Raw genomic sequence first — 288358 nt, 5'->3', positions numbered from 1 at the left:
ACACCCAAGGGATTTCAAGTACTAAGAGAGACAGGAAAGAATATTACACCTGACAATAATTAAGCACCATAATCATAATTCACATGAATTGAGTGAAAATAAAATGGATAGTAATATTCTTAGAGAGTGGACAAAAGAGAAGGCTATCAAGAAAAATTTTTAGAGAAAATGTCATTAGATCTATACAAGAGCTTTTATGACTCTTAGCTCATATTTCTATACATATACTTGTAGCTGGAGCTGATAAATTCTAAAGAATGCATCCACAAACTGCTAGCCAGGAACATAAATTTATTAATTTATATCCAAGAAGCGAAGTATATCACAGTCATCTATCAGTGTAGAAATGATATATCAGATATCCAGGAAGAATATAGGCAGGCCAGATCTCAGTCTTCGCTCCCTGATGTACCAAAAACACAAACTCTCTCATTTTGTTCTATATCCCCCAAACTGTAAGATGTGTAAAGGCCAAATTTAACATGGATAGAACAAATAGTACCACATGGGGAAGGCTATTTATAGTGCACTGTTTTCTTAATAATTTGCACTGTATGAAAATATCTTGTCGGTATCAAATATCTTGTCAGTATTCTGTAGCTACATGATGTCACATCATATTTTCCTGTTTGACATCCCAGTCAAACACTGCACAAGGAAGAAAAGTTTCCTGCTCAAAGTAGTCAAAAATCATAATTTTATAATCTGTAAACTCTCTGTAGACTCTTTAGAAAGCATTTCATGGTACTCTAATACTTTCAAGACCATTAGCATATTTCATCCCAAAATAAAACCTTGATATAATCTAGTGTTATGATGGAACTCCAACCATATGCATCTTTATAAATCAGATGCAGAAATTTATTTTATCCTAAATACTTAATTTATTCCTGGATCATACTCAGAAGGCAAAAGATTATAATACCTTGACAGAAATGTAAAAAAGGTCAACAGTTTCTGCCTGTTTCTTTTCTAACTGAGTTAGTGCTTAGGTTGGCCAAGAACTGCAGCTCCTGGATCATAATGAAATTGCTTAGGAAACTCTGCAGTCCAGTGGTCAACTAGAACTGGTCTTTGGTTCAATTCATTCATGCATTTCTTCAGAAAGAAAATTATTTATACCAGTTATGTGCATCCTTCCATCCAAGGACAACATGTGGACCCAGCCCCTTTGTGATGCACACATGTGAGGATGACTTTATGAGCATCCTCATCTTATACATGAGAAAACTGGCACGGATTTTGTCGGACTTATGTGATCCACCTCTCCTCTCCCAGCGGTTTTGTGCTACCTTATTACTTCACATCTCTTCTAGCTAGGACATGTCTTCAACAGGGGCAAATTTAATGACAATAAGAATGCATTAAAGTCTAGATTAAATTCTATGCATTATGCAGTGTTACTCCAGGTTTTTTTTTATTCCAGTGTATTTTGATATGTACTTCATGCATTGATGTTTCTAGCTTTCAGAGTACCATGTATAGCATAATAATTGATGACATATAGTATAACCCTGGGGTGGAGAGTAACCGGTCATCCACCTGCAAGTGAACAAGTGCATTGCTAACACTTTGGAAGTTTGCCAGTTATACTCAACAATTAAAAGAGCAGAGCATAGAAACTGAAAAACGTATTGTGTGAAAACCATGGATCCTTTAAAATACATTGCGAGTACTTATGGTATAACACCATTTTATGGTGTAGAAATGTTGGTATGCATAGAATAATTTCATAAGCAAGGAACGTTGACTCTCTGTAGGTTCCTAAGCAGAGTTTTATCAATCTCTTTCAAGTTTGGGGCATTTTGGCTCACTTCTAAATATTATTAAATTTGAATCTTATTTGAAATAACTTACTGATTCAAACATTACTTATGAAACTTTAAAAATTGCTATATAGTTACAGTTTTGAACCTTTAATCTTTTACTGAGTCACATTCTTCCTTTTTGTAATACTCAGAGAGCTTCTGATTAAGTTTTTGAGCCACACTGAAGTTCATTCTAACATGACAACCTTTCAATTACTGTCTTTTAAATTAACTTCTGTCTCCTCTTACCCTTAGCTTCCCTAGAAATATTTCATTGTATGCTTATTAGGTGAATTCCAACATGTGAACTTTATTATCATGCTCTAGACTATTTTTTAAAAGTCCCTCAAATATTGGGGTACCTATATCAAGCACAGTATTGCAGATATACTTCTCATTAACCAAGAGAACCCTGCAAAGAACAAGAGACCGCTGTGTACAAAGAGGCAATAATAGATTACAGGGAGAAAAAAACACAAGATAAACAGATATTGATTTATTCCAGCATGTGACAGTTACAATGCATGATCAATACGTGGTAAATAGATACATGTTGATGGATAGATGGATTAAGGCAGCGGTCCCCAACCTTTTTGGCACCAGGGACCTGTTTCGTGGAAGACAGTTTTTTCACAGACGGGGGTGGGGGGTGGGGGGGTGGTTCAGGCAGTAATGCAAGCGATGGGAAGTGATGGCAAGCAATGGGGAGCGGCAGATGAAGCTTCGCTTGCTCACCAGTCGCTCACCTCCTGCTGTGCGGCCCATTTCCTAACAGGCCACAGACTGGTACCGGTCCGCAGCCAGGGGATTGGGGACCCCTGGATTAAGGGATATCTTGGTCACTGTTTCTTAAGGCAATTAAAAATTAGTTCCAGAAATTTTCAATTACAAAAGTTTTCATGTTTTGGTTTGGGCAGGAAAATTAAGGCCTCAGAGACCATATTCATTGTATAACCTTAGTCAAATCACTTAATCAGAGTTTGATGGTTACGAAATAAGAGTTATAGTAGATAGACGCTAACCAACTTGATGGCTTATAATGAAAGTATTAATTCAATTTACCCAATATAGTGCTGATACAAATATTCTCACTACTAAAATTCTTGGCTGAGATTATAATAAGGCATTTTGGAAATGCTAAAAGCTTAAAAGTGACAACTTTAGTATTATCACATCGTTTTCAAAATTTTCTAACCTATAGGTCTGGGAGAATCTTAATCATTGATCTCTGCATAGACAGGAAAATCAAATGTGAATAAACATTTAAAAATATGATGACCTTTATAGTATGAAAGAACCGACTGTATGGTGATTTTGAGCAGCTTTAGGAATTTAAATTATTTGGGACTTAGGTAATTCATTGAAAGTCTCATAAATAGAGTGATATGGCAATGGCAAAAGATTATAATAAACTTCATATAGTATTTCTTTATGAAAAGAGAGAAGTGATTCCTTTGGGATATGCCAGGGATTTAGTTGATTCACTAATTCCTTAGAGCAATAGGTGGCTGACATATCTATTTACTGGCTTGTGATGTAATGAAGTGTTTGACAGAGGTAAGTTAGTTTAACAAGCTGACCTGCTTACATAGCATCTGTAAATATTGCATGAGTCATAGCATTAATTGGGTCATTTGATTGCACAGGCCGAAATGAAGGGCTTCTAGCAGTTTTGTACCTTTTATAGCATTTGTCAGTTTTACCCTACTTAATGAATGGTCACTGGCTTGAAATATCTTCTGAGCTTATTTTGATTTTACTTCCTAGGCATAATTCTAGGTTCCTGTGCACAATACAAGATATTTGCTAACCAGTGATGAAACTGGTACCTACATTAATCACTAAGGTCTAATGTTCTGTAGTTCTGATGAAATGAAAGAAAATAGTTTCCAGAGGTTTCTGTTAAAAATATTACTCTTTAAGTAATTTGGAATATAGATAGCAAAGGAAATGATTTCCTCAGGATTTTGTTATATGAAAAAATAAATTAAAGCTTTTTACTTCATATATAACCTGATTTTATGCAATTCATAGCAGAGAGTAATTCAGGTTTATAAAGAAACTTGTAGAAAGGATGTTATAAAAGCTGTCACTGAATTTTGAATAAAATCCACATTTTAAGCTTTGAATGTGTGATGCAAAACAAATAAATATGCTATTAGTTTACTGTATCTCAGTGAAATAGATTTCAAAATTAGTGGTGGAAAAATCTGTATTTTTAATTATGTATTTCTCTGTGTATAGACTACTGTTTTGTAAAATTAGTGTCATGTCTTCCTTTATAATAGCAAAAACAAACAATAGTTTGCCTGAAGTTCATTAGCATAGACTATAATCCCTACAATTAGATAAATTTGTTTCTTTACTTAGAAAGGTATATTTTCAGGATACAAACAAGGCATAGAGAACATTTTTTGCCCCCATTTTCAAAATGGATCTTGAAACCACTTCTGAGGCAGCTCAGATGTCTAAATGCTCTCTGGAAAACATTAAAATGCCATCTCAGTCCTTGTTTAGACATTATTGATTTTATATTACAAGTAGATGGAAGGTCCACTTGGGGAATACTGCTGTATAATTGCTGCAATGACCTAGCCATCTAATACTACCCAGAGCAAAAGCCATTTGATCAAAATCAATGTAAAATATACATTTATCCTCCTGAGACATCCAGGGTATAGAGGAGAGGAGGGCGGGGACGCCAAGTATGAAGAGCAATATTTAATAATGTGACATCAGAAGTAAAAACAATTACATCTTTACTAACTCTAAAATGCAAATGACTCTACATGACTGTGAATTCTGGAGTCATATGGTTTATTGACAATAAAATAGACAAATCAATACCTTCTGCAAAAAGAGTGTTTTGAAAGAATAAATCTTGTATTAGTAGCAGGAATGTAGCTTTACAAAGCTGCTCAAATGCCATACCTCTTGCTTGTTTAAGCACATGGTCTATAAAACATATTCTGGGCAGGGCTTACATTTTCACCTTTTCTTACATCTTCCCAAGCTCTTACTTGGACAGCCTATATAGTCAACATGTCATATCCACTTGAAAATTCTTCTCGACCTCAGGAATATTGGTCAGATTTGTAGGATTCAAGTTCTGCTCTATCTAGTCTCACTTCTCATCTGACCCCAGGAGTAGGAGAGTGTGGCTGGACATTGTTGATGGGCATCCTTTACTGAGAGAGATGGATTTACCATGAACAAATGAAGTTTAAACTTCATACTCTCCTGGGAAGGATACTTTGCGTGGCCCTGGAAAGGACCCTTAGTGATGTGTACATGTATTCAAATATGTTTGTAAAATGGTAAGATATTTATAATTTTCTACAATTGCTTTTCTAACCTAAATGATGCAGGTACTGTTATATTCATTATTTTATTTTTTTGAAAGAGGAGTCTAAAACCGTATTAGCCTGTGACCCCACAAATCCAGGGTCTGCCCGAGCTATTGACAAGACCCATAAAATTATCCAAGTTGAGTGTGTGAGTGTGGGAGTGCCTGATACCTGATCGTAATGCCAATAATGTGTCCTTGGTTAATATGTCCTATCATTCAAGGTGTTGATATTCTGTCAGCCCTGAGTGACCAAGTGCCAACTGAAAAGGATCAGCCATGTATGAAAAGAATATTTCAGTGTTACATCTTTTAGCAAGAGCATAACATATATTTTTAACTCACTGTAGTAGAATTTTATTTTAATAACTTCCTTTACGCTCGAAAAAATGACATCATTATTTCTCGCAATCATAGCTTCCACTCCACTGTTTCTCACACCCACCCATAAACACAATGATATCAAAACTTTCCCAGTTGATCGTTATCTATGAGAGATAAATTCTAAACAGAATCATCTGTAGTGCATGCTCTGGTATCCCAAGAATGTATACAAGGTGAGAACTGATCTGCAGTATGTAAGTCAATTCAAAAAATCAGAAATGTCTTATCTGAGTTAAAAGCAGGAAAACACCTTCTTCAGACCCTTTGAGGCATCAAAGCTGCTCACATTCAGCTACACCACTCTGCTTTCTACCTGTGCACACCACATCTTTCTATCTAAAGCATATATAGCCATAGCCTATACTCACATCAACTGATCTTACATCTGTAGATTGAGAACCTATGGATTCATTCATTCCTGAATTCATTCATTTAAGAAATATTTATTGAGTACATTTCTGGGCCTGGCATTCTTCTAGAGATGGAGCAAGACAAATGCAAGTGCCACTTTTAAAGAACTTAAAATCTGGCAGAACTCTGGTGCCACGATAGTCCCTACCATGTCATCTGAGAAGATCTGTCCTAAAGAAGCAAGGGTTGTAAATCATCTACCTTGGAAAGGCACCAGGACTTTCTGCCTGGCGAGTTCAAAGATCCCCAAGGCTCATCATCTAAGGAAAGGCATTTGGGGATGGAGGATGAGAAGGTATCTTTCATGTCAGAGTATTACTACAGGGAACGTTCTCAACACACAGACCACTCATGCATTTCTAGTGTAGCTTCCTTGCTTACTTACTTGCTAAGTAACCAAAAGAAACCCCACCCTATTATATCCCATATACATGCTTTTACGGTATATTGAATCTTCAAAGTCTCTTAGTATGATAGAGAGATAGATAAGCTTGAATAATTAAGTTTGTGTGGGTGTGCCTTTGTCTCTGTGTATGTATGTCTATTCTATCTTCTTTTGTGACTGTCTGCTGGTGGTGAAACAACATTGCCCAGCAGTGTTCTTAGAGAAAGAACCCTGGACTTGAATTCAGGTTATACTAGAGGTCATATTTATAAACTGTGTGATCCTAGCATATTACATAAGCTTTATAAACCTCAAGTTTTCATTCCTAACATAGAGTTAATACAGCCTGTTTGATCAAGATTAGATGAGTCTTTTATTTTTCCATTTATGTTTTAAATATGCTCCATATGATACCACCTTGCCTCATTTAAATCTGAACATTCACTGAGATCAGGGATTATGCTTTTCAAATCATCGTTTTTCTTTCCTAAATACTAGTCATGATAACATTTATTTAGTGTTTACTCTATGGTAGGCACTCTATTAACCACTTTACATACTTCACTCATTTAATTTTTGTAATATTCCTAGCCACTTGTTAAGATTTCAGGTTCTGCAGAGACTGCTTGACTTTAAAATTTAGCTCTTCCACTCACAAGCTATAATGGAAAAACCACTTAGCCTCTCTGAATCTCAGTTTTCAAATCTACTCATAGGTAGTTATGAGACTTAGATGAATTAATAAAAGTAAAGTACATAAATATTGCCTGGAGTATAGTAAGTTATTAAATATACGATGGCTTTGTTTTCAAATATACCCATTTTTACCATTATCACCTCTAACTTGAACAGGTAGATTTATTACTGTTCATTTTTTGCTCTTTTGTGGAGTTTGGTTTTTTTGTTCAGTAAATATTCATAAGGAACAAACCTTAGCCTCACCTAGATAAGCCCAGCCCAGCATATGGACTCTCTCCTTTCCTACCCATTTTCTCTATAGAAAGACTGTATTGCCCCATACCATGTGTGTTTTTCCACGCACACGGCCTTGTCCATGTGATGTTCTTTGGCTGATGGAATATAGTATGAAATGATCTGGTGTGAGTTGCAAGCCTCCACCTTAAGTAAAATCACTTGTTTCTATTACCTCTCTGGGAGATTCCTGTCTCCACCATTTCTCCATGGGGAAATACATGCCCCCTGTACCTGATGGCCCTACACACAGGCCTCAAGGATGTGAGGTAGAGTAGGTATGAACTTAATATGTAGGAAGAAGCAGAGCCACTGGAGCTGTCCAGCCAACACACAGATCTGTTAGTGAGTAATCAATGCATACTGTTTGCCACTGAGATTGCATGTGTGCCTTATAATGTGGTAGAGACTGGCCAGTGTACATCTTCCCCCCATCAGACTCTTCTGTGTATTATTCAAAGTAGTTTTTAAAAAACATACATCTAATACTGTCATTTCCCCTGCTTAGCACCTTTCAAAGGCGCCATCACAATTAGACTAAAATCAAGTTCCTGGTCATAGCTTACGAGGATTTTAACTGCCTCTCAGATATCATATTATATTTTTCTGTATATAGATCATCTGGGCCTTTTTCCTTTTCCTAGAACATGCCAAGCACTTTTCCTTCTTAGGCCCTTCTCAAATGTTATTGTGTCTTCCTGAACGGATATTCCACCCTTTTCTTTCCATGCCCCTCACCCTTCACGTCTTAACTTAAAAGTCATCTTCTCAGAAACGTCCGTTCTGACACCTTATCTAAATAGGATCTCTCTGTCAGTCTCTGTTTTATCTCTTACTATCATTTTATATAATTTTAATTATCTATTTATTTAATTGTTTTTTATCTGTCTATTCTACTACAATCTAAACCCTGTGAGGTCAACACATGAGTTTTACTTATTTACTATTGATTATCTAGAACCTAGCACGATGCCAAAAGCTTAAAAGTATCACAAATTCTATTGGATAAGTTGGTTTTGTTAAGGAAGTTGAGGTAGATAATGAAATAAATTCCACAGTATTATACAACTGATAACCAAGTGCAGAACTAAGACTCCTATTCAAGTGTATCTGTTGTTTGTAAAGCTCCAGATATTTGGGAGAAATCAACAAACATACATATTTTATCTGTAATACATGTAGCCTTCACTTATTCAGTTTTGGTAATTCATACCAAATGTTGAGGAACCAGTCATTGAATTATCCCATAGTAAATGGTTAATTAATTAAGTAGTGCATGATTTTAAGAGTTGCATTTATACTACTTGGAATAGTAGGTTTCAGTTAGCCTCAAGTACTTTAGAAATACTTATTACTAAAAATTCACAACCTAAATATATAGTATTATTTATTTATTTAAACAGATACTTTCAAGGTCCTCTACTATACAACTTGATCTACTTTAGTAGACATCTCTGAAAAATATTTAATAGTATCTAAATTTCAATTCTTTAAGACAATTTCATATTTCATGTTTTATACAAATTTCATATTTTATATTAATTGTTATCACATCCCTGTATCAGTTATAATAGGCTAGATTGTTCTGTATTAAGCAACAACCTAAAATATTAAAGGACTACAACAACAAATACTTATTTCCAGCCACATGTCTGTCATTGGTTGGCTTAGGCTCTGTTCCACATCATCTTTACTGCAGGACTTAGATTAAATGAATAGCCTCTTTCTGGAACTTTATTGGTTGTCATTGCAGAGGATATCTAAAATGTGATGAAATATGAGCTGACTTTTAAATCTTCTGCTCAAGATACATGTCACTTCCATTCTTATTTCAGTGGACGAAGAAAGTCATTTTGTGAAGTCTGAAGTCATTGGGACAAATACAAATAATTTTCCCTGAGGAAGTGGCACTGACATTAGACAATAATACATTTATGATATATTTGACAACTCATTTCCCTGGCATGATTACTATGTAATTGTTAGTTTTGTTTTACTTTAGCTTTCTGAGAATAGCAGTTTGGTTTTCTCTTCTTGGAATGTCCATTACCCCTCTTTCTAAGATAATTCTGAAATCTCAACTGACCGTATAATATGATGACTTATATATATATAAGTATATATATAATATATACTTATATACTTACATAATATATACTTATATATAATATATATATAATATATCTCTTACACCCACTGCTACTGTCTGACCGTTTTCCCCCAAATTCATTTGTTGAAATTCTAATGCCCAATGTGATGGTGTTAGGAAGTGGGACGTAAGTGATTAGGTCAAGAGTGTAAGCTCTCATGAATGGATCAGTGCACTTATAAAACCTGCTGTAGAGAGATCCCTTGCCCCTTCCACCATGTGAGGCTACAGCTAGAAGTCTGCAAAACCAGAAGAGGGTCCTCATCAGATCATGCTCGTACCCTAATCTTGGATTTCCAGCATCAAGAACTGTGAAAAATTTTGGTTGTTTATAAGCCACCTATTCTGTGGTATATTGTTATAGCAGCCTGAACATACTGTGACATCCACCATTCCCAAATCTGAGTCTTTGGAACTGATATAATAAAAAGTAAACAATAGTATTTCGTTGCTAGAACCTTAGCTTTAGTAATACAGAAAATGACCTGTAGGCACTATTATTTTATACTGATTTTTACCTGACCATTTGGACATTAGAAGCCACCTAGGAAGAAAGGTGATGATGCTAATTCTATCAAGAGTCATATGGTGATTAAGGTTAGTGTTGCATGCATATTTCCCCGAATAACATTATCGTTAAAAATTACGAATAATGATACATGATAATACTGCAGGTAAAGGTTTCTGGTTAGACTTAGTATAAAATTTGAAGATGTAGGTTTCATAAATAATGACGTAGATGAGGGGCCATGAATTCATTCATCTACAGTGGTGACATTAATATGGATTGAAATAACCCTTCAAAGAACAATATTAAGTTCAGGAAATTTCCCCCAAAGTTTCCAAGGTGTAGAGCCAGAAAACTTCCCTTCTTTCCTTCTAGGTTCTTTGGCTGGTCTAATAGTTAAATTGACAGAAGACAGATTAACAGGAGAAAAACAAATTGTGTATGAGACTCCCTGGCAGTCAGGATACTGAAGCTTATATACAATTCTGAGCTAAGAAGGGGGTAGGCGTATGGGGCTTCAAATACGGCAGAAGACAATTCACAGGAAGGTGAGAAAAGCAAATGTTTGGTAGACAAATGTTTGCCATGCCATGCAGATAAGTCTTTCTGATATAAAAAGTATCTCTGGTAATAGCTCTGAATAAATAGATATCCTTTGAATAAGTAGAATGTAGTGAACTCTCAATAAGTAAATATCTTCTGAATTAGCAGAAAGCAGTGAGACAACTCCTTAGACCCAATACATGGTGCTTAATCCTCTTGTAATTCCTTTTTTCTAACAGCCTTACCTCTGTCCATCAAAGTAGGGCTTCCTGGTACAGACTCCCTATCTAAATCCTTTTAAGCAGTTAAGTGTGAGGTAAAAAGGTCTTCTTGGTTCTGCTGGGCCCCAGTTGTCTTCAATCTTGAAATAATCCATATGCCAAAGTGGCACATTCTGGTGCGGTGTATTCTTCTCCCCCTATGAAGTTTCCAAGGTTATCAAGATGTGGACATAGAGAATTCTGAAGATAGAAATTTCGTAGTCTAGGAAAAAATATATAGATACTAGGACTGAATGACATAAGAGAACAGTGACTAGGAAAATAGAATCTAAATTAGATCATTGATCAACCAGTTAGCCCAAACCTGGTACTGACCAGCTAGTCCAAGTCTTGTGTCATACATAAAAGAAATTCACATATCCGTGCCTAAATATGGTATTTATCTTCCTGGAAAGCTTAGGAAAGGTAACCATGGCACACTGCCTAAGCAGATCAGTCAAATTATTTTATCAGTGGAATAACAGATACACTGACTAGTTTGCTATAATGTCCAGATTATACATTTCTTTATTCTATATGATACAGCTTCTGAATCTTCCAGTTGTCCGCTTCTCTTAGGCGGTTTATCATGCGTTAGAATTTGTCAGCTCAATCAGACATAGACTTTTCTTGTCAGGAACATGATTGTCATGTGAAAATGTGTGGCTCAGAACCCCCTGTGGGGAAAAATCACTGCTACACCAGGGTGCTGAATACTAACCTTATTAGATTTGTTTAGGGTAGTGAGAGCTGAAAACAGATAATAGTCGTCATGGATTCTGATTTAGCTGGGAAGAAGTTCCGTCAAGGCTTCTGTTTAGGGAGAACTGAGGAAGTTGTATTCGGCATCAGAACATCCTCTGAATAAGTAGAATGTACTGAGATTCAGTACACCTTAGACTCAGTTTACGGTGCTTAATTCTTTTTTCAACAGCCTTACCTCTGTGCATCGGAAGTAGGGCTATCTCTTACTTTCTTCCTCTCCTCAGTTTCTTCCATCAGAAGAGAGAGGTACTTACTCCTCAATATTCACTTACTACTAAGACTTAAGAAGATTAAAGGAGTCATTGGTTCAAATGACTGACTTTGGAAGTGAGATGTACTAGTATTAGGAAATTTAAGTGTATATAATGTATAATTATATACATACATCCATGGGGTGTGTGTGTGTGAGAATGTACATGTGGGTCTAGGTTTGGTTAATTACTTAAAAAAATAATTTATTTAATCGAAGCAGGCATTCCATATAATAACATAGTTAATTTGATTCTCATTTCTTTTTCCATTGAAATATAATTACAGTATATTGTTGTGAAAATTCCTAATTTAGATCTGCAAATCAGAGAAGAAACTGTAGCTGGAGTCTCTTAATTACCAGTTCTATTCAGTTGACCTGTATGATAAGCTGTCAACCTCTGGATCAAAACTCCATCTATTTAAATGGTCTAGGCATTGAAGTAAATAATGTTAAAATAATTTTTTATTAGCTTTCATGAACTATATGTGCTAGATTATAGTACTGTCAAAATATTTACTGTTCCTTCTTTCTTGGCCCTCCCTATGGGAGAATTATATTTACTATCTCATGGATATCAGGCATAGACACCTTATTATCTTTGGGCATGAATGTGTGGACAAGTGTCATGTAGAAATTCAAGGCAGAAATTTTAGGAGTCATTGCATGATACCACCATCTCCCTTTTCCCTCAGTTATGGGCCTAGCAATATTCCAGATAAGGGCTGCTCTATCAGCCTAGTTCTGGAGTAAAGTGGATATTGAACAGAAACTTAGCAGAGGTAAACATCTATTATTGTATAAGCCATCAAGATTTGGGGCTTAATGTTTTTTCCACCATAGCATAACTTAGCCTAAGATTTATAGAGAAATGTTTCTCAAAATAATATAATACAAAGATGTAATCCAGTTGTTTCTGTTATACAAGCACAAAGGTGTGAGGGATACAGCAAATACAAAAATCTTGTGTTACTTCTAATGTCATGTAGTGTAGTGACACAACTTACTGTTATACATAAAATTAATGACTAGTGTTTAGAGATTTGGCTCTTTCATACAGTGCTATGGGAGTATAAATTGGTACAATATTTCTAAAGGGTAATTTTCAATATATGTTAAAAATATTAAAATACAATCTGACACAGTAATCCTGCTTCAGAAAAAAATGCAAAATATAAGCAGAGGAATAGTCACTTTTAATAAGAATAAAACATTTTGAAACAATCTAATATTCAAAAGTAGAAGATTGGTAAAATCATCACCTGTAAACTGAAATATTATGCAGCCATTAAAATAATATTATGGAGGAATATTTAATGACATAAATGTTTTTGATAAAGAGCAAAAGCAAAACAGAACTGTAAATAATGCATGACCTCAGTTATTTTAAATGATAATAAACATGTACACAGAAACTGGAAAGAAATGAATCAACATCTTGACATGCAATTTTAATTCCATTTTCACTGGTTTTGAAGTCGAGCTAGTGGTGTTAAATCAAGGAATTCCAAATCTTTAGACTGAATGCAAGTCTCTTAACTATATCACTACTATCTCTTTTTCAAACTATTGTAGAGATAGAGAATTTGTGGTAATTAAATATTATTTAGTCATTAATTCCAGCTGGGACTGCTGATAATTATGCTGCAATATGATTTCCTCTAAGATATCTCACAGGCCATTGATAAACAGCTGAGAAGAAAAAAATCAGGGGATTATGGCAAAGTGGTTTGCTATTAAATTAATTGAATAAAAATAATTAGATTATGTATGATCTTCAACAGCTACTAGAGTTTAAACTTTAATTAAATTGTCATAGTCCTCATTCAAAAATGAATGTTTGAGCATAAACTATTTTTAAACAACAAGAATAGCAGAATACTAATCAGGGCAGCCTATACCACCAACCTTAAGTTGAAAGCTCTATCAGACTGATTACCAACCAATTTTCCACACATTAAAATCACTGGAAAAAACGTTGAGCTCTAGTAATCATTTGCAAGCTTTTCAAATATTATTACTTGATAGGAAGTCAATTAGCATTGACTAAGAAAACTCATTCTTAAACAATTAGCCGGGTTGTGTGCATTAAAGAAAACCTAGGCTTTTAATTTTGCCTGGAAGCTTTTAGAGCCAGAATTCCCCAGCTAAGTCAAAAATGATATTTTATCAACTATTTCTGTATCTACCATGAAAGACATTTTAAACATATGATATGATTTTTTATGCCCAGCTCATTCTATTAGTGTTCTAAAGTAAACATAAGTAAACGATTAAAATATTGTATATGAAATAGGATATATATAATATTTACATAAATATATGCATGCACACATGTATTCATGTGTACATATATACATACAGATAGATACACATATATACATATCATCTGGGATATCTTCCAGGCAGCTATTTGAAGGCTCTAGGATAGACTGTTAAAGCTTTCTCTGAGGAAAAGACAAGCAGTTATTTTCCTTTTGATTTTCTAGTTCTAACCTGCACAAAGATGGTAAAAATAGGAAACTGACTCATTTAGACACATAGATTGCAGTGAGAACTAAAAGTGAGAACTTGAGTTTTCTGACTTTAACATTTTTAATACAGTATCTGAATTATCCTCAGAGAAAGTTCTTTTTTTTAACCTTTTCAAGAAATGCTTGATGAAATGATTCTCAAGATGTACATTATATTTTTTGAAAAAATAATTTTGAGTTACTTTTAATTTAAACCAAAGACTTTCTCTAGCTCTCTATGGTAGATTTGAATCATTTGCCTTTTATATCAATATTTTAGTTATAGATTTTTATCACTTTGATCTTTTATCAATGATTTATCCATTTCAGGAATATTTAACTTTATTTTAAAGTGAAGTCAAACAAAATTAAGAAACTACATTTCTATTTTTTAAATGCCACTTTATGCTATGTATGTTATATGCACTATTTGATTTCTTTATCTCAAAAATAATATGAGAAAGTTATTTCTTTTTAAAAGTGGATAACTACAGTTTGGAAGGGCTCAGTACTTTATTTAAGGTCACACATAAGTAAATGCTGGAACGGGGCATATATCTGAAAGCCCTGCTCATTACACTATCCATAAAAGACATGAGGATGTCCTAGGCCTAACATAGGGTGGGGCGGAGAATGGGGGGAATAGATTGGAAATCTCTCGTTTAATTAGTTCCCCACAGGCAGTTCCTCTACCTCAAGATAAATCCACTGGATTGACCCTTACCACACTCCTTGATCCTAAACTTAATGTAGAAAGGTTGGCAGTCCTGTGTTTACAATTAACTTATCACGTAATTTAGGATACCTGGCAGCAAAGTTAATGCCACTGGTTAAATAAAACTAACCCTGAAGGCAACTTATATTAATATTTAAAATAATACTGTCAAATAAAATGACATTTTTAAGCACAATAACAAAAAATGTCAGATAGTGTGTTATTTTGTGCAGCACGAGAGGAAATAAAGCTTTTACTGGTAATTATTAAGGTGTTACTGAGTATTCAGGGAATGATATTGTTAAGCTAATACATAATATCATGTTACTCTTAGGTAAATATAAATCACACCCATAAGCAGTTTTATTCATTTATTTAGTAAGTTTTTATTAACCAGTTGCTTTGTGTCAGGCAATGAGTGAGGGACTAGAAATACAAAGTTTCCTATGATATGGCATCTAATCTTGAGGAACTCATGGAAGGAAAAAGATGCATGTCATCACATCCCTGTGATTTAATATGATACATGCTCTAAAAGTACTGGAGTCAGAGTCTTATGGTATTTGAGAAAAGAAATAGACTAAATAAACTTGAATAGACATTTCTCCAAAGAAAATATACAAATAGTCAAAAGGTATATGAAAAGATGCTCAACCTCGCTATTCATCAGGGAAATGCAAATCAAAACCACAATAATATATTACCTCACCTCTGTTAGAATGGCTATTAAAAAAAACAGATAACAAGTGTTGGTGAAGACATGGAGAAATTGGAACACATATACACAATTTGTGGGAATATAAAATGGAAAACAGCATAGAGGTTCCTCAAAAAATTAAAAATAGAACTACCATATGACCCAGAAATACCACTTCTGGGTGTATCCAAAATAAGAGAAATCAGGATCTTGAAGAGATGTTTGCATTTCGGTGTTCATTGCAGCAGTGTTCACAATAGCCAAGATATGAAAATAATCTAAATGTCTATTGATAGATGAATGGATAAAGAGAATGTGGTATATACATACAATGGAATATTACTCAGCTTTAAAAAAGAAGAGAATTCTGTCATTTGTAACAACATGGATGAACCTGGAGGACATTATGCTAAGCAAAATAAGCCAGGCACAGAAGCACAAATACTGCATGATTCCACTTACATGAGGTATTTACAATAGTCAAACTCATAGAAGCAGAGAATAGAATGGTGGTTTCCAGGTGCTGGGGAGAGGAGGAAATGGGGAGTTGCTATTCAGTGCCTATAGTTTTCTTCATGATTTCCTTTCTTTGGTTTGATGAGCTTCTTGCATCTGTAGGTTTCCATCCATTCTGGAAAAAAATGGTCATTATTTCTTTAATTTTTTGCACTGTCTCCTCATTTTGGGAATTGGCCACTTACTGTTATTCCACACACCACTGATGCTCTTTGCATTTTTTTCTAAAAAGTTCTCTTTCTCTCTGTATCATTTTGGGTAGTGTTTATCACTATGTATTCAGAATCGCTACTAACCTTTTATTCTGTGATGTCTAATCTCTCAACTTTATACAGTATATTTTCATGACACATTGTAGTTTTAAATTATAGAAATTAGATTTGGACTTTTTAAGCTATCTTCTATGTTTTTATATGTTCAAAATATACTCTAACTTCTTAAAAACAAAGAACAGTTATCAAACTGTTGTATAGTGTCTCTGTCCACAAATTCTATCATCTGTTTCATTTCATGGTTAGTTTCAACTGATTGTTGTTTCTCCTCATTATAGAATTATGAAGTTTTCTAGTCTGACTGATGGAAATTGGTAATATTCCAGATACTGTGAGCTCCAGATACTGTTTTCTCCAATTTTTTCACGAAGTTCTTTTCTCTGACCTCTAATATTTTCTTCAAATCCATGCACTGAACAGTATTCAACTGAATACTTGAAATGGACTCTATGAAGATCTCTGGATTTTTCTCTTTGCACACTTCTTTCTTCTCTGTAAGTCTATCCTGCAACATATTTGAAAAGAAAATGCAGAACAAAAGACAATTCAAAATGCATAGAAATGTGAGAGATCCATGGAGAACTGTATCCCAACAAATCTATCCACTTTTTACTATCTGGTCACCATCCTGGGCCAGGCCACAATTATTTTTCTCTTGGACCTTCCTAACAGCATCGTAAATTATCTCTACATCCATCTTTCCCATTCAGTCCTTTTTATATACGGAAACTACCACCAACTTTTTAAAACATGGCTTTATATATATTTTTATAAACTTTTGGTGGGCTTCAACTGTATATAAAATAAAATCAGTCACCCTACTATATCATAGAAGGCCCCTATATGAGCTGACACTATACACTTCCCAAATCTACTTTGTCTCTTGCTTCTTACTTTCCAGTTGCAATGCCTTTATAAAGACTTTTGAATATTCCAAGTTTTCTGCCACATTAGGACCTTCTTATGTGCTATTTTATATGCTTACAATGCTCTTTCCCCAACATGGCTGGGTTCTTCACATAATTTTGATCTCTAGTTACTAATATTTTCCCCTTTAAACTATTCTAGTTATTAACAATCTCCTTTAAAAAAAGAGCCAACTGCAACTACTATTGCTATAGTAGACACCACCCCTTTATTCTCTATTTTTAGTATCTGTTTCCCTGACTGCATTGAATGATTGATTTAGATTTTTGCCTACCTCCATTTATAATCTATAAGCATGTACGAAGGACTCATGTCTGTATTGTTCAGAACTTATCACAGGGTACACAAAACAATGCTATTTAATATTTCTTACATACATTGATAATTATTTGATTCCTAGTTAAGTCATGGTGTGATTATTCATGTATGGGATTATTTTTCATAGTTCCCAGTAGTGTGTAATTGAATTATATGGGCTATAGTTTATTCATCTTCACAGTCTCTGTGAATCTGCCTGACTTAAAGTGTTGTGTTCAATCATAACTTTGAATGTGATGTAACAGATATAGTCATTTACTCTCTTCTAGACCCTACAGCTACAGCGCTGAATAAAATAGGACATGTTCCTGCTTTCTTCATTTTACTACTTAGTGGAAAGAAAGAAACTCTAAACTAACAAATATTTGATATTTAGGCTGATGATAAATATAATCTATTTTTAAAAGTTGGACTTGGTAAGAAGACAGTAAATGACAACGGGGGTGAAGGTGACTAGTATTTGATTGAGAGTGGTCAGGAAAAGCTTCTTGGTTAAATAACATTAAGCAAAGTCATGAAGGATTGTGTATGTGTGTACTGGGGGTATGGTTTACAGGGTGGCAACTGGTCACGAACCATGCCTTTATCTACAGCAGGGTTTGGTAAATTTTTCAATACTAAGCCAGATAGTAAATATTTTAGGCTTAGTGGGCCATATATTCTGCCACAGCCACTCAACTCTGCCACTGTAGTGCAAAACTAGCCATAGATAATACATAAGGAAATGAGTGTAGCTGTGTTCCACAAACCTTATTCACAAAATCAGGCAGTGGGCTGACTTTGGCCTATGGTCTATTATTTGCTGACACCTGATTTATTTAAGGAATGTTCCAGTAAAAGGGACCAGCAAATGCAAGGATCTTGAAAAAGTAGCATTCTTTTTTTTTTTTTAACCATATGATATCACTTATATGTGGAATCCAAAATATTACACAAATGAACTTATTTATGAAACAGAAACAGATTCACGGACACAGAAAACAAACTTATGGTTACCAAAGGGAAAAGGGGGTGGGGGGAGGGATAAATTAGGAGTTTGGGATTAGCAGATACAAACTTTTGTTTATATATATATATATATATATATATATATAGACATATTTGAAAAACAGCAAGAAGGGATCCAGTGTTCTGGAATGGAATGAGAACGAATAGACAAGTTCAGAAATACAGCGAGCACCAAACTCTGTAGTTTCATATGGAGGTGGGAATTATTGGAGTGTTTTGAGCAGAGGAGTGATATAATCCAATTTATGTTTTTAAAAGGTCACCTTGGCTACTGGTTTCAAAATTGATAGGTGTGGGTTGAAGAACACAGGTGAAAGCAAACTACCGCAATGTTCATGTGAAATTATGGTTGCTTGCATTAGAGTGGCGATGTTGGAAATAGTCATGAGTTGTCACATTCTATACATATTTCAGAGACCAAGCCACAAAGATTTTCCTATTGCCTGAATATGGTAGATATGAAACAGTAGAGTCATGGGTGACTCCTTGTATAATGTTCTAAGTACCAAAGACTTTTCAGTAGTGCTGTACTTATGCTGGCGTTAGCAGGGGTAGCATTACTCGGGGTAAGGACTTTGTAGAAAGAAATATCTTGTGTTGATATCTAAAAGATTCATACTTTTATGCCAGTTGGAGAAACAGAGAGAAATATCCCACTCAATGTGGAAAAATATCAAAATCTGTAATGCAGAGACCTGAAACTGTAGGAAATGTTTGAGGAAATCAAATTTCATTGTAGGGTATATATAGACAAAGATGATGATTTATTTTTATTTTATTTTTATATTTAAAAATGAAGGAAAGCAAAAGCTTGCAGTTAGGTTAGTAAAGTGGAAAATTCATTCCCTTATGAACCAGACTGGAAAAGTAAAAATGGGAATAGGGGATATTCAAGTGAAAGGTGAGAAATACTTGCTCTTTCTGATGCACACTTGCTTAGAAGTTCACTAGAGTAAGGCAAGTAACTCATAAAAAATATTTCTATTTTCTCCTCAGAATATTTAAACATATGGCAAGCAATATGCTTCCTTTCTCAAGGAGTAACCAGGAGTTAGAAATGAGTCTTGAATGTAGATTTAAAGTCAGTCTTCGAGACTAAAACAGCCCAACTAGTTATTTAATTGTGCCAGATAATCTTCATGAAAGTCATTTCTATAGGTGCATGAATTCTTTACTTGATTTCCACAGCCCTTTTGGAGCATCTCAGTTTCAACTGAGTTTAACTAGTGAATATCTTTGACTAATTGAATAATTTTTTCTGAAGTCTTCAACTGTATGTGACTTACCAAGAATTAAGGAGACTGGTATGAAATTTTTTCATTTTTTTGTTTTTTAATTTATTTTATTGAAGTGTAGTTGATTTATAATGTTGTGTTAGTTTCAGGTGTACAGCAAAGTGATTCAGTTACACATACATATATATTTATTTTTTCAGATTCTTTTCCATTATAGGTTATTACAAAATACTGAGCATAGATCCCTGTGCTACACAGTAGGTCCTTGTTGGTTATCTTTTGTGTATGTAGTAATGTGTATATGTCAATCCCCAAATCCTAATTTATCCCTCTCTGCCCCCTTTCTCCTTTGGTAACCGTAAGTTTGTTTTCTATGTCAGTCCACTTCTGATTTGTATATAAGTTCATTTGTATCATTTTTTTTTTTTTTTAGATTCCATATATAAGTGATATCATATGATTTGTCTTTCTCTGTCTGGCTTACTTTACTTAGTGTGATTATCTCTAGGTCCTATCCATATTGCTGCAAATGGCATTATTTCATTCTTTCATATGGCTGAGTAATATTCCATTGTATATATATATACCACATCTTTATCCATTCATCTGTCAATGTACATTAGGTACAATGTCTTGGCCATTGTCAGTAGTGATGCTACAAACACTGGGGTGCGTCTGCCTTTCCAAATTATAGTTTTCTTCAGATATATGCCCAGGAGTGCTTTTTTTTAAATCATGGACCTTTGATATTTTTTCTTTTTATGTTTTCTCTGGATATATGCCCAGGAGTGGGATTGCAGGATCATATGGTAGCACTATTTTTACTTATTTAAGGAACCTCCATACTGTTCTCCATAGTGGCTGTACCAATTTATATTCTCACCAACAGTGGATGAAGGTTCCTTCTTCTCCACACCCTCTCCAGCATTTTTAAAATTTTATTAACTTTTCATTTTGGAATTATTATAGATTAACAGGAAGTTGCAAAAATAGTAAAGAAATTCTGTGTACACTTTACACAGTTTCCCCAAATGTTAACATTTTGAGTAACTGTAGTATACAGTATCAAAACAAGAAAACTGACATTGGTACTACATGAATATTTCAATGTCATTTTATCACAGGTGTTGATTAGTGTAAGCAATCAATATACAAAACTATTCAATCACCACAAAGATATTCCTTGTGCTGCCCTTTATAGTAACACTCAACCCCCTACTTCCTTAGCATCCCTGACCCCTGGCAACAAACAAACAACAAACAATTTGTTCTCCATCTTTCTAATTTTGTCGTTTTGAGAATGTTTATATAAATGCAATCATTTAGTATATGACTTTTGAGATCACTGCATATATCAATAGTTAGTTCCTTTTACTGCATAATATTCCATGGTATGGATGTACAGCAGTTTATTTAACCATTAACATATTATAGAATGTTTTAGTTGTTTCCAGATTTTGGTTATTACAAATAAAGCTGCTGTGAACATTTGTATCCAACATTTATTATTTGTAGACTTTTTGATGATGGCCATTCTGAACGATGTGGGGTGATAACTCGTTGTAGTTTTGATTTGCATTTCTCTTATAATTAGCAATGCTGAACACCTTTTCATGTGCCTTTCGCCCATCTGTATGTCTTCTTTGGAAAATTGTCTATTTTGATATTCTGTCCATTTAAAAAATTTTTTTTGATATTGAGTTGTATGAGCTCCTTGTATATTTTGGATATTAATCGCTTGTCAGTTGCAACATTTGAAAATATTTTTCCCATTCTGTAGGTTGTCTTTTCATTTTGTTTTTGGTTTGCTTTGCTGTGCAAAAGCTTTGAAGTTTAATTAGGTCCCATTTGTTTATTTTTGTTTTTATTTACTCTAGGAGAGGGATCCTAAAAGGTATTGCTGCGATTTATGTCAGAGTGTACTGCCTATGCTTTCATCTAGGAGTTTTTTGGTATCCAGTCTTACGTTTAGGTCATTAATCCATTTTGAGTTTATTTTTGTGTATAGTGTTAGAGAATGTTCTAATTTCATTATTTTACATGTACCTGTCCAGTTTTCCCAGCACCACTTATTGAAGAGACTGTCTTTTCTCCATTGTATATTGCCTCCTTTGTCATAGATTAATTGACCATAGGTGTGTGGGTTTATTACTGGGCTTACTATCCTGTTCCATTGATCTGTATTTCTGTTTTTGTGCCAGTACCATACAGTTTTGATTACTGTAGCTTTGTAGCATAGTCTAAAGTCAGTCATAATTTCTACAGCTCTGTTTTTATTTCTCAAGATTGCTCTTTGGCTATTCAGAGTCTTTTGTGTTTCTATACAGATTTAAACTTCTTTTTTCTAGTTAAAAATACCATCGGTAATTTGACAGGGATTGCACTGAATCTGTAGATTGCTTTGGATAGTATAGTCATTTTGACAAGATGGATTCTTCCATTTCAAGAACATGGTATATCTTTCCATCTGTTTGCATCATCTTCAGTTTCTCTCATCAGCATCCTATAGTTTTCAGAGTACAGGTCTTTTGCCTACTTAGGTAGGTTTATACCTAGGTATTTTATTCTTTTTGATGTGATGGTAAATGGGATTGTTTCCTTAATTTCTCTCTTTCTGATCTTTCATTGTTAGTGTATAGGAATAGAAGAGATTTCTGTGTATTAATTTTGTATCCTCTGACTTTACCAAATTCATTCATGAGCTCTAGTAGTTTTCTGGTAGCATCTTTAGGATTTCTATGTATAGTATCATGTCATCTGCAAACAATGACAGTTTTACTTCTTGTTTTCCAATTGGGATTCCTTTTGTTTATTTTTCTTTGACTGCTGTGGCTAGGACTTCCAAAACTATGTTGAATAAAAGTGGTGAGAGTGGGCATTCTTGTCTTGTTCCTGATCTTAGAGGAAATGCTTACAGCTTTTCACCATTGAGTATGATGCTAGATGTGGGTTTGTCATATATAGCCTTTATTATGTTGAGGTATATTCCCTCTATGTTCACTTTCTAGAGGGTTGTTTTTTTAATATAATAAATAGATGTTGAATTTTGTTGAAATCTTTTTCTGAGTCTGTTAAGATGATCATGTGGCGTTTCTCCTTCAGTTTGTTATTATAGTGTATCACATCAATTGATTTGTGGATATTGAAAAATACTTGCATTCCTTGGATAAATCCCACTTGATCATGGTATATGATCCTTTTAATGTATTCTTGCATTTGGTTTTGTTGAGGGTTTTTGCCTCTATGTTCATCAGTGATATTGGCCTGTAATTTTCTTTTTTTGTGGTATCTTTGTCTGGGTATGGTATCAGGGTAATGGTGACCTCATAGAATGAGTTCACAAGTGTTCCTTCCTCTGCACTTTTTTAGAAGTGTTTCAGAAGGATGGGTGTTAACTCTTCGCTAAATGTTTGGTAGAATTCGCCTGTGAAGCTGTCTGGTCCTGGACTCTTGTTTGTTGGGAGTTTTTAAATCACAGATTCAATTTAAGCATTTGTAATTGGTCCAGTCATATTTTCTTTCTCTTCCTGGTTCATTCTTGGGCGAGTGTACCTTTCTAAGAATTTGTCCGTTTCTTCTAGGTTGTCCATTTTGTTGGCATATGGCTGCTTGCAGTAGTCTCTCATGATCATTTATATTTTGGTGGTGTCCATTGTAACTTCTCCTTTTTCATTTCTAATTTTATTCATTTGGGTCCTCTCCCTTTTTTTCTTGATGAGTCTGGATAAAGGTTTATCAATTTTGTTGATCATTTCAAAGAACCAGCTTTTAGTTTCATTGATCTTTTCTACTGTTTTCTTAGTCTCTATTTTATTTATTTCTGCTCTGATATTTTTGATTTCTTTCTTACTACTAACTTTGGGTTTTGTTTGTTCTTTCTCTAGTTGCTTAAGGTATAAGGTTAGTTTATTTGACATTTTTCTTGTTTCATGAGGTAAGCTTGTATCGCTTACCTCTTACAAGTTTAAGCTTGTAAACATCCCTCTTAGAACTGCTTGTGCCACATCCCATATGGTCTAGATCATTGCATTTTTGTTTTCATTTGTCTCTAGATATTTTTTGATTTCCCTTTGATTTCGTCAGTGATCCATTGGTTGTTTAGTAGCATATTGTTTAGCCTCCACATGTTTTTGGTTTTTGAAGTTTTTCTCTTGTAGTTGATTTCTAATCTCATAGCATTGTGGTTGGAAAAGATGCTTGATATGATTTCAATTTCCTTAAATTCACTGAGGCTTGCTTTCTGGCCCAGCATGTGATCTATCCTGGAGAATGTTCATGTGCATTTGAAAAGAATGTGTATTCTGCTGTTATCAGATGGAATGCTCTATAAATATCAATTAAGTAAGCTCACCTGATCTTATGTGTCATTTAACGACTGTGTTTCCTTCTTGATTTTCTGTCTGGATGATCTGCCCATTGATTTAAGTGGGGTGTTAAAGTCCGCCACTACAATTGTGTTACTGTTGAGTTCTCCTTTTAGGTCTGTTAACATTTGCCTTATATATTGAGGTGCTCCTGTGTAGGGTGCATATATACTTACTACTGTTATATGTTCTTCTTGGATTGATCCCTTGATCATTATGTAGTGTCCTTCCTTGTCTCTTTTAACAGTTTTTATTTTAAAGTCTGTTTTGTCTGATATGAGTATTGCTACTCCAGCTTTCTTCTGATTTTCATTTGCATGGAATATCTTTTTCCATTCCCTCACTTTCAGTCTGTATGTGTCACTAGGTCTGAAGTGGGTCTCTTGTAGACAGCATATATATGGGTCTTGTTTTTGTATCCATTCAGCCAGTCTGTGTCTTTTGGTTGGAGCATTTAATCCATTTACATTAAAGGGAATTATTGGTATATATATATATGTTCCTATTGCCATTTTCTTAATTTTGGGGGGTTTGTTTTTGTAGGTCTTTTTTCTTCCCTTCCTCTTTTGTTCTCTTCTCTTGTGGTTTGATGACCATCTTTAGTGTTTGGGTTGCTTTTTCTTGTGTTTGGGTTTTAGGTTTGCTGTTCCTATGAGGTTTTGATTTAGCAGTCTATATATGTACAAGGTTGTTTTAAGTTGCTGATCTCTTTTCTGCCTAGAGAAGTTTTTTAGCATTTGTTGTAAAGCTGGTTTGGTGGTGCTAAATTCTCTTAGCTTTTGCTTGTCTGTAAAGCTTTTGATTTCTCCTTCGAATCTGAATGAGAGCCTTGCTGGGTAGAGTATTCTTGGTTGTAGGTTTTTCCCTTTCAGGACTTTAAATATATCGTGCCACTCCCTTCTGGCCTGAAGAGTTTCTGCTGAAAAAATTAGCTGATAACCTTATGGGGATTCCCTTGTATGTTATTTCTTGCTTTTCCCTTGCTGCTTTTAATATTTTTTCTTTGTCTTTAATTTTGTCAATTTGATTACTATGTGTCTTGGCATGTTCCTCCTTGGGTTTATCCTGCCTGGGACTCTCTGTGCTTCCTGGACTTGGGTGACTATTTCCTTTTCCATGTTAGGGAAGTTTCCAGCTGTTATCTCTTCAAATATTTTCTCAGGTCCTGTCTCTCTTTCTCCTTCTGGGACCCCTATAATGCGAATGTTGGTGTGTTTGACATTGCCCCAGAGGTCTCATATACCATCTTCATTTCTTTTCATTCTTTTTTCTTTATTCTGTTTCATGGCAGTGATTTCCACCATTCTGTCTTCCAGCTCACTTATCCGTTCTTCTGCCTCACTTTTTCTGCTATTGATTCCTTCTAGTGTATTTATTTCAAATACTGTTCATGTCTGTTTGTTCTTTAGTTCTTCTAGGCCTTTGTTAAACATTTCTTGTATTTTCTTGATCCATACCCCCATTTGTTTTCCTGAGTTCTTGGATCATCTTTACAATCATTACTCTGAACTCTTTCTCATGTAGATTGCCTATCTCCATGTCACTTAGTTTTTCTTCTGGGTTTTGTCTTGTTCCTTCATCTGGAACATATTCTTTTTGCTGTCTCATTTTCTCTAAATTTCCTTTTTTTTTTTTTTATGTATGTGGAAGGTTATGGTTCTCGACTTTGGAGAAGTGGCCTTTTGTAGAGATCTCCTCTGTGTCCCAGCAGAACAATCCCCTCTTATCACCTAAGGGTCAGGGACCAGCTGGTCCCGGGGTAGGTTCTGATCTGCATTTTTGGACTTGATTCCACAGGCTGCTGGAATGTAGTTGTCTTCCTTCTGGTGCCTGCCCACTGTGGGTGGAGCTGGGTCTTGGCCCTCTGGTGTGTGGGGCCATGTCATGGGGTATGTCTAAAGGTGGCTGTGGGCAGCCTGTCTGCTGATGTGTTGGGCTGTGTTCCCACCCTGTTGATGGTTTGAACTGAGGCGTCCCAGCACTGAATCCTATAGGCTCTTGTGTAGGGCCAAGCCTTGGTGCCAAAATGGCAGCCTCCAGGAGAGTTCATGCTGATAAATATTCCCTGGTGCCTCTGCCACCAGTGTTCTTGTCCCCACAGTGAGCCACAGCTGTCCCCTTGCCTCCTCAGGAGAGCCTCCTAGACTAGCAGGTTGGTCTGGCTCAGGCTCCAGTGAAGTCACTAATTTTTCTGTGGGTCCTGGTGTGCACAAGTTGTGTGCACCCTCCTAGAGTGGAGTCTCTGTTTCCCACAGTCCTGTGGAATTCCTGCAATCAAGCCTTCCTGGCCTTCAAAGCCAAATGCCCTGGGGGCTCATCCTCCTGATGCCAGACCCCCAGGCTGGGGAGCCTTACACGAGGCTCAGAACTCTGACTCCTGTGGGAGAACTTCTGCGATGTAATTGTTCCCCAGTTTGTGGGTCACCCACCCAGGGGGTATGGGATTTGATTATATCGCAAGTGCACCCCTCTTACCATCTCATTGGGTTTCTTCTTTATGTGTTTGGATGTGGAATCTCCTTTTTGGTGGGTTCTAGTCTTTTTTATCAATGGTTGTTCAGAGGTTAGTTGTGATTTAGTGTGCTAGTGAGAGGAGGTGAGCTCAAGGTTCTTCTACTCCCCCATCTTGTCCTCACTGGTATGAAGTTTTTATGAATAATGTAACCAGATCAACTCTTAGGTTTAAATTTAAAAATTAGGTTACATATTTTTTGCCTTTTCTAATGATAAATATGATTTATCCATTTATCCATCTATATCTTATATATCCCATTCAAAACTCAATTTTAGTATAATTAATAATATATGTAACATAGTATCTGTAATTGCACTTTGAAAACAATGTAATGTTATCTAAAGATAAAGATATAATAACCATAATTACAGTTATAAAAATGAGGATAATGATAAGGATAATGATAGCTGTATGATCATCATAATCATATTCCTTCATGAAGGCAGGTGGTGATCTTCACAGAGCAAATAATTTCCTAAGTAATTTCAATGTAAAATATGTCAACCAGATGTTTTTGAGTTCCAGATTTATTGATGTAAAGGGTATTTTTAATAATGTTGGGAAATAACATGTTTCTAATCAGTAATTTCTTTTGATTTGAATTACTTGTATAAATCATTTTCCTCTCTAATTGAATACATTTTATCTTCTTATATCAAGGTAATATAGCTGTTCTAATCTCTACTCCCAAAATATTTCAATAGTAACACTAAATAGCACATGATTTCTAATCTTCCTTTTGGCCTATAGTAGTGAATTTAGTATTCCTGAGCTTTGCTTGCTTTTCTCTAATCTCTTTTCTTGTTTCTTCTGTTGAAGAAATCATAAATTCTAACTAGACATGATACCAAATTATAACAATCATAATTGGAATAGGAAGAGTTGGAGAGCCTAAGTAGGATAATCCAGACATTTTCTGTAATCCCAGAGGGTGAGGCTCTGATAGTCACACAGTCTGTAAAAAACTCAGATCAGTCGGAGGCAATTAACTAGGTAGAACTACTAGTGAAATTTTAACATTGGTAAAATTAACATTCTCGTTTGTATTTTTTTAAGAGTGTAAAACTATATTGAACTTTTTGCTTTAGTGTGCTTTCCCAACATTCACTTAATGTATTTATAATTATCTACCGTTTAGCTTGTCTTGCAAAACTATATAATTTCAAAGGGGAAAACATTTTTGCCTGTAGTAGGCAGCCCTGAACATAAAACAGTATGCAGACTCATACAAACAACACCTAACCCTAGGAAAGCAATATTTTTGCAACATTTACTACTCTAAATAGAAAAAAAACGTTGTTGGTATTATATTTTTATTTTTATTTTTTTTAGAAATTCACGTTCTTTTTATTTATTTATTTATTTATTTATTTATTTTTTAAACATCTTTATTGAAATATAATTGCCTTACAATAGTGTGTTAGCTTCTGCTTTATAACAAAGTGAATCAGTTATACATATACAATATGTTCCCATTTCTCTTCCCTCTTGCATCTCCCTCCCTCCCACCCTCCCCATCCCACCCCTCTAGGTGGTCACAAAGCACCGAGCTGATCTCCCTGTGCTGTGTGGCTGCTTCCCACTAGTTATCTATTTTACATTTGGTAGTGTATATATGTCCATGACACTCTCTTACCCTGTCACATCTCACCCCACCCCCTCCCCATATCCTCAAGTCCATTCTCTAGTAGGTCTGTGTCTTTATTCCCGTCTTGCCACTAGGTTCTTCATGGCCTTTTTTTTTTTTTTTTTCCCTTAGATTCCGTATATATGTGTTAGCATACTGTATTTGTTTTTCTCTTTCTGACTTACTTCACTCTGTATGACAGACTCTAACTCCATCCACCTCATTACAAATACCTCCATTTCATTTCTTTTTATGGCTGAGTAATATTCCATTGTATATATGTGCCACATCTTCTTCATCCATTCATCTGTCGATGGACATTTAGGTTACTTCCATGTCCTGGCTATTGTAAATAGAGCTGCAATGAACATTTTGGTACATGACTCTTTTTGACCTATGGTTTTCTCAGGGTATATGCCCAGTAGTGGGATTGCTGGGTCATATGGTAGTTCTATTTGTAGTTTTTTAAGGAACCTCCATACTGTTCTCCATAGTGGCTGTATCAATTTACATTCCCACCAACAGTGCAAGAGTGTTCCCTTTCCTCCACACCCTCTCCAGCATTTATTGTTTCTAGATTTTTTGATGATGGCCATTCTGACCGGTGTGAGATGATATCTCATTGTAGTTTTGATTTGCATTTCTCTAATGATTAATGATGTTGAGCATTCTTTCATGTGTCTGTAGGCCATCTGTATATCTTCTTTGGAGAAATGTCTATTTAGATCTTCTGCCCATTTTTGGATTGGGTTGTTCGTTTTTTTGTCATTGAGCTGCATGAGCTGCTTGTAAATCTTGGAGATTAATCCTTTGTCAGTTGCTTCATTTGCAAATATTTTCTCCCATTCTGAGGGTTGTCTTTTGGTCTTGTTTATGGTTTCCTTTGCTGTGCAAAAGCTTTTCAGTTTCATTAGGTCCCATTTGTTTATTTGTGTTCTTATTTCCATTTCTCTGGGAGCTGGGTCAAAAAGAATCTTGCTGTGATGTATGTCATAGAGTGTTCTGCCTATGTTTTCCTCTAAGAGTTTGATAGTGTCTGCCCTTACACTTAGGTCTTTAATCCATTTTGAGTTTATTTTTGTGCATGGTGTCAGGGAGTGTTCTAATTTCATACTTTTACATGTTCCTGTCCAATTTTCCCAGCACCACTTATTGAAGAGGCTGTCTTTTCTCCACTGTATATGCTTGCCTCCTTTATCAAAGATAAGTTGACCATATGTGTGTGGGTTTATCTCTGCCCTTTCTATCCTGTTCCATTGATCTATATTTCTGTTTTTGTGCCAGTACCAAACTGTCTTGATTACTGAAGCTTTGTAATATAGTCTGAAGTCAGGGAGCCTGATTCCCCCAGCTCCATTTTTCGTTCTCAAGATGGCTTTGGCTATTCGGGGTCTTTTGTGTTTCCATACAAATTGTGAAATTTTTTGTTCTAGTTCTGTGAAAAATGCCAGTGGTAGTTTGATAGGGATTGCATTGAATCTGTAGATTGCTTTGGGAAGTAGAGTCATTTTCACAATGTTGTTTCTTCCAATCCAGAAACATGGTATATCTCTCCATCTATTTGTATCATCTTTAATTTCTTTCATCAGTGTCTTATAATTTTCTGCATACAGGTCTTTTGTCTCCTTAGGTAGGTTTATTCCTAGATATTTTATTCTTTTTGTTGCAATGGTAAATGGGAGTGTTTTCTTAATTTCACTTTCAGATTTTTCGTCATTAGTGTATAGAAATGCAAGAGATTTCTGTGCATTAATTTTGTATCCTGCTACTTTACCAAATTCATTGATTAGCTCTAGGAGTTTTCTGGTAGCATCTTTAGGATTCTCTATGTATAGTATCATGTCATCTGCAAATAGTGACAGCTTTACTTCTTCTTTTCCGATTTGTATTCCTTTTATTTCTTTGTCTTCTCTGATTGCTGTGGCTAGGACTTCCAGAATTATGTTGAATAATAGTGGTGAGAGTGGGCAACCTTGTCTTGTTCCTGATCTTAGTGGAAATGGTTTCAGTTTTTCACCATTGAGGACAATGTTGGCTGTGGGTTTGTCATATATGGCCTTTATTATGTTGAGGAAAGTTCCCTCTATGCCTACTTTCTGCAGGACTTTTATCATAAATGGGTGTTGAATTTTGTCGAAAGCTTTCTCTGCATCTATTGAGATGATCATATGGTTTTTCTCCTTCAATTTGTTAATATGGTGTATCACATTGATTGATTTGCGTATATTGAAGAATCCTTGCATTCCTGGAATAAACCCCACTTGATCATGGTGTATGATCTTTTTAATGTGCTGTTGGATTCTGTTTGCTAGTATTTTGTTGAGGATTTTTGCATCTATGTTCATCAGTGATATTGGCCTGTAGTTTTCTTTCTTTGTGACATCTTTGTCTGGTTTTGGTATCAGGGTGATGGTGGCCTCGTAGAATGAGTTTGGGAGTGTTCCTCCCTCTGCAATATTTTGGAAGAGTTTGAGAAGGATAGGTGTTAGCTCTTCTCTAGATGTTTGATAGAATTCGCCTGTGAAGCCATCTGGTCCTGGGCTTTTGTTTGTTGGAAGGTTTTTAATCACAGTTTCAATTTCAGTGCTTGTGATTGGTCTGTTCATATTTTCTATTTCTTCCTGGTTCAGTCTTGGCAGTTTGTGCATTTCTAAGAATCTGTCCATTTCTTCCAGGTTGTCCATTTTATTGGCATAGAGTTGCTTGTAGTAATCTCTCATGATCTTTTGTATTTCTGCAGTGTCAGTGGTTACTTCTCCTTTTTCATTTCTAATTCTATTGATCTGGGTCTTCTCCCTTTTTTTCTTGATGAGTCTGGCTAATGGTTTATCAATTTTGTTTATCTTTTCAAAGAACCAGCTTTTAGTTTCATTGATTTTTGCTATTGTTTCCTTCATTTCTTTTTCATTTATTTCTGACCTGATCTTTATAATTTCTTTCCTTCTGCTGGCTTTGGGGTTTTTTTGTTCTTCTTTCTCTAATTGCTTTAGGTGCAAGGTTAGGTTGTTTATTCGAGATGTTTCCTGTTTCTTGAGGTAGGCTTGTATTGCTATAAACTTCCCTCTTAGCACTGCTTTTGCTGCGTCCCATAGGTTTTGGGTCGTCGTGTCTCCGTTGTCATTTGTTTCTAGGTATTTTTTGATTTCCCCTTTGATTTCTTCAGTAATCACTTCGTTATTAAGTAATGTATTGTGTAGCCTCCATGTGTTTGTATTTTTTACAGATCTTTTCCTGTAATTGATATCTAGTCTCATAGCGTTGTGGTCGGAAAAGATACTTGATACGATTTCAATTTTCTTAAATTTACCAAGGCTTGATTTGTGACCCAAGATATGATCTATCCTGGAGAATGTTCCATGAGCACATGAGAAAAATGTGTATTCTGTTGTTTTTGGGTGGAATGTCCTATAAATATCAATTAAGTCCATCTTGTTTAATGTATCATTTAAAGCTTGTGTTTCCTTATTTATTTTCATTTTGGATGATCTGTCCATTGGTGAAAGTGGGGTGTTAAAGTCCCCTACTATGATTGTGTTGCTGTCAATTTCCCCTTTTATGGCTGTTAGTATTTGCCTTATGTATTGAGGTGCTCCTATGTTGGGTGCATAAATATTTACAATTGTTATACCTTCCTCTTGGATCGATCCCTTGATCATTATATAGTGTCCTTCTTTGTCTCTTGTAATAGTCTTTATTTTAAAGTCTATTTTGTCTGATATGAGAATTGCTACTCCAGCTTTCTTTAGATTTCCATTTGCATGGAATATCTTTTTCCATCCCCTCACTTTCAATCTGTATGTGTCTCTAGGTCTGAAGTGGGTCTCTTGTAGACAGCATATATATGGGTCTTGTTTTTGTATCCATTCAGCCAGCCTGTGTCTTTTGGTGGGAGCATTTAATCCATTTACATTCAAGGTAATTATCGATATGTATGTTCCTATTCCCATTTTCTTAAATGTATTGGGTTTGTTATTGTAGGTGTTTTCCTTCTCTTGTGTTTCTTGCCTAGAGAAGTTCCTTTAGCATTTGTTGTAAAGCTGGTTTGGTGGTGCTGAATTCTCTCAGCTTTTGCTTGTCTGTAAAGGTTTTAATTTCTCCATCGAACCTGAATGAGATCCTTGCTGGGTAGAGTAATCTTGGTTGTAGGTTTTTCTCCTTCATCACTTTAAGTATATCCTGCCACTCCCTTCTGGCTTGCAGAGTTTCTGCTGATAGATCAGATGTTAACTTTATGGGGATTCCCTTGTGTGTTGTTGTTTTTCCCTTGCTGCCTTTAATATGTTTTCCTTATATTTAATTTTTGACAGTTTGATTAATATGTGTCTTGGCGTGTTCCTCCTTGGGTTTATCCTGTATGGGACTCTCTGTGCTTCCAGGACTTGATTAACTATTTCCTTTCCCATATTAGGGAAGTTTTCAACTATAATCTCTTCAAAAATTTTCTCAGTCCCTTTCTTTTTCTCTTCTTCTTCTGGTACCCCTATAATTCGAATGTTGGAGCGTTTAATGTTGTCCCAGAGGTCCCTGAGACTGTCCTCAGTTCTTTTCATTCTTTTTTCTTTATCCTGCTCTGTAGTAGTTATTTCCACCATTTTATCTTCCAGGTCACTTATCCTTTCTTCTGCCTCAGTTATTCTACTATTGATCCCATCTAGAGTATTTTTAATTGCATTTATTGTGTTCTTCATCATTGCTTGGTTCCTCTTTAGTTCTTCTACATCCTTGTTAAATGTTTCTTGCATTTTGTCTATTCTATTTCCAAGATTTTGGATCATCCTTACTATCATTATTCTGAATTCTTTTTCAGGTAGACTACCTATTTCCTCTTCATTTGTTAAGTCCAGTGTGTTTTGAGCCTGCTCCTTCATCTGCTGTGTGTTTTTCTGTCGTCTCATTTTGCCTATCTTACTGTGTTTGGGGTCTCCTTTTCACAGGCTGCAGGTTCGTAGTTCCCGTTGTTTTTGGTATCTGTCCCCAGTGGCTAAGGTTGGTTCAGTGGGTTGTGTAGGCTTCCTGGTGGAGGGAATTAGTGCCTGAGTTCTGGTGGATGAGGCTAGATCTTGTCTTTCTGGTGGGCACGTCCACGTCTGGTGGTGTATTTTGGTGTGTCTGTGGCCTTATTATGATTTTAGGCAGCCTCTCTGCTAATGGATGGGGTTGTGTTCCTGTCTAGCTAGTTGTTTGGCATAGGGTGTCCAGCACTGTAGCTTGCTGGTCGTTGGGTGAAGCTGGGTCTTGATGTTGGATATGGAGATCTCTGGGAGATTTTTGCCGTTTGGTATTACGTGGAGCTGGGAGGTCTCTTGTGGACCAGTGTTCTGAAGTTGGCTCTCCCACCTCAGAGGCACGGCCCTGATGCCTGGCTGGAGCACCAAGAGCCTTTCGTCCAAATGGCTCAGAGTAAAAGGGAGAAAAAATAGAAAGAAAGAAAGAAAGAGTCTATAATATAGTGAAGTAAAATAAAGCTATTGTAAAGCAAAGCTATACAGACAAAATCTCACCCAGAAGCATATACATATACACTCACAAAAAAAAGGAAAAGGGGAAAAATTAATATCTCCTGCTCCCAAAGTCCACCTCCTGCATTTGGGATGATTCGTTGTCTATTCAGGTATTCAACAGATGCAGGCACATCAAGTTGTTTGTGGAGCTTTAATCCGCTGCTTCTGAGGCTGCTGGGAGAGATTTCCCCTTCTCTTCCCTGTTCGCACAGCTCCTGGGGTTCAGCTTTGGATTTGGACCCTCCTCTGCGTGTAGGTCGCCTGAGGGCGTCTGTTCCCCGCCCAGACAGGGCGGGGTTAAAGGAGCAGCTGCTTCGGGGGCTCTGGCTCACCCAGGCCGCGGGGAGGGAGGGGTACAGAGGAGGCGGGGCGAGCCTGCAGCGTCAGAGGCCGGCGTGACGTTGCACCAGCCTGAAGCGCGCAGTGCGTTCTCCCGGGGATGTTGTCCCTGGATCCCGGGATCCTGGCAGTGGCAGGCTGCACAGGCTACCGGGAGGGGCGGTGTGGAGAGTGACCTGTGCTCACACACAGGCTTTTTGGAGGCGGCAGCAGCAGCCCCAGCGTCTCACACCCGTCTCTGGGGTCCGCGCTGATCGCCGCGGCTCGCGCCCTTCTCTGGAGTTCGTTTAGGCGGCGCTCTGAATCCCCTCTCCTTGAGCGCAGCGAAACTAAGAGGCAAGAAAAAGTCTCTTGCCTCTTCGGCGGCTGCAGACCTTTTCCCGGTCTCCCTCCCGGCTAGCTGTGGTGCGCTAACCCCTTCAGGCTGTGTTCACGCTGCCAGCCCCAGTCCTCTCCCTGCGATCCGACTGAAGCCGAGCCTCAGCTCCCAGCCCCGCCCGCCCCGGCGGGGGAGCAGACAAGCCTCTCGGGCTGCTGAGTGCTACTTGGCGCGGAGCCTGTGTGCGGGAATCTCTCCGTTTTTTCCTCTGTGCCCCTGTTGCTGTGGGATCTGCGCTGATAGCTGCGGCTCGCGCCAGTCTCTGAAGTTCGTTTAGGCGGTGCTCTGAATCCCCTCTCCTTGCGCACCAGGAAACAAAGAGGGAAGAAAAAGTCTCTTGCCTCTTCGGCAGCTGCAGACTTTTTCCTCGGACTCCCTCCCATCTAGCTGTGGTGCGCTAACCCCTTCAGGCTGTGTTCACGCTGCCAGCCCCAGTCCTCTCCCTTCGATCCGACCGAAGCCGGAGCCTCAGCTCCCAGCCCCGCCCGCCCTGGCGGGGAAGCAGACAAGCCTGTCGGGCTGGTGAGTGCTGCTCGGCACCAAGCCTCTGTGCGGGAACCTCTCCGCTTTGCCCTCCGCACCCCTGTGGCTGCGCTCTCCTCCGTGGCTCCAAAGCTTCCCCCCTCCGCCACCCGCAGTCTCCGCCCGCGAAGGGGCTTCCTAGTGCGTGGAAACCTTTCCTCCTTCACAGCTCCCTCCCACTGGTGCAGGTGCCGTCCCTATTCTTTTGTCTCTGTTATTTCTTTTTTCTTTTGCTCTACCCAAGTACGGGGGGAGTTTCTTGCCTTTTTGGAGGTCGGACGTTTTCTGCCAGCGTTCAGTGGGTGTTCTGTAGGAGCAGTTCCACGTGTAGATGTATTTCTACTGTATCTGTGGGAAGGAAGGTGATCTCCGCGTCTTACTCTTCCGCCATCTTCTCCCTCCTCCTCTCTTTTATTTATTTATTTATTTATTTATGACTGTGTTGGATCTTCGTTTCTGTGCGAGGGCTTTCTCTAGTTGTGGCAAGTGGGGACCACTCTTCATCGCGGTGCGCGGGCCTCTCACCATCGTGGCCTCTCTTGTTGCGGAGCACAGGCTCCAGACGCGCAGGCTCAGCAATTGTGGCTCATGGGCCCAGTTGCTCCGTGGCATGTGGGATCTTCCCAGACCAGGGCTCGAACCCATGTGCCCTGCATTGGCAGGCAGATTCTCAACCACTGCGCCACCAGGGAAGCCCTGGTATTATATTTTTAACTGCAAAGTTTTTTTGAATTTTCATGAGAATTATTATCTCTTTGCACATTATTTTAAACTGTACTTGCATGTCTGTACTCTATCCCTACAGAATCCAATTTCTCAGACTTTTACACATTACAGTGTATGTATGTAAAAGTGAAAGATGGAACAATTTTGAACTATTAGGTTTTTAGAATGTGAAGTGTCAAGCTATATTATACATCATGTCAGTCAACTTTTTAATGTGAATTTCTCAACTGTATAGAAAATAAACATTTTCAAAGGTATTAGGAAAAAAGCAATGATTAGCTGCATGCTATATTACATGATTTAATACAGATACAAAGTGATTTATATAAAAAAATCAAAGGCATATTCAGGGGCCACCTTTTTCTTCCTACTGTAGGTAATATAAAACTAGAGGTAAGATATGACATGAAATTTGTTTCAGGCTTAAGACTTCGAATGGCAAAGTAGAGGTCTTAATTTTTATATATGTTGAAAATGAAAGTGCTGAGGCAACTTTTACTCCAAAAGTGCTCCCCTAATAAAAATTACAAGTTTCAATAAAATTTCTATGATGTCCTAGCTCATGTCAGTCTTCTGTAACTCTCGGGATTTAAATGGGTCAAGAAATTGAAAAGAATGACAACTTTGAAAATTACAATATTGTATTTAGTAATCAAACTATTTCTAGAAAACCTTCGGGGATTTGTGGTAAATATGTTTTTCAGATATGGTGTTTTTTTATTCTTGTAAGAACACTAAAATGAGATCTATTCTGTTAAATTTTTAAGTGTACAATTCAGTATCTTTAAACATAGGCAGTATGCTGTACAGCAAATCTGTAGAACTTATCTTTCATAACTGGAACTTTATACCTATTGGTCAATAACTTCCCATTTCCCCTTCCCCCAGCCCTTGCCAACCACCATTCTACTCTTTGATTTTATGAGTTTAATTATTTTAGATGTCTCATATAAGTGGAATCATGTAATATTTGTCCTTTTGTGACTGGCTTATTTTACTTAGCATAATGTCCTCTATGTTGTTGCAAATGACAGGATTTCCTTCTTTATCCATTCATCTGTTGATAGACATTTATGTTGCTTCCATGTCTTCAATTATAAATAATACTGCAGTGAACATGGGAATGCAGATATCTCATCAAGATCCTGATTTCAATTCTTCTGGATGTACCCAAAAGTGGAATTGCTGGATCATATGACAGTTCTATTTTTAATTATTTGAGGAACTTTCATATTATTTTCCATAGTGGCTGTACCATTTTACATTCTCACTAACAGTGTACACATGTTCTATTTCTCTACATCATCTCCAGCAACTGTTATCTTTTAACAGCCATCCCATCCTAACAGATGTGAGGTGATAGCTCATTGTGGTTTTGATTTGAAAAAAATCAAAATAGATTTTGAAAACTAAACTCAAAATAGATTGACTAAAAATACTGACCTGAAGTTGGAACTTAAAGAATAAAAGTTCTTTTCCTTCAATAGCTGTAAAAACTAATTCATTTTTTGCAGGAAAATTTAGAATTTCAAATTAGTACTGCACTGCAATATTTCCTTATTGGTTAAAATTAATAAATTTACTTTTGTATATATGAAGCAAAACTTTCCTTTTGCCTTCTATACCTTTAAAATGTACTGTTGTTTACATATATGATTTACACCCCTACAAGTCTTTTTCTAAAGTTTGTACAGTGATGGAACTTGCTTTAAAATTACCAGACTTTTGCTTTAGATATTCTTTGCTGTTGAAAAATTTGGTCACTTCTCTGAAATAAACTAGCTTTAAACAGTCTTGCACTCTTCAGAGATGTTTTACTTCCGAAAGAATATACCTATGGGAGAAATACAATCTATTCCCCATACAAATGATCAGTATGCTTCTCTTTCTTAATTACTAGTGGAATATCACATTTACTTTTACTGCATTTGCTATACACACATATATCAGTGACCAAGACAGCCTGCGCAAGTCGTCTATACGTTCTTTGGCCCCATTTAAAAAGATTCTTGATTACTGTATACACATATATTTTTAAAGTATTTTCTAAAAAATTTCTAAAATGAATTCCTTTGAAATAAAATTTTAATAAGATTATTAAGAAGGATAACTATTGAATGAAAATAACAGTATTTCAGATTTGCAGCTCATAGTAATACTATGCTCAGAAAATACTGATTGAGGTAGTTAAGAAAATAATATACAAATGTAATGGTTCAGCAAATCACTTCTTATAACACTTGACAGATAGATCATAAGGTCTACCTTTAGTTAGAAGGGGTGTCAAATGGTGGTTCTTGGAACAGTATTTCAATTTATACTGGAATTTTCATGTTTGGCATTAAATAAATCAATTATTCATGACATGTCATTCAGAGCATCTAATAAGTCAGAGGAGTTTTTAATACAAAAACTCAAGAATGAGAACAAGGCTTATGTAGCAAACTTTTTGAATGAGAATTTACACATGAAATAATACTTTTTAAGAATATTTTTGACTGTAAAATCATGATTTTTGATTGCTAGGCCCATTCAACTGATGCTGAGTTATAGAGAGTAACAGGGTATAAGATAAAAAATTAAAAGTACACTTATGACATGTTAATTAGTCATGTGATAAGAAGTAGGCCAGTGAGGTAAGAGAATAGAGCAGAATGTTCACACAAAATAGAGTAAAAGGTATCATACAAAATGAATGTGAAAACTCAGTTCATAATTTGGAACCTACATTAAATATTCATGGCTTAGATTCATTATTGTGTTTTTGGTGTGCTAGTAAATATTTTGATACAATTGAATCAATGACTTGTATTATGGTGTGGCTGTTGCTTCCCTCTGTTTTGTTTTGTCTTTAGAAATATATTGAACTACTTGAAAAAAACAGAAATTCATTTGACAGGCTTGCCAGCTGTTTTATGGGCACTGTGAGCAATTTTCTAATGTTCTGTACTTGGAAGAAAATCCTGCTGTATTAAATTTGCTTCAAACTGTATCATGTTTTTTAAAAAAAGTGGCTCCAAGTCATCAGATTGAATGTGAATTTGCTTTATACACAGCTTTGATTGGAGTATTTAAAATTTTAGTTAACAATGTAAACAGCAACATTCTCAGGCAGTAATTACTGTTTAAAAAATATTTTTATGGTTGCAAATGAATCTGAGGGGCATAACTACCCTGCATTAGTTTGTATGTAAAATGTATTAATATTTAGGTCCAAGGAAATGCATTTTGCCTTGTGTGTGTGACTGTGTATTCAATAAAAAATATTGAACAAATCTCTGTAACCATTAAGGATCGTATACATTAAACACTGACAATTTATTCCACATGATACTAAATTAGTCTACAATTAGCTATTATCCCATCTCCTATTTATGAAGGACTATTTTTCTTTATTTTTATTTTTGGTGCATTGGGTCTTTGTTGCTGTGTGTGGGCTTTCTCTAGTTGCGACGAGCAGGGGCTACTCTTCGTTGTGCTGCACGGGCTTCTCATTGCGGTGGCTTCTTGTTGCGGAGCACGGGCCCTAGGTGCGCAGCCTTCAGTAGTTGTGGCGCATGGGCTCAGTAGTTGTGACGCACGGGCTTAGCTGCTCCACGGCATGTGGGATCTTCCTGAACCAGGGATTGAACCCATGTCCCCTGCACTAGTGGGTGGATTCTTAGACACTGTGCCACCAGGGAAGTCCAAGGACTATTTTTCAAGGTAACCAAACACACTCTGTTTTCTTTCAAAAACAGTATAAGAACAGAATATACTGAAAATGTTTACTTCTGAGATCTAGTAAGGAAGATTTTCAAACAGTAATTAAATCTTTTACTAAATTTTTAGTATTCTTCTTAATAGAAAAAATAGGAGTTTTTTAAGAAATAGAAAATAGAGGAGTCAACAAAAGAAACAAGGGCATTCTAAAAATACTGCTGCAAAAATGTTGAGAATTAAACAATAAAATCACCTGCTCCAGTGCTACACAGTTCTCAAATGTGATTTTCCAATTCATTAGACTGTTTCTGATTTCAGGGACATCAAGCACTCTTCTTTAAATATGTTTCTCCACCAATGACCAGGTTGCAAAACATTCTCTGACATAAATTATAGCAATGTTTTCTTAGGTCAGTGTCCCAAGGCAGTGTCCTAAGCAAAAATAAACAAGTGGAAACTAATCAAACTTATCAGCTTTTGCACAGCAAAGGAAACCATCAACAAAACAAAAAGACAACCTACAGAATGGGAGAAAATATTTGCAAATGCTGCAACAGACAAGGGCTTAATTTCCAAAATATACAAATAGCTTATACAACTCAATAAGAAAAAAACAAACAACCCAATCAAAAAATGGGAAGATTGCCTAAATGGGCATTTCACCAAAGAAGACATACAGATGGCCAATAAGCAAATGAAAAGATGCTCAACATTGCTGATTATTAGACAAATGCAATTCAGAACTACAGTGAGGTATCACCTCTCACTGGTCAGAATGGCTATCATCAAAAAGTCTACAAATAATAAATTCTAGAGAGCGTGTGGAGAAAAGGGAACAATTATACACTGTTGGTGGAAAGTAAATTGGTGTAGCCTATGGAAACCAATATGGAGGTTCCTTGAAAAACTAAAAATAGGGTTACCATATGATCCAGCAATCCCACTCCTGGGTATATATCTGGAAAAAAATGAAAACTCGAATTCGAAAAGATACATCCACCGCCATGTTCACAGCACTTTTTACAATAGCCCAGACATGGAAACAACCCAAGTGCCCATCAACAGAGTTGGCTTAAGAAGATGTGGTATATATACATACACCTATATATGCACACATATACAATGGAATATTACTCAGCTAGAAAAAAGAATGAAATATTGCTATTTGCAGCAACATGGATGGACCTAGAGATTATTATACTTAGTGAAGTAAGTCAGACAGAGAAAAGCAAATACTATATGTTGTCTCTTATATGTGGAATCTAAAAGTAGTACAAATGAATCTATATACAAAAGATAAACAGACTCACAGACATAGAAAACAAACTTATGGTTACCAAAGGGGGAGGGGGAGGGAGGGATAAACTAGGAGTATGGGATTAACAGATACAAACTACATAAAATAGGTAAGCAATAAGGATTTACTGTATAGCACAGATACTTATATTCAATGTCTTGTAATAATCTATAATGGAATGTAATCTGAAAAAATATATAGCTGAATCACTTTGCTGTACAACTGAAACTAACACAATATTATAAATCAACTGTACTTCAATAAAAAAAATAAGCAGTATGATATTGTATACAGAATATTTTCACCCTGCTTTTTCACTTAATATTGTATGCATTTCTGTCCCTCAATATAAACTTTTCATAACATCTTCAAGGTCACATATTTCCTTTCATAAAGTTTCAAGATTCACTTAACCACTACACTGTATATAATACATTATACTTACATTGTCTCCATTTTCATGGTATTACACAATATTTGACTCAACATCCTTGTGCACAAATATCTGTCCACTTTATGTATTAGTGTGTTTGTTTTTGGAAAAAGAAGTACCCAATTGCTAAGTTGCTTTTAAACATTTTGGTTGAAGATACTCCATTAATTTTTCAATTATATAGCTAAACTCTTTGGGCACTTTTTGTAAGTGCCAGATATAGAGAAACAAATGAGATAATGACCATGCCTTCAAGTAGGATTTAGTCTAGTGGATGTATGGATAGAAAAGTTAATTGACCATGACCATAAAATATACCAGGGTGAAACATATGAAGTTGCTATTTTGTAAATTAAAAGCATTTGCATATTGGCAACTTCACATGGGTTAACATGGTGCTATGATCTGAATGTTTGTGTCCTGCCCAAATTCATATGTTGAAGTCATAATCTTCAAATATGATGCTATTAGGAGTGGGTCCTTTGGGAGGTGCTTAGGTCATGAGAGTGGAACCCCGTGAATGGGCCAGTATCCTTATAAAGGCACCACAGAGCTCCTTAACCCTTTCCACCATGTAAGGACACAGCAAGAAGCCAGCAGCCTGAAACCTGGAAGAGAGCCCTCCCCTGACCATGCCAGCACTCTGATCTTGGACTTCCAGTCTCCAGAACAGTGAGAAATAAGCTTTTGTTATTTATAATCTACCCAGACTGTGGTATTTTGTTACAGCAGCCCAAACGGATTAAGGCACATGTCATTATGATAATTGTTATGATGGAAAAGTAGGTGGGGTGCAATGAGAGCAAAAATGTATTGATTTCAGATTGGCAGAACAGGCTTCGCTTTCAGGAGTTGGTGGCACAAACTACTTAGGTTTTAGCAGATAATGGGGGAGGAAAGTGGGGAAGTGGAACGTCTGTAAAATAGCACAGGAAGTTATGCCATTTGGCATATCTCTACTTATCTTTCAAATTTTCAAGTCTGAATTGCTTATTCTACAATAGCAATAATTTGGCCTCATTCTTACAGTGACCAATTTCAATCCAAAGTAACATCTTAAACGGATTTAAAAAGCCTAAAACCAAATCTCTGTAAGACTTGCACTGTATCTTCAACTTCGTCTGTGTGACACAACATTGGAAAGGAAACCTACCAAGACTTTATTTGGAATTGGTAACATTAGTTAAAAAGGCTATGGTCTTCTGTTTGCAGTTTTTCTCTTGAAATACTATTTATCAAAGAACTTGTATTTAAACAGTTATATCCAGTGACTAATATCAATGGGCAAAGACACTCTGGCATGCATGATGCGTAGAAGATGTTTATTTATAGAATCCATCTTCTTGCCTTGTATATCTGCTTATTTTATGAGAATATAGTTCATTATCTCTTTAAGATGATAGCACATGCTCTTTATTTTTCCTTTTAGACATTGATGATTTTTTTACTATCCCCTAAACTTTTTATTGTACAACAAATCCAACACAGAGATGAGAATTAATAATAAAATATAGCAAAACTCTGTACAAAAGAGGAAATTTTGCAAGTACGCTAGTTTTATCAACAAATGACAAATTTTAAGTTTAGAAAGCAGCTTGTCAAAAAACAATAGAATAACAAATGCTAAATTAGCTCTTAATAGAAGTAAAAGTAAACCATAAACCACTGCCTCTCCTTGCAGTATAAAATCCTCTTTTAAACACAATATGATTAAACATAATAAAACAATATTCAAAATGGCATTGAAAGTACTAGTAATGTTTTTTCCCTACTTGGCAAACAGTGAATACTTTTTAGTATTTTTAATGTTTGGCTCATGGCAAGGTCAATTTCATCTTTTGGGGTAACAAAAAGAGTGAAATAAATAAGAACAAATAAATTTCACTATTTCAGTCTGTAGGGTTATATATATGTATATATTGACAAAGTTCACTAAAATATATTTGATTTTTATTTCTAGCTAAGCTTTCTTTTTATATACATATAAGAATTTTTAAATGTTTCTTATGATGACTTGATTTGAATTACATGCCACTTGGATTCTGTGTTGCTGTGTTGTTTTTTTTTTTAACCTGCTGTTTCTTTTCATTAATTTTAATTTTAATCTGATAACTTTATAGCTTTTCTCTTTGACTCCTTGATAGTGTTTATAAATTAAACTTTTGTATTATAGTTCAATTTGCCTTTCTTACATATTCGTGTTTTCAAGCAGTTGAAACAAGGTAAATGGGATGCTGTAGATTCTTTTACAAATTAGTACTTTTATTCTTAGTTTGACAGTATTGCAAATTAAAGAATAATGTATGAACTATGACTGAATGGAGATTATAGGTCTATATTTTCAAAGCATGCCATTATTTAATTTTATTTGCTATGTGATCTATCTCTCTGATTCACTTATCTTGTGTATTTCTTCTTTTGATCCTATGTTAATCAAATCTATTTTTTTTAATATTATGAGTTACTTTATATTTCTCTATGTTGTATAATCATTATTAGCAGAAGCAAATGCAGCTTTTTTATTAAGTAAAATCTCTATTTCAGAATATATTTGAAGAAACTGTAAGCATTTTTTGTCATATTATTTACTTGAAATTAAGTTTTGTTTCTCATCGAAATATATGCCTTTCTCTCTTATTGGCATTTACTAAACTTTTTGTACACTGTTGTCCCCATAAATCTAACACTCTTATTGTTTTATAGATCTTTCTTATACTGCTTTCACAAAACTATCAAATTAAAAGTGAATTATAACTCCTAATATGAATTTGTCCTTAAGAATAATGAACTCTAAAATAAGTAGCAATTTTTATGTTACTTAGAACTGTTTTCTCCCTGCTCTATCATTTCCAGGTACAAAATGTGTCTCATATTTTGTATTCATATTCCAGTTGGATTTGGTAAGGCTATGTGTGATCTCTTCAGGTTTCAGAATCTCATTTGAGAAGTAGACAAGGAAAAACAAAAGAAAACATAATGGAACGATCCTACATACAAGGAAATCTGTGATAAAGCACCATATATTCATAAAAATAATTGTATTCATTAGTTGTTCCATGTATAGAAGCATTATGCTTCTCAGTTTTTTATAGTTAGTACTTAGGGCAATGGGCCACCCAGAATGGTTGAACAGCAATAAATGGAAAGCAGCAATAAACTCAGAATTTTGCACTGTGGGATTGCCATGCCCAACGGACATTTCTGTCACTGGATGTAAGTTGAGTAAAAGTTGAAAAAGACATTTAAGCATTGTATCAAGGTTGGTAGTGGATCAGTGCCAAGGTTCAGACTGAGTGAAAGAGTCTAGCCTGGTGTCCTCCAATCATTGAAGTAAAGAAAAGAAAGAAGAAAAAATTTGAAAGGAGAGGGCAACTAGTAACTGAGTGCCTTTTTCAATTCTTACACCAATTCTTATTCATTCTGTAAGTTTATTTTGAAATCTAAGTTTTGAAATCTAAGTTATTTTTACTACTCTGGTAGAAACAAAGATTTGATTTTTTTTCCTTTTTTTTTTTTTTGTGGGGCATATGTTTGGCCATAATTTTTCTTTTTTAACGTCTTTATTGGAGTATAATTGCTTTACAATGTTGTGTTAGTTTCTGCTGGATAACGAAGTGTATCGGCTGTATGTATACGTATATCCTGATATCCCCTCCCTCTTGCATCTTCCTCCCACTCTCCCTATCCCACCCCTCTAGGTGGTCACAAAGCACGGAGCTGATCTCCCTGTGCTATGCAGCTGCTTCCCACTAGCTATCTATTTTACATTTGGTAGTGTGTATGTCTATGCCACTCTCACTTCATCCCAGCTTACCCTTCCCTCTCTCTGTGTCCTCAAGTCCATTCTCTACATCTGTATCTTTATACCTGCCCTGCCCCTAGGTTCTTCAGAATGATTTTTTTTTTTAGATTCCATGTATATGTGTTAGCATACGTTATTTCTTTTTCTTTTTCTAAGTTACTTCACTCTGTATGACAGACTCTAGGTCCATCCACCTCACTACAAATAACTCAATTTCATTTCTTTTTATGGCTGAGTGATATTCCATTGTATATATGTGCCACATCTTCTTTATCCATTCACCTGTCGATGGACACTTAGGTTGCTTCTATGTCCTGGCTATTGTAAATGGAGCTGCAATGAACATTGTGGTACATGACTCTTTTTGAATTATGGTCTTCTCAGGGTATATGCCCAGTAGTGGGATTGCTGGGTCGTATGGCAGTTCTATTTTTAGTTTTTTAAGGAACCTCCATATTGCTCTCCATAGTGGCTGTATCAGTTTACACTCCCGCCAACAGTGCAAGAGGGTTCCCTTTTCTCCACACCCTCTCAGGCATTTATTGTTTGTAGATTTTTTCATGATGGCCATTCTGACTGGTGTGAGATGATACCTCTCTGTAGTTTTGATTTGCAATTCTCTAATGATTAGTGATGTTGAGCATCCTTTCATGTGTTTCTTGGCAATCTGTATATCTTCTTTGGAGAAATGTCTATTTAGGTCTTCTGCCCATTTTGGGGTTGGGTTTGGTTTTTTGATATTGAGCTGCATGAGCTGCTTGTATATTTTGGAGATTAATCCTTTGTCAGTTGCCTCATTTGCAAATATTTTCTCCCATTCTGAGGGTTGTCTTTTTGTCTTGTTTATGGTTTCCTTTGCTATGCAAAAGCTTTTAAGTTTCATTAGGTCCCATTTGTTTATTTTTCTTTTTAATTCCATTTCTCTAGGAGGTGGGTCAAAAAGGATCTTGCTGTGATTTATGTCATTGAGTGTTCTGACTGCGTTTTCCTCTAAGAGTTTTACAGTGTCTTGCCTTACATTTAGGTCTTTAATCCATTTTGAGTTTATTTTTGTGTATGGTGTTAGGGAGTGTTCTAATTTCATTTTTTTTACATGTAGCTGTCCAGTTTTCCCAGCACCACTTATTGAAGAGGCTGTCTTTTCTCCATTGTATATTCTTGCCTCCTTCATCAAAAATAAGGTGACCATATGTGCATGGGTTTATCTCTGGGCTTTCTGTCCTGTTCCATTGATCTGTATTTCTGTTTTTGTGCCAGTACAAGACTGTCTTGATTACTGTAGTTTTGTAGTATAGTTTGAAGTCAGGGAGTCTGATTCCTCCACCTCTGTTTTTCTTCCTGAAGATTGCTTTGGCTATTCGGGGTCTTTTGTGTTTCCATACAAATTGTGAAATTGTTTTGTTCTGCTTCTGTGAAAAATTCCATTGGTAGTTTGATAGGGATTGCATTGAATCCATAGATTGCTTTGGGTAGTATAGTCATTTTCACAATGTTGATTCTTCCAATCCAAGAACATGGTATATATCTCCATCTGTTTGTATCATCTTTAATTTCTTTCATCAGGGTCTTATAGTTCTCTGCATACAGGTCAGTTGTCTCCTTAGGTAGATTTATTCCTAGGTATTTTATTCTTTTTATTGCAATGGTAAATGGCAGTGTTTCCTTAATTTCTCTTTCAGATTTCTCATCATTACTGTATAGGAATGCAAGAGACTTCTGTGCATTAATTTTGCATCCTGCTACTTTACCAAATTCATTGATTAGCTCTAGTAGTTTTCTGGTAGCTTCTTTAGGGTTCTCTATGTATAGTATCATGCCATCTGCAAACAGTGACAGCTTTACCTCTTTTCCGATTTGGATTTCTTTTATTTTTTTCTTCTCTGATTGTTGTGGCTAAAACTTCCAAAACTATGTTGAATAGTAGTGGTGAGAGTGGGCAACCTTGTCTTGTTCCTTATCTTAGTGGAAATGTTTTCAGTTTTTCACCATTGAGAACGATGCTGGCTGAGGGTTTGTCCTATATGGCGTTTATTATGTTGAGGTAAGTTCCCTCTATGCCTACTTTCTGGAGGGTTTTTATCATAAAGGGGTGTTGAATTTTGTCGAAAGCTTTCTCTGCATCTATTGAGATGATCATATGGTTTTTCTCCTTCAAATTGTTAATATGGTGTATCACGTTGATTGATTTGCATATATTGAAGAATCCTTGCATTCCTGGGATAAACCCCACTTGATCATGGTGTATGATCCATATAATGTGCTGTTGGCTTCTGTTTGCTAGTATTTTGTTGAGGATTTTTGATCTGTGTTCATCAATGATATTGGCCTGTAGTTCTCTTTGTGACATTTTTGTCTGGTTTTGTTTTCAGGGTGATGGTGGCGTTGTAGAATGAGTTTGGGAGTGTTCCTCCCTCTGCTATATTTTGGAAGAGTTTGAGAAGGATAGGTGTTAGCTCTTCTCTAAATGTTTGATAGAATTCACCTGTGAAGCCATCTGGTCCTGGGCTTTTGTTTGTTGGATGATTTTTAATCACAGTTTCAATTTCAGTCCTTGTGATTGGTCTGTTTATATTCTCTATTTCTTCCTGGTTCAGTCTCGGAAGGTTGTGCTTTTCTAAGAATTTGTCCATTTCTTCCAGGTTGTCCATTTTATTGGCATAGAGTTGCTTGTAGTAATCTCGCATGATCCTTTGCATTTCTGCAGTGTCAGTTGTTACTTCTCCTTTTTCATTTCTAATTTTATTGATTTGAGTCCTCTCCCTTTTTCTTGATGAGTCTGGCTAAAGGTTTATCAATTTTGTTTATCTTCTCAAAGAGCCAGCTTTTAGTTTTATTGATCTTTGCTATCATTTCCTTCACTTCTTTTTTCATTTATTTCTGATCTGATCTTTATGACTTCTTTCTATCTGCTAAGTTTGGGCTTTTTTTTCTTCTTTCTTTAATTGCTTTAGGTGTAAGGTTAGGTTGTTTATTTGAGGTGTTTCTTGTTTCTTGAGGTAGGATTGTTTTGCTATAAACTTCCCTCTTAGAACTGCTTTTGCTTCATCCCATAGGTTTTAGGTTGTTGTGTTTTCATTGTCATTTGTTTCTAGGTATTTTTTTATTTCCTCTGTGATCTCTTTGTTATTTAGTAGCGTATTGTTTAGCCTCCATGTGTTTGTATTTTTTACAGTTTTTTTCCCTGTAATTGATATCTAGTCTCATAGCATTGTGGTCGGAAAAGATACTTGATAGGATTTCAATTTTCTTAAATTTACCAAGGCTTGATTTGTGACCCAAGATATGATCTATCCTGGAGAATGTTCCATGAGCACTTGAGAAGAAAATGTATTCTGTTGTTTTTGGATGGAATGTCCTGTAAATATCAATTAAGTCCATCTTGTTTAATGTGGCATTTAAAGCTTGTGTTTCCTTATTTATTTTCATTTTGGATGATCTGTCCATTGGTGAAAGTGGGGTGTTAGAGTCCCCTATTATGATTGTGTTACTTTCGATTTCCCCTTTTATGGCTGTTAGCATTTGCCTTATGTATTGAGGTGCACCTATGTTCGGTGCCTAAACATTTACAATTGTTATATCATCTTGGTTTGATCCCTTGATCATTATGTAGCATCCTTGTACCTTGTAATAGTCTTACAGTCTATTTTATCTGATATGAAAATTGCTACTCCAGCTTTCTTTTGATTTCCATTTGCATGGAATATCTTTTTCCATCCCCTCACTTTGTCTGTATGTGTCCCTAGGTCTGAAGTGTGTCTCTTTTAGACAGCATATGTATGGGTCTTGTTTTTGTATCCATTCAGCCAGTCTGTGTCTTTTGGTTGGAGCATTTAATCCCTTTACATTTAAGGTAATAACCGATATATATATATATGTTCCTATTACCATTTTCTTAATTGTTTTATGTTTGTTATTGTAGGTCTTTTCCTTCTCTTGTGTTTGCTGCCTACAGAGGTTCCTTTAGCATTTGTTGTAAAGCTGGTTTGGTGGTGTTGATTTCTTTTAGCTTTTGCTTGTTTGTAAAGGTTTTAATTTCTCCGTTGAATCTGAATGAGATCCTTGCTGGGTAGAGTAATCTTGGTTGTAAGTTTTTCCCCTTTCATCACTTTAAATATGTCCTGCCACTCCCTTCTGGCTTGCAGATTTTCTGCTGTAAGATCAGCTGTTAACCTTATGGGGACTCCCTTGTATGTTATTTGTTGCTTTTCCCTTGCTGCTTTTAATAATTTTTCCTTGTATTTAATTTTTGATACTTTGATTAATATGTGTCTTGATGTGTTTCTCCTTTGATTTATCCTCTATGGGATTCTCTGAGCTTCCTAGACTTGATTGACTATTTCCTTTACCATATTAGGGAAACTTTCAACTATAATCTCTTCAAATATTTTCTCAGTCCCTTTCTTTTTCTCTTCTTCTTCTCAGACCCCTATAAATCGAATGTTGGTGCATTTAATGTTGTCCCAGAGGTCTCTGAGACTGTCCTCAAGTCTTTTCATTCTTTTTTCTTTATTCTGCTCTGCAGTAGTTATTTCCACTATTTTATCTTCCAGCTCACTTCTCCATTCTTTTGCCTCAGTTATTCTGCTATTGATTCTTCTAGAGAATTTTTAATTTCATTTATTGTGTTGTTCATCATTGTTTGTTTGCTCTTTAGTTCTTCTAAGTCTTTGTTAAACATTTCTTATATTTTCTCCATTCTATTTCCAAGATTTTGGATCATCTTTACTATCATTAATCTGAATTCTTTTTCAGGTAGACTGCCTATTTCCTCTTCATTTGTTTGGTCTGGTGGGTTTTAACCTTGCTCCTTCATATGCTGCATATTACTCTGTCTTCTCATTTTGTTTAACTTACTGTGTTTGGGGTCTCCTTTTCGCAGGCTGCATGTTCGTAGTTCTCGTTGTTTTTGGTGTCTGCCCCACATTGGTAAGGTTGGTTCAGTGGGTTTTGTCAGCTTCCTGGTGGAGGGGATTGGTGCCTGTGTTCTGGTGGATGAGGCTGGATCTTGTCTTTCTGGTGGGCAGGACCACGTCTGGTGGTGTGTTTTGGGGTGTCTGTGTACTTATGGTTTTAGGCAGCCTCTCTGCTAATGGGTGGGGTTGTATTCCTGTCTTGCTAGTTGTTTGGCATGGGGCATCCAGCACTGGAGCTTGCTGGTCATGAGTGGAGCTGGGTCTTAGCGTTGAGATGGAGATCTCTGGGACAGCTCTCGCTGATTGATATTACATTTGGCCAGGAGGTCTCTGGTGGTCCAATGTCCTGAACTCGGCTCTCCCACCTCAGAGGCTCAGGCCTTACACCTGGTTGGAGCACCAAGACCCTGTCAGCTCACAGCTCAGAAGAAAAGGGAGAAAGAAAGAAAAAAATAAAATAAAATATTTATTAAAATAAAAAACTATTAAAATTAAAATATTAAAAAAAAAGAGAGCAACCAAACCAATCAACAAATCCACCAATGATAAAAAACGCTAAAAACTATACTAAGATAAACTAACATAAAAATGAGAAACTACTCAGTGGCATACAGCAAACACCAGGTCTACAGTTGCTCCCAAAGTCCACTGCCTCAATTTTGGGATGATTCGTTGCCTGTTCAGGTATTCCACAGATGCAGGGTCCATCAAGTTGATTGTGGAGATTTAATCCGCCGCTGCTGAGGCTGCTGGGAGAGATTTCCTTTTCTCTTCTTTGTTCGCACAGCTCCTGGGGTTCAGCTTTGGATTTGGCCCCGCCTCTGCATGTAGGTCACCCTCTGGCGTCTTTTCTTCACCTAGATAGGAGGGGGTTAAAGGCACAGCTGATTAGGGGCTCTGGGTCACTCAGGCCAGTCGGGAGGGAGGGGTATGGAATGTGGGGTGAGCCTGCGGCGGCAGAGGGCAGCATGACGTTGCAATAGCCCGAGGCATGCTGTGTGTTCTCCTGGGGAAGTTGTCCCTGGATCACAGGAACCTGGCAGTGGCGGGCTGCACAGGCTCCTGGGAAGGGAGGTGTGGATAGTGACCTGTGCTTGCAGACAGGATTCTTGGTGGCTGCAGCAGCAGCATTAGTGTTTCATGCCCATCTCTGTTGTCTGTGCTGATAGCTGCAGCTTGTGCCTGTCTCTGAAGCTTGTTTAGGAGGTGCTCTGAATCCCCTCTCCTCATGCACCCCGAAACAATGGTCTCTTGACTCTTAGGCATTTCCAGACTTTTTCCTGGACTCCCTCCTGGCTAGCTGTGGCACACTATCCCCCTTCAGGCTCTGTTCACGCAGCCAACCCCAGTCCTCTCCCTGGGCTCTGACCTCCGAAGCCCAAGCCTCAGCTCCCAGCCCCCACCTGCCCTGGCAGGTGAGCAGACAAGCCTCTCAGGCTGGCGAGTGCTGGTTGGCACCGATCCTCTGTGCGGGAATCTCTCCACTTTGCCCTCTGCGCCCCTGTTGCTGTGCTCGTCCATGGCTCTGAAGTTTGCCCCCAGCCCACCCCCTGTCTCCACCAATGAAGGGGCTTCCTAGTGTGTGGAAACTTTTCCTGCTTCACAGCTCCCTCCCAGAGGTTCAGGTCCCATCTGTATTCTTTTGTCTCTGTTTTTTCTTTTTTCTTTTGCCCTACCCAGATATGTGGGGAGTTTCTTGCCTTTTGGGAAGTCTGAGGTCTTCTGCCAGTGTTCAGTAGGTGTTCTGTAGGAGTTGTTCCACATGTAGATGTATTTTTGATGTATTTGTGCAGAGGAAGGTCTTACTTCTCTGCCATCTTGAAGGTCCTCCCTCAGGACTTGATTTTCTTAAACATTAAGTCACATACAATTAGACAAGCTCTAATCCTCAGTTACTTGCCATTTTCAAACTGATTGTGACTTCTCTGACACATCCATTTTTACTGTAAAATTCAGGGAAATTCTTTTGTGTCTTTGATCTCATGTGGGACCATAGCTAAATAATTAAGAATGTTCGTTATTGGTGCCCTAAATACACAGTATACAATGGTATAGTGAGGCTGGAGTACTTGGGATACTTAAGTTTAAATCCTGATTCAGTTACTGAAAACCTTTAAGAAAATACTTTCAAGTCTTAGTGCTTAAGTCATGGATTTTAGAAACAGACTGCCTGGATTCATATCTTTAGCTGTGTACTCTTCAGGAAGGTACTCTTCTCCAGAGTGAAGATTGCTATCCTACCTACCACAGGTACCAGCCTAGAGATGGCTAGAGCTGAAGGAAGGGAGAAACTTACTCTTCAATTAACTTTATAGTTTTGATTATTGGTGCTGAGCTGGACTTAATAAATACTGAACATAGACTAGACTTTGTGACTTAGAGTTTTTTGTTTATCATTTTGTTTGCTTATTTGTTTTTATTTTCTTGGTTACTTAGCCTTTTATTATTTATTTATTTATTTTTATTTTTATTGAAGTATAGTTGATTTACAATGTTGTGTTCATTTCTGCTGTACAGCAAAGTGATTCAGTTATACATATATTTATATTCTTTTTTATATTCTCTTACGTTATGTGCTTATTTGTTCTTTAAAATAAAAGAGATCAGAAAAGTCTTAAGGACTGCTGTTATTATCATTGGAGGCAGAAGTAAAACTAGACAAATGAGTAGCTTCCAGGAACAGTGGAAGCAAAAATAAAATTGTTTTATGATTACTTACTTCCCTAAGTCCTGGTTGTTTATAATAACATATACCCAGATATTGCAAGGATATAGCCTCTATATTGGGAACTCCTCCAACCCACTGTCAACACTGCATTTTACTGAATGCAACTTAAGGAATACATATAAAGGGACTCTGTTTCCTTTCTAGAAGAATTCTTCCTGATATATTCCTATTTTACTTACTTCTGCCTAACCTATATCATGTTATGGTTGTCTTAAAATAGTCTCATGTATTTACTGGGTATTGTGGTCCTATACTAAAAAGAATAATAACAATTAACATTAAGTATAATAAGTAGGGTTAAAATACCTCAGGGATCTGTGTGAAGCATATCCTTAGTTTTCAGACTATTTGAAACAGTTCTCTGTGGTTCACCAGTTACAGTTTGTCTAGAGCAATTTACCACAGGAAGTTACAGTTCAATATTAGTTGTTGTGGTCCTCTACTTATTCCCTGTGTAGGGAAAGAACATATGGATAAAAAGAAACGCAGCATAGTTTTCACCTTCAATGAGTCTTAAACACTTTACATAAAAAGGACAATTGAAGGAGCTATACTAAATGTTTAATCAAAAGCAAACTGCAAAAAAAAAAAAAAAGCAAACTGCATTCCTTTTTTGCATCTGGTGATGAATTTACATGGCTACTTAAATATTATTATTTTCTGAAGAAATATTCCATTACAGGTAGCATAAATTATATCCATGGTGTTTTTTCTAGGAAACACAACATAATAAGAGATTATGTATCATTTTAAGTTAGGTATAAATACTGGTGACATTGTATGAAGTAACCTACCTACAACTTCAGGCAGAACACTTCACACATTGAATGTGCTAAGTAATGGTTCTCTCATCCTTCATAGTCTTACTTGCATTTCTGTGGAAGAGGCTGCTCTTTGAAACTTACATCATCTCCTAGTACATATCACTTGTCACCAGTATTTGAGAAATATTACTCAAACTATCAAGGCCATAGAGGTGAATGTCACACCTAGAATGAATTCTTCTCTCCATACAGATAATTCCCTTGTACTCAGGCCTTTTTAGAGTGTTTATTACAATTTCTGATTTATTTTAATTTTCCACAGAGGTCTCTATCAGCAAAGAATAGGATAACTGATATAGCTATGATTTTCAAGACATTGTGAGAATGTGGCCTAAAAAACCCAGGAAGACTGCCTAGTTATTAAGTATCTTCTTCAAGCTTCATCAATGCTCTTACTTTGATGCCCTCCCTAAGCCAAGGAAATTTAGGAAACTAAAATACCTGACAATAACATCTGTAAAAATTCCCTCTATATGACATGTTTGTTATATCATAAAATAGTGGCTTTTCATATTCCAAGTATGCATTTTTCTCATGTTTGCTTATTATTATTTATATTGGTACATTACTCTTCTGATAGCTTCTATTTGACATATACAGTTGTAAAAATAATTCAAAATATCATATGTTAAAATGAAAACTACGTGGCCATTTTAGGAGTTCTGCCTTTGCTACTTGAGGTGTGGTTCTCAGATCAGGAGCATCAGCATCTCCTGGGGAGCTTATGAGAAATGCAGAATCTCAGACTCACCTCAGACTTAGTGTATTAGAGTCTGCACGTGAACAAGATCCCTATTATATACACGCTGAAGTGTGAAAAACACTATTCTAAAATTGTAATAGAAATCTTACGAAAATTCAGTCATAGATTAAAGCAACACACATTTCTTTTTCTTCTATTATAATTTTTAAAAATTGTTTTCTTGAAGTAAAACATCATTATAATAGACTGTTGAGTAACAAAATCCTATAAACTGGTGATTAGGCTTATTCTGTCTAGTAATATGGAAAATAGCATGCAATGAGGATGGTTGGCTACAGGAGGGAATGGAAACAAAAAATACTAATGATTTATAACTGAATTTTTGAAACGTGAATACATTCAAATGTGTATGATTAATTTCTTGCTTTTTGAGAAGCACAGGCTGCCTTTTCATTTTGTTGATTTCTTCTTATGATGTGCAGAGCTTTTTAGTTTGATGTAGCCTTTGGAACATTGTCTTTAAAGTGCTGGAAGAATAAATGATGTAAGTACTGTACCTACATTTGAAGACTTCTGACTGAAGGCCCTTCCTTGAAAATGTTCTAGGTACCTATAATTTTGTATTCTTTCTTGCATAAACTACTCACATAACATATTGGTTATTATTTTTCTTTTCATTTTTTTAATGGAGTGAAAATTTAGACTCATGAACTTTATATATTTATGATCATTTTCTCTGGTTTTTAAATTTTTCTTGGTGTGATACATTTATTAACATTTTTTCATAACATGTCATTACTCTTTACAGTTATTTCATTCATTGTTGACATAAAGAACTGCTATTATTAAATCCATATTTCTTAATAACTTTTATTTAATAATTTTTTCATAAATAAGTACCACTACCATAAATTGGTTTGAGTACGAATAAAACTGACTCTTTGTACGCATACTCTTCAGTTTGTGGGTGTAGAGGAAATAACCTACAAGATATGAAGTTTATGTTTTCTCCCTATTTTCAATAGAGGAGTAAATTTGTGAGTTTTCTGAGTTGGTTAAGTGGAGGTTGGGAAACAGCTTCCTAATTTATTTTACATTTTCTGTTATTTTGGCTTCTTTGTTTGCTTGCTTCTTTGTGAGTTTATTTTTGCAGAATACAAAATATGGGGCATATTTTACCTTACATATACTTTCCCATTTTTTCCACTGACCCCACTGACAGATGGCTAAAGCTGCTCCATGTATCTCACAGATCATAACATGAGCTGTACCCCATACAACCAGAAGGAAAGCAGTATTATGAAATATTGAGTTGGCCAAAAAGTTCATTTGGGTTTTTCCATAACATCTTACAGGAAAACCTGAACGAACTTTTTGGCCGACCCAATACTTGGTTGACCTGAAATAAACTGTCTGCCTGTCACCAGGCTGTGACAACTACAGAGCAAAAAGGAGGCCATGCCAAACATGCAGTGAAGGCTCTGGTCACCACAACACCAACACATCCCTTATCAAGGGAACAGGGCCAGCACACTATGAGGAAAGACATGGCAAGCATCCATACCAAAAAAAACCCCCACACACCAAAAATACTGAACTCTCACAGTCTACAGAGGGTTGCTCCCACATGAAAACAGCCCTTCAAGACCACAGTAGATAACTGTTTATCCTAAATTCATAGAGTCAGGGAAATATAAGTAAAATAAGAAAGCAGAGAAACCACTCCCAATTAAAAGAATAAGAGAACTCCCCTGGAAGAACAAACAATGAAACAAACCTCTCTGGTCAGCTAGACCCTGAGTTCAAAAAGGAGGTAATAAAAATGCTGAAGGATTTGAGAAAGACTATTGATACAAATGCAGATCACTAACAAGGATCTAGAAACTATGAAGAGAAACCAATCAAAATTAGACAACTTAATTGCTGAGATGGAAACTGAGCTAAAGGCAATAAATAAATAGCAAACTAAATAATGCAGAAGAACAAATAATTTTTCCAGAAAATATAATAACAGAAATCACCCAATCAGAACAGCAGACAGAAAGACAAATGAAAGAAAAAAAGAAAGCAACATATGAGATCTACAGGATAATATAAAGTGTGACAATCTATGCACAGTAGGAATCCCAGGAGATGAAAGAGAAAAGGGGGATTGAAAATGTATTTGAATAAATTATGGCTGTAAAATCCCCAAACCTAAAAAAGGAAACAGATATCCAGCTACAGAAAGCACAGAGGGTCCCAAACAAGATGAACCCCACAAAAAAATCTACTCCAAGACATAATCAAAATGACAAAAGTTAAAAAGAGTATTCTAGGGCTTCCCTGGTGGCACAGTGGTTAAGAACCTGCCTGCCAATGCAGGGAATACGGGTTTGAGCCCTGGTCCAGGAAGATCCCACATGCTGCGGAGCAACTAAGCCCATGTACCACAACTACTGAAGCCTGCGCACATAGAGCCTGTGCTCCACAACAAGAGAAGCCACCACAATGAGAAGCCTGCACACTGCAACTAGAGAAAGCCCGCACACAGCAACAAAGACGCAATGCAACCAAAAATAAATAATAAATAAATAAATAAATATTTTAAAAAAGGATTCTAAAGGCAGCAGGAGAAAAGCAGAGTCAGTTACAAGGGAATCCTCATAAGGCTGTCACTGATAGGCTATCAGCTGCTTTCACTACAGAAACTTTGCAGGTCAGAAGGGAGTGATATCCAAAGTTCTGAAAGGGAAAAACTTGCACTCTTATCCAGTAAGATTATCATTTAGAGTAGAAGGAGAGAGAAAGATATTTCTCAGACAAGCACAAACTGAAAGAATACAGCAATACTAAACCTGTACTATAAGAAATATTGAAATGTCTTCTCTAAATAAAAGAGAAGCAAGAATCTATAGGAAAAGAAAAATCACAGTAGGAAAGGCAAATATATATATAAATTGATGATCACTTAAGCCAGTACAAAAACAAAAACAAAAGAAAAAAAATTCTGTGAAAGCAATTATAACTACAATGAACAACAAAAGATAAACATAAAGATGTAAAATAGGACATCAAAATCACGAAATGTGGGGGAGGGGAGTAAGAAAATGTAGATCTTTTAGAATGTGTTTGAGTTTACATGACTACCAGCCTAAAGCAAGTACACATAGTTTTGGGTTAAAATACTTGAAAACCAGATTAACCACAAATCAAAAACATACAGGGATTTCCCTGGTGGTGCAGTGGTTAAGAATCCACCTGCCAATGAAGGGGACACAGGTTCGAGCCCTGGTCCAGGAAGATCCCACATACTGCGGAGCTGCTAAGCCTGTGCACCACAACTACTAAACCTGTGCTCTAGAGCCCACGAGCCACAACTACTGAAGCCTGCGCGCCTAGAGCCCATGCTCCGCGATAAGAGAAGCCACCGCAATGAGAAGCCCGTGCACCGCAATGAAGAGTAGTCCCCGCGCGCCACAACTAGAGAAAGCCCATGCGCAGCAATGAAGACCCAAAGCAGCCAAAAATAAATATATAAATTTATTTTTTAAAAAAACCAAACATATAGATTTACCAAAAACAAAACCAAAGAAACTCAAGCATAATACAAAAGAAAACAATCAAACCAGAAAAGGAGAAACAAAAAGAAGAAATGAATTAAGAAGAAATACAAAACAAAACAACAACAACAAAAAAACCCCAAAAACAACAGCAACAAAAAATACAAAATCAACTGGAGAACAAGTTTTAAAATGGCAATAAATACATACTTTTCAATAATTACTTTAAATATTAATGTACAACAGATGAATGGATAAAGAAGATGTGGTACCTTCCACATATAATGGACTATTACTTAGCCATAAAAAGAAATGAAATTGCATCATCTGTAGAGATGTGGATGGACCTAGAATCTGTCATACAGGGTGAAGTAAGTCAGAAAGAAAAACAAATATTGTATATTAACACATATATATGGAATCTGGAAAAATCATACAGATGAACCTGTCTGCATGGCAGGAATAGGAAGGCAGATATAGAGAATGGACGTGTGGACACAGGGTGAAGGGGAGGATGGGATGAACTGGGAGATTAGATTTGACATAAATACACTACCATGTGTAAAATGGATAGCTAGTGGGAACCTGCTGTATAGCACATGGAGCTCAGCTTGGTGCTCTGTGATGGCCTCGTTGGGTGGGATGGTGGGGAGGCAGGTGCAAGAGGGAGGGGATGCAAAAACAGACATATAGATTAATGGAACAGAATAGCAAGGACAGAAATAAACCCACACTCCTATGGTCAATTAATCTTTGACAAAGGGTGCAAGAATACAGAATGGCACAAAGACAATCTCTTCAGCAAGAGGTGTTGGGAAAGCTGAACAGCCACATGTAAATCAATGAAGTTAGAACACTCCCTCACACCATACACAAAAATAAACTCAAAATGGGTTAAAGACTTAAATATAAAACATGGGGCCATAAAACTCCTAGTTCTAAGAGAACATAGGCAAAACATTCTCTGACATAAATCGTAGCAATATTTTCTTAGGTCAGTCTCCCAAGGCAAAAGAAATAAAAGCAAAAGTAAACAAAGGGACATAAACTTACAAGCTTTTGCACAGCAAAGGAAACCGTCAACAAATCAAAAAGACAACTTACAGAATGGGAGAAAATATTTGCAAATGATGGGACAGACAAGAGACTAATTTCTAAAATACACAAACAGCTCATACAACTCAATATCAAAAAGAAAAAAAAAAGCTAATCAGAAAATGGGCAGAAAACCTAAATAGACATTTCTCCAGAGAAGACATACAGATGGCCAACAGACACATGAAAACATGCTCAACATCACTAATTATTAGATAATGCAAATCAAAACTACAATGATGTACCACCTCACACTGGTCAGAATGGCCATCATTAAAAAGTCTCAGATAATAAATACTGGAGAGGGTGTGGTGAAAAGGGAACCCTCCTACACTGTTGGTGAGAATGTAAATTGGTTCTGCCATTATGGAAAACAGTATGGAGGTTCCTTAAAAAACTAAAAATAGAGCTACCATATAATCCTGCAATCCCACTCCTGGGCATATATCTGGAAAAGACAAAAATAGTAATTTGAAAAGATACATGCACCCCACTGTTCATAGCACTATTTTGCAATACTCAAGACATGGAAGCAACCTAAATGTCCACTGGTGAATGGCTAAAGAAGACATGGTATATATATTTAATATATATTAATACTACAGAGCCATAAAAAAAGAATGAAATAATGCCATTTGCAACAATATGGATGGACCTAGAGGTTATCATACTAAGGGATTTAAGTCAGACAGAGAAAGACAAATATGATGTCACTTACATGTGGACTCTAAAAAATAATACAAATTACTGTATTCACAAAGCAGAAAAAGACTCACAGACATAGAAAATAAATTTATGGTAACCAAAGGGTAAGGGGGAGGGAGGGATAAACTATATGGGATTAACAGATACACACTATCATATATAAAACAGATAAACAACAAGGTCCCACTGGATCACTTCTCTGAAACTAACACAGTATTGTAAATAAACTATACTTCAATTTTTTTTTTTATAAAAAAGAGATGCCTAAAGTTTCTTGTGCCCAGTTTTCCAGTTTTGTTTTGTTTTGTTTTTTAATCTGTGAATATTCTGCATGCTGTCCTTGAAAAGGAAGGTTTCAGTGATGTCTTATTTGGAAAGATTTGTGAAAAGGAAAAAAGCATATTGTCAGTCAACTTTCAGTTTTAAACAAATGTGAAAATGAAAATTCTTTGTGTATCATATTACTGAATATGACTCTAGTTGAAGCTATAAATGTAGTAGATGTCTACCAAGTTCAACCTAGCTATTTTAATTTACTAAAAATACTTGTTTAAAATTAAAAGTCCAGTATACACAAATGTTATTTACTTAGTCAAACTATGAGGTACATTTATACTCATTATAGAAAGCTTATAATTGAATTGTAGTTATGTATAAGAGTCTGTCTTTACTTGAAAGAATTTTTTGAACACTGGTCAGGGATTCAATCTCATTCATATTTGTACTACACCAGGTGTCTTAACTGCTTCTAGATATACAGAAGAGAAGCAATATTGTTTGAAAGAAAAAATTAATAATGAATTAATCTATTTTATTACTAAATCCTACTGGAACTCGGGCATATATTTGTGAGAAGTTTGCTCAGAAGTGTTGTTAAAGGAAATATAACAGAATAATGCCACTTTATACACAATGAGTAAAAGCCCATGTCCTTGACTTTATTTGCACAATGGTCTAAACAAATTAACTAGAAAAAAATTCTAGTGTGGACTATCATGAATTTGACTTCTTACTATTTACAGAAGAAGTTAGATAACCGGTTGAATGAAGTAAAAATCCTAGTTTAAAGAAGCACTGTGTCTCCAAACTCAAGTTGTATACATTAAATATTAAGAGATTTTTCCAAGTTAATCATACCTCAGTAAAGTGGTTTTAAAAAAAGAAATATCATGAATTTTTCTGAAATGGTTCAACTATTTGAAAAACTAGTTGAGTCATTTGCATATCACACAAACTATACATTCTATGTCATTATTAAAAAGGGCAATGTTGGAACAAATTTCCTGACTGTGTAATGGTGCTATAGCTGCAGAAAGCACAGTTATGCAAATGTCCAACAAAAAGTTTCTGAAGTAACTCTGAAGAAATGTTTATGAAAATTGGAATTATGTAAAGATTGCTTCTCTGGGGTTCTAACAGATGCAAAGCTTTATTAAGGCTACTGAAAATAGATAGATATCATAGATACAAAGAAAGAAGTATAACACATTGCTATTAATGAATACACAGTATTTTATGCTCCATGGCCACTATAAATACATGATCACGTATACAGTAACTCATATATCCATTCAAAACAAACATTATTGTATCATAATAGTCTTAAAAACATCTAAATCAAAAGATGAGTTGGGACTTATTGGCAGTCCAGTGGTTAAGACTTTGCCTTCCAATGCAGGGGGTGCAGGTTCAATCCCTGGTCAGGGAGCTAAGATCCCACATGCCTCCTGGCCAAAAAACCAAAATATAAACAGAAGCAATATTGTAACAAATTCAATAAACACTTTTAAAAAAATGGTCCACATCAAAAAAAAAAAATCTTTAAAAAAAAAAAAGATGAGTTGATGCTATGTTGTAGTTAATAATATGACTAGGGGAAGTATGCATTTCAAAAGATACATTGGTGGTGAAATGATTAAAGATATGGAATCTAGAACAAAAACTGTATACTTTAAAAGTATCCAGTTTTACATTTATTTCTTAGTTTTATTTGACAAGCTGTTTTAGATATTAATATAAGAAGTAAAATGATGAAGAACTAAATTATTTAATGAACATAATGTCTTTGAAATTTTCAGAGATTAAAACACTCTCTGAGGCTGCATAAAGTTTTGATGTTTAAAAAAAAAAATAGAAAAAGAAAAACAAAAAGCATTAATACTAACTTCTCCAACCAAAAAACTACTAGGAAAAAAAAGTAGAGTGTGACTTATTTGTGAGTTTCATAATTGCTCCATCTCATAATTGGTCTCAAAACTGTATATAAATTAATTCACTTTTTCTATATTAGATACATCATCTTAAGCCAAAACAAAACAAACAAAAAAAACGTGGCTTACAGAAGTGCATTATGGTCTTTTCAGTGTAATAAAGACACAGACGGAACAAGTTTTACAGTTATGATGGATAATTGAAATTTACTAAATATACTAAAATATGTTATAATGTTTAAGGTACTAAAAAGTTATTTAGAAATGTAGTTGTTCCCATTAATATATTGCAGTATATTTTAGTATTAATTTTCCAAGCATATATGAGTGTGTGTATATTTTGTCATTATATATTTAAATTCTCTTGTAGTAGTATATTGTAAACTGAAGTTTCCAAAATTAAATTTCTTAAATGACTTTGAGGTCTGCAATGTTAACAGAATACATTTTCTAATCACAATAAAATAAAATTAGAAAGCCATTAACAAAACTCTATCTTAAAAATCCTATTAGTCTAGAAATAAAATAGTGATTTAAAGAGGAATTTATAAGAAATCATAAGTAACAGTTAAGTCAATGCCTGTTAAATTTTGTGAAACATAAAGCAGAACTTAGAAGAAAGTTTATAGCTTTAAATTTTTTTAAATTAATTAATTAATTTATTTTTGGCTGCACTGGGTCTTTGTTGTTGCCCACGTGTGGGCTTTCTCTAGTTGCAGAGAGCGGGGGCTACTCTTCGTTGTGGTGCGCGGGCTTCTCATTGCGGTGGCTCCTCTTGTTGTGGAGCACTGGCTCTAGGTGCATGGGCTTCAGTAGTTGTGGCTCACGGGCTCTAGAGCACAGGCTCAGTAGTTGTGGCACGTGGGCTTAGTTGCTCCATGACATGTGGGAATCTTACCAGAGCAAGGCTTGAACCCGTGTCTCCTGCATTGGCAGGCTGATTCTTAACCACTGTGCCACCAAGGAAACCCTATAGCTTTAAATTTTATTTGAGCACAAAGTTTGGATTTATTTCAACACAAATGAACTAGTATTCAGTAGAATAATAGAGTCAGTTACAAAATATGAATAATTATGATATGATCAGTAATCAATAACAATAAAGAAAAAATGGAGGGGATTGGGACTTTGAAAAGATTAAGTTTGGCAACATTTTTTGTGAGTGATGAATACAGCATAGAGAATACAAAAGTGAACAAAAATACAGAATGAAAAGGGGTACATTGAAACCTTTTTGAAACATATATTCTAGAAAAATATAAAGCATCATAATTGATATGAGAAAATATAACTCGAAATCCATTCAGAAAACTTGAACACCTACAGTCAATCTTCGAGAAATGAGGCAAGAATATACAATGCAGAAAAGACAGTCTCTTTGGCAAGTGGTGCTGGGAAAGCTGGACAGGCACATATAAATCAGAACACTCCCGCACACTATATACACAAAAAATAAACTCAAAATGGCTTAAATACTTAAATATAAGATAGGACACCATAAAACTCCCAGAAGAGAACATAGGCAAAACATTCTCTGACATAAATCACAGTGATGTTTTCTTAGGTAAATCTCCCAAGGCAATAGAAATAAAAGCAAAAATAAACAAATGGGACCTAATCAAACTTATAAGGTTTTTCACAGCAAAGGAAACCATAAACAAAACAAAAAGAAAACCTACAGAATGGGAGAAAATATTTGCAAATGATGTGACCAGAAAGGAATCAATTTCCAAAATATATAAACAGTTTATGCAGCTCAATATCAAAGAAACAACCCAATTAAAAAATAGGCAGAAGACCTAAGTAGACATTTCTCCAAAGAAGGTGCACAGATAGCCAACAGGCACATGAAAATATGCTCAACATTGTTAATCATCAGAGAAATGCAAATCAAAACTACAATGAGGTATCACTTCACTCCAGTCAGAATGGCCATTATCAAAAAGTCCACAAACAATAAATGCTGGAGAGGATGTGGAGAAGTGGGAACCCTCCTACACTGTTGATGGGAATGTAAATTGGTACAACCACTATGGAAAACAGTATGGAGGTTCCTAAAAAACTAAAACTAGAGCTACCATATAATCCTGCAATCCCACTCCTGGGCATATATCTGGAAAAGATGAAGACAATAATTTGAAAAGATATGTGCACCCCAATGTCCATAGCAGCACTATTTACAATAGTCAAGACACGGAAGCAACCTAAATGTCCATCGACAAATGAATGGCGAAAGAAGATGTGGTATATATACATAATGGAATACTATTCAGCCATAAAAAAGAATGAAATAATGCCATTTGCAGCAACATGGATAGACCTAGAGGTTACCATACTAAGTCATGTTAGTCAGAGAAAGACAAATTACATATGATATCACTTATATGTGGAATCTAAAATATGATACAAATGAACTTATTTACAGAACAGAAACAGACTCACAAGCAGACTCTTACGGTTACCAAAGGGGAGGGGGGATAAATTTAGGAGTTTGGGATTACCAGCTACAAACTACTATATATAAAATAAATAAACAACAAGGTCCTAGTGTATAGCAAAGGGAACTATATTCAATATCTTGTAATAACCTATAATGGAAAAGAATCTGAAAAAGAAAAATATATATATATAAAACCGAATTACTTTTCTGTACAACAGAAACTAACAACATTGTAAATCAACTATACTTCAATTTAAAAACAAGAATGTCCATGAGGTGATCAAGCACCCTGCGACCCTCTCCTCCATCTTGCCTTTAAAAACCATCCCCTGAGAGCCATGGGGACTTTTTTGAGCAGTAGCCATCCACTCTCCTTGCTTGGCCTCACAATAAACACTGTACTTTCTTGCCTTCACCATAAAAAATATTTAATAAATAAAAGAAAAAGAAAACTTGATAATCTATTAGCTCAAAAAAAACTTAGATCTAGATGAATTTCAAGTAAATTTTGCCAAATTACCCAATTTTATGCACTTTTATATATAAAAATGAGAAACAGAAGAATGATTCCCAGTTTAATGATTAACAATATTTATTCCAAAATCTAATAAGAATAGTACAAAAAGGAAAAGTTACAGAGCTATTTCTCTCATAAAGATAGTTACAGATATCTTAAATAAAGCAGAAGGTACACTGCACCAAATGGGGAATTTAAGCAGACTTTCATCCCAAGAATAAAAGAATTGCTTAACTTCAAATAATCCATCAGTATAATTTACCATAACATATAAAAAATAAAAGAATATGAAGGATGAAATTAGCTCAATGAATAAAAATTAAGTTAAATGTTGAATGTTAAGTTAAATGTTTTTCATGATAAAAACCTCAAATTAATTACAATCTGTGAGCACTTTCATAACTTAATAGACTGTTCCTCTACAATGAAAACAAACCACAAGATCAAAATCATACTTAACTGAAATATACATTCTTTAAAATTGGAAATCAAGTTGTGTCACTGTTATAGGGACTATTTGAGAGTCTACACAAATGATAATTAGGAAAATAAGAAATTCAAATACTGCAAGAGAAGAGATAAATTGTCAATATTTACTATTAGTAGGTCATCTAATACTAAATATATCAGAATCAGTGCACAAACTTCTTGACTTGTCAAGAAATATCAATAGTTTGGTAGAAACAAAATTAGAGGAATAGACAACTTAAAAAATGAAGTAGTATACCCAATACCATGTACTGATGGGAACACAGGTGGATTAAACCCTCATATAATACTGATAAAGGTTTAAACTTGCCATCTGCCTGTCAAACAATCTATTTGTTCTCAGTGATGTTAAACATGTTTATACCCTCTGATTTAGCATTCCATCCCTCAGTATGTAACCCAGAATAATTCTTATGTTAAGGGGGATGAAGAGTGATGAAGTGTATAAGAGGATGGTAGTGGGAAGCTGAAAATCACCCATCTACCATGAGAAAGAGTAGATAGAATGTAGAAGGCATGTACTTAAGAAGTAGTTAGAGGAGAATAATTAAATATGCACACCAAAGCATGGAGCGATCCTAAAGCCAGTGTTGAGTGAATCAAATTTAGAAACCAAAGGTACTCTATACCTTGATAATAGTTAAATGGAAAACACAGAGATAAGCAGCATATATATGTTACAAATATATTTACTTTTTCAGGGACATATACCAAATCTATTCAAGTAAGCCCTTATGTAAAAGAGCATGGAAAGAAGTAAAAAGTAAATAAATAAATAAATAAATAAAACAGAAGCATAAAATAAAATAAGAGAACTAAACACAACAATTACAATGCTCTGTGTATTGAGGAATAGGAATAGCTCAAATCTCAGAACATGAGACTATAATATAAAATGATATTTAAAATCAAATAAAAATATTATGTCACTATATATTAACCCTGTGTTTGTCACCTAATTCTTACAACAATACTATAAGGTAATTGTTATACCTACTCTCACCAGGGTGTTTATAGACATCTATGATTGCCTAGCAAATGTAACCAAGATTTAACATGCTTAGAACTGGTATTTTATTTCAATAATGTACATACTGTAATGCAAATATACATAGAATTTTTGAGTTTTCTAATTTGCTTGACATAGCCCTAGTTTTTACATTTAGCTATTTATTATATGTTGTTGAATATGTGTGGACAATTTCACTTTTAAACCAGCTAGCTCTACCTATTTTTGTTTCCACCATAACATTTGATAAATAAAATTTTGTAGAAGAAAAGGAAATATCTTCTCTTCAGGGGTAAACATTTTCTCAATCATGTTATTTCAGAAGCATGTTAACGTATATGAAATATGGATACTTTGAGGCTGCAGGCTAGGAAGAACTAAACTAATGGCTCATGTGATTGGCACCATTAATAACTTCCACTCTGATTTTCATTCAGACTACCATGACACTACTTTGTACTGCATATTTTCCTTCCTTTACAGTGCCCTATACAGAAGAAATCAGTTGAGTTCAAAAGCCCAGTACTAATCAGAACAGTTTCCCTATAGCATTTGTTGGCTAGAAATTCAATATTACATTTTCAAATAGGGTTTCAAATCTCATGTGAAGAAGTCCAATAATAAATCTATTTCAAATTTTACAAACAGATAGATACATAGAGAGATGTGTAGAGGCTTTCAATATAAAGTAGATTTTTATAAAATAATCAAATATGTTAAGGAAGGTAAATGGTATATCTACTACCTGACATATCAAAGTGTATATTGATATAGCTGATTTTCATATACATACTTTGGGTAAATATACACAGAAAATTATATTATTTCTATTTTTATTTATTTTATTTATTTATGGCTGTGTTGGGTCTTCGTTTCTGTGCGCGGGCTTCCTCTAGTTGTGGCAAGCGGGGACCACTCTTCATCGCGGTGCGTGGGCCTCTCACTATCGCAGCCTCTCTTGTTGCGGAGCACAGGCTCCAGACGCACAGGCTCAGTAATTGTGGCTCACGGGCCTAGTTGCTCCGCGGCATGTGGGATCTTCCCAGACCAGGGCTCGAACCCGTGTCCCCTGCATTAGCAGGCAGATTCTCAACCACTGCGCCACCAGGGAAGCCCTATTATTTCTATTTTTAAAAACATATTTCAAGCAATGTCACATTACCTACTTCCAACAGACTGTAAACCTCAAGGCCAATATTTATAAAAATGTCTACATTAGTAGGTATAGTAATAAATGTATACCAATTCAATATACTAAATATATAATAAATATACTCATACATGTTTAAATGCATAAGTCTAAAAATACTTAAAATTTAAATGTAAACATGATATACATGCCTAAATTATTCATTCAGCAACACAAACAAAAAAGTTAAAGATACACAATTATGTTCTAAATATTTTGTTGGGTGGCCATTCATATAGATCACATTCTTTCCAATACAGTAAAAGAAGTATCATTAGATTTATAAATAGCCACAATTATTTTAAAAGGCACTTTTTAAAAATAAAATTTATGTACCTTCTTTCTTTATAAAACCACCCCATAGGGCTTCCCTGGTGGCGCAGTGGTTGAGAGTCTGCCTGCCAATGCGGGGGACACGGGTTCGAGCCCTGGTCTGGGAGGATCCCACATGCCGCGGAGCAGCTGGGCCCGTGAGCCACAACTGCTGAGCCTGCGTGTCTGGAGCCTGTGCTCCGCAACAAGAGAGGCCGCGATAGTGAGAGGCCCGCGCACCACGATGAGGAGTGGCCCCCACTTGCCGCGGCTGGAGAGAGCCCTCGTGCAGAAACGAAGACCCAACACAGCCATAAATAAATAAATTTAAAACAAACAAACAAACAAACAAAAAAACCACCCCATAAATTCACTTGCCAACTGCACTTTGCTTGCTACTTGACTAAAACATATTAATATGTAACTATTTTTTATTTAGTGCCTGCCTTTTTTTTAAAACCAAGACTACTTTTTTAGAGCTTTTAGTTTTAAAACCAAACTGAGAGAGAGGTAGAGATTTCCCATATAACCCCTGCCCCTACACGTGCATTGCCTTCCCATTATCAACATCCCCCCACGAAAGTGGTAACTTTAATGAACCTACATAGACCCAACATAATCACCCAAAATCCATAGTTTACATTAGGGTTCACTCTTGGTATTGACATTCTGTGGGTATGGACAAGTGTATAGTGTCATGTATCCATCATCATACAGAGTATTTCTCTGCCCCCAAAATCCTCTGTGCTCTACCTATTCATCCCCGCTCCCCAAGAGTCTGCCTTTTAAAACGTTTTTTTTCCCCCCAGAGCCCAGAATGTCCTAGTTATTAACAATATGACTATTATTTATTAGCTAATAATCTCTCTCAGGCAATATGCTCAGTGAATTACATGTAGTATCTCATTTTTTACTATATCTCTGTGAGGCTAATTACTATTATCATTATCATCCTTATCACTTAAATTTTTAAAATGAGGAAACCGAACCATATGAAGATTTTTTTTATAACATGCACAAAATCAAATAGCTTAAAAATGACTGAGGCAAGATGTGAATTAATTATCTCTACTCCAATATTAAGCTTTTAGCCACTATACCTACTTCTATGCCAAATCACACTAGAGACATTTATTTTGTCCAGGTAGTGGGGGACAACTCTGATGTCACAGTAGTTGTCAGAGCATTCAAAGTTAGAAGACACAGGGTATTTGATAATTAATAGCTTTTCACCTATCAGGAGCACCCTATCTTCATGAAAGCCTGTCATTTTAATTTTTCATAGAATATTTCTAACCCACTCTAGCTAACAATTCATATATTTGCCAAATACTGTGAGGTTATATTTAAGTAAAGTACCTTTCAGAACCTTTCTATCTAGTTGTTTTTCTAAATATGTTTTACTTGTTTAAAATATATTGAATTGACAGTGTTGGGAGAACAACCTACAGAATGAAGTTAATGGCCTTTCCATCCAGTTTTTTAAAAAATAGAAAATTCAATAAACATAATTTAGGCAGAAACACATCTCTTTTGCAAGCTATATTTCAAGTATTAATAAAATTCTCAATCAAACTTGATTTCATTTATCTTGTAGGTTGTGATCTAGTTTGTAGATTTAACATTGTTCAAGGAATAGATTAAACATTTCATTTCTTTTGTTATTGCCAAAAAAAAAGAAAATGAGAGGAAAATGCAAAGAAACACCAATGCTGTAACAATACAATTATAAAGAATTAACATGAAAACTAAACAAAGAAACACGACAATTGGGAAGGAGTTTCAATGAAGTCTTTGAGATATAAGTATGATGTAAAAGAGAATACCTTTAATGTGTTATTTTGCATATTATGAAATGGCTTATTAAAGATATTATGGAAATAACTTCCCTCAAATTACATAGAGATAGACTGGAAATATTTTTTATCAACCAAAAGGACACTTTTGAGAATGAAAAGGGGCACTATTAAGAATTACACTGGGGCAACTGGCATACCAGGGTAAACCAGAGCCTATGATCATCCTACTTAAAAAGATGCCTATCTCTGGAGTCTCTATGAAGTACACTACACCAGGGATCTTATATTTCTGTAAACTTTCTTTTATCATAATCCACGCATCGTAAGGATAAGCCCTTCAAGAATTCCCAACATGGTTCCAAAAATTTGACCGCAAGTTCTACATTGTAAATTACAGAGAAAAACAACTATTCCATGTTCATACAACATCCCACATGTTACTACAGGAGCAGAGGAGGACTATTTTACCACTTTGTTATACATGGCTATTGTTGGGATGACTAAGAGGAAGCTTATATGCATTTGCACTGAACTGTCACCTAAATAATATGCACTTGAAAGATTATTTATACAGGTAAAAAAAAAAATTCAATTCAGTAGTTTCAAGTCTCTATGATAAATTGCTAGCAAGGGGTCTAGAATTTCAGAGTTAAAAGGTGTCTTAGAGAAAGGCCAATACTCTTAATTTATAATTAAGCAAACTAAAGTATGAATCAGTTAAGTGATTCACCAAAATGAAACAAAAAATTGGTGAAGGAGCTCTCACAACTGTCACTAATCTTGACATGGGACATTCAGTGCTCTTTCCACTATAGAGGACTGCCCCCAATGATGTGTAGCTGCTGCAGAGTCTTAGTTTGGCTTCTGTCCTATTTCATCATAATGAAGTATTAAATACCCAAGGATATGAATATTCCACACTGTATAATTTTGGCAGTTCCCTCAGTGCTCCTCATTGCATATAAAGGGGCGTCTGCTTACTGCAACCCAAAATACAATTTCCTTCCATTTTTAAGATCCCTCTAAATAAAACGGTTCACTTTTAAAAGTTTCCAAGAGTCTGAACAATATTGGTCTACTTCTAGAATGAATAATTCCACAAAATCTAATGATGGAACACAGAGGATAACACGGCAGAATTAAAGGTTAAAGTTCAAATGCTGTAATTTCAAACTATTGATCAACGGTAATTTGGGGCACTTCTGGGTTACTTCTGGCATGTGGCAAACAAGCAAGTTAGGTTAAGTATGAATGATTAATATCAAAGTAACTCAATTTACTAAATTTTCATAGATTTACCTAGCCTATATTTTCTCCTTTATTCCCCCATGGTTGGTCTATACTTCTAATCTACCCATTTGTTTGTTTGGAAAATGATATTGCCTCTAACTAATTAGGACAGAACCAGAAGAAGCAGCTTTAATTAGGACAAAGTCAGAAAAAGAGAAATGTTTAAATGAACCACTGGCTAAAAAATTAGGTCAAAGTCCATCTTTCTAAAGGTATGGGTAGCCATCAAATAATTCTATCTCGCATTAATAAGACAGTATAGTAAAAACACTCTATATCTGTTCATCACTTCTCGGCTCTCAAAAACAAGTATGTTGTACTTTTACCTGCCACTTTGAAACATTCTAAGCTAAAGTTAGCAATGAATTAAAATATATTAATATTCTTCAATCCAAATGTCTTTAGTCTTTTGCATGAAAAGGGCTATATTTATACTATATATGTATTTATATAGTTGAATAAATTTTAAATGATTAATATTGGAAAGGCAATTTGGTGTATTTTAAAGATGATTTACTTACAGCTATAAAAATTTTCAGTTATATTGTTGTTGGATGTATTTTCCATGGTAGTTCAGCAGTGTTAGATATTGCATGTTTTATTTCCAACTACAGTGAAATAAAAAATGTTCAGTACTCAAACCCACATAGAACTTAAGGGAATACAAATCTGTGTTAACAAGTGAAAGCATTTATTTTGAAGTTGAAAATAAAAGCAGAAAGCCTTTTTATTTCACCTAACCTGGTGGAATGCCCTGTTTACTAAGTCCAAAGTAATTTAGGTTTAATGCAAGTATGAAGGAGTCACCGAGCTGCTGTTTTTATTTCAAATGCACAATGGAGGCCTCAGTGAAGATTTTACTCTTCCAATTCTTCCTGCATTTGCTCCCTTTCTTGTTGTTTTTACTTGGGGACATCCCTGCAGGAGAGTTATTGGCAAGAGTAGGGAAGGAGACATGCACTTCCCAAATGAACCCCACAGGAAATAAAGTCTTTGACCTTCAGAATATATTTTATGGTCACAAGCCCACGATACTTCAAGATATGTCTTTTTTGCACTTGATGGATTTCTAAATGTGTTGAAACAAAGCACGTGTAACAAGTAGTCAGACTTCACCAGGATTCTTCAGTTAATGAATCCTCTGAATGTTTAACCCCTTCTATTTTAAACAAAGAGAATAATCAGATAACTTGGTAAGAAATGTTTGCCTGTTTCATATATTGAATAGTTCTTACCAGTACTAATTTACAGTCTTCCTTTGTTTCCCTAACCTTTTAACTACAAATACATATATGCACTGATACATATGGACTCAACACTCACTCATACTCACGCATCATTTGATCCTCCCTAGGTTCCAGGAGCGGTAGAGTACAGATAAAGAAAAGTTTGGTTCACAGTAACTTTGACAATTCTATTTAAACCTCATCATCTCAGGTTCAGCTCAAAGAAAGAACATTTACAATGATGTATTCAAGGGGCTACCACATATATGTTGATTCTTTCTTCAGTATCTAACCAAATCAGTCCATTAGCATATATAGCACACATCCCACAACAACAAATAAGGTACTATATAGAATAAATTTCAATATTTATCTTCTGACAGATATCATATTTAAATCCATATCTTTATTTAAAAATGTTGCTTTCCTCTGATCTTCAAAATGATCAGTTAAGGAGCACAGGTGCAAGAGTCCAGTCATTTCATACTCGATCGGACAGGGACATATATTCTTTCTCCACAGTACCTCTCATCTACATGTCAAAGTTCCCAGGAAACTTACATCTATATTAAATAAATTTGGATAATTGCATCTTTATATTTAATTTTCAATGTGGACTATAACCTGAGAAAATAAAAATACATAATAAGGTGGCTTTAATTTTTATCACAAAATATTATGGCGAGAGAGAGAAGCAGACGGACCCAAAAAGGACTAATTAAAAAAAAAAAAAGTACTATTAGGTTTTTGGTAAATTGCTATTTATTGTGCAGCTCTCTAAGTATTTCAAAAAGGGAATGATTTAAATAAGAAAAGTCAAGAGTCTTCTATATTGCAGGTCATTTATGAATTTAGGTCTTAGAACAACAAAGACAGATGTTGTTTGTTTATTTTGAATAGCCAGTTATAAAAATCACTACAAAACCTTCAGGGTAATTGACAAGAAATATTCAAACCATTTGTATACCTATATCTGTCTAACTTATCTATTTTCATCTATCTATTTATCTAGAAAGAGAGAGAGATGGAGAGCGAGCAGCTGGAGAGACAGGTCTGTACTGTGATTCTCCTATAGGTACTTGATCCATTCTTCATACATCTTCTCTGTTTATCACAGAAACTTCAGTTGGGTATCCTTGAGTCTCTATTTTGGCATCTATTTTCATAAGGCGCAATGTCTGGTCATTTTAATTCTATTCCGAGCAAGGTAGATTCTGTATTTTTATTTTGTTGCATCCGTCTAAATCTTTCTGAGTTTTGTTCTGGCAAACAAGCAAATCAGCTTGATCCTGTCAAACCTTAGTTTCAGGTATCATTAGGCAGGATCCAGACTATTCCTCACTTAAGAGTTAGAGACGTCCTACTTCTAAAACATCTTTCTAGGGTTATAATAAAATACCCAGATGTTCAGTTAGGTATCTTCACTGTTCCCCATTAGCTGTTCTCTTCCTGGCCTCACAGCGTCTGTCTCAGTGCACGCACAGCTTAGTCTTCAGACAAAACCTCAAGGAGGACCCTGTGCAGAGCTCCAGATCTGCTTATCTGTGCAAAGTCTTTTTTTTTTTTAATTTATTTATTTTTGGCTGTGTTGGGTCTTCGTTTCTGTGCGAGGGCTTTCTCTAGTTGCGGCAAGTGGGGGCCACTCTTCATTGCAGTGCGCGGGCCTCTCACTATCGCGGCCTCTCTTGTTGCGGAGCACAGGCTCCAGACGCGCAGGCTCAGTAGTTGTGGCTCACGGGCCCAGTTGCTCCGCGGCATGTGGGATCTTCCCAGACCAGGGCTTGAACCCGTGTCCCCTGCATTAGCAGGCAGATTCCCAACCACTGCGCCACCAGGGATGCCCCTGTGCAAAGTCTTCATCACTGATTTCCTGTCCTACGAATTCCAGCTGATTCAGGAGCCCCAGCCTCCAACCCTCTCCATGTGTCTTCTAGTTAGGTCTCTGTTCTGTCTAAGCTCCTATTCTTTGTGTCACAGTTTGGGTAGTGACCCCACAGAAAGCAAATGTGGATGTGGAGGTCACCTCTTATGTTCCTTTTTCTCAAGCATCACAGCCCTGTGCTGTCCGATGCCTGATAAACAGGTGCTTCATGTGTGCTTACCGTCTCTGCTTCTTAGTGGTTCAAGGCAGAAGGATCCGTCTAATACCTGCTATGATGTCAAGGCTCCATCCGAAGTTCCTGTCTACTTTTCATGCCTCTGCTTTCTTTTATCCCCCTCAAATCTGCCTCTTTAGCAATAACTTGAAACATATGCATGCTTTCCTATTTTTGGTTAAAATTTGAGATTTTATCACCATGATTTCCCAGACTACTTGAAAAGTGTATTACTCCTGATTACTTTCAGTTCAGATAAAATTTTTAACATTTAACTTCTTTTTCCCTTCACCAATGGTTTTGTTTTAGAAACAAAATTGTTATTAACAATATAGTTCTGTGTTAGTGGAATTGCTTTCAGGGATTATTTTTAGCATTTGTATTGTCTCAAATTTTTTCTTAGTTTTATACCAATATCCAATATCATTCCTCAAACCATATTTTCTCATTGCTGAATTCTCTACCAAATGAGATGAAGGTATGGGAAAGCCGGGCCTTACACAGGCATTTCATAAATAATATCTGTTGCTACTGCTGTCATCATCATTGTCATCATCATTAAATGACACCACAGCAACATCAAAATTTCTCAAGCCGCAAACTGCTTTTGAATTCGTTTACCAATTACAGAGATGACAGATCCAACGACAGATCTCTTTTGGAATAAACTGAGTTCTCTCTCTCTCTCTCATGAAAAACATTTTGACAACTAGTTGACTGTACAAAAAATAATAGAGAAATAAACAAGTTCTATAGTATATTTTTAATAATGTGATTCTAAGTGCTAAAAATTTATGAGGTTATTTGATTTATGGACTACTTCAGAAATTTTAGGAAATATCTAATGTCAATACAAAGTCACTATCTAATTCAGTTGCAGATATAATTCACGGCATCTGTAAATCACTGTGATTAATTTAAAAAAAAAACCCACAGGACTTCTTTTCAAGAGAAATACTGCCTCAAATAGGCAATCATATATATTTACAGTGACTTTGACTATAACACCATGGACTTTGAACCTCAGGTATCATTAAGTGTTTTTCCTGACCCAATTCTATCAAAAAGTGTTGCAGTTATGAGTGTGGAAATGACTCAGAGCTGAATTTCAATCTGGTTTTATGTCAAATACCTCCTTTAATTAACGGGAACAATGAGGAGATTCAGGAATCCTAGAATTGGAATGTCATGACCTAACTTTCCCCAATATGCATTCCATGTATAAACTGGAGGAAAGAATAAGTGATATGTTTTGGATTTGTTTTCAGTGCTATGAGGAAAACTAAGACCAAGAAACGTATGTTGATAACCATCCGTCTTTTCATTGTTATTCTGTAAAGATTTTATTCTCTGTCAAAGATGATTTACTAAGCTCTCCTGACATATATGTAAACTTCCTGAGGATGCATTTGTACCTCTGATGACAAAACTGAACCCCTTATAAAAAATAAGTATGGAAAGTCCATCAAAAAAAAGGTTTGTAAGAAAATTGAAACTGTTTAGAAGTCCAAGTCAGTGCTTGAATATATGTGCAGATTTGTTATGAATGCATTTGCATTTTTAAGGGAGTTTAAATCAATTCCCTTTATATATACCTGTCATACTTTGGGTTTAAGGTTTCTAAAATATGGAGTGAGAAGTAGAGGCCGTGTAGCCCTTATAATACAGGTTGTGTTCCCATCTTAGTGATGATATAATGAATCATGTTCATAATAAATCATGATAATAGCTTTCTCTGATGGAATTCAGGTTCACACTTTCCTTTAGCATTTGATTCTATAATCAGGCTAAATCCATGTGCAGAGAAGCCACTTATGAGCCTGGGGTTGTAGTTCTTTGTACAACCTGACTATAGAACATAAGCAAATATGGACACTAAGGAAAAGTAGGGTTTTGAATGTGAAAAGTTATTCCCAAAGTTTTTCACTAATTAATTGCAAAACTAAAGTTTACATATACAATTCCCATGCCTCCATCTCCTCATATGTAAAACTAGAGAACTGACTGTGATTATCTAAAAATTTTCCTCCAGCTCAGAAATTCTAAAATTGTATTAAAAATTAATTATACAAAATTGAAATCCTTCTTACTGAGGCTTAAGTTTTTTCTAATAAGAGTTTTATTTCCTAGTTTATATATTACTAACAGAGATTTGAAATATCTTTTTCCAAAGGATCTTAAATATCATGACGAATGCTTGTCATTTTGGAATTTTTCAAATGCAACTGCCATATTTCAGCTATGTGCTATGTTACGTGTAAAAATCTCACCTAATGTATATATGATACGATTCCTTACGTATGGAAGAAGCACATACTTTACTTGCCCATGTGAAGGGAGTGGAAAAACTTGCTGACTATTAAAATTTAAGATATCATCTATTACCATGATAATATTGATATTAGCAGTAAAATTATATTACATTAGTTGAATAATAAAATTAGTTGGCTCTTGACTTTAGGAATTTTCTAACCTGAGACAAAATGAGGTTTTACACAAAATTTTCAAAAATTGTTGTCAAAGAGGACACACCCTGTCCAGGCATAAAATTTTAAATTATCAGTTATCATTTACTTATTTATTAATAAATGATCTTTACCTTAAACCATGATGGCGCAAATGGTTTATTCATTCCTACAAATCCTAAAAATCTAGACTTGCAAAAATATGTGAATAACAATAGATGTGCTGAGGAAGGGAAATACGGTAAGAAAGATAGAACACTAGGCTATAGGGTATTGATCATTCTTAGCAAATCCATTAACTTTCCTTTCTACTTTACCAGACAAATTAAAGGAATAAAAGGGATGGGTTGTCACACAAGAGCTTCTATAGAAGATGGAGAGTATCTTCTGTGTTGTGAGTGGCCGTAACTATGTGGTTCATTGTGGTTCTTGGGTAGCTAACCATAAAAGTTGCCCTATATGAGTCCACCTACTGAGAAAAGAAGAAAATAATACAAAAAAAAAGCAAAAACAAAACGCTCTTTGTTGTCTCTTTACTCTCCCAGAAGCAAACTGCCACATGTATTCACAGAACTATGCCTTCCCTGGGCATAAACCACACAGTAGATTCGACAGTAGACTAGACCACATTATGAGTTACACTGATTTGAATCCCACAATTTAATACTTTGAGAGAAAGTGCCTAACATCTAGAAGAAGTCTGAAGCAAGGAGACATATTTGGAGTCTCCAGGTAGACAGTGATTAAGAGAAAAACAAACTTTACTATCTCTGTTTTTCTTCTCTGAGAAGGGAAAAGCCCCCGAGGAGTACAATGGGAGTAATTCTGTCTGTGATAGTTTACAATCATCCAGAAGCCTAAGGTTTTACAATAAAAGATGATTCCCTCGTCTTCATTGATGAATGGCTATAATTTTCCATCGGACATCCTGAATCGGCTACCGTGCCAGACAGGGAAAAAAGCACTCTAACTCTGAACTGAAGGTATAATTCTAAACTGTAATGCTTTACTGTGCAAAAATAACACATTTTCTAGGAACCTTTGATATATAAGAGTTGTAGAGAAAAATAAAAGGGTAGGTATTTACATAGCACAGGCATATAGATAAATTTATATATTTCATTATAAATGACAAAATGATAATGAGCTAAGAAAATAAATATTCTGAAACACATGGTAAGACATTTAGTAAAAAATGAACTTCAAACAAAGCTATCATGTGAAACACAATCAGTCAAAGTGTCTTGAGTACCTAGTGTATTCTCAATCTTGGAAAAAAATCTGGTGGCAGGGGGCACTCACCCAAATACCCCTACACAGACAAAAATCTCACATTCTATTTTAAAGAATGTACAACATACAGTAGATAAACTGATAAATGCTTAAGTGTGAAACACTTATTTTACTATAAGATAAATGATATTTCATACCTGGCACTTAAAGATTGCCTTTTTGATTATTTTTGCCTCTTCTCTATGTCATGCTGCCCCTGGAAGTAGTTACTCCTCTCTACTTTAAGGTATCTCAAGTTCATTTATCCATTACCTTTCCTACTGAGGGGGTCAACCATTATATAGTATGAACATTAGAAACTGCATTGCATTTAAGAAACTTATATTATTTTTTTAAAAATTTGAAAGTTAGAAATTTGCTCTAATTACTGTAGTTATCTTGCAATTTGGATATTACTACTGCACTGTTGTGCATCAAAATTGGCAGCTACTGAACATTCATTGTAGTGTCAATTGCATATTCAATGAGCAAGAAGAAGCAACACTAACTCAATTTAAAAATACATATTTCCAAGACAGTGCTAATACTGGATAAATGATAACGAACTGAAACGAATACACAATAAAAATGCCTGAGATAGATTTCTGTGGATAAATTGCTTACTTACTAGTGCTGTTGTACAGAAGGTATCAAGGCTTTTATATCTCTGCCCAATGAAACCTTTCAAATTGGATTCCAATTAAAAAGTGATTTTTCCCCCAAAAGAATATTACTATGATAGTGGATAAAACACATGGCTCTCTAATAAAATACACAGACATTTAAGTCCATATAGACAGAGTTTATATGGGATACATAGAGTTTCAGCCAGTGGCAGCTCCTACATTTATATAGAGAAACAAGCTGGTCACAGATGACCAGGGATATTCATTGCAATCACAGAGGTCTCTGCTTAGTTAGTGTGCTTATGTGGAGAAGCAAAGATACCCTTTGATGTCCACTTACCACAGCACCACACAAAGAAAAACAATTCCTAAAGTAATTAATAAAGAAGCAATCAAAATTTTAAGGTTCTGGAGGAAGCAGCACTTCACAACGTAACAATAGTGTGTACCTGAATTCAACTTTGAACAAGTGCACTGAGAGAAATTAAGAATGTGAACTTTGATAAGGAGACATAAGAGTATAAAATCTTCCCTGGCGTTCCTCTGTTCACCTGTATTTATTGGCAAACAGAGAAACACCAATAAATATAGACAGAAATCATGTTAATCATTTTTAGTTCACATCTCCATTATTGTGTGAAGAAACCATATCTTGGCCTCGAGGGTTAAGTGATTTACTTCACCAATCATTAAGTAAGAGGAAATTAAGACTTTATAACAAAATCCCAAGTTTTAGTATTAAAAACAGATGCATGGATCTTTATACTTAAAGTAAATTTAAGGTAAATATAGTTTCCAATCAATAAAATTCATTTATTACCAGAAAAATATTTTTTCATAAAACTCTCACTTAAAAATATCTGGTCTAACAAGCAGCTGGAATGACCTAACCTGAGAAAACCATCTGTTTCATGCCGGTTCCTATCACAGGATGCATCCTGTGTGGAATATGAAACAGAAACAGCCAATTGTACAATGGCCCAGCTTAATCAAAAGGTCTTTATTTTGAAGACCTTTCACACCACAAGTCTATAACTGATGCTGTTTCACAACCGTGCTTTGAATTTGCTGTTCCTCCTCTTGGAATATTCTCTACTCTTGTCCATGTCTACAGTTCCATTCATCCTCAAAAATTCTCATTAAACCCTGATTCTTGTTTTTTTCTTGCAACTCTGCTCTCCCATTTACAGTTGGCTTGCACTTACACTGTATATTTCTGTTCTTTAAGAGTCCTATATATTACTTCAGATTTCAAGCATCAGTATATTTATATATTGAATGTGTAACATATGCTATGTATTACATTATGTTTGTATATTGTATGTTATGTATTGTATATAGTATATTACATATTTTAAATATAAAACATCACGAGCATATATTATATATATATTTAAATATCAATTTATAATATAATTTAATGCAAATCTAAACTAACCTGTCCCCCATATTTGAATGGTAGTTCTTTTCCTAATAGCAAGGTTACATCATTTTTGACTTTGCTTTTCCAGAACCAAATAAATGCTTGCTAAATCTACATCGATTAAATAGAACTCCACCCTAATATTTAGATAAAGTAATAAACAAACACTAAATGAACACCAGGCAGAAAGTAAACAACAGAAACAGAAAACCTCAAGGTGGAAAACAGTAAATTGAGTAAGTTTTTTCTTATTCAGATAAAAATCTGAGGCCAAAATAGAATTGGAAGTACTAAATGTAGAAAAAAAATGAATCCATCTGGTATCTTCTACATTAAAACTAGTCATCAATGCTGGTCAGTTATTTGTTGGGGACAAATTTAACATAAGAGCAGAAGCAACAACACGGAAACTGCCAAAATTACAATAATTATTCACTTACTCTGTATTGAAGCCCCTGAGAGCTTTGTGTTAAACCCAAACAATAAAATGATTCTTGATACCAAAATATGTGTTCAAAGCAAGAAGAAATTTTAAAGGCATCCTTCAGTAAAGAATGAAAAGTAAGGTCTATAGCTTTCAATGAGGGAAGGATAGATTCTTCTCTAAAGTACTGCTAAAATACCAGATACATCACATAGTAGGTTGTATAGAAATTATTGGAAGCTACTGAAAACCTCAGACTCACACCAATGAAGCTCTAGCACTAAAGCTCCTGGGACTGATAGATAATCAGGCACAACAAGCTATATGCTTGGAGAGGAAGAATATTTTTCTTTCCTCATTATACTAAAAATAACCTCAGGGAAGAATAGGGCCTCCTGAGACACAGAACAAGAACGTAAATAAGAATGCACCTTTCACAATCAAGTGGAAATATGCACCTAGAACTAGAGGATATTTTGATATTGTACTTTCTTCTGTTGCCTTGGATTTATATAGCTACTATTTGCAGTAAATTTTTACCAAATGAATAACTTTATTTTAATGGGGGAAACTATATTACTTCTTTCTAAAAATTTTTTTATTTTATTTATTTACTTTTGGCTGCGTTGGGTCTTTGTTGCTGCGCACGGGCTTTCTCTAGTTGTGGTGAGTGGGGGCTACTCTTCCTTGCGGTGCGCGGCCTTCTCATTGCAGTGGCTTGTCTTTGTTGCAGAGCACAGGCTCTAGGTGCATGGGCTTTAGTAGTTGTGGCACGTGGGCTTAGTAGTTGGGGCATGCAGGCTCTAGAGCACAGGCTCAGTAGTTGCAGGCAGGGGTTAGTTGCTCCGCGGCATGTGGGATCTTCCCGGACCAGGGCTTGAACCCATGACCCCTACACTGGCAGGCAGATTCTTAACCACTATGCCACCAGGGAAGCCCACTATATTACTTCTTAAAAGTGTAATACAATGCTTGGGGCTTAGTCTTTATAGCCAGCATACAGTAAAAATAAAATGTACCTGCAAAAGTTAAGTTACAAAGCATTATGTAAATTTAGAGAATTCAAAGCTGTTACTTCTAAACTATATGTGAAGACTGATGAGTGATGGGGGATTCTGGGAGGAATGCATAAACCTAACTTCTCCCTCTTCCCTTATTCTGCTGGAGGTAAAAATACTACAGTGAGCCATTGGTGGAAACTGAAGAAACCCATGATAGTGCTGCGATTGTGACTCTAGGTGATAAATGTTGGCATGGGGGACAATTGTGGATAAGGGGTAGACAGGCCAGGGGGAGGAACAAATCATTCTTAACAGGGATAAAAATTTAGAATGAAGCTAGGTAGGTATACCAATGATCCCACGATCAGGAGTAGGGTTTGGAAGAATTACTCAGATGATTTTCGTTAATGTCCATGAATCAGGCTGGCCTGCCACTGCTAAATTGTTCATGTGGTCCTATACAGTTTCTACCAATGCTGGCAGGATTGGATGTGACTGTAGTTTGTGCTGAGAAGTCTTCCTATCTTCTTTTTTCTGAATATAGACATGTCCCCTATAAACCTCAAACCAGAGGTCAGAGCTTCCTAAGCTGAATTCCTCAAGCTTAAGAGCAAAGACAGCTTATCCACTTTTACTGCTTACCAGCCCACAACTACCTATGAGATCTCAACAGACAGACCTGAGGATTGAGTGATTCCCTCACTGGATTTAAGTAGGCAAAAAAAAGGAACACAAGCCATTTATGAAGAGGGATCAAGAAACACAGGTTAGAGTGTGAGTATTGCTATGGTCAAGCAACACAGACTCTACAGCCTGATGTATATATAGGTTTAACTTTCTGCTTCACCATTTACTAACTTACGAGCTTTGGAAAATTACTTAATGTCTCAGTATCGCAGTGTTTTCATCTATAAAGTATGAATTGCTGTATCCAGCTGATAGAGCACTTTCTGAGAATTAAGTGAATTGATTTTTATATAAAGCCCTTAGAAAACTTTGTGCATACAAAGTATTATATATATTAGCTATTGTGATATCCCAGCAAGATACTTAAATTAGAGACAGTCTTGATTCATTCAGAGTTCTGAGAATGTCTCAGTGAGGCTACTGGAAAGTCTCCAAGCAAAGTTACCTAGTAAAGGGGTCTGTAATCCCTTAGGACTGGGTCAAGGTGAGAGTCACTCTAAGGCTGGCTCTCAGGAATGCCATTACCTGATGCTGACATTCCAAAAATGCCAGCCTTAGATTGACTGGACTGCAGGACCTCTGAATTTCAAATTCTGAGAAAAATGATCTAATTACTAGACTTGGATATGATGTACAACTGTAGAGCTGATATATATCCCTGGATCAGTCAGCTATGCCTGGGATAGAGCCCCTGGCAGAAGTAATGAGAAGATTATGCTGTGTTATCTACCATAGATATGATTGTCACACATCCATGCATAGCAGGTACTAAAGAAAAGAGAGAATCTCATTTCTTATTATTGCTGTTTACATTTTTTAGTGGGTCTTAGAGAAAAATAAGCTAACATAAAATAAAGAATTATTTCTAAATTCATCTTGGAGAAATGAGTTACTGAGGCTCTGTGCTCTTAGAAATGGATATTTTCAGGGAGAAGGGTAGAAGCAGAAGCATAATAAGCGGACAGAGCACTGATTGAGTTCATGGATAATATCTTGCAAATCTTCCCCAGTGATAAGTTGAACTCCATAAATTTCTTGAGAAATGTACGGAAGAAGCAAGCAGAAGCCAGGTCACAGTCTTGGTTGAAAATGGATCTCTAATTCCATAGCTGCTGTCCCCTATATCCTTCTCAAGGAGAATATCTGAGTCAGCCTTCCTCAGGTGCAGACACGAGAAGAAACATGACGGATTAACGGCTCATGTCATTTACTTTGTTTCCTTCTTTGTCCAGTGACCCAATGTCACTGTCATTGTTGCTGTTTTTTTTTTTTCTTTTAACCCAGCATTTTAAGGTTTTCCTTCTAGTTAAGGAACATGAATATGTTGAAAAGAATTAAGGTAGAGTAGATTTTAATTCCTCTACCTGGTTCAGAAGTCAAATGGTCAGTAGAAAACAGTTTCTAGCAAAACTAGGCAATGGATAAAGTTTGATTTTATTACACTTTTTAAAAACCTAAATCTTCCTTTCCTGTATCTCCTCTCTCACCTCCAGCGAGCCCATCAACTCATTTTATCCACAGTGAAAATTTTCCCTGTACTGTTCTCAGTGGTGATTACCTCAAAATTGCACAATTGTCACATCAAATGATCCAATTCCCTGAGGGTCCACGTTTCAGCTACCTGCCCCAGGAAATCATCACACGAACCATGCTGAGACCATGGCTGATACCACTGAATATTACAGTTTTGGTTTGTGAAAGCTATGGCAATGAACGTGTACGGAGTTAGTATTCTAACAAGTAAGTAGAGCATGATTATTATTAGAAAACAAAACAATTAGGGGAAAAAAAGGTGTGTAATATTTTATTTTTAAGAAAAGGGAAGGAAATCCCCAACTGCTCTACTAATATTTTGTGCCATTCCTGTATTGAACTTTCTGTTGTTGAGACTATGCTTCCATTTAATCCCCTTCAGTTTGTTTTTCAAATGTATTCTGTATATAATATATAGTTTTGGATACTTTCCCAATAGAAAGTGATTAAGTGTGATCACTTTCATATAACAAACTCTGGAATAAAGTGCTTCCTAAAACTTGGTTTTTGTTAATCATGTATTTTCCTTTAGTATCACATTTCAAGAGTTCTTAACATGGCTGAGAATATAGTGCCTATAAAATTTGGTGTCATTAACTGTACTTCAATTCTAATGTAATCTTTATTGCGAATTAATCGCACAGAAAGTGCATGTGTATGCAGGCACAGTCAAAGGATATTTATGAAATGAACACCTAGGTAACTGCAGTCATATCACTCTCACTGTCTCTAGAGTTCATCACCATTCTGACTTCTGTGAAGATCTTGGTCTTTTTTAAAGCTTTTCTAATTAATTGAAAAACAGTTTAGCTTTTGCTATTTTAAATTTTATATAAATAAATATCAGATCATGAAATTTTTGACTTGTTTTCTTTTTGACTTGTTTTTTGTTTAACATTGTGATATTTATCCAGTTTAATGTGTAATTACATTTAATTTTATTTGTGGATTAGTATCCTATTATAGCAATATACTACAATTTGTGTATCCACTTGCACTATTCTGGTGAACAACACCTCGAGGTCAACAGAAGGATGGAGGTTAGGATGTCAAGAAGTAGACAGTAGCTTGAGAAGCAGACAACAAACACTACTTCCATGGAACACTTGGCTGGGGGAGGTCACTGAAAAAACATGACCACTGGTTTGACCTGCAAGCCGGACCTGTAATCAGAGGCTCCTCACCACCTCTCCCATCCTTGGAATGTACATTCTGTCTACTGTTCCTGCAGTGGGAGCTGTTCCAAGGACACAGTCTTGAGAGATTAAGGTGTTGTTGAGACCATCTGGACTTAATACATGACTGATCCCAGTTAAGGCCTCTGTATAAACTTATAAGGTCCTGGCATGAGGATGCAGAAAACTAGTTGTCCTACAGACACGCAAGACAAGCTTCATAAGTAAGTTAAGTTCCCTCGCTTATTAAACCTGCCACCTACTAATCTAGAGTGGTCTGCCTCTTCCTTCAGTCTCTCCTTGCCCTCTGTGAGTCCAGAGGCCAGTTTTATTTTATTTCATTTTTTGTTTTGTTTTTGGTTTTTGGTTTTTTTGGCCTCATCACACAGCATGTGGGATATTAGTTCCCCGACGAGGGACTGTACCCATGCCCCCTGCAGTGGAAGTGCAGAGTCTTAACCACTGGACAGCTGGGGAAGTCCCCAGAGGCTGGTTTTAGAGTACTCCTGGGAAGCTCCCAGGTTGTGACCCAACACAGATGTCATTTGCTTTTCTTCAACATGCTAAGCAGTGACTCTGAAAAACATGGAAAAGGGAGTTGGATGGTATGCGTTAGTTGGCCCAAAGAATGGATTGATCTCTGTCTCTCTCTCCCTGGCTGCGTCTCTCTCTCTCCCCAAGCCCCCAGCTTTGACCACTGCTCAGTCCTAGCAAGTGCATCAAATGACCACTGTTGTGGATGTCAACACAAGGGATTGGAGTAGTCTTAGGATCAGTGTTTGGCAGTCCACAGCTCACTCAATGCCTTTTGACCCAGAGAGTAAAAGTTTAGTGTTAATCAGCAGGGTTATCGGCTGATTCACTTCATTATACAGCAGAAACTAACACAACGTTGTAAAGCAATTTTACTCCAATTAACAAAAATAAAAATAAAGTGGAAAAAAAAAATTAGCAGGGTTAGCTTATATGCCAATTGGAAGAGTCCCAGGCAGTTTGAGTGCAGCCAACATTTTATTGGTCTGTGTTGCATCAGCCATATTCTGATCAACTATACTGTGTATTATATAAATCCTTACCTAATTGTTATTACACAAGTCATTTAACTCTTCAACAATACATTCCAGAAACTTCTGGCACTTTCGATAACATATTCATTGCAATTATCTACAACTTTGAGGTAACCACTTTTAAAAGAAAAGAAGTGCTTTCCAGCAAATGGAAACTTCTGAGAGAAAAGACGATTGTAATCTCAGTGAACATATTTGCAGTCATATATTAAAATGTAAAATGAGGCATGCTTTATGAGCTTCTTTTGACACATAACAGATGATCAACACATTCAGCAGTCGATCATTGTGTTTATTCAGGTCCTGTGAGAGGCAGATACCGAGATGGGGTTAGAAATGCAGGAGGTTCACTGGGTGATATGTTAAGAATAAACTAGAGGAAGAACACTGGGGGAGCCTTCATACTATGATGCATATCTGAAAACAGTGTAAGACAGGATTGGGCAAGAGAGTCTCAGACTACTGGAGAGTTCTAAGAAAGTTTTGGCCAGATTAATGGGAGAGTTCCAGAGCCAAAGTGGACATTAGAGGAGTTCCATGCCCCACAGACAGGGGCTAGCATTGGTACCCTGCCATGCTCAGTCACTGGCTGACAGCAGCCTGGTGAAAGTGTGGTCCTTATGTGAACATTATGGTGGTTTCACAAGGATGGTAACAGGTCTGTCATCAGCTATGCTCCCTGCAGCCATTTCTCTTGATGGAGATTGAGCAGCACATTTCCACTGCTGCCACAGTCTACCACTCGTCCCACACAGATCCATTCCTCCCAGACAGTGATCATTAAGAACGTTGGTAAGTGTAGCCAGCACTCCTTTTGCCACTTGGTTCCTAAACCCATGGATTCTACTTCTTGAGATACAGCACACTATAGACACCCATGGTTTAATATGTATACTGAATTCTGAGGGCACCTCATCTTTCAGAATATTGCCTCCAAGTAGGTGCTTCACCTGTGTCTCCAGCTGGGTATTCTAGCACTCAGTTAGGGTGACAGCATCTAGATGGTGTGATACATAATACAAACAGTGCATCTTATAGTCATAGTCTATTCTCATATCTCTTTCTTTGTGTAGTGGGCCACTTGATTAGATGCTACGTTATGTGGGATTCTGTGCCTGAAAAAGCAGTTATTTAATTAGCCCCTCAGTAGAGATTCTGACTGAGGTTCTATGGGATGAAAAGGCAAACCCATACCCAGAAGAGGTATCTATCTCTCTGAGGACAAACTGATGGCCCTTCTGAAACAGGAGGGGTTGAATAGCCAACAAGTAACTGAGTCATCCTTAAGAAATAATGCTGTGTTAGGGGATCACCATTTGTCTCTATAGCTTGCAGGCTGAATATTCAGAGACATTAGCTATGTTCATCTCAGCAAATGAGAGTCGATGCTAGTGACCCCACACATACCCTCCATATCTGCCACTGTGGCCACTTTATTTGTGTGCCATTATACCTGATCTGAGATAGCCAATGAAGATAAGCTAATGTTAATTCTTTTTGGATATTGAGTATCTACTGTCTGATGGATGCATTCTGGGAGAGATTACCATGTAAATACAATGTCTTCATACTTCATGCCCATATGTCTGCTCACATTGCCTATACCTTAATTCCCTTATTTCTAAGCCTCCAGCCATTTTTCTTCCCAGCCTCCTGCCTTTAACCACTTTGCAGGAACCTGTACATATTGTTATCTTAGCCCATTTCTCTTTGCACACAAAATGGATTACCAGGTATACCACTTAGAGCTCTACCCACTAGGAAACTTCTCCATCTTAGCTATCTTTTAGAGCCACCCCGAATGTGACAGTAATGCAGCTGCCATCTATTTTGAAGTTGCTCAATGGAGAATGCTGCTATGCAGTGGCATCATTCTGGACTTGCTTGTCCTCCACCTCCCAGCACTGACACACCACAAACCAAGCACTTGTGATGTAGCTGGAGCTGGGAAGAAGTCAGGGATTGACACACACAGAACATAGCATCTTCTGCAATCAGTGAAGGAGTCATGGTGGTCACCAGAGTGAAATCATATAGATTTCATATAGACCAAGAGGGTAGACACAGAATGGGGTAGGGATGGGTTTTAGTTGAGGAATGAAAGAACAGTTTGTCTTATCTCAAATAATAATCCTACATTTCTTTTATGGTAAATTTATTATTCACCAATAGAAATTGTTTCTTTGAGCAAAGACAGTGTACCTCTGGGAATCTGTTAAATTACAAACATCACTAAAAGAAGAAATATCCCATTAGCAACTTCATATGAGATAGTTTAAGAAGTCATTTCCCAAAAGGATATGTCTGAGTATTAAAAGGGGCAGCCATGCATTTTGGGATAGGAATGAGAAAGAGACAAATTTATATATTCAACCTTCTTTAAATATTACAGTGTGATTTACCATCATCTGTAACAAAATAAAATAGATGTTCTTGGCATGGACTCTAAAATCTTTGCTAATTTAGGTTTTGCTTAGTCATGTATTCTTTTTGTAATCACTGTTTTCTATTTACATATCATTATTTAGCTATATCAAATTTTTTTGTTTCCATTGCCTCAACAAATCCCCTGTCAGTTAACTGAACTCTACTCATTATTTAAGATGTAACTGAGGGCTATTTCCATAAAGGCTTTCATGCCCACCTTTGCTCAACCTTTCCCTCAATCTTGATTAGATGATTTTCCTATAGGTTCTCATAATATGCTGTGCAAATTCTCTCCAAACACTTACTATGTTAATAAACAATGAGACCCAAGTATAATGCCAGCACATAATAGGTACTCAGTAAATGACCCCAGATCCAGGGGACCTCCCACAATGAACAGACCTCAAACAGCTCCACAACGAGAGTTCCTTGGACTGCAAAAGAGATATAAATTAAAAAATATTGCCTCCATCAGATATTTTGCTGAGAATCACCCTGGCGCATATATATATGTTTTGCATAGACCCTGTGCCCCATAGGAAAGTTATCTCTAGAGATCTCTTGGAAATTACTTTTATAAATCACCAAAGATCCAGAAATGATAACTAAGTGTGTTTGGGGAATTTGCAATAAGTACTAATACAAAAATAGAGTAAACTAAGTGGTGCACATCATTAAAAAATAAAATTCTTTCTTCTTCAAATTTTAAATCCTTTAACTGCATTTAAATATTTAAGGCTTAGACTCTTTGGAGGAAATGAAGGCTCCACTGATGTCTCCAAAGGGATGCATCTATCCAGCGCTCCTGAACTAATGTCAATATTTAAATGTTTTGAAAGTCATCTTTGAACAGCAGAAATTCTTCATCCTGAAATAGTTTGCCTTTGTTGCAGCCTAAGAAACTACAGATGTTTATTTCAGAATCTGCGTACTAAAAACCCTCTTCATTTCTAATGCAAGTTAACTTGCCACAAAGTCACTTATGTAAAGCTCAACTTCCATTTTCCACACCCTTTGCTCTTTTAATAATTGAGATAGTGACTATTTATTGAATGCCTTCTTTTTTTCTGGGGCTTTATATGAATTTTTTCTAATCCTCACCCCTAGTAAATATGCTATTTGTATCATACAGATGAGGGAACTGGTGGTAAGAGATGGTAACTGACTCACTCAAGGAGTAACTGCAAATATTTTCAGGTATATAGTTGCAGGAAGAAACTTTTCTAGAGAGTCCATTGTTTAAGACTACACTTAAAGAAAACTTTGAGTATTTGCAGGCACAAAGCTTAAAAACAACGTAAAAAGTGACCTAAAAATAAACACACACAATTCCAGTAGAAAAGAGTGTGGGACAAGAATGGCTGTGACATATAGCAAAGGATTGACAGAAAGCAGATAATAAAAGAAACTATCATAAAAGATACTATTCTCTTACTTACCCCAAGAGTTTTCTCAGTTTTCCCTGTGAGGAAAAACTGGAAATTTATCTGAAAATTTTACAATCATCAATTTTTCTCTATAGTGTATGCATTTGATTTCAGGAACATATGGAATTATTACTCTAAGTAATTTTTATCACTTCCAATCAATACATGTTTATATACACACACACATATATATATACACACACATATATATATGGGGTTTTGCACACATCATTAAAATACATTTACCCCCAATACACATGTAATGTATATATGTATAGTACATAAGTATTATTAGAGCCAAGACAATAAGGATGAAAAAAAAAAATGTCCAGGTGAATAGAGAGTATAAGATGTTTCTGTTCATTTAGATTTCTTTTGTTTGTTTATGTGTGTTTTAAATTATATAAATATTAGGCCACTAATTAATGAAGGTCAATAGGAAGAATCTAAATGTCAGAGAGGAAGGAAGGAGTAGAAGACAAGGATGAGAAAGAATGAGGCGAGGAGGACAGAGAGAAAAAGACTGATATTTAAGCAAGTTCACAGATTTTAAATTAAAGATGTAAAAATATTTTGGACCTATATGAATAAGTTATATTATGATAGAAACACTGTAATAATATCTGTATTCATTTATTGTTTCAGCTGAACCACATTGTTCAGAATAATGAAGACATGACTATACAAGGAAGATTATTTTAAAAGTTAATAATTAGTCTGAGTACTTATATATTTATGACGAACATATGAAAAATCAACTTTTTCAACCAACAATAACTTTCACAATTATCACTCCACATACAAGGTTTAAAATTGTAAATGGACTGCCCTGACCCCACAATATGCTGATGTATTATGTGTTACAGTAAGAAAACATAAAAATGATACCTAGGGAGCTAATACAGCCTTGCTAAGGCTACTAAACAGAATGCTTATCTTTCTTGGGGGAAGTATTTGAAATCTATAGGGAATAAAGAGGTTATCAAGTGACTATGCCAGCCCACAGACCAGAGAATGTCACAATCAATCAGAGGGGAAACCTCCTACATGAGCAACTCATGGTATCTTATGTTTCACTCACTCTCGGAACAACTTCTCTCCAGAAGGAAGAAGATCCAAACAGCAAAAGAACATGGCTGTGAGTTGACAGAGCAAAGTTCTTTTCAGAGTGCTCATTTTTCCCCAATATTACTTTTTATTTAGTAATTCAACAAATACGTGCTTATTTCTCTAGGTGTTTACCAAATTATGCTTTGAAATTTACCTGTCAATAGAAAGGCTAGGAAATTGTAATTGTCAATATAAGGCAGATGTTAGAAATATGTTGATTACTTCCAAGATCATATATAACTTCCATATTTGTAAGAAAGCAAGAAAAAATAGGAACTGAATTGTCTTTTCCATTCTGGGAGATACCCAGATCCTGGGCATTCTGATATCCTAATATACTGCAGCTTAACTAAAATTTTATTTGGTGTTTTATAAATATAAATAATTCTAGTTATTACACTTTGGAACACAGCCTGAAGGGTGTTTCTCAAAGTTAAATAGCCTCAGACTTCCCTGGTGGCACAGTGGTTAAGAATCTGCCTGCCAATGCAGGGGATATGGGTTCGATCCCTCATCTGGGAAGATCCCACATACCATGGAGCAGCTAAGCCCGTGCAGCACAACTACTGAGTCTGTGCTCTAGGGCCCGTGAGCCACAATTACTGAGCCCACATGCCACAACTACTGAAGCCCACGTGCCTAGACCCTGTGCTCTGCAACAAGAGAAGTCACTGCAATGAGAAGCCCGCACACGACAACAAAGAATAGCCTCCGCTCTCCGCAACTAGAGAAAGCCCCTGCACGGCAACGAAGACCCAATGCGACCAAAAATAAAATTAATTTAAAAAAAACTCTTATTAAAAAAAAAGTTAAATAGCCTCACACATGTAATAGTCCAGAAAATAAACAAAATACCAGCATATACAGAACGCACTACTGCTTTAGAATTGAGTTTTCTTGACATAAATATACATAGAAGAAGAGACTATATTTGCTTTGCATATAAAATGCTATTTTTTTAATCATGAAATACAAGTGTTACTTGTTTTAATAGAAATCTTTTATCATCTTTGCCTATTCACATCTTCATGTATGTCATGGGGATAAAGTTCAGACCACACAATTGTGTTACTCAAGTAAATGATCTTTCATGATACCCAAAGTGAATGACATATAATTATTATATTAGATATACTTATCCATTATATAATATTTAATTTTCTATAATCTTCATGTTAAACATAAAAGAGCTCATCTTTCTCTTTGACAAAAGAAAATAGAAATTATATAATTACCTTTCCCTGTTAACTGTAGCAAAGATGGAGTACGTCTGTCAAGGAACCTAGATCCTTTATCAGGTGTATGTGTCTGGGCGGAGGGAGTGAGGGGGGCTTGCAAGCAATGAAAAAGTTAACATAGGCTTCATGTGGATAGCCATGTAACAGTGCCTTCCTGAGAATGGAAGAAAAGGATGAATCAATAAAACCCAATGGGGTAAGTGTAGGTGTCACAATGCACAAAGGGAAAACATTACATAAACACACACGTTCGGAAAGCTTTATCACTTCTCTCTGGGTCCCTTTCAACACAATCTTTATTACTGACTGATGTCTTCCTGGATTTGTCAGTTCCCCATTCTTTCTGCTAGCTTCCCTAGCTCTACTGCGCCCGCCCTGACCACAAGGGGGAGATGTGTTTATGTGGCTACCTTCCCAACAGTGTCGCCCAGCTCTTCCTACAAAATTTGCTTCTTCACAGCAAGCTGTAATAACTGTGTTAATAATCAACTTTCTTCTTGAACTGCAGAAGACTGGCCTATACTTTGTTCCACAAAATATTAACCCTACCAAATATTCGGCCTCAACATTCCATTGTTTTTAAAAAACTTTCTTCATCTGGCTGCTGGGAGGCAGCTCTCTCTGATTCTCCCCAGTTTTCTTCCTAGGTTTGCTCCTCGCCAGTCCGTAAACCTAGGAGTGCCTCAGGATTCAGTCCTTGTGCTCCCCTTCTCTGTCCATATTCATTTCTGGAAGGACAGAGGGGAGGGAGAGCTCATCACCTAATGGCCTTAAGTACTGTGTATATATGCCAATGACACCAAAATTTATGTCTGTACCACAAGCTTCTCTCAAACCATCAGACTCATATCCATGACAACTTGACACCTCCACTTGGGTGCCTTACACACAATTTATACTTAATATGTTCTAAAATGAACTCTTTTTTTCTATCCCCCCAATCTTTCCTCTGTCCTTCTTCCTTATGGTAAATGACAAATGATCCTTCCCTTTGCTCAGGAGGAAACTTCTTGGAGCCATACTTCACATGCCTCTTTTTTCTGATATTCCAGAAAATCCATCAGAAATTCTTTTTAACTTCAAAGTATATGCTGGTTTAATATTTCCTACCATTAGTTTATTTTGCTACCATGGTCCAAGTCGTCGCTCTGTTTCAAATTATTATAACAAATATCTATTACAATCTTGCTCTAAAGAAAACTATTCAAGATTGTTTAATGCAGGTTTAAGTTACTTGACCACGAAACTACATGTCGTAACGTTTTGTGACATCTCAACTTTTGCTGGAAATAGAGTATGTTTTGGGAAACACCACTGTAAAAATGCTGATTTGTCAGAGTAAGCACAGCCCCTCTTTTCTCTTTCAAGTTTTCAGTGTAGCTCAGTTTTACTCTTATTGCCACCCTACACCCCTCCTGCCATATCTCAGCAGGTCACATATCAGATACAAGCTCGTTTGGACATACAAGATTAATGGGTACATATACGTATCAATCTGAAACCCAAGTACTTCTCTTGGTTAGTTCAACCATGAATGCTCATGATGATGCTTTTAATATGTCTGAGTTTGAGTATTTTTATATTTGGCTGATACGATTGCCATCGCCAGCCATCCTGATATCTAAATAATGCTTTAATTTGAATAATATTGAAAAGTCAAACAAACAAAAAACAGTGGAGATATATATATAGGTATAACTGATTCATTCTGCTGTACACCTGAAACTAACACAATATTTTAAATCAGCTATACTCCAATAAAACTTTAAAAAAAGAAAAGTCACATTTTATTTCCGCACAACAAAATTCAAATAGTGTAATGGCATTCCAAAAGAAGAAAAGGTAAATGAACTTCTTTTATTCTAAAGGAAGAAAACAGGAATGTACTTATGATCCTCAAAAAATTTTTCAAGCAGATGAAAGAAGAGGTTATATTCTACTCATTTTATGGTCTCTCACTGTCCATTGAAGCAACTGAGATTTTGACCACTTAGCTACATGTTTATCTCTCTAATCATACTATTCTTCACTGAAACACAATGATCATAACTTATTAGTGGTTGCAGCCCTATTGCATAGCCCAGTGCATAACAAAGTGTAGTCACTCAATGAAATGCTACTGAAGGAAACTCTCAGGTTTAAAATAATTCTGAGGTTCACACTTAAGAATTTACAAGGGAATGAAAATAGTGTAAAAGAGAAAACTTCCATAAATGTAACAAAAACCAAAACTCACCATCAATTTAAAGATACATTTTACCTATAAGGTTGATGAAAAATAAACTATTTCAATGTGTTTTAAATATTTCAGTATGTTTAAAATGTTACCATTCTTTAAAAATTACCACATAGTATTTAAGTGTGAACTATGTTATTGATGGATTTTTTTAAAAATAAATTACAAACACACTTATGAATCAGTCCATAACTTTAGGAGACTCGTTTAGAAAACAGATGTGATCGAAGAATCGAATCCTACAACACTGATTGGGAGAAACAGATCATAATTAAGAAGATAATCTCTAACAATTTCTTGACCAAGAATAAGAAAGTTTCTCTTATTTGTAAGAAGTCAGAATGACTATTTACAGGGCAAAAGAATATAGCCAAGAGGAGAGAAGATGGCGGAAGAGTATGACGCGGAGATCACCTTCCTTCCCACAGATACAGCAGAAATACATCTATACGTGGAACTGCTCCTACAGAACACCCACTGAACGCTGGCAGAAAACGTCCGACTTCCAAAAAGGCAAGAAACTCCCCCCGTACTTGGGTAGGGCAAAAGAAAAAAGAAATAACAGAGACAAAAGAATAGGGACGGCACCTGCACCAGTGGGAGGGAGCTGTGAAGGAGGAAAGGTTTCCACGCACTAGGAAGCCCCTTCGCGGACAGAGACTGCGGGTGGCAGAGGGGGGAAGCTTCGGAGCCACGGAGGAGAGCGCAGCCACAGGGGTGCGGAGGGCAAAGCGGAGAGGTTCCCGCACGGAGGAGCAGTGCCGACCAGCACTCACCAGCCCGAGAGGCTTGTCTGCTCCCCCGCCGGGGCGGGCGGGGCTGGGAGCTGAGGCTCGGCTTCGGTCGGATCGCAGGGAGAGGACTGGGGCTGGCGGCGTGAACACAGCCTGAAGGGGTTGGCGCACCACAGCTGGCTGGGAGGGAGACCGGGAAAAGGTCTGCAGCTGCCGAAGAGGCAAGAGACTTTTTCTTGCCTCTTTGTTTCACGGCGGGCAAGGAGAGGGGATTCAGAGCGCCGCCTAAACGAACTCCAGAGAAGGGCGCGAGCCGTGGCGATCAGCGCGGACCCCAGAGACGGGCATGAGACGCTGGGGCTGCTGCAGCCGCCACCAAAAATCCTGTGTGCGAGCACAGGTCACTCTCCACACCGCCCCTCCCGGTAGCCTGTGCAGCCCGCCACTGCCAGGGTCCCGGGATCTGGGGACAACATCCCCAGGAGAACGCACTGCGCGCCTCAGGCTGGTGCAACGTCATGCCGGCCTCGGCCGCCGCAGGCTCACCCCGCCTCCTCTGTACCCCTCCCTCCCCATGGCCTGGGTGAGCCAGAGCCCCCGAAGCAGCTGCTCCTTTAACCCCGTCCTGTCTGGGCGGGGAACAGACGCCCTCAGGTGACCTACACGCAGAGGCGGGTCCAAATCCAAAGCTGAACCCCAGGAGCTGTGTGAACAGGGAAGAGAAGGGGAAATCTCTCCCAGCAGCCTCAGAAGCAGCGGATTAAAACTCCACAAACAACTTGATGTGCCTGCATCTGTTGAATACCTGAATAGACAATGAATCATCCCAAATTCAGGAGGTGGACTTTGGGAGCAGGATATATTAATTTTTCCCCTTTTCCTTTTTTTTGTGAGTGTATATGTATATGCTTCTGGGTGAGATTTTGTCTGTATAGCTTTGCTTTACGATAGCTTTATTTTACTTCACTATATTATAGCCTCTTTCTTTCTTTCTATTTTTTCTCCCTTTTACTCTGAGCCGTGTGGACGAAAGGCTCTTGGTGCTCCAGCCAGGCATCAGGGCCGTGCCTCTGAGGTGGGAGAGCCAACTTCAGAACACTGGTCCACAAGAGACCTCCCAGCTCCATGTAATACCAAACGGCAAAAATCTCCCAGAGATCTCCATCTCAACATCAAGACCCAGCTTCACTCAACGACCAGCAAGCTACAGTGCTGGACACCCTATGCCAAACAACTAGCTAGACAGGAACACAACCCCATCCATTAGCAGAGAGGCTGCCTAAAATCATAATAAGGCCACAGACACCCCAAAATACACCACCAGACGTGGACGTGCCCACCAGAAAGACAAGATCCAGCCTCATCCACCAGAACTCAGGCACTAGTTCCCTCCACCAGGAAGCCTACACAACCCACTGAACCAACCTTAGCCACTGGGGACAGATACCAAAAACAACGGGAACTACGAACCTGCAGCCTGTGAAAAGGAGACCCCAAACACAGTAAGATAAGCAAAATGAGATGACAGAAAAACACACAGCAGATGAAGGAGCAGGGTCAAAACACACCGGACTTAACAAATGAAGAGGAAATAGGTAGTCTACCTGAAAAAGAATTCAGAATAATGATAGTAAGGATGATCCAAAATCTTGGAAATAGAATAGACAAAATGCAAGAAACATTTAACAAGGATGTAGAAGAACTAAAGAGGAACCAAGCAATGATGAAAAACACAATAAATGAAATTAAAAATACTCTAGATGGGATCAATAGTAGAATAACTGAGGCAGAAGAAAGGATAAGTGACCTGGAAGATAAAATGGTGGAAATAACTACTACAGAGCAGGATAAAGAAAAAAGAATGAAAAGAACTGAGGACAGTCTCAGGGACCTCTGGGACAACGTTAAACGCACCAACATTCGAATTATAGGGGTCCCCGAAGAAGAAGAGAAAAAGAAAGGGACTGAGAAAATATTTGAAGAGATTATAGTTGAAAACTTCCCTAATATGGGAAAGGAAATAGTTACTCAAGTCCTGGAAGCACAGAGAGTCCCATACAGGATAAACCCAAGGAGAAACACGCCAAGACACATATTAATCAAACTGTCAAAAATTAAATATAAGGAAAACATATTAAAGGCAGCAAGGGAAAAACAACAAATAACACACAAGGGAATCCCCATAAGGTTAACATCTGATCTATCAGCAGAAACTCTGCAAGCCAGAAGGGAGTGGCAGGATATACTTAAAGTGATGAAGGAGAAAAACCTACAACCAAGATTACTCTACCCAGCAAGGATCTCATTCAGATTCGATGGAGAAATTAAAACCTTTACAGACAAGCAAAAGCTGAGAGAGTTCAGCACCACCAAACCAGCTTTACAACAAATGCTAAAGGAACTTCTCTAGGCAAGAAACACAAGAGAAGGAAAACACCTACAATAACAAACCCAAAACATTTAAGAAAATGGGAATAGGAACATACATATCGATAATTACCTTGAATGTAAATGGATTAAATGCTCCCACCAAAAGAAACAGGCTGGCTGAATGGATACAAAAACAAGACCCATATATATGCTGTCTACAAGAGACCCACTTCAGACCTAGAGACACATACTGACTGAAAGTGAGGGGATGGAAAAAGATATTCCATGCAAATGGAAATCAAAAGAAAGCTGGAGTAGCAATTCTCATATCAGACAAAATAGACTTTAAAATAAAGACTATTACAAGAGACAAAGAAGGACACTATATAATGATCAAGGGATCGATCCAAGAGGAAGGTATAACAATTGTAAATATCTATGCACCCAACATAGGAGCACCTCAATACATAAGGCAAATACTAACAGCCATAAAAGGGGAAATCGACAGCAACACAATCATAGTAGGGGACTTTAACACCCCACTTTCACCAATGGACAGATCATCCAAAATGAAAATAAATAAGGAAACACAAGCTTTAAATGATACATTAAACAATATGGACTTAATTGATATTTATAGGACATTCCACCCAAAAACAACAGAATACACATTTTTCTCAAGTGCTCATGGAACATTCTCCAGGATAGATCATATCGTGGGTCACAAATCAAGCCTTGGTAAATTTAAGAAAATTGAAATCGTATCAAGTATCTTTTCCTACCACAACGCTATGAGACTAGATATCAATTACAGGAAAAGATCTGTAAAAAATACAAACACATGGAGGCTACACAATACATTACTTAATAACGAAGTGATTACTGAAGAAATCAAAGGGGAAATCAAAAAATACTTAGAAACAAATGACAATGGAGATACAACGACCCAAAACCTATGGGACGCAGCAAAAGCAGTGCTAAGAGGGAAGTTTATAGCAATACAAGCCTACCTCAAGAAACAGGAAACATCTCGAATAAACAACCTAACCTTGCACCTAAAGCAATTAGAGAAAGAAGAACAAAAAAACCCCAAAGCCAGCAGAAGGAAAGAAAATATAAAGATCAGGTCAGAAATAAATGAAAACGAAATGAAGGAAACAATAGCAAAAATCAATGAAACTAAAAGCTGGTTCTTTGAGAAGAAAAACAAAATTGATAAACCATTAGCCAGACTCATCAAGAGAAAAAGGGAGAAGACTCAGATCAATAGAATTAGAAATGAAAAAGTAGAAGTAACCACTGACACTGCAGAAATACAAAAGATCATGAGAGATTACTACAAGCAACTCTATGCCAATAAAATGGACAACCTGGAAGAAATGGACAGATTCTTAGAAATGCACAAACTGCCGCGACTGAACCAGGAAGAAATAGAAAATATGAACAGACCAATCACAAGCACTGAAATTGAAACTGTGATTAAAAACCTTCCAACAAACAAAAGCCCAGGACCAGATGGCTTCACAGGTGAATTCTATCAAACATCTAGAGAAGAGCTAACACCTATCCTTCTCAAACTCTTCCAAAATATTGCAGAGGGAGGAACACTCCCAAACTCATTCTACGAGGCCACCATCACCCTGATACCAAAACCAGACAAAGATGTCACAAAGAAAGAAAACTACAGGCCAATATCACTGATGAACATAGATGCAAAAATCCTCAACAAAATACTAGCAAACAGAATCCAACAGCACATTAAAAGGATCATACACCATGATCAAGTGGGGTTTATCCCAGGAATGCAAGGATTCTTCAATATACACAAATCAATCAATGTGATACACCATATTAACAAATTGAAGGAGAAAAACCATATGATCATCTCAATAGATGCAGAGAAAGCTTTCGACAAAATTCAACACCCATTTATGATAAAAGCCCTGCAGAAAGTAGGCATAGAGGGAACTTTCCTCAACATAATAAAGGCCATATATGACAAACCCACAGCCAACATTGTCCTCAATGGTGAAAAACTGAAACCATTTCCACTAAGATCAGGAACAAGACAAGGTTGCCCACTCTCACCACTATTATTCAACATAGTTCTGGAAGTCCTAGCCACAGCAATCAGAGAAGACAAAGAAATAAAAGGAATCCAAATCGGAAAAGAAGAAGTAAAGCTGTCACTATTTGCAGATGACATGATACTATACATAGAGAATCCTAAAGATGCTACCAGAAAACTCCTAGAGCTAATCAATGAATTTGGTAAAGTAGCAGGATACAAAATTAATGCACAGAGGGCTTCCCTGGTGGCGCAGTGTTTGAGAATCTGCCTGCTAATGCAGGGGACACGGGTTCGAGCCCTGGTCTGGGAAGATCCCACATGCCACGGAGCGGCTGGGCCCGTGAGCCACAGCTACTGAACCTGCGCGTCTGGAGCCTGCGCTCTGCAACAAGAGAGGCCGCGATAGTGAGAGGCCCGTGCACCGCGATGAAGAGTGGGCCCCACTTGCCGCAACTGGAGAAAGCCCTCGCACAGAAATGAAGACCCAACACAGCCAAGAATGAATAAAAAAAAAAAAAAAAAAAAAATTAATGCACAGAAATCTCTTGCATTTCTATACACTAATGATGAAAAATCTGAAAGTGAAATTAAGAAAACACTCCCATTTACCATTGCAACAAAAAGAATAAAATATCTAGGAATAAACCTACCTAAGGAGACAAAAGACCTGTATGCAGAAAATTATAAGACACTGATGAAAGAAATTAAAGATGATACAAATAGATGGAGAGATATACCATGTTCCTGGATTGGAAGAATCAACATTGTGAAAATGACTCTACTTCCCAAAGCAATCTACAGATTCAATGCAATCCCTATCAAACTACCACTGGCATTTTTCACAGAACTAGAACAAAAAATTTCACAATTTGTATGGAAACACAAAAGACCCCGAATAGCCAAAGCAATCTTGAGAACGAAAAATGGAGCTGGGGGAATCAGGCTCCCTGACTTCAGACTATATTACAAAGCTTCAGTAATCAAGACAGTTTGGTACTGGCACAAAAACAGAAATATAGATCAATGGAACAGGATAGAAAGGGCAGAGATAAACCCACACACATATGGTCAACTTATCTTTGATAAAGGAGGCAAGCATATACAGTGGAGAAAAGACAGCCTCTTCAATAAGTGGTGCTGGGAAAATTGGACAGGGACATGTAAAAGTATGAAATTAGAACACTCCCTGACACCATGCACAAAAATAAACTCAAAATGGATTAAAGACCTAAGTGTAAGGCCAGACACTATCAAACTCTTAGAGGAAAACATAGGCAGAACACTCTATGACATACATCACAGCAAGATTCTTTTTGACCCAGCTCCCAGAGAAATGGAAATAAGAACACAAATAAACAAATGGGACCTAATGAAACTGAAAAGCTTTTGCACAGCAAAGGAAACCATAAACAAGACCAAAAGACAACCCTCAGAATGGGAGAAAATATTTGCAAATGAAGCAACTGACAAAGGATTAATCTCCAAGATTTACAAGCAGCTCATGCAGCTCAATAACAAAAAAACGAACAACCCAATCCAAAAATGGGCAGAAGATCTAAATAGACATTTCTCCAAAGAAGATATACAGATGGCCTACAGACACATGAAAGAATGCTCAACATCATTAATCATTAGAGAAATGCAAATCAAAACTACAATGAGATATCATCTCACACAGGTCAGAATGGCCATCATCAAAAAATCTAGAAACAATAAGTGCTGGAGAGGGTGTGGAGAAAAGGGAACACTCTTGCACTGTTGGTGGGAATGTAAATTGATACAGCCACTATGGAGAACAGTATGGAGGTTCCTTAAAAAACTACAAATAGAACTACCATACGACCCAGCAATCCCACTACTGGGCATATACCCTGAGAAAACCATAGGTCAAAAAGAGTCATGTACCAAAATGTTCATTGCAGCTCTATTTACAATAGCCAGGACATGGAAGCAACCTAAATGTCCATCGACAGATGAATGGATAAAGAAGATGTGGCACATATATACAATGGAATATTACTCAGCCATAAAAAGAAATGAAATGGAGGTATTTGTAATGAGGTGGATGGAGTTAGAGTCTGTCATACAGAGTGAAGTAAGTCAGAAAGAGAAAAACAAATACAGTATGCTAACACATATATATGGAATCTAAGGGAAAAAAAAAAAAAAGGCCATGAAGAACCTAGTGGCAAGACGGGAATAAAGACACAGACCTACTAGAGAATGGACTTGAGGATATGGGGAGGGGGTGGGGTGAGATGTGACAGGGTGAGAGAGTGTCATGGACATATATACACTACCAAATGTAAAATAGATAACTAGTGGGAAGCAGCCACACAGCACAGGGAGATCAGCTCGGTGCTTTGTGACCACCTAGAGGGGTGGGATGGGGAGGGTGGGAGGGAGGGAGACGCAAGAGGGAAGAGAAATGGGAACATATTGTATATGTATAACTGATTCACTTTGTTATAAAGCAGAAGCTAACACACCATTGTAAGGCAATTATACTTCAATAAAGATGTTTAAAAAAAAAAAAGAAGTTTGCCAGTGTTTGGATACCTTTGAAAAAAGAAAAAATGGAAATAAAATTTTTATTAAGCAAAAAAAAAAGAATATAGCCAAGTAGATTTGACACTAGTGTGATATTTTCCTTCATGTGGTCTTTAAAATATAAATTACAGTGTGATTAAACTAAATGACTTTTTGAATTCCTTCCACTTTGTTGATTCCTAGATATGACAGTATTTCTCTTCTCTCACCACAACACTGGAAGGATATTGCCTTAGAGGTCTAGTCATTCATGGATATAATCCTGAGTCTGAGAGGTCAATGGTTCATAAAAGAGCTTCTATCTAGTCTGGCACAGTTCTGAATATTTGGCAGGATTTATTCAAAATAGGTCCAAGATGGGAATAGCAGAGGCATTGCTGGCAGAAACACATAAGAACATATAGGGATACTTTCCTTCTCTGTTCTTGGCTCTAGCTGGTGCTATTTAGCCATCATTTTATGAAAACATGAACACAGAACTCAGTCATGCCTCTTTAAATGGAGAAAAAAGCTAAGCTAAAAATAGGCCATCATTTCACTGAGCTTCAGTCATGCAGTCTTACCTGGTGTGCATTTGTTGCTGACTGGCAGACTCCCCCAAAAGTAGATGGTGAAGTTTTCCTGACTTATCCTTTCATGTACAGGTACTGCTCAGACTATGATGTTTTATTCAGTTCTAAGTGCTATGGACCAACATTTTTCCTTGTAGCAGCATAGTGAATTTCTATCAACTCTGGCAATGGAATGCTTTACCCATGTTTGTAAAGAGAAGGACAGTAAAATCTGTTTCCTTTTTAAAATTTAATATATATAATATTATTGAATTTGCTTCCTTATAAATAATCTAGTTCTGGTAAGACATCAAATAGAAAGGATTCTTTACAAAAACATCCCTTAGGACCTAGGTGCTCAATCAGCGTTATTCAATGATATCTAAATTTGATTTCATTGGGAAAATAATACAAAATTCTTGATAGATCTTTAAGAATATAACGATCATTTCTGTCACATAAACATGTCAAATAAATAATAATCTATCCTGCTTCTAGTAATTAACATACTTTTGGAATGAGTTTTGCTAGTCATATGAAATAAATTTAGCAGATTTACAAGCAATACTTCATATTGTTTTGTTTGTAATCTATTTCAGCTATATTTTTTATCAAGGGGAGCACAATAAATATAATTTTTAAAAATTTAAGTGATTATGTTGCAAATACAATGTTTTAAAATCTACCTTTCATTCCAAAATGTTCCCAAATGATTAACAACTTTTCTATTAATAGAGTGACAGATAAAATTTCAGTCTTACAATCTCCAATTCCATAATCCTACCATCTTGAAGTAACCAATAAGGAACACTTCATGTGTATCCTCTCAAACATTTCCCTTTGTTCAAATAAATATAGTACTTGAAAATACATTTTTACTTTCCTCTTTATAAAAACTGGTATCCACTAATTCCATGTAATTAAGAGAGGTTTAATTACATTCACATTCTAAAACTTGTTCCTCCCCAAGGTTGCCCCTATTTAATTTTATATCATTACAAAATATTTCAGACAAAAGAATGAATCCTGGATCATGAGGAACAAGTCTCTGCAACTTTCTGGATTCGGCCGTATTCCTAACAGAAGGTGTTGTAACAATTTATATTTCACATAAGTCAAATAATCTTTCTTTCACATTCTTGATAATGTGTGGAATTGTCAGGTTTTTTTTCAACTCTCCAGAGTGGGAAATACTATCTCATTGATATTTTAATTGGGTTTCCACTTTGGTGACTTGTCTAGTTATCATTTTGCCTGCTTGAAACCTCTACTTGAATGTCTAGCAGACATCTCAATATAAAATGCCCAAAACTGAGCTTCTGATATTTATCCCCCAAATTGCTCTTCCTGTGGGTTCTCCATTTCAGGTAGTGTCAACTTCATCTTTTCTTTCCTGTTTCCCATGGCCAAACTCATGGAATTATCCTTTACACCTTATGCACACTCCCTCAAATACTATCAATACTACTTAAAAAATATATATCCAGTATGTATTCAACCTCTTCTTACCTCCACCACTGCCACCACCTGATTCTGAGCCATCATTACTTCCGCCTGGAATGTGACAGATGCCCTTGAACTAGTCTCCTTCTTCAGTCCTTGCCCTTTATATTTTCAAAGGTGGAACAGTGTCATTCACTGTTAAAACCTCTTCCCATTCTAGTCTTAGTAAAAAGTGACTCTACCTTGGTCTATAAGCTCCTACAAGATCTGGTGTGATTTTAATTCTCTCACCTCATTTCCTAGTATTCCTCTCCCAATTTACCCAGACCTTCTGGCTTTGTGGAAGTTCCAGGGACACACCAGAGATTCTCCCACTTTAGGGCCTTCTCCCTGGTCTGCACAACACTCTCTTCTTGGAATGTTCTTTATTCAATTATCCACATAGTTTCTTTGTTCCTTTATTATTTTTTTTCTTTTCTTAAACATTACCTTCAAAGTAAGACCTTAACCTGTGCATTTTATTTAAAATTGCACAATACCCATTCCATATCTTCCTCTCCTGCTTTATTTTCTTCCACAGTACTTACCACCAGCTAGCATATTACATATTTTACTGACTAACAGAGTGACTGATTTATCTTTCATCCAACATTTACTCTTACATTACATTCCATCCAGGGTTCAATATTTTTCTTCTTAAAGTCAATCTTCAATTATTTATCACTTGGTGACAGCTTCATTTTTGTTCATCTAAATTTTTCAGCTCTCTCTTCTAATGATTATATGTTAATGGTTACCTTTCTTTTTTTCAGCAAGAATTTGGGTGGTATAGAACAAATCCCATATGAATGGGAAACAATGTGGTGTAGTTGAAAGAGCATAGGACTGGGAGTCAGATGACTTACATTTACTGTGGACTTCACTATTCAACAAATTAACTCTGGGATTATGGCCAATATTTTAATCTCTAGGCTGAATCCTAAAATGAGAGAATAAGAATAGATGATCTCTAAGGTCCCTTCCAGTGCTAAAACTTTACAATTTTAAACTGTGCCAATTAAGTAGAGTGATATCAGTTGAGCCTTGGGCCTGAGAGAAGGGCGAGTGGGTAAAGAATACAAAATTTAAAGAATTTTTTGCATACATATTTTTATTTCATTTAAGATTTTACTGCTAAGTTTAATGAATCTGTTTATCTATATTGTTTTCATTGGCTTTATTTTTTTTAAATCTTCTCTTTGTCTTTTACTTCCCTGAAGCTTCACTTCAAAAGCTTATGTACACTCCTTTTGATATATGCTACCCAGTGGTTCATTTGTTTCTTGAATCTAAGCATTCATGTCTTTCAAATATTCTTGGAATATTTCTGCTATCAACTGTGTAAATATTACTTCTATCTTTTCACTCTTTCTATAATACCTATTAGATACATGATAAAAATTCTATCTTCTATACTTGTGTTGTAAAATAAGTATGCAAAATTGTATTAAAATAAAGTGGCACAGCAAATGATAAGTATATGGTCTGTACATTTTCATAAATAAATACTCCTTCTCTAAATTGTAGGTCAATATAAAGAATATTACCAGTACAGTATACTAATACTCCTGCTATGCCCCTACTAGTCATAACCCCAATAAGATGACCAAAGAAGAGTTTCCCAAATGTATTAGTGTTCTCCAGAGAAACAGAACCATATATATATAGAGAGAGAGAGAGAAACTGACAGAGAAAGATTTACGGGAATTGGCAATTGGCTCATCATATAGAATAATGTTTAACCATATGTCTGGGCACTGTGGCCTAAGTTGGCACATAAAATCTACCACCTCATCAAGTAAATAGGTCCCATCTGTGAATGACTGGAGAGATTACTATTGAATACACTTATTGTCAAACTGTAGGGTCCTTCCTTATCAGGACATATCCTCTCATTTAGTGAAACACTTAATGGTCTGAGAACTGGCTCAGCTTTCTGGTCATGCATCCCTGATTTCTTTTGATTACATGAATTTTGCAATACCCTTGGCAGCTGCACATCTATCTTGCCTCTAGGAACACTCTGTATAATTAACCAATCCTATTGTTGTCTGCAGGTCACAAGTCCATGACTGCCCCTGTGATCATGCTGCCCATTACAATAATTGCACCCACCTTGATTCTGATGTTTAAGCAACACCACCACCTGGATGCTATAACTTTGAGATCGTACCACTGTAGTCAGGGATTCCATTAGAACAGCATCTCCTACTATTAACCCTGGCGTGCAGACTAGAGCCACTCAGCTTCTGAATTATGCTGGTACCACCTCACCAGATTATCCCTTACTGCTTTGGCAAACAGATTTTCTTTCAGAACTTTCTGCAGAAATTAGTTGGCTGGCTGATTTTCTGGCTTCTGTTTTACCACTCTACCTCTCAATTTTTCTCAATACTTAATATTGTATTTCTAGAAATAATTCATTTAGCATAGGGCATATGTTTTCCCAGTCTTCAAAAGAGATATCTTACTAGTATATTAGCATTTTCTCTTGGGATTCTTGCCAGCATCCCTGCCAAGGAATTCTAGATTGGCAGTTTTTTTTCTTTCACTATTTTAGTAATATCCTTCCACTGTCTTCTGGCTTTTCTCATTTCAGTTAGGTCAGCTATCAGTCTTACTTCTCCCCTATAAAGGTATCTTTTTTTTCATTTTCCTGGATATCTTTAATTTGTTTGTTTGTAATGTCGTTCAAATATTTTAATTGTTTTCTTCAGATATTTAATACTTTAAACTCTGTATTATATTATGGATAACATGTATACATTTTTCTTCCAAATCACTTATTTTCCCTTTATTTTGATTTTGGGAAGATTTATTTTTTATTCTTTAATATGTTTGTATTTTTTTGATAATGATTTTTGTTCTAAGTTTTAAAATTTTCTTCACGATTTTAACTACTTTAACATAGTTATTTCACAGATTCTGTTTATTAATCACATTACCTGAAGTTCTTGGAAACCTAACCTTGCTATTTTTAGTGTCTGATGACTCACTATATGTACAATATCTAAAATCTCAGTTTCTTCTTTACTAAGACTGTCACATCCCTTTGGACACCAGTTCTTTCTAAATTTCTTTGATTTTTACTTCACTCTTTGTTTTGATTCCCTGGGAACTTTATGTTATTGTTAACTAAATATATTTTGTTTTTAACTCAACTAAATATTTAAAAAATTAAGTTTTTATGCCTTATCCAAAATTTTGTCATGTTTTGACATGAAAGATTTTTGACATAAGATTTTTACTTTAGATAGTTTTATAATTTCTGAAAAGAGTTGTGAAAATTGTTTTTTCTTAACTTGTCAATAATTCTTGGTAGATTTCCATTTCAATACATGTAGTTCTATAAATTCTATTTGAAAATTATATTGTTTTTAAAAAACTTTAGTGCACTTTATTCCACTATATTCACCACTCATGCAGTCAAACTCAAATTACCAATATCAATAATGAGTGAAGTGATATCATTGCAGATTTGCAAATTCAATAGCTATTAAAAGGATAATAAGTGGATATTGAGGACAACTTCATTTGGCAACCTTGATGAGATCAATACCCCCAAAACAACAAACAACCAGTAGTCACTCAAAAAGAAGTAGATCATCTATTTAGCTTAGAATCTATCAAATAGTTTGTATTTTAAAAAAACCTTCCCTGGGCTTCCCTGGTGGTGCAGTGGTTGAGAATCTGCCTGCCAATGCAGGGGACACGGGTTCGAGCCCTGGTCTGGGAAGATCCCACATGCCGCAGAGCAACTAGGCCTGTGAGCCACAGCTACTGAGCCTGCGCGTCTGGAGCCTGTGCTCCGCAACAAGAGAGGCCGCGATAGTGAGAGGCCCACGCACTGCGATGAAGAGTGGCCCCCGCTCGCCACAACTAGAGAAAGCCCTCGCACAGAAACGAAGACCCAACACAGCCAAAAATAAATAAATTAATTAATTAATTTTTAAAAAAAAACCTTCCCACAGAGAAAATTCTAGGTACAGATGGTTTCTAAAACAATTTTCAAAAAAACTGAAGAAGAGAGAATAATTCTCAACTTATTCTACGAGGCCAACATTATCCTGATACCAAAACCAGACAAAGATGATACAAGAAAATATTTCTCTTGCATATAAAGGATAAATCCTAAGCAAAATTTTAGCAAATTGAACTCAACATTATATATAAAGGATACTATAACACGATCAAGTGGTTTATCCCAGAAATGCAGGTTTGATTTGATGTCCAAAAGTGAATCTATGTAATTTGATACATTAAAAAATTACAAGAGGAGAGCCATATGATTGAGTCAATTGACATAGAAAAAGCATGTAAAAAAAAATCCAACATCTGTTCCTGCTATTAAAAAACACAAAAACCCCTCTCTCAGCAAAGTTAGAATAGAGGGGGACTTCCTTAACCTGCTAAAGGGCTTCTGTGAAAAAACCTACAGTTAACATCATACTTAATGATGGAAACAATGAATGTGTTCCCCCTAACCAGAAAGAAGCCAAGAATGTCTGTTCTTACCACTTCCATTCAACATTGTACTGGCTGATCTTGTCAGTGCTACTAGATAAGAAAAATAATTTTAAAATATCCATTTTGTAAAGTAAGAAGCATACCTGTCTTTATTCACAAACAAAATTATCATTATATAGAAAATCTGTTGGAATCTATAAAAATGTTACTAGAATTAATAAATGAATTTGGCAAAGTTGTAAGAATTAACATATAAAACCAATTATATCTCTCTCTATTAGCAATGACCAAAATTCAGATTAAAGATAATTCCACTTACAAGAGTACCAAAAAATACAGGATATTTAGGACTCTATTTTGACAAAAGATATGAAAGACCTAAATGCTGAAAATTACAAAACATCACTGAAATAAATTAAAGAACACCTAAATAAATGGTGAGATATACGTGTTCATGGATTGGAGGATGCAGTAACTTTAACATTTAAATTCTCCTCAGATTGATCTATAGATTCAATGCAATTTTACTCCAATTATCAGCAGATATTTTGGTAGAAAATTTCAAACTGGTTCTAAAAGTAATATAGCAAAGCAAAGTACACATAGCTAAAACAACTCAGAAAATTAAAAACAAAGACAGAGAACCAGAATTGCCTGCCTTCGAGATTTGTTATAAAGCTACACTACACATAACAGCATGATGTTGGTAAATAAATAGACAAATGGAACAGAATCAGATTATACATATATGATCAATTGATTTTAAGCAAAAGTGAAAGGCAATTCAGTGGAGAAAGGAGAGTTTTTTAAAAAGTGTTGCTGAAGCAGTTGGTTTATGCAAAATTGTCCATGCAAGAAAAAAACCCACAACATTTGATTTATGCCTGGCACCATATTCAAAAAACAATTCAAAACGAATCTTACACCTAAATGGAAAACCTAAAATTATAAGAGAAAAATAAAAACATATGTCCTTATAAAACTTATATATATATGTAATCTTATACCTAAATGGAAAACCTAAAATTATAAGAGAAAAATAAAAACATATATCCTTATAAAACTATGAACATATATGAATGTTCAAAGTCAAAAACTGATCACAGCCCCATGTCTATCAATAAAAGAATGGAAAAATGAACTGTCATTAATAAAACGACAGTTTTAGTTGTAATAAACTAGTCAGTAATAAAAATAATGAACTATTGATACAAACTACAACATGGATCTATCTCAAGAAAATGATTGAAAGAAACAAGACAAATGAGTGCAAATTCTAAGATTCCATTTAAATAAACTTCTAGGAAATGTAAAATAATCTATAGTGACAGAAAGCAAATCAGAAGTTGCCTGGGGATGGGGGGGGTAAGATTCTAGTGAAGGAAAGAGAGAGGGATTTTGAAGGTTCATGAGGATATTTTGTGGTGATGGATATATTATCTTGATTGTGGTGATGTTTTCATGGATATGTACACCTGTTAATACTTAACAAATTTTATACTTTAATTATGTGGAATTTATGTAAATTATATGTTCATAAACTTTTTTTTTTTTTAAACTAAACACACGTTTACAGGCATTTTTTTTTTTTTTTTAATTTATGGCTGTGGTGGGTCTTCGTTTCTGTGCGAGGGCTTTCTCTAGTTGCAGCAAGTGGGGGCCACTCTTCATCGCGGTGCATGGGCCTCTCACTATCGCAGCCTCTCTTGTTGCGGAGCACAGGCTCCAGACACACAGGCTCAGTAGCTGTGGCTCACAGGCCTAGTTGCTCTGCGGCATGTGCGATCTTCCCAGACCAGGGCCTGAACCTGTGTCCCCTGCATTGGCAGACAGATTCTCAACCACTGTGCCACCAGGGAAGCCCCCATAAACTATTTTTAATAGATCTTTATTAGAGTATAATTGCTTCACAATACTGTGTTAGTTTCTGTTGTACACCAAAGTGAATCAGCCATATGCATACATATGTCCCTATATCTCCTCCCTCTTGAGCCTCCCTCCCATACTCCCTATCCCACCCTCCCTATCCCACCTCTCTAGGTCATCACGAAGCACTGAGCTGATCTCCCTGTGCTATGCTGGTGCTTCCCACTAGCTAACTATTTGACATTTGGTAGTGTATATATGTCTATGCTACTCTCACTTTGCCCCAGCTTCCCCCTCCCACCCCATGTCCTTAAGTCCATTCTCTATGTCCACATCTTTATTCCTGCCCTGCAACTACGTTCATCAGTACCCTTTTTTTTTTTTTTAGATTCCATATATATGTATTAGAATACGGTATTTGTTTTTTGTCTTTCCAACTTACTTCACTCTGTATGACAGACTCTAGGTCCATCCACCTCACTACAAATAACTCCATTTCGTTTCTTTTTATGGCTGAGTAATATTCTATTGTATATATGTGCCACATCTTTAACCATTCATCTGTCAATGGACATTTAGGTTGGATCCATATGCTGGCTACTGTAAATAATGCTGCAATGAACATTGTGGTACATGTCTCTTCTTGAATTATGGTTTTCTCAGGGTATATGCCCAGTAGTGGGATTGCTGGGTCATATGGTAATTCTATTTTTAGTTTTTTAAGGAACCTCCATACTGTTTTCCATAGTGGTTGTATCAATTTACATTCCCACCAACAGTGCAGGAGGGTTCCCTTTTCACCACACCCTTTCCAGCATTTATTGTTTCTAGATTTTTTGATAATAGCCATTCTGACTGATGTGAAGTGATACTTCATCATAGTTTTGATTTGCATTTCTCTAATAATTAGTGATATTGAGCATCTTTTCATGTGTCTCTTGGCCATCTGTATGTCTTCCTTGGTGAAATGTCTATTTAGGTCTTCCACCCATTTTTTAATTGGATTGTTTGTTTTTTTGATATTGAGCTCCATGAGCTGTTTGTGTATTTTGGAGATTAATCCTTTGTCTGTTGCTTCATTTGCAAATATTTTCTCCCATTCTGAGGGTTACCTTTGTCTTGTTTATGATTTCCTTTGCTGTGCAAAAGCTTTTAAGTTTAATTAAGTCCCATTTGTTTATTTGTTTTTATTTCCATTACTCTAGGAGGTGGATCAAAAAGGATCTTGCTGTGGTTTATGTCAAAGAGTGTTTTTCCTGTGTTTTCCTCTAAGAGTTTTAGAGTGTCTGGTCTTACATTTAGGTCTTTAATCCATTTGGAGTTTAGTTTTGTGTATGGTGTTAGGGAGTGTTCTAATTTCATTCTTTTACATGTAGCTGTCCAGTTTTCCCCAGCACCACTTATTGAAAAGGCTGTCTTTTCTCCATTGTATGTTCTTGCCTCCTTTGTTGTAAATTAGGTGACCATATGTGCATGGGTTTATCTCTGGGCTTTCTATCCTGTACCACTAATCTATATTTCTGTTTTTGTGCCAGTACCATACTGTCTTAATTAGTGTAGCTTTGTGGTATAGTTTGAAGTCGGGGAGCCTGATTCCTCCAACTCTGTTTTTCTTTCTCAAGATTGCCTTGGCTGCTCGGGGTCTTTTGTGTTTCCATACGAATTGTAAAATTTTTTGTTCTAATTCTGCGAAGAATGCCATTGTCAGTTTGATAGAGATTGCATGCAATCTGTAGATTGCTCTGGGTAGTATAGTCATTTTCACAATGTTTATTCTTCCAATCCAAGAACATGGTATATTTCTCCATCTTTTTATGCCATCTTTGATTTCTTTCATCAGTGTTTTATAGTTTTCTGAGTACAAGTCTTTTGCCTCCTTAGGCAGGTTTATTCCGAGGTACTTTATTCTTTTTGTTGTGATGGTAAATGGGATTGTTTCCTTAATTTCTCTTTCTGATTTATTAACAAATTAAGGAATAAAAACCGTATGATCATCTCAGTAGATGCAGAAAAAGCTTTTGACAAAATTCACCACCCATTTATGATAAAAACTCTCCAGAAAATGGGCATAGAGGGAACCTACCTCAACATAATAAAGGCCATATATGACAAATCCATAGCAAGCATCATACTCAATGATAAAAAAACTGAAAGCATTTCTACTAAGATCAGGAATAAGACAAGCATGTCCACTCTTGCCCTTATTATTCAACATAGTTTTGTAAGTCCTAGCCACAGCAATCAGAGAAGAAAAAGAAATAAAAGGAATACAAATTGGATAAGAAGTAAAACTGTCACTGTTTGCGGATGGCATGATACTATACATAGAAAATCCTAAAGATGCCACCATTCAACTAATCAATGAATTTGGTAAGGTTGCAGGATACGAAACTAATGCACAGAAATCTCTGGCATTCATAAACTGTTAAAACTGGAACAAATTTGATGTTTGGAGCTGAACAGCTTTTAAACTTTAGATTTTTGTATGTAAAGAAAGATAATAAAGTTATCATGACATATGTAAATGCTTGAGTATTGCTTACCAAATTGGATCCAATAAGGCAGATTCTGCTTTAACATTTAGCACTTTTAAATAGTTCATTTGTTAGAAAGAATGCAGATATCAGATATAGTTTTATATGCCCTAGATCATTCTAGTTAGAGTAGGTGGGGATGAATGAATGGATGGATGGACGGATAGACAGATAAATAAATTGATAGCTGAATGGAGGAATGGGGAAATACGTTATAGATAGCTACATAAATCAGTAAATGCACACTTTAGTCTAACCTTGAAGTTAATATAATCCAGGTAAACCAAATGCTTTTTCAAATTCCTTTGAAGAATCACCATATGGATGGATTCTTAAGCACAGAGGAGTCTCATTTGCAACTGATAACCCACAAGAGAAATGTGAGAAACTGTGATTAAGCTAACCATGTACAACACCGTCCTGTTTCTATCTATCTACACATTACCTTTCCTGCAAAAAAGAATTTTTTTAAATGATGCTATTACTTTAATAGCTTCCATTTGCATTTTGAATTTTCATTGTGCCAGTTATCCGATTCCACTTATATGGTGAAATTTGTGGGCCTCATGGCTATTTTAATGTGATGCCTTTTATAATGTAATTGAGAGAAGTCTCCAGTGAATAAAATAAATGGTTTCAGAGGGTTCTTAAGCCCTCAACAGACATCAGCTAAAATGTTAAGAGTGCCTCCAAATCCCACTGGTGCTATATTTTCTAACCATGAAAGAAATGTCATTATTGTAAATTCCCAGCTTTTGTCTGAAAATCTTGTACTAGATCCCTTGAGCACCAGTTCAGTTAATTAATTCAAACAATTTCCTCTCTAATCTCTAAAACATTTTCATATTTAAGACAATAAATGAGGTACTTAAGGGGCTCACTCATTGTTGGTCATTAATATGCCAGGGAATTAGAAAAATTACCCCTAGTCTTCAGTGACATGAATAATGTCTTTTTTTTTTGCCTTCCAATGGTTCTGACCCGGACAAGGTTAAAAGCACGGTTTCTCTGCAACTGAATTTTAAAAAATCCTATTTTCCACTTGCTTTGGTTTTAACACATATATCCAAATAGTCTTCCTTTCCTTTCAGCAATAAATCTGATATGTAGTTTAGTAGGTTATGCGAATTTAAAGATTAAATTAGTTAATAATAACTTTGAAATTAGTGATTAGTTTAGAAGAAGAATAATTGCATTTTCCTTGAACCAGTACGTAAGGTTAATGCAGCTGGGAATGCGATGGCTCCGGTAACTTTGACACTAATTGGTGATTGTGTTACATGTTAAGATAAGGAGTCAGTATGAATGAATTCTCATGAGGTTTGCAGGAAGACAAAGCTATTTGTTCACAAACCTACTTTTCTCCATTTGAACGATTGGTTTAATTTCATAAAAGGTTGGTATGTGACCTTCTGGATAAAATTCCATGCATTTCATGCCGCTGACTCTATCAAATGAAACAAAGCACAAAAACAACTTTTTCTGTGAAGCAAATTCAGCCATCTACTTATCGATATATGAGTCTAATTGTTCAATTTCTTAAATTGACTATCTCTAGGGGAACATGTGTGAGATGAAAAGAAAATCAGGCTTATAACTGTTCACGTTGCTTTGTGTTTATATAGCCCTTACCCCAAAAGTCTTCTAAATCATTTTATAACCATTATAAATTTAATCTTTTTAATGTAAACACACATATTATTATGAGTGTGATTTTGAAGTGTTGAAGAAGAATCTAGATATCTGGGGGAAGGGTAGCGTAATTATGCACAGCAAATTGTCCATCAGATAATTGGAGCAGAAAAAAGTCAATTCCCATAAATTCTAGTGCAGAATTATGGGCTCAGTCTTGCCTCTGACTACAAGTTGAAAACAGCAATGTTTCAGCTCTAAACAAAAGGTTCCCATTATATTTTGCTCATTTGTAATTTTTAAAGGCTTAGTTATTTCCACTAGTTACAATTCAGTGTTTTCCTTATCAAACTTAAAATTTGACATCGAAAATGCATCATTTATTCTTTATTTGAAACATCTACTCATCTACAGATTGCCTTATAACAATGAACATTTTCATAGTGAAAAGCATGTTTGGTTAAAACAGTGATGTAGGTAGATGTTACAAATACATTCTTTAATCTGCTGTTAATTATATAATTGGGCTGTTTTATTTAACAATATTACATTATAAGTCACAGTTTTCAAAAATTGTTTAAAGTATGTATATTTAACCTTGCTTATCTCACCATATATAATGTGTTTCTATAACTTTCAGGGCTTAGACAAATACGAGAATATTGTTCATATTTTCCATTTTCAAACAGGTTTTTACATTAAAAACATATTTTTTTTGAGATTTTTTTTCTTCTAGTCACTAAAAGTAAAGGTCAGTGCTAATATGGTTTTAACATAAAAACCTAGAGACTTATTTTCCCAGTACCTGAAATAGAGTATTTATAAATTAAAACATAAAAATAACACATCAATGGAAGTTATTTAAAGGAAATATTTGAATAACTTCTTAAAAATAAAGCATCTAATTATTTTCTGGTTAAACCCTTATCTAAATCCAGATATTTAAAAATAAATATTTTCCTAAATATCATTCAAATAGGTATAAGCCAAAATAATCCACATTTAGATGGATGAGCACTGAATTCACAGTGTCATGAAAGCTTAACATGTTTTGTGCTGATTGAAAGAAAACAGAACACATCTGAATGACAAGGTGCTTGTTTGTAGCTACGTTACCCAGTCTGAGCAACCAATAATTTTTCATCTTATTTCTGTTTCTTTCTCCTCAGTTCTCATGGACTTTTATTCTAAAAAATGACAATAAAAAAGGAAAATGGAATGTTCAAAGACACTAACAACTTTTAAATAATATAAGAAATAAATAATGTTAGTAAGAAAGAAATACAAATAGAAAAGATAAGTACATATTCAAGATGGCAATATTTTCTACAGGTTTTATTGATAGGGAAAATAATCAAAATATATTTGAACATATAATTCTTTAACAATAAATTAATTAGATGAGTACCTTAAATAAGCAATTTAAATATTTTAGTAATTCTGTAATTCTTATTACATTTAATTTCAAATTCTTAATGCTACTTATCTAAAATATATAGATGTATAAAAAACACAGATAATCTCACTACCACCTCTCCCACTACCCTAAATCACTACTTTTTTGGTGTCTTTAACAGTGGCATAATATAACAGAGTAGATAAAGTAAGTATAATTTATTCAGTAATTGCCCTGTTATTTCTTTTTTTTTTTTCATAGATTTTCAGGAGTTGAGTTGTTGGTTCAAAAAATAAGCTGGTTTCTAATGTTAACAGATCATGCCAGAATTATTTCCAATAAAATTGTAATAATTCACAGTATCCCCAGCAATATAATGAAACATTTCTTTTCCCCATTTTCCTGATTTCCTAACACTAGTAGATGGCACTGATCATCGTATTTTGTTTGTTTTTCTTTTGTTTTATCCTTTGAATATAGGAAAATAATCCTTTTTACCCACTGAGGTACCAGTTTTTAATTTATTGATCATTTGCATTTCTTCTTTTGTGACTAATCAAATTTTGTCCTTTCCTTTCCTTTTAGTAATATATATTACATTTCTAAGATTTATCATATTTTTTTCAGTATTCTCCAGAGAAATAGAGCCAATAGTGTATATATAAAGAGGGAGAGGTTTATTTTAAGGAATTGGCTCATGTGATTATGAGGGCAGGTAAGTCTGAAATTTGTAAGGCAGGTCTGCTGGCTGGAAATTGAGATAATGTTCAAATCTGCAGTGCTGTGTCTGAAATTCATAGGGCAACCAGCAGACTGGAAACTCAGGCAGGATTTCTATGTTATAGTCCTAAGGCATAATGCCTTCTCTGGGAAACCCCAGTTTTTGCTTTTAAGGGCTTTAACTGATTAGATGAGGCTCACCCACACTGTGGAGGGTAATATGCTTTACTTAAAGTAAATTGATTGTAAATGTTAATCTCCCCCACAAAACACATTCACAGTAATATCTAGAATAGTGTTTGACAAAACAACTGGGCAACATGGCCAAGCCAAGAATACACATAAAATAAACCACTGTGTTCGCAGTGTCTCTAATTCAATGCATTCTGACTGCTGTGTACAGTCAACTGGCTGAATCTTTCAACAGCTTATTCTTCATCAATTTTTGTGCATTTATGTTGTTTTTTGTTTTTTGCTATTGTGCATAGTGTTTCCATAGATATTCTTGTATGTGGGATCTTTAACAGGTATTTCAGTTTTTCTTGGCTAACTAATACACTTCTAAAATGAAGAATAGGGAGTTGGGGCTTGCCCTATATCCAACATGTCAAGACCTGTTATGAACCTATTTTAATTAAGACAGTATGAGAAGGCACAGGAATAGGTAAACTGAACCACAGAATGGAAATGAGAGCCCGTGCATGTCTGGTATTTTAATGACATGTCAGATAGGTTGGACAAGTAAGGACCTGTCAATAAATGGAAATGGAAAAAACTATTATTCATATGAAGAAAGATGAATTAAATTTCAACTTTCTATCTTAAGCAAAAATACACTAAAGAAAATTAAAAGATCAATTACAACTGGGAGGAGATTCTCATGATACAAAATTGAAAAACCATTATCAACATATACAAAAATACATTTTACAAATTAGTAAGAAGAGCACAAGCAACTCAAAAGTACCATGGGTATGGGACATGATTAAGCACTTTCCAAAGGAAAGACATAAAGCAATGCTAAACATCATTGTGATTCATAAAAAAATTAAATCAAAATCTCAAAATTGCTCAAAATACATTCTATAATCACAAAATACATTCTATAATCATTAAATTACTGATTTTTATAACATGGTATACCTTTAGCTCATCAATTTATAGAAACTCACTGTATATTAGGAATGCTGCTCTTTGCCAGTATATATGTTATAAATAATTTTCTAATGTATTATTTGTCCTTTTCCTTTTTATTGTTTCTTCTATTTATATTTTGGTGGCCAATATAATTGAGTTTTCATATTTAATGTAGCCAATATGTCTGTATTTTTCTCCATCTTCCAATTTTACACAAATAATATACTATTATTATTTAGAACAAAGAAAATTAACTCAAAACCACCATGAAAATATTTTATTAAATTATGAAATTTTGAAACTATATTTAATAAAATCTAGCAAAAATGTTCAGGACTACAACTCTCCCCAGTATTATTCAACCCTGACTTTATATTTCAGGTTAGTGAAGACATACATATGCAGAGGAGTAGATGAAACTAAGCTACCTTCTCAATGCATTTTTAGAAAACATCATTCGACAGATATTGTAACTACTATGTGTAAAGCACTATTTTAATTGTATCTGTGTTTTGTCATCTGGGCTTTATTGTTAAAAAATACTGTGACTCACTTTGATGGATCAGTTGGAAATTCCAAATGTACCCCAGCTATCAGCAAAACTTATTTTCTTTGAGATACAAAAAAAAATGTCCTCAAACTTTTATTGCAGCGATATTGAAAAATGCATTGCCCTCCATAGGCCTTCTGAAAATTCCCAAGAGGCATAGTTCTTATAATCATGTATCGTTCATAAATCCTGCTTCTGCTAAATGAGTTCAATTTAGCAATCATATGCCATTACATTTGGGCTGTTCTTGCTCTCCACCACGTTTGCCCAGCTATAAAACTTTGCCCTTTAATTTTTATGAACACACACACACAACAGTGTTTAAGTCAATTGTATACACAGGGTGCTGCAGTGAATGTTGGAAGACAAGGAAAGATGCAGAGTGTATATTATCTCAATTTAAAGTGCCATATTCTGATCATTACCTTCTATTTTCCAGCTCATTTCCTCTAATAGCCCAACTCAAACAATCCTCAAAATAAATGTGGACCTTCTTCAATCCTTAGATCCTTTCTGGTTTTCGCTGTCTATGATCTGCTCCATACACATACTTCCCTATTTACCCACCTTACATCACAAGGAAAATCATCATAGTCACCCCCTCACATAAAGCTCTCAAATCCTTTCTAGTTTCATAGTACTCACTGGCTTAAATCACAATCCTGGTTAAACCTAAAATGTATTTACACAGGTGAACATAAATGAGAAAAACACGTGAATTGCTTTCATCTTAAGTTCATGATCAAAAACCTCAAGCAAGCCCATAAAGGGCTGGCAATTAGACTACATTGAATTTAGGCATTCACATTTTCCACTTTCTTAGGTTAATTATTTCATAATTTATCCTCTTAAATCAAATGTCAGTACTTGTTTCCCATCATCACATCAAACTGATGACGTTGCTGCTCATTTCACTGAGAGAATCTCTCACCACACATCTATCTACTTTCAGTCCTTTTACTTTTTTTGAACTTTCCTTCTCATAGCTATGGCCAACCACTTTACCTATACATTTCCCACTTACTCAAATAGTTTGCTCCAGAAAACCTTCACTTCCTCCTGAATCATTAATATTTATGACTCTGCTGGATCATTCCCGTAAGCATATAAACACATTATTATTTTCCTACCTTAAAAATTTGCAAATCTTTCCAGTTATCACCAATATGGAGGAGCTAGAATTATGCTTAAGTTCTTACTGTTATTAATTATAAAACACAAATTCAGACAAAATAGAGCAACGAAACAGAATTGTGTGTACAGAAACAGATCCACATATTTATATATTATCACCTGATTTATGACTGCAATTCAATGCAGAAAGCTGATCTTTCCCCAAAATGGTGCTGGACAAATTGTATATTTACTACTCCTCACAACAAACAAAAACCAACGTGATCTGCCTCATAGATCAACTCTAAGAGGTAAGACAAAAAACCTTTAAATGAATATACATGAGAAAACCGTTATGTCTTTGATACAGACACAGATTTCTTAAAAGAGACATGAAAGTCAATAACAAAACAAATATGATAAATTAGCCTTCAATAAAATTAAGCTATCTGTTCATCAAAAATCACCATTAAGGAAGTTAAGATAAATGCAAACTACATGCTGGGAGAAGATATAAGCAGTACCTATATCTGAAAAAGATCTCATATCCAAAATATATTTAAAATTCTAATGAAATTATTTTTTCTATAAAAATACAGTCAACCCCATTAAATAGACAAAAGAATTGAAGTCAACTTGGCAAATATGAGTTTCAAAATGGCCAATAAACAAACAAAAACTGGTTCACATCATTATTCCTGTGAGAAATGCAGCCATCAAAATAGCTCAGTCTGAAAAGTCTGATATTACTAAGTGTTGATGAGGATATGGAACAGATGAAACACTCTTACATTGTTAGTAGGAGTATCAGTTGCTACAACCACTTTGGACAGCTGTTGGAAGTACCTTCTGAGAACTATTACAAATATTTTTCCAAAAATAGTGAGTAGTAATGTCCATAAATATATATGCATAAGAATGTTCATAGCAGTTTCACTAATAGTAATTTCAAATTGGAAACAAGCCAAATATCCATCAGCAGCACAATGGGTGAATAATTTGTGACAGAGTCATAAAACGGATGCTACACATTGTGACACTACACAATGAAAACAAGCCATTTTATAACGTGTGAATTTACAAAATATTCCATATACCTGTTATTAATTTTTATATACCTGTCTTTTGTTTCTGCACTTCAGATGATAGTCTCCTGTCACGTGTCTCAGGCTCAGCCTCATGCCTTCCTTCTTAAGGTGTTTTTTTGAACTCTGACTTCTTCCAAATCTAACATTTAGAGCAATTCAGCTCTCTCAATTCTCATACTCATATCCAGGACCACAGTTCCTTATCCAAATGCATGGAGATTCTCAAGAGAAAAAAAAAATACCTTTCTTGAATGATATCCACCTTCCCGAAAGAGCAGTTGCCTATCTGTTATGTAACCATGGGTTAATTCAGTTTCAAAATATACATAGATATATCCTCCCCTCCCTGCCATCTTTGCCATCTTCTAGGGTACGTGCATGTCTTCTCAAGAGGATTGATTCCTTCATTTTTATTCATGGAAACTTATGGAGAAAATCTCTGTAGGTTTTGTGATGGAAGGTATGATCAGGGTATCACTAAAGGTACATATTTGTTATATGGAATATATAAGAGAGGAAATATGCTGGAGTCAGAATATCAGTTAGGATACTAATTTATTTTTATAGGTTTGAGGTGTAGAATATCTAGAATATCCTACAAGTAACAGGAGCAGAAAGAAAAGAAATAATAAGTGCTACTTAGGGACAGGTGAATTCAAATGACTGGTTTTATAGAGGGACATTTTCCTCTATAGAAAGAAAGAATTTAAAAAGAGTCAAGATGGGAGCATCAGGAAAAAGATTAAATCACTCCTGTTATTTTGAGATCTTGCCTTCTCTAGAGATATACTTGAACTTTTTAACCTTTTAAGTCATAAGTTATAAAGATAGCATGTTAATGCCTGATGCCATATCAAAGACATCTTTTCAGGCATATCCCGAGTACATTTTCATAAAACCTCAATTTAGGTTCTGTCAGTTACATCTGATCCTGAGAGATTTCATCAGTCACATTGTGTTAAATCACATGACTGTACATGAAATGACTGATAGCATACAGATAGAACATATCCAAATATGTAAGTTTCATTAGGAAATTTTAAAATGACCCATGAGCATTTCACATAGGCCTCAAATACCAAGTATTTTAGCATGACTTTATTCCACATATAGGCTTTAACTCAGAGAGTTAAATAAACAAAACGTAGCACATTAAAGGTCAAATTAAAAAGGTGATTTTTTTCTCTCAAAAAAATGCAAGGCCTTATGGAATTTTCTTGGAACCAAAGCACCAAAGTAAAGAATATTCAACCTTTTAAATTATTTTAAAATAACATTTTATTTCAAATGATTATACATGTATCATCAAGTACAGAGTGTTCAGTTACCAAAATCTATTCAGAGGAGCCAAATTCAATGGCAGTGAAGGAGAAGTCATATTGAATGGGGCTTTGGTGAGAATATTCTTATGAAACTAATTCCTTTACATAAAATCCATGAAGACTGCATCTCTAATTCCTTAACTATCTTCTCAATCTCCTGTTTTAATTATCTTTTGAGATGTCACAGGATATATTACCTGCAATAAACATACTCAAACTTACTTAAGAAAAGGGAGACTTAGTTTACGAGTATCAAACCTGTTAAAATCACATTTAGATATGGCAGGAATTAGAAATCCGTACAATAAGAAGTCTCTCAGTCTCCTCTTTTTTGAGGCTGCTCCATCCTCTTTTCTGCAGACCACCCACCTTCTTCTACAAGGTACAAATCTCTGGTTTTTCATAAGTTTCTCTTATGCATTGTTTGGGATTGTCATGAGGTAGACTTTTATCTCAGAACTATATGATTTTATGAACGCAGTACTCATCAGAGTTTGACAGATTCAAGTTTTATCCTTAAATTCCATTTCCTAGGGAAAAAAAAATATCTAATTTACGTAACTTTGTTCAAAGGTACATAGAGCTCCAAAACAAAATTTCTAAGAAATAGTTAAGGTTGTACAAAATGATGGTCATTTTTAACACCCAGGACCCACATATGTTTGATCTTCTCAGAGCTGTGGAAAGTCTAATTTTGGCCTAATTCTTCTGCACCCATAATTTGTATCCACTTTATATATACATCAGCTTAATTTATTATAAACTTTTTTTGTAACTCTTTTCTTGAGTATTTGTTAGAATAGAATTGATTTTTAATTTGACGGTTTTTAATTTCTATCAACAAGTGTTGAGCATTCTTTTAATTAGCAAATTAATTACACACTGGACTTGTAACTATGGTTTACTATTTCCACTATCAGAGTTATACTTTGTCTAATAGCACCTCTCAAACATTCCTATGCACCTCTCAAACATTTATGCAAACATTAAACCATCCCTATGATTTAATGGGTTATCTTACTACAATACAGATTTCAAACTAATTTGTGTCTAAGATTTTCAGCCACTAATGTCGACAAAATCAGCTAGATAAAAAATAAACCAGAAATAAAATGTCATATGCTATATAAAATGTGAGTGGCCTATCAGTTCCCAGGTATTTGTAGTATTTGTGTTTTAAAATCTATCAATTAACCTTCCATTTATACTTAATTTCATCATTCATTTGACAATTAATTGCACACTAATATATGACCTTGCAGTACTATTGGTTGATTCTTCAAAAGTTTTATTCTTGTCTGGGACGGTATAATGAGTTGTGAATGATCCTATTAAAAGAGATTATGGAAGTATTATAATAAGATATCAGGCCCTGATGAGGAGTTATAAATAGCCAGACAGAGCAAATGAGAGATTTTATGATAGAAACCTCATTATTCAGATACCTACAAAAGAATCAATATCTGGATGTGTGATACACAGAAAGCGCTGATGAGAGAGCTAATAGCACTTTCCGTGTATGTTGAGCCCTTTTCCTTTAATTTTCCCTCTTCCCTTCACCTAACAATATAGGGATCAGAAACAGCAGCTTTTGAGTGATGAAAGGAAGAAATGAGAGGAAACCCTCTACACTCCCCCCTTCCTCAGTGACTAACAACACTGTCAAGTCAATTGGTCAAAGGAGAGACACATGGACGTGAATTATTTTAATTTAAATAATTATAGATTAAAATGCCTGCCTTTGATTCACCTCCTCTCTCTGCTCCATTTTTAATTTTTATTTTTGACTAATATAGTAATATCTCAGATGATGTTTGAATGTGTTATAAACTAAGCTTCCCCACTTCTTAAATGCAAGTAACTCCATGGAGAGTTTTACTTCTCTATGACCTACTTGCTTCAAGTAGCCCCTTGTACACTCTGATCATCTTTCAAAATTCTGATGTAGGAACTTTGGGCCCCTGAGTAAGAAAGAACCTTGACCTTAAGGAGACCAGTTCTGATGACCTGATCATAAATACAGGATGAGGATGGTCATTCCCAGAGTATAAAAAGAGGTCCCCAGTAAACTGGAAACACTCTTCAGGATTTCATCCTGGGCTGTACTTGATTCCTCAGATGTGATAAACTACGAACAATTACTGACACTTCATCTCTTTGCTCCTCTGTCACATCAGACCTTGGTATGTTGCCAGAGCAGCCAGTAATCACATCAGACCTTTTCTTTCAAGCTCTCCTTGACATTTATGATAATCAATAAGGGAAATCTTCCAGAAGGCATGCATACTTCTTGAATCATGGGGAAGAATCTGAATATAAAAATTAGACTTTAGCTTGAAACAAATAATTACAGAGATCATAAACCTATGATCAATATGCCATATCTAAGTTTGGTACACATTTTAAAAAAAATTTGGTAAACATTTTAAAACAGAACATTTTGTATAAAAAATCAGATTTGAAGACTATCATGAAACTGTCCTTTTAACAGGCCTACACTCCTACTTGTCAAGAATCAAAAGGGTTTAAGTGTGCCTGTACACTTTGTATGGGCATTTGCTCTCTTGTTTGTCAGAGTCCCTACACTGACATTATAATATTTTTAATAAAGTGATATACAGAAGTATTAGGGTTCTCCAGAGAAATGGAGCCAATTTATATGTGAAGGAATTTATTATAAAAAATTGGTTCATTTGATTGTGAAAGCTGAGAAATCCCCAAATCTGAAGTGGGCAAGCTGGAGACCCAGGACAGCCAGTCTGAAAGCTAGCAGGCTCAAAACAGGCTCAAAACTCATGAAGAGCCAACCTCAGCTTGAGTTCAAAGGCAGGAAAAGACCAATGTCCCACCTAAAGCAGTCAGGCAGGAAAAGTTCCCTCTTACTCGGCCTTTTTGTTCTATTCAAGTTTTCAACTGACTGGATGAGAGCCACTCGTAATAGGGAGGGCAATCTGCCTCAGTCTATTGATTCAAAAGTTAATCTCATCAAGAGATACCCTCACAGACACACCCAGAATAATGTTTGACCAAATATCTGGGTACCGTAAAATTAACCATCATAATAGGCCTAATCCAGAGGTGACAATTTCATAAGCCTTCAGAAATATGGCTGGTAATAAACTCATTCAAGTGTACGACAGTGACTCAGGCTAAGTCGCAATTCTTAAGGTGCTTACATTCAACTAGGGAACGATGCAGTAGATAGTAAGTATAACTAGCGGGTAAGTAGTAAACATTCTAAATCTATTTGGTTTTATTGTAGCCTTACATGCCACATCTCTGAAAAGTGTGGCAAGCCCACCTCACAGCTGCTATAGTGCTAGTCATCGTGCTGCAGCCTGGGGACTGCCGGATTGCGGGAAAGCCAGTCTTTGGCAACTCTGATGGGGATCTTGTAAATGTCACACTTGAGGGTTTCTGGACATAAAATAGTCATATCTGAGTCAGTACCTACCACCTATGTGGTCCCTTCCAGAACTTATGTCTGAGAGGATTTCCAAATCCTCCAATTAGAATATGGGCAGCAAGGACTCTGGTCAAAACTCAACCATCCACACACAGCAACAACACTCTTTCTGCTGAGATCCTCCAGGGAAAATGGGGAAAGAAAAGTAGACACAGCTCATTTTGTACCAAAAATATCACATCAGAATAAAGAATTTATATATCCAAACAAATGCATTCATCTAAGAAAATCCCTTAATATTGAGAAGGAGACTTTATGACAATATGAACTGTTACCTTGAACATAAGACTAGATGAAGCAAATTAAAATAATTTTCCTATAAACTTATCAAACCTAAAATTTTAATATGAAAATATAATGTTTCACAGAAACATTAGGTTATTTCTTTTTATTTTCAGAGTTTTCTGCAGTATATGTATGAAATGTAACAGAGTAGAAAACATTTAGTTTTAAGTATTTTATCGTCAAAATTATGTTTACGAATTGGAAAGAAATGAAAGAATAGAAATATATTAAATTATTTTAACTATTAAATTTCTTTTTGCCTATGAAAGATTAAGGAAATATTTGGTTTATTTCTGTCATTAGTATAACACTGAAAAATATGCCTAACATCCAGATTATATTGAATTATATTGAGAGATAATGGTATCAAAACCTGATATATATTTAAAGTATGACTGTTTAGTTTTTAACATTTGTCTTGGTTGTTCTGAATAAGTTTTTTAAAGCTCTGAGAGCCACTGCCCAAAGTGCTTGGTTTAATTAAAATCTACTTTGTTTTTTATTGCAGTTGTTTCTAATAAATTATATCTAACTTAAATATTCACCATAAGAAGATTTTATTTTGTTTGAGCCAAGCATCATAAATCATTTCTAACCAAAATGGCATTAGAAAAAATGATGAAAATAAGAAAGACAGTAATTTTACGTAAGTGTAAAGCATCAGTCATATGTAGAAACACTTACATTGTAATGTTCCAACTTGAATAAGACCTGAGATTCGGTGTTCCTCAAATTAATGAGTTTCATAGTAAGATGAAACTTCTGCATGTTTAAAGAATGATGTGTTCCAAATGTTTCTTATTGCACTTAAGTGGCTGTGTTGAAAACTATGACTGGAAAGAAATCAGATTCCTAGCTTCCTGATTTATCAGCCCAGGAGCACAGCTGTTGGCACTGGATATTCTTTTACCCCTCTGTTAACTAATGTCAGTCTGAGCATCATGGTAGAGACCTTAACATATATCTATATCCATTATTCTCTCCCGAGCACATGAGAAGATTATACTTGCTTGTTTTCATTTATGTAGGATCAAATAACTAGTTCTGGCCAATGAATTGCGTGTAAAAATAGTGTGTCCTTTGGTCAAAGTGTTTTATAGCTAAAACAAGAGCCTCCAGCAGCCACAGAGGGCACATATCTCAGATGTTACAGTTTCAAGATACAAAGCTTTCCTATCCTCTACACTGTGGAGTTATCTAGTCTATACTAATACAAGTGTGTTTGCATAAATTAGCACCATTAGCAGCAATAGAAATAACACCTCTCCAATTGATTATTAAAGATGATTTGATTCTATCTACTTTTTCCATGAAAATCCAAATATTCTATGTGGATATCTATTTATCTTTTGTTCTCTATTTTCCATTTTCTAAAACTAAATCCATAAAAATTACTAAGAGACAAGCCTCTTTATTCAATGTCATCATGAATTTATTTGTTGGCTTATTTGGAGTCTTCTGGGTTCGTTTGTTTTGTTTTGTGTTTGTTTTTATAGCATATGGGGAAGAAGGTTCATTGCTACTTTTTATTTCAAGAATTTTAGCTACATCTTAGGTTGCAAATATGCATTGTGTGCCAGAGCTATATCTTGTGAAATATTTTTTCAACGTTTAGCATTTTCAAAAAAGTCCCTGTGCCATATTGTGTTATATGAAGCTTCACCATGAACAGTATGACCATCTAGCACATCTCGATTCTGAATCGCATCTCTTTATAATATTAGCTACTGTTTGTTGAAAGTTTTCCTTTTTTTAGGGTTTTATTTCTTCCTGGACATGTACTTACAGATTCCCATCTTGTTCCTTTCTCTACATGCATCTGACTCTCCAAACTTAGCCACCTGTTTCTATTTATTTTATTTTTAACCTCTTTATTGGAGTATAATTGCTTTACAATGGTGTGTTAGTTTCTGCTTTATAACAAAGTGAATCAGCTATACATATACATATATCCCCATATCTCCTCCCTCTTGCGTCTCCCTCCCACCCTCCCTATCCCACCCCTCTAGGTGGTCCCAAAGCACCGAGCTGATCTCCCTGTGCTATGCGGCTGCTTCCCACTAGCTAGCTATTTTACATTTGGTAGTGTATATATGTCCATGCCACTCTCTCACTTTGTCCCAGCTTACCCTTACCCCTCCCCATGTCTTCAAGTCCATTCTCTATATCTGCGTCTTTATTCCTGTCCTGCCCCTAGGTTCTTCAGAACGATTTTGGTTTTTTTTTATTAGATTCCATATATATGTGTTAGCATACGGTATTTGTTTTTCTCTTTCTGACTTACTTCACTCTGTATGATAGTCTCTAGGTCCATCCACCTCACTACAAATAACTCAATTTCGTTTCTTTTTATGGCTGAGTAATATCCCATATATACCCTGAAAAAACCATAATTCAAAAAGAGTCATGTACCACAATGTTCACTGCAGCTCTATTTACAATAGCCAGGACATGGAAGCAACATAAGTGTCCATCGACAGATGAATGGATAAAGAAGATGTGGCACATATATATCCACCTGTTTCTGCATCTATTTTTTTTTTCTTCTAGAGCTTTAGGCTATTATCTAATGGTAATATATTTTTTAAGATAAATAATTATTGATATTATTAAAATAATGTTTCTTATTAGAGAATAAATTTTGCCATTATTATAATTTTTATAAGGAATTGTAGATAAACCAAAAGAGCAGCAAATCTACTTGTTAATCAATAAAGCAAAGCAAATTACTTTATCTGTTTCTGTGATCCATGTGTATTTTCAATAGCTGTTTCAGCTACATAAGAAAAAGTTTCCATTCCTTGTCTTCCAGGACTGTATGCTTACACAAGTTAAAAGTGACAACTGCTTGAAATATTTCTGATATCTAAGTAAACATAAAAGGAAGGACATTATGCATTCATAATGATTAAGTAAAACTTCCCTGATAACATTTATTTACATTTCTCCAGGGAGTCCTTAAATTTGATACTTCATCATAAAGCAAAGCAGTATATGTGTAAAGCAAGTTTTGTGTTTGAATCAAACAATATATTTTGAAAGCTGTGTTAAAGTTGTCTATAAAGCGATGTGGTTATACGGCATAGTTTCTCTCCTGAGAAAATGAACTAAAGTAGCAATAGAAGAGAGTAAGAGAGTAGATGGTAGTTAAGGGGTTCTTGTTGGAAACAAGAGAAATATAGGTTAAACTGAGTATCATATATCAAATTAAATTATTTCATTCCTCTCTCATATTTTACTTAAGTACTTTAACTCAGAATAACAGCGTCAGTTAAGAAAACTCATGAAAAATTGTCAAAATTTTATTAAGTAAAAATGAAGTTGTAGCTAAAATCATGCCTTGATCTGAATTTATGTTCTAGCTGAAAATGATCTAGTCATGCAGTGTCAAAGCACTGTAGTGCTTTAGGAGAAAACTAAGACATTATCCAGATAAACCCTGCACTGAAGCACTGAGGATACTGAGATTCAGAAAAGTAAAGTGAGCTACCCATGCCACACAACTACTGACTGACTTTTAGCCTTTTGAAAGTTTACTACTACTTTTGTTGTTTCTTTTTTTTTTTTTTCTGTTATGTATTAGTTATCCTCAGACTTTTTTTCTCTTGGTGCTATTATACTGTTGAGAAAATTGGTGTTTTATTTCTAAGACAATACATAACATTAGTGTATGCAATTCTAATGCAATTTTTAATACTATTATCTTTACAACTAGGAAAAGACCTAGTAGTTTTTTGGAATTTGTTTGTTTGCTTCCTACTAAGCACAGAAAAATTTTGACTCCTAGAAAATTGGTGCCTGGGCCCTGCAGCCAAAGAGCCTACTTATTATAGATTTCAGGAAAGCCTCTCTGCCCCAACGTTGCTTTTGCACTGCCTTTCTTGAAAACACACTCTGGAGGGAGTTGGGCAATGGAGTACATGGACATCTAGCCTTTCCTCTACATACTCAGGAAATGATTTTCCTAAAGCTTCTTCGATAGCCTACTTTACAGTGAAACTTGGATAGTCTGCATGAGCTGGGCAATAATTAAGAGCATTGTTTTCAATACTATTCCAAGTATTGTTCTGTATTTACCTATTTCATATTTTTTCACTTTGGGCTTCCCTATTTTACTCAAAATAGTTTGATAATCACTAACTTCAGGTGCTTCTTTGGTCTTTACATTATATGCAAGGTTTATGGAAAAACTGGTCACTTGACCAAAATCTTTGTGGTAACTAGAAATACAGTCAGCCCTCCATCTCTGTAGGTTTTACATTTGCAAATTCAATCAAATTTCGATCTGGGTTGGTTGAATCTGGGATGTGAAACCCAGGGACAGGGAAGGCTCGCTGTATTCAGTATACTGGGCCATTTTATTTAAGGGACTTGAGCATCCCTGGGTTTTGGTATCAGCGGAGGTCCTGGAACTCTAGGGGATACCAAACAATGACTGTTTTGTTGTTTTTTAATTGTTTGAGGACAAGAGAGTATGGGAAATATGGCGGGTGTTTTAAGGAGAATGTAAGTGATGTAATGTTTAGGGAGATTTTTAACTTACTGGGAATTACGTTCAGCAATCTGGCATTATAAGAGTTTGTCTGTTGGCCTGTTCCTTGTGATTTCATAAACACTATATAAGGCTTCTAGAAATTTCCAGTAGTCAGCATTAATTCCGAATCTCTACCACGAGTGCCACAAATGCAAATAAGATTTATGTTTTATTGAGAGCAGGATTAAAGGAATTTAATTGAGTCTATTATCCTGCAGATGTTAACAGCAGAGATGGTGAGAAGTGAAGATTGAAGAACAAAAGGAAAAAAGAGGAAAGGATACAGGGCTGGGTTTTAGGAAGCTGTAAATGAGGGGAACAGTATGAAAGCTGATAGCCTTATTGTATTTGTAACTCTGTGATGCCTGCCCATATCAAGTTTCTTCAGCTGGCATGATTACCCACTGAGAATAAAGAGGAAGTTAGGGTGTTACTAAGTTGTCTCTGACATGTTTATTTCCACTCAGTGATGTGTGGAGGTTGAATCAGCATGTACCTAGGATTATCATCGTCTTAAAATTGAATGGGAAAAGGAAAACATAAAATATATTAAATTAAAATATTATTTTGTAATAGATGTTGGGAGAAGGTTATGGCTGCACAAAACAGTATTCTGCCTGGGGAACTAAGTAAAACCTCATAAATAGTCACCCTGCAGTTCTTTCTGTCATTTATTGCCCACATCCAAGCAATCTCTAAGCCTGGATGATTCTCCTTTCTTATGTATTCATTCACATTGTCACTCACCTCCAAGTACAGCCCCAGTACTGCTGCCCTAATTCCCATTGCTGCTGTGCCTTATCTACTCTTGCCTTCAAATTTATCTCACTGTCTTTAATCTTCTCTTCAAACCACTGTCTGTATTGCCTCTAACATGCAATATTGCTCAGTAACATCCAAGAGAGGTTCTTCATCATGAAGATCAGTGATTCTCAAATGTTAGTTTCCATGAGATTCACTTAAGACTCATATTCTGGCTGAGACTAAAGATTCAAAACTATGTGTTGTATAAACAAAGTCACATTTAATTTTGATCTTTAAGGACAAATAGGTAAGAGTGAGGTAGAAAAAGCAGGAAAGAATATTCCTGATATAAAGCATATTCTTTGAAAGGAAAGAATTTTGTAAAAATTAGAATTTCAGTAGGCCTACAACAGATTTACTACCTCTAATCATAATCAGAAAATATCTAATAAAGCATGATGTACGTGTGTGTATACATATACATACATACACATATATATTTATAAAACAAGAAATTGAAAGAAATTAATTTAAATTCTTTAATTCATTCAAAAGACTATACCTGGAAACATCTTGCAACATGTCATATTCTTCAAAAGATTTATCATTATCTGAACTACATTTTACCTTATTTTAAATTGCTAACCTCAAAACAATATTAACTGCGACTTCCTCTTTGATGTGACTATCACCTGACTAGTTTTCTCTGTGTAAACAACTATAAAAGTGGGTCAGTTGTAAGTTATGAAATACTTGTTTTCAGATTTTGAACAAGAAGCAGCACAGGACGGTGATCCCTAATAAGAGGGAAACAAGTAAGGCAAGTGCTGGCAGTCCACCCTTCATGAGTGTATTTCTCCACATACTGTCAGCATAGATATTGACCTCTTTTGTCCTAACCCTTCTTTTCAAGTACATTTTATAACAAACAGCCGTGAGACAGTATCTCCTTTCTGGGCAAAGATCGGGCAGGTGTTCTTACAAACCTCATATAAAAGTTTGGGCTTTACTACATGCTCAGGATTCTTCAGCTGTAACACAAACTCACTGCACATGTAACATTCACCTCCACCTACCTCTGCATCACAACCATAAAACCTGGGGATAAGAGGAACTCACATGAACATAAAGTTCATTATACCTGCTCATACAATGAGTAATAATGTATTTTGTCTCTGACCTAGGAATCTAGTATCTTCCACTGGCAACCATGAAACTATGGCAGGTTAACTGATTAGCTTGCATGTAGGGTGAATCCCAGACTCATCAAAGTTTTTGACAGTATGTCAGACCGTTGCTCTGGCTCTCTGTCAAAGCCCTGTCCAGATTGTGGTAGAAGGAAGGCAAGTCCAGAGCATGATGGTTTTATCACGAGAGAAATATATTAGAGTTTGAGGCTACTGAATCAGCTGGGATTCGTGGAATAGAGTACTAGTGAGAGAGGGAAGATTCTTAAAAAAAGAATTCTAGAAATTCACAAATATTAAGCATAAAAATAAGCCAAGTCCATGTTCAGCTCCCAAAATTCATCCTTAACCTGTTGTCAATTTCCCTTCTATGGGCACAAATTTTATACTGCTTACATTTCCTAGGACAGGCACTTACAACTTTGTCCTCTTAAAGCTAATTAGATATTTCATTCATCTGTGGGGCTTTGCTCTAATATTAAAGTTTTGGTTATAGATATTAAGTATGATTGTATAATTTTAGACTTCAGTCGTTGGAATAGAGGGTATCTAAGGAACACTGGGATGTTTCTTGTATCCCATTCTACATAGAAAATTACTCAACTCATTCATCAAAGTAAATAAAGAATGAATATTACAGGGTAATGGGCAGCTTGAGATAAAAGGTAATTAAGAAGGCATCGACATTCAAATTAAATATGCAATATATAAAACCACAATAAATTATGATTTAATTAAAGTAAAGGATCAAGAATCAAGAGAAACCAGAGCATATACTAGGTTAGTGGATAAGGCACTTAAATAAATTTCTTTACACTCATGGTTTTGAAGAAAACCAACTGTAAGGTGAAAACAAATTTTGTATTGAATAAAAATGATTCTACTACCATGGAAAATGGTTCAGCACTATCTTTTAAAGTTGAAATAGCATATCCTGTGACGAGCAGTTCAACTCCTGGATAAACACACTATTAAAAAAATGTACATGTGAATAGGAGACGTGTATAAAAATGTTCTTAGAATCAGCAACAATTTTAAAAGTAAAAATATATAATTTTGTTCAGTTTAAATGATTCACACATCATCATGGACGAACACAAAATTGAACCCTAAATAAACAAACCACAGAGGAATACATAAGGAATGGCTTAATTCATACAACATATAAGCTGTGTAAAGTTTAGGGATACAAACAAATGAAATAATACCACAGGAAAATCAAGGGAATGATTACTATAAAATTAATAAAATATTTTTCTCCTGAGATTTGGGGATGGATGTGACTGGAAGAGAAAACATGGAAGACTTGAAAAGAACAGATAGTTTCTCTCATTTAAGCTGTGTTATCTGTTGAGTATATGTTGTTTTTTGTTTGGACATATTTTGATGGGCAGTAGAGTATGGTATTTGAAAGCATGATATCAGTTTTAAAGAAGTTTACGTTAAAATACAGGTTCTACTACATATTAGCTAACTACTCTCAACTAATTACCTAAAATCTTCCTGCCTCAGTTTTCTCACCTTCTGTCAGATGGGAATACTTCATAGACTTGCTGCGAAAATGAAATAATGATATATTACAGATATATTATCTATAATATATATAAAATATTATAGATAATGATATAGATATGATATAGATATATTATAGATAATGATATATTATAGATATGTTATAGATAATGATATATTATAGATATTATAGAAACATGGCACAAAGAAATAACTTTGATTGTAAACTGATACTATGGGTATTTCATTATTGTTAGAAACATATTGTCATAAAAATACATCATCGGGACTTCCCTGGTGGCGCAGCAGTTAAGAATCCGCCTGCCAATGCAGGGGACATGGGTTCCATCCCTGTTCCGGGAAGATCCCACATGCCGCAGAGCAACCAAGCCCATGTGCCACAACTACTGAGCCTGCGCTCTAGAGCCCGTGAGCCACAACTACTGAGCCCGCGTGCCACAACTACTGAAGCCCGCGCCTAGAGCCCACGCTCTACAACAAGAGAAGCCACCGCAATGAGAAGCCTGCGCACTGCATCGAAGAGTAGCACCCTCTCGCCACAACTAGAGAAAGCCTGCCTGCAGCAACAAAGACCCAACACAGCCAAAAATAAATAACTAGATAAATTTATAAAGAAAGAAAAAACAGGGCTTCCCTGGTGGCGCAGTGGTTGAGAATCTGCCTGCCAATGCAGGGGACACGGGTTCGAGTCCTGGTCTGGGAAGATCCCACATGCCACGGAGCAACTGGGCCCGTGAGCCACAATTACTGAGCCTGCGCATCTGGAGCCTGTGCTCCGCAACAAGAGAGGCCGCGATAATGAGAGACCCGCGCACCGCGATGAAGAGTGGCCCCCACTTGCCGCAACTAGAGAAAGCCCTCGCACAGAAACGAAGACCCAACACAGGCATAAATAAATAAATAAATAAATAAACCTAAAGTTTAAAAAAAAAAAAAGAAAAAGAAAAAAAAAATACATCATCATAGAAATTTGTCTCATAATAGTCTAACAGACACAATAATGACAATAACTATCAAAAATTTTGATGTATTAAAAGGTATTTCATAAATAAATAAGAATGGCAACCTCAAATTTTAATTTGAGATTAATTTTAAAAAAGAGTTAACTTATAAACATCTACTTGTTTAAAAAAATTAATTATTATGGGATCATTTTTGGAAGAGCCAGAAGAGTAGAGAATTTTATAACAAAGATTTGTATATCCACAATTTTAAGATATATGTTTAATAATTTATTTTAAATTGATAAATAAAATATAACTGATAAAGATGTGGCTGCTTTAATATTCATCCACTTACCCTATTCATTCTGAGAGGTAACCACTACCATTAATTTGGTGAATAGTCATCCAGTGTATATATAAAGCACAGTTATATGTAATATACATACATATACATGTAGAACATATATGTATATGTATATGTATCTATATGCATATATATGGATATACACCAATATATAACATGGTTCGGTGATATCTGATGAAGTATATAATTATATTACACTAAAAATATCTTCTACAACCTGTTTTTCATTTAATATTATTTTTGAAAATCTATTCTCAGAGGCCCTGAGAACAGATTTCAACACTATATAGTACACCATGCTTTGTTTAAAGAATCCCTACTGAAAGATATTTAGTAATTTTTCTAATTAAATTATCGTATACAATTTTTTTTAATGTTTCTATAATTTTTTCACAAAACCAAATAATGCTAAAATGGACATCATTAAACACATCTACTTGTAAACTTAGGTGAAGTTTTATGTAGAATAAAATTATTTTACCTCCCAAAAGAAAATTACTTTCCAGTAATAAACATGAGGGTTTTTTTTCCTTAAAAATTATAAATGATTCCATTTAGATAGCAAAGCTTTTATGTTAGCTCCAGTAGCATCTCCCTGAATGGAAATCACAAATAATCAGTAGATTTAGCAATTCTATTAAAGGATGAATGCTTTCTTCACTAAATTATGTCTTTCTACTAAAATATATTACTTTTCAGGTGGCATATTATTTTAAAAATGGTATTGCCTAAATAATTTACTTTTATTTCTATACAATTTATTTTTTACAATGGTAAAATAAAGTCCATTTTACTGATAAAAGAAAGGTAAAAACACAGAATTTTCTTTTCTACCACTGAAATTAAAGTTATTTGTAAAAAAAAAAAAAAAAAACCCAAAAAACAAAACATTGTGCATAGTTTTGTGAGAAACAAATCCTACTCTCGCCTCCCTCCAGTAAATATCTACAGCCCAAGGTGTGTCTGGTACTCTTAAAAAAAAAAAAAAAAAGAAAGACATGCATGAGGATTTGCTGCATGAATGCTGTCTTAACATATACATATAGTAGATTATGAAGAAAATAGGCTAATAAATACACATTCCATAAAGTACAGTTAAAATTCTAAGTAGTTTTTTTGGGGGGAGGGGAGGAGGAGGGATATCTCGCCATTTGAAATGGTACATTTTGGTCTTATTTTAGCCAAACCAGAGTTGGAACAAAACTCAAAGTAAAAATCTTAGATTTTGGAAACTGGCTAGGCATATGTAACTTTTCTTACCTACACTTTCTGAAGAATCAGAAGAATAGCATTTTTCATTTAAACATTTTTTTTTTCAATGATAAAATTAAATTAAGCTTCTGGACATGATGGAATAATTAGTACCAGATTTGTGCTCCAATCCTACCCTGCTAAAAAATGGATAAAGTAAATGAACAAGCTATGTATACATTGGTCAACAGGAGGCACAGGACTGTTATCCCTGAGAGAAGGGTTTCCCTTCTTTCAGAGAGAGAGAACTCAAGCTGAGTGTGGGGCTCTCACTGAACTGAGGAGAGAGATCAGCACTTGGGGAGGCTAAGGAAGTTGTAGGGCACTACAGAGGAGGAAGTCACATCAAGAAAGAACTCTGCACAGAGAACACCTTGAGTCTCTACGTGCTAAATTACTATGGGATGGTTGATACTCCACAAACTAGGCAAAGAGCAAGTAGTTATAAAAGAAACAATTTCTAAAGCTCATCAAGACCCAGGAGACATTTGAGTTCTGATCACTCAGAGCAGAGAGAATGCAAGGTTTGGTATAATATTCAAAAAATAATCAACATAATCTCTTATGTTAACAGAATAAAGGAGAAAAATCATCTGATTATATCAATAGATGCAGGACAAGTATCTCATCCAAAGTCAACACCCATTCATGAGAAATTTCTCAATCTGATGAAGAGCATCTACAAAAAACATACAGCTAAAATTATACTTAATGGTGAAAGATAAAATGTGTTTTCCTCTAAGATCAGAAACAAGATACTAATTCTGACCACTTCTAGCCAACACTGTGCTGGAATTCCTAAAAATGGCAATACAGAAATAAGATATATATGGTTATTTACATAGAATATCACAAGGAAACTCAAAGAGAGCTGCTAGAGCTAATGAATGGAGCTATAGGTCCACAAAACATCAACAAAAAATTTTACAAAAATACCAATTTCAATATCATCAAAATGTAAAAAAATATATTTAGGAACTCAGTTAATGGAATAATTGCAAGATATATACACTGAAAGTCATAAAATATTGCTGACAGAATAAAGAAGACCTAAATGTATTAAGAGCAATTCCACGTTTAAGAATTGAAAAATTCAATATTAAGATGTCAATACATTTACAGTATTATCCCTAAATTGCTCTATAAATTCAATGCAATCTCAATAAAAATCCTACCAGTTTTATTTTCTTGTAGAAATGAACAAGCTGATTCTAAAATTTATATGGAAACAAAGCACCTGGAATGGCTAAAATGATGTTAAAAAAAGGAACAATGTAGGAAAAGATTTGCCTGATTTCCAAACTTACTATAAAGGCAGTAATCAAGACAATGTATCACTGGCATAAATATATACATACAATTCAGTGAAACAGAATAGAGAGTTCAGAAATAGACCCATGTATGCTTAATTCCTTTTTTACAAACACATCAAGGTAATTCAGTGAGGGAAAAGAAGAGTCTTTTTATCAGATAGGCTGGAACAATTAGCTATCTGTAAGGAAAAATAAAAAGAATCTTCACTCTTGGGCCTTCCCTGGTGGCACAGTGGTTGAGAATCTGCCTGCCAATGCAGGGGACACAGGTTTGAGCCCTGGTCTGGGAAGATCCCACATGCCGTGGAGCAACTAGGCCCGTGAGCCACAACTACTGAGCCTGCGTGTCTGGAGCTTGTGCTCCGCAACAAGAGGCCGCGATAGTGAGAGGCCCGTGCACCACGATGAAGAGTGGCCCCCGCTTGCCGCAACTGGAGAAAGCCCTCGCACAGGAACTAAGACCCAACACAGCCATAAATAAATAAATAAATAAATAAATATTTAAAAAAAAAAAAAGAATCTTCACTCTTAACAAACACACAAAAAATCTTGAAATTGCTCATAGACCTACATATTAAATCTAGAAAATATATTGAAAAATAATATGGAAAAAATTTTCATGGCCTTAGATTTCTTAGACAAGATGAAAAGAAAGGCAAATTTCAGAAAGACAAAATTGATAAACTGAACTTAAATATTAAGTAACTCTGTTCTTCAAAGACACTTTTATAAAAATGAAAAGGCAGTCATCAGACTTAGATAAAATAGTATATCAAGGATATGAACCCTTTGTTCATATATGTATACAACTCAGTCTCAATTCAAAAACCCAAACACAAATGTGCAAAATGTTTGAAATAGTACTTCACAAAAGAAGACATACAACCAGCCAATAAGCAAATTAAGCTACGCTCAGTATAATTAGTCATTGGGAAAATGCAAATTGAAACTTGATACAATTGAAATGAGATACAAACCCACTGAAATGGCTAAATTTAAGTGATGGACAATAAAAAGTTTTGGCAAAGTTGTGGATGGATTAACTAAACCACCTTAGAAATTTTTGCTAGTGTTTTGTAAAAAAAAAAAAAAAAAAGTCAGTGTTCTGTAAAGTTAAATATACACTTACAGTATGATCCAGCAATACCACATCTTGGCATTTAGCCAAGAGAAATGAAATCATATGCTGACAGACACACTTCTATATGAATGTTCATGCAGCTTTATCTGTAATAGCTTCAAATTATTAGTCTGTATAACAACCTAAGCGCTCATGAATAGCTGACTGAATACACATATAATGATACCTACATGCAATAGAATACTATTAAAAAATAAAAGAAACAAACTGTTGATACATTTAATGGTCAGAATAAACCTGAAATTCTCAAACAAGCAAACTAACAAATAGTGACAGAAAACAGATTATTGTCTGAAGCTGTTTGACTACAAAAGGGCTTATGGTAGTTTCAGGGGTAATGAAAATATTTTATGACTTGATAAGAATGATGGCTACTTGGGAGTACACTTTTGTCAAAACAAATCAAACTTTATACTAAAAAATGCATTTTAAGTAAATTAAAACTCAAACAGTATAGGCTAAGATGGCAGAGTAGGAGGACACAGAGTTTGTGTCTTCCCACAACTAGGGCACCTACCAGATGCTGGTGGGGGACCTTGACACCTGAGGGGACAGGAGGAACCCCCGAGCAAACAGGTAGGACGTGGGGGGCAGTGAAGGGGGAGGAGAAGTGGAGGTCAGATGGGACTGGCGCCCTTGAGGGGTGGCTGGTGGAGGGGAGGGGTTCCCATACCCGGAGGGACCATTCGTTGGGGGTTCGGAGGATTGGGGGGGAAGTTGCCTGCTGTGTCCCTTGCCCACTTGGGCCCCAGGAAGCCTGCTGGGCTCCCAGGCCAGGTCCTCCACCCTCCAAGGACCCCTCCAGCCGCGTGGGTCCTAGGGGAGTGGGAGGGAGGGGGGGAAGAAGAGTACAGGTGAACGGGAAGCCTCCTGAGGTCCCAGGCATGATAATCAGCACTCCGAGGCTGGAGGCACTTCGGGGCCACTCCAGCCCTGCTGAGCCTAAGCCCCACCCCCTATCACCCCAGGGCCTTTTCTGGCTGTGTGAATTCTAAGCCTACACCCCACCCCTGCCTAAACCCAGCTGCTGCCTAAGCCCCGACCCTGCCTAAGTCCCGCCCCACACGGCCAAGGCATCTTCCAGCCTTTTTTTTTTTTTTTTTTGCTATTTTGGTTGTCTTTTACCATCTGGTTGTTGTTTCATTTAGATTTTATGTTTTCTAACATATCTGTTAGTTTTCTAATCTTATATTATTTTTTACTCTTCGTTATCGTTGTGTTTCTTTTGTTTGTTTTTTTTTGCCACCCCACACGACTTGCAGGATCTTGATTCACAGGTCAGGGATGGGGCCTGAGGGTCCTGTGGTGGGAGCACCGAGTCCAAACCACTAGACTAACAGAGAACCTCAGACCCCAGGGAATATTAATCAGAGTGAGGTCTCCCGGAGGTCCTCATCTCAGCACCAAGACCCAGCTCTACCCAACAGCCTACAAACTCCACTGCTGGATGCCTCAGGCCAAACAACAGTAAGACAGGAACACAGTCCCACGCATCAAAAACAAAGAAATGATGCAACAACAAAACATGTTACACATGTAGGAGCAAGGTAAAAACCTACAAGACCAAATAAATGAAGAAGAAACAGGCAACCTACCTGAAAGAGAATTCAGAGTAATGATAATAAAGATGATCCAAAATCACAGAAATAGAATTGTGGCATGGATCGAGAAAATACAAGAAATGTTTAAAAAAGACCTAGAAGAACTAAAGAACAAACAGAGATGAACACCACAATAACTGAAATGAAGAATACACTAGAAGGAATCAATAGCAGAATAACTGAGGCAGAAGAACAAATAAGTGAGGTGGAGGATAGAATGTTGGAAATAACTACCAAAGAGCAGAATAAAGGGAAAAAAAATGAAAAGAAATGAAGACAGTCACAGAGACCTCTGGGACAACACTAAAAGCACCAACATTCGAATTATAGGGGTCCCAGAAGAAGAAGAGAAAAAGAAAAGATCTTAGAAAATATTCAAAGAGACTATAGTCGAAAAATTCCCTAACATAGGAAAGGAAATAGCCACCCAAGTCCAGGAAGTGTAGCAAGTCTAATACAGGCTAAGGCTTAGGAGAAACAAACCAAGACATATATTAATCAAACTAATAAAAATTAAAGTCAAAGAAAAAATATTTAAAGCAGCAAGGGAAAAGCAAAAAATAATATACAAGGGAATCCCCATAAGATTACAAGCTGATTTATCAGCAGAAACTGCAGGCTAGAAGGGAGTGGAAGGATATATGTAAAGTGATGGAAGAGAAAAACCTACAACCAACATTACTCTACCCAACAAGGACCTTATTCAGATTCAACAGAGAAATCAAAAGCATTACAGAGAAGCAAAAGCTAAGAAAATTCAGCACCACCAAACCAGCTTTACAACAAATGCTAAAGGAACTCCTCTAGGTAGAAAACACAAGAGAAGAAAAAGACATACAAAAACAAACCTAAAATAATTAACAAAATGGTAATATGAACATACATATTGATAATTACCTTAAATGTAAATGGATTAAATGCCCCAACCAAAAGACAGAGAGTGGCTGAACGGATACAAAAACAAGTCCTGTATATATGCTGTCTACAAGAAACCCACTTCAGACCTTGGGACACATACGGACTAAAAGTGAGGGGAGGGAAAAAGATATTCCATGCAAATGGAAATCAAAAGAAAGCCAGAGTAGCAATACTCATGTCAGATAAAATAGACTTTAAAATAAAGACAGTTACAAGAGATAAAAAAGGACACTACATAATGATCAAGGGATCAATCCAAGAAGAAGATATAACGATTATAAATGTTTATGCACCCAACATAGGAGCACCTCAATACATAAGGCAAATGCTAACAACCATAAAAGGGGAAATCGACAGTAACACAATAATACTGGGGGACTTTAACACCCCACTTACACCAATGGACAGATCATCCAAACAGAAAATAAATAAGGAAACACAAAAACACAACACATTTTTAAATGACAAAATAGAACAGACAGATTTAATTGATATTTATAGGACATTCCACCCGAAAGCAGCAGAATACACTTTCTTCTCAAGTGCACATGGAACATTCTCCAGATTAGATCACATCTTGGGTCACAAATCAAGCCTTGGAAAATTTAAGAAAATTGAAATTGTATCAAGTATCTTTTCTGACCACAACACTATGAGATTACGAGTCAATTACAGGAAAAAAACTGTAAAAAACACAAATACATGGAGGCCAAATAGTGTGCTACTAAATAACCAAGAGATCATAGAAGAAATCAAAGAAGAAATAAAAAAATACATAGAAACAAATCACAACGAAAACATGATGACCCAAAACCTATCGGACACAGCAAAAGCAGTTCTAAGAGGGAAGTTTATAGCAATTCAATCTCACCTCAAGAAACAAGAAAAATCTGAAACAATCTAATCTTACACCTAAAGCAACTAGAGAAGGAAGAACAAAGAAAACCCAAAGTCAGTAGAAGGAAAGAAATCATAAAGATCAGAGCAGAAATCAATGAAATAGAAATGAAGAAAGCAACAGTAAATATCAATAAAACTAAAAGTTGGTTCTTTGAGAAGGTAAACAAAATTGATAAACCTTTAGCCAGACTCATCAAGAAAAAAAGGGAGAGGATGCAAATCAATAAAATTAGAAATGAAAAAGGAGAAATTACAACTGAAACTGCAGAAATACAAAGGATCATGAGAGATTACCACAAATAACTACATGCCAATAAAATGGACAACCTTGAAGAAATGGACACATTCTTGGAAAGGTACAATTTTCCAAGACTGAACCAGAAAGAATTAGAAAATATAACAGACCTATCACAAGTAATGAAATTGAAACTGCAATTAAAAATCTTCCAACAAACAGAAGTCCAGGACCAGATGGCTCCACAGGAGAATTCTATCAAACATTTAGGGAAGAGCTAAAACCTATCCTTCTCAAACTCTTCCAAAAATATAGCAGAGGGAGGAACACTTCCAAACTCATACTATGAGGCCACCATCACCCTGATACCAAAACCAGACAAAGATGTCACAAAGAAAGAAAACTACAGGCCAATATCATTGATGAACATAGATGCAAAAATCCTCAATAAAATACTAGCACACAGAATCCAACAACACATTAAAAGGATCGTACACCATGATCAAATGGGGTTTGTCCCAGGAATGCAAGGATTCTTCAATATATGCAAATCAATCAATGTGATACACCACTTTAACAAATTAAGGAGTAAAAACCATATGATCATCTCAATAGATGTAGAAAAAGCTTTTGACAAAATTCAACACCCATTTATGATAAAAACTATCCAGAAAATGAGCACAGAGGGAAGCTACCTCAACATAATAACAGCCATATATGACAAACCCACAGCAAATATCATTCTCAATGGTGAAAAACCAAAAGCATTTTCACTAAGATCAGAAACAAGACAAGGATGTCCACTCTCACCACTATTATTCAACATAGTTTTGGAAGTCCGAGCTATGGCAATCAGAAAAGAAAAAGAAATAAAAGGAAAAAAAATTGGAAAAGAAGTAAAACTGTCACTGTTTGCAGATGACATGATACTATACATAGAAAATCCTAAAGATGCCACCAGAAAACTACTACAGCTAATCAATGAATTTGGTAAAATAGCAGGATACAAAATTAATGCACAGAAACCTCTTCCATTCCTATAAACTAACAAAAGATTGGAAAGAGAAATTAAGGAAACAATCCCATTTACCACCACAGTAAAAAGAATAAAATAACTAGGAATAAAACTACCTAAGGAGGTGAAAGACCTGTACTGAGAAAACTATAAAACACTGATGAAAGAAATCAAAGATTACATAAAAAGATGGAGAAATATACCATGTTCTTAGATTAGAAGAATCAATATTGTGAAAATGACTATACTACCCAAAGCAATCTGCAGATTCCATGCAACCCCTTATCAAATTACCAATGGCATTCTTCACAAAATTAGAACAAAAAATTTTACAATTTATATGGAAACACAAAAGACCCCAAATAGCCAAAGGAGTCTTGAGAAAGAAAAACAGAGCTGGAGGAATCAGGCTCCGCAACTTCAAACCACACTACAAAGCTACAGTAATCAAGACAGTATTGTACTGGCACAAAAACAGAAATATAGATCAATGGTACAGGATAGAAGGCCCAGAGATAAACCCATGCACATACAGTCAACTAATTTAGGACAAAGGAGGCAAGAACATACAATGGAGAAAAGACAGCCTCTTCAATAAGTGGTGCTGGGAAAACTGGACAGCTACATGTAAAAGAATGAAATCAGAACACTCCCTAACACCATACACAAAACTAAACTCCAAATGGATTAAAGACCTAAATGTAAGACAGGACACTATAAAACTCTTAGAGGAAAACATAGGAAAAACACTCTTTGACATAAACCACAGCAAGATCTTTTTTGACTCATTTCCTAGAGTAATGAAAATAGAAACAAAAATAAACAAATGGGTTCTAATTAAACTTAAAAGCTTTTGCACAGCAAAGGAAACCATAAACAAGACGAAAAGACAGCCCTCAGAATGGGAGAAAATATTTGCAAAGGAAGCAACAGACAAAGGATTAATCTCCAAAATATACAAACAGCTCATGGAGCTCAATATCAAAAAAACAAACAACCCAATCCAAAAATGGGCAGAAGACCTAAATAGACATCTCTCCAAGGAGGACATACAGATATCTAAGGGTCACATGAAAGGATGCTCAATACCACTAATTATTAGAGAAATGCATATCAAAACTACAATGAGGTATCACCTCACACCAGTCAGAATGGCCATCATCAAAAAATCTACAAAGAATAAATACTGGAGAGGGTGTGGAGAAAAGGGAACCCTCTTGCACTGTTGGTGGGAATGCAAATTGATACAACCAGTGTGGAGAACAGTATGGAGGTTCCTTAAAAAACTAAAAATAGAACTACCGTATGACCCAGCAATCCCACTACTGGGAATACACCCTGTGAAAACCATAATTCAAAAGGACACATGCACCCCAATGTTCATTGCAGCACTATTTACAATAGCCAGGATGTGGAAACAACCTAAATGTCCAACAAGAGATGAATGGATAAAGAAGGTGTGGTACATATATACAATGGAATATTACTCAGCCATAAAAAGGAATGAAATTGGGTCATTTGTAGAGATGTGGATGGACATAGGGTCTGTCATACATAGTGAAGTAAGCCAGAAAGAGAAAAACAAATATTGTATATTAATGCATATATGTGGAATCTAGAAAAATGGTACAGGTGAACCTATTTGCAGGGCAGGAATAGAGACACAGATGTAGAGAATGGACATGTGGACACAGTGGGGGAAGGAGACGGTGGGATGAATTGAGAGATTAGGATTGACATATATACACTACTATGCGTAAAACAGATAGCTAGTGGGAACATGCTGTAAAGTACAGGAAGCTCAGCTCAGTGCTCTGTGATGACTTAGATGGGTGGGATGGAGGGTGGGGTGGGAGGGAGGTCCAAGACGGAGGGGATATATGTATACATATAGCTGACTCACTTCATTCTACAGCAGAAACTAACACAACACTGTAAAGCAATTATACTCCAATAACAAAAGTAAAAAAATAATAAATTATAACTTAAGTTTATTTAAAAAGTTTAAAAGAAATTCAACTCCCCTAGAAATTTTCAATTGCTGAACTTTTTAAACCATAATTTAATTCTCATGGAGTATACATTAAAACTGGAATGGGATAATGGTTTTCATAACAAACACTTATTACTGGATTTTAGCATAAATGGTACAAATGATATATAAGAAATCATAAACTTTACACACCTGCCAAAAGCAACTTATATTGAATTTGGTTACATAAGCTTTATTCATGATTTTGCCTCCTGTTTGTTTATAAGCTGTAGTTTGTTGTTTTTTTTTTTTAAGAATAAAAAGCCACAGAAAAATATTGAGTACTATAAATGTAAAGGAAAAAAAAAGTTCACCTACTGGTATAAGCATTAGTTTCCAGAAGAGTCACTGAGCACCGAGGTGGACAAAAAGAGGGTGACAGACTTGATCTAGTCTAGTCTCTACAAGGATTGTTACACCTTAGCAAATTATACAATAAGCCTGCTTATGTGGATGGGGGAAATGATATTTCAAAAAATAAACATAAATAACAAGCACTGGGGATAAAGATGTGAAATGAATTTTGTTTCCATTTAGTATAAATTATTATACAAAAATTAAATTATTAGCTATTTATGTGGATATATATTTTAAATATAAAATATTTTTATAAAGGAATCAAATGGCTGTTTCAAAGCCTCATTAACTAAATTTATTTTAATCTTTATCTGAAAACCAAAATTACATTTCAAAATCTAAGTCTGACTTGATGAAACTGTGGATTTGCATATACTTTGTTATTTAATGCCTCTTTTAGTTCATTACTGCATTTAAATTATGAGTGATGACATGGGCAACAAATAAAATTATAAAGAATCAGACCAAAATAATTATGAATAATGAATGGATATAGAATCCAAATAAATGTAGTTTTTTTTTAACCTTCAGTTTATTTTCCTTTTTTTTCACTAAACATGAGATAGCCAGTTTTCTATGATATTCTGAAACCAGCTTGCAGAGCAAATAGGGCACTGCAAAATGTGAAAACAGACACACACATTAGAATGGTAATTACAAGCTTGTTAAAACACAGTGCAATAAGGTTCCAATTTGGTCTACAGCTTTTGCTCTATAAAATGGCACTTAAACCATCTTAGAAGCATTGATTTACATGCTACTGTATTTAACATTATACCAATGAATTTTGAGAACAATAATATTTGAGTTAACCAAGCAAACTGCTCTGCCACAAAGTCCCCTAGGACTTTTCTTAAAATATAAAACATAATATCTATTGATCTATTTATCTACCCATGCTTTCTTTTGTTATTTAAATTTGGGAAGTACTATACAGCGGAACTGCCAGTGAATGTTTTCTAAAAATTTTATGATATGAAGAAGCACCATGAAACTAAGTGACCCATACCATCTTACTTTTGAAAGTCAAAATATTAGGTATTAGTATGAAATACTTAAGTAATAAAACAATTCAACCGTAGGTTTACATTGAAAAGGACTATAATCATGAACACTAGCTTTTTTTTCTTCTATTGACTTGCTATATGCCATATTTTAATCACATTATCCTGGAATCTATCATATTCTAGTTTTCAGAAAGAGTCATATTACAAAACTTAAAACATTAAACTATTTTATGGAAATCTATGTATTAAATAATTAGTTAAAATTAACATGTATATTAATAAAATATTTAATAAAATATATAAATGTTGGATGTTTTTCTCAATGTGGAATTGATATGCTGATGTGGAGAAATAAAAGAACACATGCATTTTAAACATTACAAAGAATATTCTAATGTAATAAGACCAACCAATTTGAAAAGTTCCTGAAGTGTATATATTCATATTATAATTTTAAATTTTCTAAGGCTATCGTAATAACCATCCTGGACAAAGTGTAGGTTTTACCAATAGAAACACACTAATAACAGTAAAAACACTGAGATTTTTTTTTTCCCCGTTGTATCTAATTCAATCCATTATTTGCAAAACAGCTTGACATTATTAACTTTAGTTCCCAGGGAATACTAATTTTTGTCTTTCCTTGTTACATAGGCTTACTTTTTGTATGGAATAATGTGAGGCTATAGGGTATTTTTAGGACCCAAGAGAACAACTATGTTGTTTTTCAGAATTTTATGAGTATTTACAAATATTATGTATTGTAGAGATCACATATTAATGCACAATTTGGTCTTTGCTACCCATGCACCTAAATTCTTATGTGATGTACATGCACTGATAGTGCCATTTTCAAAATTATTTCTACATCTCAGGGTCTACTGTTATTAGTCTACTAGAAGACTTCTAGTTTCTGGGAAGAAATTTGCAGCTGGAGAAAATAAATACGATGAAGAAATGAATCAAACACAGTCTAGTGTGATACAATTAAATTCTTTAGCACTTACATTTAACTGGACATTATTACTTTGGCACCGTGTAGGAAGGAAGCAAGAGCTTATCTCTGAGATTTAAACCCACTACCCATATTATCCCATTTTCTTTCATTTTTCTAACTCATAAGCTATGGTCTAAATGTTTGTGTCCCTCCAAAATTCATATGTTGAAATCCTAACCCCTAAAGGTGATGATATTAGTAGGTGGGGCCTTTGGGATGTGCGTAAATCATGAGGATGGAACCCTCATGAATGGGATTAGTGTCTATAAAAGAGCCTCCAGGGAGATCCTCTAGTCCCTCCCCTCCGTGAGGAACAGTGAGAAGATGCTGGTTATGAACCAGGAAGAGGGTCTTCAATAGAATGCAACCATGCTGGCTCAATGACTTTGGATTTCCCAGCTTCCAGAACTGTAAGAAAAAAATTTCTGTTGCTTATAAGTTACCCATATAAGTCTGTGGTATTTGTTGTAGGAACACAGACTGAGACATCATATTAAATACTAAACAGGTTTATGTTCTAGTTTCGACATTTAAAACATTGAATTGACTATACCTATCCCATTTGTACATTATATTTCACTTTAAGTTCTAAAAATTATTTGAAATCAGCAAAATAACAAAGAAAATAAAAAATATTAGAAAATATAATTTGCTAAGGAATTGAATTTTGAGTTTTAGTGATTATTAACAGATCCCTGAATTGACCACTCGGAAACAAAGTTAGATTGATTTTTAGGCTTCCTTTCATTACCTCAATGTAGTTGTATACTTTGGGCGTATTAATAGTGAAAATAGTTGTCAATGCTCAATATTTACTCAAAATCCTCTATAGAAGAAACAAAAAATCTTGACTCTACTGCTGGTGATTCTTAATTTGAAATGTGTGAATTTAGGAGGACTAATACAGTTGGATAATATAATGTCCTGATATATGTGTTATCTAAGGAATGGGTAATATATATTTTTAACAGCCTTACTGAGGTATAATTGATATACAAAAATCTACACATAATTAATTATACAATTTGATGAGTTTGGACCCATGCATACACCTGTGAAACCATCACTACAATCAAGGTAATAAACATATCTGTCACCACCAAAATTTTTTGTTGTTGTTATTTCTGTTTTTGTAGAAGAGCATTTAACATGAGACCTACCTTATTAAAAATTTTAAGTGCACCACAGCATTATTAATTACAGGCACTATGTTGTAAGAAGATCTCTAGAACTTATTCATGTTGTATAACTAAAATTTTATAACCATTGAACAATGACTCCATATTTCCCCCTTTCCTCAGCCTCTGGAAACCACCATTCTGCTCTCTGCTTGTATGAGATTGACTATTTTAGATTTCACATATAAGTGAGACTGGAGAATATGTATTATTAAAGAATGTATCATATACCATTAAGAATATTTCTCTCTAGAGTTAATCCAAAATAATAAAAAGAAGTGCACAATAAACCTACTGTTTGTATCACAAACAATTTCTATGAATTTTAATGTAAGTATTGAATGATAAAAGATTGTGTATGCTCACTATCTATGAAGTAGTCTCTCCAGGATAAAAGTATATGATGAATGAGATTGACATTGCTCTCCAGTCATGAATTATTTAATGGCATTAGACATATATAGTTAAATATCTAAATCCATGTGTGGCACATAGTTAAGACTTTATTTGTTGAATGTTTTAATGTGTCATTGCCAGAGTATATGATAGTATTGTGAGTTTTAAAACACTGACAACAGACAAAAGCTAACAATATAAGAAAGGTAAATATGATTATCTGGAATAACAGCAGTTCAGCAAGAAGCAACCGAGAAACAGTTCAAGACAACAGACATTTAGGGTCTTGGGTAGTCACAGCCCATGTGTTTGAAGGAAAGTATAGCGAGAAGGGACATGTACCAATATGAGATTCCTTAGGCACAGTTGTCAGAACATTGAGGCATTTGATGTGGATGATGTTCGTAAGTAAGATAGAATCTCTGTGTATCAAGAAGAGTTCTAAAGCTTTACATGCATAATACTATTCAATCTCATCAGCCTCTGAAGTGGGCACTTTCATTACCCCTATTGTACAGATTAGGTAATTAGGCTTGGATACATTCAGCAACTTATTCCAGTCATACAGCTAGAGGTGCACCTAGAATTTAAAAGCAGGCGATTTTAATCTAGAAATTAAAATCTTGACCATTTTGTAACTACCTCCTCATAAACGCAGGATTTTGGCACGCCAACTTTGGGAAACAATTTAGCCAGAAGAATTGGTCGAGACAAGGATGATGGGAGTTTTAGCCATAAGTTTTTAAAGCTGTCAAATGGCACTCAAATAGGAGCACAGACAGGCAGGAACAGTACAGTGATGGAGAATCTAGATACATTATCAGATAAGGAGTCTATTAGTTAAATAATACATCTTTCGGGAAATTTATTCATAGGCAAAATAACCCAGAAATTGAGATAGTTAGGTTCCTCAAATAAAAGCATTATTTGAAAACACCTGGATAAGATGAAAAATGCAGGGGCAGAAAATAAAAAGCAATTCCTGAAATGTGATGATTTTTAAAATTTCTTTATCACTTGGCAGTATTAAGCATTATGAGAAATTCTAAGAGCACTAAAACAATCTCTTCCTATAAGTAACCCATAAGCTAGCCTGGAAAAGACATGCATTAATCGTTAAAAAAAATTATATATTGGACAGAATTGATTTTAAGGTCAAGAACATGGCTCACCAAGCCTTTGAGAAGGTAAGATGTCAGCAAAACTTCTCTGAGAGCACCAGCTCATTTTCAGAACTTCCCCAATATTGCTCCTGTTCCCAGATGTCTATTTATTTTTTGCTTCCTGTGATCAGATCTATACCACAATGTGTTTTGGAGTACAGAAATGCTTGTATGTGTTTTAGTATTTCAAATTATAAGGACAGTAACTCTCATGTGATGTTGACACTAAACATTAAATTACTATTTAAATATCAATTGCCTAAGACATGACTGTCATGATGACAATGGGGAAAAAGTAACAAAACAATAACAATAACTATTTCATTATTAAGAACGACTGCAAGACATATGCCTACCTATAAAAGATAACGACACTTCTTTATTTGGGAAAAAAAAATGTTGTTTCTACTTTATCTATCTATTCCTTCATTCAAAAAAATACTATTGGGCATGTACTAAAGTGCAGGTAATTTGCTCAGGCTAAGGATAAAATTTTAAAAACTCATTCCCTACCTCCAACTTTGAAGAACTCAAATCTTAAAAAGCGACAGACATTTTAAAAAGCTAATAAAAGCAACACGATTTAAAAAAGTAAATCATGTATTTACTGTAGAACATAGAAGAAAGATTAAGAGTACTAGGGAATTCAGAGATGACTTAGCAGAAAAGGCAGCTACTGAGTTTCTTGATGAATTAATCAAAATTTTGCCACATAGTCAAGGATAGGATAATATTACAGGATATAAGATTTGTTAAGAACAAATGAGAAATCCTAGCATAATTATGAACTATAAGTTGTGTAGGACTCGAACTGTAAAATGTAAGAAGGGGAGTTATAGAAAGTGAATCAGACATGTAAACAGGGGCCAAGTGATACAGGGGTTTCTAAATAGCATGCTTGAGGAAATTCAACAGGAGTGTTAACTGAATACATTTCTGAAACTCCACTGGTGTATTTCCAGTGTAATGTGTTTTTCAGTGTAATTGGTTTTGTAAGAGGACTAAAGTTTCTCTTGTAAGAAATCAATGCGAAGGAAGAAAGAGGCATAAAAAATTTTATTTACTAAGAAAGACAGTTGCCAAACAAGAAGGATAATAATCAGTAGAACATGATGTCTATCTCTCACATAAAACTTTGAGAGTTTTTTGGAAACTCTAAGTATCCTGGACTCTAAAACACCTCTGAAACACTTTCCACTTGGTCTCTTTAGCTCCAGAAAGCAGTCTTTCCCTGAAAAAGCATTCCCTTCATTATAGAGGAAATTACCACTTCCCCTCCAGCCATCCCCCCATCGGGTTTTAGGCTGACTCCTGAATAAAAGCCTGTTTCATCACAGAACGGCCACCAAACAGAGGCAGCCCTATGTTGATGGCACCTGACGACAGAGCTTGTAGAGCGAGAAGGCATGCTTCTAAACAGTAAGATGTATGAATACCAGATTGTAGCTATTAAGCCCAACAGCCTACAACCTCAATGAGGTTTCTGAGAAGCTGAAGTATGAAGTAAAAAAGTAAAGTATTCATACTAAATGACATGATCTCTAGGATCTCTTGCAGGATACTGTTTGAAAAAGGAGACTGATTGCATTAATTTACTTGACCAAAAATAGTAATACTATTTAACGCTATAAAATCCTATTTTACATTATAAAAAAGGCAGTATTTTTAAGCAAATTAATTTTTGTAATTATCTGAATACATTTTTTAAGAAAACTACCAGCAAACTTTTACAACTAATTCTTTTCAATGAAACTTTTCCATATCTATAATTTAATCCAATGAACAAAAATCCTATTTTCATGTTTAATTATTCATGCATATGAATATGGAAAATACATTTTGATATTTTAATAATAAAATCAAATGTATGTCGTGTGCAAAGCAGATTGGGTTGAACCCTTTTATTACATCCAGATGTTTTGTTACCAACTTGGGGGTATTCCTTTTTGAAGTACAGAGTGATATAATTTTATAGTTAATTGTTGAACATTCCATTCAATCATAAAATAATAACTCAAGTCATCAACGAATATATTGTGATAATCTAAATTATGTTTTAACAGTCTCATTAATATAGTCTTAGATAACAAACATGATTGGGCCCTAGTAAGATATGAGATTTAATTGGCTCATTTCCATAACTGGAGTTATCCTATTTAACTTATTTTTCTCTTTTAAAAACATAATTGTTTCATTTTCACAGAATAAGCCTTTTGAATTAGATATGAGAAATAGAATTATGGTGAAACTTAAGCATTGGTCTCCATTTATTTCTGAGATTAAACCCAATGGATCCCCTCAATTTTAATTACAGATCCAAGCATGTAACACACAATTTGCCTGCGGCATTCCTAGACCATCAACTCTGTCTACCTTTGGGATTTTAGTATTTAAGGAAAAAAAAAAAAAAAGGTATTTCTCCTCACATGCCTCACATGTATATTAAATTAATAAAATCAGGTTATAGCTTTCTAAAAATGTGATATTTTGAATTTAATTTCTAAAATGCAATATTGGTTCTGCTAGCTCTGGTAATTTAAGGATTTATGAGCGTGTCTTTCTGATCGCTGGAGTTGAGACAAACTGCCTGGCCAGATGCAATGTCACTGGATATTTTAGTGATGTTCTCTGAAATGATATGTTGAGTAAATTCACCAAGAAGAGTAGTAAGGGATCCAGGAAATGGCTTACAGAGAGTGCTTCATCTATAAACATTCAAAGAGACCTGTAGGAGGTGACTAAAGATGTATGAGAAATCACATTAAAAAGTGTAACTCAGGAACCCCAGCAACAGATTTTGGCTAAGGAGTATGCGATGTACTATATACCAAAGTGGTAAGCTTGGGATCAAAAATCTTATGTGCCCTTCTTACTTTCTAAGTGAAGATATCACATGTTTTCTTAAATACTACCTTTGGGAACCAAGTGAAAATATTAGATTTCCCCTTCTTAACGCTATTCTAATATGCCTCACCACTTGAAGCAATAAATGCTTCAAAGCTCGACAAATAGTAATACTAATACAAGTAAATATTGAGTTCTTACTATGTTCCAGAAACAGCTTTAATCACTTTACTTATCAAATTTAATCTTAAAAAAATAAGCCTAAGTGATGGTTAATGGCTCACTTATGGAGACCCAGTCTTGACGAGACTAGGTCCTCCTAGTCAGAGTTTTCTCACTCCCTCTATGTCATTATATTCACAACACTTTGTTTTTATCACTGGTTTTATTTTCTTTACCCCTATAATTTAAGTATAGTGTGGGTAGGTGCAGTGTCTATTCCAATCATCATGTATTCCCAGCTCATAACACATTGCTATACTCACAACAGATATTTGAAAGTATTTATTGGGTGATGTAATAAAGGATGGTTTGAGTTAGCAGTCAGAAAATTAGTACACTCTTCTTCGAGAACTCCAAGTTAAAGAAAATAATTACATGGTATAAATGAATCCTGTGGTGACTTTAAAATGTGTGCAATTTGGATAATTTTAAAGAATGAACACAGGAAAATTATTGTAAAATGCCTCAATTTCAGTAAAATATCTGAACAATAAATATTCAGTGACTTTCTAATTGCCTTCTTTGGCCAGATGTTTGAAAAGAAATACATGGGTATATCCAAATGAATTGACACGCTGAACACTTCCTCCAGTAGACTTCCACAGGGATTATTTCTGCCTGCAAGTGAAACTAGTATGTCTTAAAAACCTAAAGCTAAAATGTTCTCTGATCCTGTCTCCAGTGGTGGCTTAGATCCCTGAAGTCTGTTATGCCAATCAACCTGTATGAACATGGGCGTCAGCTCTGGAGTGTGCCACACTGAATACTTTATCAGCTGACTGGGCTTTGTGGAAACCTTTATTATCTCTACCCTGTCCTGCTTCTCTTTCTGCTCTTCATCCTTGATCGGTTACATTCCCTGCAGCGGCAGGGGAACAAAGCACTTGCTTTAATGGGTTTTTTCCATCTCTGGTTTCCGTTTTCTGCTTTCATTATTTCCAGCCGTTTCCTAATATTTTTCCTGTGTGTATGAAGAGACCAAACCCTGAGAGGTACACGAAATAATTCAAGGGATATTCCTCTGAATTTAAAAAGCCAGATGTTCAAGAAAACCCTTCTACAGGGAAGTACGTTAAATAGTCTTTCATGTGTATAGGTTTATATTTATAGCCTTAAATAACAGTAAATGTAACTTGGCCCACTGCTCAACAAAGTAATTCTTCCACTATTATAGGAATATGCAAATTATAACTTCAACTTTATTATTATGTAATTGTCAGTATACACTGTATCATATATAATTTTTATAATATATTATAATCAATTTATTTCAGTTGTTTGAAGAGATACTATATACCTATTAATGGTGATCTGAAGAAATTAGCTCACGGGTAAGACCTATTGTGGGTAAAACAAAGTGAAATCAAAATTTTAAATTCCCCACATTTAACTGGGATATACTAACAAATTAAATTTTATTAAAAACAAATGATTTAATTTAAAGCCATGTTAACTTGTAGACAATAAGCTAACAACCCATTTCATGATTAAAACTCTACTTCTGAATAATTAAAAGGGATATTAAGTTTTTTTTATAATTACAGTTAATCAGATTATTTGTATTTCAAAAATGGTATGAAATTAATATCATTGTTTATGAGGTCCTGAGTTAATTTTTCTTTGTTTTTAAGAAGGTTTTCTCTCCCAATTTCCTAATGGACTGATGGATTTCTAAATGAGTCAGTCTCAGCACTTGATCTTTAGTAGTCCTACAATCATCAAAATGTTTGCACATATCACATACAATTTTGAAATATGTGTAATATTAATATGTGTAATATATTGTACATTTTATGTACTCACTATTGTAAGCAGTTCCCTCATGTTAACTTTTTTTGACTTCATAATAACCCTATATAGTATGCACAACCCTTATTACTATTTAATAGATGAGAAAAATGAGATACAGAGAGGTTACATAATTTGAGGTCACTCAACTAGTAAGAGCACAGTGAAGATTCAAATCAAGGATTGCAGTTCACAGCAAAGTGCACTTAATCAGTATTCTACAATACAGCTCTACATAAGTGACATGAATTAGACACATGAGAGTTTCTAAAGTGTATTTTGGTTGTCTCAAAATAGATTAAGCCTCAAGGGAGTCTTCTTTTTTAAATGTTTGCATTTTTTCACAAGCTAAACACTAATCCATAACAAATGTTTCTTTCAACTGAAAAACATTCATTTGTACACCTTTAAATAAAACTATTTCTAAACCTGTAGAAAATTGTGCAATACTTGTTTTTAGAGTCAATACATTGTTGCTTGTAGGAAATGCTTGTAGGAAATTGTTCAATTCTTGCCCTTAGAGTCAATATTTTTTCCTAAAATATAAACTAAAATGGAGTAAATATTAAAAATATTCTTCACAGTCTTAGGTAAAATCATTTCTTAATATTTGCCACACTGTACACTATCTGAATGATGACAAGTATATCAATAATAGGAGTAAGGATAAAAATAATTCTCAAATAGGGTTATATCGTTTCTGTTTTATACTGCTGAATAACATATCATCAAAAACTAGTGGCATTAAATAACAGAAATTCTTTATTTCCCAGGTGTTGGTGTGTTGACCAGGTTCATTTGGTGACTAATGGGGTGTCAGGATGGCCAAAAAGTTAAACTTGGCTTTACTCATAAGGTTGGCAGTTGGGAGATCAGCTGGGATCATTCATCAGTGGCCTTAGTACTCCTGCACAAGTGCCTTGGACTTCCTCACATCATAATGGTTTAGTTCCAAGAAGGAGTATTCCAAATATACAAACACCAACATGTGAGCTTTTATCCAGCCTTTGCATTCATCAAGCTTGCCCATGTTTCTTGGCCAACACTGGTTACATGGTCAAACCCAGAACAATGTGGGTGAAGACTACATGGACATAAATATAGGGGGTATGGTTCACTGAGTGCCATCAAATTAACAACTATCATTCAATAAAAAAATGTAATATAAGCCCCGTCTAATCTGCCACCCCTGCTTTAATCAATGACAAGTTCAACTGAAAATCTAGCCCCTACCATCTTTGTAGACTTAGAGCTAGCATTATACAGACAGCCTCAGCATGAGAATACTGTGGGGTATTATTTTTCTCATTGAATCCCCTGTACATTGTATTTTAGGGGTGAATATGGACTGTCCTAATTTCCCTTGGAATCTAACTAAATCTCCCATCCTTTGTTTGAAGTGACTAGGATTTTGCCATTACTCTTTCTTCTGACATTTTATTGGATTATCTTAAAATGTATTTCCTCTCTTGGATTCAAGCCTAATTCTGAAAACTAAGTCTACTTACCTAGCTGCTGACCTCTTAAGAAAAATATCACAAGTAAAGGATATCTCTTTAAGTAGAAAGCTAGCAAAAATTCATAAGTTATATCATAAGTTGATGTGCTTACCCAACTCTGGAGGATCTCATTGTCTAATGAGGGATCTGACTAGTCATCATAATCTTTTTAAACACATACTAATATTTATGTGTTTCCTAGATGCTATGCCTTGCCAAACCAGCTGCACTTTCAGTGTTCATCTAAGCACATCTTGGTAAATCTCCAGAAACCTACATTTCTCTGGTTATTTATTTAATTGCTGTACCACATCTCTTACCTATACCCCCTCCTTGCTTTGATCGGTTTTGACAAATTTATGCATTCATTTAAACATATTCCAAACAAGATTGAGGACATTCCCATAAACCAAAATTTCTTATATCCCTTACCAGTTAATATTCACCTATCACTTTCCCAAACAACCATCTAACTGATTTCTATCACTACAAACTAGATTCAGGGGTGTGCTGGTTTAAAACTGTTTAAAACTGTCTCAAAAAACAAAACCAAAAAGTAAACAACCAAAAAACCAAAAAAGAAAAATCAAACCCTATTTTCTAATGTTTGTCAATTTTGATAGTGTAAATACTCCTACTATGGCAGCATGGCTGATTTTAAACTATCAAGGTGACATCACTGAATGTAGATTTGGGAAGAAATATGAATTAGCACACTATTATACACTACTGTAGTATGTCCATCTTTCAAATTCAATGTAAATGAATAAGCTCAACATAGATAAGAATTGAATTTTAAGTGTTCATTATATATTACTTAATTGTAAATTTATATAATTTAATTTTTAATAGTTGCTGCTTTCAACTGGCTCCTGAAATCCTGAAAATTTTACAGAAGGTTACTGTGAGCTGATATTAGCCAGCTGTACACAACATTAACCAGATTTGCCTGTTCTGTGAAACAAATGCCATATAAATGGAACTCTTTTATATGTCCTCTTTTGTATCAGATTTCTTTTGCATAAATAATGTGTTTGAGATTCATGCATGTTATTGCATGCATCAGTAGCTTACTGTCTTTTATTGCTGAATGATATTCCATCATATGAATAGAAAAGTTTGTTTAACCATTTACCTCTTAAAGGACATTTGTATTGTTTCCAGGCTTGGCTCTTATTAATAAAGCTATGAACATTTGTGTAGACTTTTGTGTAACTTTATACTTTTATTTTTCTTGAGTAAATCCTAGCCATGGAATTGTTGGGTTACTGGACATTGAGCTTTATGAGACACTGCCAAAATATCTTCCAAGTAGTTCTACCATTTTACCTTCCCACCAGCAATGTATGGGTTTTTAAGTCAAATCATATTCTTGCCAACACTTGGTATTGCCAACCTTTGTATTCTATCCATTTTAGTGGGTAAGAAGTGGTATTTCATTGTGGTATTGATTGGATTTTTCTAATAAATAATTTCTTTGAATATCTTTCCATGTAGTCATTAGTCATTTTTATATTTTCTATAACAAAGTGACTTTTCAGTATCTTTTCCCCATTACATTTCTTTTGTCAGGTTTATGTGCTGTATTTTCCCCATTTTGCCAGCCAGTAATTGCTCAGTAATTCTATGGGACAAAGGAATGTCATGTGGTTGCTAGGACAGATAGAGAACAAATTAGACTCACTGCCCTCTGGAGGTTCTTTCAAAAACAAGATCTACACTCAATTATTTGAACTGAATTGGGAACTCACAGGCTTGCTAGCCAGACAGGAGCACACTTTAAAGATACTGTGGACCTGTCACCCTCTCTGACGTGGGCCCTGCTTGGAGGACCCTTTCAACTGTAAATAACATTTTCTTTCCATTGGCATCACCTGTGCTCTGGGACTGTACTTCTTGTGGGGAAGTCAGATCTTAACTTGCCTCCATCCAGAAAACACAATGACTTTCTTCTTAGGAGTAGTCGTAAGAGTTCTTCAACTGTTTAGGAAGACAATACCAGTAGATCATGTAGCGCTCAAACTACAGAAATCTCACCAAAATGAGGCTACACTTGGTTAATGAAGGGACCTTTCCAAAGGGAAAACTAAGATAACTAACTCGTTTATAACCACTCTGCAGGCAATTGTTCCTACTCCAATTAGAAAAGTCTCCAATTAGGAAAAGTGGTACAAAATTTGTTCCTAAAATGATCACATTGGACCTGAAAAGATTCAACTCACTGTCCAGTGTTGTTATAGATGATAGAATTGGCCTAGATTGCTTCCTTGCAGGCCAAGGCAGAGCTTTTGCAATCACTAATGTATCCTGCTATATCTTGGGCTTTAATGCATGGGCCACTGAAAAAGGTAATATAGAAAATTAAGGAGAACACCACTTGGAATTCTAAGGTAGACACTGATGACTTATGGAAATTGCTCTGCTGGTTGTGTCCTAGACTCTGTGTGTCCAGGATGAAGTCAATACTACATATTGGTCCCATCCTGCTGCTCTTAATCACCAGAAAATTCACCAGAAGCCAAGGTGCTATAGAAACAAGGGTGGATATAGTTGAGGAAAACAATTCTCCAAGGGTCTCTTGCACTTCTATATGTCTTGCAGGTAGAGGCATTGTCCCTTGTCCTAGGCTATCTTTACAGGGTTATCTGTATTGCAAACAGCCTTGGAAGATAGAAATAATACCTACTTATGAAGCAAAGATATGCATTTTTCCTATTCAGTATAATAAAAAAAATTCCTTCTGAACCAAAGTGCCCAACTTAATGCCGAGTTCCCTAACCTTAGGGATCCTCTCTTACAATGCATTGCATGTACAGTTGTCAACTGGCTCTCTTCATGTTGCTCTGTAGGAATTGGGGCTCAGGGAACCAATGCAAAAATGCTAATATTCTGGCTATTGTTCTTGTTGTGAGTAATAAACTGTCCTTCATCTCTGACCCATGAAACTGTGGCTGGTTAACTTGCGAGCTTGTAAGAACTGTAAAGTCTCAGACCTTTACAGTACCTGACAGTGTCTATGTCCAGTAAAATCCAGGTAAGAGAATGGTCATAGCTGTATTGGTTAAGACCAAATTCTGGAAACAAAATATCTATTAAAAGGAGAATAGGTTAAAAAAATTGTTGTAGTATTAATATATCTATACAATGTGTACTATAGAGCTATAACTACATGGCTAAAAAAATTAAAGAACCAATAAACCCAATAATATGGATGAATCCCAAATACAGTATGTTGTGTGACAGAAGTCAGACACAAAGGAGTACATACAATGTGATTCCATTTACATAGCATACAAGAATCTATCAATATCAATATCAAAACTGTGAAGGTCATCAGAAACAAGGAAAATCTGAGAAAATATCACAGCCAAAAGAGCCTAAGGAAACATGACAACTAAATGTAATATGACATACTAGATGGGATCCTGGAACAGATAAAGAACATTAGGTTAAAACTAAGGACATTTCAATAAACTATGGACTTTAGTTAATAATAATGTATCAATATTGAATCAATTGTGACAAATATACCACACTAAATAATTATTGGGGAAACTGTGTATGGATATGAGTATGGGAACTCTCTGTACTATCCTCACAACTTTTCTGCAAATATAAAGCTATTCTAAATAAAAGATTTATTTAGATTAAAAAACGGCAAAGCATCCTCAGAGAAAGAGAGGGAACGAGAGACAGTGTGACAGCGTGAGCTGACTTCTGAGGCACATGACTATGATCAGTTTTAAATTTTTTTTCAATTTTCCATACTTTTTGCAATTATATTGTTTTATCTCTCATATTTTCTATTAGTCATTAATCAGATTTTCAAGGCCCCTTGGGAACACAATCAGTATCTAATTAATTTGTATGTAGTGATAAGTCATCCATGGGTCATTTTCTCTCAGCAACTCTTCATTACTGGTGTTTAGACACTATTTCATACTGTGTTTATAGACAATGTTTACTATAAAAAAAAGAAACCAACTGTCTTCATTATAGACACCAGGATTGTGTTGTATCAAGTACCAGAGTTCTCCATACATTTTATAGAATTATCGTTTTAGCTGATTCATACCTCTCCTAAGAATTCAAATAAAAATTACTTGATATTAATGTCTCATAGTCAAAATGTTATTCCAGCAAACAGGAAAATTAGGTCATGGACATAATACCTTATAAACTGGGAACATTTTTTATAAAACTTTCAAATTATTGTTGCTTATTTTGAAAACAAACTCTCACATAAGTCTGGCTCCAAATAATCAAATTTGCAGAATGGCAGATACCAGCCAGTTGTCATTTAATTAACAATTTTGTCAAATATGTACATTACTAAAGAGTTTATTATCTATTCCATTGGCTTATAAAAAATGGATATTTCAATTAATTAAATGGAGAAGTGGAGAAACAACAGTGACCTTGATAGGACATAATGCCAAGTCTAACACAATTTGAGATCACAGGCAAAATGGGATGATTCATTCTATACTACCAAAATGTTGACAGTTACTTCTTTAAGTAAAATATTTATAGAAATATCATAGACAAGAAACCTATGTGTCAAATTTGATTATAAATTCAAGTAACATCATGATCATTCCATGTCTCTAGATGTTTAAAATTAAAATTTGAAGATTCAGTATTAATACAAACATTGCTGAGAAATTTTAATAATCTAAAAATAAATTTAGTATTAGCAATTCTGATTGGATCATTAGTTATTCAATTTTCTATCACTACCTATGGCAAATGAAAATCAGGACATAAATGGATTAAAATGTTAATAACTTTTTAAGTTGCATTCTTAACCCAATGTCTCATTAATCCTTTTGGTAATTTTGTAAGTCAGGAATGAAAGTATATACCCTAATATATCTTTTCTTTAAAAGAACTCACCAGAACAGAGCTAAATTCTCTTCTTTATTTAATAAAAACATGTATAATCATTCTTAAATGTCCAAAAAAGGTATGAATACATAACTGGAAATAAAGTTTTAATCTGATTTCCACTGAAGGAAAGATATAGCTGCATTTGGCCTGCCTAGTCTTACGCAAGTTAATCATTTAAAAAAAACACAATCATATCAAAAATTTTTGTTTTTATATTTCCAAACAAATATTTGTAATATATTTTGCTGAAAAGAGATCACTAAATCAATATGTAGCTGGTATGTCCTTTCTAAATATTGGATGTTGCAACAGAATTTTCTAAAGAAAGACTATGAAAAGAGAAAGAGATATTTGATTGCTATGAGTTTTCCAGACTACTAGGAATTAAATTTTTTCTTTATCTGTTATTGTATATCATTTTACCTTAAATTTCATTATATGAATAAAAGTAGGTATCCAACAAAATATAATGAAGTCTGTAGATAAAAATTACACTGCAGTTAATCATTCCAGAAATGCTAGTAGACACCACTGAAATTTTTTGTTAATCTTATGAGACCCATAAAGGGCAGCCTTTGTTTAATAGGAAATTTTGATATTTATTACCTTGCTTCTAAAAGTTTTTTCCTTCTTCAATTTATGAGGTCATAAGTGCATCACTTTTCTTGAATATTGTGTTATCAGTGATATTCTAACTTGTTCTTATTTTCTCTGCTCTAAATGCACAGGGTTCTAATACAATGTCCTTGAATAATGGACAGAATGTTTGTGTCTATATAGCTAGTGTTTCTAATAATGGCAGAAATGCTTCTGTTCAATGGGAAATAAGCTATAGTTTTAAAGTTTAAAATGAAAAATTGAAGTATGTGTATGTATGACCCCTCAGTACTTATGTGTTCTTGCATGTGAGAGTAAATTCATGTATATAACTGTGTGGTGGGGAAACATGTAAATATATCATCTACACTAGACTCTACTGGCTACTGAAATAATCAATCTGATTTTTTTTCTGGTTATAGGATACCAGTTTGTTTTACTTTCTGAGAATATTTCTCCTTTTAGAAGAAAAGAGGCCTTTCAAATAGTTATTGAATAAACTATATATATTATATTTCTTAAACATAACTTTACAGCTTTATTACCTTAAATTTTTTTAAAAAGTTGAAGGTTAGAACTGGATGACTTGGCCTTTTCTCTTGTCTCATTCCAGTTAAAAACTTACATATTTATTAATGGCCAGTAAACTTCTGAACAATCCCTTTTGAAGTTTGACCTTCTTCTAGAAAATCTGCTTAGCCTGACAACCATAGCTGTTCTTTCTGTCATAATAATGCTGCTTTTTTAGGGCACAGTGGAAATCACTGCACTTCTGGTCTCATGTCATGTTATGAGACTGGTACTTGCCACATTTGAACTGAATGTTTCGTGTGTTTTAGGAACGTTCACCATGTTTCCAAGAGAAATACTGGCATGAAAAGCTACTTACTACTTTGATGAAAATAGGTTGAAGGAGTAGGGACTGAAACCAAGTACCCTAAAACCAAGTTCCTCTGATGAGTTTATGATTAACCTCTCTCTCCAAAACATTATTCCTTTTCTTGTCCAATACCTGGTTCTCCTCAAGATTGAGGAGTGTCAAAGCAAAGGGGGTATTGAAACTGGGCAGAACCCTGTGGGTCCCTTGCGGGTACAAGTCCTTTCTTTGTCCCCCGTTTGCTTGTAGGAAATAGGTTCATTCAGCCTCCCTGACATTCCCTGAGTTCCAAAGGGCAGATTCAAACAATTGCTAAACAGGGAAGGGAGGGAATTTAGAAACAAGGGATGAACAGTGGAGAAACAATAGTGCAGCCTTGGGGCAGGATCCTGGCTCCTTTTCAAGGGATATACATAACAATATCTTTGAGTTCTTCTGCAGCAACTAAGGCTGCCCCCACCTAAGTAGAGGATGGTAACTTCAGGCTACACACAAGATTCCTGGATTTCCACCCTGTTACCTCCGCACCAACCAATCAGAAGAAAGCCAAATGCCATGCAGCCCTCACTCCAAATTTTACATATAAAAACTTCTCCCTGAAAACCCTTGGGAGTTTGGGGTTTTTTGAACACAAGCCACCCATTCTCCTTGCTTGGCCGTGCAATAAACCTTTTTCTGTTCCAAACTCTGACTTTACAGTTTGTTTGGCCTCATTGTGCATCAGGCATACAAACTTACCTTCAGTAACAGTAAGAGCTTGGGAAGGAAACCAAAGCCAAAATAGTATAGACTAAAAAAATTCATTTTTCTGCACATCCAAAGAAAAAAAGAAAATATGTTGAGGTCTCTTGACACAGATTTGCATTCCAGCAGATTGCTTCAATTTGAAATTAATTTAGATCAATTTATTTGGCAGAGTGTGACATGTGACACTGTAAGACTTCATTTATCATAGCCGAGATTCAAATATTGCTTTTATTTTAAGCAACCAAAAATGTTTTATAATCTCTCAGATTTTCAGTATTATTTGAGATTTTCAAATATTGTTATGTAGAAGAAAGAAATGTAGGTAGAGATAAGTCAATTGATTTCTCAAATCATTTAAAAATCCAGTTACTAATTCACCAAAATTTTACTGAGCATCTGAATGTGCTAGGCAATTTTCTAAGTGTGGGCCTAGAATTGTGAATTAACTTGTCAAAAATCCCTACCTTAAATGGATTTTAGATTCTAAACAAAAAGAAACTAAATGAACAAAATAATTACTGTAATTTCATTATTCCCAGAGTTCTCTGTTTCTTGACTTTCCTCTGCAAAATTTAATTATACTTTTAAAGTTTCAAAACAATTAACCAACATACTCAAGTAAATAAGTTCCGCAGAAAAGTTTAATGGTGAAAAGCAAGGCACAATAGAATTAATGAAATCATAGAGATCCAGACATTTAATCCAGTGCCATCAAATAATATTCTTGCATTTTAGACAGTTTATAGATTTATTTCAATAAGGGTTTTATTCAATCTATAGAAATACATCTGATAAAAAACATGTAGACTTCTCCATTAACTCCAGTAATATGATTTTTGCTTCACCTATAAAATTTTATGTCATGAGCATTTCATATCTTAGCTTACATATTTCAATTAGTGATTTCAAAATTAATATTTTAAGGTCTCATGAAGACAAGTATTCTATGAGATCCAAGTTGCCTTTAAATTGGACAAATTTAGTATAGCTTCAGAATGTTTTTTTATACATGGCTTGTAGAATCTTCTATGGTTATTCAAATGAGAACTCTTCCAATTTGGCTCAGTTTAGTGGCTATTAGACTGAAATTGAGGAAACCTCATGTAAGATAAGACTTGAGGTAAGACATTTACAAAACAAAAATGGGCAGAAGACCTAAATAGACATTTCTCCAAAGAAGACATACAGACGGCCACGAAGCACATGAAAAGATGCTCAACATTACTAATTATTAGAGAAATGCAAATCAAAACTACAATGAGGTATCACCTCACACCAGTCAGAATGGGCATCATCAGAAAATCTACAAACAACAAATGCTGGAGAGGGTGTGGAGAAAAGGGAACCCTCTTGCACTGTTGGTGGGAATGTAAATTGATACAGCCACTATGGAGAACAGTATGGAGGGTCCTTAAAAAAACTAAAAATAGATTTACCATATGATCCAGCAATCCCACTACTGGGCATATACCCTGAGAAAACCATAATTCAAAAAGACACATGCACCCCAATGTTCACTGCAGCACTATTTACAATAGCCAGGTCATGGAAGCAACCTAAATGCCCATCGACAGACGAATGGTTAAAGAAGTGTGGTACATATATACAATGGAATATTACTCAGCCATAAAAAGGAACGAAATTGAGTCATTTGCTGAGACGTGGATGGATCTAGAGACTGTCATACAGAGTGAAGTAAGTCAGAAAGAGAAAAAGAAATATCGTATATTAACGCATGTATGTGGAACCTAGAAAAATGGTACAGATGAGCTGGTTTGCAGGGCAGAAGTTGAGACACAGATGTAGAGAACAGACATATGGACACCAAGGGAGGAAAACTGCAGTGGGGTGGGGATGGTTGTGTGCTGAATTGGGCGATTGGGATTGACATGTATACACTGATGTGTATAAAATTGATGACTAATAAGAAACTGCAGTATAAAAACAAACAAACAAACAAACAAAAAAGAAAGTGTACGTAAAGTAGTGTGTACAATGAAAATGTTGCCCAAATGTTGAAGATGAAAGTAAAGAAAGGAAGGACAGAGAAATGACGGCATGAGAACATGGGAGAGGACACATAATTGAAGGGCATGAATTGTAACAAAAGATGACAGGGATCTTGGACCCTGCAAGATTAACTGCTCCACATTCCACTGGAATTCTGGGGTGAAGGTGGCTCTGTGCTGGCAGGTTGGGGGAGAGATGGAGTGGGAGTTCGGGGTTAGCAGATGCAAACTGGTATATACAGAACAGAAAAAAACAAGGTCCTACTGTATAGCACAGAGATCTGTATTCAATATCCTATGATAAACCATAATGGAAAGAATATAAAAAAAGAATGTGTATATATATGTATAACTGAATCACTTTGCTGTACAGTAGAAATTAACACAACACTGTAAATCAACTACACTTCAATATATAAAATAAAGGACTGTTTTAACCTGAAAAAAAAATAGATTTATTTCAATAAGGGTTTTATTCAATCTATAGAAATACATCTGATAAAAAAAAATGTAGACTTCTCCATTAACTCCAGTAATATGATTTTTGCTTCACCTATAAAATTTTATGTCATGAGCATTTCATATCTTAGCTTACATATTTCAATTACTGATTTCAAAATTAATATTTTAAGGTCTCATGAAGACAAGTATTCTATGAGATCCAAGTTGCCTTTAAATTGGACAAATTTAGTATAGCTTCAGAATGTTTTTTTATACATGGCTTGTAGAATCTTCTACGGTTATTCAAATGAGAACTCTTCCAATTTGGCTCAGTTTTGTGGCTATTAGACTGAAACTGAGGAAACCTCATGTAAGATAAGACTTGAGGTAAGACATTTACATTATCCTGGCCATGGCTTTTCCTCTGTTAATAAGGCCAGTGATATATAAAGTCCTTTCCCAAATCAAACTCCTCAAACTACTCTGTAAAACAACTATAAATGTGGGCATTCTGTACTGGAGCATCTTGAAATCCCTAAAATGAACAACCTCAAGCTAAATTTTAAAAGTGGCTTTCTTTAAAAGATGTATACAAGCAGAAATTGAGAAGTCTGTAAGGAAGATTTGCTTGAGTAGAGTGATTACAAAAGAAACCAAAAAGAGCAGATAGCAGAAATAACCAATGAATTATTCTTCAACTGTGGGATTAATGAACACCATCCAAAATTCTGAAATCTCATAAAGAGGTCATCACATTTTGCAGATGTATTTACCAATAAAAGTCTTACCTTAGTTCTGAGCTAAATCTGTGATTCTTACTTTGAATCTTATAAGAATTCTTTCAAACATCCACCTTCTTACACTCACTGGAAAGCAAGCCTGGTTACTGCAGTAGCATTTGCAACTAAGATGTATTCAAGAAAGGTGTTTTTGTGTTTATAATTTAAGGTAACTATTATAAAGTTGTCTTCTTCAGTATTTTATTTGTTGACAAGATCTGGTAATGATGTAGAGATTCAAATCCAGATCTATGAGGAATAGATGAAAACCCTGAATTACTAAGTCCAGTGATAAAAAGACTGGAGAACAAGATGGTGTTTAGTACAAGATAATTCAAAAAGCATGGTATTTTTAATGAAATAATATTATTTGTTTATTGTCAGAAAAAAATGTGAAATTTTTTGCATTCAGCCCTGAAATGCCATTAGTTGGTCTATGCCTCACTGTGAACCCAATATTTCCATAGAAATCAGTGAACTCATTTATAGCATATCTCACCATCATCCCTGGCCTATGAATATCAGCCCCTGCTTTTTAAAGATGTAGTTTCTTCCTTTACCAATACGTTTCTCATTGTTTTGCTGGAGCATATGACTGTGGACCCTCTTATAACAAAGTTTGAAAGTGTGTACACAGACTATATTTAGCAATTCCACTAAACAGTCTTATCTAAGTCTCTAAATTCCATCCTGTACATTTGCCAAAGTATTCTGGCTGCTTGACTTAATTTTATCTACTATAGATCCAGATTTCTATCCATCAACCAAATGAAACAAGTGCAAATTCTTCCAGCTACTCCTGCGGGCACACTGAATCCAGTGTACTTCATCGACATACCATGCTGATAAATTCACTTTTCTTTTAAAACTGTACATTTCCATATTTGGTTAAACAACCCCAGCATTTATATCCCAATGTATTCTCATGATTTTAATTTCTATATACTTTATGAAAATACATTTTGTATTTTCAAGTGTATACTACTTGTTCAAGGTTTAACATTGTTATTATCCCTCCCACTTCTCCCAGGTAGCACAATTACAACTTTCCTTTAATTAAATGGAGATAAAGGATGGCTAGTTTTAGGTATAAAGAGAATTGTACTTTTCTTTGAAAATATCAGCCTCTTCAAACTTTGAAGGGACAGTCATATCAAATAAAGAAAGAAAGGCTGCTCCAGCTGCCAAGTAAGATTCAGTAAAGTTTGAGGGCTCAGACTTAAATTATCGAAATATTTCCATTTTATTTTTTGCTCCTTTTTGCCAATGGATGTGATCATATCAGTGACCTGAAGAGTATGGACTTAAGTGTCTTTGAAAGTCAACAATGCACAAGATTGAAACGTGAGTTTGATTTTAGTTTGCCAAAGAACTGTGACTTCCAGGAAAAAAAGTATAGCATAGTAATATAAAGTGTCCGATTGTCAGTATACGACTTGAGACAAGACTCTGGAAATTTGGACTTGTATTCCATTTGTTTAAGCTCTCTACAGTTTTAGAAGAGGGAAAAAACAAAGGCCTCCACGTTTAATGCAATTTATCTTAACCATCATTTACTCTATAGCAACAGTTCCTGCCTGCCCCCAAAGCTCTGCATTCAGGGGGGTGTTTCCTTCCAAATGATGATATATGAAAATAAGATTTGTTTTATACTATTCATGACAGTCTCTCCAAAATTTTAACACTTAATAGTACCTGTATTTTCACGGCCCTCAGCCCTAAAATTTCCAGAAAATCAATCATAGCATCCCTCTTGTTGCTGTCTGCAAATAATCTAGGTGACATTTTCTGTATCAATATGGGTACACCAGTTCAAACAATAGAAAGCAATTACAAAAGAAAGAAGTTTTTTAGACGATTTTGCGAAAGTCTCAGAATTGTTTCAAGAGAAAATGGCTTGGAATGTACTCTGTGAATAACAGGATCCAAAATCAGAATGCAAAGTTGGTCTAGTGGTTGACACTTTCATTGGGTATAGACATTACATAGTCACACCACCAACAAAATCACTGGGTGCTGGAAGCTGCCACAATCAATGATACCATTGTAAACCTGACAGACCAATTTTGCAATACTACTCAAATTATTTTCAGATTCAATGCAATGCCTATCAAGAGCTCAGTGACTTTTTTTGCAAAAATAGAAAAAAAGTTCTAAAATTCATATGGATTCTCAACGGACCCCAAATATCCAAAACAATCTTGGAAAAGAACAAAACTGGAAGATTCACAGTTTGTGACTTCAAACACTACAAAGATACAGTAATCAAAACAGTTAGGTACTGTCATAAATACAGACATATAGACCAATGGAATACAATAGATATATCAGAAATAATCCCTTGTATACATGGTTGAAGTATTTTTTATAAGGACACCAAAACCATTCAAGGGGGGAAAGGACAGTCTTTTAAACAAATGGTGCTGGAAAAACTGTCTATCCACATGCAAAAGAATGAATTTGGACCCTTAACTAATTCCATTATAAAAATTAACTCAAAATGGATTAAACACTTTAATGTAAGACTAAAACAATAAAAAACTTAGGAAAAACATAGAACAAATGGAGTGACAGTGGATTTCTCAATGATTACTTGGATAGGATATCAAAGACACAGGCAACAAAAGAAAATATAGACAAATTGGACTTCATGAAAAATTTTCAAATTTAGTACATCAAAAGACACTATATTGCAAATTATGTTTGATAAGGGATTACTATCCAGAGTATATAGATAACTCCTAAAACTCAATAACAACAACAAAGAAAACTGCATTGAAAAATGGACAATGGACTTGAACTGACATTTCTTCATATAAGATATACAAATGGTCAACAAGCATATGAAAAGATGTTCAACATTACTAACTGCTAGGGAAATGTAAATCAAAACTACAGTGAGATACCACCTCAACCCTTTAGGATGGCTGCTATCAAAAAGGAATGTGTATTCTGCTGCTTTCAGGTGAAACGCTCTACATATATCAATTAAGTCCACATGATCCAGCAGTTGCACTCCTGGGTATATATCCAAAAAAAAAAAAAAACCAAAAAACAAAAAACACTAATTCAAAAAGATATATGCACCCCAATGTTCATAGCAGCATTATTTATAATTGCCAAGATATGGAAGTGTCCATCAACAGATAAATGGATAAAGAAGATGTGGTGTATATATACAATGGAATACTACTCAGCCATAAAAAAAGATGAAATTCTGCCATTTGCAGCAACATGGATGGACTTGAAGAGCATTATGATAAGTGAAATAAGTCAGACAGAGAAAGACCAATACTGTATGATATCACTTATATGTGGAATCTAAAAAATACAACAAACTAGTGAATATAACAAACAAGAAGCAGACTCACAGATAATAGAGAATAAACTAGTGGTTACCACTGGGAAGGGGGGAGGGGCATCATAGATGTGGGGGAGTGAGAGGTACAAATTATTGGGTGTAAAATAGGCTCAAGGATGTACTGTACAACGTGGGGGATAGAGTCAATATTTTGTAATAACTGTAAGTGGAAAGTAATCTTTTAAAATTGTATTAAAAAACTGAAAACTAAGAGAGGAAATAAAATAGAATCATATAAAATACTTAAAACCAGAGAAAGGGAAGATAACAACAAAAGCAACAAATACAAACCAGTTACAAACAACATGGTAGATATTAATCTAAACACATCAATAATCACTTTAAAGGTGAATGGTTTAAATACACCAATTAAAATACAGAGATTATCAGAGTGAATTTGGAAAAAAAAAAAAGACCCAACTCTACTGTCTATAAGAAGTCCACTTTAAATATTTAAAAAATCCAGACAGATTAAAAGTAAAGGGATGGATAAAGACATACCATGCTAACACTAATGTAGCTGGGTTAGCTACATTACTTTCAGATAAAGCCAAGTTCAGAATAAGAAAGGGTATCAGGGAAAAAGACAGACATTAAATAATAATAAAAGAGTAATAATTCTCCAGGATGGCATAATCTTAAATGAGTGTGTACATAACAAAAGAAAGTAAAACTGTATGAGGCAAAAACTAACAGAACAGCAAGGAGAAAAATTCACTATTATAGTTGGACAGACTTCAGCACTCCACTCTCTGTAATTTATAGGGTTAAGCAGTCAGAAAATCAGTAAGGATATTGTTGACTTTAACAGCACCATCAATTAGCTTGATCTAATTGACATTTATAGGATGCTTCATCCGAAACCACCAGGATACATATTTTTCTCAAGTACAGATGGAACAGTCACTAAGATAAGCCACTTTCTGGGCCATAAAACAAACTCTAATTCAAAAAAAAATAAATCACACAAAGTATGTTTTCAGATCACAGTGGAATTAAACTAAAAATCAATAATATGCTATCTAGATAACACCTAATTTTTTGGAAATTAAATAACACAATTGTAAATATCACATGGATGAAAGCAGAAGTCTCAAGAATTTTAGAAATATTTTGAATTAAATAAAAATGAAGATACTAGTTATTAATGTTTGTTGGATGCAGTGAAAGCAGTGCCCAGAGGGAAATTTATAGCATTAAATGCATATATTAGAAAAGAAGAAAGATCTATAATCAATAACTTAAATTTCTACCTTAAAGAAGAGCAATTTAAGGCTATTTAAGTAATACTTAAGGCTATTAAGTATTAAGTAAGCAATTTAAGTAATCAAAGAAAAGATAAAATAAAAATCAAAGCAGAAAGCAAAGAAAATGAAAACAGGATAGGGAAATTCCATAAAATTAAGAGGCAGTTCTTTGAAAAGCAATCAATACAACTGCTACACATTTAAGGCTAAGAAAAAAAGTAAGGAGATACAAATTACTAGTATCAGAAATGAAAGAAGGACCGTCACTCTTGATTTCATGGACATTAAATGACTGTAAAAGGAATATTATGAACACCTCTATTCCCACAAATTTGTTAATTTAGATGAAACAGACCAATTCCTTGAAAGATACCAACTACCAAAACTCACACAAGGAGAAATCGACAATCTTAATAAGCCTGTATCTATTAAAAATTCAATCAACAATAAATAATCTTTTAATAAAGAAAGCACCAGGCCTGGAAGAGTTCACTGGTGAATTCTACCAAATATTTAAGGAAGAAATCATACCAATTCTCTACAATTTCTTCCAAAAAATAGAAGTAGAGGGAACACTTTTTAACTCATTTTATATAGGAAAAACTGGAGGCTGCCAGGGCCAGGGGAGGGTTGAATGGGTCAAGCACATATTTTTTCTAGGCTAGTGAAACTATTCTCTGTGACACCTGTTGACCTAAAACAAACAGACTGCCAGATATTTCTCCAGCAAAGATGGATTTTTTTCAGGATTAGCATAGAATTGCAATCTGCAACAATGGAAAGTTCAGTTCCTCACATGGCAAGGGAAGGAGAACGCTTTTATAAAGGAAGGAAAAGAAAGTTGGGAGGGCTATAGTAAACAAAGTGTCCATGCCTTTTCACTGGCTGCATCCTTACCAAGACCAGGAGTCTTTCTTCTTCCATTTGGGTTCTGCTGTCGTTGCAGGGCAAGACAGCTCCTCCTTTTGGTCTCCCTACTCTATTTAACTGAGGTTTCTGTTTACTAATTATTTACACACTAATGGTGGTTACATGACATGCCACTACTTAGTCAAAATCCACAGAACTTTACAGCAAAAAGAGTGACCCTTACTGTATGCAAATATTTAAAAAATCATTTAGGCGGTAAAAGGATGCCAGTATGGTGTGCAGAAAGTGACAAAACAATCTATTATACAAATGTATATAACAACTTCACTGAAAAATGTGGGGTAAAAAGATGTTAACCTAAGTAGCTTTTGAACTGAGTGGAGTCTGTAAGACTAAAGACAAAAGAAACCATACATAATCACTGTACTCTAGATGGTAAATTTTTTTCCATGGCAGCATGGTTTAACAATTCTGGCATCTATATACTTGTAAATTGAGCAAAAAAACTTGGAATTGAACAAAATGGAGGATGGTTGGAACAAGGTTTCTCACTATTGGCGCATGGATTTGCATACAAGGAAGGGAAGGAGGCTATAATGATGCATATGGCAATGGATTAAAGTAAAAGACATCATTATGAACTCATATTTAGCTTAACAGAGATACAGATTGTTACATATAGACATATATATGCACACACACACACACACGCACACGCACCTGCAGGTTTAGTATGCACATGTTTCCCTGTTCTGTCAGCTGAGAGATCCTGGATCTTGTCTGCAAATACCATTCCAATAAAAGAAATCAGGGCACCTTTAGTCACTGATTTTAGCCCCGGGCAGGAAATACACAAGATGAGCCTGGATCACATTTAGTGCCAGAAAACAAGGAAATACTAAAAGAAAAATCAAGACAAAAACAGAAAGCATAATGATAGGTGTATGTCAAAGGGACATAGGAGCCAAATGAAAGACCTCCCAATGGCCAACATGGGAACAATCTGAGTAAAAACATAAACAATATTGATTAAAACCCAAAGTACAGAATACATTTTTTTGAGGTCATGCGGATATAAATGAATGACTGAATAAATAGATGAGTGGGGGAAAATAGACAAATCTCCTATGAAAAAAATATTCAAATAAATTATGTAGATACTGGGTCCTCAGTGAGGTGGGACATAGCTCACCCTTCCTCATTAAGTTCAGGCTTCCTTCCATAGTGACTTCCTTCCAAAAAGTATACCTTGACTGTAAAGAAACCTAACAAATCTCACCTAAAGAAACCAAGTAAGGTGATCAAGTTTCACATCAATAGGGATAAGTCATGTTGATAGTATATTCCCTTGTTATGTGATGAAAATGGCATTTTGCCTCTGTGGTCTTCCTTCCAGAAACCCAGAACTCTAGTCTCACCATGATAAAAATATTAGACAAATCCTAATAGAGAGGATATTCTATAAAATACCTGACCAGCATTCCTCAAAACTGTTAATGTCATTGAAAACAAGGAAAATCTGAGAAACTGTCACAGTCAAGAGGAGCCCAAGGATACATGATGTCTAAATGTAACGTGGAAATCTGGATGGGATTCCGGAACAGAAAAAAAAGATAGTAGGTACAAACTACGGAAATCTGAATAAAATATGGCATCCATTTTGTCTTAATCTTGAATTCCAGTGATTCCTGTAAATTATTCCAGTGAATTTTGACTCCAGTTTAATAACCTATTAGACCAACACAGAAACTTTGTTCCCCAAGGGTAAGACAGAAAAGTCTGGAATTTATTAATACTGTCACAAAAGGAAACTCAACTCCCATTTACAGATTTTAAAGTATCCAAAATGTTGTCAAAAACCTAAAAATAGGGGCTTCCCTGGTGGCGCAGTGGTTGAGAATCTGCCTGCCAGTGCAGGGGACACGGGTTCGAGCCCTGGTCTGGGAGGATCCCACATGCCGCGGAGCGACTGGGCCCGTGAGCCACAGTTACTGAGCCTGCGCGTCTGGAGCCTGTGCTCCGCAACAAGAGAGGCCGCGATAGTGAGAGGCCCGCGCACTGTGATGAAGAATGGCCCCCACTTGCCGCAACTGGAGAGAGCCCTCACGCAGAAACGAAGACCCAACACAGCCATAAATAAATTAAAAAAAAAAAAAAAAAAAAAAAACCTAAAAATATTTGTGGGGTCCTCAGAACAGCTTAATTGCTACTTGATGCTACAGGGAAAGTTTAAAAGTCACTTTTATTCTCTCTCAGATTATTGTATATGCTATCCTGCTGATCGAAACTGTTGACAATGACAACAATACCATGTGTCAAGTATCATAAAATGAACATAACAAATAATAAATCATCCATAGCAAGTCTGGAAACAGGCTCCATTGTGGAGGATATTTATTTTTTTAATGTCTCAGGGTCACCTGGTAGGTATAAAGATGTCTTTAAATGCCTTCCTTGGACATACAAAAGTACACTGTGGTGATATAGTGATGATCAGATGGATGAAACTGAGCTGACTAAACCTTATCTCAATACATCCATTCTTTTCTGGATGAAATGGATTTACTAGTCCACAGAATTTCATCCATGAGAAACTTTCTACTACTGGCCTGAAGGATGGGGAACAGATAACTTCAGTACATCACACTTTTTTTGATTATTGAATATTCATAAATAAGCTTTTTAGAGGAAAAAAAAATCAGAAAAGATTTTTTTAAGGTATGGGAACATAGATTTTGTCCACTTATATTCTTGTATATACTTGCATTCATCTATACTTTAACCATTTCAATAATTCAATAATTATATATTGTTTATTACAATAATTCAGGAAAACATCAACTTACACTGTACAAGTGATACACTGTATCATCCTGTCCCTGATTTATTCTTTATGCTCTTTAAGTCAATTTCTCAATAAGGAAAAGTGCCATCATGCAGCAAAACTAACATAGACAAAACTTTTTATACAAATTAGGATGTTAAACAGTGCCCAACTCTAGTCTCTGCTTCTGTGAGCCAGGTCTAGAAGGGTGAATCAAGGGCTAATGTGGGGGATTATAGTACAGGCTCTAGGATCAGACTGCTTAATTTGAGTTCTTGCTTCACCACTTGCCAGATTGCTGATTTAGGGCAAAATATGCTTCAGTCTTCTCATCTATAAAATGGGGGAAAATAGCAGCAACTATCACGCAGCTGGTACCCAGCCAATAAACGAGTATATTCTCACCAGTCATTTACAGCTACTGTACATTCTGAGTGGGCTGTATGTACCTCAATTCTGATGCACTAATCTGATGCCATATCCGTTGTAAATATTTTAAGAGTCACTTATGTCTACATCATAGAATGTTTGTGGTTACTAAATGAGTTAATTGCATGAAAGAACTGATTCAGTGTCTGACAATGAGTTTTCAAAAAATATATAGTCTTCTACTATAAATCTCAAGAAATTGAGGTTCTGTTGGGTATTAACTTGGAGGAAAGACTCCTTGGCTCCTATGACATCAAGGTGCTTAAGCCAAAATATTTTGGGTACACATTTTGAATAGAATGCACTTCAGAGATGTCTTTGGCTTAAAGAACTGATAGTAATCATTAAGGGGTCCAGAGGAAAGGAAAGCAAAAAAACCTGCTTAGAGCTATTCTATTATGTGTAGCTATTGGGGGCGGGGGGAGAGAGAGAGAAAGAGAGAGGGAAAGAGGGAGACTAAAGAATTTTGTTGTCTATGGAGAATTACTAAAGCAAGAAAAGATAAAAGTACTCAGCTTGAACACCCTGAAGGTGGAAGCTAAATGTATTTAGCTAAGGGTTTCTCCATTGTTGAATATCTCCATAACCTCAGTGGTAAGAAAATAGGTGTAAGTGAGCTTCAACTATATGTAGGGAGATCTTAACTTCTGATAATTCAATACATTTAAGCTTATTCACTATGATTTATCAGAGAAGGAATGTTAATTTATAATATATTAGGAAGAATTCCTTTTAAAAATTGCATTTTTATATGGCACTTATAGATCTAGGCCTTAATTACCTGAATATGTCAAAAAACCTAACATCCTGACATTTTTTTCCTACAAATGGGGCGTAACTATAATAAGTTATCTTAATTCTGGTGCATTTTCTTCAAAAAGTTTGTACTGGTTTTCCAATTCCTAAATGAACCAATAGAGCATATCACATTGAAAAAAATGTACTATTACAGAACACTAGATAAATGGCATGTCATAGTCTATGTTTATAGTCTACTAAAAATAAGTGAGAGATATTATCAATGTTTTGGTTACTAAGAATGTCATGACAACCTTAGCTCTGAGTTCCCTCATGTTGGATTAAGTTATGTCCTGAGGGGTTCAGCTCTCCCAAACTTCACCAAATAATCTCATTCTCTTTCCTTAGAAAGCAAAGATTAATCATTCAGAAACTTAATGAGCTGGAAAAACAAATACCAGTAGAAGAAAGGTACCTGAGCACTTTAAATAAAATAAATTAGTTTCCATTTGAAAAGTAAATTAGTTGATTTACAAATCTTTTGTCTTCTCTATTTGTACTTCTCTGTGTTTTTTACATCTTCATCAAAACTTCTGTCCCTTCAAAGGTAAAGTCCACTTATGAAAACTTTTTTTTTTTTTACTTTTGTTCATCTTCTATTTTAGAACATATCTTCCCACCACAAATATTTTTATATTTTACAATTCTTTTCTCTAAGTTGCCTTTCTAGATATTTACTGATGATTTTCCTACTGAAAAACTGCAATAAAGTCCTGAAAATTCATAGAGAGAAAAATAAGAGAATAAAAATCAAAGATAAAGGAGGATTTATTTAATAATCCATTAGAAAACATTTTCAGTTTTGATATATTTTTAACTGTGGTTACTATGCTTATTAATATGATTTTTTAAAATTTGTTTTAATATTCAAATATACTATATTATTTTATTATCATGGAATTTTATTTAGAAATATATTTCATAACATGAACAATGTAAGAAAGCTCAATAATGTTATTCTAATTTACAAAGAGTCCTATTAGACTTGAGCTAAAATCTGTATATCCTTTCTTTAAACAATGCCTGAAATAGTGAACATTTAATCTGAAATTATGTGAACAGTAATATGAATTATTGTAGAGTAAGAAGTTTATGGAGGTATGTTAAACACAACCTATGCACATACATAAATGTTAAATTCTTATTTATTTCAAAACATGCTTTCCTTTACCTAAAACTTGCTCCATATACCACCATTCCTAAATAGTTCCTATATTTCTTTTTGATTACACCTTAAATATGACTTCTCCGAAAGCTTTCTCTGACTGCTTAAATCTGACGTATCAATTCAAGAATTGTTTTCCCATAATGCTTTAACCAACCCTATCACTGATGTATTATCATATAAGTTATATCCTTTAGCACACAGACAGTGACACTGAATTTTCTAGTCAGTATATGGATTTAAGGTATCAACTAGAAAATTCTTAACTTGCATTGAACTTGGAGATCTCTATTTACCTTTGAATGTTGAGGGAATCGTAGGCCTTAATTTGAGAAAAATAACTCATCTAGACAATGCTAGCCTTGTATGTCACATTAAAGGACCTGGATTTTAATTTGTAGAGTTTGTGGAACAATTTAAAAGAATTTAAGCAAGATTGAGACATCATCTTTTTCATATGGAGAGACTTCTCTGATGGTGCAACTGAAAACAGGACTTTTTCCCCTTCCCTGTTTGCCCATTTCTGTTCTCTTCTAACCTTAAAAGAACCTAATTATAGGAATAAGATCACCAAGCAATTGAAACTAACTCCTGACTTATGCTCTCCTGAATGTACACCATATCTTGTCTAACCTGTTGATTCTATTCCTAGATAAAAAGAAGAGTGAAGAATTAAGCAGTTAAAAAAAGACTAGCTCTCTACCCCCAACAGCCCCCTTAGCAATCATTCAGGCAGAACATGCAAAACAAGATAACATCTGAAGAGAGAGTCAGCCAGTCTGCACACAATGGAGAATGATGCAGAACCCAACCTCCTGCCTCCACGGTTCACTAAGATTCTCCCCAAAACCCCATTTTTCCCTTTAAAAACTGTTATGGCTGAGCAGAATCTTCGGAGTTGGTCTCTGGACACAAGTCCACCATCTCCCCAGATTGCTGGCTTTTCTGATTATAAAGCACCTTTCCTTTCTACTGACACATGCCTCTCAAACTATTGGCTTATGAGCAGTGAGCAGCTGAACCTGGGTTCGTTAACACGATGGAATAGATTTGGGGTTGGGAGGTAAGATGACAACACCAGAAGCATGGTGACCAACAGAGGAGAAATTATAAATCCCTAAATAAGATGATTGAAATAAGGACTGAAGAAAAATAACAGAGAACAAATATATATCAGAGATGAAAATGTTAGGTAATTGACAATTAACCATATGTGAAAAGTAAGAGATAAAAGAGTCAAGACTGACAAATTCTTCAATCATACTGACAAAATGAAGAATCCTCACACATTGTTGATTGTTGTTGTTTCCTGTGTGAGTGTGTGACTGTGTGGCAGTGAGTGATATTTAAATAGTAGAGAGAAGATTTTTCCACCTTTTTTATAGTACATATTATGTAATGAAATATAAGTTTTTTCCCCCAAATTTCTTTAAACTTCTTTTTTTTAAATTTTTCTATTTTATTTAAATTGTAATATTTGTCTTAAAAACATTGAAGTTGAAGACATAAATTTGTTGATTAAAGAGGAAATTAGAGAACACGTAACATGAGAGGCTGTTGAATTTTTTAAAAAAATCATTATCATCATTTTGAATTCTTAAACTGACTTCTATTAAAAAATATTAACAGCTGTTACCTAGATATATCCTTTATCTCTATAAATAAATTGCCCATTACTTATAAATAAAATGAAATTAAAACTAATTATAAGCATTAAATATTAATTTCCCTAAGAAGTGGGTATTCTATTTATTTTAAATAAGAAGTAACTTGAAAAATAGCAGTATTTGAGAAATAAAACATGAAATAAATAACAAAATCAAAATTATGTCTTAATAAATTAGTTTGCCATCTCTCTCATTTTTATCTAAATATTTCCTCTTTTCTGTCAAATTTCAAATGTCTTTAAAAGGAAAATAGAAATGAATTTTGATATTTAATGATTCTTTGGAACAGAAAATCCTCCCTAAGATTGCTCAGTGCAACCAGTCATCAAGTCAAGACATGCTGGCTGATGAACAGCAGGACAGACGAGGCAGCGGTCACTGTGACAGTTATAACTACATTTCTGGTCACAAGTCCACAAAATTTGTATGAAATCAAGTACCAATAACTATCACGAGTGAATATTATTATGTGAAAATCCTAGTGAAAGGTGAAATGGTTATGGTTTCATAGCAAGATCATCCCCACTTCAGTGATATTCAGAACGCCACTCCCAAGTCACTTCTTCAGAGAGAGTTTTCCTGAACACACTATCTAAAGAGTCCCACACCTGCCCCACCTCCAGGGCTTTCTCATTAAGCTCCTTATTTCTTCTTGGTGTTCCTTACATCAGAAACAATAGGTTTAATGTGTGTATATTCCCGTTGGGAAGGGCCCCATAGAGGCAGGAATGCTCCATGACTTATTCACTGTTGTGACCTCAAGACTTACAAAGTGCCTGGCTTAGAAGAGCAGCTCAAAAATAGTTATAAAAATAAACTAATAGGGGAGACCTTCAAGACGGTAGAAGAGTAAGACATGGAGATAACCTTCCTCCCCACAAATACATCAGAAATACATCTACATGTGGAACAACTCCTACAGAACACCTACTGAATGCTGGCAGAAGACCTCAGACTTCCCAAAAGGCAAGAAACTCCTGCATGTACCTGGGTAGGGCAAAAGAAAAAAGAAAAAACAGGGACAAAAGAATAGGGATGGGACCTGCACTTCTGGGAGGGAGCTGTGAAGGAGGAAAAGTTTCCACACACTAAGAAACCCCTTCACTGGTGGAGATGGGGGGTGGCGGGGGCGGGGGGAAGCTTCGGAGCCACAGAGGAGAGCGCAGCAACAGGGGTGCAGAGGGCAAAGCAGAGAGATTCCAACACAGAGGATCGGTGCCAACCAGCACTCACTGGCCCAAGAGACTTGTCTGCTCACCCGATGGGGCGGGTGCGGGCTGGGAGTTGAGGCCTGGGCTTTGGAGGTCAGATCCCAGGGAGAGGACTGGGGTTGGCTGCGTGAACACAGCCTGATGGGGGCTACTGCACCACAGCTAGCTGGAAGGGAGTCCAGGAAAAGTCTGGACCTGCCTAAGAGGCAAGAGACCACTGTTATGGGGTGCACGAGGAGAGGGGATTCAGAGCACTGCCTAAACGAGCTCCAGAGACGGGCGCGAGCCACGGCTATCAGCGCGGACCCCCGACACGGGCATGAGACGCTAAGGCTGCTGCTGCAGCCACCAAGAAGCCTGTGTACAAGCACAGGTCACTATCCACACCTCCCCTCCCAGGAGCCTGTGCAGCCCGCCACTGCCAGGGTCCCGTGATCCAGGGACAACTTCCCTGGGAGAACACACGGAGTGCCTCAGCTTGGTGCAACGTCACGCCGGCCTCTGCCGCCACAGGCTTGCCCAGCATTCCGTACGCCTCCCTCCCCCCGGCCTGAGTGAGCCAGAGCCCCCGAATCAGCTGCTCATTTAACCCCGTCCTGTCTGAGCAAAGAACAGACGCCCTAAGGAGACCTACACACAGACACTGGGCCAAATCCAAAGCTGAACCTCAGGAGCTGTGCAAACAAAGAAGACAAAGGGAAATTTCTCCCAGCAGCCTCAGGAGCAGCGGATTAAATCTCCACAATCAACTTGATGTACCCGGCATCTGTGGAATACCTGAATAGATAACGAATAATCCCAAAATTGAGGCAGTGAACTTTGGGAGCAACGATATATATATATATTTTCCTTTTTCTCTTTTTTGTGAGTGTGTATGAGTATGCTTGTTTTGTGATTTTGTCTGTATAGCTTTGTTTTTACCATTTGTCCTAGGGTTCTGTCTCTTTGTTTTTTTTTTTTTAATTTTCATAATGATTTCTTTTTTTTTACTTTAGTAACTTTATTTTCTTTCCCTTTCTTTCTTTCTTTCTTTCTCTCACTCTGTCTCTCTTTCTTTCTTTCCTGCTTTTCTTCTGAGCTGTGTGGCTGACAGGGTCTTGGTGCTCCGGCTGGGTGTCAGGCCTGTGCCTCTGAGGTGGGATAGCCAAGTCCAGGACATTGGTCAGAGACCTCCCAGCTCCACGTAATACCAAGTGGCGAAAGCTCTCCCAGAGATCTCCATCTCAATGCTAAGACCCAGCTCCACTCAATGACCAGCAAGCTACAGTGCTGGACACCCTATGACAAACAACTAGCAAGACAGGAACACAACCCCACCCGTTAGCAGAGAGGCTGCCTAAAATCATAATAAGGTAACAGACTCGCCAAAACACACCACTGGACCTGGTCCTGTCTGCTAGAAAGACAAGATCCAACTGCATCCACCAGAACAGAGCCACTAGTCCCCTCCACCAGTAAGCCTACACAACCCACTGAACCAACCTTACCCACCGGGGGAAGACACCAAAAACAACGGAAACTACGAACATGGAGCCTGCAAAAAGCAGACCCCAAAAACAGTAAGTTAAGCAAAATGAGAAGACAGAGAAACACACAGGAGATGAAGGAGCAAGGTAAAAACCCACCAGACCAAACAAATGAAGAGGAAATAGGCAGTCTACCTGAAGAAGAATTCAGAGTAATGATAGTAAAGATGATCCAAAATCTTGGAAATAGAATGGAGAAAATACAAGAAACCTTTAACAAGGACCTAGAAGAACTAAAGAGCAAAGAAACAATGATGAACAACACAATAAATGAAATTAAAATTCTCTAGAAGGAATCAATAGCAGAATAACTGAGTCAGAAAAACAGATAAGTGACCTGGAAAATAAAATAGTGCAAATAACGACTGCACAGCAGAATAAAGAAAAAATAATTAAAAGAATCGAGGACAGTCTCAGAGACCTCTGGGGCAACATTAAACACACCAACATTCAAATTACAGGGGTCCCAGAAGAAGAGAAAAAGAAAGAGACTGAGAAAATATTTGAAGAGATTATAGTTGAAAACTTCCCTAATATGGGAAAGGAAATAGTCAATCAAGTCCAGGAAGTGCAGAGAGTTCCATACAGGATAAATCCAAAGAGAAACACGCCAGGACACATATTAATCAAACTATCAAAAATAAATATACAAAGAAAAAATATTAAAAGCAGCAGGGGAAAAACAACAAATAATATACAAGGGAATCCCCATAATGTTAACAGCTTATCTTTCAACAGAAACTCTGCAAGCCAGAAGGGAGTGGCAGGACATACTTAAAGTGATTAAAGGGAAAAACCTACAAACAAGATGACTCTACCAAGCAAGGATCTCATTCAGATTCGACAGAGAAATTAAAACCTTTACAGACAAGCCAAAGCTAAGAGAATTCAGCACCACCAAACCAGCTTTACAACAAATGCTAAAGGAACTTCTCTAGGAGGAAGCACAAGACAAGGAAAAGACCTTCAATAACAAACCAAAAACAATTAAGAACACGGTGATAGGAACACACATATCGATAATTACCTTAAATGTAAATGGACTGAATGCTCCTACAAAAAGACATAGACTGGCTGAACAGATATAAAAACAAGACGCATATATATGCTATCTAGAACAGACCCACATCAGACCTAGGGACACATACAGACTGAAAGTGAGGGGATGGAAAAAGATATTCCATGCAAATGGAAATCAGAAGAAAGCTGGAGTAGCAATTCTCATATCAGACAAAATAGACTTTAAAATAAAGACTATTACAGGAGACAAAGAAGGACACTACATAATGATCAAGGGATCAATCCAAGAACAAGATATAAGAATTGCAAATATTTATGCCCCTAACATAGGAGAACCTCAATACATAAGGCAAACGCTAACAGCCATAAAAGGGGAAATCGAAGGAACACAATAATCATAGGGGACTTTAACACCCCACTTTCACCAATGGACAGATCACCCAAAATGAAAATAAAAAAGGAAACACAAGCATTAAATGATACATTAAACAAGATGGACTTAACTGATATTTATTGGGCATTCCATCCGAAAACAACAGAATACATTTTCTTCTCAAGTGCTCATGGAACATTCTCCAGGATAGATCATATCTTGGGTCACAAATAAAGCCTTGGTAAATTTAAGAAAACTGAAATCATATCAAGTATCTTTTCTGACCACAATGCTATGAGACTAGATATAAATTACAGGAAAAAATCTGTAAAAAATGCAAACACATGGAGGCTAAACAATATACTACTTAATAACCAACAGATCACTGAAGAAATCAAAGAGGAAATCAGAAAATACCTAGAAACAAATGACAATGAAAACACAATGACCCAAAACCTATGGGATGCAGCAAAAGCAGTTTTAAGAGGGAAGTTTATAGCATTACAATCCTACTTCAAGAAACAAGAAACACCTCAAATAAACAACCTAAACTTACACTTAAAGCAATTAGAGAAAGAAGAACAAAAGAAACTCAAAGTTACCAGAAGAAAAGAAATCATAAAGATCAGATCAGAAATAAATGAAAAAGAAATGAAGGAAACAATAGCAAAGATCAATAAAACTAGAAGCTGTTTTTTTGAGAAGATAAAGTTGACAAACCATTAACCAGACTCATCAAGAAAAAAAGGGAGAAGACTCAAACCAACAGAATTAGAAATGAAAAAGAAGTAACAACTGACACTGTAGAAATACAAAGGATCATGAGCGATTACTACAAGCAACTATATGCCAATAAAATGGACAACCTTGAAGAAATGGACAAATTCCTAGAAAAGCACAGCCTTCTGAGACTGAAACAGGAAGAAATAGAAAATATAAACAGACCAATCCCAAGCACTGAAATTGAGACTGTGATTAAAAATCTTCCAACAACCAAAAGCCCAGGACCAGACGGCTTCACAGGAGAATTCTATCAAACATTTAGAGAAGAGCTAACACCTATCCTTCTCAAACTCTTTCAAAATATAGCAGAGGGAGGAACACTCCCAAACTCATTCTATGAGGCCACCATCACCCTGATACCAAAACCAGACGAAAATGTCACGAAGGAAGAAAACTACAGGCCAATATCACTGATGAACATGGATGCAAAAATCCTCAACAAAATACTAGCAAACAGAATCCAACAACACATTAAAAGGATCATACACCATGATCAAGTGGGGTTTATCCCAGGAAAGCAAGGATTCCTCAATATATGCATATCAATCAATGTGATACACCACATAAACAAATTGAAGGATGAAAACCATATGATCATCTCAATAGATGCAGAAAAACCTTTCGACAAAATTCAACACCCATTTATGATAAAAAACCCTCCAGAAAGTAATCATAGAGGGAACCTACCACAACATAATAAAGGCCATATATGACAAACCCACAGCCAGCATAATTCTCAATGTTGAAAAACTGAAACCATTTCCACTAAGATCAGGAACAAGACAAGGTTGTCTACTCTCACCACTATTATTTAACATAGTTTTGGAAGTTTTAGCCACAGCAATCAGAGAAGAAAAAGAAATAAAAGGAATTCAAATTGGAAAAAAAGAAGTAAAGCTGTCACTGTTTGCAGATGACATGATACTATACATAGAGTATCCTAAAGACTCTACCAGAAAACTCTTAGAGCTAATCAATGAATTTGGTAAAGTTGCAGGATACAAAATTAATGCACAGAAATCTCTGCATTGCTATACACTAATGATGAAAAATCTGAAAGAGGAATTAAGGAAACACTCCCATTTACCATTGCAACAAAAAGAATAAAATACCTAGGAATAGACCTACCTAAGGAGACAAAAGACCTGTATGCAGAAAACTGTAAGACACTGATGATAGAAATTAAAGACGATACAAACAGATGGAGAGATATACCATGTTATTTGATTGGAAGAAACAACATTGTGAATATGACTATACTCAAAGCAATCTACAGATTTAATGCAATCCCTATCAAACTACCAATGGCATTTTTTACAGAACTAGAACCAAAAATTGCACAATTTGTATGGAATCACAAAAGACCCTGAATAGCCAAAGCAATCTTGAGAGAGAAAAATGGAGCTGGAGGAATCAAGCTCCCTGACTTCAGACTACACTACAAAGCTACCATAATCAAGACAGTATGGTATTGTCACAAAAACAGAAATATAGACCAATGGAACAGGACAGAAAGCCCAGAGATAAAGGCACACACATATGGTCACCTTATCTTTGATAAAGGAGGCAAGAATATACAGTGGAGAAAAGACAGCCTCTTCAATAAGTGGTGCTGGGAAAACTGGACAGCTACATATAAAAGAATGAAATTAGAACACTCCCTAGTACCATACACAAAAATAAACTCAAAATGGATTAAAGACCTAAATGTAAGGCCAGACAGTATAAAACTCTTAGAGGAAAACATAGGCAGAACACTCTATGACATAAATCACAGCAAGATCCTTTTTGATCCACCTCCTAGAGAAATGGAAATAAAAAGAAAAATAAACAAATGGGACCTAATGAAACTTAAAAGCTTTTGCACAGCAAAGGAAACCATAAACAAGACCAAAAGACAACCCTCAGAATGGGAGAAAATATTTTCAAATGAAGCAACAGACAAAGGATTAATCTCCAAAATTTACAAGCAGCTCATGCAGCTCAATATCAAAAAGCAAACAACCCAATCCAAAAATGGGCAGAAGACCTAAATAGACATTTCTCCAAAGAAGAAATACAGATTGCCAACAAACACAAGAAAGAATGCTCAACACCACTAATCATTAGAGAAATGCAAATCTAAACCACAATGAGGTATCACCTCACACCAGTCAGAATGGCCATGATCAAAAAATCTAGAAACAATAAATGCTGGAGAGGGTGTGGAGAAAAGGGAACCCTCTTGCACTGTTGGTGGGAATGTAAATTGATATAGCCACTATGGAGAACAGTATGGAGGCTCCTTAAAAAACTAAAAATAGAACTACCATATGACCCAGCAATCCCACTACTGGGCATATACCCTGAGAAAACCAGAATTCAAAAAAAGTCATGTACCACAATGTTCATGGCAGCTCTATTTACAATAGCCAGGACATGGAAGCAACCTAAGTGTCCATCGTGAGATGAATGGATAAAGAAGATGTGGCACACATATATAATGGAATATTACTCAGCCATAAAAAGAAACAAATTTGAGTTATTTGTAGTGACGTGGATGGATCTAGAGACTATCATACAGAGTGAAGTAAGTCAGAAAGAGAAAAACAAATACCGTATGCTAACACATATATATGGAATCTAAAAAAAAAAAGAAAAATAAAGTGGTTATGAAGAACCTAGGGGCAGGACAGGAATAAAGATGCAGACGTTGAGAATGGACTTGAGGACAAGGGGAAGGGGAAGGGGAAGCTGTGACAATGTGGGAGAGTGGCATGGACTTATATATATGACCAAATGTAAAACAGATAGCTAGTGGGAAGCTGCCGCATAGCACAGGGAGATCAGCTCGGTGCTTTGTGACCACCTAGTGAGGTGGGATTGGGAGGGTGGGAGGGAGTCACAAGAGGAAGGAGATATGGGGATATATGTATATGTATAGCTGATTCAATTTGTTACAAAGCAGAAACTAACAGACCATTGTAAAGCAATTATACTCCAATAAAGATGTTAAAAAAATAAAATAAAATAAACTAATATATAAAATTTGTTATTACAGAATATCATTAAATAATATTATAGGTATTCATTCTTAGATTGCATATATCAGGGCTAACTGAAATTGATATCATTTTTGGCCTTACAATTACACAGTGTATGTTACAAATGTCAGCCCGTTAGCCAAACTATGCTCAAGGGAAATTTTTAAGAAAGTTGATCTTTCTTCGCCTCTTGTTATTTGGCTGTCCACCAGCTTTCAATCCAATCTGTCAATTTTCCTTACTCTTTGACTTTACAACCTACTTCAGCTTCTGGTACCAAATACTGTAAAATGGTTCTTCAAAACTGAGTTAGTACATTATGTTTGTTACATATCTATTTTTGGTCCAAGGTGTAAAACCACATAAAATGCCAAGAAGCAAGTTATGCTACGTTGTTCTTTCCTAGAAGGGTCACTGGGACTTTTAGTAGACTATCTGTGTAAATGTGTTAAGTACAAATACAGTTAAAAGGCACTTCAAAAGTTATTAGGATTAGTCTATCCCTACCTGGGAATGTATGTGCCATTATAATTTTCTTGCTGTGTATGTGTTTATATACAAGTATATGCCAGATAGGATACCAGGATCATTATAAGTATCTGAATATTATACTCTTTTTCTATTACACAGAGAAAAGGACTCCTACTTACATTCAAGGTATTTAGAGAGTAAAAAAATCACATACTATGAAGATAACTTATTTTTCCTGATAAGAAAAATCAGATGTTTTCTGTTTCCAAATATGTATTAATGTCCCTTTAGTTGTTTTCTATGTTAAAATTTATATTCATATAAAAAAATCACAATATTTACTTTTTTATATGCAAGTTGCAGTAAAGGATTATGTAAATAGCAAAATAATCCTCATTTTATTTCCACTTCAATCATTTTCTACAAAAATGTGAATGAAACTTGAGTATTTGTTTTTATTCAAGAGCCTTATTATCAGTAGAATAGGGGACTTATTTTCTTCAGCATTATTCATTTAATTTCCTTTCTTTGTTGTACTTAATTTTGAGGTTACCCGTGTGTGTTTATTAAAATGGATGAGTTGGACTTCTCTGGTGGCGCAGTCGTTAAGAATCCACCTGCCATTGCAGGGGACACAGGTTCGAGCCCTGGTCAGGGCAGGGAAGATCCACATGCTGTGGAGTAACTAAGCCCGTGCGCCACAACTACTGAGCCCACGTGCCACAACTGCTAAAGCCCAGGCGCCTAGAGCCTGTGCTCCGCAACAAGAGAAGCCACTGCAATGAGAAGCTCACCCACTTCAATGAAGAGTAGCCCCCGCTTGCAGCAACTAGAGAAAGCCCACGTGCAGCAACAAAGACCCAATGCAGCCAAAAATAAATAAATTAACTAAAAACAAAAAGATGGATGAGTTGCCATAAATTTTTGATTTGTGAAATGATTAACAATCCCTTCTTCTTGCACTTTTTATAACTCAGTTTTGAAGTAATTTCAGATTTTCAGATATTACAAAAATAATACAAGTGATTATCTTATACCTCGTGTATTACTGGGTACTTTCCATTTGCCCATTTGTTTCTCTGTCCCCAGTTCTTGGGGATTCAGCAAATGTTTCAAGATTAAGGTTCCTAGATTAATCAGAGGATAAAAAAACAAAGGCAGGATGCCCAGTTACATTTAAATTCCAGATAAATAATGAGTAAATATTTAGTATAAGTGTGTCCCATTCAATATTTGACATACAGTAGAAAAGTATTCACTGTTTATCTAAACTTCAAATTTAACCGAGTGCCCTGTATTTTTCCTGGCAACCCTAACTGAGATAGGTATCAGTCAAGTGATTTAGGCCCCTTGAGTTTTCAATGTTACCACTCCAGTCTTGTATGACCACAAAAACTTGGCTGGTTTCTCTGTCCCTTTCAGTGGCCCTGGGTCAGGCTTAGAGTGAGACCTTCCCATAACCAGAACAGGCAACCAGAATACACATAATGCTTCCAAAGGCTGCTGAGGAACATCAGCTCATCTCTGAAAATCTACCACCTCTATGGAGTTTTATTCCTTTGAGTCCTCATTATTTCTTCAGCAATATGCTGCCTTTAAATATATGATTTATATAATCATTATAGATTTTGCTATTTGTTCTCAATGGAATGGCTGAGCTACTGCAATCTACTCTGTATTGCTTAGCATCCAAAATGGTTTTGTATGAATTATATTTTATTACCTTTTAGTTTAAAATGTATTCTAAACCTTATTATAATTTCTTTTCTGACCCACAAGTTACTTAAAGTGTATTTTTACAATGTTTGACATACAGCTTTTCTAAAATTCTTTTTATGTCACTGGTTTATGACAATTCTATTTTGGTCAGAGGACGTGCTCTATATAATTCAAATACTTGAAATCGCTGTAGATTTTCTTTATGACTCATTATCTGGTCCAGTTTTGTAAATGTTCTATGCTTGAAATGCACATAACTTGTGCATTATTTTATTATATATGCCAATTCAGTCAAATATGTTAATTATAGGTTCAAATAATCCATATATCAATACTGACTTTTTAGCCACTAGTTCAGTGAACAAAACAAACCATATTTTTAGTTCAAACTTGTTGCTTCTTAATATTTTAGATGTTTCTCTTATACTGCTGGATTGTTTCAGCCAGGCTGACAATCTTTGTCTTTTAAATGGAGTGTTACATTGTTTAATATATATTTACTCATTGATATAACTGGATATAACACCAGTGTATTATTTGATGCCTGCCATTGCTTGCTTTTTTTTTTCTTCACTCCTTTTTTTGCTTTATTTTGTATTTTCTAAATCATTATATACAATTCCTTCAATTCATTTGGGAAATAAAAACTGTATTTCTTTTAAAAGTTCCTCTATGTATTTAAACATGAATATATAACTCATCAAAATTTGAGATAATTAGCATCTTCACTCTGTCTTTGAATAATAATAAGATGTTAAAACAGTCCATTTATTCCATTTCACTTTGTGCTGTTATTTTACTTTTTAATTTTCACTTTTTAAATCTCACTGCATAATTTTGCTTGGGATCCCATAACAAAATACCACAGACTGGGTGGTTTAAACAACAGAAATTTATTTTCTCACAATTCTGGAAGCTAGATGTTTAAGATCAAGGTGTTGTCAGGTTTGTTTCTTCTGAGGCCCCTTTCTTTGGCTTGCTGATGGCTACCTCTTGCTGTGTCCTTACAAGCTCATCCCTCTGACGGTACTGTCTGTGTCCTAATCTCCTCTTCTTTTATAAGAACAGTAGTCATATTTAATTAGGACCCACCCTAATAACCTCATTTTAACTAAATTACCTCTTTAAAGGCCTTATTGCTAAACAGAGTCACATTCTGAGATTACATGGGTTAGGATTTCAACATATAAACTTGAAGAGAACACAATTCAGCCCAGAATACCCACTAAATATTGTTATTGTTATTGTTTTATTCAACCAAACTGGTTAATTTTATTTAGATGTACCTATTTGTCACTTTCTTGCTCATTATTTCTTTTTGCATTTTAGGCCTCTACTATGGAATTACTTTATCTTCTTCTTGAATTACACAGTTGTAATTGTCCTTGGCAAGTATTTACAATACTTGTGGCAAAGACTCTTGATTTTGGTCTGAAAATGAATGCATGTATTATTTTCCTTGAGCGCACTAAATACATCATGTCACATATTTTGGCTTCCATTGTTTCTGATGAAGAGTGAGTTTCTTTGTGGACAATCATTGAAAGTAGTATCTCCTTTTTTTATGACTGATTTTAAGACCACTGCTTTGTTTCATATTTCATGGCTTCACCATGATGTATGTATGTATAGGTTTCCCTTTTATTTATCCTGTTGGCATTTTTCAGTATTATTTTTTTTAATCTGCAGAATCTAGGTGGGTATAATGTAAGTGATGTGTGATAGCAAGTATGGTAAAATGTTAAAGGTAGAATCTATGTGTACGTTGCAAAATTCTTTCAATTTTTCCATTTATTTGACATTTTTTATAATAAAATGTTGGAAAATTAATTATTCTCTATACACCAGCACAAAATACAAAAAAGTAAAGTGCATAATAAGTATCCAGAACTTCAAATATTTAAAGTAGTATACTAAAACACCAAATATTTACGAATACATCTAAAAATGATGCGCAAGTCTTCTTAATAGTAAACTACACACAATATAAACACTAAAATAGATCCAAGTAAGTAGTGGTATACTCCATCTTTATGAACTGGAAGACAATACTGCAAAAATGTCGATTTATCTCAAATTGAACTATAGAATCAACACACTCCCAATAAAAGTCTTTTCAGATTTTGTGATGTATGGAAATTGGCAAAAGAATTTGAATATTTACATAACACAGGACAAAAATAAACAAGTCAGCCTTAGAGAAGTGTAACAAACTCAGAAGACTTACACTACAAAGCTACAGTAACAATGACAACATAGTACTGGTCAAGAATAAACAAATGGGCATATGAACAAATAGAGAATACAGAAACCAACCCACACATATATGGTCACTTGATTCATGACTATAGGACATAGCAGTGCAGTGGGAAAAGTATAATCTTTAAGTAAGTGTTGTTGAATCAACTAGATATCCACAGAGGGGAAAAAATCTTGATCCCTTACATACATTAAAAAATATCAATCCAGATGAATAATAAATCTAAAAGATAAAAAATCTTCTAGAAGAAAATAGGAGAATACAGACAGTCCCTGACTTATGATGGTTCAATTTAACTATTTTTCAACTTTATGATGGTACAAAAGCGATATGCATTCAGTAGAAACCGTACTTCGAATTTTGAATTTTGATCTTTTCCCAGGCAAGTGATATGCCCAACAATAGTCTCTTGCCATACTGGGCAGCAGCAATGAACTGCAGCTCCCAGTCAGCCACATGGACATGGGGGTAAACAACCAATAGACTTACAACCATTCTGTTTTTCACTTTCAGTGCAGTATTAGACAAATTACATGAGAGAGTCAACACTTTATTATAAAATGGGCTTTGTGTTAGATGACTTTGCCCGGCTGTAGGCTAATGTAAGTGTTAAGAGCACATTTAAGGTAGTCTAGGCTATAAGCTATGATGTTCAATAGGTTAGGCATACTAAATGCTTTTCCGAATTACGATATTTTCAATTTATGATAGGTTTATCAGGATGTAGCCCCACCATAAGTCAAGAAACACCTGTATCTTCATGTTCTTAGGGTAGGAAAATATTTCTTAAAAGTAACACAAAATGCCTAACTATAATGAAACTTATTAACTTAAATTTATTGAAATTAAAAACTTCTGTTCATCAAAAAAACCCATTAAGAGATGATGTTTCATCCTAAGGCAAGTAGAAAAAGTTCACAATACCTCTTTCCCATTATGTCTAATACAGCATGGAATAACCAGAGTATCAAATTATTTTAGGTTTTACAATTGAGGTGGCAAAGAGGTATGAAGCTCACAGGTCTTATCATTTCCCTATATGTCCTAGTCAATTTAATAATAGTACTTAGCATTTCTTTTCTCACGAAAACAAAGGAGAACATTTCTAGTTAGTGGCTACTAGAGTTAAATCAATTTAAATGTATGACATAAATTAGACACAGTGAGATTTTAAAAACATAATTTTATTTTTATTATTTAATGAGCAGAATAGAATATTTGATCAGAGGAATTATAATTCTGAAAGAAGAATAAGTAACAAAAGAATTGAAAATGCATAAAGAAGAGAGGATGTTTCAGAGTAGAAGATATTTGCAATACACATATCTGTCAAAGGATGAATATCAAGAGTATGCAAGTAACTGTTCCAGATCCATAAGAAAATTTCAGGGAACTCTAAAAAATGAGCAAAATACTTGAATAGGTACTTTATTTAAAAGGATATATCAATATTCAATAAGTATATAAAAGTATTCTGAATCTGTTTAGTCATAAGAGAAAATATACAACACAGAAATAATGAGATATTCAAAATACCTACCCAAGTGGCAACAATAAAAATATACAATACCAAGTGTTGGTGAGTTTGTGTAGCAATTAAAATTCTCATACTATTTGTAATACTGTAAATTGGTGCAATCACTTTGGAAAAGTTTTTGATGGTATCTAATAAAGCAAAATTTTTGTATTCTATGTGAACCAAATCCTAAATAAATAACCTAGAAAAATGTATACATGTGTGAACCAAAAGATAAAAGATATATACAAGTATTTTCATAGCAACACTAATAGTCCAACCTCAACACCCAATAACAGTATAATGGATCACAGTACCGGAATTCTTAGCCACAGCAATAAGACAAGAAAAATAAATTAAAAGGAATCCAAATTGGAAAGAAACAAGTAAAACGATGACTGCAGATAACATGATACTATATATAGGAAATCCTGAAGATGTGAGCAAAAAACTATTAGAACTAATAAACGAATTCAGTAAAGCTGTGGGATATAAAATTGATATACAGCAATCAGTTGTGTTCCTATACACTAACAATGAACTATCTGAAAGAGAAATTAAGAAAACAATTCCATTTACAATTGCAACAAAAAGAATAAAATGCCCATGAATAACTCTAACCAAGAAGGTAAAAGATCTGTACTCAGAAAACTACAACACATTGATGAAAGAAATTGAACATGGTACAAACAAGTGGAAAGATAAATTGTGCTTATGAACTGGAAGAATTAATATTGTTAAAATGATCACACTCCCCAAGGAAATCTATAGATTCAATGAAATCTTTATCAAAATGCCAATGGCATTTTTCACAGAACTAGAACAAGTAACTCTAAAACTTTTATGGAAACACAGAAGATCCTGATTAGCCAACAAAAATCTTGAGAAAGAAGAACAAAACTGGAGATATCACGCTCCCTGATTTCAAACTTTACTACAAAGCTACAGTAATCAAAACAGTATGGTACTGGCATGAAAACAGACACATAGGTTAATGGAACACAATAGAGAGCCAAGAAATAAACCCATGCTCATATGGTCAACTAATCTATGACAAAGGAATCAAGAATATGCCATGGGGAAAAGACAGCCTCTTTAATAACTGGTGCTGGGAAAATTGGACAGCTACATGCATAAGAATCAGATTGGACTACTTTCTTACAGCATATACAAAAATAAACTCAAAATGGATTAAAGACTTAAACATGAAACCTGAAACCATAAAACTTCCAAAAGAAAACATAGGCAGTATGCTCTTTGTCATTGGTCTTAGCAATATATATATTTTTTTGTATCTGTCTCTTCAGGCAAGGGAAACAAAAGAAAAAATAAACAAATGGGACTACATCAAACTAAAGAGTTTTGCACAGTGAAGGAAACTATCAACAAAACAAAAAGGTGGCCTACTGTATGGTGGCCTACTGATATATTGCAAACAATATATCTGATAAGGGGTTAATAGCCAAGATATATAAAGAACTCATACAACTCAACACCAAATGACAAAAAAAAAAAGACCACAGTTAAAAATGATAGAAGACCTGAATAAATATTTGTCCAACTACATACAGATGGTAAACAGGCACATGAAAAGATGCTCAACATCACTAATACGGAAATAAAAATCAAAACCACAATGAGGGGGCTTCCCTGGTGGCGCAGTGGTTGATAATCTGCCTGCCAATGCAGGGGACACAGGTTAGAGCCCTGGTCTGGGAAGATCCCACATGCCGCGGAGCAACTGGGCCCGTGAGCCACAACTGCTGAGCCTGCACGTCTGGAGCCTGTGCTCCGCAACAAGAAAGGCCACGACAGTGAGAGGCCCGTGCACCGCGATGAAGAGTGGCCCCCGCTCGCCGCAACTAGAGAAAACCCTCACACAGAAATGAAGACCCAAAACAGCCAAAAATAAAATTAATTAATTAAAACAAAAAAAATAAAAAACCACAATGAGGTATCACCTCATACCTGTCAGAATGGCTATTATCAAAAAGACAACAAATAACAGCTATTGGAGAAGATGTGTAGAAAAGGGAACCCTTGTGCACTGTTGGTGGGTTTGTAAATTGGTGCAGCCACTATGGAAAACAGTATGGAGATTCCTCAAAAAATTAAAAATCGAAGTGCCATATGACCCAGAAATTCCACTTCTGGGTATTTTCCTGAAGAAAACAAAAACACTAATTCAAAAAGATGCATGCACTCTTATGTTCACTGCAATATTACTTACAATAGCCAAGATATGGAAGCAACTGAAGTGTTCATCGATAGATGAATGGATAAAGAAGATGTTTTACATGTATACACATATATATGAGTATATATATATATATATATATACACACACACACACACATATATATGTGTATATATATAGACACAAACATATATATAAAGGAATATTACTCAGCCATAAAAACGAATGAGATTTTGCAATTTGAATCAATATAGATGGACCCAGAGGGCATTATGCTAAGTGAAGTAAGAAAGTGAAAGATAAGTACTATATGATTTCACTTACATGTGGAATCTAAAAAACAAAAGAAACAAAAACAAGAAAAATACAACAAAACAGAAACAGACTCATAGATACAAAGAACAAATTGGTGGTTGTCAGCAGGGAGGCGGGCGTGGGATCACTGAAATAGGTGAGGGAGATTAAGAGGTACAAACCTCCAGTCACAAAATAAATAAGTCACAGGGATGTAATGCACATCATAAAGAATAGAGTAAATAATACTCTGATAACTTTGTATGGTGACAGAAGGTAACTAGACTTATCATGGTGATCATTTTGTAATGTACAAAAATATTGAATCACTGTGTTGTACACCTGAAACTACTATAATATTGTAAGTCAATTATACTTCAATAAAAAAAAACCAGAATGGATATATAAATTACAGTTTATTGGTAAACCAATATCATATAACAATATGAAAGAACAAATTATTGCTACAGAAAACAACATGAATGAAATCCATACATATAATCTGAAACCAAAGATCCATACTTAAATGTTTATCTCCTGTGTGAATACATTTTAATAAAATTAGAAAACAAACATGGTGAGGTAAGTTAGAATAGTGGTTACTCCCAGACAAGGAAGGGACGTGAAAGGGCTTTTCTGGGTATTGATAATGTTTGATATCCTTGATTTCGGTGCCGGTTCCAGCAATCATTAAAGTTGAAAAAATTCATCAAGCTTCACACTTGAAATTTATGTACTTTTTGGTATGTATATTATCATTATTTTACAAAGGACCTTAAAAATCAATTAAATACACAGAAATTACAGATAATATTAAAAGATGAATAAAACAAATCCATGACTCAAAGAAAAGTTAAACATTTTATTAATATTTTGCAAAACACCAGATTCTGAGTTGTTGAAAATTACGTTAAAGACATAAAACAAGACTTGGTTCCTTGTATTAAAGGAGTGGCAGAGTGCTTATGCATGTGTGCCATTCTGGTACTTTGTTTATGAGATTTCATATATGTGTCAGTATTTATTCTTTTGAATATGCCCACATATAAAAAGCTTCCTAAAAACTTATAGTTAGTGCCTTGTCATGATTCAAAGACAGTGAATGGAATGTGGATGCTAATAAAAGCAACAAATTTTAGGCTGAAAATTTAAAAAACACACAAAAAACAAAACAGCTGTTTAACTGAAAGTCTTTTCCATCTCTGTTTTCTAAGATTTATTTCCCTTACTGCAGAGGGCTCATTAAGAGGAAAGTCAAATTATTTTCATCATTAAACATAAGCTGGATGTATGTGATTTCACACCTTTGCAGTAACAGTTGAGATTCAAGTAGAAAATATGTATATACAAGATTTAGACAGGAATACATAATGTTAGCGTGCATTTTTTTCTCCCATAAAGAATATGCTGAAATTCCTATATTTTTACAACAGTTACTAATCACAGAGTTAGAGCATTTAAAACAGATATATCATTAGAAAGTGTTACATGTTCTTCTTTCATGAAAAGATTAGTAGTGAGGAAAATCTCTGAAAATGGACTTAAAGTGTCCCTTTGTCCTTTTTGACAGTTTTCAACTATCCATGTTTCTGAATGTCATGTACAATTTTAAAAAGCGGAAGAAGATAATCAGAAAAAACGTATCCATCTTTTTTCTTGTAACAGGTATTTTCAATTTTAAAGAATCTCAAGTTTATTAAAATAACAAGTCTTAAAATTCTTAAAGTAATAGCAATATAACAATAAATATCAAACAACTTGATGATATACAGAAAAATACTCATCTATCTATGAGTAAGAACAGTTAAAGAAAATACAAATAGTCTGAAAATTCCTTTAGTTATCTTCAGGACATGTTACTAAAACTGGCTGAATTTTAAAAGAATGTCTAACAGATATAAGTATGTTGCATACCATTGGGTAATTATGTGGAATATGGCTTGTGCCTTCTAAAAGTAAATACTCAATCCGTTTATCTTTAGAGGTTTTCATGGCATTGCAATTAAATGACATTAAGAAAATTATATTTGTGCTCAATTCTGAAATACAAAAAAGTATTTTCATTTACATTCCACAAAATAGAACCCTTGTGGGCAATGCAGGACTAGCATACTGCATTGCAAATAGGCAAACCTGAACAAAAGAGTAGTCATTAAAGAAGTACTTCTTCATGGGTTATTTATTTAGTATCAATGACACAATCAGTATTGTAAATTTGAATATATTGGTTTTGGTACTTTGTTTTTAATTCATAAATATGTTTTGATTTTATAGCTGCATGTAGGAGCTCTAAATATGGAAGGTTTACATCTTGCTTTATGTTTTTATATATTAATGTGACTTTGGGATAAACATTATTATGTCAACACTGAGGGTCCACAATGATTTTATTTTGTTTTCTTTTAAAATCTGTATGTTACTTAAATTTTTTATTAATATCAAAGATTTCTAATTTTACATATAAAGAACTAGCATTGTTTCTTTAGTCAGGTAGATGTCTTCGATAATTCATTCAAGAAAGATCCCTTAATCCAACTTGATGAAGTCTATGTCGTTCACATGCTTACATTAGCAGCACATACTGAGGCAGTATTGCTAGATCTGATCCTACAGGTTTCAGCAGATGCAACAAGAGAGAGAATCACAGTCAAATTTTAGTACATAGCTGCGGTACAGATGCTGGTGATCCATCTTGCTCTCAGGGGTCACAACATGCCAAAAGGCTACTTCAAGTTTTAAAATAACTTGACAACATTTTTTTACATCCTTGGAAGGTGAAACTTTACTTCATTCATTTGTAACACAAAACTCAGAACAATATCTGTCACACACTGCTAGTTTAGAAAAGCTTATGGAATTTAACTTTGTACACAACTAGGTACAAGGTGTAGAAGTTAAAGGGAAGCAGATACAAGGCTTTATGAAAAAGAATTTTATAAATGTAGCCTACATGTCCTGTCACCTGGTGTTGCTGTCTCCTTTGATAGTCAAATGAAAGCATCTTAAAATTCTATCCCAAACTTTGGGAGAATCAGCATCACTTCCAGTCTCTACAATGAATGATTTTCAGGGTGAATTTGTGATTCTTTAACTCTACGTACCAGTTTCTGCTGAATTAGTTCAATATCTTGTCCATGTGCCATTACAGATCGTCTGCTACTAGCCAATATCCCAATATCTACATTTCCCAAAATACAAGACCTGTGCTGAAGGTTCATGAAAATAGAAGGCATTTTCCATGGTGGCACAAAGAGTATTGCCTTTCTGGAACAATTTTTGTCTATTCTGCCCTGGAAATTTCTCAGGTAGCATTTCATATAGGCTACAGTCCAGAATGTTAGATTCTTTTTTCTTTCTCTCTCTTGTTCTCATTCTTATCTGACTTTCTCCTTTTTCTCCATTTTGCTGTTCATTTTGCTGTTCTCTTAACGCCAGTGCTTCAGTTGGCCTTATGGGTTGTTCAGAGGAATTTGATATCTGTTTCTTTGCTTCCTTTAAGTCCATGTCCTCAATGGGAGTGAGAATATCTTGCTTTCTACACCCATTCTAAATGTAGCCTTAATTCACTAAGAAATATCTTTTTTATATTAATAGACTTTATTTTCCAAAGCAGTTATTATTTACAGAAAAATTAGGCAGATAGTACAAAGAGTCTGCATATAACTCCATCATCCTGCACACAGTTTTCCCTATCAGTAATATATTACATTGACAGGGCATATTTTTTATAATTAATGAACAAATATTGATTTTTTTATTAATTAAAGTTCATAGTTTATTCAAGTTTTCTTTTTTTCCTGTTGCAGGCTCCCATCCAGGCTATGATATATTTAGTTGTTATATCTCCTAAGGCTCCCTTTGGCTGTGGTAATTTCTCAGACTTTCACTGTTGACCTTGACAGTTTTGAGGAATACTGGGTCAAGCATATTGCATAGGACCCTCTGTGCAAATAATTTTGTCCTACATCACCTCTAAACTTCAGAATTTGTTGGAATTTGTCTGCTATTTGTCTCATGATTAGACTGGTTATAGGTTTCATGGTGGAGTATCACAGAGGTAAAGTGTCATTTTCATCATATCATGTCAAGGATACACAGTATCAATACAATTTATGACTGCTAATGTTGGCCTTGATAATCTGGCTGAAGCTGTGCTTGTCTGTTTTCTCTACTATAGAGTTACTCTTTTCCCCCCTTTCTATCCTGTACTCTTTGGAAGGAAGTCACTATGTGAGGCCCACACTTAAAGAATGGGGAGTTATATTCCTTCTCAATTAGGATGGAGTATCTACATAATTTATTTGGAATCCTTTTGCACTAGATATCTGCCTCTTCTCCCCCACTTAATTTATTCAATAATTTATTTATATCAGAATGGATTTGTGGCATTTATTTTATACTATGCATTGTAAACTATCACAACTGTATTTTTTTGCTCAAATTATTCCAGCTTTGGCCATTGGGAGCTCTTTCAGGTGGTTCCTGTGTCTCTTTGACATAGGTCCATCAATAGAGGTGAGTTTTTAAATCATTTCTTCACTTTCAAGAAACAATTTTTATAACTATATAATATGGGTTTTGTTCTTGTTTAAACACACACACACATGCACACACAGAAAGAGAGGTAAACACAAGGAGATATTTTCGTTATAATAGAGTTAATTTAACCAGGATTTGGAAAGGAGGATTATCAGTTATGAGATACTTAACGATTCCCAACTAATGGATGTAAAACCAACTCAAATTCCACTACTATGATACATGAGATAATTTTTGAATGAATATAACTTTTATATGCCCATGTATAAATGAGTACTCAAAGAGACAGAGTGATTACTGATTTCAGGATTGCAGATAATTTTGTCCTCCATCACCTCTAACCTTCAGAGTCCAAGAATACAGAATCACTGATTCTGCACTTATGGGTTTTGGTTCATTTTAAAAGTCTGACATAAGAGAGTGAAGTATAATACAAAAGCTGTGTTCTACTTGTGCACAGTTCATATCATCATTGACTCATGTAGTTACTAATTATACTCAATGATTAATTTTATTTCTTATAACAAGATATAAAAAGTAATAACAGGGTAAGCATTATTACTCTTTTTTCTCTCATTTCTACTTCTCAGTCATTCCTATGAGATGATTATTTAGTCTGGTGGTTTTAATAAAAGACTTAAAACTCAATCTTCCAAATAATTAAGAACACCAACTACTTCATCAGTAACTGTTGGCAGCAGATATTTAATAATACCCACATATGGATATAAGATATTCTCATATTCTTCTGAACTATAAATCTGGTATCAGTCATTATCACTCAAATATTTGCACAGTATGGCTGAATACTCAATAAGTCGTAGAAACAATGCCCATTGTTTCAAAGAAGCAGGGCACATGACTACTTTCCTGACAGGAACACACATTTTTGGGTGTATATATTTTGTCAGCTGTATCTATGTCAGAACAACGCAGCCTCATTCCTAAAAAAAGATGATCAACTAAACCATTAGGTTACTTTTCCATCATTCTATTATATTCCCCCCTCAAACCCATGATTATTTCCTAATTTGAATATTTAGTTACATATTCAGATAATGTTTGCTATTCAGACAATGTTAGCAAGTGCTCAGAATTTCCAGTGGAGATAAATTCCAAGAGTTTTTCTCTACCCTCTCATCATGTTCAGAGAAGTCCAATATCTTGGCTTTCTAGTGTACCGTTTAGGAGCTTAGGGTTTGCAGTCAGTTAAACCTGGTTCAATCACTTACTTTGTGATCTTTTCCAAGTTATTTAACCTTTTAGTACTCCAGTTTCTTTGCCTGTTAAATGGCCTCATTAGGAGTTTTATAAGGATTGAACGTTGTAATCTGTGCAAAGCACATAGTACAATGCCAGAAACCTTCATTGTAAAACTCTCCATGGGAGGTCAGCAATGTAGGGAAAGTGTGTGACAAATGGTAGTTATATTTTTCTTATCATCAGGATCATTATTATTCAAAACACTCTGCTCAGCTGCTCACAGCCAGACACAACATACAATTCTTCAAGAAGAATATTGCTCAAGGTTTGCTTGAGACTACATGATCACCTTATACCACAGAGAAAATGAAAGGGCTTTTATTTAATTTCTAGGCTGCTTTGGAAACCTAAAATCAGAGGCAGGGGTGAGGGAGTGATGGGATGCCAAGTAAGACCATCAAATTTGTAGAAGACTTAAAATATCTAACCTGATTCATGGCAGTTTTAACGGATTTGAGTTGGACCCAGTACATAGAAGTAGGAACACAAAACTAGGCCAGGGAAACTCTGCATAATTTTTACATGTTCTATTCCTGAAAAATATTAGACAGATGAGTACTCTTGAAAGAAGCTGTTTCACGTGCTAATATCTAAAATATGAGATTTATGTCTGAAGCTTAATATTCAAACCAAAGTGCTCAACAGATGCCATCTCAGTCAAAATACATTAGTACTTGCTAGGTAATATATTAGGGTTAAAGCCCTAAAATTAAAGAACAGTGTCACAAACAAAGGCTAGAAGGACAAAACTTAGATTAAGTACTCACACATTATTTAGGTATAGACTCAATTTAGAGGTGGATGGCAACTTACAAATCATTTTGTGGAGCAATATGGGTAGATGCTTAGAATCTTGAAAATCTGGCTAGATCTCCCATGCTGGACCCACTCCCATTTATTGATATATTTTTTCATATATATAAAAGGAATTTAATAATCAGCTGTTTAGAGACACATATGATAAAAACCTGAAAAACTAGTAAGTTATTAAACTATACAAACCTTTTGGAGGAAAGCAACATGAAGAAACTGACCCTGGGATAGAACTTTGAAAGAGGAAAAAAGAAGACAGTGTAATAGAAGCTAATTCCAAAGAAGGAGGAATACTCAAATACCTGACTAAGTAGGGTAGGTGCCTGGAGGTTGGTACAGAGTCTGTCCTGAAAGATCTGACCATATGAGCAAGAGTAGATAAGGTAATAGTGAACCAAAAGGTCAAGCACCTTGAAGCAAGGATCAAAAGATTAGACTTGAGGAGAAACACTATTGGCAGCTACTTCAGGATAATGAGAAGGAAGGTCATGTTGCTTTGAGGAAAATAATTTCAGTTGCTGAGGGTTGAATAAATTGGATAGGAGAGAGGTTGAAGACAGGTCTCTACCTTGAAGGCTGTTTCAGTAGCCCTGGCACAAGGTAAATGAACTCTAGATAAAGACTGTGGCAGTGTGAATCATAAGTGGGTCTCAGCAATGTCCCAAAGGGCAAAGTGACAAGCTAGTGATGGACTGAATGACAAAGTCAAAGGAGAGGGTGAGAAATCAAACATGATTTTATTCCTACGGCTCTCAAAACTGCTAAGATACTGGTGTAAGAAAGTTTCTTAGAAAAGTATACTGAACTAAAAGTTCTGTTCTCGTCAAGAGGCCTATCTAATAGACTCTGATAAATATAAGTGCTAGAATATAGGAGTCAAAGAAGCTTTACATGTAGATGAGCTCCTGGCAAATGAGGATAAATTAACTGGAGAATAAAAACATGTAAGAAAATGACTATTCTGCAGATTTTAATATACTAGGGGACACTGGACACACAAACACAACTTCACTTATGATAATTAAACTCACTTCTAGATGGATTTTTCTTTTTTTAACCTTTTTATGAACAGTTCAGTGCTTAGAAAATGAAAGTAGCTCAAAAATATTAGTTAATTAAGACCAATATAGACCTTGCTTATTTCTCTCTATTTCCATGTGAAATACTGGACAAATCAGCAAGTAATTAGATTGAATAAGATGTGTGAATTAAACTGAGTGTGTGTGCACGTGCACACATGTTATAAAAAGACTAAAGGAAAGGTCAAGTCAGGAAGTTAACTTTTCAGATTGGGTAAAATTCTCTCTCTAATTATCAGCTAGCAGGTTTTTCTCTGTTCAACAAGTTTCCCTACTGATTAAATTATTTGTGTTTTTCGTTTTCATTCTTAAGTGAGTTAACTAAGTTGAACTAAAACTCAACTTAGACTTTTCAGGATGAATACTATTTTTCTAGAACATATTGCACATAGCTCAGAAAGAAAAGCTCTTCTTTATTTAATGGAAAAATGTTTATAGGAACTCACTTTTTTTTTTTAAAGGATTTTCTTTTTTATTTATTTATTTATTTATTTTTTGGCTGTGTTGGGTCTTCGGTTCGTGCGAGGGCTTTCTCCAGTTGCAGCAAGCGGGGGCCACTCTTCATCGCGGTGCGGGGACCGCTCTTCATCGCGGTGCGCGGGCCTTTCTCCATCGCGGCCCCTCCCATTGCGGGGCACAGGCTCCAGACGCGCAGGCTCAGCAATTGTGGCTCACGGGCCCAGCTGCTCCATGGCATGTGGGATCTTCCCAGACCAGGGCTCGAACCCGTGTCCCCTGCATTAGCAGGCAGATTCTCAACCACTGCGCCACCAGGGAAGCCCGCAACTCACATTTTTAATAAAGCATTGTGAGATAAATATAAAAAAGTAAGATTATTGAGACATTCGGATTTTGAAAGTCAAGGCAATTTATATTTTGTACTTTGCCTTCTCTAAGTATTTCTTATTTCTCTTTCAGTGTACCTACTATGTTTCAAAAGAGAAAAAAAGAGATAGGGACTGTTATTTTGATTTTCATTTTTAAAGGCCTCGGTGTAAGGGAATTAAAAGAGGAGTCCTTGGGAGACAATGTGCATTTATTCCATTCTAACACAATGATTTTGGCAATCAATACAGGGTCAGCCTGGAAATTCTACTCCCTTTGATATGCTAATTAAAATATTATACTGTCCTCATATTTTGATAAAATTATAACACATTCCTACTTCACAAAAATGTGCATATCTTTGAAATTTTTATCAATATTTTCCAGGAAAGGAAAAAGAATCTCCTGAGGTGTTAATTTTGTTATAGGTCTCTTTATGAACTATATGAAATAATAGTTATATCAAAAATCTATATCTTTCAGTATATAACTAAATCTCTATCTCATCTAGTTATGTCATCTACCGTAACAAATGAAATATTTCAAATAAAGTTTTTCAGAGTAAAACCACCTGAAACTTATAAATCAATATAAGGGGGAAAAGAAATCAAATATCTCAATATACCTGTTTCAGTGCCTTTTTTAAAGCAGTAGCTGTATTCCCTAAGAGCTACAACTGCCACCAGGCAGCCCCCTTTTCACTGCTACAGCTTTCAGTGGATTTTTTTTTAATTTAGTTATTTTATTTACTTTTTTATTTTATTTTTTTAAATTTTGGCTGCGTTGGGTCTTTGTTGCTGCGCGTGGGCTTTCTCTACTTGCGGTGAGCTGGGGCTACTCTTCGTGGCAGTGCGTGGACTTCTCAATGCGGTGGCTTCTCTTGTTGCGGAGCACGGACTCTAGGCGTGTGGGCTTCAGTAGTTGTGGTGCACGGGCTTAGTTGCTCCGCAGCATGTGGGATCTTCCCAGACCAGGGCTCGAACCTGTGTCCCCTGCATTGGCAGGTGGATTCTTAACCACTGCGCCACCAGGGAAGCCCTGAGTGGACTTTTGTATACAATTTTCTGCCCTTGCTTCTTCGATCCTAGACATGGTGATTTTTGCTGTTCTCTTCACCTTGCCTACACCTCTGCCAAGTGTACTGTCTCCTTCATCATTGAACCTGCCAGAATCCTGACTGAAACAGTGGTTGGTACCAGAAGAAGCCTCAGGAAACAGACCCTCCAGATAGTTTACTGGTACAGGATTTTACATACATTTAAAATATACATGGATAACCTACTTGCCTGAAGATACCCAGAACTAGTAATACATGATATTGTAGTTATCATTTTGCATTACAAAATTATTATTTTCGAACATAAATACCATAAATATTTTTGTGCAGACTTTCTTTTTCTGAGAAATTCTCAACAGAGCCCCTTTTCCTCAAAGCATAAATCTTAATCTATCTATCCATCACCAAGTAGGCTAATGAGCAGCTATGTTGGAAACACTGTTTCCAATTTGGGTGAAAAAGCATAATAACCATCTAAATAAACAGATATTCAAGTTTTATACTGGAGAAAGTTAAATCCAGAAGATAAAAAACAGTTATATGAAACTAGCAATATGCAGAAATTGTGTGTGCTTCTCTTCATGATCCTTATGGCTTGAGCTATCTTTGTCAGGTTGCATGTGTATGTGATTTATTTATTCTTAAAAAAAATTGGTTTAAATCTATGCCCTTCCTGGTGATCAGACATGTAGCTAAATGGGGGTAAGAGAAAAAACAGCCCAAAGGCAGGTTTGTAGGTGAGATAAGGAGGGTTAAGGTGCTTTGGGAGATAAGCTGGCAGCAGATGCATGTGTGTTACAAGAAGGATGGATCATGAGAGCTCAACAGGGAAATGAGGTTTTAACCAATGGAAAACTGGGAGGAGTCTATTTCCCTTTGCTCAAATACCATGATTAGCTTCGTGTGTTCATGATAAAAAAGAAAAGGTAGGTCAAAAATAAAGTAGGCCAAAGTAAAGTAAAAATGATGTTAAAAATTTAGAAGACAGAGAAATGATCAAGCTAAAGACAAATTTCAAAACATGAAGGCTTTTTTCATACACTATTTTGGAATTGACATTGTTTAAAATCATAACTCAAATCTCAGTAGGAACATAAGTAGAGAAAGGGGAAATTTTTAAAGAAAAAGCAATTAAAATGTGTATATATGTAATGTACATATATAAATGTATATGCACATAATAAATATATATGAATATATTTTATATTTCAATATATATATATATGTATGGCTGTAAGCTAAGAATTGTTCATGAATCAGTTAAATGTAAATAACAATTGTTATAAGTGGCTCTGATTCTAAGTTCTAGCATCAGTTTAAAATTCTATGTTCCACGAGAGTGCTGAGTTTCTGATTATTTATGAACCTGGTTCATGATTTTAAGTGTAACCCAGATAAAGTTGTCTCCTTCTTCTTGTATTAAATCTTGTTTCAGCATAGAAAAATAAGTGCTGTCTTCCAAAAGCATTGAAAAGCTATGGAAATCTTTGTTGAAGCTTTTGTCAGAACATCAAGGAGGAGGTGACATAGCACATAACATTGCATAATTTCTTTAAAAATATCACTAAACATTTATTCTTCTTACTAAAGTTGCACTCATCATGGCAGCCTCTTAAATTTCTCTTCTCTGTCTGCCCCACTCACTCAAACTTACTTACTGTCTTGCACTTTATTTCAGATCTCCTTGCTCCTTCCATGCCTTTGCCTCTATTTCTCAATAATTTTTTCCTCATATACAAAGCATAATCTCTCACAGTTACTCCAATTTCGTTTATCTACCCATTATGCTGCTCAGTGAAAAAAAATTTGGTAGCTTAGCAGAACAAATGGTATCCTCCTTGGAAAATAAAGTTTTGTTACTATTACTGTGTAATTAACTCTCCCAAAACTTAGTGAATTACAATTTCAGGCAGAGTTTGGCTGGGTGATACTTGGGTTTCATGCTATGTCAACTGGAGGTCAATCAGTGGTATTCAGCCGGTGGCTGGTCTAGTCTGAAAGGTCCAGGAAGTCTTTGCTTACTACATGACTTTTCAGCGGTGATGGCTAGAAAGCTACACTTTGCTGGATCTACCTCTCCATGTGGTCACAGGGCTTCTCCATACAGTCTGTCCAGGTGGAGAGTCAACTCCTCACACGGCAACTCAACTAAGTGTTTCTAGGGTGTCAAGAGGAAGCTTGCAAGACCTTTTATGACCTGGTATATAAATGAACATTATTTTCTCCCATTCCCTCCATTCCATTGTACCTATATTTCCTACATATTTCCTGGATTGTAAAATAACACCATATATTCACTTAGTGGCCATGTCAAAAGTCTAGGGATCATTTTTTATTCTGATCCCTTTACCTTCCAAATCTCATTAGTAAGATTCAATAGATTACAATTTCTAAAGTAGACCAGTCCCAGTTGGCACAGTGTTGCCTAACTTGTCTTATTTTCCCTCTGGTCCCCTTCAGTCTACCCTAGATAAAATACTCAGAGACCAGAATGACTGAAAAGAGCATGATATCCTGCTCAATATGTAACCTGTAGATTGATCTATACCTATCTCTCTATCCTGTAGGCAGAATCCTAAGATGGCCTCCAAGATTTCCACACCCTGCTATATATGTCTTGTACAAGTTCCTCCCCCTGAGTGTGAGTGATACTTATAACTTTCCTTTGAATATGGTAAAAATAATGGGATATCATTCCATGATTATGTTACATTATATGACAAGGATGAGAAGATTTTGCAGGTGTAATTAATCTGATTAATTAATCTGATTATCTTTAATCAGTTTACTATAGATTAATAAAAGAGATATTATCCTGAATAGACATGACCTAATCAGATGCCCTTGAAAAGAAATACGCTCTCTTGCTGGCCAAGAAGAAACAAACAGCTGTTGTGTGAACTCTAATGGGGAGGGGCAGCCTCTAGGAATTGGTGACCTCAGTCCTACAACTGTAAGAAACTCAATTCTGCCAACAACCTGAATGGACTTAGAAGACTCCTTGCTCCAGAAAGGATCACAGCCTGGCCAACATCCTAATTTCAGTCTTGTAAGACCCTGATCCGAGGAACTAGTTAAGCTGTGCCTGGACTTCTGACAGGTGGAAGCTGTGAAATAATGAAGGCATGCTGTCTTAAGAGGTTATTTAATGCTTTTGTTTCAATGGGTTCCCAGGGACCTCAGGATAAAGTCTTCAGCATGGCTTACAAGACATTGCCTGCGGCTCTGCTACTCTCCAGCCTTCCAGCCTTCTCTCTTACCAGCTTCTCTCTTGCTGCACAGGAGCCAGTTATTTAAGGCTTCCTTCAGATTTTCACAACTCAGACTCTCTCTTGCCTTCATGGTTTTACAGTCATCTGGTCAACTCCACCATCTCCCTGCTACCACTCTGATAAAAGCCACAGTCAACTTTTTCCTGAATTGCTCTAATCATTTCCAACTGATCTCCCTGCCCTTGCCCCTTTCCCTCCCACCATAGCCTCTGCCTGACAGAGCTGTTAGACTAAAAATGTTAAAATATAAGTCAGATAAAAATTCTACTCTGCTCAGAACTTCACAAAGTCTCTTGGTTCTCTTTGGTTTTTTACTCTGGTAAAAACCAAAGTCTTCAAAATGGCTTCAAAGACGGTACACAGTCTGACCCCCTATTATCTCTCTAATCTCATTTCCTTCTGCTTTCTCCCTAAGCTCACTTCACTCCAGCCTGACTCCTTTTGTTTCTTCCTTTTCTTTAAACTCCAGCTTGTTCTACCTCAGAGCACTGTTGTACCTTCTACCTAAAATGCTCTTCCCACAGATAGACACATAGATTATACTCTCACTTCTTTCTGGTCACTCAAATGGCAACTTACCACTGTGTCCTTCCTTGACCATGTTTTTTAGAATAACCACCTCTCCCAGCACTTCTTATATCTTTTCTCTGATTTTTTTTTTCTCTATAACATTTAGCATGGTCTCTCATTCCATACGTACATAGGTGTTTCTTGTGTGTCTGCCCACTAGAGTATAAACTCCCATGAGGACATGGATTCTGGTCTCCATCACTGCTGGATCCCCAGTACCTAGAACAGTGACTAGTACATAGTAGAAAGTGAATACATACTTGTAAAAAACTGGTTATAAAAAATGCTGGTTTCTTTTCTCTAACACACTACCCTCTGCCCTCTCCCTTTCTCCCCCAACTCCCAAGAAGCACACCTATTTTTAGTTTTCCTAATTAGCTCTTATTAATATCCCCCTCACTCTTAGAATAGATTGTGTCTCTGAAAAACATTTTTACATAACCCTGTATGTAGCCCAGTTATTTATTTATTTATTTATTTATTTTTGGCTGTATTGGGTCTTCGTTTCTGTGCAAGGGCTTTCTCCAGTTGCGGCGAGCGGGGGCCACTCTTCATCGCGGTGCGCGGGCCTCTCACTGTCGTGGCCTCTCCCATTGCAGAGCACAGGCTCCAGACGCGCAGGCTCAGTAATTGTGGCTCACGGGCCTAGTAGCTCCGCGGCATGTGGGATCTTCCCAGACCAGGGCTCGAATCCGTGTCCCCTGCATTGGCAGGCGGATTCCTAACCACTGCGCCACCAGGGAAGCCCCCTGTAGCCCAGTTCGAGTAATAATTATGTTAATTACTACTGCTACTAACTTACTGTTAGTTTCAATTGCCAAATGTGCATTCCAAAATATAGGGAAGTTCTAGTATCCATTACTTGATCCCTCGTAACTAATACAGTACCTGAGACACATTACATGCTGTATAGGTATTTGTTGTAAGCAGTAAGGCAAATAGCATACAGAATACATAAGCAAACCAAATGAATCTCTTTTCTTCAATTCTTACCTTCACTCTGTTTTACCTAGCAGGACGCCAAGCAGATAATTAGTACTAGATGCATCTTTGTTGACTGATTCATTTGTTGATTGGGAGATCTTTCAAGTATACTTATCTACATAAAGGTAAGGAGTTTGAGGTATCATCCTGCTTTGTAAAACTAAATGCTTTAACATATTCATCCCTGGAAAATAATAAGTGACTGACTGCCTCAAGTGCAACAATAACACTTAAGAGTCAGGAACTGAGCGTTAGAGGAAAATGATCAAACTAATCATGTGATGAGATGGAGCCATAGATACCAACCATGTGTGGAGATAAGGAGATGCCTCCATGATCAAAAGACTACATAAAAATTAAAAGTTAATGAATGAACTATACCTTTGGAAGTATATGTGTATGAAATGAATGCTTCCAAGGTATCAATCACAGGTTACTTTGAAATTTAAAAATACACACACACACACACACACACACATACACAAACATACCCTTCAGGACAATGTAGTTTTCTTTTAAAATGATTTTTAAATAGCACTTTTCCTTTAGATTTTTTAAATATATAAATTAGTAATGGACTGTGTTTTTCATCAAAAGGTTACAGTAACAGTCTTCACTACATTTGAAACAAACATGCTGTCTCTACTTTAAACACTTCATCTTACATGCTGCTCTTATTTATAAAGCAATGAAGCATAGGATTCTTGGCCAAAGCTCAATTCCTCCACTACTGACCTCTGTCATACATTTTTGCTTTAAGATCTAACTTACAACAGAAGAGAGATTTTTTTTTCATGCTGTTTAAATTCCTTACAATGCCTCTATTCAAACCCCCTCAAACTTTGTATTTAAATAAATCACTTAACCAATATTAAATAAATCACTTAACCAATATTAACCAATAAACCATTTAAATAATTGAATCTTTCCATTTCTACTGCTCTTCCTGCTATTTTTATTCAAATGTTTAACATATCCAATTTAGAAGCTCAAAACAAAGGACTTATTAATAGAAATATGAAGACAAGGAATATATTGCTTAAAAAGGGTATTTTTAATATTTCAGTTTTCTGAACTGAAGAAATTTATGGACACTTATGCTTAGTATACACACTGCAGTTTTATAAACTTGCATGTAATATATTATGCACTCATATTTAGTGGAATGTTATTTTCCAGCATCCCTTAATAGCTTCATTTGTGGAAGAGGATTTATTTATTCCAATGCTGTCAGTTTTACAATAGTTTTTGTGTGTCATTTAGAGGCATCCATCCAACATAATGATAAATTATGAAGAAAGAGGACACGAGAATAAATGGCCATAATAAGAGAAGGTAGACATGGCAAATGCCACTTCTTGATTCTCTTAATCATAGTTAAAGCTTCATTTTCTATGTAAAAAATTTTTCTATCTGTCATTAGGCTCTACAAATGAAAGAATCATAAGTGAAACTGTAAGTATTTATTTTCCACCTTAATGCCAGACATTTAAGGAGGAGAGAAAAGGACGGATGTGGTTTCGGGTAATAAAGCAGTCTGGCTTAGAATGGGAAAGTGAGCGATTCAGTTGTATTTTTATTTTACCTCACACATATCCAATTACACAACCACTCCTACACTTAATGAGTACCTGAGTTTTCCCACCTAATCAGTAATTTAGTTATTGTTTAACAGACAATGCACCACAAACTTGAACCCCGTCAACCTAATTGAGATGGGAAAATAATCAGTGTGAGGACACTGAAAGCAAAACTTACCAAAGGCTGCAGAGATGACAAATCAAGGCTAAGTGATATATGTCTGTCAACCTGCACAACTGTGTTGTTCTTTTGAGGATTGTTATTTGGGGGCAAAATAGGGCCTCATTAGGGAGTTAAGTAAAGGAAACGTCCCCACCTTTCTACCTTCTATAATAAAATATTTTTATTCATACAATTCAAGAAAAAACTGATTAGCATTTTGACTTTGGAATGGCTTGAGGCCCTAGGTCAAAAGCACAGTCTCCATTAATGTTAGCTACTTTATAGATCTCATTATTAATCTTTAATCCTTGCTTAAAATTATGATATGCCTTATTACATGAAATTGTGATTTATAAATGACAGCAGTGTAAAAGTGTCACTAATTCATAATTTTAGAGAATACAGCTCATCAAAATTTTCTCTGATATGCTTTATGAAAGGGGAACAACTCAAGCCCTTTAATTAATAACCTGCCCTGGAAAACCATCTTTCTAGAAGAGTACTGAAAAGAGTTAAGGATAGCCAATAATAGCCTGACATCCTCTTTTACTTCAAAAGGAATCATTTGCTATTAATAATGGTAAGCAGGGTTTCAGGACATTTTATGGGAGCATCATTCCTTTAACTTGTCAGTTGGTTTTATGTTATAAAGAGGAGGGTGATGGGGTGAACCAAGCTTGCAGGCATATATAACATTATGGAAGGTGAAGAATCTATGATGCTTCATCCAAAAAGCCATTTCATTTTGTCATTGAGTCACAGCAAAGTCATTGCTATCTGAGGAATTATTGTGAAGCTATCATTTGCCATCTCAGGTTTTATATAACTGTTCATATATAAATGTTACTATCAGTTTCTATACTTGTATCATACAAGGGAAATTAAATGCAACTATGTATTTTGTTCCATTAAAAAATAACATATGTACATTAATTTTAATTTTGTCTGCAAAATTAGGAATATTATGGTCAAATTTTTCATTATTTGACATTACTGTTGGTTGGTGAAAATGTAACTGGGCAGGACACTATAGGGCAGGAGTCCCCAATCCCCTGGCCGGGGACCAGTACCGGTCCACGGCCTGTTAGGAACCAGGCCACATGGCAGGAGGTGAGTAGCGGGAGAGCAAGCGAAGTTTCATCTGCTGCTCCCCATGGCTCCCCATCGCTCCCCATGGCTCCCCATCACTCCCCATGGCTCCCCATCGCTCCCCATCCCTCCCCATCCCTCCCCATCGCTCCCCATCACTCCCCATGGCTCCCCATCGCTCCCCATCGCTCGCATTACCGTGGGAACCATCCCCCCTCCCCCACCCCCACAGCCCGGTTCCTTGGAAAAACTGTCTTCCATGAAACCGGTCCCTGGTGCCAAAAAGGTTGGGGACCGCTGCTATAGGGCCTTCCCGGGACAGACCCTTCCCTGATATCCTTTGCTTTAGCTCCTCTCTGAAGTACCTAGATACTAGTATCTGATGCATATATCCTGAGTTTTTCAGACGCTAAAACCACCACCAAATGGAAGAAATTAACTATTTGATGATCAGTAGCCCCCCAGACTTTCTGTCACCTAAGGATTGATAACCATCAAACAACCAGAGAATTGTGCATGAGCTGATCACACACCCTGGGACGCCCTTCCCTCACCATGCCTTTAAAATTGCTTTGCTATAACCCTTCTGGTAGCTAAAATTAGAACTACCATATGATCCAGCAATCCCACTCCTGGGCATATATCTGGAGAAAACCATATTTTGAAAAGATACATGCACCCCAATGTTCACTGCAGCACTATTTACAATATCCAAGACATAGAAGCAACCTAAATGTCCATCGACAGAGGAATGGATAAAGAAGCTGTGGTACATATATACAATGGAATATTACTCAGCCATAAAAACGAATGAAATAATGCCATTTGCAGCAACACGGAAGGACCTAGAGATTATCAAATTAAGTGAAGTACGTCAGACAGAGAAAGAAAGATATCATATGATATCACTCATGTGTGGGATCTTTAAAAAAATGATACAAATGAACTTATTTACAAAACAGAAACAGACTCACAGATTTTGAAAACAAACTTATGGTTACCAAAGGGGAAAGGTGGGGGGGAGGGATAAATTAGGAGTTTGGGATTAACATATATACACTACTATGTATAAAATAGATAATCAACAAGGACCTACTGTATAGCACAGGAAACTCTATTCAGTATTCTGTAATAACCTATATGGGAAAAGAACCTGAGAAAGAGTGGATATATGTATATGTATAACTGAATCACTTTGCTGTACACCTGAAACTAACACAACATTGTAAATCTACTATATTCCAATATAAAATAAAAATTAAATTAAATTTAAAAAAAAACTTTCTGGGAGTTTGGGGGTTTTTTGAGCACAAGCCACTTGATCTCCTTGCTTAGCCCTGCAAAAAATGTTCCTCTGCTCTAAACTCAAACATTTTAATTTGTTTGGCCCATCAGGCACAGGAACTCGCATTTGGTAGCAAAAATGGTTATAGCTAAACTGAACATATTCTTGCCTCCCCCTGCTCAAATCCTCTCCCCTTCCAGCAGTAGGCAAAACTTGTGGAATACTAAAGAACATTACAACAACAGCAACAAAGAATCAGGATACAGCAACTGTTGGGCATAGAATCATAGATACTATTGATAGAATATACGCATAGCATTCTTTCAATACCTTGAGAAGTAAAGCCCCTGAACAAACATGAAATAGCAAGAGATGTTTTCACCAAACTTTTATGAGTTCTAATATTACAAGAAAATGTATCATATTTACTAATATTATACATAAACTTATCATGTGAGATGCTCATTCATTCAGAAAAATATTTAGAAGAGAGAGCATTCATTTTGGTAAAAAGAACTATGAATAAGGCTGTTTTCATTGAGCTATCTTATCACATTACAGCAGGTAGTGAAAAACACATTTAGGTAATACTTTAATCAGATATATTATAGATAGGGTAACGTGCTATACGGAAGAAATAAAAAAGCATCCTGACATAGAAAGTAAGTGGGGAGGAAGGGACTGTATTCATGCAAGATCTTTCCAACATAACATTTAGCTGAAATTTGAATGATAAGAATAGAATAAGCACAGGTAATACTGAGGGAAAGCATTCCAGGCAAGAAGAACAATAAATGACAGTTTTCTGTTGCCCCCTTTGCACAGAGCTAAGAGGTTCCAGGATCTTGCCATAGATATGTAGCCAATCAATACTATGAGATCTTCAACATCTTCCTAAATACTGAACACTTGAGCCTCACAGACTTTCTGACACTCAGTCCTTAGTGTGCTTAGATAAACTGAGGCATTCAAACTCAGTTAGCGACAGTTAAAAAACAAAGAAATGTTTACAGTGTGCTTAGATAAACTGAGGCATTCAAACTCAGTTAGCGACAGTTAAAAAACAAAGAAAATACAGATTTCTGAGCACTTAGAAGCATTTTGCCTTGAAATGTCTCTGGCAGTGAGCAGGTAACAGACTAACATTTGAGATTTTTTTGCTTCCTCTGATTTCATCTCTAACTTTAATATCAGACCTCATGGTTAGTATTATTTCTCAAAATAAATACTAAGGAAAATCCTAATGCAGAAGGTTATCAGAACTTTGTAAAATGTGAAGGCATATCATGAGGAATCTTTGAATGTGTTCATGATTACTTAGCATCACAATATCTAAATCAGAAAATCTCACCCCAGAGAAAGAATCATATAAGGAGTCTGATCTGGGTTCAATCTCAAGGTCCAACACATGCCTTTAATTAATAACATGCCCTTCAACTGTCCACAGATTTCCTAAAAGAAGTGGACCAAAAAAATCAATGTTTCTCAATGGACACAATATTGGGGATGAGAGGGTTGTTATAAGGGAATGTCCCTCTTACAGTATGTTAGGGGTCCCTGACTCTCACCCACTAAATGTCATTGCAACTACCCAGTCACTGTGACAAACAGAAAAATGAAATGTTTCCACATATTTCCAAATGTCTATTGGACTGAATAATCATTTCATAAACTGTGTACCTAATAATATTCTCCTATGTGGTGTTCATTTGTGTTACAAAAAGAAAAAATATTCTTAGGTCAAGCATTATGTTCGATGCATAATGTATCAAACAGTAAAGTAGGTTTCTTTTTGTAGGAATTTTCCAGACCTTAATATGTTAATGAGAACTGCAAATTTCAAAAGGGAGAGGGTGGGGCAAAGTGTTTATAAAGTGTTCTAAGCTTATTTGACCAAAAAGTGTCTTTTTAAAAAATCATTTATGAGAAATGGATTAAATGATCCTTCAAAGTGATACAACATCACATCACATATGATATAGTGGACAATTTTATTCACCCCATTTTTGGAGATTCAATTTGAAAAACTGAAAAGCCTGCAGAAAAGAAAGCAAATATGCAAAATCTTTTATATATAGCAAGAGTCAAATAAATAATGTAATGATAATATGAATGTTTCTATATTCACAAAAGAAAGGTAACATAATACACCATTTTGTATCTTAAACATTTTTCTTATGTATTCTTTTGATAACAGCCCTACAAGTAAACTAATTATCTTTAATCTACTATTGGAAAAGTGGAGACAGAAAGAGATGCTCCTTCTGTTAAAGTCTAACCTAAGTTACTGTGAAAAATATCCAAAATGCAGTGGCTTAGATAAAAGTCTATTTCTCTTTCATGTCACAGGCAAAATGTAGATGGGTGATCAAGAGTCAGTAGATGGCTCAGAGAGATGGCTCAGATTCACAAAATCATCAAGAGAGTAAGTTTCCTTCTCTCTTATTTCTCTGCAGTCCCCTAGTGCTGCCTTTATTTACATGGCTGAAGCTAGCTCACTAGTACCACACCTACACTCCAGCCCAAGGAAATGGGAAAACACTGAGAGAGGGCAAGCCTCAAAGAAGGTGACCCAAAAGTTTCAGACATTACCTATTGGCAAGGGAGTCTAAAAAATGTACTTAACAGCTTGTTCTCTGATAAAATTTGATTAGGCAGGGGAGAGTTGTATTACTAGAAGGAAGAAAGGGAGACTGGGTACTAGAGGGAACTTCTCAGTCTCTCTTAGAGAGAGAGAGAGAGAGAGAGAGAGAGGTTGAGAGAAAGGGAGCGAGAGAGAATACATATGTATATTGAAACATAATACCCTTCAATATGCAGACCAAAATGCTTAATGACAATAGTAATGATATCAAACATTCACAAAGGACTTACAGTGTTCTAAATGCTTTGCATACATAATTAACTCATTTAATTCTCACAACAACCCTATGGTGTGTGCACTATTATTATTGTCAGCTTATGGATGACAGAATTGTAGCTGAGGTTTGGTGATCCGTGTGCAAAGGCACACACCAGTAGGCGGTGACCCAGAATTCTAAAACAGGCGGTCTGGCTCTGGAATCTATGCTCTTCAATGTCCTGCTCTGCTGCTTCTCCGTGTCCATTTTCCCACAAATAGAAAGGTTCTTTATATAATTTGATCACTTCTAGATGCCTGACTATGTTGTGATCCAAATTAACAATGGTTTTCTTAGAAAAAGTGGGTAAATGAGGATGTAAGTCTGTGATAAATATATTTTTATTGTCTATTTAAATTACGGTAGAAGTAATGAGGAATGAGCCTTATCTTATCCAGATCTAGATGGCACTGTACCATATTAAACTCTAGTAACTACCATTCCATGACATTTTACCATCATTTGGTTTCGTAATTCAGTGTGATTTGTCTTTGCTTAGAAAATCACTATTCACAGCAAACCTGTTATGATAGATTCTGCTTAGCAACAGTATAATCACATCTCGGTCCTTAGATTTCTTTTTAATAGAGATAATTAATCCTTTAGACTCTAGTTAGAACATTAATACATAATAGTTTTGGATATGTTCAAAAGCCCTAAACATTTGGCACTGTGCCAACAGATCTCATGCACCTCTATCCTGGCAATCACTCACTGTGCCTAAATTGCGTAGCTCTGAGGGTATCCTGCTCCTTGTTCAAAGCAGAAGGCACTTATGAATGGAACAGCATTGCCCTGAATAGGGACAGTACTGATAGGAGAGTAGTGGTATTAGTGTCAGAGCCACACAAGGAATTTTGGTGCACTGGAGTCCAGCAGGGAAAGCCTAACCACAGAAGAAAGAAAGAGGATGGCAGTGCTGAAGTATTTCAGCACTGTTTTGAGCCATAAAGTGGTAAGTGGAGAATCTGAGTCAAATACTCACTGCAATACTACTCCCTACTACGTACCATGACTGTGGCTTTGTGCTGGAAGCTCAGAGGCACATGTAGCACTCTGCTAATTTACTCAGGAACCCTACCTAGAGAAACCAGTTTAATGCAAAGTCTGTGGATATGGAGAATATAATTTTTATTATTTCTACTATCAACCTCCTCATATTCATACCCCATCGAGAGTCTGAATTATAGTTGAATATAGGCCATTGAACAAATACTACTAACAAAATCATTGTAAAGTGGTTCTTTTATTCATTAATGGGACTCAAAATATAAAGTATAAGGTTCAAATTTCTAAGCTCAGTGGTGGCTTTTTAAAACTTTATTAAGCCATTATAAGATCTCTAAATTATCCAGACCCCGTTGCACAAGGGAGAATTTTTCAACTAGATGTCTTTTGGTTCTTGCTCTTTTTATTTTTTCCAGCAGTTTGCTCTCATAATAGCTCTAAATTGTATATTAAAATGCTTAACTTGGGTTTCATTCAATACTGCTAGAGAAATAACATTTCTTTCACAAATATAAGGCACAAATATGTCCTTGAAATCTTAAACTAAGTACACAAAATATTTTCTCCTGTTTAAGTCAGATCTTCCCCAAAGTAGGAACTGTAAATAGATAAATGTTCTAAGTATGAATATTTTTCTCACACTTACAAGCAATTTCTTCCCTCAGGAGGGGTATAAGAGGGTTTTTATATCTATTGAATCTTGATTATTTTTTCTAAAGTTTGACCTAACATATATGAGCAAGTTGAAGCCACATAAATTCCAGTAATTTCTTTCTTTGCTTTTTTTAAGTTTAATTTTATCAGAATCTATCCCTGTAAAAATTATAAAATAAACCCTAGTCTCTGGTCTTCTCCCTCCCCCCACATTCTCTCCTTTCCCTCTCCCTATCCAAATCAATATTAATTGACCCACATTCCTCTCAGGAACCAAAACCCTTTTTAAAATGTTCCTTCAGTACTTTCTTCAACAATATAATTTACAACCAAATTAGTCTAGCATGAAGCTGTTTCTTAGGCCAGTACAGTTAGGGGTATCAGTGCCTGTGAAACATTTTTGGAATCTTATGACAAAGGTAAGCATCATAAAAGTATAACTTTCAAAATTGCAACTAAAGGATGGCAAGACTTGGTCACAGACTGCTTGAAAAATATTTACTTATCCAAGAAAGAATGTTAGAAGGAGATCACTATGTTAGAATGTAAGAAGCAGTTAATACCTTCAGGGAAATATAACCATAACTGTTGGGGTTATTTTTAATTCTAGACAGAAATCATTTGAATATTGATGAGATTCCACTGCATAGTATATGGCTGCTAAATAGTAAATAGCTTGTTAAACAAAACTAAATTTTCCTGAAAAAAATCTTTTAAGTGGGCCTGTTAGACAATGTTCTGGAATGTTATTGAAAGGGTACACAGACATTCTTTTTCCTCATTTCCTTGTTTTGGGTACTTTTTCTTAACATTTAATTCCTTCCTTTAATGAAAATGGTTCACTCTTATAACAATAAAGCTTTATTAGCATACTTAACAAGAGCCTCTTATTAAATATATACTTTGTCTTCATCTGAGGTAAAGAAAAGTAAAAGTTCTAGATTAAATAAAATATAAATACTTTAACAAGTGAGAATTGACAACACAGAAAAGAGCGATCAGCTTCCTACAGTTAGCAGGATTATATATATTTAGGGTTCTCTAAGATGGTTGTTCTTTTTCAAGTTCTTTCCCCATTTAGGTTATTACAGAGTATTGAGAATAGATACATGTATATATATAACTGAATCACTTTGCTGTACACCTGAAACTAACACAACATTTGTTAATCAACTGTACTCTAACATAAAATGAAAATTAAAAAATAAGATGGTTGTGATTTCATATGATGTTATTTATAACAAAGTTAATTTTTTAAATAACAGACATACTTAAAATCTTTGTCAGATATGCTTATACAAAGAAATTCACATATTAGAAAGCCATACTTTATAAAATATGTTCTGATTATTATTTTCAGAAAATAAGATGACCTAACTGTTAAGTAAGGTTGTTTCTTCACTCAATAAATATTTATTGAATATTTACTATGTGCAGGGTAGTAAGAGAAGGTTGAAAATATGAACAAACATGCTTTTTGTACTAAGAAGTTTATAATCTAGATGACACATGAAAACATTTAGTTATGACCTGTTAAAGACTGTGAGTGGTATTCTAAGGAAGCAGGTAAAAAATGTCATACTAGAGTACAGGAGGGAGAAAGTCTCTAATAACTAGTGGGGGCAGCTCTAACTCCAGTCATGAATGAACAAGTGAGATTCAACAGTTGAGATGAAGGAGCTGGCAGAGACAGGGTTTCAGAGAGATCAAGAGGAAAGCATGGAAAGCCAAAAAGGAAATTTCCTAGGAAATTCAGATATTTGACTTGAGGATATTATACATTTACAAATAAGACTAAGATAAATTATGTATGAAAAGCTAAGGTTAGGGCAGTTTTTGCTTCATCGTAAAAGTTCGTGATTCTGTGTTTCTGCAGAAAACTAGACTAATGTGTCTCACCACTTAGAACAATGTAGAGACTTTATCAATTCTCCACACAGTATAAATAAATGAGATTATCTCATTATTTTTTTATTTTTATTTTTTATCCTGTGATTTTGTGTATACGTTTTCAGTAGCCAAACAAAGAATCTCATACACGATGGCCTATGTTTAAGCTTTTTAAAAATATAATTTACCGGTATGAACTAGCATTCTACAAAGAACTCTGCGAGTTTCAAAAGATCCAGCTTGAAAGTCAATATGATTAGACAACTGGGACTCACTGAAGTGCTTCTACTAAAAAGCGCGATAAAATCAAATTGTACTTAAGGGTAATCACTCTGGTCACATCAGAATGAACTGGAATAAAGCGAGAAGGGGAGTGAATGAAAAAGAAGGTCTTAAAGTAATGTTAAAGAAGCAGCTGTGTTCAATTTAAGGAGAAAGAACTTAAAGGAAAAATAAAAACATGAAGTTGATATTAAATTACAATTTCAGTTCATTGTGTATTGTTTACTTATTCTGAATCAAATCAACTACAAGTTACTCATACTATAACTCTTTACATGTTATCTTGCACTAGATTTTTTGTTATGGACTTGCTTCATAATCTACTGCAGCATACCCAGAAGCAACAGTATTTAAATTATTAATAATCAAGATATTAAAATAGAATTCTAATGAAGATACAAATACCCAAATTTAAAATGAACACAGCAGAGAAAATACCCTTTCCTGTTTAATAAATTGCAGATGTAGAATAGTGAAATGTTATTACAGAGTGACATCTTCATTTAACCATGTGCTAAGTCATGAAACATATATAACACATATTCTGGACTCATTAAATATTTACAAGCCATAATGAGTTACCAGTGATTGTACAAGTAATCTATTAGTTTAATTTTATTCATATCTAAATAAGAGGGAAGCTATGCTTTATGGAAACATCGAAGACAGAGTGAAATAATGCTTGTGAGATGTTCTTTGACAGGATTATAAAAATACTCCACAGTTTATGGTATCTATTGCAGATATATTTATCCCTAATTCTAGCAGTTAATATGAGGTGTAGTATTTTAATAATTTACATATCTGAGTAATCTAGTGGTATATAAGAAACTAATGTGACCTCAGATAATAATTTTAAAAAGTAATCTCTCCCTCCCCACCTCAGCCCAGGAGACAGCTGGCAATGTCTAGGACATTTTTTATTATCATGATTGTGAAAGGGGTGGGGATCACTAGTAGCAACTAGTGGGCTAAGGCCAGGAGGTTTAGGCTGCTAAATATCCTACAATGCAAAGGACAAACCCCTCTCCCCCAATAAATAATTATCTAGCCCACAATATCAATAGCGCCAAAGTTGAGAAACTCTAATTTATAGTATTGGTTTAAAATATAAGCTGTAAAAGTCAAATTTACTTAGTTTAATGCATTTATATGATTACCTCTCGATGGATGGGCAAACAGATTGTGAAGATTAAATAACATTCTTTATACAGCAGATTTTGCTTTATTTCATTTGACGGTCTTTTTTTAGTGTATACATAAGAACATGGTGACTGATAATGTTCATTCTGTGTTTATGTGAAAGCTAAGACCTAGCAAAAACACTCTCCTACTCATTTTCTGGGGGCACATATACTTACTTAAATGTTATTTTAAAATGGGAATTTATCTATATTTACCAACAAGAGGAATTTTATTAACCAGTTCTTAGTAAAAAATGAAATCGGCACCAAAGGACAAAGGAAGTATAAATTTAGAATAGGAAAGTTCTGCTCTGTAAGATGGAAAGGCTCAATTTTCCATCAGTTTAGAATCATGCAAGAGGCTATAAACCTGAAAATGCAGAATATAGAATTCTGAAACTTTCAGATGAGAATTTCCTTATTGCTTCTAGATCCAACCTTATTTTCTTTTCCTTAAAGGAAATCTCAGATTTGGCATGCAGTTTCATCTCTCTTCATTTGTATTTCATACTTTCCACCCACACACTGCCTATCTCTTAGGAGAGAGCTATAGGAAAGTTCAGAAAAAATAAGAGTTTACTGTCACAGGAACAATGATAAGCAATAATAGACAATAAAATGAGTGCAACTGGATAGGTCAACAACTGAGAGGTTTGTTACATCATTTCTGGTTTAGTGTAGATCATGCAAAGTACTGTAGTTCAGTTGTTACGGTTTTTAAATGTTTTAAAATATGTGTTCAGCAAACTTTTGATGATGGTGATGAAAGACAATATGATGACGACAAATAACATAGGGGACACACTTTTGCAGGATGGGACTCAATTAAAAATAATACTGTTCTTGTAGTATTTTGTAGAAGGAAGTAGAAAGCAAAGTAATGAACTCTTTTTCAACGTAGTGTGGAAAAAACACTTGGGGATGATAAATAAACAACAAGAATGGAAGACTGGTAATGAAGATCTATGAGATAAGCATCCAAAATTTAGCAATGATTAAGAGCTACCAACAGTGTCCTTTCCAACTTGGGACACCACAATTAACAAGAAAGACTGCTTAGAAAATCTCTGGGGAATGATGACAAAGACTAAAATATAAAAAAGTACACAAAAATATTAATATGGCTCAAATTAAAGAGCATAATAAAACGTCATGATAATGTGGGTAAAAACTTATTTTTACACACTGCTGGTGGGAATATGAATTGATACAACCATCTAGGAAAATAGTCTGGCAGCAACAATTAAAATTTAAAAGAGCACATCTTCTAGGTTTGTTGTTGACTGAAACCTAATAATGGCAGTTTCAAAGATAAATTAGAAGACAGATATGATATACATATTTAATTAGTTAAGATAAATAAAAAAGAAAACAATTATATATATAAAGTTGTGGTTTAATAAATTATTTGCACAGACATATCATCCAAAGAAGGCCTCTTAGAGAAGATTTTTAACTGTTTTTAAACTATTTTGAAATTTATTTCCATCTTACTATAGTCAGTTGGAATAATTGTAGTAAAATAATATCAGTTTTACTCAAATGTATTATCCCTGCCCTCTAATATAAATATAAAAGTTTTTTTTACTGTTACTTATTTCAAGATAAATCAGAAACATGACTAAAGTTAGAGTAATCTTCACCTATTATTTAGATAAGTATTCAGGTGAGAATATTTCTGTGGGTATCACAAAGATTTTCTAATAATGCTAGAGATCTATCTAACTCATTGATCTGAAAATCAAAGAATGAAATTGCTACTCATAGAAATGTAACACTATACAAAAAACTTATTTGTATAAACTAGTTGATAACAACAAATCTTTCAACAAATTAGTTCTCCAAATATTTACTGAGCTACAATGTACAAGGTATTAATCTCTACTGGCAAAGATCTGTAACACAAATGCTTATCCCCATTGAGTTTGTGATTGTAGTAAAAAAATAGAACTAAGTATTCAATAATTAAATTATATATATCTATACACACACATTTTATATATATATAAAACTTTAATTCTTTGATAAATATATAATTATTTTATATGGTGATAAAGATTATGAGGACAAAAAATAAAGGAAAGAGGGATAGTGAGGGTGGAAACATTGACGGTAGTGAGAGGGGGATTTTAAATAAGGTGGACTGGGAGGGAATTGCAAAGGCATTGATATTTCAGTAAAGATCTGAAGGAGGCTGTTGTAGGCTGAAAAGTGACTCCCTCCCCAAAATATCCTAATACCTGAAAACTATGATTGTCACCTTATATGGAAAAAAGAAAGGGAAAAAAGTCTTTGCAGATATTATAAAATTAAGGATTTTGAGATGGCAAGGTTATCCTGGATTATCCAGTTGGGCCCTTAATGCTAAATATGGTTACGTAAGAGAAGAAGAAGAGATTTTACCCATAAACAGAAGAGAAAGCAATGTAATCACAGAGGCAGAGACTAATATAATGTGCCCACAAGGAATGCCAGTAGACACCAGAAGCTGCAAAAGGCAAGGAATGGATTCTACCCTAGAACCTCCAGAGGAATCACAGTATTATGGACACTTCAATTTTAGCCCAGTGAAACTGATTTCAGATTTATGGCCTCCAGAATGGTGGCAAAATAAATTTGTATTGTTAAGCCACTAAATTTGTAGTAATTTGTTAGAGCAGCCATAGGGAACTAATACAGGGCTGAGGACACAAGTAATGCAGATCTCCAGGGGTAGAGCAGATTTGAAGGGGAGATAACAAGAGCCACCTTTTGGACATGGTAAGTGTGAGAAGTCTATTACACATCATGTGAGGATGTGAAGGAGAAAGTCAAAAGGAATTCAGGGGAGAGTTCCAGGCTATCTTGACAAATATGGGAATTATCAGCATGTAGATTGTAGCGAAGCCATGGGACCAGATGACTAAGATATTCAGAAAAAAGATAAGGTCAAATCACTGAGCTCTGGACCCCTCCAGTATTAGAGATGATAGATACAAGAAAGAGCCAGAAAAGAAGGCTGAGAAAAGAGTGGTCTGAGCAGTAGGAGGGAATGAGGTAAGAACTGTGCCCTGGAAGTCAAGTGTCTTAAGGAGGACTGCACCACTAACTGTATCAAAGCTTTTAAGGACAGGTTAAGATGAGGAGTGTGGAATGACTTTCCTTAAGTCACAACGAGATCACTGATAAACTTTTTAAGAATAGGTTCAGTGGAATGGTGGGAGCAAATATCTGACTGAACAAGGTCCAAGAGAAAATGGAAGGAAAGAAATTGAAGATCACAAATATAGTCAACAAATCCAAATAATGTCATCTAAGATTACATAGATCTCCTCTTTCAGTTACTGAGTTTAATCTAATCTATAAATGCAAATGAGGCTAACAATAACCAAATATGGTGATATCATGTACAAACAAATTTGGTCTTGCAAATATATGTCCATAATGTCTTTAACCTAAATGGGATGTGGTGCAAATCTATTATGTGTTAGACACAGTGTTTTCTTCATTTCCAGTATAATCATTCTATAAGGCTATCAGTTGGGATGTAGTGAAATAAATCTGTGTGGATTTTATACTATAAATGTTTATACTGTAAATGTTTACACTTATCAATTTATCTTAATCATTTCTCCTCTCTCTTCTTTACTTCCACTTTGTAATAAATATTTAAGTTAAAGTCAGAAAATTATAACCCCAATGAGAGGAGAAATAGTATGTATCTTACTCACCATAACATCTCCACTGTGTACAACAGTGTCTGTGATGCTGTAAGTGCTCAACAAACATTTTTTTGAATAAAGGAAAAGTTAAATAGGTGACAGATGATTTCCACTCATCTTTGAACTTTCTCCTCACTAATTTAGATGGCCTTAAATCTCAGATCCTCAGATTTCACACTTTTAAAATGGAACAATTTTCCTCACCTTACAAAACTACTGTGAAAATTTAAGGAGACAATAATAAGAAAGTATCTTACCATTGGGAAACTATTCAGATATATTATTCTGTAAAGCGCAGAATAATTAATCCTCCTCTGAGGCACCTTCACACCATATTCAAGACTGTTACTGCTCCACCTGCTTCCTTCAACCCCTCTTATGGTTTATTCTTCAACAAAGTTATTGAAATTGTCAGTAGCCTTTCATATTAAATCATTGTATCATTGTGGTCTCAGAAAGGATTTTAGACAAATTCATATGCCTAGAGTCCCATCCTGTTTATGAGGTCCCACAAACTTTACACTTCCAAGATGTTATTTAGTTACAAATCATGGACCTTTATCTTGGCCATCCTATGTTCTATGGATCTGGTTTTACTTTTGTGAAACCAAAACTCTCTATTTTCTCCAATTTGTGACTTGTATTTTCTCACTACATCTATCACATAGAAATATTTTTATTGCCACAATACCCACTAACCTCTAAAATCATGTAAAATTAAATTTACATTTATAATGACCAGCACATTTTAACATTTAATAATAAAACATTTAATAAACATTTAATGAATATTTGTGAATAAACAAATACATAAATTAATGGATTTGTCCTCAATACATAATTTTATTGTTGTTAAACATATTACTATTGACATTTTACAAATGATTCATCAGAATCACAGACTAATTGTTTACCATAGTAAGGTAATAGTGAAATTCACATTCAAGAACCCCAGCCCAGTCTTCACTGAACCAGATGGAACTATGATGACCTCTGAAATAATAAAAACACATCTCTTAAAGGCTGAATTACTCAGAGCCTCTGCTTTTCATATGCCTAATAGAAATTATCTCATTTATACAGAAAATGTAAGTCAAGTCCATGCATTACAGTTATTAGTGATTTGTAAGATACAGTAATGCTATATCCCAAGGGTGATACCTATTCTGAAGCCACCTTATTATTACTTTACCTATGACAAGAAGTTAGCAATGAAGAACAAGTTGCTGTGCACAATGTCTCATTCCTTGATAGCTGAGGATATTAATTCATGAGCTGAAGGCAAGTACATTGATCTTTTTAGCCATCCAGAAATAAAATGTCATGTAGAGCAACTACTTCTTCATTGCTATTCCAGCACAGTTTTTTCCTCTCCCTAAGGTTTCTTTCTCACACTGAGAATAAAAATGTAGCCACTCTCTTCTGAGGAAAGATGGCAAATAAGGCCACTGGTTCAGAGATACTCAGTCTCATTAGTGTCCTTTTACATGAGCAACACACTATGCCCCAGATAATAAACATATACTATGGCTACCAATTCCTCAGAAACAAAACTCTTTTCATCTCCTTCTACATTAAGTTAGTATCTCCTCATACTGACCCCAAAGAGACCAAGGCCGAGCCTAGATGGATGCCCAGTCATACATGTGGTGGAAAATATGGATGAAGGGTAAAACACACAGACCTCTCTACAAATCTTTTCAAGTAAAATTCCCTAAAAATAGACGAGTAAATTAACATGCAGCCAGAATTCCTTGCCTAAATTATACCCATTTTCACAGACAGATTCAATCCTTGAATATAGTATGATACGTGGATGCGCACGCATGTGTGCGTGTGCACGCACACACATACTAAGGTATTTATTTTTCCCACCAGTGTTCCAGAACACCTGCTGAGTATAAAACGCTGTATTGAGAAATACCAAGGAGAGAAAAATGAGCTAGAGTAACATGATCCAACCACTAAGGAATTCCAAAATTAAGTAGGAGAATGAGAACAAAATACCAGTTAATGCATATATATAAAATAAATATGGGCATCAATAAATATGTAACTATAGAATATATACATCTGTTGAATATAAATCCAATGGTGCTCACACACTTTGCTGTAATGCTTCTGAACAAAAAGTCACTGAATTTCAAGATATAGTGAACTAATATTGTAACTGAGCTTGAGAAAACGGTAAGTATTATGAAATATTCTGTTTTAATAGCAAATTTTTAAAACCATGTATTTTGAAGTCAGAAAAATCTGGGTTCCAGTCATCCCTGTATTTTATCACTTTGAGCATTATGTATCCTCCATAAAGGTAAGTACCCTAGTATAAAAGTTGATAAAAACTATAACCCTACCTATTTCAAAGTGTGTTTTTTGACATTTAAATAAGACAACGTATGTAAAATTTAGTATCTGAAATAGGTACTCAATACATATGGGAAGGCAATATGATCGCATTATTAAGTAATTAAATTATGGACTCAGACGAAGTAAGATTTAAATTCTGGCTTTGCCACCTTTTAGAATCGTTTAATACATTCAACATGGTATTTAACTTCACTGGGCATTACTTATCTGTAAAATGGAGTCATAAGAATCAGTAACTTTTCCTCCTGTGTGTTTCAACATAGCCCTGGGTTTACGTTTTATCACAAAATGTGCCACACTGCTATACAACTACTCATTTATTTCTCTGCAATCACTACCAGAAAAAAAAATGCTCCTGTTTTCAGGTACTGTGCCTTGTTTGACAACATATACCCAGAACCCACCACATAGTAAGTAATCAATATATATGTATTAGATCAATGGCTGAATTAATAGTATCTACCTAATAAGGTTGTTGTCCTTCTATGGAATGGCACTTAGAATATAATCATAAAGGGTAGTTATGATTATTTTCTCTACTTCATATTCAAATCAAATATACACACAGCTCATGCAGCTCAATATCAAAAAAACAAATAACCCAATCAAAAATGAGCAGATCTAAACAGACATTTCTCCAAAGAAGCCAAGAGCCACATGAAAAGATGCTCAACATCATTAATTATTAGAGAAATGCAAATCAAAAGTACAATGAGGTATCACCTCACACCGGTCAGAATGGCCATCATCAAAAAATCTACAAACAATACATGCTGAAGAGGGTATGGAGAAAAAGGAACCCTCCTACCCTGTTGGTGGAAATGTAAATTGGTGCAGTCACTATGGAGGACAGTATGGAGGTTCCTTAAAAAACTAAAAAATAGAGCTACCATATGATCCAGCAATCCCACTCCTAGGCATATATCCGGAGAAAACCATAGTTTTAAAAGATACATGCACCCCAATGTTCATCGCCACACAATTGACAATAGCCAGGACATGGAAGCAACCTAAATGTTCACTGACGTAGGAATGGATAAAGAAGATGTGGTACATATATACAATGGAATATTACTCAGCCATAAAAAAAGAATGAAATAATGCCATTTGCGGCAACATGGATGGACCCAGAGATTGTCATGCTGAGTGAAGTCAGACAAAGAAAGACAAACATCATGTGATATTGCTTATATGTGGAATCTAAAAAAATGGTACAAATGAACCTATTTACAAAACAGAAATAGAGTCACAGATGTAAAAAACAAACTTATGGTTACCAAAGGGGAAAGGCAGGGGAGGGATAAATTGGGAGACTGGGATTGACATATACACACTACTATATATATAATAGATAACTAATAAGAACCTACTGTATAGCACAGGGAACTCTACTCAATACTCTGTAATGACCTATATAGGAATAGAATCTAAAAAAGAGTGGATATATGTATATGTATAACTGATTCACTTTGCTGTACAGCAGAAACTAACACAACATTGTGAATCAACTATACTCCAATAAAAATTAATTTAAAAAAATTTGAGGCACAAAAGAAAATATGAATTTGACCAAGAAAAAAATTTAAAGTGAAGAAAAACAAACACCACAAAACTTGTTTTTTCTTCTCAGAGCTTATAAGGCTGGCCTAGAAAATAGAGAGACATGGGATCCAAGGAATTTTTCACAATAATAGAATAGATGAACACAGACTGACCCAGGGACTGAATTCAAGAATCCAAAAGGGATTAGACAAATTGGCTAACTTATTCTTATTGAGCAATCTGAAAAAACTGAGGTTTAGGGATGTTCGAAATACTAAATTAAAAAACAAACAAGGCTCTGGTCCAGTTGTGAAATGTTTTATTCATTATTTTAATAATAATTTATTGAGTAACTCCTCTGTGCTAGGCAACAATCTAGAAAAAGGTGATCAAAAAGTTTAGCTAATTACTGAAGTGTACACTTAAAAATGAGAATGATGGTAAATTTTATATGTGTTTATACCACAATTTTAAAAGAAAAAGTTGACAGATAAATGTGGTCAATGCTTTGATGGAAACTTACAATAACATGAACAAATATAAATGAGAAAAAATCCAAAAACTATAGGTTGTGATCAGTGGTAAGAATGAAACAAAGGAAGAGATAAAAGAATGAAGGTTTTGAGGAAGAGCAACTCTACACTGGTAGGATGACCAGTTCTTTCTGAGATGGTAATATATAAAGAGAATCCTAGAAGTTGATAATGGGATATCTTTTAGAAAGAGAAGAACATTCTGGGGCAGATGGGATAGTATATGAAGAAGACCTAAGATAGCAAAGTCTTGGCAGGTTCAAGAAAGTGAAAAAAGACCAGTCTCTTAAAAATTGAAAAACAGAGGAGAAATCAAGATGGCAGTAAAGGAGGCTGCTGAACTCACATCTCCCCACAAACACATCAAAAATACAACTATGTGTGGAGCAATTCTCGCTGAAAACAACCTGGAGACTGCAGAAAGGCTCCTATACAGCCAAGACTGTAAAGAAAGATCACAGAGTTTGGTAGAAAGGGAGAAGTGATCTGGTTGGGACCTGCACCCCTGGTAGAGGACCCAGAAGAAAAGGGGAATATCATGGGCTCAGAGATCCTCCCTGGGGAGTGAGGGGTTCAAGTCACATATTAGGTAGGCAAATATACAATAAAGGCTGTGCCCAACCACTTAAATAAGCTATAAGCTAATACAAAGGTTGAAAGATAAAAATTGTAAAATCAACTATAACTACAATAAACAGTTAAGGGATAGACAAAGATGTAAAATATGACATCAAAAACACAAAACATGGGGGAGAGGAGGAACTACATGTAGAACTTTTAGAATGTGTTTGAACTTAAGTGACTATCAGTTTGAAACAAGTAGATATAGCTATAGGTCAACATATATGAACTCCATGGTAACCACAAATCAAAAACCTACAATAGATAAAGAAAAACTAGAGAGAAAGGAACACAAGCATAACACTAAATAAAATAATCAACCCACAAGGGAAGAGACTATATATAGTATTGTGCATCTACAAAGAAGAAAAGAACAGAACTATTAAAAAAACAGAAAAAGATTTAAAAATGGCAATAAATACATGCCTCTCAATAATCACTTTAAATATAAATGGACTAAATACTCCAATCAAAAGACATAGGGTGGCCGACTGGATAAAGAAAACAAGGCCCATGTATATGCTGCCTACAAGAGACTTACTTCGAAGCTAAAGACACACACAGACTGAAAGTAAGGGATGAAAAAAGATACTCCATGCAAATGGAAATGAAAAGAAAGCTGGGATAGCAACACTCATATCAGACAAAGTAGACATTAAAACAAAGTTTATAATAAAGGACAAAGAAGGGCATTATAATGATAAAAGGATCAATACAAGAAAATATAATGTTTATAGACATATATGCACATAAGATAGGAGAATCTAAATATATAAAGCAAATATTAACAGATATAAAGGGAGAAGTTGACAAGAATACAATAATAATAGGAGGCTTTAACACTCCACTTACATCAATGGACAGATCATCCAAACAGAAAGTCAATGAGGAAACAGTGACCTTATATAACACATTAGACCAGTTGGAATTAATGGGTCTCTACAGGACATTCCATCCAAAAACTGCAGAGTACACATTCTTTGCAAGTGTACATGGAACATTCTCCAGGATGGATCACATGCTAGGCTACAAATAAGTCTCAACAAATTTAAGAGAATAGAGATTATATCAAACATCCATTCCTATCACAACGATATGAAAATAGAAATCAATTACGTATATGTATAACTGATTCACTTTTTTATAAAGCAGAAACTAACACACCATTGTAAAGCAATTATACTCCAATAAAGATGTAAAAAACAAATAAATAAAAAAATAAAATGTATTAACTTTTATAGACTATAAAAAAATCAATTACAAAAAGAAAAACAGGAAAAACAAAAAAATGTGGAGATTAAACAACATGCTACAAAAAAAAAAGGGTCAATTAAGAAATCAAAGAGGAAATCAGAAAATACCTTGAGACAAGCAAAAAAACAAAAAAACAAAAAACACAACTTTCCAAAACCTATGGGACAAAGAAAAAGCAGATCTAAGAGGAAAGTTCATAACAATACAGGCCTACCACAAGAAACAAAAATCTCAAAAAACCACCTAACCTACCATCTAAGGGAAAAAGAACAAACAAAGCCCAAAGTCAGCAGAAGGCATGAAATAATAAAGATCAGAAAGGAAATCAATAAAATGGAGCTCAAAGAACAATAGAAAAGGTCAAGAAATCAAGAGCTGGTTTTTTTTTTTTGAAAGATAAACAAAATTGATAAGTCATTAGCCAGGCTCATTAGGAAAAAAAGAGAGAGGACCCAAATAAAATAAGAAATGAAAGAGAATAAATTACAACTTATATATTAGAGACACAAACAATCATAAGAGAATACTGTGAACAGTTATAAGCAAACAAATTGGACAACCTACAGGAAATTGATAAATTCTTAGAAACATATAGTCTTCCAAAACTGAATCTAGAAGATATAGATAATTAGAACAGACCAATCACTAGTATTGAAATTGAATCAGTAATCAAAAGACTCCCAAAATCAGAAGTCCAGGACTGAAAAGCTTTAGAGGGGAATTCTACCAAACAAAGAAGAGTTAATACTTATCCTTTTAAAACTATCTCAGAAAATTGAAGAATAGAAAACACTCCCAAAAATCCACTGTGTAAGGCTTCCATTACCTTGATACCAAAACCAGACAAAGCACTACCAAAAAAAATTTAAAAATTACAGATCAATATATCTGATAAATTCAACAATATATAAAAAGGGTCATACACCATGATCAACTGGAATTTATTTCTGGGATACAAGGATAGTTCAATATCCACAAATCAACCAATGTGATATATGACATTAACAAAACAAAGGATAAAAATTATATGATCATGCCCTACGGATGTACACAAAGCATTTGACAAAATTCAACATCCATTTGTGGTAAAAACTCTCATCAAGATTGGTATAGAGGGAACACATCTCAACATAATAAAAACCATTTATGACAAACCCACAGCTAACATCATAAGCAATGGTGAAAGCTAAAAGTTTTCCTCTAAAATAAGGAACAAGACAAGGATGCCCACTCTTGCCACTTCTATTTAACATAGTATTTGACATCCTAGCTACAGCAATCAGACAAGAAAAAGAAATAAAATCATCCAAATTGGAAGGGAAGAAGTAAAACTGTCATTTATATAGGACCATTTGCAAATCACATGGTACTATATATAGAAAACCCTAAAGTCTCCACCCCACAAGCCATTAGAGCTAATAAATGAATTCAGCAAAGTTGTAGGATATAGTATTTTTTTTTTTTTTTCCAGCAGTTATTTTCAAAATTTTAATTTTAGCAGTTTTTAATTATGTAATGAATACCTGCATATATTCTCTGTACACATTTAAGCATTACAAATAAAGTGGAAATCCACTTTGGCTACCATTCCTTTTTTTTTTTTTTTTTTTCCACACACACACACTGTATTTTATTTTTACAAGAGATAGATAGACTGACACCAAGCATTGTACATGGATGACCACAACAAAAGCAACAATGATTGCAATTACCAAACATGAAACACACTTATACTATGTCATAATATTGACATTCAGTCCAGTAATCCTCCACTGTAACAGCTCCTTTACTTTGCAGTGAAAATTGATTTGTATATTCTTTTCCTCTGAGTCCTTGTGGGATTTTTTTTTTTTAATTCAGACAGAAAGTCACAAAAATTATACTCATCCTCATCAGTTCACTCAGTCCCATGTAATTAATTTCTTTTTTTTCATCTTGATCTTTTGTTAGCAGTTTTATGAGTTCATCAGTTTTTCATTAGAGTTCTGAAAATGCTTATTCATTCAGTTCAGCAGTACAGTCAGTTACCAGAAACCTGTACTTGTCAGAGTCTTTTCCATGAATTTCTTGAAGATGAAACTCTTTTATAGGAACATATTTGCAAAATCATCAGAGTACACCCAGAACTGTCTGTAAATGACAAAAGACTTAAAAATGACCATGGTTAAAGATTTGATGAAAGTTCATAATAATGCAGTTGACAAGAAAATTAGTTATTTCTGAGATATACATTTTAAAGTAATAACTAGGATTATTACTTATAACATTATACCAGAACATATAAGATTTTTAGACGTTTCCTGTAATGTCTGAAACATTTATATTAACATATTTCCATACATATTTCCATACAAATACAAATATAAGATTTTTAGAAATTTCATGTAATGTCTGAAACATTTATATTAACATATTTCCATACATATTTCCATACAAATACAAATATAAGATTTTTAGAAATTTCATGTAATGTCTGAAACATTTATATTAACATATTTCCATACATATTTCCATACAAATACAAATATAAGATTTTTAGAAATTTCATGTAATATCTGAAACATTTATATTAACATATTTTCATACATATTTCCATACAAATACAAGATTTTTAGAAATTTCATGTAATGTCTGAAACATTTATATTAACATATTTCCATACATATTTCCATACAAATACAAATATAAGATTTTTAGAAATTTCATGTAATGTCTGAAACATTTATATTAACATATTTCCATACAAATAACCCAATGAAAGTTTAGTATTAGTTGTTTTGTTTGTTTTTTTATACTGCAGGTTCTTATTAGGCATCAGTTTTATACACATCAGTGTATACATGTCAATCCCAATCGCCCAATTCAGCACATCACCATCCCCACCTCATCGCAGTTTTCCCCCCTTGGTGTCCATATGTCCATTCTCTACATCTGTGTCTCAACTTCTGCCCTGCAAACTGGCTCATCTGTACCATTTTTCTACGTTCCACATACATGCATTAACATACGATATTTGTTTTTCTCTTTCTGACTTACTTCACTCTGTATGACAGTCTCTAGATCCATCCACTTCTCAACAAATGACTCAATTTCGTTCCTTTTTATGGCTGAATAATATTCCATCGTATATATGTACCACAACTTCTTTATCCATTCGTCTGTTGATGGGCATTTAGGTTGCTTCCATGACCTGGCTATTGTAAATAGTGCTGCAATGAACATTCGGGTGCACGTGTCTTTTTGAATTACGGTTTTCTCTGGGTATATGCCCAGTAGTGGGATTGCTGGGTCATATGGTAATTCTATTTTTAGTTTTTTAAGGAACCTCCATATTGTTCTCCATAGTGGCTGTATCAATTTACATTCCCACCAACAGTGCAAGAGGGTTCCCTTTTCTCCACACCCTCTCCAGCATTTGTTGTTTGTAGATTTTCTGATGATGCCCATTCTAACAGGAGTGAGGTGATACCTCATTGTAGTTTTGATTTGCATTTCTCTAATAATTAGTGATGTTGAGCATCTTTTCATGTGCTTCGTGGCCGTCTGTATGTCTTCTTTGGAGAAATGTCTATTTAGGTCTTCTGCCCATTTTTGGATTGGGGTGTTTGTTTCTTTGCTATTGAGCTGAATGAGCTGTTTATATATTTTGGAGATTAATCCTTTGTCCGTTGATTCATTTGCAAATATTTTCTCCCATTCTGAGGGTTGTCTTTTCGTCTTGTTTATGGTTTCCTTTGCTGTGCAAAAGCTTTGAAGTTTCATTAGGTCCCACTTGTTTATTTTTGTTTTTATTTCCATTACTCTAGGAGGTGGATCGAAAAAGATCTTGCTGTGATTTACGTCAAAGAGTGTTCTTCCTATGTTTTCCTCTAAGAGTTTTATAGTGTCCAGTCTTATATTTAGGTCTCTAATCCATTTTGAGTTTATTTTTGTGTATGGTGTTAGGGAGTATTCTAATTTCATTCTTTTACATGTGGCTGTCCAGTTTTCCCAGCACCACTTATTGAAGAGACTGTCTTTTCTCCATTGTATATCTTTGCCTCCTTTGTCATAGATTAGTTGACCATAGGTGCGTGGGTTAATCTCTGGGCTTTCTATCTTGTTCCATTGATCTATGTAACTGTTTTTGTGCCAGTACCATATTGTCTTGATTACTGTAGCTTTGTAGTATAGTCTGAAGTCAGGGAGTCTGATTCCTCCAGCTCCATTTTTTTGCCTCAAGACTGCTTTGGCTATTCGGGGTCTTTTGTGTCTCCATACAAATTTTAAGATGATTTGTTCTAGCTCCGTAAAAAATGCCATTGGTAATTTGATAGGGATTGCATTGAATCTGTAGATTGCTTTGGGTAGTATACTCATTTTCACAATGTTGATTCTTCCAATCCAAGAACATGGTATATCTCTCCATCTGTTGGTATCATCTTTAATTTCTTTCATCAGTGTCTTATAGTTTTCTGCATACAGGTCTTTTGTCTCCCTAGGTAGGTTTATTCCTAGGTATTTTATTCTTTTTGTTGCAATGGTAAATGGGAGTGTTTCCATAATTTCTCTTTCAGATTTTTCATCATTAGTGTATAGGAATGCAAGAGATTTCTGTGCATTAATTTTGTAACCTGCAACTTTACCATATTCATTAATTAGCTCTAGCAGTTTTCTGGTGGCAGTTTTAGGATTCTCTATGTATAGTATCATGTCATCCGCAAACAGTGACAGTTTTACTTCTTCTTTTCCAATTTGTATTCCTTTTATTTCTTTTTCTTCTCTGATTGCCGTGGCTAGGACTTCCAGAACTATGTTGAATAATAGTGGTGAGAGTGGACATCCTTGTCTCGTTCCTGATCTTAGAGGAAATGCTTTCAGTTTTTCACCATTGAGAATGATGTTTGCTGTGGGTTTGTCATATATGGCCTTTATTATGTTGAGGTAGGTTCCCTCTATGCCCACTTTCTGGAGAGTTTTTATCATAAATGGGTGTTGAATTTTGTCAAAAGCTTTTTCTGCATCTATTGAGATGATCATATGGTTTTTATTCTTCAATTTGTTAATATGGTGTATCACATTGATTGATTTGCGTATATTGAAGAATCCTTGCATCCCTGGGATAAATCCCACTTGATCGTGGTGTATGATCCTTTTAATGTGTTGTTGGATTCTGTTTGCTAGTATTTTGTTGAGGATTTTTGCATCTATATTCATCAGTGATATTGGTCTGTAATTTTCTTTTTTTGTAGTGTCTTTGTCTGGTTTTGGTATCAGGGTGATTGTGGCCTCATAGAATGAGTTTGGGAGAGTTCCTTCCTCTGCAATTTTTTGGAAGAGTTTGAGAAGGATGGGTGTTAGCTCTTCTCTAAATGTTTGATAGAATTCACCTGTGAAGCCATCTGGTCCTGGACTTTTGTTTGTTGGAAGATTTTTAATCACAGTTTCAATTTCATTACTTGTGATTGGTCTGTTGATATTTTCTGTTTCTTCCTGATTCAGTCTTGGAAGGTTATACCTTTCTAAGAATTTGTCCATTTCTTCCAGGTTGTCCATTTTATTGGCATAAAGTTGCTTGTAGTAGTCTCTTAGGATGTTTTGTATTTCTGCGGTGTCTGTTGTAACTTCTCCTTTTTCATTTCTGATTTTATTGATTTGAGTCCTCTCCCTCTTTTTCTTGATGAGTCTGGCTAATGGCTTATCAATTTTGTTTATCTTCTCAAAGAACCAACTTTTAGTTTTATTGATCTTTGCTATTGTTTTCTTTGTTTCTATTTCATTTATTTCTGCTCTGATCTTTATGATTTCTTTCCTTCTGCTAACTTTGGGTTTTGTTTGTTCTTCTTTCTCTAGTTTCTTTAGGTGTAAAGTTAGATTGTTTACTTGAGATTTTTCTTGTTTCTTTAGGTAGGCTTGTATAGCTATAAACTTCCCTCTTAGAACCGCTTTTGCTGCATCCCATAGGTTTTGGGTCGTCGTGTTTTCATTGTCATTTGTCTCTAGGTATTTTTTTATTTCCTGTTTGATTCCTTCAGTGATCTCTTGGTTATTTAGTAACGTATTGTTTAGCCTCCATGTGTTTGTCTTTTTTACGTTTTTTTCCCTGTGATTCATTTCTAATCTCATAGCGTTGTGGTCAGAAAAGATGCTTGATATGATTTCAATTTTCTTAAATTTACTGAGGCTTGATTTGTGACCCAAGATGTGATCTATCCTGGAGAATGTTCCGTGTGCACTTGAGAAGAACGTGTAATCTGCCATTCTTGGATGGAATGTCCTATATATATCAATTAAATCTATCTGGTCTATTGTGTCATTTAAAGCTTCTGTTTCCTTATTTATTTTCATTTTGGATGATCTGTCCATTGGTGTAAGTGAGGTGTTAAAGTCCCCCACTATTATTGTGTTACTGTCGATTTCCTCTTTTATAGCTGTTAGCAGTTGCCTTATGTATTGAGGTGCTCCTATGTTGGGTGCATATATATTTATAATTGTTATATCTTCTTCTTGGATTGATCCCTGGATCATTATGTAGTGTCCTTCCTTGTCTCTTGTAACATTCTTTATTTTAAAGTCTATTTTATCTGATATGAGTATAGCTACTCCAGCTTTCTTTTGATTTCCATTTGCATGGAATATCTTTTTCCATCCCCTCACTTTCAGTCTGTATGTGTCCCTAGGTCTGAAGTGGGTCTCTTGTAGACAGCATATATATGGGTCTTGTTTTTGTATCCATTCAGCCAGTCTATGTCTTTTGGTTGGGGCATTTAATCCATTCACGTTTAAGGTAATTATCGATATGTATGTTCCTATGACCATTTTCTTAATTGTTTTGGGTTTGTTTTTGTAGGTCCTTTTCTTCTCTTGTGTTTCCCACTTAGAGAAGTTCCTTTAGCATTTGTTGTAGAGCTGGTTTGGTGGTGCTGAATTCTCTTAGCTTTTGCTTGTCTGTAAAGCTTTTGATTTCTCCATCAAATCTAAATGAGATCCTTGCTGGGTAGAGTAATCTTGGTTGTAGGTTCTTCCCTTTCATCACTTTAAGTATTTCATGCCACTCCCTTCTGGCTTGCAGAGTTTCTGCTGAGAAATCAGCTGTTAACCTTATGGGGGTTCCCTTGTATGTTATTTGTCGTTTTTCCCTTGCTGCTTTCAATAATTTTTCTTTGTCTTTAATTTTTGCCACTTTGATTACTATGTGTCTCGGCGTGTTTCTCCTTGGGTTTATTCTGTATGGGACTCTCTGCGCTTCCTGGACTTGGGTGGCTATTTCCTTTCCCATGTTAGGGAAGTTTTCGATTATAATCTCTTCAAATATTTTCTCTGGTCCTTTCTCTCTCTCTTCTCCTTCTGGGACCCCTATAATGCGAATGTTGTTGCGTTTAATGTTGTCCCAGAGGTCTCTTAGGCTGTCTTCATTTCTTTTTATTCTTTTTTCTTTAGTCTGTTCCGCAGCAGTGAATTCCACCATTCTGTCTTCCAGGTCACTTATCCGTTCTTCTGCCTCAGTTATTCTGCTATTGATTCCTTCTAGTGTAGTTTTCATTTCAGTTATTGTATTGGTCATCTCTGTTTGTTTGTTCTTTAATTCTTCTAGGTCTTTGTTAATCATTTCTTGCATCTTCTCAATCTTTGCCTCCATTCTTATTCCGAGGTCCTGGATCATCTTCACCATCATTATTCTGAATTCTTTTTCTGGAAGGTTGCCTATCTCCACTTCATTTAGTTGTTTTTCTGGGGTTTTTTCTTGTTCCTTCATCTGGTACATAGCCCTCTGCCTTTTCATCTTCTCTGTCTTTCTGTAACTGTGGTTTTTGGTCCACAGGCTGCAGGATTGTAGTTTTTCTTGCTTCTGTTGTCTGCCCTCTGGTGGTTGAGGCTATCTAAGAGGCTTGATGGGAGGCTCTGGTGGTGGGTAGAGCTGACTGTTGCTGTGGCGGTCAGAGCTCAGTAAAACCTTAATCCACTTGACTGTTGATGGGTGGGGCTGGGTTCCCTCCCTGTTGCTGTGGCGATCAGAGCCCAGTAAAACCTTAATCCACTTGACTGTTGATGGGTGGGGCTGGGTTCCCTCCCTGTTGGTTGTTTTGCCTGAGGCAACCCAACACTGGAGCCTACCCGTGCTCTTTGGTGGGGTTAATGGCAGACTCTGGGAGGGCTCACGCCAAGGAGAACTTCCCAGGACCTCTGCTGCCAGTGTCCTTATCCCCACGGTGAAACAGAGCCACCACTCGCCTCTGCAGGAGACCCCCCAACACCAGCAGGTACGTCTGGTTCAGTCTCCCCCAGGGTCACTGCTCCTTCCCCTGGGTCCCGATGCACACATTACTTTGTGTGTGCCCTCCAAGAGTGGGGTCTCTGTTTCCCCCAGTCCTGTCACAGTCCTGCAATCAATTCCCACTAGACTTCAAAGTCTGATTCTCTAGGAATTCCTCCTCCCTTTGCCGGACCCCCAGGTTGGGAAGCCTGAGGTGGGGCTCAGAACCTTCACTCCAGTGGGTGGACTTCTGTGGTATAAGTGTTCGCCAGTCTGTGAGTCACCCACCCAGCAGTTATGGGATTTGATTTTACTCTGATTGCGCCCCTCCTACCATCTCACTGTGGCTTCTCCTCTGTCCTTGGACGTGGGGTGTCCTCCTTGGTGAAGTCCAGGGTCTTCCTGTCAATGATTGTCCAGCAGCCAGTTGTGATTCTGGTGCTCTCGCAAGAGGGAGTGAGAGCACGTCCTTCTACTCCGCCATCTTGGTTAATCTCCTAGGATATAGTATTAATATACAGAAATCTATTGCTTTTCTATACACTATAAGTGGAATATTACTCAGCCATAAAAAAAGAATGAAATTTTGCCATTTGCTACAACATGGATGTACCTGGAGGGTGTTTTTCTTGGAGAAGTCAGACAGAGAAAGACACATACTGTATGTTATCACTTATATGTGGAATCTAAAGAATAAAACAGAAACAGACCCATAGATAAGAGAACAAACTAGTGGTTACCAGTAGGGAGAGGAAAGAGGGAAGGGGCAAAATAGGCCTAGGGGATTAAGAGGTACAAACTACTAGCTATAAAATAAATAAGATAAAATGATGTAATATACAGCATAGAGAATACAGACAATAGTTTACAATAACTTTAAATGTGGTATAATCTATAAAAATATTGTTGTATACTAGAAACCAATATAATACTGTAAATCAACTATACTACAAAAAATATAAATTTTTTAAAATGAGTAGCAAAGAACGCCAATTTGCAAAAAAAAAAAAGAAAAAGAAAATATGAGGATATTTGGAGAGTTATCTCATGGTCTCACTCATATTGGGCCTCCTATATACTAGATACTGGGTATAAAGTATCAGTAAGATAAATATCTGTTCTCATGGATCTTCTATTTTTGCTAAGACAGACAATACTTAACCAACAAATAGCCAAGAAAACTCTATGCTATCTGTAAAATTAAAATTATTTGATATTACAAAGAGTGACTGATACCTCAAGTTTGATGTTCAGGGAAGCCTTTTCTGAAAAGATAACATTTAAGCCATAATCTGAATACAAGAAGAAGTCAGCAAGTTAGCAGAAAGGAAACATATATATTAAGTTACTAAGATGGAAAAGACTTTAAGTTTTTTGAGAAATGAAGACTAATGTGGGTGAATAATTGGAAACAGTGTTAAGACTGAATACTGACTAAGATAATATTGCATGAAAAGGTAGGGCCCTGACTATGTAGGGCTTGGCAAGCCAGGCAAAGGAGGTTGAATTTCATTCTAAGTAAAGGGTTGAATGCAAGTAAGCTAAAAACAGAGATTTAGCAGCATAAAGTCTCTGAGACCTTGACAGGGTAGTAGAGCTGTGGAAATAGAAGTCCCACTGGGATGAAATAAGTTTGAAGTATAAAGTGAGGAAGAGGAGACAGGATACATAGATAACATTTGTGAAAAATTTGTTGTGGAAGCACATGAAAATCTGAAATCGATTTGAGAAGGATATGGGATTATTTGTATAATCTCTCCTTCCAAGCATAATCAGCTGCTCCAATGCAAATATGTGGAAATTGTTTATTCTTCTAGGATTTTATATTGCCAGAAAAGTAGGATGGAGAGAGAATGGAGAAAGGAATTGAGTATATTCCAATGTATAGAATGATAATAACAATAATATATTATGAAATTCTAGCTGGACAAATAAAAATCAGCCAGAAAGAGGCTATGGATAATGAGAATTTGGTGGTTTCAATGCATTAAAGGTTTTGATGTTATGGCAATCAGTTATTGTAGTAAATGTGTCCAAAGGATAAAACACTATAGTAGGAGAGCAGAGTTTTCAAATTGTTGTTTTTAAATTCTGTTGTTTCTGGTGACTAGATCCAAGATTTAACTATATAAGTAGATATATAAGATAAATTGGAAGTAAAGGTCACTACAGAAGAAGTGAAGAAGTTGGAAGCTAAGTGATTCATCTGAAGCATAAAGTCACCAAAAATGATAAAATTAAGGGCTAGGACTTATATAAATGAAGAAGGATGACCAGGACTTACATAAATGAAGAAGGTAAGTACTTCACAGCAATGATTAGGAATTTTGGTTATGTGTATCACAGTATTCAAATTGGGTTATGTTTATCATACTCTCCAAGTTTGAGGCCATTTATTAAAAGCTGATAGCAAACATTAGGTCATATTTGTATTACACTAAGAAACTGATTAGAAGTTGTGAGCAGAGTAAATGTATGATTACTAATACCATAGGCAATTATTTAATTGTTATTTAATGTTTATGCCAGGGTAACAGTTGTACTGAATAAGAAATTTGTTCAGAGCACTCTTACCTTTTCCCTTAGCTGTTGGGAAAGCTTAATGGACAAGAATTAACAAACTAATAAACCAAAATTATCTGCATTAAACAAATCCCAAGAGATCTTTCCTGAGACTTCACCCCAAGGCTTTCTTGGTTTAAAAGAATTATGTACTCCTTGGTGAAGAGGTTACCTTGAGACATTCTTAGAGAGAGGAATGAATGATTACTATGAGGGTTATTAATCAGGACCTCATCCAATGACATCTTATCCTAGGTTAAAAGAGGATAGTCTATTCTTTGGGAACCAAACCTATTTAGTGGCAGGAATTAAACTTGTTTGTGAATATTTTTTATCATGAAATTTCATTCTAAAGAAGACACAGTTGAAGAGCATATTGACATATTTCATATCTCCACTAGGACATTAAATGAAGGCTTTCTTTATTCCACATAAAATGTTAAGCACTAAGTTACTGGATTCCAGAGGAACATACAGATAATAGCTTCTCTCCACCGGAGGAGTAATACCATTGCATTTGAATTCAAACTTAAATTCAAGTATTGGTCCCTTTCCTTGCTATATTACCTTCAGTAATTTATCTAAGCCACTAAATCTTAGGTTCCTTTTCCCTGCAACAGCAATAATAATATTCTATCCTACTCACAGGAAAACTAAAGTGAATTAAAATTAAGTATTACATACAAATAACTAAGCACATGGCCTGGCATGTTATAAATGGTAGCTATTGTTTTCATCATGAGGTAGATAATGTTGTGCAAGTCCTAATTATCATTCCTTACTACATGGCTGGAGAAGGAGTCTAACCCAAGAGTTTATACACCAGGTTAGGGACTAGAACTCATCTCTATTGTACACTGTGTCGAGATGCCCCCAGAAAGCCCATTTTTATTTTTAAAAGCCTCACATCCCTGAAATAATATAAAAGTTGCACTACTTTCAAAAACTTTCTACTCAGAACCTATCCTAATGAGGATGAAACTAAATAACCGAATTGAAACTGCAATTTGTGTTTTATTTGTAGGAAGAGGGAAGAGATCATTGACCGTAGCCCTGATTCTATAATTTGACACCTTGTTTTTTAGCTGTCAGGTGATAAACATACCAAGTTTTCCTTTTTAAGTCAGAAATTTCTACAATAAAACCATTTTATTGTTTTATGCATTGCATTTAGACTCAAATTTGTTTAAAAATTATTCCATTTTTAAGAAGAAAAATACTATACTTAAGGATACACTGCAGTATAATAACACTTGCATACTCACTCCAGCCAACATAAATAGCCCAAGGAACTATGGCACAAACATAAGAAAAGTTGTGTACAGATAGGAGGTTACTGAGTTACAGTGGTATCTTGCAGAGTACAAAAGGAGAGAGAAGGAAAGAAAGAAAAAAGAAAGAGGGAAGAGAGAAGGAAGGAAGGGAAGGAGGGAGGGAGGGAAGGAGGAAGGAGAGAAGTATGACTCAAGAATGCATGTGATCCAGCTTCCTACTAGAAAATCTAAACAGAAGTCACTGATGTTTTTAGAATATGATTCTGAAATACTAGAAATATTGAATAGCAACAGGAAGCAATTTGAGGTTTGATGTAAAATTTTATCTTTAAGGGAAAAAAATAAAAGAAACCAGCTTTACAGTGTGATGAGCTTAAAAAAAAAAAAGTGATAAGCTAATTGGATTTTCTCTGAAATGACAGCATTTTTAAACTAATTTAAACAGCATTTTTTAAAACTAATAATTTCCTGTTGATCACTAGAAAGGAGATCTATTTTCTTAAAAACTATAAACAACATGATAAACAAGAAAGTTTTTATACTTAGCTTTGCACACAATATATAATTTTAGGTAATCCTCTTACAAATTGTTTTCTGAAAATATAATACAAGTCTACTGCTTATTTTATATTTTCAAATCATAGTTGTTACAATGTAGCTTATTCCCAAGACATTAAAAGGTTTCTCCTTACATATGACAAAAACCAGGTAAAGTCAATTTAGAGAGACCTAAATACGTCCTGGCCAGCAAAACTTGCCTGAGACCAAAATGAACACATTATCCCAAATGAATAAAGATGGTATGAGTCAGATAAGAAGCTTATCAGTCTTTCACGCACAGAATGAAAAATAATCAAAGTTAAATGTTGCTTGTGCCCATCCAATCACTAACCTGGAGAGAGGGAACTTAACTTTGTATACTCTCAACCCGTTGGTAATCAACCACCTGTCTTCTGGCCTGGTGTGGAGGGACTTGGTGGTGGGGGTGGGGTGTGACTCATGATTACAGACAACGTTCTCATTATGATTTGCCTGGTAGTCTACATTGGTAGCAGTCCCCGTGACAATAATATTTCTCACTGAAAGTTAATAAATTAGCATTCTGTGTGTGTGTGTGTGTAAATTGCTCATCTTTGAGTTCTCTTGGGAGAGCTTGTTATATGTCTTCTGGTGAGGCCGTATCTTATTCCATTGTGAACATTTCTTTTCATGTTGAAATATATTTGAGTCAGTGTCCCTAAAATGACTAAAATGTAACAAGAAACGATGTTAAATTCATGCTAATGACACTCTATAGCCTGTGTTTATTAAACAAGCCACTGCAAACCTTCTTTTAACCTTTAAATCAAGATTCTACCAAGAATATTATGAGATTAGGATGTTTCTTGCTATTGTCACAAGTTGGGGCAATATAATAATTTCGTGATATTTTGTCTGGGGACCACTAAAAATAGATTAATTCCCTTCAAATGACAAAAATATTACACAGAGAGTAGGTCTTAATTTCTAATACAATTAAATTAACAATAAATTTAGAATAAGAAATGGGCATTGGCATAATAATATACACTAAGCCAAATGATAGTCACTATTTTGTATTTCCATGTTTTGGTGTGTAACAATCTCCAAGGCTCTACTACATTAAATTTGTTATAGATCATTCTTTGACATGCTCATTCAACATCCTTAGGCCTCTCGTATCCTGCATTATTGGTGTTTAGCTGACCTCACCAGTGCTGGGCCTAGGGTGAGCTGAAGCACCTGTTGTGGGCACAAGTGTTAAGGATCCACCAAAAAACTCAAACAAGATTAATAATATCTTAATAAAAAATTTTTAAGAAAGAAAATTAATGTAAAGATTCACGGTGAAAAAAATACATTATCAGTATTAACTGAGTTTTCCCTTTGCCTCAGGTTCCAGTTTGGCTCCACACAGAATATCTCAAAACTACTTACCACATTAGTCCAAACTATGGCTAACTTACATTTCATTAGAAGGATATTAGTTGGTTCATAGAATTGTTAGGAATTTAAAGAACTAGACTCATAAAATGGGCATAAAACAAAAACTTTAGGCAACAAGGAAAGTCCCACTGTATCAGTTTGATCATCATGTGATCACTGTCATTTTTCACATTGAATACTTCATTACCAGACTTTGCAATAAAAAACTTTTAAATCTCCCTGCATCTTTGTGTCACTCTTCTAGATTCAAGTTCTTAGATGAAAATGGAAAATCAGCAGAGCCCAGGACTGATGCATATGCCTTAGTTTTTAAGAATTAGAGCTAAATCTTGCTTTCTGTCAAGACTCACACAGTGGAGGATTCCACTGAAATATATATATTCAGTTGTAGGATAGTAATAAAATGGCCAGTGTCTGCTACATTCATTATTATCTGGAGCCCTGAGATGTATCAAAGCAAAAGTCCATTATTGCCAGTTGTTCAAATGGAAGGATAAAAATACAGAAACAGACAAAGAGAAAAGTGGTATCACAAGAGGAAGAATAGCCTTTGAACTGGTCATGTAGATTTTTAACTCAGTGATAATGTCAAAAACTTCAGCTACAGTAGGAAAAATAATTTAAACTAATAGGAAAACATAAGTATTCCCGGAAAAGTAATAGGTCATTTTCTTAGTATTAAAAATTAGAATCACTCATGCAGTGGTCAAAAAAACTTCTGCTTACAAAACAAATAAATTCAAGGCACTCTATATACAAATTCAAAGGAGAATACTACCTTTCATCCCATTATTATGGATATACTAAATAGGCCATTCAAGAATGTGTATGCTTATGAGGCAGACTATTAAAAAGCAACCACTTGATAGTGCATGATGAGGTTGGTACATCTTCTTTTCCAAAACAAATACACACGACAAAATTGCCCTCCAAAATCATTTCAAGGCTCTGGATATTGATGAAAAGAAATCAACAAGTTAAAAAACTGTTAGAACTTTGTGGGAAAAATGCTGACTCTGCAGCCTTCTTGCCTAGGCTACTGCAGCCCACCCAAAGTCAATTGTTGCAGTGGGTTCATGGTTTTGCTGTGAAAACCAGCAGTGTTACTGCCAGAGGGACAGACTTGATTTGGAATAGAAGGCGAAAAAACCCATGACTGGCAGAATTTTCAATAAAAGTAGAAAATACTACAGGAAAGGATGGACAAAATACGTAGCTCTTCATTAGCCTAAAGTTTCTGTCCGTACTGGGGCAAAGAGTGAAATCAGTCAAATGGGAGATTCTGAAAATGAGAGAGTCCAAAAGGGTTAGTTTTATAATCTCTACACATATCTCTGTTTGACTAGGAAATTACATCCATGTGCAAGGAACCAAAGGGTCCAGTGGAAAGTAAAAGTCAAGACATACTTGAGACCTGGCTGAATTATGAAAGGCTTCCCAGCCCACAGACAGATAGACCAGCAGAGGGTGGAAGCTTTACAGGCTCACAGTGTTTGAGCACAACCTCTGCCTAAATCACTGGCTGACTATTAAGTTATGCAGGCACAGGACACTCCTTAGGATGCTAAGCTCAAAAAATAAAAATAAGAAATACAAATCTGAGCATAGATATCACTGACCACTACAGAGGAGATATATTCCAGAGATTAACACCAGGCAAATTAAAAAGAAATCATAACCCATATTTGCCACAGTATAACCAACTCAAATGAAAATATCCAAATTTCAACAAAAAATTACAAGAAATCCACACAAAGAAAAAACTCCAGGAAATTGTGAAAAAAAAAAAAGCAGTCAATATAAACTGACTCTGAGCCCAGATGTTGGATTTAGCAAACAAGGACTTCAAGGAAGCTACTATAAATATATTCAAGGATTTATAGCAACTATTTAAACATTGAAAAGAAAATATGATGATACAACAAAGGGAGAATCTCAGTAAACAAATAAAAATGAAAAAACAGACTCTAGAATTGAAAAGTATAGTAACAAATGAAAACTTCACTAGATGGGCTGAAAGACAACTTGAGAGGGCAGAAGAATCAGAGAATTGAAGAATGAATAATATGAATTATGCTATCTGAAGAACAGAGAGAAAAAATTTAAAGAAAAATGAACAGAGCCTCAGAGGTCTGTGGGAAAATAGCAGTCTGACAATATTTTTTAATGGGAGTCTGAATAAATCTACTAAAAATCATTCAGCTGTGCAATTAAAATTAATGTATTTTTGGTATGTAAATTTAACCTTCACAAAGGTTTTTTTTTTAGTCTCCATTTTTGTTGTCTTTTCATTAATAACTTTAATAATTTGTATTATTATTAATTTAATTTTCTTTATTTGTTGCCTATTTTATGCTCAAGAAATGTGGAGAGAGTGATGAAAAGATAGACACAATCTTCATGAAATTGAAGTGTGAGGTAAATATTAGACAGAATGGCATTGGGCAAGAAGATTTCTTTATCTTAAAGAATAAATCAAAGATTCTTAACCAACTGCAACATAAACTTGAATTTTCTGTTTCAGTAACTTTCTTTATACTAGCATGTGACTATAGAAGTTACACAAAAGTAGTTCTGCCTAAAAATTCTCCCCAATATGAAGCTTTAGTTTTTAAACGAGATACGTTTTTCAGATCAAAAACAAAGGTGAGCTCCATTACCAATGCCAGTCCGCTAGTCTCAGCTACCTGCCTCACCATCCTGACTCCTTGTAACATCTTTCAAACTGATATCTCTTCATCTGCTTTTGCTTTGCTCTTCTGAGTTTGATGTCCTACAAGCCTGACTAGCTTTCCAGCCAATGCCACATCTTTCTCACCCTTGTTGTTCAAACTCTGCTAAGATCATCTTTCAATTGTTGGAATAATGCCTCAGAGCCTTTGCACCATCCTTTCTCTGACCAGTATACTGTACCATACCATAATTTTCCCTTAATTAATGCCTACTTATATCTCATGTTTCACCACAAATATCAGCAATTTGCAAAACAGGAATATTTTTGCTTCATGAGATACGATAGCTGATTGAAAGCAACTTTCACAAGCCTTGAGTTGTGTTATAATAGTGGTTACTATTATTGGCTTAGCATTCCAATTATTCCAGCCCTCTAGCTCAACATTGCTTTGATTCTCTTGGTTTATCCTTCACTGTAACAAGATGGCTCTTGCAACTCAGCCTCACATCCTTTTACAATTCCAAAGGTTGGGGAAAAAGAGGTGGAGGCTTGGGCAGAAAAAATTAGCTTTCTTTATAGCAGAGATAAGAATATTTTCTATAAAACACCCAGAAAACAACTTCTTTCACTTCATTCCACAGAATTCAACAAGTGACTATGCTTGCATTCAACAGATACAAGGGAGTACACAAAGTGAGCTTCTGGCAAAGAGCGATATGCATCATCATCTAACTGAGTATTTTGTCACGCAGAACAAAGTCAAGTTCTCTTAGTAAAGATGAGAGACACAGCTATGAATTAGCAACGAACTGTGTTTACCATCAATACTAGCATACATCTATTTTCATAGTAATTTGATTTCTGTGTGTCTTTTCCACTAAGACTCTAAGGTCCATGAAGTCAGGAACTAGAGATGACTTGCTCACCACTATTTCCCCCAGGATGTAACAATATAAAAGTGAAACACAAATGATCTCCTAAAAATAGTCACTGTGAAAATTCAAATTTCACACAGGAATAGAAACAGTATGCTTAAACCAAGTATTTTTTTATTAGGGATGTCCTCCCCAAGGGATAGTTGGCAATGTCAGGAGACATTTTTGATGATCACAATGGGAGGGAGAGACACTGCTGGCATCTAGCGAATAAAGGACAGGAATTCTGCTAAACATATTACAATGCATAGATAGCCCACACATGAAGACTTGTGCCATCCAAATTCATGTAATAACTGTTATATGCCCACAGTACCAAGGTCGAAAAGCCCTTGCTTAACCCCATTTCACTAAATTTGTAATGTTCTGGAAAAGCTGAAAAATAGCTTCAGCAACTACTTTTCTTATTTTCCCTTCACACCATCCCCCTTTCTATCATTTTCTGATAGAAAGTAATAAAATATATGTATGAAAGGGGGTACAGAATATATACCACATCACTGCTCCTAATTGAGTTTGGGGAGTTCAGGACCAGCACCCCAAAGATGTGTCAGGAAGGCATTTGTGTAAGAGGCATCTCATGATCTGGTAAATGCTTCCTCATATCTTGTTGCCTGCATTTGGAAACATCTATTCAAGACAAAGTGAGCACCTTTTCTACCCACAGAAAGCATGTCCGGGGACTTCCCTGGTGGATCAGGAGTTAGGACTCCATGCTTCCACTGCTGAGGACGTGGATTCAATCCCTAGTTGGGGAACTAAGATCCCACAAGCTGCATGGTGTAGGCCAAAAAGAAAAAAAGAAAGAATAAAAGAAAAGAAAGCAAGCATGTCCTAGTCTTATTTCCTATCCAAAAAGTCAAGCATAATAGAAAGGACAAAACTAATAACAATACTTCTGTGTTTTGAGAATCATTAATTTATAAATTATGGTTAATGTTTGTTCATCATCATATTAAACAGACTTAGAGAACGAACTTATGGTTAACAGGGGGAAGGGTTGGGGGGAGGGACAGACTGGGAGCTTGGGATTGACATGTACACACTGCTATACTTAAAACAGATAACCAACAAGGACCTACTGTATAGCATGGGGAACTCTGCTCAATACTCTTTGGTGACCTAGGTGGGAGAAGAATTTGAAAAAGAATAGATACATGTATATATATGGCTGAATCACTTTGCTGTACACCTGAAACTAACACAACATTGTTAATCAACTATACTCCAATACAAAATAAAAATTATAATGAAAATAAAATAAACAATAAGAATAAACACGAGTATATCATTTCCAGCTAATAAATATCAAGGAATTTTAGGATGGAGAGCCCCAGAAAACTAGAAACCCTGCCAAAAATGTCTACAGATTATATTTAAATGAATTTTAGTCATCCTAAGTCAGCCTCTCTGATTGTATTAACTTCTTGTGGCTGCCGTAACAAACAACCACAACGAAGTGGCTTCAGACAGCAGAAATTTATCCTTATATCATTCTGGAGGCCAGAAGTCCAGAATCAACATGTCAGTGGAACTGCACTTTCTCTAGAGGCTCTAGGGGAGAATGCTTCCCAGCGACTCCCAGCTTCCAGTGGCTGTCAGCATTCTTTCTTTGACTTGTGGCCATATGACCCCAAACTCTACCTCTGTTTTCATATCACCTTCTTCTCTGTGTTTCTGTTCTCTTCTATGTTCTTATAAGGGTACGTATCACTGGATTCAGAACCCACCCTTAGAATCTAGGATGATTTCAACTCAAGACCCTTAACTTAATTATATCTTCAAATAGCCTTTCTCCAAATAAGGTAAAATTCACAGATTCCAGGGATTTGATGTAGGTATCTTTTGGAGAGTCATTTTTCACCTTACCACATTGATCATCTGAGATTTTTCTTTTATTTTGAATATTAGCTTCTAAAAGATTCTATACCTCAGTCATTTGATCACGGCAAGGCTAATTTTGATTTATAATATGGCTTATACTTAAATGTCTATATCTAAATTAGTTGTTAGTTACAAAAGTGTCTACCATTTGTTGTATTGCTATAGGGTTATTTTACACCTCTTTTATTTAGCTGGCAAATACCTTGTTCATTTTCTGTTAATATCAGCTAGATTATACTTTCACATTAACAGTATTCCACAGAGTATTAAGAGATAATCTAGATCATTCTTTTTCAACACTGAAACCTACTGTTTTGGACACATACACCATGGCCTGTGTGCTATCCTATGAATGTTCTCTCATATTCTAATCTCTTTTATTGTTAAAAACTGAAATATCTTTGGCAAATATTTCCAAATATGCTTCCTCTGAGACTCTCATAACATACAAAAGATTAAACTGCTTTATATCATGGTTAAATGTCTTAATTTCTCAAAGGAATTTCAAAAGGAAGAAAATAAATGTTTTCTCATGGTCTAAAATATATGAAATGCTATAGTTGCTATTCAATTAATTAATTAATTTAAAAATATAAGATAAGATACGATACAAGAAAATGCCAAGGAAATATTTTTGTGTGAATAAAAGATGGTACAGAACTTGGAGGCCAAGACGGTGAAGCAGGAAGGCCCTGAGCTCACCACCTCCCATGGGCACACCAAAATTACAACTATTTATAAATAAACTATTGATGAGAAAAACCAGAAGACTAGGAGGAAATATCTTATACAACTAAAGATATAAAGAAGGAACCATAACAAGATGGATAGGAGGGGTGGAGACACAGTATAGTCAAGACCAATACCCCCAGGGGGGTGACCCACAGACAGGAGGACAATTACAACTGCAGAGATTCTCTTCAAGGAGCGAGTGGTCTGAGCCCCACATCAGGCTCACCAGCCTGGGGCTCCTGCTCATGGAAGATGAGCCCCCAGAACATTTGGCTTTGAAGGCCAACAGGGCTTACTTTTGAGAGAGCCAGAGGGCTGTGGGAAATAGAGACTCTATTCCTAAAGGGTGCACACAAAAATCTCACACACTCCAAGACACAGTACAGAAGTAATTTGAAAGAAGCCTGGGTCAGATCCACCTGCTGATCTTGGAGAGCCTCTCAGAGAGGTAGAAAGTGGCTGGGGCTTGCCCTGGGGACACAGATACTGATGCGAGCCATTTTGGGGAGCTTGTTTTACCACATGGACACTGGTACAGGCAAGCACCATTTTGAAATCCTATCTTTAACTTATTAGCTCTGGCACATGGCCTTGCCAACCAGTCTGTCAGTACCAGTACTGGGAAGCATCAGGCCAAGTAGCTAGCTGGGCAGAGACATGGCCCAACCCATCACCAGATCTGCTGCCCTAAGACCCCTGAGCCCACAGCTGCCCTAGGATCTGGCCCTGTCCACCAAAGGGCCCAAGACACAGCCTCATACAACAGTGTGCCAGCACTACCCCAGGAACCCCAGGGCCCTGCAGCCAGAGGCCCTGGGACCCAGATCCACCCACTGGGGGGCCAGCAAAAAAACTACTAGAGTTCATCAAGGAATTCAGTAAAATGGCAGGATATAGAATTAATACACAGAAATCTGTTGCATTTCTATACACTAACAACAAACTATCAGAAAGAGAAGTTAAGAAAATAATCTCATTTACAATTACATCAAAAAGAATAAAAGGCCTAGGAAACAATCTAACTAAAGAGATAAAATACTTGTACTTGCAAAGCTATAAGACACTGATAAAAGAAACTGAAGATGACACAGATGGAAAGACACACCATGTTCACTGATCAGAAGACTTAATATTGTTAAAATAATCATACTACCCAAGGCAATCTATACATTCAATGCAATCCCTACAAAAGTACCAATGACATTTCTCACGAAACTAGAACAAATAATTCTAAAATTTTTATGGAAACATAAAGAACCCCAAATAGCCAAACAATCTTGAGAAAAAAAGAACAAAGCTGGAGGTATCATGCTCCCTGATTTCAAACTACAAAGCTACAGTCATCAAAACAGTATGGTACTGACACAAAAACAGACACATAGATAAATGGAACAGAATAGAGATCCCAGAAATGAACCACAGTTATATGGTCAATTAATATAGACAAAGGAGGCAAGAATATACAATGGGGAAAAGTGCCTCTTAAATAAATGGTGTTAGGAAAACTGGACATCTACACACAAAAGAATCAAACTGGACTACTCCCTTACATCATGCACAAAAATAAACTCAAATGGGGTTAAAATTTAAATGTTAAAACCGGAAACCATAAAACTTCCAGAAGAAAAATACAAGCACTACTCTCTTTAACATCAGTCTTTATAATATTTTGGGGGTGTGTCTCCTCAGACAAGGGAAAAGCAAAAAAATAAACAAATGGGACCATATTAAACTAAAAAGCTTTGCACAATGAAGAAAGCTATCAACAAAATGAAAAAGCCATCTACTGAATTGGAGAAGATATTTGCAAAGGATTTATCTGATAAGGGGTTAATATCCAAAACACACAAAGAACACATACAATTCAACATCCAAAAAACAAATAACTCAATTAAACAATGGCAGAGGATGAATAGACATTTTTCCAAAGAAGATATAAGGGGCCAACAGACACACGAAGAGATGCTCAACATCACTAATCACCAGGGAAATGCAAATCAAAACCATAATGAGATATCACCTCATACCTGTAAGAATGGCTATCATCAAAGACAGCAAATAACAGGTGTTGGCAAGGATGTGGAGAAAAGGGAATTCTTGTGCACTGTTGGTGGGAATGTAAATTGGTGTAGCCACTAAGGAAAACAATATGGAAATTCCTTAAAAAAATTAAAAATAGAACTACCATATGATCCAGAAATTACACTCCTGCATATATATCCAAAGAAAATGAAAACCCTAATTCAAAAAGCTATGTGCACCCCAATGTTCATAACAACATTATCTGCAATACCCAAGATATGGAAGCAACCTAAGTGCCCATCAACAAATAAATGTTTAAAGAAGATGTAGTATATATATAAACATATATATATACACACACACACACACACACACACACACACACACACACAATAGAATATTACTCAGCCATATAATAGAGTGAAATCTTGCCATTTGCAAAAACATGGATAGACCTAGAGGGCATTACGCTAAGTAAAGTAAGTCAGAAAGAGATAGACAAATATTGTATGATTTCACTTATATGTGGAATCTAAATAACAAATGAACAGCACACCAAAACAGAAACAGTGGAGGAGCTTCAAGATGGCAGAAGAGTAAGACGTGGAGATCACCTTCCTCCCCACAAATACATCAGAAATACATCTACATTTGGAACAACTCCTACAGAACACCTACTGAACGCTGGCAGAAGACACCAGACCTCCCAAAAGGCAAGAAACTCCCCACATACCTGGGTCGGGTAAAAGAAAAAGAAAAAACAGAGATAAGAGAATAGGGATGGGACCTGCACCAGTGGGAGGGAGCTGTGAAGGAGGAAAGATTTCCATACACTAGGAAGGCCCTTCACGGGCAAGACTGAGGGAGGCGGAGGGGGGAAGCTTCGGAGCCAAAGAGGAGAGTGCAGCAACAGGGGTGCGGAGGGCAAAACGGAGAGATTCCCACACAGAGGATCCGTGCCGACCAGCACTCACCAACCCAAGAGGCTTGTCTGCTCATCCGAAGGGGCAGGCGGGGGCTGGAAGCTGAGGCTCGGGCTTCAGAGGTCAGACCCCAGCGAGAGGACTGGGGTTGGCTGTGGGAACACAGCCTGAAGGGGACAGTGTGCCACAGCTAGCCGGGAGGGGGTCCGGGAAAAAGTCTGGAGCTGCCGAAGAGGCAAGAGACCTTTTCTTGCATCTTTGTTTCCTGCTGCGCGAGGAGAGGGGATTAAGAGAGCTGCTTAAAGGAGCTCCAGAGAAGGGCGCTAGCCGCGGCTATCAGCGCGGACCCCACAGACGGGCATGAGACGCTAAGGCTGCTACTGCAGCCAACAAGAAGCCTGTGTGCAAGCACAGGTCGCTAACCACACCTCCCCTCCCGGGAGACTGTGCAGGCCACCACTGCCAGGGTCCCGTGATCCAGGGACAACTTCTCTGGGAGAACACATGGCACGCCTCAGGCTGTTGCAACGTCATGCCGGCCTCTGCCGCGGCAGGCTCGCTCCACATTCCATACCCCTCCCTCCCCCGGCCTGAGTGAGCCAGAGCCCCCGAATCAACTGCTCCTTTAAGCTCATCCTGTCTGGGCAAGAGCAGACGCCCTCAGGTGACCTACACGCATGTGTATGCTTCTGTGTGTGATTTTGTCTGTATAGCTTGGCTTTTAACATTTGTCCTAGGATTCCGTCTGTCCGTTTATTTGGTTTGTCCGTTTGTTTTAGTATAGTTTTTACCGCTTGTTATCAATGGTGCATTTGTTTTTTGGTTTGGTTGCTCTCTTCTTTCTTTCTTTCTTTTTTTTTTATTACTTAAAAAAAAATTTTTTTTAACAATTATTTTTTACTTTTTATTTTAACAACTTTTTTATTTTATTTTATTTTATTCTATTTTACTTTACTTTATTTAATTTTATCTTCTTTGTTCTTGCTTTCTTTCTTTTTCTCCCTTTTATTCTGAGCCGTGTGGATGGCAGGCTCTTGGTGCTCCAGTTAGGTGTCAGGGCTGGGCCTCAGAGGTGGGAGAGCCAAGTTCAGGACACTGGTCCACAAGAGACCGCCCAGCTCCACATAATAACATACGGTGAAAATCTCCCAGAGATCTCCACCTCAATGCCAAGACCCAGCTCCACTCAACGACCAGCAAGCTACAGTGCTGGACACCCTATGCCAAACAACTAGCAAGACAGGAACACACCCCCATTCGTTAGCAGACAGGCTGCCTAAAATCATAATAAGGCCACAGACACCCCAAAACACACCACCAGACGTGGACCTGCCCACCAGAAACACAATATCAAGCCTCATCCACCAGAACACAGGCACTAGTCCCCTCCACCAGGAAGCCTACACAACCCACTAAACCAACCTTATCCACTGGGGGCAGACACCAAAATAATGGGAACTACAAACCTGCAGCGTGGGAAAAGGAGACCCCAAACACAGTAAGTTAAGAAAAATGAGAAGACAGAGAAACACACAGCAGATGAAGGAGCAACGTAAAAACACACCAAACCTAACAAATGAAGAGGAAATAGGCAGTCTACCTGAAAAAGAATTCAGAATAATGATAGTAAAGATGATCCAAAATCTTGGAAATAGAATGGAGAAAATACAAGAAACGTTTAACAAGGACCTAGAAGAAGTAAAGAGCAAACAAACAGTGATGAACAACACAATAAATGAAATTAAAAATTCTCTAGAAGCGATCGACAGCAGAATAACTGAGGCAGAAGAACAGATAAGCGACCTGGAAGATAAAATAGTGGAAATAACTACTGCAGAGCAGAATAAAGAAAAAAGAATGAAAAGAATTGAGGACAGTCTCAGAGACCTCTGGGACAACATTAAATGCACCAACATTCAAATTACAGGGGTCCCAGAAGAAGAAGAGAAAAAGAAAGGGACTGAGAAAATATTTGAAGAGATTATAGTTGAAAACTTCCCTACTATGGGAAGGGAAATAGTTAATCAACTCCATGAATCACAGAGAGTCCCACACAGGATAAATCCAAGGAGAAACATGCCAAGCACATATTGATCAAACTATAAAAATTAAATACAAAGAAAAAATATTAAAAGCAGCAAGGGAAAAGAAACAAATAACACACAAGGGAATTCCCATAATGTTAACAGCTTATCTTTCAACAGAAACTCTGCAAGCCAGAAGGGAGTGGCAGGACATATTTAAAGTGATGAAGGGGGAAAACCTACAAGCAACATTACTCTACCCAGCAAGGATATCATTCAGATTCGACAGAGAAATTAAAACCTTTACAGACAAGCAAAACCTAAGAGAATTCAGCACCACCAAAGCAGCTTTACAACAAATGCTAAAGGAACTTCTCTAGGCAGGAAACACAAGAGAAGGAAAAGACCTACAATAACAAACCCAAAACAATTAAGAAAATGGTAATAGGAACATACATATCGATAATTACCTTAAATGTAAATGGATAAGTGCTCCAAGCGAAAGACACAGATTGGCTGAATGGATACAAAAACAAGACCCGTATATATGCTGTCTACAAGAGACCCACTTCAGACCTAGGGACACATACAGACTGAAAGTGAGGGGATGGAAAAAGATATTCCATGCAAATGGAAATCAAAAGAAAGCTGGAGTAGCAATTCTCATATCAGACAAAATAGACTTTAAAACAAAGACTATTACAAGAGACAAAGAAGGACACTACATAATGATCAAGGGATCAATCCAAGAAGAAGATATAACAATTGTAAATATTTATGCACCCAACACAGGAGCACCTCAATACATAATGCAAATACTAACAGCCATAAAAGGGGAAATCAACAGTAACACAATCATTATAGGGGACTTTAACACCCCACTTTCACCAATGGACAGATCATCCAAACTGAAAATAAATAAGGAAACACAAGCTTTAAGTGATACATTAAACAAGATGGACTTAATTGATATTTATAGGACATGCCATCCAAAAACAACAGAATACACTTTCTTCTCAAGTGCTCATGTAACATTCTCCAGGATAGAGCATATCTTGGGTCACAAATCAAGCCTTGATAAACTTAAGAAAACTGAAATAGTATCAAGTATCTTTTCCCACCACAACACTATGAGACTAGATATCAATTACAGGAAAAAATCTGTAAAAAATACAAACACATGGAGGCTAAACAATACACTACTAAATAACCAAGAGATCACTGAAGAAATCAAGGAGGAAATAAAAAAAACCTCAAAAAAATGAAAATGAAAACATGACCCAAAACCTATGGGATGCAGCAAAAGCAGTTCTAAGAAGGAAGTTTATAGCAATACAATCCTACCTTAAGAAACAAGAAACGTCTCAAGTAAACAACCTAACCTTACAGCTAAAGCAATTAGAGAAAGAAGAACAAAAAACCCCCAAAGCCAGCAGAAGGAAAGAAATCATAAAGATTAGGTCAGAAATAAATGAAAAAGAAATGAAGGAAACAATAGCAAAAATCAATGAAACTAAAAGCTGGTTCTTTGAGAAGATAAACAAAATTGATAAACCATTAGCCAGACTCATCAAGAAAAAAAGGGAAAGACTCAAATCAATAAAATTAGAAATGAAAAAGGGGAAGTAACAACTGACATTGCAGAAATACAAAGGATCATTAGAGATTACTACAAGCAACTATATGCCAATAAAATGGACTACCTGGAAGAAATGGACAAATTCTTAGAAATGCACAACCTGCCGAGACTGAACCAGGAAGAAACAGAAAATATGAGCAGACCAATCACAAGCACTGAAATTGAAACTGTGATTAAAAATCTTCCAAGAAACAAAAGCCCAGGACCAGATGGCTTCACAGGCGAATTCTATCAAACATTTAGGGAAGAGCTAACACCTATCCTTCTCAAACTCTTCCAAAATATAGCAGAGGGAGGAACACTTCCAAACTCATTCTACGAGGCCACCATCACCCTGATACCAAAACCAGACAAAGATGTCACAAAGAAAGAAAACTACAGGCCAATATCACTGATGAACATAGATGCAAAAATCCTCAAAAAAATACTAGCAAACAGAATCCAACAGCACATTAAAAGAATCATACACCATGATCAAGTGGGGTTTATCCCAGGAATATAAGGATTCTTCAGTATATGCAAATCAATCAATGTGATACACCATATTAACAAATTGAAGGAGAAAAACCATATGATCATCTCAATAGATGCAGAGAAAGCTTCCGACAAAATTCAACACCCATTTATGATAAAAACCCTCCAGGAAATAGGCATAGAGGGAACTTACCTCAACATAATAAAGGCCATATATGACATCCCACAGTCAACTTTGTTCTCAATGGTGAAAAACTGAAACCATTTCCACTAAGATCAGGAACAGGACAAGGTTGCCCACTCTCATCACTAGTATTCAACATAGTTTTGGAAGTTTTAGTCACAGCAATCAGAGAAGAAAAAGAAATAAAAGGAATCCAAATCAGAGAAGAAGAAGTAAAGCTGTGACTGTTTGCAGATGACATGAGACTATACATAGAGAATCCTAAAGATGCTACCAGAAAACTACTAGAGCTAATCAATGAATTTGGTAAAGTAGCAGGATACAAAATTAATGCACAGAAATCTCTTGCATTCCTATACACTAATGATGAAAAATCTGAAAGTGAAATTAAGAAAACACTCCCATTTACCATTGCAACAAAAAGAATAAAATATCTAGAAATAAACCTACCTAAGAAGACAAAACACCTGTATGCAGAAAATTATAAGACACTGATGAAAAAAATTAAAGATGATACAAACAGAAGGAGAGATATACCATGTTCTTGGATTGAAGAATCAACATTGTGATGACTACTGTACCCAAAGCAATCTACAGATTCAATGCAATCCCTATCAAACTTCCACTGGCATTTTTTACAGAACTAGAACAAAAAATTTCACAATTTGTATGGAAACACAAAAGATCCCGAATAGCCAAAGCAATCTTGAGAAAGAAAAATGGAGCTGGAGGAATCAGGCTCCCTGACATCAGACTATACTACAAAGCTACAGTAATCAAGACAGTATGGTACTGGCAGGCACAAAAACAGAAATGTAGGTCAATGGAACAGGATAGAAAGCCGAGAGATAAACCCACGCACATATGGTCACCTTATCTTTGATAAAGGAGGCAAGCATATACAGTGGAGAAAAGACAGCCTCTTCAATAAGTGGTGCTGGGAAAACTGGACAGCTACATGTAAAAGAATGAAATTAGAACACTCCCTAACACCATACACACAAATAAACTCAAAATGGATTAAAGACCTAAATGTAAGGCCAGACACTATAAAACTCTTAGAGGAAAACATAGGCAGAACACTCTATGACATAAATCACAGCAAGATCCTTTTTGGCCCACCTCCTAGAGAAATGGAAATAAAAACAAAAATAAACAAATGGGACCTAATGAAACTTAAAAGCTTTTGCACAGCAAAGGAAACCATAAACAAGACCAAAAGACAACCCTCAGAATGGGAGAAAATATTTGCAAATGAAGCAACTGACAAAGGATTAATCTCCAAAATTTACAAGCAGCTCATGCAGCTCAATATCAAAAAAACAAACAACCCAATCCAAAAATAGGCAGAAGACCTAAATAGACATTTCTCCAAGGAAGATATACAGATTGCCAACAAACACATGAAAGAATGCTCAACATCATTAATCATTAGAGAAATGCAAATCAAAACTACAATGAGATATCACCTCACACTGGTCAGAATGGCCATCATCAAAAAATCTAGGAACACTAAATGCTGGAGAGGGTGTGGAGAAAAGGAAACCCTCTTGCACTGTTGGTGGGAATGTAAATTGACACAGCCACTATGGAGAACAGTATGGAGGTTCCTTAAAAAACTAAAGATAGAACTACCATACGACCCAGCAATCCCACTACTGGGCATATACCCTGAGAAAACCGTAATTCAAAAAGAGTCATGTACCACAATGTTCATTGCAGCTCTACTTACAATAGCCAGGACATGGAAGCAACCTAAGTGTCCATCAACAGATGAATGGATAAAGAAGATCTGGTACATATATACAATGGTACATTGTGGTACATATATACAATGGTACATATATACAATGTGGTACATATATACAATCTTTTTATTACTCAGCCATAAAAAGAAACAAAACTGAGTCATTTGTCATGAGGTGGATGCACCTAGAGTCTGTCATACAGAGTGAAGTAAGTCAGAAAGAGAAAAACAAATACCGTATGCTAACACATATGTATGGAATCTAAAAAAGAAAAAAAAAATCGTCATGAAGAAGCTAGGGGCAAGATGGGAATAAAGATGCAGACCTACTAGAGAATGGACTTGAGGATATGGGGAGGGGGAAGGGTAAGCTGGGACAAAGTGAGAGAGTGGCATGGACATATATACACTACCAAACGTAAAGTAGATAGCTAGTGGGAAGCAGCCACATAGCACAGGGAGATCAGCTCGGTGTTCTGTGACCACCTAGAGGAGTGGGATGGGGAGGGTGGGAGGGAGGGAGACGCAAGAGGGAAGAGGTATGGGGGTATATGTATATGTATAACTGATTCACTTTGTTATAAAGCAGAAACTAACACACCATTGTAAAGCAATTATACAGCAATCAAGATGTTAAAAAAAAAAAAAACAGAAAGAGTTTTAGATACAGAGAACAAACAGGTGGTTACCAGAGGAGAGGGGTTTGTGGGGAGGAAAGAAATAGGTGAGGGAGCTTAAGAAGTACAAATTTCCAGTTGCAACATAAATCCAGTCATGGGTATAAAATGTACAGTGTGGGGAATATAGTCAATACCTAAGGAATATCTTTGTATATCGTCTGTATATAGTAAACAGATTTATTGTGGTAATCATTTTGAAATGTGTAGAAAAAAATCACTATGTTGTGTAATAGGAACTAACAAGTGTTGTAGGTCATTTATACTTCAAAAACAAACAAACTCATAGAAAAAGATATGACATTTGTGGTTCCCAGAGGCGGGGAGCAGGGGGGGAGGTGAAATGTACAAAGATAGTGGAAAACTACCATTATAAGATAAATGAGTACTAGGCATTTAGTGTATAATGATAAATATAATCAACACTGTTGTATGTTATATATAAAAGTTGTTAAGAGAGTAAATCCTGAGTTCTCATCACACACAAAAAATTTTTTCTATTTCTTTAATTCTGTATCTGTATGAGAAGATGAATGTTCATTAAACTTACTGTGATAGTCATTTCGTGATGCGCGCAAGTCAAATCATTATGCTTTACACCTTAAACTTATATACTGCTGTATGTCAATTATATCTCAATAAAAACAGAAGAAAGACAGTATATATTTGCACTTATTCTTTTATCTAATTTTCATTTATATCTAATAAAATATGATATAAACAAGCATATGTAGGGGATGTAAAAGAACTTTCCTCCACCCTCTTAGGTTCTGTGGCTGGGATCAATCTATCGAGCTGACAAAAGACAGGTTAAGAAGAGAAAAGCATACAAATTTTATTTAATATTTTTACATACACATAAGAGCATTCATAGGAAAAAGTAAAAATCCAAAGAAGCAGTTAGGACTGAGAGCTGATATGCTTCTTAACAAAGAAAGATAAGTTTGAGGAGAAGTGACAAGACAAAGGAAAAGCGTGTTACATCTCTAGAGGTGATAAATTGTGGAAAAGTGACTCAGAAATATATGGAGGAAACTAAGGAAGAAAAGGGGTATTTTAGTATGTCTGTTTGTACAGATTCATCTCAGCCTCAACTCCCAGTCTCTGGTGATAAAAATGTTCCTCTCTCCCAGTGTAGGGAAAGCACCTTTCTCATAAGAAATTGTATGCTGTGCTTTTAGGTAGAAGCGGGAGGCCAGGGAGCCCTTCCTACAGCTGTTGTTTGTCAAGTGTCTTCAGCTCAGAATTGTCAATATGGCAAAGTGGCATATTGTGGGGTGGCATGTCAAAGGATACCAGTCAGGGATAAAGGCAGGTTGATAAAGTGGATAGAGTAAGGGTAGGTGAACTCAGTTTTGTATTTAGCAGTCTTGGCAGCCCTCTCATTCCCTAGAGATACAGTATCAGTCTCCTTACAATGGGCTGGAGTGTGAACAATAGTCACTGTAGTAGGGAGATGAATAGCCTGTAATAGAGTAACAATTATATGCCCATTGGCAACAGTAATATCAGCAGAGGTTAAGAATCTACAGGATTTACAGGTTGTACCAACAGCATGGAAGACTCCAAAGGCATATCTGGAGTTAGTGTAAATAGTGGCAGTTTTCTGTTTTGTCAACATGTAAGCTTTACTAAAAGCTGTGAGTTCAACAGCTTGGGCTGATTTTACAGTGTGTAAAGAGTATGCCTCAGGAGTTTCATGTAGGAAAACTATGTTGTAAGGAGTTATGTTTTCCTGGAAATTTTGTTTAAAAGAGCCGTCACAAAATTGAAGTCATTCTGGGTTGTCTAAGGGGATATCTAAGAGATTTTCGTGTGTGTCTTTGAAATTATTTCTAGAGTTGCAAGGCAATCACGTGGAATGGAGTGGGGCTGTCCATCATCTGGGAGGGGTTAGAAGAGCCAAATTTAAGGTACTACAGCAGTGTAAGATGAGGGAGGGATTGGTGAAGAGGGCTTGTTCATAGGTGGTCTGCCTCCATGTAGGGAGAGGAGCTATGTCTTATGAACTCGTAAGGGAACAGAAACAGTATGAGGAACACAGAGGTGAAGGGTAGCCTAATGTAAGGGCAATGGTTTTGTCAATTAGGGTGGCAGTTATGGTTACAACACGGAGGCATGGGAGCATGTCTGATGCCACAACATCTAACTGACATGAGAACTATGCTATAGGACTTATCTAAGAACAAATGGTTGTACTAAAATACTGCAGCAATTCCATTATTGTCTTGGCAACATAGGTGAAAATGTTTATCAAAACTGGGTAAGCCAAGAGCAAGGGCAGCAGAATTAGGAATTTGTTGGCAACAATAGCAGCTGCTCCCCCAAATTTACATAGTTGTGTTTTTGTTTTCAGAAGAGGGATGGACAATATTAACTCAAGGCATTTTGGTGTGAGTTTTGAGTGCCCTGAGATACCTCATGTTCCAAGTAGGTAACAGTTGTCTGTACCCACTGAAGTCTATATTGGGAGGCTTTATAGCCTTGTTCAGTTAGTGCCTTTAAGAGAATGAGGGAATCTATAAAAACACCTTCCTTAGTTTGATTACAAAGTAAGAGGCCATCAACATACTGAACGAGAGGGGAGCCTTGGGTAAAAACTAGAACCTAAGCTTTAAGAACCTGGGAAAATATTGAGGGAGACTCACAATATCTCAAAGGTATGCAAGTCCGTGTTAATTGTCTTCCTCGAAATGTAAATACAGAGAGAACGTGTGCAATGGCATTAGAAAGCTGTGCAGGAGTCAGTGACTATAAATCAACTATGTCAGCAGGAATTGAGGTAAGAACAGTAGTTGGACTAGAGACTATAGTGTGATGAGGAATTACACAAACATTTATGGGCTCTTCCATTTTGTACAAATCAATCATTTGATTCCCATCTGAATCAAATGTCCCTTCTTACTGACAAGATTGAGGTATCGCAGAGTGAGGAAGTAAATATAAGAACACTTGGCTCTATTATAAGTACAATTCCTTTTTTTTTTTTTTTTCTTCTTGAGAAAGAGGGTGTTGGGCTACTGCTGGGACAGGTTTATTCCTTTTCCAGAAAATGTGCATGGGCACTGCACTGAAGAGCTATCCAACCTCATTTGCATGTGAGGACCAGAGACTAACTAGTACATCTCTTAAGGTTGCACTCTCTTCAGAGGATTTTAAATTGAGACAGGTCTCCATTGGGGAAAGTAGAAAGCTTGTGATTTGGTCTGGGGGCAGGGAGATAAAAATACTTTACTCATTACATTGTATGGTGGCATTAAATTTACATAACAAGCCTCTACCTAAAAGGTTTGCTGATGAAGAACCAGAAACTAGAAAGATATCATGGGTGGTTAGAGAACCTAAGGATTTTGCAGTGGCCTGAGATCTGACAATAAAATAGGTTGCCCAGAGACTCCGACAGCTTGAACAGAATTAGAGGTGACGAACAGATATAAATCCTCTAAGTCAATGGTAGAGAAAGTTCCACTGGTATCAGTTAAGAAGTACCGTTCCTAATATTCTATTTTAAGTTTAGTGCTGGGTTCTGAGGTACAACTGAGGATTGACTGACCCCATCAATCTATGCGAAACTGTCCCACGGAAGGGGAAAAACAGACTCTCTGAGGCTGCTGAGATCTAGGGATACTGTATATTTAAGCTTACTTCTGTTTTATAGGCAGAACAATTGCCTTTCCAATGTCCTGCCCTTTTACAATATCTGCAAATATCTTGAGATGGATAGGGAAGGCTCTGTGGTTGGCAAGAAAAATGGGTGGGTATTAAGTTACACTTAAGATTCTTACTTCTGTTTTTTAAAGACTCAATTTGCAAGGCAAGGACTGTTGATTTCAATTCCTTTTTTCTCCTGCTTTCCTGCAAGCTATTTTCAAAGAATTAAATAGCAACTTCAATAATAACATTGAGAGACTGTCCTGCACAGCCAACCACACCATTTTGGATTTGTCTTCTTATATTAGGGAGAAGATTTCTCACTAAGGAGGAAATTAAAGATTTCTAAGTTCTGGGGTTTCAGGGTTTAATGCAGTGTGCTTTTGGAAAGTCTGTATAAAAGCATTCAACAAAGACCTTGGGATGCTCCCCTTCTTTCTGAGTGCACAACTCAACCTTAGACCAATTCACCTTGGGGGAAAGGTATCTACAATTGCTTCTATCAGGCCTTAAATATCAGCATCCAGATGATCCATTTCCTGATCACTGGAAGAGGCCTGGGAGAAGTTCCGACCATCTGTTTTCTCTGTTACGTAAGGCGACTTTTCCTGGGGGGCTGTCTGGCTTGTCTTATAACTACAGTATAAGCATGGGTGGAAAAAACACCTCTTAGTAGCCTGTTGAGGTCCCTATGAGTGGGGCTGTGAATGGCCACCAAGCCTTCTAACTCCTCTAAATTTGGTGGAATCTTTCAAAAGCGGGAGTAAAAGGCGTTGTAGCTTAAAGGATCTGGTGCTGTCCAAGGGACATGTATTTTTGTGGTGGGGGTCCAGGATACATCCACAAAGGACACTGCATAGGAAGGCTAGATAGATACCCAGGAGGTAGGTAAAATTATACAGGACAGCAAAACGAGCCCTACTGCATGGTCCTGGACCTCTGCCAAGGTTATTTCTTGGCCATTAGTATTTACGTAAGTAAACTGTATGCCCAGTCCTGGCCATCAGGCTGGATTATTTTCTATAATTTTTGCAGGGTAAGAGAAGAAAGTGGTCAGTTGGGTATTTAAGGAATTTTCTGGGCAAATCAAAGAAGTTTCAGGGATTAAAGGAATTTGTTGAGGAGGCAGGGTTGGATTTGGGGAGGAGGATTTGAGCCAGGGGTCAGGAGATCCAGAAGATCTTCTGGAGGGTCAGACAGGGAGTTAGTTATAAACAAGGGTATAGGAGCACAGGGAAGGGGAATTCACTGTGGGTATGGAATTTAACTTTTGTTTTCATTTCCATTCTTTAATCTTGTTAAAAGAGTCCATAGGCTAGCCATAATGCTCTTTTGTGTCCTTTCAATTTAATCATTCCACAGGTACCAATAGGACATTTGTTTAGGATAAGAGCTCTTTAACATTTTTTTCAAATATAAAAGTTTTTTTTTTTTTCAAATCAACGGATCCATCATCTGGCCATTGACAAGTAGACTCTTTAAAGTTATACCCCTTTTAACTGTGACTAAATCCAATAAGCCTTTCCATAGAAAGACCTAGAGGTAATTTTTTAGACTTCGAATAATTTTTTTTATCATGGACGCAAGAGATACCCCCAGTGTGGGTACAGCCCATATGATTCAAAAAGCCACTCATAAAGGTAGCTTAAGATACTACAAAGCTACAGTAGTCAAAACAGTATGGTGTGGAAAAGAAACAGACACATAGATCAACGGAACAGAATAGAGAGCTCAGAAATAAACCCATACACTTACGATCAATTAATCTACAACAATGGAAGAATAAATAAACAAGAAAAGACAGTCTCTTCAATAAGTGGTGCTGGGAAAACTGGACAGCTACATGTAAAAGAATGAAATTAGAACCTTTTCTCACACCATATACAAAATAAATTCAAAATGGATTAAAGACCTAAGTGTAAAACTGGAAACCATAAAACTCCTAGAAGAAAACATAGGTGGAACACTCTTTGACATAAATTGTAGCAATATTTTTTTTGGATCTGCCTCCTAAAGCAAAGGGGAAAAAAAGCAGAAATAAACAAATGGGACCTAAGTAAACTTAAAAGCTTTTTTTGCTCAACAAAGGAAACCACTGACAAAATGAAAAGACAACCTACTGAATGAGAGAAGACATTTGCAAATGATATGACCGATAAAGGATTAATATCCAACATATATAAACAGTTCATACAACTCAATATCAAAAAAACAAACAACCTTATTGAAAAATGGGCAGAAGACCTGAATAAACATTTTTCCACAGAGGACATACAGATTGTCAACAGACATATGAAAAAATGCTCAACATCGCTAATTATCAGAGAAATATAAATCAAAACCACGATGAGATATCACCTCATACCTGTAAGAATGGCTATCATCAAAAAAGACCAAAAAGAGCAAATGTTGGCGAGGATATGAAGAAAAGGCAACCTCAGTACACTCTTGGTCAGAATGTAAATTGGTGCAGCCACTGTGGAAAAGAGTATGGAGATTTCTCAAAAAACTAAAAATAGAACTACCATATGATCCAGCAAGTCCACTCCTGAGTATATATTTGAAGAAAATGAAAACACTAATTTAAAAGATACATGCACTCCAATGTTCATAGCAGCATTACTTATTATCACCAAAATATGGAAGCAACCTAAGTGTCCATCAATAGATAAAGAAGATGTGGTATATATACAATGGAATACTACTCAGCCATAAAAAAGAATGAAAATTTTCCATCTGCAACAACATGGTTGGACCTGAAGGGCAACGTGCTTAGTGAAATAAGTCAGACAGAGAAAGACACATACTGTATGTTATCATTTATATGTGGAATCTAAAAAATAAAACAAGAGAATATATATAACAAAATAGAAACAGACTCAGAGATATAGAGAACAAACTAGTGGTTACCAGTGGGGAGAGGGAAATGGGGAGGGGCAATATAGGATTAAGGGATTAAGAGGTACAAACTACTATGTATAAAATATATAAACTACAAGGATATATTACACAGCACAGGGAATATAGCCAATATTTTATAATAGCTCTAAATGGAAAAAAATCTGTAAAATTTTTGAAACACTATGTTGTACATACCTGAAACTAATATTGTAAATAAACTATATCTCAATTTTTAAAAAGAAAGCAAAGGCCCTTGTTGTCACAAATGGTTAAGAATAGTGTTTGTGAGAACTTGTATCACCAGTCGCTCACAAAAGTAAGACACCTCCAATCACAGACTTGATAATCTGATACTGGGCAGCTGATACTGATATGCCACTTTTCCAGCACTAAAAAGGCAATAAAGGTAGAGATAACAAAGGTCACTTAAAGGCTGAGACCTCTTATTATGACAAATGCCCCTAGAGCTGGTACAGTCAGACACAGAAAATGCTGCAAGCACACTCTGTGTCTTGGGTTCCTGGTCTGATGGCTAGCTACCTGATGCAGGTCCAGCAATCTACACCTCCTGGTTGACAGAAGGCAGGTTATAAGGCATGCTCTCAGAACACAAGACAAGGTGAAAGGAGAATCTCACCCAGTATTTTTATTGGTGAACCACAGCAAAGCTTGTCCAAACAGACTCCAGTCCAGCGAGAACCATAAACTCACTGATCTATGAGACCACCTCAAACAACAGGCTTATAAGACCCATGCCTGTGTTCTATGCTGTGCTTATCCTCCTTATGAAAATGACACAAAAGACAGAGAGAAAGGAAAACAATTCTGATCTCTGGGAGGGAAAAGATCAATTAAAACAAAGAATACACAAAACAAAAAGCATAAAAGTCACTTACCTTTTGCTGGCTATTTCAGGTGTATCCCAAATCTTAGCTACAGCCTCTGAAGTGTGTAGGGAATCCCAGCTAACGATATCCCATCCTCATCACCATTATGGTAGGGGATGAAAGAAAAATTTTCTCCACCTCCTTAGGTCCTGGGTCCTATGGATTGAAATTACAAATGACATATTAACAGGAGAAAAACACACACATTGTATTTAACATTTTTACATGCATACAAGAGCTTTTACAGGAAAAATGAAGACTCAAAGAAGCAGTTAGGGCCAAGAGCTTATATACCTTTTTAACAAAGAATGATAAAATTGTGGAAAAGTGACAGTACGAAAGAAAAGGGGATTACACTTCTAGGGGAAATAAATTCTGAGAAAGTGACTAAGATATATTTGGGGAAAACTTATGGACGATAAAGGCTTGTTTGTACATGTCCGTTTCAGCACTGACCTCCAATCTCCAGTAATAGGAATGTTCTTGTCTTCCTCGTGCAGGAAGAACAACTTTCTCATGGGAAATTTTATGACCTACTTTTAACTAGAAAGGAGAAGGTCAGGGAGTCCTTCCTGCATCTGTTGTTTCTCAAGTGTCTTCAGCTCAAAATTTTCAATATGCCAAAGTGACTTATTTTGGAGCGGCATATTCTGAACCCCTTAACACATACACATAATCTTGGGACTCCTGCAGATTTGTCTGGGGTGAGTAACCTGAAACATCAATTTGAGTTGCATTGACAAGACAGCACCTAAAAAGGCAAAAATGTTTTTTTCTTCTTGTTTGTTAGCTTCCAAGCAGATATTTTTATATGAAAGGGTACACTTTTAAAGAACTGCGAGGGAGTTATGTGCAAAAATTCTCTTCGGGTATAGCAGCATTTGTTCTAATACCTCCTACACAGCACTTTTAAAATGCACCCTTTTCTGTCTTACAGATTGTTGTCTTGGGAGGCACTGTGACTTGGTAGGAAGTGGGTATTTGTAGAACAAAAACCCTGCTACCAACAAAAAGCCTTAATAAAAATGGTAATTTTAAAATGACTGATGAGAGATAGACATAGATGATAGATTCATAGATGACAGATAGATAACCTTTATACTTCATGGCTTGTTCTGAAATAAATAAATAAACAAACAAAAACCCTAAAATCAAATGAAGATTTCAGATTTGATGTCAAAACAACATTATTCACAATGCAATTTTCTGCTCACAACTCCTGTTTTCCTAAATCCCTTTATGATAGTGTATTGGAATGAAGTCTTATATTGTATAAGAATACCAGTACAATAAGCTGAACAGTTGCTTTTGACCAAGAAAAAAGAACTATTTATGTTAGTATATGCCCAAGCACTCTTTTTCACAAAAGAATGATGTCAGGAACTACAGGGCTTTTGTTGAAGAGCCTCTGGTCAAAAGCAAAGGATATTTGATATTTAAATGCAAGGAGGGGGCAGGAAATGAATGAAGACAAATGAGGAAATGATTATTTGATTGTGACTGAAAGACTAGAGCACACAAAGCCATGCAGATTAGCAAACCCAAAATGCCAGCATTCCTTCTGAGCTGTAATTTCCTGAGAACAAAAAAGCATTAACTGTGTAGCCTCAATTCACAATGCCTACTAATTGTCAGTGATAAAAGTAAGTCTCTTGCTTCTGATCCCAAAACCTCCTACCATATTTCTGTGAATACCACTTGTGAATTTGCTCACTCTATTTCCCTATGATAAAGGCACTCCTGGAAGTAGCATAGGTGTTTTGTATGATTCTATATTTAAAAATAGAGCTAATCAAAACAAGGAACAAATGAATTAGAAAACTTTTGTAAAAACTTATTTATATTATAACTTGTTGGTCAGTCATTTTAAATTATGCACCCATGGAGAGACGTTCTTTTAATGAAAGCTTTATAATTAAACACCTGATAAAATGCTACTATATGGTACAACCAATGCTTAATATTTTGGTAAGCAGAAACACCTCACAGGCTTCATGTGATTTGAAAACAACCAAATCAGGGAGAGCAATTCAATTTTCATATGGTGCTCTCCTCCTATGTTTCAGGATTCCATACTTATTACTTATTCACTTTAAGTAAAGAGTACACCTCTTCTAAGTTCATCAATATACTTATTTTTGGTAATAAAAACTGGAGCTAAGTGAAGTGAAACTAACAAAAAATGACAATGTTTAAGGCCTTAATATATACTCTAAAGCTCTTTGTGTTTGCTACTTGTAAGTTAATAAATATTTTATAATCAGCTCTGTTGTATATTCAGTGAAGTCTATACTCCCATTTAGGGAAAATGTTCACTTTTTTCCTTTATTCCCTCAGATCTCAGATATTCTTTGATTTCTTTTCTTTTTTTTTTTTTTTTTGGCCTCAGATAAGTATCCTACAATGTCTTTTTGGTTTCTTTACCAGATAGCCACATGGTTGTCAAATACTGGCTACCCAAACATCCCAACATAACCTGTTGATAATACACGGCTGAGCTTATTACTCACCGTGGTAAGGGAGAATGTCATCTCTAGAGAGCTGTGGCAGTGTCTGGGAGGGGTGGGAGAAAGACAAGGTGTGAATTTACTGAAAATGGAAAGTTTGGCTTAAGGAAGGTCTTTCATTGGTAGGAAGAGAGTGGATTTGATTAGGATTGTGCAATCAATCCTGATCAACAATGGGATTGGTGGAAACTGCAAAGAGAGGATTTTGAAGTGAAATATTCAAACGATGTTAGGGCATGATGGTATCTGTTGATGCTTTTCATTGATGGAGTTGATGGAGCATTCTGTAAGTTCCCGTAATGAACAATTAAGCCATTTCATGGACAAGAACCTCGTGTAAAACTAAAGTAATGCTACTGAATACAGCTGAATGGCAAAACCATGCATTTCTCAGTGTCCATGCTGAGCAGTGGGAGGAAAGTTATAAATGATGATGGTCCTATTGTTATCAGCACATGCATGCACACATACATACATGTATGCATATATAAATGAAGTGCCCAAATGAGTCATTCCTGTGTCTATCAATTATACCTACTATAATCTCAGAAACGACTAAACAACATGGTCCATATACATGCACCATGAAGCTATTGTTTCCCCAGAAGATGCATTAGGTAAAAATTTGTTATGTTCATTTTTACTATAATTGTTTTGTTCCTCTTAGCAATAGGACACCTGTTAGCTTTTTAACCTCATGAGAGCACCCATTTCTATACTGTTCTGAAAAGGGTTGCTAAGTGAATCAAAGGTACCAGGAATTATTTTAATTTTTAATCCCACCCTGCCTTTTAGTTTTACATCCCCAGCTGCCTTTTGTATATGGAGTTGTCTTTGGTCTCTCTTCCCTATTACGATAGTTTTGACCCCTGTTTCAGTAGCATTGAATAAGGTCTTCCTTGCCTGTTTAACTCTGTCCTATGCAATTTTTCTTTGGCATATAAACATTTTTTTGACATTTTGAAATTGAGGAGGACCCTGTGCGGCCCTCCTGGGTACAAATCCTTTCTCAGTCCCATTTGTTTGTAGGAAACAGGCTTCATTCAGCCTCCTTGACATTTCCCTGAGTTCCAAAGTGCAGATTCAAACCTGATAGCCATGAGCATGTAGCCCCCAAACCTACTAGAGCCTGAGGATTAACAAGGTGACACTACCCTATTAGCTCACCATCAATCAATCTGAGAATGGTGCATGAGCTGTGACATACCGTGTGACTCCCCTCCCTCACCTGGCCTTTGAAAATGCTTTCCTGAAACCCACCCAGGAGTTCAGGTGTTCTGAGGACCAGCTTCCCTGGACTCCTTGCTTGGTGTCGTGCAAAAAAAGTGCTCCACTTTCCTTCACCACAACCCAGTGTCAGTAGGTTGGCTTTATTGCATGTGGGCAAGTGGACCCAAGTTTGGTTAGGTAACATGTATAATATATTGTACATAATTTCATAGAATATACTGAAGGATACTGGATAAGTTTAGCAGATATCCCTTTTAAATTTTAATTGGTTTTGCCAGGTTATTTTCCCAGAAAACTATACCACTTTACGTTCTTAGTAGCATTTTTTGAAAATAATATTTGTCCACATTAACATTAACATTGGATTTTTAACACTGAAACAACAACAACAAACTGAAATTCCCTAAATGGTCACTTAAAATTAAATCTCAATTTTCCCAATTTACATTTTGCTGAATACTTATGAAAAGGATTTCTTTTTTTCTGTTATTTATATTAAAATATCATTTCAAAAGGTAAAATTCTTAATTCCCAGAGAAATCTTACCAGTTTCTAGAATTTCTGCACTTATAGACACTAACTCTATTTGTCATTAATTATGAAATTCAACTTTGACTTTTGTATGCCTTCTAAATTTTTGTCATAAAAATGTTTTTTATACATTCAAATATATTTATATGTTTCTTTATATTTTATAATTTTAATGTCTTCTTTAAAAACATTTTGCTCACTTCAGTTATAATTTAATGTCCAACTTTTTAAAATTTACTTTACATTTCAACCTTTATTTCAACTGGGATTTAATTTTGAATTCCATGTGTGATAAAGCTCTGAATTTGCTATCTTTCAGGTGGAGAGTCAACTGTGCCAAGACCATTTACTAATTAAATCCCACTTAACTGTTTTTTGATTAGGTAGACATTCTTCTAATTCTCATTTAGGTATACTATTTCTTCCATTTATTTCTTTTTTCTTCTGGAATTTCTATAATATGCATGTTTTATCTCTGGAAATGTCTTTCAATCTTTTCCAGTATGATTGTCTACTCCAACTTTGCTCTGGGTTCTGAAACATTCCTTTCATTTTATCTTCTGGGAAGAAATTAGTTTTTCAACAACCATCATCAACTTGTTCACTATCTCTATTGAACATTGTATTATTCCAAAACCATACATTTTAGTTATTACCCTTTCAACAGTTTTATTTCTGTGGAAATGCACCTACTTAAACTATAATTCTCTTCCTCTCTTTCTAATAGTTGTCTCCTTAAGTCAGTCATTACTAGTAGGCTTCCCTAGCATTACTTTTTAGGATCAATACTCAAGTCAATCTGTTAGGCTCTTTCAAATAGCTTCAAACTAGCCAGTGATGATTAGTAAAGTTATTTCCTTTTAATACAACAAACAGACTAAAAATCACTGGACCCCTTGCTGTGCCTTGGGAAGAAGCTATTTTTGCCCTCAAAATCTCTGCAGGTCCTACAGTTAATTTCTTCCAACCCTAAGGACCAGAAATAATTTAGTCCACCAGTGCTGTCCTTGTATACATATCCTGATTCCTCACATATCCTTTATTATTAATTTGTTTTTATACTTTTAAACTGAAATGGGATGAGTTTTTATCTAATATATGAAATACCAAGATTATTTCTGTTCATAAAGTGGTGAAATATATCCATATGATAAAATCACAATAAGGCCAAATGGGACCAAAATGGAATAATACTTAAAATTGGGCAAAATATATCCAAATACATTATCAAGTATAACCTCAGAATTATTCATGAAAGATCACTTATTATTCTCATTTTAAAGGTGAAGGAGAGGACACTCAGAGAGGCAGAGACCATACTTTGGTTCAAATAGTGATTAAGCAGAAAAATTAGGACATAGATTCAGATTTTTTTTTTTACTCTAAATCCTATGAACTTGTATTTTGTAATGCTGATAAGAGCTTGGGCTCTTGAAATTCACTTTATTATATAAATTGGAGATAAATAAAAAATTGTATCCTACTCTTTATTTTTTAGAGAAAGAAAGTGAGGCCCAAAGGTCTAAGATGATGTGAATAAGGCTCAAAAAACATTCCTAAAATTGGGTGTTCACTAAATTAACCTTTTACTAAATCCTAAAACTAAACCTAACTCTAAACTTAAGCCTATCCTTGACAATTTCCCTAATCCTTAGCTAAAATTTCATCTTTACACAACAATCTTAAAAATGGTTCCCTAAAAGAATCATCAAGTTTTCTACATCAAATCAATTTTGGTGACATTCCTAATGGAAAACTGACTCAGCACTTAAGATTGCTTAAGATCTTTCAACATAGGGTGAAAATTAGTATTAAAATATTTAAGTATTTTGAAATAAAATATCCAAATAACATTAGAAATGAGTTTCCATTTTGTTTACCCAGATTTCAGATAAATCAGTACTACACAACACAATTTTAAGCAAAAAAAAACCAATATGTAGTATCAAGCAGTATGTTCAAGTAATATCACCTAAAACTAATATTAATCAACTTTTTCCTTTTGTGAAAACAAAGTTGAGGGAAAATTATCTTTATATCCAGAGAATTTGCATTATAAATGTAGGTCCTAACCAAAACCACAGAATTTGAATAAAGCACTATTTTTAAAGCTTCAAAAAATCTGCATGTGTTATAAACTATTTTTTTTTTACAGCTCTCATTTCCAAATGTGAAATAATAATACTTGGTTTTTATTCCAATGACAGAAATAAAGTGGCCCATGATACTGTCATCCAAAAAATAATTTGAGGCTCAGTCCAAAAACTTATTAATAGAAACTTGACCTTTACCAGAGTTGTTGTTGTCATTTTCCTCCCAAACTTTTAAATTGTGTTTCAGGCACTGATTACTTTAAAGTTAACTAATTACTTTTCCCTGAGTAAGGACTCATTTTGTTATTGGGATTAAGACTCAGCCTTTTAAATACTGACATCAATATTTCTTACAATAATACTGAGCTATATTTAAATACTAATATCCCTCATCGATAATTTTAATCTTAGCCCCATTTTAATGCATAAGACTATAGCGGTAAAGGATACCAGTAGCACAAATCTATCTAGATTCTTCCACTTGATCATACATAATTCAAATATAACTGTAGCCATGGAAACTGAAAACAATATGATTTTAATTATCAAAGGCTTAAAATGAGATATCACTCCTATCATCTTGGTTTATTTCCTAATACTTAGTTAGGTTGAAAAGAATAAAGAGACTTTGTTATTCCCTTAGTCCACCTAAAGGGAACCCCTTTGTGCCCAAACCAAATGGCATTAGATGAAACCAAGCAGAGAAAGTGGATGAATTGTGGCTGAGTCAGCAGCTACCTTTCACTGCTGCAAGAACTCTGTTTTGACCCTCTGCCTCCCAACTTCTGAATCTAATCATGGCTCTCAGACACTAAATCCATCTCCTGCAATTTTAAAGATGGAGAACCACATATATAATTGATAGCTTAACAACAAATGCAGGCCTCACAAACAGGTCCATCAGATGAAGGGACACTCCTGAGATTCAGTCAACAAGCAATCTATTGCATTCAGATGCCTCTGCTTGTTGATGCATTTCTGAGAACTCAGGAACTGTTTAGGAGTCAAAATTTAATCTCGGAGGGGGAGAAGATGGCGGAAGAGTAAGACGCGGAGATCACCTTCCTTCCCACAGATACAGTAGAAATACATCTACACGTGGAACTGCTCCTACAAAACACCCACTGAACGCTGGCAGAAAACGTCCGACCTCCAAAAAGGCAAGAAACTCCCCCCGTACTTGGGTAGGGCAAAAGAAAAAAGAAATAACAGAGACAAAAGAATAGGGACGGCACCTGCACCAGTGGGAGGGAGCTGTGAAGGAGGAAAGGTTTCCATGCACTAGGAAGCCCCTTCGCGGACAGAGACTGCGGGTGGCGGAGGGGGGAAGCTTCGGAGCCACGGAGGAGAGCGTAGCCACAGGGGTGCGGAGGGCAAAGCGGAGAGATTCCCACACGGAGGATCAGTGCCGACCAGCACTCACCAGCCCGAGAGGCTTGTCTGCTCCCCCGCCGGGGCGGGCGGGGCTGGGAGCTGAGGCTCGGGCTTCGGTCGGATCGCAGGGAGAGGACTGGGGCTGGCGGCGTGAACACAGCCTGAAGGGGTTAGCGCACCACAGCTAGCCCGGAGGGAGTCCGGGAAAAAGTCTGCAGCTGCCAAAGAGGCAAGAGACTTTTTCTTGCCTCTTTGTTTCGCGGCGGGCAAGGAGAGGGGATTCAGAGCGCCGCCTAAACGAACTCCAGAGAAGGGCGCGAGCCGCGGCGATCAGCGCGGACCCCAGAGACGGGCGTGAGACGCTGGGGCTGCTGCTGCCGCCTCCAAAAAGCCTGTGTGTGAGCACAGGTCACTCTCCACACCGCCCCTCCCAGGAGCCTGTGCAGCCCGCCACTGCCAGGGTCCCGGGATCCGGGGACAACATCCCCGGGAGAACGCACTGCATGCATCGGGCTGGTGCAACGTCAGGCCGGCCTCGGCCGCCGCAGGCTCGCCCCGCCTCCTCTGTACCCCTCCCTCCCCGCGGCCTGGGTGAGCCAGAGCCCCCGAAGCAGCTGCTCCTTTAACCCCGTCCTGTCTGGGCGGGGAACAGACGCCCTCAGGCGACCTACACGCAGAGGCGGGTCCAAATCCAAAGCTGCACCCCAGGAGCTGTGCGAACAGGGAAGAGAAGGGGAAATCTCTCCCAGCAGCCTCAGAAGCAGTGGATTAAAGCTCCACAATCAACGTGATGTGCCTGCATCTGCTGAATACCTGAATAGACAACGAATCATCCCAAATTCAGGAGGGGGACTTTGGGAGCAGGAGACATTAATTTTTCCCCTTTTCCTTTTTTTTGTGAGTGTATATGTATATGCTTCTGGGTGAGATTTTGTCTGTATAGCTTTGCTTTACAATAGCTTTATTTTACTTCACTATATTGTAGCCTCTTTCTTTCTTTCTATTTTTTCTCCCTTTTACTCTGAGCCGTGTGGACGAAAGGCTCTTGGTGCTCCAGCCAGGCATCAGGGCCATGCCTCTGAGGTGGGAGAGCCAACTTCAGAACACTGGTCCACAAGAGACCTCCCAGCTCCACGTAATACCAAACGGCAAAAATCTCCCAGAGATCTCCATCTCAACATCAAGACCCAGCTTCACTCAACGACCAGCAAGCTACAGTGCTGAACACCCTATGCCAAACAACTAGCTAGACAGGAACACAACCCCATCCATTAGCAGAGAGGCTGCCTAAAATCATAATAAGGCCACAGACACCCCAAAATACACCACCAGACGTGGACGTGCCCACCAGAAAGACAAGATCCAGCCTCATCCACCAGAACTCAGGCACTAGTTCCCTCCACCAGGAAGCCTACACAACCCACTGAACCAACCTTAGCCACTGGGGACAGATACCAAAAACAACGGGAACTAGGAACCTGCAGCCTGTGAAAAGGAGACCCCCAAACACAGTAAGATAGGCAAAATGAGACGACAGAAAAACACACAGCAGATGAAGGAGCAGGGTCAAAACACACTGGACTTAACAAATGAAGAGGAAATAGGTAGTCTACCTGAAAAAGAATTCAGAATAATGATAGTAAGGATGATCCAAAATCTTGGAAATAGAATAGACAAAATGCAAGAAACATTTAACAAGGATGTAGAAGAACTAAAGAGGAACCAAGCAATGATGAAAAACACAATAAATGAAATTAAAAATACTCTAGATGGGATCAATAGTAGAATAACTGAGGCAGAAGAAAGGATAAGTGACCTGGAAGATAAAATGGTGGAAATAACTACTACAGAGCAGGATAAAGAAAAAAGAATGAAAAGAACTGAGGACAGTCTCAGAGACCTCTGGGACAACATTAAACACACCAACAGTCAAATTATAGGGGTCCCAGAAGAAGAAGAGAAAAAGAAAGGGACTGAGAAAATATTTGAAGAGATTATAGTTGAAAACTTCCCTAATATGGGAAAGGAAATAGTTAATCAAGTCCTGGAAGCACAGAGAGTCCCATACAGGATAAACCCAAGGAGAAACACGCCAAGACACATATTAATCAAACTGTCAAAAATTAAATATAAGGAAAACATATTAAAGGCAGCAAGGGAAAAACAACAAATAACACACAAGGGAATCCCCATAAGGTTAACAGCTGATCTAGCAGCAGAAACTCTGCAAGCCAGAAGGGAGTGGCAGGATATACTTAAAGTGATGAAGGAGAAAAACCTACAACCAAGATTACTCTACCCAGCAAGGATCTCATTCAGATTCGATGGAGAAATTAAACCCTTTACAGACAAGCAAAAGCTGAGAGAGTTCAGCACCACCAAACCAGCTTTACAACAAATGCTAAAGGAACTTCTCTAGGCAAGAAACACAAGAGAAGGAAAACACCTACAATAACAAACCCAAAACATTTAAGAAAATGGGAATAGGAACATACATATCGATAATTACCTTGAATGTAAATGGATTAAATGCTCCCACCAAAAGACACAGGCTGGCTGAATGGATACAAAAACAAGACCCATATATATGCTGTCTACAAGAGACCCACTTCAGACCTAGAGACACATACTGACTGAAAGTGAGGGGATGGAAAAAGATATTCCATGCAAATGGAAATCAAAAGAAAGCTGGAGTAGCAATTCTCATATCAGACAAAATAGATTTTAAAATAAAGACTATTACAAGAGACAAAGAAGGACACTACATAATGATCAAGGGATCGATCCAAGAGGAAGGTATAACAATTGTAAATATTTATGCACCCAACATAGGAGCACCTCAATACATAAGGCAAATACTAACAGCCATAAAAGGGGAAATTGACAGCAACACAATCATAGTAGGGGACTATAACACCCCACTTTCACCAATGGACAGATCATCCAAAATGAAAATAAATAAGGAAACACAAGTTTTAAATGATACATTAAACAAGATGGACTTAATTGATATTTATAGGACATTCCACCCAAAAACAACAGAATACACATTTTTCTCAAGTGCTCATGGAACATTCTCCAGGATAGATCATATCTTGGGTCACAAATCAAGCCTTGGTAAATTTAAGAAAATTGAAATCGTATCAAGTATCTCTTCTGACCACAACGCTATGAGACTAGGTATCAATTACAGGAAAAGATCTGTAAAAAATACAAACACATGGAGGCTACACAATACATTACTTAATAACGAAGTGATTACTGAAGAAATCAAAGGGGAAATCAAAAAATACCTAGAAACAAATGACAATGGAGACACGACGACCCAAAACTTATGGGACGCAGCAAAAGCAGTGCTAAGAGGGAAGTTTATAGCAATACAAGCCTACCTCAAGAAACAGGAAACATCTCGAATAAACAACCTAACCTTGCACCTAAAGCAATTAGAGAAAGAAGAACAAAAAAACCCCAAAGCCAGCAGAAGGAAAGAAATTATAAAGATCAGGTCAGAAATAAATGAAAAAGAAATGAAGGAAACAATAGCAAAAATCAATGAAACTAAAAGCTGGTTCTTTGAGAAGATAAACAAAATTGATAAACCATTAGCCAGACTCATCAAGAGAAAAAGGGAGAAGACTCAGATCAATAGAATTAGAAATGAAAAAGTAGAAGTAACCACTGACACTGCAGAAATACAAAAGATCATGAGAGATTACTACAAGCAACTCTATGCCAATAAAATGGACAACCTGGAAGAAATGGACAGATTCTTAGAAATGCACAACCTACCAAGACTGAACCAGGAAGAAACAGAAAATATGAACGGACCAATCACAAGCACTGAAATTGAAACTGTGATTAAAAACCTTCCAACAAACAAAAGCCCAGGACCAGATGGCTTCACAGGTGAATTCTATCAAACATTTAGAGAAGAGCTAACACCTATCCTTCTCAAACTCTTCCAAAATATTGCAGAGGGAGGAACACTCCCAAACTCATTCTACGAGGCCACCATCACCCTGATACCAAACCAGAGAAAGATGTCACAAAGAAAGAAAACTACAGGCCAATATCACTGATGAACATAGATGCAAAAATCCTCAACAAAATACTAGCAAACAGAATCCAACAGCACATTAAAAGGATCATACACCATGATCAAGTGGGGTTTATCCCAGGAATGCAAGGATTCTTCAATATACGCAAATCAATCAATGTGATACACCATATTAACAAATTGAAGGAGAAAAACCATATGATCATCTCAACAGATGCAGAGAAAGCTTTTGACAAAATTCAACACCCATTTATGATAAAAGCCCTGCAGAAAGTAGGCATAGAGGGAACTTTCCTCAACATAATAAAGGCCATATATGACAAACCCACAGCCAACATTGTCCTCAATGGTGAAAAACTGAAGCCATTTCCACTAAGATCAGGAACAAGACAAGGTTGCCCACTCTCACCACTATTATTCAACATAGTTTTGGAAGTGTTAGCCACAGCAATCAGAGAAGACAAAGAAATAAAAGGAATCCAAATCGGAAAAGAAGAAGTAAAGCTGTCACTATTTGCAGATGACATGATACTATACATAGAGAATCCTAAAGATGCTACCAGAAAACTCCTAGAGCTAATCAATGAATTTGGTAAAGTAGCAGGATACAAAATTAATGCACAGAAATCTCTTGCATTTCTATACACTAATGATGAAAAATCTGAAAGTGAAATTAAGAAAACACTCCCATTTACCATTGCAACAAAAAGAATAAAATATCTAGGAATAAACCTACCTAAGGAGACAAAAGACCTGTATGCAGAAAATTATAAGACACTGATGAAAGAAATTAAAGATGACACAAATAGATGGAGAGATATACCATGTTCCTGGATTGGAAGAATCAACATTGTGAAAATGACTCTACTTCCCAAAGCAATCTACAGATTCAATGCAATCCCTATCAAACTACCACTGGCATTTTTCACAGAACTAGAACAAAAAATTTCACAATTTGTATGGAAACACAAAAGACCCCGAATAGCCAAAGCCATCTTGAGAACGAAAAATGGAGCTGGGGGAATCAGGCTCCCTGACTTCAGACTATATTACAAAGCTTCAGTAATCAAGACAGTTTGGTACTGGCACAAAAACAGAAATATAGATCAATGGAACAGGATAGAAAGCCCAGAGATAAACCCACACACATATGGTCAACTTATCTTTGATAAAGGAGGCAAGCATATACAGTGGAGAAAAGACAGCCTCTTCAATAAGTGGTGCTGGGAAAATTGGACAGGAACATGTAAAAGTATGAAATTAGAACACTCCCTGACACCATGCACAAAAATAAACTCAAAATGGATTAAAGACCTAAGTGTAAGGGCAGACACTATCAAACTCTTAGAGGAAAACATAGGCAGAACACTCTATGACATACATCACAGCAAGATTCTTTTTGACCCAGCTCCCAGAGAAATGGAAATAAGAACACAAATAAACAAATGGGACCTAATGAAACTTAAAAGCTTTTGTACAGCAAAGGAAACCATAAACAAGACCAAAAGACAACCCTCAGAATGGGAGAAAATATTTGCAAATGAAGCAACTGACAAAGGATTAATCTCCAAGATTTACAAGCAGCTCATGCAGCTCAATAACAAAAAAACGAACAACCCAATCCAAAAATGGGCAGAAGATCTAAATAGACATTTCTCCAAAGAAGATCTACAGATGGCCTACAGACACATGAAAGAATGCTCAACATCATTAATCATTAGAGAAATGCAAATCAAAACTACAATGAGATATCATCTCACACCGGTCAGAATGGCCATCATCAAAAAATCTAGAAACAATAAATGCTGGAGAGGGTGTGGAGGAAAGGGAACACTCTTGCACTGTTGGTGGGAATGTAAATTGATACAGCCACTATGGAGAACAGTATGGAGGTTCCTTAAAAAACTACAAATAGAACTACCATACGACCCAGCAATCCCACTACTGGGCATATACCCTGAGAAAACCATAGGTCAAAAAGAGTCATGTACCAAAATGTTCATTGCAGCTCTATTTACAATAGCCAGGACATGGAAGCAACCTAAATGTCCATCGACAGATGAATGGATAAAGAAGATGTGGCACATATATACAATGGAATATTACTCAGCCATAAAAAGAAATGAAATGGAGGTATTTGTAATGAGGTGGATGGAGTTAGAGTCTGTCATACAGAGTGAAGTAAGTCAGAAAGAGAAAAACAAATACAGTATGCTAACACATATATACGGAATCTAAGGGGAAAAAAAAAAAAAAAAGGCCATGAAGAACCTAGTGGCAAGACGGGAATAAAGACACAGACCTACTAGAGAATGGACTTGAGGATATGGGGAGGGGGTGGGGTGAGATGTGACAGGGTAAGAGAGTGTCATGGACATATATACACTACCAAATGTAAAATAGATAACTAGTGGGAAGCAGCCGCATAGCACAGGGAGATCAGCTCGGTGCTTTGTGACCACCTAGAGGGGTGGGATGGGGAGGGTGGGAGGGAGGGAGATGCAAGAGGGAAGAGAAATGGGAACATATTGTATATGTATAACTGATTTAGTTTGTTATAAAGCAGAAGCTAACACACTATTGTAAGGCAATTATACTTCAATAAAGATGTTTAAAAAAAAAATTTAATCTCTTTAAGTGATGAAACAAGAAAACACAATACAGAGGGGTAAAAATTCTCTGAGTTATTCAGTGAAAGCTAAGAGTTATACTCAGAAGACAACTACTGTAATTAAACATAGTATTATAAAAACTTGCAAATTTTAGATATGTGGATTTTTTGTAAAAAAGGACAAACAGCTAATAAAATGGAAATATGCCCAAATCATAAGCTTAGAACTTCAGCAGTCATCTCAACTAATAACAAAAGAAAATATGAATACAGAAACCTAAATATATCAAATTTGGACAAATAAAAACACTTTTCATAAATATCATTTTTAAAGTAAATATAAATTTAGGAAAATTGGTCCTTGTATGTAGCACTTGGAAAACAGTTATATTCTTAAAGGGATAGCATTATTCCTAATTAAGTGAGAAAAAAAGTCAAAGTACTGTATAACATGCAAATGACTCAAATGGTAACCAATATCTTAAAATTGAATAATTCTTTTATTTTTTTGCATGTGAATATATATAACTCTTCTTTAAGTAAAGGTTTATTAAAATGCTACTTATAAACTATTCATGGTATATTACAAAATTGATCTTTAGGGACAGACATAGCTATAGATAATTGCTAGTCTTTCTGCTTTCTTCAAAACACTTCATTTTTATCACTGTATCTTAAGGTGAAGATTATCTATACTGTTCTGAAATTCTAGAATGCATTTATTACTTCTCAAATGTATAATATGATGTTGGTATTTTGTAGAAATGAAGATACAGGGAAATGTTCAGCATAATTAGAAAAAATAGTTTTAGTTTGTTTACAGAAGTTAGTAAAAACCAAATCCATTATGAAACTTGAAATATCTGAATATTTCCTTAATATCGCTACTGTTTATCTTATTAAATCTCTTCTATTATTTAAATCCAGGCTTATGCAAACATATACTGAACCCACTTTCCAAAAACCCAGAAAAATGAAGAGAAATTCAGATGTATAGATAAGTACATTTTCGTCCAGAAATGCATTTATAAACAGCCTGCTGTGTTTACAAAATTAAATAAAGTGCTTCAGTATATAAGTTTGTTAGTCTTTACAACATTTAAAGGTGATAAGAAAAGTGAAAATTATTGGATCAATGACATAACAACACACACATTGGTTAGAAAATAAAAACATACATAAATAAAAACACTGATGCTATGATTTTAGACTTTATTCCCTTTCAGATTCAAATAGAAATTTAGGTTATTTAGAGTGTAGGTAAATGTTCTCAAGCTGTGAACATGAATGAGATCTTGAAATAGAATATATAGTATAGAGGGTTAGAGGGTAGACTGCAGATATTTCTAGCTCAGGGATAAATAAATTGCAGGATCAATGATCTTCACCCTTTAAGGAAGTAAACAGCACATGGCAATGGTCAGTTATGCAAAAGTGCAAGTGTGGGGGTCTCTGTGAGCCTCACTGATTACATTAGAAACTGACTGTAACATTTCTCTCACTATGAGACAGCAGTAGCCTTTAGGGGCATCCATGCACTGTCAGACCAGAGTGTATAATCTGCAGAATAGACATCAAAGTTTACCCAGTTGCGAAGACATCAACAGAAAATGGAAAGCAAGGACAGAGTTATGAAATAAGCCTGATTGCGTAAGAACAGCAAATACAGGGTAGATGGATAAAATAGAAGCAAAAGTCTGCATTGGGGTGCCTCCCATCAGGAAACTTCCACAAGCCTCTTAGATAGCCTCATCCACCAGAGGGCAGACAGCAGAAGCAAGAAAAACTACAATCCTGAGGTCTGTGGAACAAAAACCACATTCACAGAAAGAAAGACAAGATGAAAAGGCAGAGGGCTATGTACCAGATGAAGGAACAAGATAAAACCCCAGAAAAACAACTAAATGAAGTGGAGATAGGCAACCTTTCAGAAAAAGATTTCAGAATAATGATAGTGAAGATGATCCAGGACCTCGGAAAAAGAATGGAGGCAAAGATCGAGAAGATGCAAGAAATGTTTAACGAAGACCTAGAAAAATTAAAGAACTAACAAACAGAGATGAACAATACAATAACTGAAATGAAAACTACACTAGAAGGAATCAATAGCAGAATAACTGAGGCAGAAGAACGGATAAGTGACCTGGAAAACAGAATGGTGGAATTCACTGCTGCGGAACAGACTAAAGAAAAAAGAATGAAAAGAAATGAAGACAGCCTAAGAGACCTCTGGGACAACATTAAACGCAACAACATTCATATTATAGGGGTCCCAGAAGGAGAAGAGACAGAGAAAGGACCACAGAAAATATCTGAAGAGATTACAACCGAAAACTTCCCTAACATGCTAAAGGAAATAGCCACCCAAGCCCAGGAAGCACAGAGAGTCCCATACAGGATAAACCCAAGGAGAAACACGCTGAGACACAGAGTAATCAAACCAGCAAAAATTAAAGACAAAAAGAAATTACTGAAAGCAGCAAGGGAAAAACGACAAATAACATACAAGGGAACTCCCATAAGGTTAACAGCTGATTTCTCAGCAGAAACTCTACAAGCCAGAAGGGAGTGGCATGATATACTTAAAGTGATGAAAGGGAAGAACCTACAACCAAGATTACGCTACCCGGCAAGGATTTCATTCAGATTCGATGGAGAAACCAAAAGCTTTACAGACAGGCAAAAGCTAAGAGAATTCAGCACCACCAAACCAGCTCTACAACAAATGCTAAAGGAACTTCTCTAAGTGGGAAACACAAGAGAAGAAAAGGACCTACAAAAACAAACTCAAAACAATTAAGAAAATGGTCATAGGAACATACCTATCAATAATTACCTTAAACGTGAATGGATTAAATGCTCCAACCAAAAGACACAGGCTTGCTGAATGGATACAAAAACAAGACCCATGTATATGCTGTCTACAAGAGACCCACTTCAGACCTAGAGACACATATAGACTGAAAGTGAGGGGGTGGAAAAAGATATTCCATGCAAATGGAAATCAAAAGAAAGCTGGAGTAGCAATACTCATATCAGATAAAATAGACTTTAAAATAAAGAATGTTACAAGAGACAAGGAAGGACACTACATAATGATCAAGGGATCAATCCAAGAAGAAGATATAACAATTATAGATATATATGCACCCATCATAGGAGCACCTCAATACATAAGGCAACTGCTAACCGCTATAAAAGAGGAAATCGACAGTGACACAGTAACAGTGGGGGACTTTAACACCTCACTTACACCAATGGACAGGTCATCCAAAATGAAAATAAATAAGGAAACAGAAGCTTTAAATGACACAATAGACCAGATAGATTTAATTGATATTTATAGGACATTCCATCCAAAAACAACAGATAACATTTTCTTCTCAAGTGCACAAGGAACATTCTCCAGGATAGATCACATCTCAGGTCACAAATCAAGCCTCAGTAAATTTAAGAAAATTGAAAACATATCAAGTATCTTTTCTGACCACAACGCTATGAGATTAGAAATCAATTACAGGGAAAAAAACCCGTAAAAAACACGAACACATGGAGGCTCAACAATACGGTACTAAATAACCAAGAGATCACTGAAGAAATCAAAGAGGAAATCAAAAAATACCTAGAGACAAATGACAATGAAAACACGACGATCCAAAACCTATGGGATGCAGCAAAAGCAGTTCTAAGAGGGAAGTTTATAGCTATACAAACCTACCTCAAGAAACAAGAAAAATCTCAAATAAACAATCTAACCTTACACCTAAAGGAACTAGAGAAAGAAGAACAAACAAAACCCAAAGTTAGCAGAAGGAAAGAAATCATAAAGATCAGAGCAGAAATAAATGAAATAGAAACAAAGAAAACAATAGCAAAGATCAATAAAACTAAAAGCTGGTTTTTTGAGAAGATAAACAAAATTGATAAACCATTAGCCAGACTCATCAGGAAAAAGAGGGAGAGGACTCAAATCAATAAAATTAGAAATGAAAAAGGAGAAGTTACAATAGACACCGCAGAAATACAAAGCATCCTAAGAGACTACTACAAGCAACTGTATGCCAGTAAAATGGACAACCTGGAAGAAATGGACACATTCTTAGAAAGGTATAACCTTCCAAGACTGAACCA

The sequence above is a fragment of the Balaenoptera acutorostrata genome, chromosome 11, assembly GCF_949987535.1.
Source record: "Balaenoptera acutorostrata chromosome 11, mBalAcu1.1, whole genome shotgun sequence".
Classification (NCBI taxonomy): Eukaryota; Metazoa; Chordata; class Mammalia; order Artiodactyla; family Balaenopteridae; genus Balaenoptera; species Balaenoptera acutorostrata.
Note: the sequence above shows the minus strand (reverse complement) of the source record.